Below are 221,627 nucleotides of genomic sequence, written 5' to 3'. Positions count from 1 at the left end.
GATGGTACTTACAAGCACCCTAAAGCATGGTTTAACCAGGAATTGTATGATCTTCATGTACTTGCAGGTTATATAATAAATAGCAATTTTAGGTGTAAGAATAACAGTGTCCTTTTATAAATGAGACAGAGTAAGAATCCTTAATTTGCCCAATCACTTTAAAGGAGGCTGTGACCATTCTCTGGGAACAAATCAGAAAACTTCATGTCTACAGGAATGATTTTAGCTTTGGTTTGATCAAAAACTCAACTGAGTTAAGTAGGAATATTCTGAGATCAGCACAAAGTGTGAGAATGGGAATCCACAGGTTTTGATTTGCACAGAGAGCAAATTTAAATTTTTATTCCCAGGGGAAATGCCATCTAGTTGTTCTCCATCTGAAATTGTTTCAAAGTTCAGCTAAACAAGTGGTTCTGCATTCTTGTATACCATTGAACTTGGAACCACTGTGAAGCAAAGTGAGATGCCCAAAGCTGCTTTCCTCTTACTGATCAAGGTAGTCTGGAAATGACATTCACAGAAAACTCGTTATCTATACACCCAGCACAACTTCCCCTAACTCTTTCCAGACATCATCCTCGTCTATAATTTATCCATTCTGATGTTCACGTTGATCCAAAATATAAAGTTCCTATGTCTGAAAAGTGAGATGTCCCCAACTCCTATGAAAGCCAAAGAAGTTCTACCCAATGGCTTTATTAAACATGTGTTGTTGTCACAGGAACGATTTCTTGGTCTTTGCTTGTATGAAACGTGGCATGAGAACCTGCCTGTGAAGACGGCTGACGCAGCCAAAGATAAACCTGAGTTCTTGGTGGGTGCCTCTTTTGAGGTGTGAGGGTGGTTTTTTGCTTATGGTTGGATTTTTTATTTGTTTGCATTTTTAAATAAAAAAGAACACTTCACATTGTCAGACAGAATAAGCCAGAACCAATGACAAACAAAATGGCTTTTCCTAAGAAAGAAGAAAAATAACATCTCTACATCAGAAAAACTCTTCATCTGCAGACACCTAGGCTCCTTGCCCACCTATGCCTCACGAACAGGGAGGGAGCAATGCAGAACTGCACAGGACCACATGAGCTCAAGAAAACCCATGGAAACACGTGATATGCTTCCTGAACGCCTCACCCCTTTCTCGACATCTTCTGTGGCAGGCTCAGAGGGAAGACTCCTTGTGAACAAACCTAAAATAATGTCACTTCATTTAAAAAAAAAAAAAAGAAAGGTTTACAGGTGACTCTTTGGCCCAGTGTCAAAGCAATTGATTGGGACCCCCACCTCCTCCATTGGCATGCCTGGTCCAAGCCCAACTTCCTGCCAAGTCATGCCCTGCGAGGCAGCAGGTGGCTGCTCACTTGGCTGGGTTCCCACCACCTCTGTGCAAACCTGGACGTGGTCCCAGCCTCTCGTTGAAGCAATTTACCAAGTAAACCAAAGAAGGAGTTTCCTTCTGCCTCTCTCTCTTCCCTCCCCAATAAATACTTTTTTAAAAATCACCAAAAAATGATGGCATAGTTTATACATATACTTTTCTACTAAGTACAAATGAGAAGTCCCAAATTGTCCAAGACAGTCGCCATTAGGCGCGTTGTCCCAGGGTAGCTATCAACGCCATAGCTCTCACCCTCCTCAGTATCTGTAGTCTGTATGATAAATGATACGGTTACTCTAAGTATAAATAATGGCTATTCTCAGGATCAATTTACACTGAAATGCATATAGCAGACATGTTAGAATTTTTCAAACTAGCCACTGAGCTAAGGAGACATAGCATAATATTATTTACTACCAATGTTCCTATTTAAATATACCCTATTTTTTTGTATTGGAAGACATACTAATCAGTATCAAGAATCTCAAAATAACGCTGATGCTGTTAGACTTGCTCTAAAATTCCCAGCTCACAAATGCCCAGCTCTCAATACCAACCTGAAAAAGAACCACATTTGGAACTTGACCTCAGGTGATTAACCCCTTCTGCTGTTGAGCAATTTTGTTGGATATGTCAGTGAACGAAACCATTGACAATTGGTCCTGCCTCAAAAGTTGTACTCTAGTTCCATTTACTGTTGCTGAAGAGATGCAATTTGAGACTTATTTTGTTCCATTTGCTAATCCCTGCAGCCCCAGAAGAAATATATATATTTTCTTTCACTTTTCTGAATGCCATGTGTGATGACTTTCTTAACCTTGTTGCTGGATTAGCCTTGTCCACAAGAGGCCACACGTGTCTTCCCTCACCTAGCACACAGTGCTATCAATTAACTCCCTCTGTACTAAGTTACTCCTATTCCATTCGGTCTCATTCAAATGAGGAGACCAGAAAGCAATGAAGTAACAGTACGAAATTGTCACAAAGTTAATGATGAATCCATTCCAACTTATCAAAAGCTATTTCCCAATTTTACTCATTCAGGTAGTGCTTTTAATGTACTACTTCACACCTTTCACCAACATATTTCTACATTAAATTCATAAAACCATTATGACTTTCCACTTAACATCTGGGAGGATATGTTCCAAAGAGAAGAAAGTATAATATAAAAATTGTCACTTGCTAGGCCCAGTGTGGTGGCCCACTGGCCAAAGTCCCTGCCTTGCACGTGCCAGTTCATGTCCCAGCTGCTCCACTTCCCGTCCAGCTCCCTGCTTGTGGCCTGGGAAAGCAGTCAAGGACAGCCCAAAGCCATGGGACCCTGCACCCGTGGGAGACACAGAAGAAGTTACTGGCTCCTGGCTTCATATTGGCTCAGCTCAGACTGTTGTAGCCACTTGGGGAGTGAATCAGTAGATGGCAGATCTTCCTTTGTCTCTCCTTCTCTCTGTAAATCTGACTTTCCAATAAAAAAATAAATAAATACTTTTCTAAAAAAGTGTCACCTGCTATGCTCATGTTATAAAAAGATACTCTTAGATTGATGACCAATGACAGAAAGCAAATTACTTTTTAATTAAACCACTCAGCCACTCAGGATGCTTCAAGATTGCTTTTGCAAGATTACCTGTTCCTAAAGATATTTTTAAGAACTGGCTGTGCACAAATATGTACACTTAGATTATACAGAATAAAGCTGAAGGTTTCTACTGAAATTTAAAATATTACTTAAGAGTCATAGAAGTCTAGTAATAAACTTAAATTCTACTCATATGTTTATTTGATGAAGACATGTTCTTTCTCCTAAAGTCAAAAACAGCAATGCTACTGAAAATATTGGCAAAAACACCAATAATAGCAATACCTACAATTTTTTAAGTTATTTCCATATATTAATTCAAATTACTTTTAAAATACTCTTGAAAAGAAAAGCAGAAGGGGCTATCAGTGTTCCAAATAGATAGGATTTGGAGATAGACACATAAGAGAGTTAAGTGACTTGCTCAAGTTTCCACCTAATTAAAAATCAGCAGGTGGAAACATCTTGAAGCCACCAGAGCTGGATATACAACACGACTTCTGAATGAATGAATGCTGAACATAAGCCCTGCTATGCACAACGTAAGTGAAGAGAGATGCTCCCTTCTGCAAGCCATGATCTAACGTAGGTCTCCTGGCAGGAAAAGTGCATGAAAAATAGTCCGTGATCATCTCATTTCCATATATGCTCTACTCTGCCAGGATTTTTAAAAATTGTGCTTCTTGTGCGTGCCCCGGGGTCTGGGGAGAATCCGCAGCTCCAGGAGGATACACTCAAAGCCATAAGCAGATGCACATAAATATACATATACATGGATTAGAGTCATGCGTCAAATCGAGACCTGCGCCCCCTCTGCACCGAAGAAGCAAACAAGGCAAAATACATGGGCCGGTAAAGCTCTCCTCAAGCCGGAGGCCTCGATGACACCAAGACAAACCATGGTGGCCACGTGCTGACCATACATAAGACACCTCTACCCTTCTGACTGAATTCTAGCTTTGTAATCATACTCTTCCTGGTTTTGCCCCTGTGTGTCACTCTATTCTCCAGAGTGCTGCCAGCAAATACCTCCCAGCTCCTGAACGAGCCTCTTCACAATTCTCTGCTTCCCCTGTGCTGGCGGGACTTTGGGGGAAGAGGCAAGGAGAGCGGGCACGTGATGTCTCAGGGTCAGCGAGAAGGTGGTGTTTGACAATTCCGCCACACTCTCAGGGAGCACCTCGCGCCATTTGCCTCCCCTCCCACTCTGTCCTAAGCCTTTATGAACACACTACAGAATGCGGCCTTTTCCAAAGCCATGGTCATTAAAGTAAATACCATTTCTCCCCAGAAATCTCCTTTTAGCTGCTGTGTTCCTCACGCTTGTTTAGCTCATGGCATTTCGTGCCAAATATTTTAGAGACGGAGTTCGGAAACCACCAAGCAGCTAGCCGGCGCGAGGTGCTGTGCGCATCCATCGGGGCAGCAGACAGACGCACGGTGCTGAGCTCTATTTGCTTTACATTCATTAGCGTTTCTTGCTGAGCCTGGCTTTTGCGCAGATACCCAACACGGAGCTGACTAATGACTCCCTGTTAACACCAACTCATGTCAGTGATTACGCATCTTGGGAAAGCACTTAATAAATACTATTAAAAGATTTTGCTTCACAGCGACGGTAATCATGCCAGATGTGATATTGTGTGAGTAGACAAAAGCAATCTTGAAAAGCTTTCAAGGTAGCATTTAAAAAGTAATCCTTTGTTAGGTTGCCTAGCAAGATGCCCCATAAGCACTTAGAACACAGAAGAGGTTTGAGTTCAGAGAAAGAATGCAGTACCAGATGGAGATGGTAATTACCCTCTCCCCAAACACAGACTGTATTTTCTCTGCCTTTTGCCTACCACGTTGACAATGCAATATCTGGCTTTTCTGCCGGAGCTCACCTCTGCATTTTTCCTGCTGTTACACACGCATAGATTAATGAATGAGTGATTTTTATTAACAGCGTAAGGCAAGAATATTTCAGTCATACTGTTACACCTACTGCCTGATATAGATCATAAAGGACAAGAATAAAATTTAATTTGCAATAACTCTCCCATGCCGGAGTTATAGTTGCCCAGGAGTTTTTTGTCAGAGTATCCTGGCTTTTCATTAAGTTGTCAGCCACTGCAGCTTGGGAGCCCTATGAGCTCTAGGAAAGGCATTCTCGTACTCTTCAAGTTGCTAGAAAGACTCTTTAGCATCTGTCAAAATATTGTTTCCTTCTAATCTGCCTAAAACTAATAGGGAGAGGATGCGGAGATGTTTCCTAATTAAGCAATAAGAAATGGTGGGGGTTGGGGGTGCTAACTGAACCACAGTTGCAAAACCTGAAAAAAGGGAACGAGGAAATGACCCCTCCAACCTTGCACTTTCGACTGGCCTCTCCCTGCGGCTTTCTGCCGCCACTGAGAAGCATCTGATTCAAAATAAGAAGATGCAACTGTGGAAAAGCCCAACTCCTAGGGAGTGTCAAGGATAGAATGCAGAAAAAAAAACAAAACCAAAAAGCTGACAACCCTCTGTGGCCCATATAAGAGATAAAGGATTCAGGCATGGGACAGTCCCAGGGGAGGTGGGCTCCTGCTTCTGTCCTGAGCCACGCCCTTGACCCAGCAAGTGCTTCGGGCATGAGAAGTACTAGGTGTATGGCCGCAGAAACACAGCAGCTGTGATGAGGAGCAGGAGCTGAGCCCACCTGAAGAAGGCCCTGTGCAATTGCAACAGGCTTGTTCAGCACACAGCTGACGTGCAAAACAGGTCCGAGGGCGGAAAGCCCTTCCTCCACGCCGGACTGCCTCCCTGTACAAGTGAGCACCTCAATCCCTAACCTGCACTCCAGTTCTCCTTTTCAAAGCAGAACTGAAGTCTCTATAAGCTCCTTACTAACAGATCATGCTAACAAAACAGACAAACTTCTCACTGAAATACCCCTATCCCTGCAGGCCACGGACCCACCGTTTCCCCTGCCATGCTGTTGAACCTCAGTGTAGAACAGCATTTTACATTGCTCAACATGACTTCTCACTTCTCACCTAACCCTATCAAACGATTGGTCAACAACAGGTATAATCACAATAAAAAACAAATTTTTTATCTGCTCTGTCATTGTTAATTTCATCCAAAGCAGATAAGAATATATGACCTCAACATACGCCACTTTGGAATAAGGATTATTTTGAGCCAAAGACAAGTGAGAAATAGCAGATACAAGAGCAAACCTCAGTTCTCCCCTTTTTGCCTCCACAGGACATAAATTTCCCCACTAAAGATCACACGCCTTTCCGTTTGCAGATGCGTTCCCTCTCCGGAAAGAGGGGAACTTTTTTCCTAAAACAGCCTCCTCTGTCATGCAACTGCCAGTCACCCTCCCACAGCCTGCCCACCTAAGAGTTCAGCCCCACCTTGATCGAGTTACTTCTCCAAGTTTTATCACCATTTTAGGATGCTATAAAAGCTCCAAATTCTATCCACTGCTTTTAGTGTAAATGTGCCATTCTGTTTATCCTGTTAACCTTGCAACAGTGTCATTTGTAGGACCCAGTCACAAAATTCAATAGAGCAGAAGAAAACTATTTTCCTTCCTCACACATTCTTCTTAAAATTACATGGAATAAGAGCGTTATGTTTACCTTTTCTTTTTCATTTCTGATGACTTGAAACACTGTATTAAATGTCATAGTTTTTAATAATACATACTGGTGTATCTACACATACATACAACTCTGTGTGTATATCAGCATGTATTATTAAATGTTAGATGTGCGGTGATTCAAGATGGCTGAATAGCAAAAAGACATGCCGATTTTGACCATGGGAACATAACGAAAGAAATGGAGAGGTACTGCATGCCCAGGTCACAGCGGGAGAGAAATCTCCGGCGGAAACTGTACAAAAGGGGAAAAAAAAAACAAAAACAAAAAGACATGTGGAGCAGGGGGGATGACACAGGCACACAGCCTCGAGTGGGACACTACCAAGGACTCCCGAGGCAGGGACTGGAGTGAGGAGAGAAGAATGTGGCAGTGTGTCAACCCATGGTGACACTGCCTGAGGAAGAACCCCGCAGACCCCATTGGCTTAGAGTCTGGCCGGGAGCGTTAGTAGGGTCAGGGTGCCTGCCTAACCCTGAAAGATGCAGCAGGCTGCTGCAGCCTGCACCACCGGGGTATTTTATCAGAGGGATAATCCGTGAGCCCTACTGACTTTGGGTCTCAGCTGGGGGGGAGGGCTCAAGCATGCCCACTCAGGCCTTTGAAGCACTCTCTGCCCTTCACTTTAACAAAGTGTCTGCATTTGACTTGCCAAGGCAGAGCACCAAGCAATGTCTATCGGATGGACAAACAGGATTACAGCAAGCTAACAAGCATTTACATTACAGTGGAAACTCTCTACAAGGTGAACAGGCAACTGACAGAATGAAACAAAGGCAAACTATCCAACTGATAAAGGATCCCTTTGCAGGATCCATAAAGAGCTGAAGAAACTTTGTAACATATTCAACCCAGTTAAGAACTCGGCAAAGGACATGAACAGGCAATTTTTGAAAGATGAAATACCAATAGCCAACAGACACATGGAAAAAAAATGCTCCTGCTCGCTAGCCATCAATTCAAATAAAAAAAAAAAAAAACACACTAAGACTTCATCACATTTCAGTTAGAACGGCTATTATCCAAAAATCAAAAAAATAACAAATACTGGCAAAAATGTGGCAGAAAGGTGTCCTAATTCACTGTTTGCAGAAATGCAAAGTACTATAGCCATTATGAAAGACACAGAGATTCCTCAGAAATCTGAAGACAAAGCTACAACACAGCCCGGCTACTCCAGCCACTCCTCTTCCAGGATGTACCCAAAGGAAACGAAATCATACGAAAGAGGTATATGAACCCAGCCCCTATGCTTATCGCACCACCGTTAACAATAATGGGATCCACCCAGATGTCCATAAACTGATGACTAGATAAACAAAGTGTGGTATATGCACCCTGTAGAATGCTACTCAACCATAAAAACGTACGAAATCCTGTCTTCTACAGCAAAGTGAATGCAACTGGAAACCATAAAGCTGAAGAAAGCCAGTGCGGGAAGACAAATATCATGTATTTCCGTAGTTAATATAGAATATTAAAAAAAGTATAGGAATGAAATGGACAGCTTGTGATTGGATTGTTCTTGGCCTTGGTTTATATTCCTGGGGAACTGTGGTCTTTCTACTATTTACTTGTTATTATGGTTAGTGTTGCTTTAAGCCTGTGATTATGTAGTGGATTGAAATGAAGGAAAAAACACAAAGGAAGGAAGGAGGGGAACTGAGTAAGAGAGAGACGGAGGAAAGTAAATGTTGTTATCTTCTTAGAACTGTACCTATAAAATCTGTTCTCCTTTTGCTAATAAGTCTTTAAAAATAAAATATCAGCATTAATATAAAATAAAACCATTATACATCGGGACCATCATTAGGGGACAGCAGGTTCAGCTGCTGTTTGCAACTGCAGCGTACCATATGAGAGCAATTCAACCCCAGCTGCTCCATTTCCCATCCAGCTCCCAGCAGACATGAGGAATATGGCCCAGGTACTTCGGTCCCTGCCAACTACGTAGGAGACCCAGATGGAGTTTTTGTTCCAGGCTTCTGCTTGATCCAGTCCTGGCTTTCACGCCACTTAGGAGAGAAACACACACTCTCACACTGTGTGTGTGTGTGCTGTACAACTCTGCTTTCGTGTAAACAAAATCTCTAAAAACAAAATAGCATGAAACTTCTGTTTTTGTGCTTTCTTCACTATGTAATTGCTCCTCATTATTCTTCGGTTCTATAACATCAAGATTTATTTGTAATCTCCACACCAACACAAAAGGTGCTTTTAACATCACTTTTCATGCACACAACCCAGCAGAAGTTCAAGGCGATGCTCTGCCTTCTTGTTCCCATGCCTGACCTAAACAAATGTCCTTTTCATGGCTTAAATAGTTTCTTTCCGATTTTCACATTTTTCTTGTTGTTGCTCTTGCTGTTTAAGAGCACCCTGAAGTCTAATGCTGCAGGTCGGTCCTAGTGTTCCTAAGGCGAAGGTATTTGTGATGTTGCTTACAGAGAAGCATGGTTTATATAAACTTCCATTATGCATGCTTTGGGGTTCTTGGCAGGGAATCCAATGTGAATACATCAGTGTATAAAGCATCTCTAAATAGAAACACAAATAAGATGTAAATATACGCTGATTCGTTGATGAAATAGCAAGGCCTGGGTTAAGTGGGTTAAGCTGGTGCTCGGGATGCCTGCAGCGCACGCTGCAGTGCCTGGAACTGAACCTCAGCTCCGCTTCTAATCCACAGCCCCACCTCCCCACCAGCGCACAGCCCAGGAGGCAGGTGGTGATGGCACCCCAGGGAGAGACGCAGATGGGGTCCCAGTGTCATGGCCCAGCCTTGGCCCCTGCCTCCTTTATCTTATGACCTGAGGCTTGCAGGAACCTAGCTCTGTATTTGCCCTGGGAACAATGATTCGGTATTTGCTAATTCAATACACACTGTGACTTTATAGATCATAGCTGCCATGAATAATGAGAATCAACTCTCTCATCAAAATTGTTTATATTATATTTTCCCCTACTCAGCAGACTGTAACCAAAACTGACAACGGTTGCAATGATCTGGAAGTTAAATCACATCTATGTGAAAGCAGCTGCCTTTGCTGATCTATTTTCACCATAGGTAACAGGCTTTTTTCAGCCTTTGAATCCCAACCAGAACTGGACTCCCCACGGCGGCGATCTTGCACTCCCTGCTTGTGACCCTGTCATGGCAACGGACAAGGCTGCCTGAGCACGGAGCAGCCTGGCCTGTAGGTTCTCAGAGCTGTGCACCTGCCGGCCACCTTGTGCTGCCCATCTACGCTAAGGAATAAGGCAGCACTGGGAGCTATTCTAGTCTTATCTTGGCCTGGGGAACATCACAGACTTCTTTGTAGATGCAAGAGAATTCCACTTCTACATCTGTCTCAGTGTTGCACACCAGAAGGGCAAGGTGACTTCCCAGGGCAGTGGGAAAATCAAAATGTGCAGTGCCTTGCTCCAAACACAAGCACAGCTATAGGCAGAATAACAGACTTTTTCTTTCTTTCATTCTTCCATGATCTTTCTCAACTTGTCAATTTGATTTTGTTTTTTGCAGGTTTTCTAAGCAAAAAGTGGCTTTGACCTGATACAGTCCCAGCATTGTTACCACTGGGCAGTGAATCAGCAAATCAAGACAATTCTCTCTCTTCATCTGGAACGTACTAGCAGATGAAGGATCTCACCCCTTCGCCCTCTCCTCCTCCCTCCCTATCTCCCGCCCAGTCTCCATCCTTCTCTTCCAGATAACTAGATCTGGTTTTTTTTCAAAATTGAAAATATTAGCATGAGTTTTATTACCCATCTTTATACACAGTGCACTGTCGGTTGCCAGTTATAAATGAAAGTGTTGGTGCATTTACTCACAAATAGCATCAGTGAAATGACAATCTGTGTTTCATAGTGCGTGCATGGGTTTTGCTTTTACCAGAACAGTAAAAATACTGCAGGAAATCAACTGCTGGTTTTCATCTCGCTTTCTGATCCTCACAGCTTCTATCAATAGCCCATTTTCAGCTTCTTCTAGGAACACCTGGAAGGAAAAGGCACTGCAGATTGCTGAATTTTCCCTTTTCTTCTCTGTCACCACATTCAGGGTACATATGTCATGTGAATCAGGGAGGCTCCTTGGTAAGGCTCCTTGGCCATAGATCTTAATCAGAGCACCTGCCCCTTCCTTGTGCATGCCAAGCAGTGGTCATTCAGGGGGGAGCATGGCCCCTCAGGTGTGTCCTCCTGGCTTAGGATCGGCTCTGCTCTGGCCATTGCAGCCATTTGGGAAGTGAACCAACAGATGGAAGATCTTTCTCTCTGTCTGTCTGTAAATCTGTCTTTACAATAAAAAATAAATACCTAAATCTTTAAAGTCTGAGACCTGCACCTGGGTGAGATGTCCCACTGATTAACTCAGCCCTGGAAGATACCCATCTCCAGGAAGAGATGATTTGCAGCAGACATCTCAAAATCCCTGAGATCTGAAGGAAGGAAAAGGGTCTTCGGTATTCCAGATGAGAAACTGCTCAAGGGCCCGGCGGCGTTGCCTAGCGGCTAAAGTCCTCGCCTTGAATGCCCCGGGATCCCATATGGGCGCTGGTTCTAATCCTGGCAGCTCCACTTCCCATCCAGCTCCCTGCTTGTGGCCTGGGAAAGCAGTTGAGGACGGCCCAATGCATTGGGACCCTGCACCTGTGTGGGAGACTCGGAAGAGGTTCCTGGTTCCCAGCTTCGGATCGGCGCACACTGGCCATTGAGGCTCACTTGCAGAGTGAATCATCGGACGGAAGATCTTCCTCTCTGTCTCTCCTCCTCTCTGTATATCTGACTTCGTAATAAAATAAATAAATCTTTAAAAAAAAAAAAAGAAACTGCTCAAAGCAGGAAGTCTGCAGCAAAGTCAAGGCGACTCCAGCACCGGAGGAGGAGCAGGGAAGGAAACAATGTGTTTCTAAAATCCCCGGGCTAGAAGCTCTGTGAATGTGGGAGGATGGAAGGTGCTCTGTGAGGTGACCTGAACTCCACGGTGAGAAAGAGCCCTGAAACTCCAGAGAATGAGGGAAACCATTGCTAGAGACAGTGTGCAGGCAGCAGCAGGAGCTGGGCAGCAGGGAGGACCGTTTGAGTAGAAGGCTTTGAAGCGTGGATGGAACGAAGACGGAGAAGGCAGTGGCCATGGTGGCTGTTCGTGATGGCTTTTGTCATCCCCAACCATGTGTGCAACTTCTATATGAAGTACACTGTGACACCCCATTGTCTACTGTGACATGGTCCGAAGGTCCCCACCTTCTGGCAAAGCCCACGTGTGCTGCTCCGCACCTCAGTTGCTTCTAACCAATAGAAAGCAGTAGCAGAAGAGCGGACCAGGAGATGTGACATATGAAATGAGGCACCCTAAGACAGTCAAGGCCACCTGTAGGACATTTCTGTCCCTTGGGGGCACCAAGGCAGCAGGAGACCCTGGTGGTAAGCACAGGTAGCAAGAAACAGGCCGGAAGGGAAGCTGTCGAGGACCAGCGGGGCTGGGCAGCACCTCCTCTGCCACTCCAGCTGCCCGTGAACCCCAGACTTGGCTGAGACTTTGACCATACCCTTATGAATTCCAGAGAAGGAGGCTCAGCCATTCTGTGCCTGGACTCCAGACCCACAGCAACTCAGAGGTAATGACTGTAAGCTGCTGTAAGCCTCTGTGCGTTCATCTGCTTTGCAGCGTCGATGCTAAACGCAGGCCCAGAACTTCAGAAAGCTGCGGTTGACCAGGTGGCCACCTGGCTTTCCTTGCATTTTTCTCTTCAGACCCAGCTTTCCTAATTCAAGAGGGCAGTAAGGCTCCACCGCAATAGCTAATCTTCCTATGTCAAACATGGTCTAGTACCTTCAGGGTTTTGAAAACTGTGTGTTACAGTTTGGAGCCAGGCTGTGTCAGATCATTTCAGGGAGAAGAATGCAGAGGCTAAGTTACTACTGAAATAGAAAACATCCAAGTTATATAGCAAATAAAGTGTCTGTTTTAACAGGAGCATAAATAAAATTCTCACAATTGCAAATGAATGGGAACATGAATAGGTTTGTTGAAAAATACATGAGATGCTAAACAGTACTCACTGGATGTTCCAAAGCAGCATCAAAGGTCACACGGAGCTACAGAGGGCTAAGGAGACCACTCATGATTGCATTCTTTTCTCCATGTTTAAAGTCAAGCTGAGGGCCCAGCTCAGTAGCCTAGCGGCTAAGGTCCTCACCTTGCACACACCGGGATCCTATGTGGGCACGGGTTCTGTTCCCAGCAGCCCCGCTTCCCATCCAGCTCCCTGGTTTTCACCTGAGAAAGCAGTTGAGAAAGGCCCAAAGCTGTAGGACCCTGCACCCCCCCAAGAGACCCGGAGAAGGCTCAAGGCTCCTGGCTTTGGATCGGTGCAGTTTTTGGCCATTGTGACCACTTGGGGCATGAATTAACGGATGGAAGATCTTCCTCTCTGCCTCTCCTCCTCTCTGTATATCCGACATTCCAATTTTAAAAAATGTAAATAAAGTCAAGGCTAATTTTTTTATTATTCCATTTTGAAACAGTGTTTATTTCTGCACTCTCAGAATTAAAAACAAGCAGGCAACGAATACAAAGCATTCCTACACTTGTGTTTTGTTGCTTCATAAAAAATTACCCAGGCGTGGAGGAAGACCCTGCCCAAGGTTGCCAGTGCCCCCTCCGTACCGACAGAGTGCTCGCCACAATCAACAGGTCACACAACAACACCTCCCTGGACAGGAAGGCACGTGCCCGCTTGGAGACACTAGTGCAGCTTACAAAGCTAAGCCATCGTTTTCGCATCGCTGCTAAGCAACTCAAGAGCTAGCCCCGGTCCAACTGTTAGTTCAACCATTAGGAACAGGCTCATCGAGGCCCCTCTGTATCCTGCCTCATTTTGCCCTTTTAATATCTTTCAGTGTCCTCTGTTTCACATTTTGCTTATGTTTGTCTGCCAGTGTTTCCACAGAGAAGGCAAAAATTGATTGAGCTTCCGACCCTCCCATGACCACATGATCACACACATGAACTCCAGAAGTGTGATGATGAGTTCAGGTTCTGAACACTTTCTGGGTGTCAGGCTCATGTGAATAGGTTCACACATGCTATCCAACTCAATCCGTGCATCCTTGCAACAAAACAAAAAGAGAAATCAACCTTGCGGTGAACAGAACATGCATAATTAGCCCAAAGCCAAGAACTAGCCAATGCGAGGAGCTCGCTGCGCCTTGCTTCAATGTTCTTCCCTTTGCAGCATGCAACTGCTTTCTCCCCTTGAGCCTGAGGAGGTCTTGAAGATCACTGACTCCCCAATTTCCCGATTTTACAGATGGACAAAAGGGAGCTATCAGAGGTCAGCCTGGCTCCCCACGGAGGCGCTGGGACTAGGGCACTCAGCTCCCACGTCCGAGGGCGTGTCTTTGGCTCCCTGCCTACTTTTTCTTTCCTGACCCCTTGCTGTTCAGTCCTCATCCTGCTGACCTCTAGGGCTGCTTGGCTGACCTCATCACCTTTCCTGTAAGGGACTGGCGATTGCTTCTCTCAAAGAGCTCTTCAACCAGATTATTCCAGCTCTGAGCTTCTCTCTCAAGTACACATTTCCACTTTCACTCCTATAGTCACTAACGAAAATAATCAAATTGGTTACTGTTTATTCATTTAATTAATCAATGTCTAGTAAGTGACTTCTGTGTTTCAAACACTATTCTGGACAATAGAAACAACAAATGTCTGTCTGCATGATGCCTCTAGTGTAAGAAACAACAGAAAAAAATGCAGAGGACAGGGCGCGGTGACCTAGCAGCTAAAGTCCTCCCCTGAACGCACTGGGATCCCATTTGGGCTCCGGTTCTAATCCCGGCAGCCCCACTTCCCTTCCAGCTCCCTGCCTGCGGCCTGGGAAAGCAGCCGAGGACGGCCCAAAGCCTTGGGACACTGCACCCGTGTGGGAGACCCGGAGCAAGTTCCTGGCTCCTAGCTTCGGATCAGCGCAGCACTGGCCGTTGGGTAGTGAATCATCGGACGGGAGATCCTCTTCTCTGTCTTTCCTCCTCTCTGTATATCTGACTTTCCAATGAAAATCAAATAATTTTTAAATGTAAAGGATACTAGGCATGTTAAGTCTTAAACACAAAAAGTAAATCAACAGAGATAAAGGACCATGCGGAAGCTCTGAAGTAGACTGGTTGAAGAAGTCCCATGGAGGACGTGGCGTTTGATTAAGCACATGAAAGAAGAGAGCAAATTATGCCTGTGTTGGGCAGGAAAGGATTCCAAAGAGGGGGCTAGCCAGTGTGAAGACCCAGGGACAGAGCAGGCCATGGAAAACTGGCTAGGAAGCTGTGAGGACAGCACTGAACCAGCAAGGCAGGGAGAGCAATAGGGAGCCACTTCAGACGAGGAGACAGACCACATGAGTCTTGTAAGTCACTGTTAGGTTTGGGCTTCCGCTGAGTAGGCTTGGCAGGGCCGAGAGTGGGAGTGAGAGATGTGGTGAACTGTATGCGCACAAACTGAAGGGCAGCAAGGACAAGCAGTGGGACCTGCATGCACCTGCCTTGCAGGTGATCACAGCTATGCGGGAAAAAAGGTGATGGGCTGAGAGCTGATCAGTACGCCACACACCATTGCCGTACAGGTAGAACTGACCTGGCTTGCTCCGGGTGTGGTCATGAAGGCTGAGAGAAAGAAGGCAGTGTCCAGGGCAACTCCCAGGACTGCAGCTCAGCCAGCAGAAGGAGAGAGTGGCTATTCACTGAAAAACTACATGGCGGAAAGGGACAGACCAGAGGGCAGCCTGCCCCGGAACCCCGCTTCAAACATTTCAGGTGCACACCTCTCACAAGACACCCAAGACAGAAAGGAGAAGGAGTTGATTGTACACAGCATCCTTAACACTTCAAATTTCCTCCAAATAATTTCTCAGCAGATTGAATTGTGGATATTTTACTTGTCTGTTAGTTAGTTGTCTGTCTCACCTCTTTTCTTGAACCCAGATTAGCATAAGAATAAAGTAATAAGGTTTTTCCTGTTTCATGTATCCCAAAATTCTGGAAAAGATCTGCCATACAATCAGTGCTCAAAAGATGAGTGTTCGACACTCAAGCATCGTCACACCCATCGGTCCTCTGCTCTACAGCTGCAGCCTTTGGCGTGGTACTTACAAATGCCTCTCCTATATTATGGGATACACGCATTAACTTAGATGTTCTGCTGCTGCCATAATTTCATTTCTTAAAAACAAATTTTAATCCATGTGCAATTTATTATAGTGAAAAGAATAGAGTTAGGAGGTCAGCTTTACAATTTTCCAAATGGCTACACATTTATCCAAGCTCTATTTATTATATAATCAGGTTTCCTAATACTGAAAACCTGGTGAGATTTAATTCTTACGCTGATATAAATATAAGCTGTTAATAAAAACCATTTCTTTTGCCTACTTTGCCATGACATCTATACCCACAGCAGAACCATCTATCTATGTAGCATATAAAGTAGTTCATTATAGATCACTAACTAAATCACCCACGAACACAGTGAATAACGCTTAGGTCTCTTACTTTCCATAACCAGTGACTACTCCTTTCTGATTAAAAAATTGAGAGAAAGAAAAGGGAGAGAAAGGAATAGAAAGTGTCATGGAATAGAATCACAGAATTGCCCTACAGAATAGGGACACACTTAGGTGGCTGAGGTCACCACTGCTTTTGTTGCACATGAGCAGCAAGCCAGCAAGGAGACATGCACTTGGCTGGGCAGTTAAGACTCTCATGTCCCTCATGGAGGTACCTGGGGTTCATCTCCTGCTCCGCTTCACTATTCCAGCTCCCTGCTAATGCAGGTCTTGAGAAAGAATGGGTGATGATGATTCAAGTAACTCTGTTCCCGCCAGCCACTGCAGGGGCCTGGATTGAGCACCCAGGTCTCCAACCTGCCTGACAGGCTCTAGGTGGTAACCAAGGGTAACTGGGTACATGGGAGCTCTGCACTCACCTGTATGAACAACTCTGTGCCATTTATCATCTCAAGAATATTTTTTGAAAGGATTTATTGATTTTTTTTTTTTTTATTTGAAAGGCAGATACTCAGAGAGAAAAGGAAAGACACAGAGAGAGAAGGTTTCCATGTCTGGCTCACTCACCAATGGTCGCAAAACCAGAGCTAATTTGATGGGAAGCCAGGAGTCAGTAGCTAATTCCAGGTCTCCCACACAGGTGCAGCATCCAAAGGCCCAGGGCCACCCTCCACTGTCTGCCCAGGCCACAGCAAAGAATTGGATCAGAAGTGGGGCAAGCGCCCATATGGGATGCCAGTTCTACAGGATGAAGGATGAGTCAGCTGTGCCATAGTGCCAGCCCCCAAAATTTTTAAACAAGCAAGAAGTTTTGGAATACCTCTACCTTTTCTCTTAAGAAACATTTCCCATTTAGTAGAAAATAGATGGGGAAAATGATGTAAATAATCCAACAGGAAACAAAGCAAATGCAGTCAATGAAATTTGGCTGTAAATTGAACAACCAGTATTTGTAAAGTTCAAAAGAATGACAGTCGTGGAAAAGGTTCAGAATCTTAACTTTGGACTGAGCTACGAGACCGGCTGCTCCCGTGGGTGCTGCATGTGCTTCCTGGTGTCCCACTGATTCATTTTTCTCTTCTTCAGAAAAAAAAAAAGAGTGCCTAAATATCACCTCTGGGCAGCCTCAGGGAGTTATGTCACCAAGTGTGGCCTCTTAGTGAGTAGATGGTGGCCTTTGTTTGGCTTCTCTCGAAAAGTAGACCATGTGAGGCTCCCAACCCCGAAAACAAAGCCAGAGCAAGCACTGTTGAGTTCTAGGGCTTGGGAAACAAAAGCTACCAAACCTAGAAGACATATCCCCTTCCGGTCACAGGAAAGGCGCCAGCGAGTATGAGAACAAGAGATATCCATAACTTGATTTCCTGGGGCAACTGGTGCCTGAGGAAATGAAGCTGAACCCACAGATGCCCACAGGAAGTCTGTCCCCCTCACAGGGTGGGCAGCTGTGTGCAAATCCTTCCAGAACAGAGCAGCCAGGGTGACGTGTTTGCTGGCGAGTGAACTATTCACGGGTAGTCGTGGACATCCAGGCCACCGGGTCATGTCAAGTGATAGCAAGGGTTAACGCACTCGTGATGCTTTGTTTCCGGGGGTGGAAGTCAGGCTGGGGATACAGCAGCCCTAGGCACTTTCGACAAGAGCAAAGCTAAGAAAGGTCTTCTTGAAGGCGTCAAGTGGGCATGTGGAATTAACTGGGAAGAAGGAGATATCCTATCTGAATCCCGATGTTCCCATCTCAGCCACGCCTGTTAGTTTTGGAAACAGGATTCAAATTAGGATTAGGAACATGATTTTCACTTACTCGGTTTTTGTTTTTTTCAATTTTACTAGTTTATTTCATTTGAGCGATTCTCCCATCAACGGATTCACTCCTTAAATGCCTGCAACAGCTGGGGCTGGGTCAGGCCAAAGCCAGAAGCCAAAAACTCAACTCAGGTCTCCAGGTTTGAGTGGAAGTCACTCAAGACTTCAGCCACCACCTGCTGTTTTCCTGCGTGCACATGACTAGAAGCTGGAATCGAGGACAAAACTGATTTGAAAGCAGGTGATGCAGATATGGGATATGAACATCCTAGGTGGCAAAGCCCTGCCCAGGATTCCCAGTTATTGCATTTTGATCTGGAAACAGTGATAACTGATAAAGCACCAGGCCACATCTGTCTTTGCTGCTTTCCATGTTGTCGGATGAGGGAAGATCCGGGCTGGCAATGAAGGTCTTGGTTAAGGCACGCATTTCCCACACCAGAATGCCTGGCTTTGAAACCCAACTCTGGCTCCAACTGCAGCTTCCTGCTAATGCAGATCAGAAGAGACTGTGGAACTAGTTCACGTAGCTGGCTTCTGGCCTCCTGTGCGAGGGACGGAAACTGAATCTCTAGCTTCCAGCTTGCACTCAGTGTGAGAGCCACTAACGATACTTGCTCAGTGAAGCCCAGAGAAGGGAACACCGTGAGTACATCTGTCTTCTCACTGTCTCTCAAATTCAAAAGCATTTTTTTTCTACTTTGGTCAGTCTACCATCTCCATAAAGCAAAAATGTATAGTCTAATTTGGTCAGGTTTGTAGTTTACATACACATTATCTTAATGTTTTATGACCTCATAGAAAAGAACAGTTTAAGATTGGAGTTGCAGATTAAAATTAGCCTGAGCCCAAGGCCATGTGCCTGCCTACAGCAGACTCCAGTCCCACCGACAGTCAACACCTGAACAGGTTGGAGGCAAAAGTCCAATGATATCTTAATATCCCCAAGAGAAGTTCTTTATACAAAAATCTAAATTCTGAACTAGTGGTAAACCGCACCATTCGACACATTTTCAAGATTTACGTTATACTTTCAATTCATTTCCTTCACAGTTAAACCCACTCAACCCTCTTCTCCTCTCCCCTCACCCCAAAACCAAACCAAAAGAGGCAAACCAAGGAAAAGGCATGCATTGATTAGCCAGTAGGAGCTGTAGGAAACCTGCTAGGTACTCACCATTGAAGGCTTTCATCCCTCAGTACGAATTGAGAACTAGGAATATTTTCTGTGGATTTTCTAGCAAAGAGAGAGAGACAGAGAAAAAATAAAGACTGCTAATGAAACAGAAGGATCATGTCAATTGCGTAAAGTTTACTTACATTTACCATTTCATGCATGATTAACATGCCAGGTCCCTCTCCACCAAGTGACAAACGCAATGGAGCCTTCAGGACCGACAGGGACAGCTGGCTCTCTGGAGGAGCCCTCTCTTTCTCCATGGCTCCCTTCCTTCATCCATTTCTTAGCTCACTCAGTAGCAAGAGACCCTGACACCACTTGAAACCCTCTGCGGCTCACTGACCCATCTGAACACCAAGAAATCACATAGTTCCTTCCATCATGAACAAAAGAGCAGTGCTCCTGAAACAGCCCTTCCTTGAGTCTCAGACATCCTTCCATGTTCTGTAGAGCTGACCTTGGAGCTTTGGAGCCAACATTTTCTATCTTAACCACTAAAATTTAACCTGGAGCATGGATTTCACTTACAGTTAATCCAAAAGTATTTGACAAAGAATAGGAGCGGTCTTCCAAAATTCACGGGTTAATGGAATTAAAAGATAAAAATACTTCCAACACCTACTCACAGTTCTGAAGTTATATCTCATTCCTACAACAATCTCTCGCACGTGTGTGTGTGCATGTCATTACCAGAAACACGCGGTGGGTTCTTTCCTCAGCTTAGTATAGAAATAAAAAGCCGGGAATCGGTTGCAGACAGAAAGTTTATTTGCGAAGGGACCAGGTGAGCAGGGAAGGGAGGGAAGGGAAGCACCTCCAGAGAGAAAGCCGGGAGGTGGGGTGCCTCTGGAAAGAGGAGGGAGAGAGAGACACCAAAGGCTTGAGGAAGGGTCTTGGGATTTTAAGCCTTCCCTGACCCCTCCTTGTTGGGCAGGGAACCTACAGGTAAGATGTTCCCCATCTGTGGTCTCTTTTTTTTTTTTTTTTTTAAGATTTTATTATTATTGGAAAGCCGGATATACAGAGAGGAGGAGAGACAGAGAGGAAGATCTTCCATCCGATGTTTCACTCCCCCAGTGAGCCTCAATGGCAGGTGCGCACCGATCCGAAGCCGGGAACCAGGAACCTCTTTTAGGTCTCCCATGCGGGTGCAGGGTCCCAATGCATTGGGCCGTCCTCAACTGCTTTCCCAGACCACAAGCAGGGAGCTGGATGGGAAGTGGAGCTGCCGGGATTAGAACCGGCGTCCATATGGGATCCCGGGGCGTTCAAGGCGAGGACTTTAGCCACTAGGCCACGCCGCCGGGCCCTGGGCTCTTAAACAGTTGGGAAATGGGTGGGCAATGCTGGTGCTGCCCACCTGAAGGTGTGGCCAAGACCTCAGCAGGCCTGGATGGTCCTGTGTGTGTGTGTGTGTGTGTGTGTAACAAGAGAAGCACTCATTCATAACCTTCGGGAAGCAAGGAAACCGAATCCCAGAGCAAACAACTACCAGCTTAAAAAAGCATGGTAAATAAGTGAACCACAGCTTCAGACTTTGTGAGAGGAAATTATCTGTTACAGGAATCCCTCCCAGTGCTGATCCATCCAATCCACTGGCAATCTTCAGAGAATAGTTTATGTAAAGTCTGAAAATAAAACAGATATGCAAGCTGGAGCTGGTACCTCTGTTCTGAGACTCTCCAAGCCTGCTGAAATCTGGGCCGCACCTTCAAGTGGGTGGCAGAATTGCCCATCGGTTTCCTAACTTGTCAGGAGACCACCAATGGGAACCTTTTACCTGTAGGTACCGCCCAACAGGGACGGGTCAGGGAAGGCTTAACACCCCACGATTCTTCCTCAAATGTTGGGTGTCCCTCCCTCGCTCCTTTCCAGAGGCACCCCCAACTCCGGCTGTGTCTGGGGAGGTCCCGCCCACCCCGCTCACCTGGTCACTTTGCAAATAAACTTCTCTGTTCACACCTGGTTCCTGACTTTTTATTTCTCTAAGCTGAGGGGAGAACCAGCTGAGCTCATCTGACAACACGTTCCCTCCCTTTCTTTTGAAATTCCCTGAAGATGTGCTTGTTGCTTCATACTCTGCAAAGTGTATGGAAAATCACAATTTAAACTGGCCTAAATTTAATTAGACGATGGAGAAACACATATCCGTTTGAGGCAGTCATGCTTTCCCCAAACCTCAAAGCTCTGGAGACTCGGGATGAAGAAGAGAAAATCGTCCCAAGTGTTGGAAATGGGGTGAGGAGGACGGGCGAGTTCCCGTTCAGTGCCGGCGCGCTGCAGCTAGGGCTCACCGGGGCACTGAGGCCAGTGTTGTGTGCAAACAGTAACCAGTCTGAACAGCAAGGAAATAAACACACATTCGCCCCCCCCCCCAAGTATGGGCCACCCCACTCCGAGAAACACCCACCCCATCCACGTGTGGCCTAAAGAGTTGCCACTTACTCAGAGAAAATATCGGTCAAGCCGGGTCCACAGAGAGCAGGAAGGAAATGGGACCCTTCCAAGGTGCAAAGAGCTGTTTCCGGGCGCCCACCCCTTTTTAAAGTGAAATGGGCAGTATCCCAGCAGATGCAGCATCGAGGTGGGGTCTGGGCATGTGCCGTGCCCCGGATGTGGATATGGCAGGTATAACCTCGGAAAGGTGGGCGTATCAAACCCACACTTAAAGAGACAGCGTGACTTTGCTGGCCTTTCACAATTCCAGTTCCTGGCAACTTTAACTGGATGATTAAAGAAAGCATAAGGTGTACTGAATGCTACAAACCTGCATACCTCAGAAATAGTTCTGATGACAAATTCTGTGTTTATGTTCCTGTGAAAATTAAAGTTGTAAAAAAGTAAAAGACAAAAAATCATTCTCCCAACTCTTTTTACTTCCAGGGCAGCGAAGGTCGGTTCGTAGTTTGTTGCTGGTGGGCGGTTGAAAAAGAGCCCCTGAGAGCCGTCCCCAGGCCCTCCAGCTGGGCCTGGGCAAGGGAAGGTGCCAGCCAAGGCCAGCAGGGAAACTTACGCTCAGACACTATTGGACAAGAAACTGGGATGGCGCGAGGCACTGGTACCTGTCTTCCAGAGATCCATAAAAAGTGGGGAGGCGGGCAGCGGACAGTGGACTGATACTTTCCAGGGGAAATTTCAGTACGCACAGGACCAGAATCACTCTGGATGCTAAACGAGCAGGAAATGACCTGCCAGCCCTGGAGGAGTCTCTGTTTCCCGTGGCTGTGCATGGCCAGGGGCACTTCGGCAAGCCTCAGTCAGTGAATCAGGCCCGTGCCAGAGGCTTTGCCTTCCAACAGCCCCAGCAAAGGCCACCAGCCTGCTCCAAGACAAAAGCCAGTCCACGGCCCCGCCTCCCCAGCCAGGAGAAATCACTCAAGAGCGAGACAGCCATCTGGCTGCAAGGTGAGTTCACGGTAATTTGATGTTCTGAGTAGCTGGTGTTTAAAAACAAGAAATTCACATCCTGCACGCTCCCCAGCAGCATGCACTTCAGAGGGATTTTTATCAGGCCTGCTTTTGTGCGGCTAAGCTGGAAAATGTGGGCTGTGACAGACAAAAAGAAAACGAACAAATTTGCATGTAAGAGCTCTTTGATTGTTGGAGAGGCCTGATAATGCTCTCAAGAGCCTGGAAGGCCGAGCTGCCCCTCTCCGCACACCGGTATCTGCTGGCTGGAGCTGACAGCAAGTCCTGGGACTCGGCCCAGATCAGTCAGGCAATATCTCAAGTGAAACGGTTAAAAATACAAAGAGGCCTGCATCTCGGTAAGAGGACGCCACCAAAAACAAAAAAAAAGGCACAGAGAGAGAAAAAATGACCTTGAGTCTGTACGTGTGACAAGCCTACTGTACCGTGCCTGAGAGCGTGGGGAGGAACCTTCAGCTCAGCTACAAGGCTCTGGTGGGAGGGAAGGCCGCAAGTCGTGCACTCGCCGCAGCTGGAAAGAACTGAGAGGAACAAACTGCACTGGTGGCCAATTACGTGAGTCGTGACTGAGGTCACAGTCCTGTTAAAGGCTGTTGGCTTGCCCATGAAGGGGACTTGAAAAGTTTAGAGAGAGCAGAATCAAAACATAAGTTTATTTCAGTGCAAATGCACACACACATACATATATAGTCCATGTATATGAGCGTAACTAATCACAAAAGCAGAAAACATCTAGGTTCTTCACCTCCACAAGAAAAGGGAAAATAAATAAATCCTTAAAGATTTATTATATATATTTACTTGTAGATTTATTATAAATAAAGATTTATTTATAGGTCTGGAAAGGCAGCTCCACAGAGAGAAGGCAAGATAGAAAAATCTCACATCTGCTAGTTCACTCTCCAAATGGCTGCAATGACTGGATCTGCGCTGATCCGAAGCCAGGAGCCAGGAGCCTCTTGCGGGTCTCCCATGTGGGTACAGGGTCCCAAGGCTTTGGGCCGTCCTTGACTGCTTTCCCAGGCCACAAGCAGGGAGCTGGATGGGAACTGGAGCAACCAGAATACGAACCAACATCCATGTGGGATCCTGGTGCTTGCAAGGCAAGGATTTAGCCACTGAGACATTGTCCTGAGCCTGAAATAAATCTTTTCTTAAAATACATAATTTTTTTAAAAAAGAAAAAGAAAAACTGATTAGTAACCAGATAAAGCTTTCTCTTCCAAAAAGCAAATGCAAATATTGGAAGTGAAAACTATTAAATAGAAGCATCAATAATAAATTTGCAGCTCTGGCAATTAAATCTTCAGAAAAATGTGCCCCTAATTCCACAGGTGCCGGCAGGGAGCAATTCAGTGGCTCTCCCCCAAGGGAAGACAGCATCTTCTGAAGCATTTGCAGTGTTTGAACCTATTCCCTGATAGCTTCATTTTTTTCCCCTTTACTTGTCAATGTCCATAAAAACAGCGACTATCTCCAGTGTGGAAAATCAATCCCCAGAAAAGCGTGAGTGAAAAAGGAAGAGCAGATAGGCAGAGCTGGACAATTGGAGCCCCACCTTTTCACGTCAGCAGTGCTTGCATATGTAAGTAGGTAAATGAGCCATCCTGGGGTTTCCTGTTTAAATGTTCTCTGGCTTCCTCCCTTTATGCCTGCACCAGCTACAGCTGAACCAAGACCAGAGCCAAGACCAGGAACTCAATGCGGGTCTCCCAGATGGCTGATAGGGACCTAACTACTTAGACCATCACTGCTCCCTCCCAGGGTCCATATTAGCAGGGCAACCTGAACTTGGGATCTTTTCATTCTTACCTGTGTGCTACAAAGGAAAGCTTTGCATAGAATAAACTTTTCTCATGTGAGTCCCTTTCTCAACCACTTAAGATAAAACCATTAGGAAAAATATGTACTTTTGTCAGCATCATGCCAACAGTCCAGTTTTGAGAAGCAAATTTTTCCACAATAAAGAACATTTTCTGTTTCAAAATATTTATGTATTTATTTACCTGAAAGGCAGAAGCACACAGAGGGAGATCTGCATGACCATTCCACCCACAAATGCCCCCAACAACAGCCAGGATTCAGCAAGGCCTAAGCAGAACCACAAATTCAATCAGGTTTCTAGCATGAGGGACTGTGACCAAAGTACTGTGACCATCATATTCTGCATCCGGAGGGAAATCAGTAGGAAGGCAGATTAAAAGCAGAACTGTCAGGAGTCCAACAGGCACTCTGGGAAAGGGACAGGATGCCCTAAGGGACAGCTAAGCTTGCTGTAACACAACACTCACTCTGAGGGCCATATCTGACTGCTCAGACCCACACCCCAAGTCAAGTATTAGTACCCAGTTTCAATCAACAAGATTAGTTTATTGCCAAAAACTTTCCTGAAAATTTTTTTTCTCAGTAGAAATTTTAATAGTAAGATTAAAAAAAAATGAAAAAGATTTTTCAGTTGCCAGCCATAAGTATTATCATATAACTGGTATGTAAGTAAATTACACACTGAGCATGTTTGAAATCTTCAGAAAGTTCCTACACATGTATATTATGGAAAACACATATATGTATTTCAAACATTTTACACCTAATTATTGTTCCACAAACCTTTGTCATACCTTCTTACTTGCAAATAAAAGAGTTTTTTGTCAGGAGCCCAAAATGTTCTTCCAAATATTTAATGACTTGCTGGTTTCAAATTTATTTGTTTTTTATTGGAAAGGCAGATTTATAAGAGAGCAGGAGACACAGCGAGATAAAAATCTTGCATCCTCTGGTTCACTCCCCAACTGACTGCAAGGCCAAAGCTAAACAGATCCAAAGCCAGGAGCCAGGAGCTTCTTCTGAGTCTCCCATGCAGGTGCAGGGCCCCAAGGCCTTGGGCTGTCCTCTGCTGCTTTCCTAGGCTGCTTTTCCCAACTGGATCAAGAGTGGAGCAGCTGGGACATGAATTGGCACCAATATGGAATGCTGGTGCGTGAATGGGATGGAAAAGTCAACTGAGCCATCAGGCCAGCCCTTGGTAAATGCTAAATCTTTCAAAATACTTCTAAGAAGGAAATTCTGAGAGCCTGCAAAGCACATGGTTTCCTTCTAAATATCCTTTGATTTGTTCTGATTCATAACTTCATGGCAAATATTTTTCCAGCCTTCTCCCCACTCTGGCCAGCCAATTAACCATCATAGAGAAAAATGGCTCTGACCTGACAACATTGTGTAATTTTCCAATAGGGCACAAGAGGGCAGGTTTTGCTTTATTGTGAGCTTAAAACCACTCCATTAGCAATCAAGGTGGTCATTACTCTAATTGTAACATCAACACCTTAAACATGTAAAGGAGTAATCAGGGTATGCAACTTTGGCTATAAGACCTCTACTGTTTTAATTTAAAAAAAAAAAAAACAATTTAAGTCCTTCTATTTAGCAATGTTTATGACACAGAGAACAATTACTCTGGAGGCACTGGTATTTTTAGATTCTGTGCATAAACCTCTCATGGGGTCAGAGAATGCTCAAAAAGAACTGATCAAATTCAGTCATATTACAGCCAAAAAAGTCTGACACAGGCTAGTTAATGGTTCTTCCCAAAAGGATGAAGTCTTAGTGCAAAAATATAAAGCATAAAAGTCTTGACTAGGAGCCTCATCTTTAGTTTGCTTATTTTAGAAAACTGTAATTTTTACTATTGGCCACAATTTGCATGTGTGTTGTCTGCATGATTCCATTAAGCTACCTTCCACAGCAAAAAGAAATTCATAAGGATTAATTGCAACTTTCCAATCAAAATAAGTAAATCCTTAAAAAAAAAAAAAAAAAGAACTTACCAAACCCCCCCCCCCAAAAAAGAAAAAGAAAAAATAGGAATGAACTTGCTGGGGCCAGCACATTACACCAAGAGCCTCACCTCCCACCTCCAAGCACAGGCACCTTACATGGCCACTGGTTAGTGCCCTACTGCTTCACTTCCCATCCAGCTCCCTGCTTGTGGCCCGGGAAAGCGTTGGAGGAGGGCCCAAGGCCTTGGGGCCCTGCACCTGCGTGGGAGACCTGGAAGAAGCTCCTGGCTCCTGGCTTCGGATTGGCTCAGCTCCAGCTGTCAGGGACACCTGAGATGTGAACCAGCGGATGGAACAGCTTTCTCTCTGTAGCTCCGTCTCTCTGCAAATCTGCCTTTCCAATGAAAATAAATGAATCTTAAAAATAAAAACTTATCTTCAGATGTGAAGTAGTTATTATGCATATTATATGTATGCTTATATGTACTTTGCATACTCATCAATATGTATTTGTGGAATGACCGAAAGATGAGAATGGATGTGCCCAAATAAAAAACAAAAATAACCTCTGTCAGAATACTTAAGATCTACATCGAAAAACTGTAAAACCTACTATACCCTCAATACGCTATGTTAACCTGTAATGGGGAGGGAGTGCAGGGAAATCTTTCAGGACCATAAAAAGAGTGAGAAAAAAGTACAATATAGCCTATCAAGATCAAATCTGGTAATTCATAGACAACAGACTCAAAGTGGCACTAAACAACAATAAAACTACTATACCAATGCATGAGGGGGGAATCGGGTGCGATCCTGACAACCTCTTAACAGGAGGTCATGTGCGTGGAGCAGGGGAGCACTCCAGAGTGGAGCAGGTGGTAAGGAGGAAGCTTGGATCCCAACCATGAAGACTCCCAGACCTTCACCACAAACTATTAATACGAGCAACAAGGACTATATCCCAACTGCCAAGGAGGCCACAGGGAATTGGATGCCCTTGGAGGCCGAGTACTCTGAGGTCACCCACCCCCAACCGGAGCTTCCGCAGGGGATGGAAGAAGTCCAAACACTACCGCGCAGAAACCAACATCATCGGAAAGACAACCAGAAGCCCTGAGCGGTCCGCAGAAACAGGAGAACAATAAATGTCCTTCGGGACCAGGGAGGAGAGCTTTCTCTGGTCCGAGCCTGGCTCCACCTCTGGACCCCCGCCCTCCCTCGCAATGACCATCGGGATCGCTTCGAAAACCCCTCATAGCAAACAAACAATCATACAAACTAAAAAAAACCTAAAATAAATGGACAAACAATAGAAAGTAGAGCTTGAAATCTGACAGGAAAGAGCTGGCGTGGATTGGCTCATGCCTCGCTGGGTGGGACACAAAGATTAGTTACTCCTCACCATGGTGTTGAGGATTTTCCTGCACACCGCCCCCCCCCCAAAAAAATGTTCTGCACCTTAAATGTCGACAAATATCTTGTTAGAGTTACAAGCCAGTCTAGATTATCCTAAAATCTGCCAAGATCAGCAAAATTATACTTCAACACAACAAATGGCTAAATACTAAAATGTAATAGACATGAGACAGCTGAATGGTACCTTATAGCCATTTTATGGTATATAGCAGCCGGTCCTGTATATAAACTAAAATTGAAATGTCAATGAGCTAATCATAGGTTGTGGTTAGGACTTGCTTTTTTTTTTTTTTTAACATACTGGTTACTCAAAACCATGTCAATTCCATAATATTGCAAATTGCTGTTGATGTTATATTGGGACTCTTAATTAACTGTGATGATAGTCTACCAGCTCTAACTTCAGACCAGAAATGGTCTCCCCAAGAAACTGTTCAACCCATCTGGACAATAAGTAGCTGGACTCTATGCTTGGTATATGTTTGCAAGGAAAGAATCTTAATTGAATTTGAACTGTAATACTGCATCAAGGTGGAGGAATCCACCAGAGGGGAGGGGAGGAGGAGGGGCGGGGGGAGTCCCAGAGCCTATGAAACTGTCACATAATGCAAAATAATTAATAATAAAAAAATAACCTGTTAGCAATGAATAATAACCTGCAAAAAACATGTATTTGTTTATTTTCCTCTTTAATGAGATTTAGATTTCTTGTTAGTGAAATTAAAATTATCCATTATAAGTATTATAATTAACATAGTTAAATCCTAAGCAAGATACAAATTAATGTGAAAGAATTTTAGAATTAGAAAGAGAATTTATTTTACAAAGGAGTCATTGAATTTCATTTTGCTTCTGAATGTTAACTTTAGAAAAGCATTTCTATTGGAATCATTACTCATACAAATACAATTTTAAACTGATAAGTTCACTTCCCTCCAAGTTGAATTTGCAGCCCCCCCATCATTAAGAAGTATGGCCCCGCACTGCACGCGACATTTGCTGAGTTTATTTGCATAATTTCAATGTAAGTAAATATCAGCTTTTTGTTCTGCAAAGTTTATGCTACCTTCAGATTTGTTAAAAGGTATTCATAATTGATTTATGGTAAAGCTAGAAAATTGCATTCCTCTCATAAGAACTTCAAAATTAGGAAACTATTTCTCTTAGAAAGACATTATAAAACATAATATGTATAAAGAGCTGTTCATGCCATAGATAAAAAGTAGCTAAGCATGAATGATTAGTACTTATTACTATTTACTCAACTCAAATAGGTCTCACTTTAACCAAACATTCTAAGAATATGAGTGAAAATTTATAATATTTCTGAAAGATAGGTTAGAAGTAGCTATTTGTTTGCAGGATTATTCATAATAGTTCATCTAAAAAACTTAATTTCTTCTGGTATTTTTAACACATTGATTTATATATTTTAGAGGTATATATACTATGCACAATTGTATCTTCATTTTAGTATACTTCTCTTTCAATTTAAAAGCAGAATGCAAAAACGTGTTCCCCATAACACTGTTCTCAGAACACAAATCTTCCAGAGAGGAGCCTGGTAACAACAGCTTGTTGTAGTTTCCATGAATTCTGTTAATGGCACCAATAAAGACCTATACATGTGACAACACTATAAAATAGTGCTACACCCCCTTCTTAATTGTCATCACTGAACGTACTGTCACATGAACTTGCAATTCGTGAGACTAATACCCAAATTCCATTCCAGCTGGTGTTGTCCATTTCTTGCTAGAGCAGCCCTGCTCCAGGACAGTTCACTAGTTCTTGGTGAATCGTGTTCCCTCTAGGTGCCCACATATACAAGCAAGTTCAGGGACCCTCTTAACACCCCTTTGTTTTACACACATCCTCCGGTAGAGGGGTATAAACAAGCTCATATACGAGTCACCAGGCAAACACACCCATACCAGATGTGCACAGATGAAATTTACCTGGAGATTTCACTAACCATTATCAGCTTTGCAAAAGGGAAGGTCATCCATCAAGATAAGAAAGTCTGAAACTGGAGTGAAGATCGACTCATTCTTCTCATGAACTGATGAGTATTTAGCAGAAAAAAAATGATTTGATTCTGAATTGTCATGTTCTGTACAGATTATTTCCAAATGTTGACCTAACGTTTGTAATTAGCTATCAGTACAGTGCAACATGAGCGAATCTAAAGCCAACTCTACAATTAGCCTGATGCTTTAGGTGTGAATTTTTCCTCTGAGGCCACCTAATAAAGGAATAGAATTAGGATCAAAGAGACCTCTGAGTAATGGGATTCTAATCAAGTTGACTCATGCAAGCTGACAGCTCACCAGACTTCTCCAGCCAGCCTCTCATGAAAAAAGCAATTCTATGGTTGTGAATGGATTTAGAACAGAAGCTTCATTAACCAGGAAGCCATGTATTTTTGTTCCCTTACCTGCTTATTTATCACTACAGGATGGATGTTAACTATTGAATCTTCTAATAGGCCTACAGTCCAGAATTGTACATGTTTGATAAATCATCAAAGTCTTGCTTACAAGAGAAAATTGATCATTCATTCACTCTCCATCCTGTGTGGAAAATGTGTTCTATTTTCACCTTTAAGGCTAGATAGAAAAACATACAGGGAAAAAAAAACAAACCAGCAGCCCAGGGAGGATGATCGGAAGGGTACCAGGAGGGCAGGAATTGGCTGCAGGGGCTAAGACGCCGCTTGAGATACCTACATTCCATGTTGGAGTGCCTGAGTTCAATTCCTGCCTCTGCTCCCAGTTTTACCCTCCTGCTAAGGCAAACCCTTGGAGACAGCAAGTGGTGGCTCAAGAACTGGGATCCCCGCCAGCCTTGTGGGAGACTCAGACAGTTCCTGGCTCTTGCTTTCAGCCCAGCACAGTTTTGGCCAAGGTCGATGTTTGGGAAGTGAAACAATATATGAAATCTATCTATTCCTCTTTTCTCTTCTCTCTCACTTCCTCCTCAAATTTAAACAGCAAAAAGATACCCATAACATGGATGTAGGTGGCATCTTGAAGATTCATCTGGTGCCTCCATCCCCCACATCATCACAACTGAAAACATTCGGGCCATGCAGGTTGCATTATGGTCTTGTCCAAGTCTCAGGTTACACTGACCTACAAATGTAGATGAATGCCTCTGATCGATTCGTGTTGTTGTTTGATGCTTTCAGAACAGGAGGCGGCTTAAATTGATATGGAGAATTCTTATCAAATACCTCAACATGTCAGCTCAAACCTACTTTGGTCATAGGTATTACTATCTCTTTAGAAACTACAGTTAAGCATTCTCTCTCTGGGGTCATAAGTACCACAAAGTTTTTCAACTACAGAAGAATACAGAGAAACAGATTATTGTCACAGTTCAGATGAGCTTAATTGCTGTCCTGGTGAGCCTCGCAGCTGGCTGGCCTCTTCTCTGGATCAGCCACGGACACCCTAGGCTTCTTCCGTGTATCTTTTGTTGCTTAGATGTGTCTCCACCAGCGGTGCGTAACCTCTCCGGATCCTTCTATACTGAAGGAAAAACAGCAGCGCAAACAGAGCGACCAAAGCCACCAGCATCCCCAAAACCACTGAGAAGGTTGTGGTCCACGCTGGAGTTTCTTCAACTGAAATTAAAGTAAGAGAGGCCACAATCAGGATTTTCATCAGCTGGATGCTTTCAGAGAAAGAAAAAAACAGAAAAACTTATTTGCTTTACACGTAAATTTTTTTTTTGTTGATAAAGCAAAACTACTCTTGCTCGAGAAAAATTTATCTTCTCTTTCCTCGCCAACTATTTATCATCTCCACAATTGTTTTTCTTGAGGAAGTTGGAAATGGCATCCCATTATTTAAGTATAGCTTATTGCATTTTTAAAATTCATTACAATAAATGCTTATGCAGAATAAACTCTCCGAGGAAGAATATAACTACTTTTGTGAGTTAGAAGCTCATTTGTAAAAGTGCATGGTGAAATGGTATCTGGGGAACTGCAAAATATTCAACCCTCAGGTGGAGAAAGTCTGCTATTGTCTCTACCTTTTTTATGGGGTGATAAATGTAGGAGAGTTTCAGATTGGCTCTTACAACCAGAAACACTCTGCAGTAGAAGCAGATGGTATTTGCACGCATTTAAATAGTTGTGAATAAATTCCGAATCTTCCACACAATAAATCCTAAATCTAATCCTCTACCCAAAGATATTGTAAAAGCCCTCTTCCACAAAGTTAGTGATTTCCATTTTAGTAAACACATACCTATTTGTTATTTCTTTTTTTAGCAAATCATCTTTACTTTGGCAAATTTTGCACTGTATCTTGCTATCATCTCAATGTAAGATTCTCTGCCCAGCCCCAACCCTCTCCTGGGATGGTTTAAAAATGTGAAGAAAACTAAGTCAGCACTGAGACGACCAGCCCAAACTTTCTGAGAGAGCCCCTATGTTCCACTAGTGTCTACCATTCGCCATCTTTGAAAGCCCAAACACTCTTCTTCATCTGGTCCCATCTCCACAACTTCTTGTTGTTTGTTTCAAATGCGATACAACACGCCAGGTGTATCTGCCTCTTGATGCCCTTACTTCATTTCTAGCAAGGATTTTCTGTTGTGTAAAAATTAACATCAAATAAAATGCAAATGGCAATTCTACTGTTAGTGTTTCTTTTGTCAATATCAGTTGGTGGGTAGTAATTCACAAAAGAAAGTTGAGGAGGAAAGGATTTACTCCCCTTCTACTTATAGTCAACTCTGCCAGGTAGATTTGTAAATTTGAATATCAACTAATACATGGACATTTACCTGAATGTTCTGATGAATTAGCCCATCCTGAGTGTATCTGGGTCTTTGCCTTTTCCTACTACTTGATTAATGGAGCTAAGTCATGATAAACATTCCAAATCTTTTATTGTTATCATGTTTAAAGAAGGGAAAGAAGTTTGAAAAAAATGCCCCCAGCTGCCTAAAAGAAAGGATATTTCAAATTTCTTAGAAAAATAAGAAATAGTAATGCAGAGCTGGAAGGAAAAACAAGGTGGATTCTAGAGTCTGAAAAACTCAGATCAGAAAAACTGGTGGTTATGCAACAAGGTGGAGGAATCCACCATGGTGGGAGGGGTTGGGGAGGGGTGGGGAGAATCCAAGTACCTATGAAACTGTGTCACATAATACAATGTAATTAATGAATTAAAAATAATAAATAAATTAATTAATTAAAAAAAATAAAAATAATGAGAACCAGGGCTGGGGTTAGGATTGCTTAGACAGATGGTGGCACCCACTGGCATGTGTGGACAGTGGAGTTAGTTGTGTTGAGCTAGGTTCCAATGCCCACTGACATGTATGAGAGCTGAATGGGACATGGGACAGACTGGACCAGTCTGCTGTAAGCACAGGAACCAGGGCTGGGGGCAGGCCTAGAGGGGTTCAATGGGAGTTACTCCTACTGGCTGCAGTTCCCGCTGGTGTATGTGAGAGCCAAGTGAGTGGTGGGCAGGGTTGGCCACAGAAGACAGACCACATAAGAGATGAGCTGGAGATAGAACTGACCCAGTAAATACAACTACCACTGTGTGTGGGCTGATGTGACTGGCAGAGCCAGCCAGATCCCATTCTGGCAAGCACACACAGGTCCGGGATCACCTCAGATGAAGTTTCTTTGAGGATCCACCCCAACTGAACTGCTGGACTTAGAACTCCAACCATGGGGAGAATCATGGGATCGGTGGTCTGAGCATGGAGTGCATGTGGCAGAACTGGGCTTTCTCAATGGCTTAGATGAGCAGTGGACAGTATGTCCAGATGCACATGGAGGATATGGAAGCCCATCAGGCCCTGCAGAGGACATCTGATACCATAGTAAAGGAAGGATGGCAGAAAATATCGATCAACTACCCCAGCCAAGTGTTGACAGCAAATACCTGGGTGAGTGGAGACTCTGGGGTGGACTATGTCAGCCAATGGACTTTGGAAGGATTTCCTCATCCCTGGACCAGTGAGACTAACAGCATTTCAGAACTATTAAAACCACTGGAGTAGAACCCTTGGAGCATGCCCCACACTGGAACCCTGGGATGACATAGGGCGGCTGCTCCTCATCCCTGGGAGGCTGGGCACAGCTTATTCCCTTCACTCTCCTTTTTCCTTGGATACAGGAATAAAGAGAAAATGTGGTAACAAGGGCCTCACCCACTTTCTCCTAATCCTGGACCATTCCCATCCTAATGAACTATGAAAACATGATCAAAAATAAAAGTTAAAAACCACACTTATGGCAAAAAAAATAAACACACTTAGCTATTATCTCAATAGTAGCAAAATTAAAATTAAAATTAGATTAATCTTACTGATAAAGAGTATAATCTTTAAGAAAAGTCTTCCCAGTGTGAGCTGGGATGGGGGTAACCAGACTAGGCAGGGCTACAGCACCTGTGGGCCTCATGTAGACCAGATCAGGGAAAAACCAGGCTGGGCTGATTTTTCCTACTGGTGCAATCTACAATTAGAGTGGGTGAGGGTTGTTGGGGCTTAGCCATCAGCTGGCAGAAGTTGGCACTGGGGGCTAGTTCTGCCAAGTTAAACCACAGAACCACCTGGAAAGTGCATAATCTGGGAGTGGGAATGGCCTGGGAGGGAAATAGTGGTGGGTTCCTCCCTCTTAGGTTACCACCCCCCACGGGAGAGCTCGAAAACTACGGCAGGGGCTGGGGGTGCTAAACAGAGAGACACCCAACAACATCCGTGAAGTTTGGATAGTTGAGCTGGTTAGATGGAACAAGGTTTTAATACCCAGTGACATGTATGAGAGCAGAAGGGGATGTGGGACAGACCGGACTGGCAAACCAGGATAGGGGGCGGGCCTGGTTGGGGTTATTGTGGGTCACTCCAGCTGGGCTGCAGCCCCCACTGGTTTATGTGAGGGCCAAGTATGTGCTGAGCAGAACCAGGCTGGACTGCGAACACCCATTGGTTCCAGTGGAAGACAGGGATGGAAACAGAACCAACCCAGCAACTGCAACCACCAGCTGATCGGGGCAATGGACTGTGCCGGGCCCTGTGCTTGCTAGTACATACAAGAATCTGGTCTGGGAACACCTCAGACAAAGTTTCTTTGGGGAATCCCCCCAATCAAGCTTTCGGACTCAGAACGCTAATCATCAAATGTCAGGACAGAACAAGTCAATCAACCACCTCGGCTATATGTTGGCAATGAAAATACTGGGCAAACGGAGACTATATGATGGACTGTCTCAATCAGTGGATTCTCCAACGACTGCAACGTGCCTGGAGTGGTGAGAGTGGCAGCAATTCAGATCTGTTGAAGTATCAAAACCACTCTACCAGCTCTACCTTCAGACCAGAGACGGTCTCCCCAAGAAGCCGTTGAACTTATCTGGACAATAAGATGCTGGACTTTATGCCTGGTAGATGCTTTCAATGAAAGAATCTCAACTGAATTTGAACTGTGGCAATGCAACAAGGAGGAGGAATCCACCATGGGGGGAGGGTTTGGGGAGGGGTGGGGGGAATCCCAGTGCCTATAAAACTGTGTCACATAATGCAATGTAATCAATAAAAAAAAAAGAAAGAAAAGTCCTCCCATGATTTGAATCAAGTGGGGAAAGTTAATCAAAGGACTATAATCGTAAAATGTTACTTAAAATGTTAATTTAAAAATAAACGCATAAAATTCCATGTAATCCAACCCATTGGCAGAACAATGTCACTCATTGGGCATGAGTGACCAATGTCGCACAGTTGGGCATGAGATAAGTCTGTTAGGAACAAACTGGTCCAGTTACAAAATAATGTAAGTGTATAAAACAAAAAAAATAAAAAGCTTTGTCATGGAAAATTATTATTCATCTGAAATTTTGGCATCAGCTTTTTAAAATACTGTATTATACTATTTCTAACCTCAATGACTGGAGTTTTTCTATTTTGGCCTCTGCTACAAGTTTGTGTTCAAAACAAATCCCTTTTTTCCTTACCTAATCCTAGCCCTACCTAAGTCTTGTCCACACATGACTTTATTGGTTAGATATTTCAAACAACAAACTTCGGACAGTTTCTTTGATTAATCCTTATTAACTCACTTAGATTCATCATGTTACATGTAGGAGTAGATAGTTCCTCTGTGAAACAAGGTCTCTTAATAGCCTATAGCTTTCTAAACCGAGAATCAGCCAACTACTCCCTTTCTGATGTTTAATTAGTAGTTTAATGGCTCATTTTGTTAAGTACATATATTCTAGAAAATGGCCAATAAACTTAACTAGGCCTGAGTGCTGCACTTACAGGTCTCTGTTAATGTTGAAAAGAAAGTAAGCTTCTTTAGAAGCCGAATGAATCACCCATTTAGAAGTTGTGTTAGGCGTACCTGGCAGATCTATGGCGTAGGTGTAGCCGAGCTGGTCTGTGGTTACAAAGAGCTCTTCATTTGTCACTGGAGGGAAGAAGGGCACCATGTTGTACAGGCGGTTGTGGCCAATGGGTGCCAGCTCCTGAGGCCAGGCTTCTACAGGAGGATTATATCTTCTCATCCACTCATCGAAGATGGCATCAGTGAAGGAGTGAAGGACCTGCAAGACGAGTTAACATGGTGTCTGACACTCATGGGTCTGTCCCCACCAGCTCCATTTGACTAGAGCAGGAGTGGGCGGAGCTCCTGGGATAGGAGGACCAACTCTGGAACACATCCAACCATAATAACAGGCACAGTAGCATTTTTTAGTCAAGTTTTTAAGAATGGATGGCCAAACCTCTCCCGCAAAGATTACAAACCTCTGTATCAATGAACAGAAGAAAGTTCATGTCAGAGAATTAGCATGGGTTTGGAAAGATATGAGGTCTTCAACATCTTTGTACTGATTATTAATTTCAGAAAAAACAAGGATGGTAAGATATATACTCTTGTCAATATGCAGGTGCTTTGGTTTAGCAGAAGAGAAGGGAGAGGTTGCACGTCCTGGTATTGCAATATAAATGGACAACAATGAAAAAGGAAGGAAAATCTCCAAAATGTGTTTTTGAATCTTTCTTCTCAGGAGTATCATTCTATCTACTGCTTTTATAACCTTCTCATTTGAATGCCTACAAAAGGAAGTCTAAAAATGTAATACACACCATGCTCATTTTTATTTTCTCAAGGAAGCTATTAAAGTCGTTCTCAAATACAGCAATTACTATGCTTTAAAATATTAATAGCAAAATTTGCAGATTATAGCCTTGGTTTAGCAGCAGGATATAAATGTGAGAGTTCAGCCAGCCCAAACGTCTCCAGTGTGAGTTCCTTAGGCAGCCCTGCCCTTGGAGTTCAGGGAGCTCAGGCACAGTGCCTGATTCTCTCTCTTGCTGCCTAGATTCCCAGAGCTGTCAAGTTAGGGCCTGTCACACTGAAGTAGGGAGGTGGTTATTTCAATAAGCTTGTGTCCAATGTCTGCTCCCCGCCACGTGCTGTGCCACATTTGTAACACTGATCAAATCACGCTGCATCTGGTTATTTATTTCCCCCCACACACCCACCCCCCAAAAAACAAGATCTCCAGCTTCTGAAAGTCAAAGAGAATGCCTTTTCATTTTTGAAGTCTCAGGCCTAGCTTGCAGCTTAGATTAAATCAATATTTACTGTCCGTTGGCTGAAGACAGCGTCATGCAAAGCTGTTTTGTTTGCATAAATATTGATCCCCCATTCCTGTGCATTATTTCAGTTCTTCTGAAAGGAAAGAAAGAAAAATCCTTTCCTAATAGAAAAGTAGGACAACCTTTGGCCTCTCTCTGCCTACCTGGTCCCATCCCCACCACCTCCCACCCCATCCTGTCACACAAATACAGTTCAACCTAAGGGACCCTGAGTAGTTGAAGCTGTTTGTTCGTTTGTAATGCCGTTCTTTCTGTTTTCTGGCACAGCATTCTTAGTGTCTGCCTGAGATATCACCACCACCCCTAGTCCAAATACTTTGCTTTTTGCACTTCTAAATGGCTTTCATTATTCTGTCCTACCAGAGTTAGTCTTGCTTATTTTAACAGACAAGATTTTCAAGTCTTACCCCTGGCTCCTTCACCCTTATTTTTACTTGACTTCCCCTACTCCAGGCAGCAGAGAGTTCGCTCTGCCTGTGTTGCCTCCTGAGGCTAGATCAGGATACAGAAAGGAATCAAGTGATTTACTGAAGGGATTTCTTTCCTGAATGGATTTTTAAAGTTCATGGCAGAGATAATCATTTTTAAAACCAAAGCATCAAATTATAAGGTCTGAGCTCTGTGAGAGATAAAAGATTTTTTGAATTCTGTAATCTTGGCTTTGGGTAGCAAAGGCTAAGGCCCAAAGGTAGAAAGGCCTAGAATCCATTGCCTCAGCAACAGCTTTAGAAGAACACATGACCATTGAAGTGACCAATGTCTTCTACATCACAGCTCAGGGAGAGATATCTTTGAGAGAGGCACCAGTCCTGGGAAAGTAGCTCCTGTAGATCCCTGAAACAGACACCTGAAAGGCCCTGGGCCGGGGCAACTCCAGAGCAGACTGGGGAAAAGACAGGAGCAGTCCCAGGAAAGGAAATCGTGTTCCAGGTGCCAAGTATAGCCAGAGGAGCCTGTGGGCATCAAAGTGAGGTCTTGCCCCAAGCATGACGTCCAGGGCCCACACAGTGCCCCTAATATGTTAAGCTGCTTCCCACAATGCTGACATGCCATAAAAAGTGCAAATTCGAATCCTAGCTGCTCTGTTTCTGCTCCAGCTTCCTACCAATGTGACCGGGAAAGCAGTGGAAGATGGCCTAAGTGTTTGGGTCCCTGCGACCTGTGAGGGAGACCTGGATCTAATTCCTGGTTTCTGTTGTCAGACTGGCCCTGCCCTACCTATTGCACCCACTTAGGGAATGAACCATCTGATGGACAATAGCTCTCCTTATCACATACTCTGCCCCATAACTCTGACTTATCATAAATAAATAATTTTTTAAAGGAGAAGGAGGGAGCTCAAGCAATAAAGATAGAAAGAATGTCTGGGGGATGAAAGCTCTTAGAGACTTAACCAATATCTATCCTAAGAAACTTCTTTTACATTTTGGGGGGAAACAATACGCCAAGCTATACATGAAATTTAGCTGAAACTCACTGGATGGAGTGTCTATGAATAAAAGCAGATATTCATCTGAAAAGTCTCCTGTTTTGCCTTCCCATTTCTCCTTGCTACTCCTCAGGACATGATGTGATGCCTGCAGCTTCTGTAGTCAGGTTATGCCGCTCATTGAGAATGGTAGAGCAAAACGACAAATGGAGACCACAGAGCTTCCATAGCAGCTCTCGGCTGCCTGCCGGTGCGGCTACTTTCCATTGAGGAAAAGTAAATCTCACTTGGTTGGCTTCTGTAATTTGATGTCTCTGTTCTAGGAAGCTGAGCAGATCTTAAGCGAGGCATAGAGGAAGCATGTAAAGGTACATGCAATGCATTTCCCCCAAAGGATCACATAATACGTCTCAACTCACATGCTTTTCGAAAATCTTGCTATAGCCTCATCAAGAGTTGGGTATGGCCCTCACCTTGAAACTCAGTGATATTTTTTTCTTGCAAGCAATAAAATGCAGAAGTGACTCTGTCTGATTTTTGAAGTTAGATCTTAAAGTACATGCCCATCTTGTGCCTGAGTCCTGAACCATCACAGAAAAGCAGTCCGACTGTCCCAAGTAGCCATGCTGTAAGGAATCCCAAACCTACCAACACAGACTCTGTGGAGAAGTTCTGAGATTTCAGGAAGACAGAGAGAACGACAGATGACTGGCCAGCCCACCACTTCTTCAACATCAGCACCATCTGTCTGAAACGTCACCGAACGATCCTGAACTACGGCTGCCCGGTCAAAGCCTTCCCAAATTCCTGACCCAGAAATCGCTTCAAGCCATCAAGGGCTGGAGTGATCTGTTATGCACCAACAGGAAAGAAGGGGGTCTGTGAATGATCTTACAGGCTCCTTTTTTCCCCGCAGCAGGTGTAGCCAAGGCAGCTTTTACTCCCCAGGCAGCGATCAGACATGCTCAAAGGGGACTAGTGGTGTGGCTTGAAACCGGGAGGACAAAGCCCACTGACCTGATGACGAGTGACGAGTGCAGACTGTAACTGTCAAGAGCAGACCCCAGGGTACATCTAACCTGGATCCTTTCAAGCAGGAACAGTGCATTAAAAGGCTATCTTCATGAAGATTACCTCATTAGTAGTACATGGGGACTTAGAAATCACATATTGTATACATACAGCCAATGTGCAGCTGCTTCTAGCACTTCACACCTCGTTTGATGAATACTTGTTAGTGTTTGCTCTGTGTCAAACACCACGCTCAGCACTGTACCCACAGTGGCGTCCTGATTCCTCAAACAAGCTGTGTGTTGTCTCTGTACTCGCTCTCAGTGCTGTGGGCTGGAGCTTACAGCACACCTCTGCCCTCACTTCAGGTGCTCGACTCACACTGACCACGGTTGACTTGCAGACTGCTGTCTTCATCTTCACATACATTTCCCCCTTTTAATGAGACATGATTTGTGGTGGTTTGGGTGTCTTCTCCAAAATTATTGACCTTCTATTGTCATCTTAACGGTATTTAAAAAGAAGAAAGAACCGTTAAAAAAATAATTAGTTCATGAGAACTCTGCCCTCATGAGCAAATCAATACCATGATTGCATGAGCAGGTGAGAGTAACTCCCTGATTAAAATAAAGGGGGGATCATTTCTTCTGATTGCCTCTCTATAACTAGCCAGCCACTTGCCCTTCTACCGCGTTACAACACACCAGAAAAGCCCTCTTCGGGTACCTTCTCAGCCTTTGGAACCATGAGCCACTTTTATTGTTGGTAAATTACCCATTTTATATGTCCTGCATAGCAGCAAAAACTGGACAAAGATGCCATCCTTTTAAAAACCTAACCTATTCCAAGATGGTCTTAACTAACTACTTCTGCAACTAATCTACTTCCAAAGTCATATGCTGAGGTACTACGTACTAGAACTTCTATGTTTGACTTTGCTGCGGTGGGGGTGGTTAGGGACCCAATTCAGTCCATTACATTATTATACTATTTCTACATAAATAATAAAAATGCAGATATGTCAACATCAGACAATTAATATTTGGAGGAGTCAGAATTTGAACCCAAGAAGTCTGTTTCTAAATTCAGGGCATTTAATCCCCGTATTCTGCTTCGGTAACCCCACCACTTTATAATGAGATTGTTAACATAATACTCAGGGCCAACTAAAATAAAGGAACTAATTGTAAAGAATATGCTCAGGTCTTACCAATGGGGAGAAGGTAAACAGTTCAACCTTTGACAAATCGTACACTTCTAGAAACCCACTAAGTTCAAGTCAGAGATGAAATTGTGATGGATGTAAGACTCTATAAGGAAGTCGCAGAGTCGGTGGTGCAAGAGGCCGGCAACCAGAGTCCACCCGCCCGATGCGGAGTGGAAATAATTAAGGGGAAACAAGAATCTAAAGTGGTTCAGACAGGAGAGTCAAAGAACATGGCAAAACAATGGGAGATTACAGTTCTCAGAAAGCCTTAAACAATTACACAATGAATACTCTAGTAGGAACTCTGAGCAGAGTTACCAATTTATAGGATGCATTTAGGAATGATTGATATACATCCTCTGTAATTAAGGAATGCTGAGAAGATGCAGAGAATACAGTAAACAATATGTTGCAAGCAATAATGCATTCACAGGCTATAGAGAGAAGAAGTGCAATTTATGGAGCTGATGGTTTTGTTAAAGTCGTGGACACTGTTCCTCAACAAGAGACCTAGAATAGCTCCTGAAAAACAAACTGTGTCTCTATTAGACACAAAGTGAAACCGAGCTTAGTCAATATCTGTGTAAAGGCTAAAGATCATTTGAGGTTAAGAAGTAAAAGTAAAAACCCACCGTTGTTGCCTTTCTCTGCTATGAAGGCACATAACTGCATTGTAGTACTAGAAAATGAATGATTCAGAAATGAGGTTCCAAATTTTACTACATGAATCTATTCTCCTTATTCCAATAAAATAATAAGAAGTGCAGGAAGGAAAAAGTAAACTAGATGTCAGCTTGGGAGGAATATTGAAGAAAACAAGAATTCATGTGCTTTCGAGGTGAAAAAAATTAACATACCCTTGCAGAAGAAAGCAATCAATCAGTGAATATTGTCCTTGCAGGCATCAAGAAAATAAAATACAAGAATGTTCGAGATCACTGGAGGGCAAACTTACTGTGAAAGAGCTCTAACTTAGGTAGCTGTAAATTCAGATTCCTATCACACTGGTAAAATGAAAATTTTCTGTGCCCAGAGAAAAGCAGTCACAAAATTCCAAGATGCTGTGAAGCTACACATTGACTGCCAAAGGCCAGGACATGGCCTTTCATCAGTTGAGTTTATTTAGGAATTCAGAAGACATCATTTGTAATCAGAGTGAATCATACTGTACATTACTGCGTAATCAGAGTAAATGATACTTGCCTGATCCTCTGAGGCTGAGAGCTAAGAATTCAGATGCGGTTGCTTAAAAGTGTCACAGACATGCACACAGTTGCATATGGGAACTCCGGAGTGGGAAAGGCTTGGATTAAAAAGTCAAGTCAGAATTTCTAAATGATAGAACTCTAAACAACTCAACTCCCAAAATACATGTTGAATTGTGGTTGTTATTTGGGGAATTTTATTTTTATTCTTGATTTTTCTATCAAGGATTTTAAACAGGATGCTTGATTTCCCTTCATAATCCATAGATAGGAGACATGAAATAGCTAAGCAACAGCCAAGCTTCTACCTAGCTGGTTAAGCTCTGCCGGGGGGAAGGAGTTACTCCACAGAGCAATAAGAAAGGTTATCCTGCAGACTAGAGGAGTGCATCCCTCCCCCTACTTCCTCTGCTAAATCTTAACTCCTATTGTGATGATGCTAAGAGGCAGCCTTTGGGAACTGATTATGCCATGAGAGTGGAGCCCTCACACATGCTGCCTTCCTCAAAGAGGTTCCAGAAAACACTTTCTCCCTTTCAGTCATGAGAGAACAAAGCTAAAAAAAAAAAAAAAAAAAAAAAAATCCAGCCTTCTGTGAACACGAAAGTCTTCACCACACACCTAATCTGCCAGTACTGTGGTCCTGGACTTCCTGGGCTCCAGAGTTGTCAGGAACAAATGCCTGATATCAAAGCCACAAGGCTAGGATACTTTTGTTATAGCAGCTTGAGCAAACTAACCCATCATCCATGATAGGAAGGGCCTTTGAGTGATAATGTCTTAATGCTCAGCAAGGGTGGCATGTGGTTCCTCTGTGGGTGCTATGATTGCCAAAGATTTTGAGAAAACAGAACCCTTACATATTATTGGTGAGACTGTCAATCAACACAGTCATTATGGAAACAAGTATGCAGGTTCGTTGCAAAAATCAAAAATAATAGTGCCATTTGACTCAGTAATTCCCCCGTTGGATAGAAATCCAATGAATTCATTATACCAAACGGATTATTTATTTGTGTTGCCCGGTTTGTTGAGACAGTCTTCACAAAGATCAACTATGAAATCAACTGAAGTGTCCATCAACATGGATAAAGAAACTGTAGTACACAAACACTATGCACTATGATTAGGTCATGAAACAGGTAATTTCTTGTCATTTGCAAAAACATGGATAATGCCAGAGGACTATTAAGTGAAATAAGTCATATAGACAATGACAAATATTGCGTGGTCTCATTCAACTACACTTTTCTAAAAAAAATTACTTGAGAGAAAGAAAATCAGAGAGAGACATGGAAAACAGAGCTTCCTTCTGCTAATTCACTTCCGGAATGCCTGCAAGAGCCAATAATCATTCACTGTGCCAAAACCAGCCCAGTAATTTGGTCCAGGTCTTGCATGTGAGCTGCACAAGTTCAGTTAGTGGGACCATCAGAGCAGGAAGCTGCAGTCACACACTGGGGACTCAGAGTCCAGTACTCCAGTGTGGGATGCAGGAGTCTTCACTGTTAGGCTACATGCCCACTCTCCAAACATACTTTTAACAGTGTCTAAAAATCAGGAAGAATTTCACAATCTACAACAGTTTCTTCCTTGGCAGTTAACTATTTAACTTTATGATCCATTGGTTTCCTATTTTTCTTTTCTGAATTTTATCTAAACTTAATATTGAAGACAGTCCTACCTAGCATTACTGTGACCTAATCGTATTTTCCTTGAAAAATGTGTGGTTTTGCTTCAATTACCTTACAAATACTAGACTTTCAGCAACTCATTCACTGAGTTTTCCCTGTATTTTAATATTCTACCTTCTTTTTATTCAGTATTTTGATCAAACACGATTTTGTATCTCTCTTGCTTGAAGAGATTTCATAAAAACATAATTCTAATAAATGTCATGTGCATTGCATTTGCATGAATTGCCTTGTGAAACTGGGATTCCGGAAGCTATAACTCTGTTAACTGAAATGTTTAAACCATGATCTCCATACACAGACACAGACACAAAAAATCACTTAAGGCTGAATTGACTTCAACATAAAACTCCTCATAAGTAGCCTAAAGTAATTGCGAGTTCTAAAACTACTGTGCAGTGGCTGTCTGCATTCTCATGTGTGTGTGAGCATATTATTGAAGAAAGGCAAGCTTTAAACATCAAAGCTATTCAGAGAAAAGAAGGCAAGGAAACTAAGTAGCTAGTTTGCTTCAACCACATGTAAATTGTGAAATTCCTCGTCCATAAATTTGTACGGGGGGCTTCCTTCTACAGCAGAGTTACTCCTACTGGAAAGGGGACACAGGTCTCTCACAGCAGGGCGGGGCTGGAGGTGGGGGACAGAGTAAAGCTTGACCACCACATAGCGCCCACTAGCTGTGATTTCTGTAAATCAGGTTTTACTGCAATGATACACTCACTGTAGCTGCTTTTATACTGCAAGCATGGAGTTGCAAAACAGATTGGCTGGCCTGGGAAGCCTAAAATATCTGCTATCTGGTCATTTACTGAGAAATGTTGCTAGCTCCCCAAGGGAAGGAGAGATGGTGTGGCAGTCCTGAAACCTTATGGCACTGCAAATCAAATAAACAGCACCAACACTATTTCCTTTAGTGGAAGAGAAATGTTGGGAATATGATTTCCAATTTGTCAGAAGCAGCTTCTGTCCTCCGAATATTGTGGAATACTGGGTGAGAAGTATTATGACATTTTTCCTTATGCATATGGATTGTGTGTGTATAATTTATGTCGCTGAAAAATATATATTACCATGAAAATATATCTAGAGACAAATTGGATGGTTAAATAGCAGAGAAAGCGGAGAGCAGAAATTCTTGGCCTAAGCTGAGAGGAGAGCCAGAAATGTGCCCTGAAATGTCTACTCAGAACCACTGAGTAGAGCAGTACCCTTGAAAACAGCAGAGACAGGAATGGGGACCTCACAAAAGACCCCACCAGGTCAGTGGCCCGAACCAACGGTCCACACTCCGGATTCCTTCTTCATTTACTGCTGTTGCATAAATATAAAGAAGAAGCATTTTCACAAAGAAGGATTATCTCAACTGCTTCTTCCTCAAGGCTCCTCCAAGCTCACTTCGGCAGTGCATTCATCTAGAGCCCCAGAAAGCTACTCAGAATTGGACAAGCTTGGAGTTACTGGAAGCCACACCCCTATTCTCCCTCTTCCTGGCTCCAATTTTCTTTTGTACCTGGGTTGGCTAAAACCAATGAATCACCCTTGAAATACCTGTGACTTGGCCCTTGTTAGTACTTGCCTTGGGGCACAACTGTGTGTTATTGAGAATAAGATAAGGGACCTTAATTAAGAATTGGAAATTCAAACCCAACATACAGTTGTCTAATTCTTCACCACCAGCTACCACAAAACACATCATCATTTTTATGATAACATTTCGTTGCCCTTGACAGTTATCTGAGTCAACTTAATGGGCACAAACGCCTTTTCCCACCACTCAGGACATGTGACCCACATCTTGCAGGGAGCATAAACAGATGCTCCACATTGTTCTGTGACATTTCCAAATCTGCACAAATGAGGACTGAATAAAACTACTTAAAAATGTAATCTGGTGTCCCTTCCATGCCATACAGACTTTCATGAGTGCAACAGAGTACAACTGATGGTTGGAGACTTCATGGTACTGCAGATCAATAGTCCACCCGAATTCATAAGTGAACAACTCAATTTAATATGCCTGGTATTTGGAGAGGGGCCTTACAAGGAGATTATAGGGTTTGGTGAGGTCATAGAACTCAAGTGACATGAGTAATGGCGTCAGAAGAAGAGACATTACAGAGCTAACTCCAGGGCCCGGCGGCGTGGCCTAGCAGCTAAAGTCCTCGCCCTGGTTCTGGCGCCCATGTCGGCGCCGGTTCTGGTCCTGATTGCTCCGCTTCCCATCCAGCTCCCTGCTTGTGGCCTGGGGAAGGTAGTGGAGGATGGTCCAAGGCCTTTGGACCCTGCACCCTCATGGGAGACCTGGAGGAACTCCCCAGCTCTTAGCTCCGGATCGGCAAAAGCACCAGCCATTGCACTCACTTGGGGAGTGAATCATCCGATGGAGGATCTTCCTCTTTGTCTCTCCTCCTCTCTGTATGTCTGACTTTGCAATAGAAATAAATAAATCTCAAAAAAAAAAAAAAAGAGAGAGAGAGAGAGAGAGAGCTAACTCGCGTCCCACCACCACATACAGATACAGTCAGGGGACCTGGGAAAGATCCTTCACCACCAGCCATGTCAAATGGGCCTCGATCACAGACTTGCCAGGCTCTGAACTTGTGAGGTGTACACCTGCACTGAGGGCCAATGTCTGTGGCATTATTTCATGGCAGCCTAAACTAAGATATATCACTGAGATTCACATTTAGGTGAGAAAAATTCTGAAAAATACACAGCTTTAAAAAATCGTAATATAATCTGAACTGCATAATATAAACTCAAAATGATGGCAAAATGAAAAAGAATAAGAGGTGAAATTCCCCCGTTTGTAGCTGCTCCCTTAACTATCTAAGACATAGAACTTGAAAGCAGGTGGCATAAAATTATGGTAAGGTGTAACTGTCTGTCAAGCCAGAACACTGGGTTGCAGCAGCTGGAAGCCAAGTGTGTACATCATCTGAACCCCAAGCCGACTGAGTGAGCTGTGCTGAAGAACGAAAAAGCAGCTTCTGGGCCCGGCGGCGTGGCCTAGCGGCTAAAGTCCTCGCCTTGAAAGCCCCGGGATCCCATATGGGCGCCGGTTCTAATCCCGGCAGCTCCACTTCCCATCCAGCTCCCTGCTTGTGGCCTGGGAAAGCAGTTGAGGACGGCCCAATGCATTGGGACACTGCACCCGCATGGGAGGCCTGGAAGAGGTTCCAGGTTCCCGGCATCGGATCGGCGCGCACCGGCCCGTTGCGGCTCACTTGGGGAGTGAATCATCGGACGGAAGATCTTCCTCTCTGTCTCTCCTCCTCTGTGTATATCTGGCTGTAATAAAATGAATAAATCTTTAAAAAAAAAGAAAAAGAAAAAGCAGCTTCTGACAGCCAGGAGCAGGCAGTGTTATCAGCTAGACCTCCATTTCCCACAGAACATCAATACCAGACACGGCCGCTGTGAGGCAGTAGTGGAGAGGAATGAAACCAAGGCAGTTCCTCAAGCATGCCCAAGCTCAGGCAAAATGCAAACTTTGTGAAAACACACAGTAACCCTCTCCTGGCTAATCCACAGGAGCGCTGCGGCTTTGACAAGTGCAGCTGCCACCATCCAGCCTGCCGCCTGTACCTAAGAAGTATTGGAATACACCATCACACAATCACCGTGCTCCCTCATGGCATCCTACCCAGAGCAAAACTCTTTCAATCCTGCCCCCAAACAACACAGTATGAACTCATAACCTGTCAGGTTTCTTTAAAAAAAAAAGTATTCTATTTATTTGAAAGACTCACAGCAGTACAGAGAAAGAGGGACACACACACAGAGACAGTCCATTCACTGATTCATTCCCCAAATGACCACGCGGCAGGGCTCAGCCAGGCTGAAGCCAGGAGCCACAAGCCAGGACATTCATCCAGGTCTCCCACATGGGTTCAGGGACCCACACATTTGGGCCATCCTCTGCTGCTTTCCCGGGCACATTAGTAGGGAGCTTCTCCACTTCAAGAAGCTGGAACTTGAACAGGTGCCATACAGCATGCTGCCACTGAAGGTAGTGGCCTAATGTGCTATGCCACAGCCCTGGCTCCCCTGCTAGGCTTCTATGATGCCCATAGAGCTCTTCATCTCCTCTCTCAGCTCACCACAAGCAGAAATAAACCCCGCCTGTTCAATCACAGTAGTCCCTCCACATTTGCAAGATGTATGTGCCAGGCTCTCAATGAATGCCCAACACCACAGACATTACTGAACCCTAGATATGTTGTTTTTTTCTCATACATACTTATGCTGAGGTTTACTGTACAAATTAGGCACAGTAAAGGATCAATAGGAGTAGTTCATTAAGTAGAACAATTGTAATACACACTGGAATAAATGCACTGTGAATGGGGTCTGCCTCTCTTTTGAAGTATCTTACTTCCTCATTGATCTATTGCAGCAGTGTTAGAGCACAGCTAGACATGGGTGAACAGAGACCAGGCTGCTGTCCAGATGTGCTTGTACAAGTCTGCTCCAGGACATTGGCTAAGCATAGTTGAAGAATAAGGCCCTAACCCCTTTTGCTTCTCTCAGGACAAGTCCTCAGGGGACATCTCTCAAAAATTAGCAAGATTTATAATAATAAAACTTAGAATCTCATTGTCAAGTTTGTCCTTCTGTTTTAATAGGAAAGCAAAATCAGATTCAAGAATATCAAAGGAGTTCAACACACTTTGAATTTTAAAGAACCACGCATCTCCCCTTGACTGACTTATAAGATGAAGTGAAGTAACACTAATGGGAGTTGCTGTGTTAACATCGTTGTTGAAGGCACTAAAGGGAGTTGCTGCATTAACATCATTAGCATTATGCAATTTATGATACAAATTTTGCAAAATATTAGTAATGTTATGCTAATTTACAAACTCAGGACTGAAAAGTCCTCTCTGTGCTCACCCAAAATCAGATCATCCCTAAAAAGTACAGATTTTTGAAGGGAGAGAGGAGGTTAAATGCATCCCCTATGGTGGTAGTTACAATAAATTTATCAGTTCATACGTCACATGGTTCACACCAAGAATAAAATGCCACTGAACCTTCATTTTATAGAAAAGCAAATGAACTTGAAATATTATCTAGAAAATGTTTTCACCTGTTCTGAGTCATTGAACCTACCACAAAAATAGGATCATTGGCAGCAGAATGTGGCAAAGCACTTGTCCCGTTCAGGAAAGAGTGAACCAAGTTATGCAGGCTCCTCACTTGAGAGTCCAGGGTGCCGTCTCCTTTATCAAAACCTTCCAGAGCATTCCTGGGGGAAACCAGCATGTCAGTGACAACAGACAAAAGCTGATTAAAAAATTCCATCATTTCCAACTGTGATAACAGTCTCCTGGTTGGATTGGTCAACACATGGGAAAATCTGTCATAGCTCGTGGACTATGTCAGCCCCAGTATTCAAGGTTGATGAGCCGGGCAGGTGTAATCAGTGCTGTACCTTCACCTGCTCAGTTGAACCATCTTCCTGTCTGCACTGGAAGACACTCTTTCACTTTCCAATCCGTCTCTCAGGCACTGAAAGCACACAGTCCATATTTTTTTAGATTCTTTTTTATTTCCAGGGCTTACTATCCTGCCCAGCACATAGTCTTTAACCAATATGAAATTAACATGTAATCTTTGATTCCTGTTTCTCAACTGCATTGAACTCTAGTTTGGCTGCAATATAGACAGTATTTTAAACATATTTAAGATTCCCTTCAACATTGTCCTTTACTCCCCATATCCCTATTCCAGAAATTCTAAAAATACCCGCACCTTAACTCAGTCATCTTCATACCTAAGTATACTTTGGAATCACTGAAGAAAAGCACAGATTTCATGTTTCTCACTCGGACTTCAGAATCAACACAGAGAGGATGCTCTATTTCATTCAATTCCCAGATGATGCCAATTATGGTGACCTGGGCACCACACTTTGAGAACTGCTCCCTAACTTGATTCTGCAGAGAACACAGTCTATTCTGATGGATTTTTTACCAAAACTGTTTACTCACATTCCACATCACACCGAGGGCTCTGTCCCATTCCAGCATAGATTCCGAGCCCTGTTCCCTTACTGCAGCCCTGATGTCCACATGCACCCTGCCCTACTTCTGATACAGTTAAGAGTTTTTAGGTTTAGAGAAGACCACCAATTCATTCTGTACCGCCTTCAAAGCTCCATCCATCTTTAACTTTTATTCTTTTAAAAAAGATTTCATTTATTTGAAAGGCAGAGTGAGAGAGAAGAAGAGACAGAGGATGAGGCACTCCACCCACGGGTTCACTCCCCAAATGGCTTCAATGGCCAGAGCTGGGTCAGGTTGAAGCCAAGATCTAGGAAGTTTTTCCATGTCTGCCATGTGGGTGCAGAGCACTTGAGCACTACTTTTCCAGGTACTTTCAGGACAGGGCTGGATCAAACATTGGGCAGGTGGAACTTAAACCAGTGCTAGCAGCTTAACCACAATGCTGGCCCCAACATAATTCCTCTCTTTTTTTTTTTTCCTTTTGTAGAAGAAAAGTAGCAGTTGGATTTTAAATTTCAAGTGTTAAAATATCACTGCTATATTCCATTTGGGAATGAATTTGACTAGGGTCTTCCTCTGAGAGGTCAGACCACAAGCTCCAACTCTATGGCCAATAAACCTCTAATGTCAACATTAAAGAAAGAAGAAATAAAAGAAAAATAAACAGCATAGGTGTTTCTAAAACACTGTGCTCTGGGTAGGTGCTGTTGGGATACCCACATCCCGTGGCAGAGTTCACTTGGAGTCTTGGCTACCTGGTGCTTCTTCTGATCCGGCTTCCTGACAACGCACTTGGAAAGCTGATCACAGTCCAAGTGTGTGGACTGCTGCTACCCACGTGGCAGACCTGAACGGAAGTTGTTCGCTCCTTGCTTTGACCTGGCTTAGTCCTGGCTCTTGCAGGAATTTAAGGAGTAAACTAGTAGATGGAAGATCTTTTTTCCTCTGTCTTTCATTTGAGTCTTCCTGTCATTCATCTTTTAATCAAAATCAAAATATTTAAAAAGCTAAAAATGTATAATTAACGAGATACATTCTAAAGACCGTTTCTATACAAGTACAGAAACTAGAAATACAAAAGGTGGTACTGAACAACTAAGTTAGAAGGCACAAAAACGAGTCACAGTAAGTTCATGATGACTGTCACAACGTCAATCCCTTCCTAAGGCCTCCATTGCTTAGCTTTGTAGATATTTTCTGTAGCCGGATTTTATTCAGTCTATCACAATCCCAGGCACAGAGCATCTGTGAGCCATGTAAGTGCCAGTTCCCCAGGCACAGAGTACCAACCTGAAGCTGAAGGTCGAGTTCAGGAAGAAAGGAGGATTGTCAAAGGTCTGCAGAGACAGGCAATCCTGAATGTTTTTTAAGGTGGGCAGCGTCTCATTGTTTCTTCCCACTTGATTTCTTCTCAGCAAGCCTTCATAGGTTCCATTGCACAAGGTGACCCGGCGGTTGTAGTCATCCAAACTAAGATTTTAAAAAGGATTTAAAATAAATACATCTTAATTCATGAGTAGTATCATAAATTTGAGACCAAGTAAACCATCAGGGTTATACTTAGAGTAAAATGGTATTGGAGCCATCTTACAAGGATCAAAAATCTGTGGCTAAAGAACTAGCCTTGTAAGTAATTGTGGATCAAGATGCTTCAAACAGGTGAATGGACAAAACACGGAGACAGGCATGAAGAGGAATAATCATCACTCTCTAGCGAAATGTGAGAGTGTTCACTTGCAAGGCGCGATGGTGACTCCTGTTTTGTACAAGCGGATACTGAGTCACTGAAGAGAGAATAGGATGGCTTGAACATGGCCGAGATGAAGTAGTTCGGGCAGAAGTGGCCCTGAAAACCCAGGAAAGCACTTTGGGGAAACTCAAGGCAAACAGAGGACATCAAAGTTAAATGACACAGAAAATACCAAAGAAAATTGTTGGAAACTGTTCCAGGGCAGCAGGTTAGTAAACATATGACTAAGAAGGTTCCACGCCCATAAAACATCATATCCCATAGACCTGGGGTGACCAGAATTTCAAACAGAGCCTGATTTCACTGGTGAAGATGGAATTCAACAGATGTCACTATGTGAGCTTAAAGGATGAAGAGCTGGCATTGTCGCGTGAAGCCAGAACCAGCACACACCTGAGGGTGAAAGAGGCCAGGACCTGAACAGTAGGTGAAAAAACACCTCTAAGATGGCTCTACCCGAAGTGTGTTCCGGTAAGACGGTCTGTGAAATCAGAGTTCCAGTTACATTTAGGTTCCTCTTGAAGAATAACATTTTTATCTATGAAAAGCATGCAGACATTCTAAATTTTCATAAAACCTTAAAACCCAGTCATTTCTGAAGTTATCTGGGGAAGAGGCATTTGGCCCCAAGGCTAAGCTGGTATTTCTACTGCCTTACCCCATATCAAAAGACATGGGTTCCAAAAAAAAGCAAAACAAACAAACAAGCAAACAAGCAAACAAGTCTGGGTTCATGTTGGGGTCTGTTCCTGAAGTCAGCTTGCTGCTTCCTGTAAGTGCATACCCTGGAAAGTCACAGTGATGGCTAACATAGGAGTTCCTGCCATTCACATGGAAAACTCAGCTTGCATTTCTGGCTCCAGGCTTCAACCTGATCCAGCCCAGGCCAGTGCAGGCAATGGGAGAATAAGCCAGCAGATGGGAGATTTGTATGTCTTTTGGTCTCTCTCTCTCTCTTCCTTTGTCTCTCTGTCCCTTGGCAGATCACTGAAAGCCAATGTCATACAACAAGCCCGCCACCCGGGATGCCAGCATCCCATTTGAGTGCTGGTTTGTGTCCCAGCTGCTTCACTTCCCATCCAGATTCTTGCTATCACCAGGGGAAAGCAGCGGCAGATGGCCCAAGCCGCCCACGTGACAGAGTCAGATGAAGCTCCTGGTTGCTGGCTTTGGCCTGCCTGTCTTGGCTACTTAGAGAATGAAGTAGCAAATTGATGACCACTCTTTCTGCCTCTCTCTTCCTCCTTTTATAACCCTGACTTCCACATAAATGAATAAATCTCTAAAAATAATAATATTTTTTTAAAAAAACCTTACTTTACCATAGACACTTCCTTTTTTCATACCACTCATTGACATTCCAAGAAAGGCAACAGGAAAAAATGGCTTTTCATGAAATTAGGCATAGTCATAGTGAAAGCAAGCAGGATGTTCCCATGCATGGAGTACTATGCCAAGGACTTAGGGAAACACAAGGGAGGCAGATGGTGGGCGTCAGCTGGTAGGGTGCAGGTGCCTCACCACACACAACTGCCCTGGGTTGGATGTAGGCAGGGAGTCACAGTAGAGCTGGGGCTAGGTGCTGTGGAGCAGTCTAATGACATGGGAGGGGAAGAAAGATCATTGGTGCAAAAAAAGTGGAGACGATGGAGAAAATCATTAGCAGAGGAAGAAAAGGAGCCTCCTGGGCAATGTTTTTCCAAAACAGGGCACACCTCTCTCCTTCTTGAGGTTTTACTTTCCACAGTGTGAATTCACAGTCAACACTGATCTGAAAATAAGACTGTAGTAAAAATGAGGAATGAAGTAATTGAGAGGACAGAGACTTCATTCACAAAACATTTCTACTGTATACTATTTTAATTCTACTTTACTATCAGTTATTATTATGAGCCTGTTACTGTACCTAATTTAGAGATATGAATAAGGATACTTGCAGAAGTTCATGAAAATGGAATGAAAAGGTAAGTTGTAAAACAACTAAGTTTATTTTATTTTGGTTCCAAAAAATTAAAATCTAAACGTATGATGAGTCTTCAAAACTTTACGGAAAAACCATGTACGGACTTAACATGCATCTTTTAATTCCATTTGCCATGAACATTTTGAACTATTCTATGTAAAGGAAAAAGAAACAGTACATATTTGAGGGCTAATCGCTCTCCGCAGTTTCAGGAACCCATTGAGGACCTTGGAATATACATTCACGGGAGGCGGAAGAGGAAGGTGTGTGCCAGGAAAGGGAAATGTGTGCCAGGAAGCTTGGAGGATGCATGTGCCCTTCACATGCTGCTCACCTGCTTGTGGGATCGTCAGGGTTTGAGAAAACAGCCTCGTGGCCTTCCTTCTTCAGCTCACCTGCCTTGGGTGGCTTGGCCACAGCACGCTGCCTTCATTCATGGTGTTCCTTCCATCCAAGACACAACTGTCACCCTGCACTACACTCTCCTCATCCTCCCTTCCATCTGGCTAACAGCTGTAGCTTCTTCAAGTCTCAGCTTCCACATCACCTCCTGTTGAGGACTTAGCTTCACTTGGGTCTAGCTATTATAGAGCATCTATGACAGTCCTTCTCACACTGGGTTATTGTTCATTTACATGAATTCTACGTGTGTAAATACAGACTCGTAGTCAGAAAGGAGGCTACATTTGATTAACTCTTGTATTTCCAGTAGAATTGCATCTCCTAGAGTAAGACTGCTGCTTAGCAAAAGTTGACTGAACACAGAAACCCTTCTGAACTCTAAAACAGCTCATCTCAAAATGCTTTTTATTAAAGAACATAGCATTTTTAAAACATCACTTCTCTTGGGAAATTGCTTTCAGAAACATGTAAACAGAATTGCACAAGCAGTTATAAAAAACATAAGAAACAGAAACATCAATTCTCAGATAGCAGAGATGGCTCCCACACCCACACTGCCGCACACGATAGGCCTTTACCTGTCACAGACAATCTCCCAGCTGGAGAACCGGGAGTTCTGACTAATCAGGCTTGGATCATCTTGTCTCGCTGCCCCAAGCAGCTGATCTGTGCACACATCACACTCATTCCTTCCGGTGGCAAAGTTCCAGTAGGGCAAAGCGAAGGAGTCATTGCCTGTGAGGCGCTAGAAGCAACGAATAGACGTTTAACTTCTGACACCAGATACAACACGAAAGAGTGAAGACTGGCACAGGTCATGAGCAAGATGGAAATTACCAGATGGAGGGATGACTAATCACAAAATAAAATCATTTTGGCACAAACGTTTAGATCCATGCGTACTCCTACATGTGTATAATCATAAACTGTGCTATGAGTGTCGATCCTCTGCATCCAGGGGCTCTGAATCTGTAGAGTCAATCAATTACAGACCCAAAATAAGTGTGAAAACCAAAGCATCTTTACCAAGCATGCATAGCCTTTTCTTCTTGCCATTATCCTCTATATAACACATTAAAACTACTATTGCATGCCATTTACATTATATCAAGCATTGTAAGTAGTCAGAAAAGATTCAACATCACATACGGTGAACATTGCACAGATTAATATGCCAGTACTGTGCCATTTTATGTAATTGAGAATCTTCAGATTTTGGTATTACATGGTAGGGGATGGTCCTAGAACCAATATCCCGCAGGTACCAAGGGATCATTTATGTGTATAAACTCACACACACAATGCAATTGCCATTCAGCTTTAAAAAGGGAGATCTTACCAACTGTGACAACATGAGTGAACCTAAAGGATATGATAAGTGAAATAAACCAGACACATGAGCTCGCTTTCTGTGGAATTCCAAATAATAAATTTTAAAAAGCATAGAAATACAGAGAGCAAATACAAGGACCAAGAAGCTAGAAGTAGGAAAAGGCAGGTCAAAGGTGCAAAACTGCAGCTTCATTGGATAAAGAGACTGGAGAGTCAACGAGTAACCTGAGTACTACAGCTAATAATACTGTCAACTGCAGAATTTGCAATAGATTAGATTTTGGATAGTCTCAACACAGAGGAGGGGATGGAGTGGAGAGAGAGATGGAGGGAGAGAAGAAAAGAGAGAGAGAAAGAAATAGAGAGGAGGGAGGGAATGAAAGAAGGAAAGAGGAAACCAAATGAAATGATGGATATGTAATTTGTTAACAGTGCTTATCAGTTCACTCTGTAGGTGTGTATTAAATACAGCAAAACTACATTGTTTTTAGAAATTAAAAATAGCAAATGCATGGTTTTGACCAACCTGGAGATCTCTTTCCAGCCACATCAAGTGGTACCGGTGCCAAGTAACAAAGGCAGGCCCTTGGTGGGAAAAGTCTATAGCCTTGTAAGGACGCCCTGGTCCTAAAACAATTGAGAAACATATTGAGGTAAATATGAGAAGAGAATATTTAAATGTCAAACCTTACTCAACATGTGTTTGCAGTGATACTAAGCCGATGATTTAATTTTTTTAAATATCATTATTGATGCTTTTGAAAGCAACAATAAAAACAATAACAAAAGAACATCAGAGATAACTTTACACATTTTGGATAAGCCCTCCTTCGTGTCTCAAACAGTTGGGATTTAAGTAATGATCCAAGAAATTCAAGTCACATGTAGGAGTCGTGGTTGCATATTTAATTTTTGAGCCCAGTACAATGAACTGGAGTATCTAACGGAACAGATCATTAGAACTAGATGAAATGCATTTTAAAGACATTTCCTAGCGTATTCACTATAAACACACACATTTGTAAGGATGGAGCAGTGGGGATGAAAAGTGTGGCAGCTTCAAGCACTCATAGTCCTAATGCAGCATTTAGATAACCAGAGAGAGCTTCCACAGACTGTGCCTCCCCCATCAATCAGTTACAACCACTGTCTGACAAGCATGGTCGCTGACACCAAGAGAGAGAAAAATACATTCAAACCAATTTGGCTGGCCACTGGAACTGCCAATTTTAGTGAAAAGCTTTGGGCAATTTAGCACCCTCCTTACTGCCTGCTCTATCCTTCTTCCCATTTCGTAACGTCTTTTGATGGTTATGTAGAAACTTTAGCTAACTTCAGTTCTTTCTCCAAGTGCCTATAATAACTTCAGAGAACTGAACAGACATGAATATAAATTTAATACCTGGATATGACCAGAAACGACGGTTTTCTCTTTCTCTTGAGAGACTCCCCTCTCATAAAGCAAACATCCCTCAAAGTGATGACAGCGGAGACTATAAAGGTTTATAACCAGAGAGCTTCCATATCTATCCATAAAGACAGACAGATGCTTACCTGCGAGGCAAGATGTCTGAAAAAACCCACACTGAGAAAAGAACTGTTCACACTGCTTTGGCCTCACGGGTTTGAAAAACAAAATCTTTCCATTTGGATGGAAGGTTCAAGTCCTCATATCAAAATGATGAGGAGATGCCTAGTGACAAAGACAAGGCTGGGTGATTTCAAATGAGAGTCTCACTATTCCAAATGGGTGAGACCCCCAAAGACAGACCCCAAAGGTCAGGACAGTTCCAGATGTAGCCATATATCCTGAAGTGCCATGAGAAGATTCAGGAGTGAATTCAAGCCATATTTTTTTCCGAAGCCATCTGCAACAGCCTGGTGTCAATGGCTCTCCCTCAGAAGGAAATGCTCAAGTCAAAGCTGAACCCAGGGGGTCTGGTACCATGGCTCATTGGCTAATCCTGCCCTTGCAAGCACCAGGATCCAATATAGGGGACAGTTTGCATCCAGCTCCCTGCCTGTGACCTGGGAAAACAGCAGAGAATGACCCAAAGCCATGTGGGAGACCCAAAAGCAGCTCCTGGCTCCTGGCTTTGGATGGGTTCTCCTCTGACCATTGTGGTTATTTGGGGAGTGAACCAGTGGATGCACAATGTTTCTCTCTGTCTCTTTTGGTGAATCTTCCTCTCTGATAAAATGAAATAAATCTTATAAAAAAAAAAGCTATTCATCTAATCTCTCCCCCATTTCAAGCCCTATCCACACCCCAACTTGTAAGAACTCAAAGAACAGGGAACCCTGATTTTTCCCTTTTTTTCTTTTTTCTTCTATTTTCTTCTTTTCTCTTCCTCACATTCCCTCTCTCTCTCTCTCTCTCTATATATATATATATATAATATATGTATATATATGTATATGCATCTCTTTTTTTAAGACATATTTGAAAGGCAGAGTGAAAAACAGAGGAGAGACTGAGAGGAAGATCTTCCATCCATGGGTTCGCTCTCAAAATGTCTGTAACAATGAGAGCTGGACCAGGTGAAGCAGGAGCTAAGAACTCCATCCATGTCTCTCTCATGCAGATAGCAGCAGTCTAATTGCCTTCCTGGGCTCATTAGCAGGAAGCTGGATCCAAAGCAGAATAGGTGGAACTCAAGCTGGCATTCTGACATGAGATGGTGGTGGTGTTGTAGGTGATTGCTTAACCCTCTGCATAGCAACACTGGCCCCTGGGCACCACTTTATTAAGCATCCAACACACAAGGTAAGGGTGGTTCAAAGGGTTAAACAGAAAGAATTAACTGTTCATGTGGCTCAGCTTATACTTTTCGTTAACAAAAGACCTGTGCGTTCCCAATAGAACATGGGTATACCATAAATGATCATATAAATGACTAAAGACATGTGAGTTTAATGAGAAAATCACTTCCAGCACACTCTCTCTAATTCTGTAAAAGAAGTGTCATGTGCTTTGACATATGTTCAGTTAATTCCTCTGATTTGAAGAAAAGGTCAGAAAGGGCTTCCCTGGACAGATTTACAAATGTTTTCTGCTGGAATCAAAAGGAGTTTGCCTCCCATGCGTGTGAGGATTAATAGCTTCGCAGAGAACAGGTCAGGCTATGAATTACGAGCATCAGCTAGAGGACAGACATTTAAAGTGTCCGCAGCTGACATATAGAAAAGAAGCAGTTCCCATCTAACTTCAGGCAGTGTTTGATAATTCTACAACTTTCATAAACCTGACACCGCCTTGAGTTGCTCTCTTGTCAATTACCTTCAGAGAAGCGACTTCCCATTCATCCCATGTCCCCTTGCCCAATCACAAACCTGTAACCATACCTTAAACCGAAAAACAGGGTTGGGAGGGTGGGGGATGGGGAGCCTCACCTAATAATGTGTCTCTAACAGAATAATAATGCAGCCACACAAAAAAGTCGTAAATGCTGCAGTTGGCGATCTGAGGCTGGGTGCCATTGGGCCCAAGGAGGCCCAGCCAGTGCTGAGTGGCAATCACGTAGTCGGGGTGCGGGCTCTTCTTGGCCAGGTCTAAGGCGTCCAGGAACTGCGCTCTCTCCCGATCAGACAGGGAATGGATGTTCCGCCGAACAACTGCCTGTTTCTTCTGATTACAATTGGGGCCGGTCCAGCCAAACCTGCAGTCTCCACAATGGTAGCCAGCAAAGTTTCCTGATTTAGAAAAAGGGAAAGATGGACGAGAAAGTGGGTTTATGGAGCTTGGCAAAAATTTCAGAATTGGAGCTCAGGATGGAGTGGAAGAGAGAAAAATGGTTCCAGGACGGAAAAGTAAGTCCATTTCCTTCCCTTGGTCTCTTCTTGCAATCCCAGTGGCCCGAACACTACTGAGGTCCTTAGAAATAGTACCAATAAAGAAACAGGCAATGATATGCATTACTTGATGGCAAAGACTGAATTATGTCTCCTTCACAATGCAGGTGTTCAAGTCAAACAGCACTTCGAAGTAGAATTCTCAATGAGACAAATAAGGCTACATTCAGCCCTTAGGGCAGGTCCTAATGCAACAGGAGCAGTGTCTTTGCAAGAAGAGGAAATTGGGACCCAGTCTCACACAAAATGAAACCTAGGAGAAACGAAAACAAAGAATGTGGCCATGCGCAAGCCGGAGACGGGGCCAAAGAAGAAACCAGCCCCCTTGACCGATACTTTCATCTCAGCTTCCAAGTCCAGAGCGACCATGAGTGCCCATGGTGTCAGCTGGTGATCTGGTGGTGGCCATCTCAGCTACCTCGTACAGGTGTTCTCCTGCCTCTGGCACAGCACAAAGGCGTGCCCTTGCCACGTGCTCTCCATGACCCAGCCTGGGGTGATCTTGCTGAGCCCTGCTCCCTGTGTGGCTCAAACACTGAAGACCTGGCATGGACAGTTAATTGATTTAGAGAGGGAAGAGAACATACACAAAGCTGAATACGGAACCAAAATTAAAACAGAAAAAAGTTCATTTCTAGGAGTTACGGTGAGATCTATCACTAAAAATGCTGGTTTATTTCACAAAGGAGACCGTGTTAAGACAAAATCAATGGAGGCTGGCAGCTTATAAAGGTGAATTAGTTGCCATGTCAGGGAGCACAGATCACTGAGGGTTTCCCGTCAGCTGCACACATACGCTAGCTCTCTCCACACACAGAGAATGAGAACTAGGAACGTCAAGCTCTGTGTGTCTCTCTTACTAGCATTCCGTGGAAGTGGTGTTAGCTTACCCCTGGTTTTCCTTTCCCTTCTTAGCCTTCTGGACAATTGCTTTGGGTCTAACCAGTCCCTCACTCTTTCAGCAGCAATATGTTAAAGAGCCCCAAGAAATGAAACCAGCATATGAGAGGTACTTGTACTCCCATGTTTAATGCAGTTTAATTCACAATAGCAAAAGTAAGGATGCAAGCCAGATGTGCATCAACTGAAGATTGAATAAAGAAAAGTTATACACTATGGAAACTACTCAGCCACAAAACAATGAAATCCTGTCTTTTGCAACTAAATGAATACAACTATAAACCATTATGCTTAGTGAAATAAGACAGTCCCAAAAAGGCAAATACCGTATGTTTTCTCTGACATGTAGCAGCTAATACAGAAAAATGTGTAGGAATAAACTGGTACTTCAAGATGTAATTGTCATTTTTAGCCCATATTTATATTTCAGTGGAAATATGGTCTGGTGGTCTTCTTAGATCTTACTTGTTAACTATAATAATCAGTTATGAATTAAGCCTGTAAATATTGAATGAATGGATCAAAATTCTGTACAAATATTGTTGGAGAGAGTGAGGAAGAGTATTAGAGAGAGGCAGGAGAGTGAGGGAAGTGTGAGTGCCTTCTTAAAACTATACCTGTGGGGACCCCCACACAGTAGCCTAGTGGCTAAAGTCTTTGCCTTGCTCACACCAGTATCCCATATGGGCACTGGTTCCTGTCCCGGTTGCTCCACTTCCCATCCAGCTCCCTGCTTGTGGCCTGGGGAGGCAGTCAGCCCAAGGCCTTGTGACCCTGCAGCCGTGTGGGAGACCCGGAAGAAGCTCCTGGCTCCTGGCTTTGGATCAGCTCAACTCTGGCCATTGTGGCTAGAGGATCTTTTTCTCTGTAGATCTGACTTTGCAATAAAATAAATAAAAAAATAAATCTTTAAAAATATATATAAACCTATGGAATGGATGAAACTGTTGCCTTTATGTTTGAAAAAAAAAGTTAAAAATAAAAACAGTGAAAGTGTAGGTGTTACTGGAACAACAGGTAGAAACCAAAGGGAATACAAATGCTTTCTCCCAGGAGACTACAGGCTGGTGGAAACACAGTAGCATGAGTGACCAAGTCACCTGCTCTTCTTGCTCTTCTTTTCCCCTCTCTTCCTTTTCCTCCCCCTCATGCCCCAAGAGCAATTGCTCTTTTTCCTGAAACATGTTTTCTTCTAGCCTCCCCAGACTGCTGTCTTTGTTCAGGTTACTTGGCCCGCCTGCAAGCTTCACACTGGGTCCTTTAAAAGCTTTCCGTTGATTCCACACATCAAATCCAGGTGCTTCTGCATGTCTCTAACCATCTCCCAGTCTCTTGTGGTTCTCTTCCACTTGCCTTGTTCACACTACTTGTAAATACTTCTATTCAGCATCCCTTAGTATCAGCAGGCCATTAACTCCAGGACTGTTAATTGGATATCACCAATCATAGGATGCTCAAGTGACATATTGAAAGAAGCATAGCTCTTCCAGGTAGTACACTATCTTTCTCTTGCAGATTTTAAATCATCTCTGATTACTTTCAGCATATACTATGTGCAAATAACTGATAAACTCTGTGTTTAGATGAGAATGACAAGAAAAAAATCCATACATGCTCAGAAAAAGTGCTTTTTTTTCTGAGTATGATCTATCCTTGATTGGCTGAATCCACAGATAGAGGGCCCACCTATGGGGAGCCCATAGATACACAGGGTTGATCATTTTTGTTTTACCCCAGTCAACTGGAAGTCAGTGAGTTCACAACATAGGCTCATGCTTGGACACATACCTAATTAACATTTGGAATGAAGAAAATATGAAAGTTGAACCTGTAGTAGGTAATGCCATAAACACAAACTTTCTCTCCCTGTCCTTTACATCAGCAGGAAAAACTACCCTGTAAATAACCTTGAAAAATTACAGGTACCAAAATAGAGGTGAGTAAAAGCTATGGAAACTAAGAGAAAGGAGATTATTACTACCTCTAAAGAAAAACAAAATCTCCGGAAACCCCTCAAAACAAATAAATAACCAACCAACCAAACAAACAAACAAAAAATCTAGAATAGATAGACAGAGAACAACAAGGAAAGCCTAGAATCAGACAGCAAACAGCGTGGACTCTTATACCTTACTAGGTGGGACACAAAGATCAGTTACTCCTCACTAGGGCATTGAAGATTTCTCTGCACACCGCTCCTAAAACTGTTCTGCACCTCAACTGTTGACAAATGTCTTGTTAGAGTTATAAGCCAGTCTAGACTTCCCGAAAAAAAAAAAAGCCAGGTTCAGCAAAATTATGTTTCAACACTATAAAAAGGTGAATACTACAATGAAAATAGACACGAGACAGCTGAATAGTAATCTATAGCCATTTTAAGGTGTATAGAACCCGGTTGTATATAAACTAAAATTGAAATGTCAATGAAGAAGTCACAGGATGTGGTTAAGAATTTGCATTTTTTTTAAACATATTGGTTACTCAATACTATGTCCACTAATTCCATAACGTTATAAATTGTTGCTGATGTTATGTTGGGGCTTTTAATTGATCGGGATGATACTCTACCGGCTCTACCTTCAGACCAGAGACGGTCTCCCCAAGAAGCCGTTGAACTTATCTGGACAATAAGATGCTGGACTCTATGTTTGGTATATGCCTGCAATGAAAGAATCTCAACTGAATTTGAACTGTGGCAATGCAGCAAGGTGGAGGAATCTGCCATGGGGGGAGGGCTTGAGGAGGGGTGGAGGGGAATCCCAGTACCTATGAAACTGTGTCACATAATGTAATGTAATTAATAAAAAAAAATTCTTAAGTAACAACAACAACAAAAAAGAAAAACAAAATCATTAAAACCAAGTGATTAGCATTTGTGTTCTGTAAATCAAAGACACAACTTCTTCTCTGGTCACCCAGTGGTTTTTTTTATAGCTATGGCAAATTTCATCAAGAATATAGTAAGTAGGTACAATGAAAAAAAAACAACTTTGCTTGAGTTCTACATTCTTTGCAACATGCGAAATACTCTAGCTTCACATAGTTCTGCACTTCAGTACGCCTTGAAAATATAAGTAAAAGTACTCAAAAATGAAAAACTCTTCTATTACCAAAACTGAAAGCTCTTTCTGAATATTTTGATTTAAACATTGACATTAATGTTGATTACAGGAGTCAAGTTATCAAATACACCATATTTATTGAATTAGTACTTATTGGGTGGTTACTGTAGGATCAGACTCTTCAAGATACTTCAGGTTTTACAAATCTTGAAATCCGTTTTCTCTCAGGCTGTCTTACTAAAAGTTCATACTATCTACTTTGAAAAATAACCTTTATTAAAACGTAATCAGCTATTACGGCAGCTTTTCCAGGAATAGAGTATTTCTGTAAGAAGCAATGGACAAATTACTGTGTCTGAAGAATACAACTATTCAAATGAAAATTCAAAGTTCAAGCTGCATAGCTGTAGTCAGATCAGATGCTTAGGGTTGAGTGTACAATGACTTCTCTTTAGCAAGACAGTCACTTCTGGCTTCAAAATGCTAAGAAATCTGGGTGACAATGATGTGTCAGGAAGGACCACCTGGGGCTGGTTGTTGAGGACCAAGGAAAGGGAGCTTGTGCAAGGGCACAGATCATGTACTTTCTTTTTCATTTTGCTGGCAAGTAAAAACTGCTCTCTAAGAAATAAAACCAACCATTTTTTTACAAATGCTAAAAAATAATACACCTAAATTTTGCAATAGCAAATTCAATTCCTACATTTGAAGATCTGAAACTTGTTTTGGATTGGAGGCTCTCATTGTTGAATTATTCATAACTTATCCTGTGAATTTTAAAACTATTCTACTTTCTTTATCAAGATTCTTTTTGGTTCATACAAACAAAATTCTCAGTACCTAACTGCTTCCCCCTCTCCTCACTTTATTTTTTAACAGATAATTTACTGAACACCTACCGCTTAAAGGCTAGTCAAAACTACCCTCGGGAAAGTGTCGAGCCTGTGGGTATGTTAGGGTGGCATGTGTGGGAAATCTCTGTGCTCTTAACTCCGTTTTGCTGTGATGCTAAAACTGCCCCCCCAAATGAACTCTTGTTTCTCAAAAAAGCACTGAACATGCCTTCACCTGTACTCCCTTAGCTTTTTGTACACATCTGGTGACTGCGGACTTCACCTCTCAGAGCCTGTTGGGTCAAGGTAAGACTTCACAAAGTTTTCACATAAAGAAAGCGCATTAATATAGAGCACTTACGACATTGTCTGGTATATTAAGGTCTATAATAAGTGTTATTATTAGTTTTATTAGATACCACGTATCAAATAGTATAGCAACAATTTGTTTTCATGTATGGTTTATCCCTATACTGTGCACACTTTCAGAATTGTGTTGGTTTTCCTTCCTCTCTGTACATAAATTGCCCAACATAATTGGTTCTATATAAATGCTGGCTAAGTGAGTAATGAAAGAAGCAATGAAAAATCGAATAAAAGGCAGTAGACAGCAGGGGATACAAACAAGAGAGGGTTTAAAGAAGTTCGTGGAAATGAAATTAAAAGATTTCATTTTACTGCAAAAAGATTGAAATTCTTGCATAACTTTTTCATCATATGCAAAGTGCATAAATTTTTAAAAACCCTACACATGCATAGATTTCAAATGTATTTGCCCCAAAATAATAAACCATCTTTTTGTTCCATTTTCCGTGAACTTTTTGAAGTAGCCTAACATCCCTTAGCTGGGAGGGAATGAAAGGCATGCACACATCCCACAAGCCTTCTTGTGGAAAAGGTGAAAGTGGAGAAATAAATCAAGTGCTGTCGGACAACAAAATTAAATGACTAACCTTGACTCGGAAGATCGGGAATGCCTCACCACGTGATCAACAAAGCAATGCATCAGAGTGGCCCACAAAAAGCAATGTATATACACTAACAAGGGAGCATTCACTTCATTTTGAGTCCATGTAATGACTTGGAAATATATTTAATTAAAAAATGATATTCCAGTAGGTGTCACAGGAAAATAGAATTCGGCTGTAGCCCCATTCCTTTCCGCTAAGAGCCTACAATTTGGATGTAGGGAATCTGTCGCCCTCCTGAAGACAACTGAAAAGTGTGAGAATGTGAAAACCAAGCACACAGAAGAGGTATTTCTTTCATCTATATTTTTATAGGACCTCACATAAATCTAAAATGAGTTAATGTTCCCGCTAATCTATCAATAGTGATTTAAGTCAAAAGAGGGTTTTTTAGAAAGGATGGGGTTATCTTCCTAAGAGATGGAGACAGAAAACTAAAAGACCCCCTCGTACTATCGACACTTGGAGAATGTCCTTGAGCAAGAATTAAATTGACATGCAGAAGCTCTTTATCTACTTAGGAGCAGGATAAAAATGGAAGGGAACAGAAACATCTTAACACCACAGGTTCCTACATGAACTGCATCAGCTCAACCTCAGAAAGGCATTAGGATAAATAAGCTTAAAGACCTCCGATTAGTGACTTTACAAGGAACTCTAAATAGCCTATTCCTTTTAATTAGAGATTCTATTATTTTAATAACAATACTTTACACTCACATAAGTCCTTTCATCTAGAGAGCTCAAAAGGATTTTACAAGTGTGGTTTCATCATTATCCCCATTTCAGAGATTGGAAAATGGAGACACTTAGTCACTTGTACAAACAAGACATTCTCAGCCAACTGTTCAAAAATTATTTGGCACACATGTTTTTCAAAAGCCCAAAGACATTGTTGCAACCGGTGGTTTCTCATAAAGGCCAACTGGTAGGTAAACCTTAAAGGTGAATGCTAATATTGAAGTGCCCAGATCTCCCCTGAACACTAAGTTCAGCAATTATCTCACGTTCCTTGATCCCACTGGAGAAGGGAATGTTCTATATAGAAAATGTGAGCATAGAACTTAAAGTTTTTATAAAAAGAAAAAAATTCCCTGAGCATGTATTTGGGTCTATTTATTAAGCTAACATCTTTTAACCAGCTCCATGATTGTGGATATGATGGTATGTTTGTTTTTCAAGAGAATTACTACAATTCAAGGTCATCAATACCTTCTTGCCAGAAGCTAGCTGACATTTTCTTAGGAAGTTTGAGATTTTGCATGGATTCTATTTAGAAAACAACGTTGAGGAACAGAACCAGAAGAGAGGGACTTTGGGAGGTTGACTGTCAGGTTTTTCTATCTAGACCACAAGAAAGCAACCATGAGAAGGCAAGCATCTCTCTCTCAGAGTGGAATAAACAGAAGGACTCCTGTCATATATTGGGACACTAAATTTGGTCTGGTACCTTGAGATTGCAATGGCTAGACCACCTAGTCCACGTAAGTGGATCCACCCAAACTCAGTACAGAAGTATGATGGAATATTATTTTGCCTTTAGAAGGAAAATTCTGGGTGGCACTGTAGCATATTGAGATAAGCCGTTACCTCCCTCACTGGTATCCCATATGCGTGTTGGTATGTGTCCTGGCTGTTCCACTTCCACACCAGCTCTTGCTAATGCACCTTACAAGGCAGCAGCAGATGATGCAAGTCCTTAGGCCGCTCCTCTTCAGCCATATGGAAGACACGGATGAAGCTCCTAGCTCCTGGCTTCAGCCTGACCCATGGCCATTTGGGGAATGAACAATTGGATGGAAGAGCCCTCTGTCTATAGTAAAGAAATCTTTAAAATAGATAAGCAAGCAGAAAAACAGAATTCTAACATTTGCAGCAACATGAATGAACCTAAACAACATTGTGCTGAGTGAAACAAGCCAGGCACAGAAAGGCTAATAATGCAGGTTCCTCTCAAATGAAACATAGAATAGCCAAATCTCTCTCTTTCTCTCCCCCTGCCCAATCTCTCTCAATCTTTCTCTCTCTCTCCTTCACATTTCACATACAAACACACACACACACACACACACACACACACACACACACACACAGAGTTGATATCTAAAGAGCTGCTGTTCACAGTCAGACCCAGCTGGTGCCAGGGAGGAGGTGAGCCACAGCCTCATAGCATGGCAGGGGGTGGGAGGTTATAGGGGTACAGATGGCCTTGACCATGATTGGAGAAAGAGATCATACACTGTGAGAGAACCCTGCTTTGGTGACCGGCCTGGGGATGAGAGGCTCTCATGGTCTGCACTTACAGGACAGGCCCCGAGTCTGGTTGCCTTCTCAGAACAGAAAATCTCTGTCTGCATTTCGAAAGTAGATCACTGTGACCTCAGATGACTGTCACTTCTAAGAATATCTATAAGCATGCCCTCAGCAAAGGTAAACAGCAATTACCCCTTTCTTCTTTGTCATTCCTATCCTTCACATCCCCGTCCTGTAAAATAATGATAACCTGTTAGTCAGGTGGAAAACTCAAAGGAGACAGAAATAAGGAGAGTTAATAATTAAATATGATTTCATAAAATCCTCTTCCCTAAAATTCCATAAAATGGAGATTCCCACTTTACAAAAAGCTGATGCACTTTAACACTAACTGACATGGAAATGATTGTTCTGGGGGTATTTTTTTGTTTGGACCCAAAAATGTACTATATCAGTATGATTTCCAGTCACATAGGTCATGTGAAGCCAGCTGCTCCTCATTAGTCTAAGAAACAATGACAATCCTACTCAAAACCATGTCAATTCCATAATATTGCAAATTGCTGTTGATGTTATATTGGGACTTTTAATTGACTGTGATGATATTCTACCAGCTCTAACTTCAGACCAGAAATGGTCTCCCCAAGAAACTGTTCAACCCATCTGGACAATAAGTAGCTGGACTCTATGCTTGGTATATGTTTGCAAGGAAAGAATCTTGATTGAATTTGAACTGTAATACTGCATCAAGGTGGAGGAATCCACCAGGGGGGAGGGGAGGGGGAGGGGTGAGGGGATTCCCAGAGCCTATGAAACTGTCACATAATGCAAAATAATTAATAAAAAAAAAAGAAATAATGACAATCCAAGAGACCATGTTTAAATAAGCAGGTGCCAAAACAGGTTAGAAAAAGATGGATGGCAACATCCTCAATTTGCTATTAAAAACTTCACTGCCATTCATAACCAGGGTAAAACAAGGATCCACCAAAAATAACTTTCTATCAAAGAATTAAAAATATTATTCCAAAATGATTTTAAATCCAGAACTTCTAAACAAACAAAAAAATCTGATATCCTTCCATCAACATAATAGCCCTTCAGACACTCTGTTAGTAATACTTCACAGGCTTCCATGGCATGATTCTCCTATGTTACAGAAACATAGTGGAAAAGAAATAAATACTTTAAAAGGCAAGTCTTATCCATTCAGCCACCAGAGAAGGGTGACCAAGGATTTTGCAGAGTTGACACTTATATTTTCTGTGTTTTGAATTCCCTGGCAGTTTTTGAGTGTTTATCACCACTGGATATGGCTGCTGGGAACTACAGGGAAACAACATCTGAGGAGGACCTAGTAAGATCCCAAAGACCAGAGGAAGAAGAAACGCACAGAGATTTCAAAGAAGCAGGACATAAAACAGACCAGGGCCTATTGAAACAGTCCCGATACCATTTCCTAAGTCCAAGCAAACCAGACAAGAGTGAAAATAACAACAAAAAAGAAAGAAAAAGAAAAAGAAAAAGGAAAAGAAAAAGAAAAAGAAAAAGAAAAAACACTGCTATCAGATAACAACCCTTTTCCCCAGCTCACTGAGAAAGTTCTGTCTTGCTGTCTGTCCAGCACCAACAAAGCTACAACCCAGTCACAGCTTTAACGAGAACGATGTACCCTGCTTGGGATGCGTACAAATCATTAGAAGCGCTATAGCCAGCATGAAGGAACACCTGCCTCTGATCCCACCTGGAAATGCCAAGCCTCACCCACTCCCTCCTCCGCAAGCGTAAGCCCATTTCAGCAGAGGGCACCGAACTCATCCTGAAAGGACTTGTTCTGACTTTCAAAGCTGACTCTGGAGCTCTTTTGACTCCTTTCCCAACAAACAAGCCAATGGTATGTTGGCATGCGTTCATATATAAAACCAGGCTTGGCCCAAGTAATATTTATTAAAGTTTTCGTAAGTGGGTGTACCTGAGGATGTGAACCAGGCAGCATTAGTTTCACTAATGCTTCTCAGCAAAACATAATTGGTTCTCCTTTCAAAGCTCCACTCAGTGGTCTCTTCTCCTTAGAAGGGGATCCTTTCTCAACCAGTACCCATCCCACAAAGCCCAGAGTAGGGCCAGCTCTGCCGATGGAGGCCTCACCTGTGCACTTGCAGGTTCGGTTGAAGAATTTTCTTGGCCACTGCTCACGGTCATCCTGGTTTCGTAGGATATAAGGACCACTCCAGGGCCTGGTGTCAGTTTGCACCTCTGTGCACTGCCCCCGGCCCTCCTGCGATCCACAGATGTTGGAGGGCTCAGCACCCAGGGGCGGGCAGCACACCTTGTTCACCAGGCTCTCCAGGGTCATGCAGACCCGGGGGAATTGAGCCCAGGCTCCAGGCAGGATTCCACAGGTCAGGCAAGTGAACAGAATCCACAACTGGACGAGACTCATGGCTGGGTGGTTGCAAGAACTCTCCCTTTGCAGTCTCTTCTTAACAGCTCGTCTATCTCCTAGTCTTCCACTCTTGAGTTCCTGAGAATCTACTGTCTTTTTACACTAAATGTATTTTTTCATTCTATCCCTCTCCTAAAAAAAAATCACCTACCTTCACATGTGCACATGTGTACAGGCACATGCAGACACTATTTTACGTGGCTCAAACAACTAACACAAATTTAATTTCATTAGGAGCACCTCTAACAGGCAAATTTAATGAGGGCAGTGCTTCTCACCATCTTCCCCGTTAAATCAAGCTTTGTCTAATTGAGTTAATTTGCAGAGTGCTCCAGTCATACTGCTTATTATGCTGGCATTTCTATGCCTCCCTCCTTCCCTCCTTATCCCTTGACTTTAATTGCCTTGAACTCAGTTCAAAAGCCAAATGCCGTGCTGCCTTTATTCTCTCTGGCTTGCCAAGCCACGAGGCCTTGTGGGGTTTGTGTAAGGGCTGGGAGAAGCTGTCATTAGAGGGATTAGTATTAGAAAAATCCTCATCGTTAGCACATGGTCCAAAGTGCACAATGAAGGGATCAAGTCTCTGGCTTTGTTTCAGGAGGGCAAAACCATCTTCTTTGTTGGGCTCATGTGCATCAGCCAAACTTGTGACCTCAGATTTCCCGCGGAGTCAATGGATGCAGTGAGTCTTCGTCAAAGGCCCTCACAGAGGAGCACACATTGGAAACGGCATGACACTCCTGACTGCGCGCTGACGCAAGAGAAGGACCACTCCAGGAGGTCACGCAACTGCAAACATAAAGAAACATTTATTTAGGGCTGATGTACAAGCAAGGGCTTTGTTCCACAGTCAGGAATCCATTTCTCAGTAACAACTTGCTCTTCTCCAATGCAGCACACTTCTAGAATTTACCCAAAGTAGCAGGCCACCAGAAAAATCATCGTTGTCATTATCTGATTGTGCAAAAGAGAGGGACAGTTTGGAGTGGGGACTTGTGATTGAAGATCTGGGTTTGTATTAAAGGAAGGCCTCGGAGCTCATGGGAGCAGCACAGGGAATGCACAGTTGAGCAGCAGTGAATGCCTACTGGAGCAGCCCTTCATCCCCTTGCTTTGGGAACAGGACTGCTCATGCCATAAAGTCTGCAAAGAGGGTAGATGCAGAACAGCCTCAGCCACTTTCTCAGAACACCTGATACCTACAAATAAAAGCGCTTGATGTCAATTTTCCCACCCCAAGGACTTCTGTGCCATCCCCTGACAGTAAGATGTTGTGACTAAATAAATAGGAGTTCTTTCCTCTGGCTGTGCACCTGTGCCAGCCTGGATTCCAGCCCCATGAGAGCAGCATCTCTGAGGCTGTGCTCTACACATCAGCATTCTCTATAAATTCTCTCAAGTTAAACCAAGTGTGTAGAGGCAGTGGGAGGGCACTGTGTTAAGAACAGTTTGGCTCCAGAGGAAAGGCTGCAGTTGTGTCAACTAAACAGCATTCTGTGCATTGGTTTCCTGGGGATTCCTTACAAATCACCACAAGCTGAATGGCTTGAAACAAGAGGACTTCACTGTATCACAGCATTTGAGGCCAGAAGTCCCAGGTCAAAGGGTTGCTAGGACTGGTGTTTGAATAGGGCTGCACTTGCTCTTGAGGCTCACAGCAAGAATACCTCTTGCAGCTTCCACTGGCTGCAGGTAAGCTTTGGTTTATCACTTGATTTGAGGCTGCAAATCTCCATTCTTTGCCATGGTCATATGGCCTTCTCCCCCTTTTCTCTGTGTCTCTCCTTTGTTCTGTCTCTTCTAAAGATACTTTTCATCGGATTTAAGCACCACTCAATACAGAATGATTTCCAGATCCTTGACTCAATGACATCTACAAAAATGATCCTTTCTCCAAAAAATATCACTCACATCCAACACTTTTGTGACATGGGCATATCTTTCAGAGAAGCAAAATTCAACCCATGGCATCATTAATGTGTTAGAATGGCAAACTCTCAGAGCTGTAAAGGTATTTTGGAACTTGATCATTCATTTCACGCATATTTATAGATGGCCACATATTTTGCAATTTCACTCTACATTTTGTGAAACCTTGAGACTCCACAGATGTTAGAATCAAAATTATTGGAACATGGAGATAAATGGAGTCAACTCTCACATCAGAATTGCCCTATGCTTAGGTCTGGGATTCTTTTCTTTCATTGTGACATTTGGTACATAACATGGTTTGTCTAGGACTTTAAATTCAGGCTGTCATGACTCCGCAGAACTCCAAGTCTGGCCCTGACCTCTGTGGCAAGCTACAGAGTCATGTCTAAGTTCCTTCTTGACCTCTCCCCTTGGCAGTCTAGACATCTCTCACTTAATATGCTCAAATCAGACATTTTGCCCTTTCCTGTTTAAATGTTGTTTGTCTTCCATGGATCTTTCCCACATTGGTGAGGAACAACACCATAGTCCTGTAAGTCACCACTGAGCCTCCTCTCTCCCACCTCCCCATGTATGCCTCCACAGCTTCCACAGCAAAACCCAAGGTTCTGTTAATACACTACTCCAAGTGTAATTCACAGATCCAGGAATGGTGTGCATTGAGATAAGAACAAAGGTTGAGAGTTAGCATTTAGAAACTTTCATCATGGTAATGTGATTTTGCCATACATTCAAACATATGACTGGTCATGTCCCTCAAAACGAAAGAGTCCACTTAGGGGATTGTGAGGATGGCAAGAAAATGGTCATGAGGCACAGCCACAAGACAGTCATGTACATTTGAATTGCATGTTTGTCTGTGACTGAAACCTCTTGTTTTGGAAGTTGCTTTATCATTAGTAGTTTGAAAACTAGTATGTAAGATGCTCTATGATCTGTCACTCTCCCTCCTCTCCTATTGTTCTTTGGGGGCTGACTCCTACAATTGCTCCATTACTTACATGTGTTCCATTCATTTCTACCTTGCCCATGGTCCTGCTTCCCTCTGCCTGGAGCATTCTGTTCAGAATCTTCCTTGTCATTTGGTTTTCAGATCCTAGAGACATCTTCCTGGCTTCTCACTTCGACATGTCTTCACTCAGTCAGCTATGTCATACCACATTTTGTTTATTTCATAACACAATCACTACAAAAATTGTCCTTCCTGTTAGTTTAGTGGCTAAGGTTTGTCTCCTCTACCAGAATATGAATTTCAAAACATCTAGAACCTCAACTTTCTGGTGTTTTTCCAACACTGGAATAGTGCTTAGCAAACACGAGATGCTTAACAATTAGCTGATTGGTAATTGGTAAAGTAAATAGTCCTTATTCTTTATGTTCATCAAGCAACACATTGCTATAAAGACCATCTTTACATGATTTAAGTTTTATTCTGCAGGAGGTGCCAGGTAAGACTTTGGTAAACTGTTGCAAATGTATAGAATCTACTGGTGAGGCCAGGGCTCCACCATAGCATTTCTCAATATTTCTGACAAATTATCACTGGTGTCTGACCAAATACCACAGGTGGGGAGTTCTCACAAACTTTTGGAGCAGTTACAAATGTTAGGAAATTCTTCCTTCTTCATGAGCAATTTGATATTAAACAAAAATTTCCTCCACCAAAGTTCCTCTCAAAAGCCCTTGATGACTCCTTCAGGCCTCATGGAATGGGTTCACTCAATTTTCCATAAGCTTCTCACATCCTCTTCTCTTTTACAAACCTCAACTCCTTCCCATTTTCCTTCCCATGACGTAGTTTCAACTGTCCTCCATCATCTTGATCTCTCTTCCTTGAACAATACAATTTGTTCTTTGATTCCTTGATTCATGCTTCCTACAGCTTAAGTCATCATTCTCCATGTGACCAAAGCACAGCTGACCTGAGCTTTACTTGGCTGTTGATTCATTCCATCCACTGTGTATTCATCAGAGAAGGCCAGGATAAGCTGTAGTCAAGGCTTCAGAGTTCACAGGCTCATGAGAGAGATGGCTTTTCCTCGCATACACCCTGTACCAGCTGTCATCTTGCTCTACCTTGTGCGCATCCCAGAGTTCAAGGTAAAATAGTGCCTTTTCATTCATTTCCTGACATTGCTCCCCAGTAGTGAAGAAGAGGCGGGTGATGGGCCTTCCCTTAGCTAAGGTTCACTCATGGTCATTAGCAGAAGCAAATCCAGGATGTGATGGTCTGGGGATGGCATAAGGGTATGCCCTGTAGGCTCAAGTGCTAGATGTTTGGCCACTGTTATAGCAGTGTTGGGAGGTGCTGGGACGTTTCAAAATCATGTCTCTCATTGCACATGGGTCAGTTTCTTTTGCATAACTCTACCTCGTTGTGCCACAGTCAGAGTGCCCTTGACAGGATGCCAGCACCATGTTCTTGGACATCAACAACTGTGAGCTAAATAAACCTCTTTTTTATAAATAAATTACCCAGTCTCAGGTGCTGTCATTTTATTGTACAGTACACTAAGTCACATAACTCTCAAAAGGGGAGACCTATGAGTATATTGCTTTTAAACAAAACATTTTTTATTCAAGGAAATATTTCTGTTTATTTTTATAAATAATAAAATGCAAGCGGACTCACTTGGAAATATTAAGTGTGGGTACCCAAAAATTTTTTAAATCATTTTCTCTTAATAGAACATGCTTTGTGGATGCTTAAAATATCTGACATATTTCTTGTTTTATTACATTTTATTTTGAATTTTTGAATTTTATGGTACAATCTCATACAGACTGGGTAAACAAAACATTTTAAATGCATTTTAAATCAACTAAATCCATGTAAAATCAATGTTAAGTCTCTCCTATTTTTGGACTTATTTATTTTTATTGGAAAGGCATATTTACAGAGGAAAGGAGAGACAAAGAGAAAGATACTCTGTCCACTGGTTCATTCCCCAAGTAGCCAACCTGGCCGGAGCTGAGCTGATTCAAAGCCAGCAGATAGAAGCCTTTTCCCGGTCTCACACAGAGGTGCAGAGTCCCAAGGCTTTGAGCCATCCTCTACTGCTTTCCCAGGCCACAAGCAGTAGAGCTGAATGGGAAGTAGAGCATCTGGAACACAAACCATATGGGATCTCAGCACCCATATGGGATCTCAGCAGTTGCAAGGCAAGGATTTAGCCACTGAGCCATCCCGCCAGACACCAATGTTAAGTCTCTTTTAGCATATGGCTTTCACAGACCTTCTCTAAAGTCAGTTTCCCCAGCCTCATGCCCTCTTACATTCCTATGAAATTGTCTTTGGAGGTCTGCATTGGTTTGCTGGGGCTATTATAGCAAAATCCATAGACTGGATGGATTAAACAACACAAATGTATTTTCTCATGATTTGAAGGCTATAGGTCAAGATCAAAGTGTGGGCAGAGTTGATTTTACACCTGTGGTCTCTCCGCTCAGCTTTCTCGTCTCGTCATCTTCCCATCTCTTCACATGATATTTCCTCTGTGTCTTTCTAGTATCTTGTACAACTAAATGTTCTTTTCTTTTTTTAAGCCCTTTTAAAGCTTTTTTTTAAAGATTTATTTATTTTTAGTGGAAAGTCAGATATATAGAGAGGAGGAGAGACAAAGAGAAAGTTCTTCCATCCAATGATTCACTCCCCAAGTGGCTGGAGCCGAGCAGATCTGAAGCCAGGAGCCAGGAACTTCCTCTTGGTCTCCCATGCGGGGGTGCAGGGTCCCAAGGCTTTGGGCTATCATTGACTGCTTTCCCAGGTCACAAGCAGGGAGCTGGATGGGAAATGGAGCAGCCGGGACACAACCCAGCAGCCATACTGGATCCCGATGCGTGCAAGACAAGAACTTTAGCCACTAGGCTACTGCTCCAGACCCTAAATGTTGTTTTCTAAGACACCAGACAGACTGGATTGGTGCCTATCCCAAAAGCCTCCTTTTAACTCAATGGCCCTTTCAAATGTCCCACCTTCTCATTTAGTCACATTCTGAGGTACCAGGGTTAGTGCCCCCAGGCATGAATTTGAGGAAAATACAGTTCAGCTCATTACAGGAAGAGTTTACTTCTGCCTATGTTAAAGTTGTTATCAGTGTGCCTGACAATGCAACTTCTCTCTTTGTTGTCTTCACCACACATTTGGCTGCCCTCATCATTATCTTTATAATCCAACTCATTGATGAAAATAAGTTCATTGCTAGATTCTGCATGCTACTCAAACACAGGTTCCTGATTATGGAAGGTCACAGGACAGACTTCCAGGTTCGGTCTTTGGATGCCCTGGAATTTTGTGGAGAACTGAAGATGGCTCTTCTGTGAAGATTCACAGACCATGTTAGCTCTTACAGATATCCAAGGCCATTTATTAGACTCAAGTACAGATAAGATCTTGCAAGTTCACTCCTGGTGCTTCTAAATATTGCTTTGGCCATAAAACACTACTCTGGTTGCCCAGCGAGGAGCCTGAACAGTTCAGTGTCCTTTATGATAAAGCAACAAAGCCCAGAGCTTGTTTATACTGGACTGGGCTTACAAGAAAAGTCTTAAATGTTTAAAGGAAAGGGTTAAATGAGCCTGCAATTCCATCAGCCTTGCACATACAGCATCTGGTACATAATAAACAACTTTTAAAACATTTGTTTATTCATCAGTGTTATCCTTCTCAAATTCATACTCATTCCTGACAAAAACAGGTCATCCTTTATTTAGGGTCCTATGCAATGAAAGAGGGTGAAGGGGAGTGAACATTGAATCTAACCCTAACACCAGTTCAGCTCAGTCCATTACCCACATCAGCCTAAACATACCGGTGGTTGCAGTCACCTGGTCAGTTCTGACCCCAGCCCCAGCTCATACACAAACCAATGGATGCTGTGGCCAGTCTAACCCTGCCCACCGCACACTCAGCTCTCATGCATTCCAGTAGGAACCACAGCCTAGTTGCAGCAACTCCCAATAATCCCCACAGGCCCGCCCCCAGCCCCTGGTTCCAGCACATCCCAGTATGTGCAGCAGACTGGTCAAGTCTGCGTCTCATTAGACTCTTACACACATCAGTAGGCACTGGAGCCTAGCTAAGCCCAATCGACCCTACGACCCAGCCAACATTCAAGCTGGCAGGTGCCACCAGCAGTCTAGCCAAGCCCACGCCTACCCTCATTCTCATGTTCACTGGTGGGGGCTGCAGCATATCAGAGGGGTGCAGCTCTGCCTCCTATGCCACCTTTCTGCTAATGTGGACCCTAGAAAGTAGCAGTGATGGCTCAAGTTAGAGTTCCTGCCCCATGTGGGAGACCTGGATTCAGTCCCTGGCTCCTAGCTGTTGCAAATCTTTGGGGAATGAACCAAGAAATGGGAAGTTGTCTCTTTCTTTTTCTCACTCCTTGTAAAAACAAAATGAGAAAGAGAGAGAACTAGAATATAGGAAATGAAATGGGCCATGGAATGATTCTACTGCTGCGTGACATTATTACTGCAAGGATATTTGAATAGGGTAGAATTCCTAGCTTGTGAGCGAAAAATGTTCAAATTGATGCAGAGACTTTGAATTTGGAAGGATAGGGCTGCCAACACATATACAGTGTGATCCCCCAGTGTCAACTAGATTTTGTGGCCCTTTGTACTTCCTATGAATTGTTTGACTCCAGAACGTCAAGAGTGAAAAAGGCATATTAATGAATTGGGTGCTTGCTATGTTCCAGGCAAGGGATGGTAAAGTTTCTAGTTACTTCTTCATTAGCTATTACTCAGTTTACAGAAGAGGACACAGAGACTGTGACACCTTAGTGATTTCTATGACACACATGTGTTTTCCTGACTCCAAAGTCATGGTCTTTTCACTACGCTGCAGACAAAGTTATCGTCATCTCTGGGAAAGTCGCTACAGTGCCACAAAATGAGAAACTGATGACCATTTATATTTCTTTAACGCCTACTCTATGCCAGAAACTTTGTTAAGCTTGCTTTATGCTACCTTATTTAAATCCCAAAGAGTTGCTGCTTGAAATTGAATTGCTTCCACTTTAGAAGAATTACTGGAATATTGGTACACTAACTAGAAGCTGCAAGCAGGTCAGAGTAATGTTAAGAAGCCTCATTCTGGGGAATCCTAGTGTGGTGCATATCAGACTAATCCTATGCCTGTGGTTCGCCATCCCACATGGTCATGGTTTCATGTCCCGCTTCATGGATTCTGCTCCACTTCCCATCCAGTTCCCTGTTTATGGCATGGAAAAGCAGCAGGAGATGGTTCAAGTCCTTGGGCCCCAGCACTGGTAAGGAAGACCCAAAAGAAGCACCTGGCTCATGGCTTGGATCAGACCAGCTCAGTTCTGTTGTGCCCTTTTGAGGGAGTGAACCAGCAGATGGAAGACCTTTCTCTGTCTCTCAGTAATTCTGCCCTTTCAAAGTAAAATAAATAAATAAATCTTTAAAAAAAAATCCTCATTCTGATAGACAAGAGTAAGAGTTGGTTTCCTTCTAGTTTTTCATTAACTAAGTTATCTTTGATTATCAGGCATTAGCCAACACTGAGACATGTAATGGGAAAATGTGATGTTATTTCTAAGCTATCTAACACAGCTCACAGTGAAGGCATTCTCTCAGGCATCAGACTCCAGAGAAGGTTCACTTCCTCATAGCAATCAGTTTGCCACAAATGTCTTGTCCCTGTGAATAATACAGTTTTTCTTTCTTTGCCTTAGCCAATTATGAGGCTTACAACCAAATCTGCAGCCCTCACATCCAGGAAGCAGCTGGCATAGTATCCAGCTTGGTGTTTTCCTTCTTATGGCCCCAGGTTCTGGGAATCTTATTTTGTCCTTTTGAAAATGTATGTGCTTCTCCAGCCTGCCTCGAATCCCTTGAGAAAACAGAGATTATCAGACATATTCACGTATCCCTAATTCTGTATAAATCCAGAAGTAATAACCATGGAGCCAAGCTGCTGTAAGTAACAGGAGGCTTCGAGAAAAATTCCTGAAGAATCCCTAGAAGATGTTTCAAGTGATCACAGAGCTAAGGACAAAAGCCAAGAAGATCTCAGGTAATAGGTACAACAGTAATTGAACATCGTCTTATTTACACAAGGGAAAGTTCTCATTAGAGACCAAGTAGCAGAATCCAAGAGGCTGAGATGTCTCATGGTATACTGTGACCATAAAACCAAGGACTTTTACAGAAAAGTTCTGAAACTCAGTAAGAAGCAGGTGTGTATTGTAGAGCTAAATAATACAAGAGTAGAACACGGTCCTATTAGGAAGCAATTCATACTACCCTCACCTTCTATAGTGCAGGTAGGACTGGATGTAAAGAGATGTTCTGCATATTTTTTATTTTGTATTCCAGTGCCTACCATAGCAGAAGACCTCAGTGCATGCTGATGGAAATGAGTCAAGAGTTCAGAGAACTTGTGAGTGGCTGATGTAGCACAGGCATACAGGACTTCCCTACATCCAAAGGAGGGGAAAATTGATTGAATCCAGGTGGGCCACTGACTAGGGTGATAAGTATTAAGATTAATACAGAAAAAAATCTGCACCTCTCTGCTGCTTGTTGGTTACTTGCCTGTCTTCTCTCCCACTCCTCTGAACAGGAAAACTTGCCCCCATTTTTAGCCTCCCGCTGCGCTCCTCTGTCTCAGGTTCTTGATCTATTCTTTGCTGCCACATCATGGAGAAAATAGGTTAATTTTGCCCTGTGTTCAAATCGTTTCTGAAATGCTGGGCGTCTATCCCGGTAAGGAATCAGCTGTCTGTATCTAACAGCTTTTCTCTTCTTGGTGGTGTGAAATGTTCTTCAGAAGAATTAAGGATTAGAAATAGGCTATGCAGTTCTCTTATCCAACTGACTGCATTTCCAGCCCTCTCCTGAATGCATTTTAAAATAGTATATCCTGAAGGCAGTGTTTCTACATCAAACATATTTGTTAATTTCATATTTCATATCACACATTTATATTCATCTCGGTTTGCTCTGCACACGTGTTCTCATTTTGCCAATTTTGATTTCTATCATGTATCCGGTACATGGTGTTCAATTTAGATGTTTCAAATGTGTTTCCCTATCACTCAGTAACTGACGTGGGTGGGAAACAGAGCTCCATCTCCTTCAAAACACAGACCTGAAGGAGGAAGAGAATGACTCACTCCCTTTGCTGTCCAAGTCAGCAGACACCACCTATATATTTGTAAGAGAATACGCTTGTTGCTAATAACAAATTTACCAGCATTTACAAATGAGTACCTAAGACTGTGTATTGCTGAAGTATATTGTCTAGGAAAAAGAGTAAGGTACATAAGTATAAATTCCCTATGCTCACTCTGACATGTAGTACCTCATGTGCCTGTCTATCTGTGTCTATGTGTATCAATTTAGAGATACGACAGAAGAAATGGGTTGACAGCTTGAGGCTATATGATTTAAGAGAACAAATGTAGAAGAGGCAAGCTCCAACACAAATGTCTTGTTAACATTTTTTAAAAAGGCAAAATCTAGGTAGGGGTGCAGACATTTTGGCATAGTCACAGATGAACCTAGCACTTGCCTTCCAATCCAGCTTTCTGTTAATGCTCCCATTATGACAGTTCCAGTGGTTGGGGCCCTGTCACCATGTGAGAGGGCCGGATGGAGTTCCAGGCTCCTGAGTTTGGCTTGGTGCAGCCCTGCAAGCTGGCATTTAGGAAATGAACTAGAAAACACAACATCAATCTCTCTCTCTGTCCCTTGGTCTCTCTCTTTGAAATGTAATGAAAAAATTAAAACTTTAAGAGTTTTTCATCACATTCAGCCTAAATTTTCTGGAAAACATTTTGTTGTGCCCTTAAAATGGATAGATACAACGTGGTGCAAATAACACCTCAATAAAGCTCTGGAAAAAAAAAACAAAAAACAAGAAAGCTAGTTGAGTGGCTGACTCTAGGAAAGGGGGCTGAAAGGATAAGAGACAAAAGAAAGAATCCCCTCCCCCACCAAGTTCCTCTATATCATTACTAAAGTATAGTTCTTCATACACAGTTATATGTCCATTATTGTGGGCATGGACAACGGTAGAGAGTCCAGCATCCTATTGTCATATAGTAAACAGTTTCATTGTAAGTTGATCTTTAGTCTGGAAGTAGAGATGCATACCGCATTGTATCCTCACATCTGGATATGTTAGTCTCCATTTCACAGTTACTGTACCTCCCCTTAAATGAAAAGCCACAATGCAAAATCAACAATAGGAAGAAAAATAGAAATTTACAATGCCATGAAGTTAAATATCATGTTACTAGATATCAAAGTCTTCATTACATAGCTACTATACATCCCTGAAATGAAAAACCACAAAACAAAATCAATAACAGGAAGAAAAAAGAAATTAACAACACCATGAAGTTAAATAACATGCTACTGAATGACTAATGTGTCACAGAAGAAATTAAAAAGAAAATCAAGAACCTTGTTTAAGAAAATGATGCTACTGTATGATCCATGAGTCATTGAATAATTTAATGAGAAGAAAGTGTTTTGAAGAGATGAAACTAACAACAACAAAACAATCAAAATCCATGAGATATAGTTGCCCCTGATTTTTGTTGGTAAACTGTGTCTCCTGTAGGCAACAGATGGGTTTTGCTTTTTAATCCAGTCTACTAATCTATGATGTTTGATTGGGCTTAAGCCATTTACATTCAGGGTTAATGTGAATGGGTGGTAATTTGGTCCTGTCATTTTTAGCAATGGATTGTTCATATTTAGTCTTCTGTCATTTTGCTGGGATGTTCTTCACATTTGTCTTTGGTTTTGTTTGGTGCTATTCCTCTTCTGTCTAGAGAACATCTTGAAGTATCCTTTGTAGGGCAGGTTTGGAAGAAGCAAATTATTCTAACTTTTCTTTATTGTGGAAGAATTTTATTTCATTTTTAAAGACAAAAGAAAGCTTTGCTGGATATATTATGCTAGGCCAACAACTTTTTGTTTTAGAATCTGGAATATGTCACACCATTCTCTTCTGATCTGAAGAGTTTCCTGTGAGAGGTCTCCTGTGAGTTTAATTGGCATTCCTTTATATGTCAATTGACTTTCTTTTTTCACGTACGCATTTAAGGATCTTTTCCTTACGTTCCGTTGAAGAGAGCTTGATTATCATGTGTCTTGGTGAAGATCGCTTTTGACCAACACTGTTGGGAGTTCTGTGCCCCTCCTGGATCTTGTTTCCCAATTCTTTCTCTACATTAGGGAAATTTTCCCTTATTATTTCATTAAATATATTTGTAAAACCAGTTTCTCTTTCTGCACTTTTTGGGATTCCCATCATGCTTATATTAGGTCTCTTAATAGTGTTTTTCAATTCTTGAATATTTTTTTTGGCCTGACCTAGCTCTACTTTCAGCTTTTGGTTTGTTTTCCCCTGGTGACAGAAAATATCTTCTAATTTTGAGATTCTTTCTTCTGCTTGTTTCATTCTATTTTGGAGACTCTCCACTGTATTTTTAATTGCTACAGTGTATTCTTCATTTCTAATGTATTAGCTTTCGTTTGATTCATTTCCAGTGTGACATATTCCTTAAATTCCTTTAATGCCTGCTTTTTTGTGCTTCTCGTTGATAAGAAGTTTTATAACAAGTGTTTTGAATTCTGTATCCCCCATTTTCTTGATGTCTCCCTCAGTTAACTCTGAAGTTGGCAAAGGGTTTTGCTCCTTTGCAGGGGAGTCGTCAATAATATTCATTTTGCCTTTGTCTCTTCTTTTGCTCTTGGTCATTGTACTTCTGCTTAGCAGAATCTTCTCCTTGGGGCAGGTTTCTAAGCTGTGTCACCCTCAGATCTACAACTCGATTTTACTTATTGAATTGGTAGACGGCTCTTTGTTTGCAGCCAATTGTGCCACTCTCTCCAGCAAGTTCTAGGTCTGGGTTCTTATGTTAGATTTCCGCCATGGTCTTTATAGCTCTTGCTCCTGGCTCACCACTCTCTACCTCCTGTGACACTGCTGAGGATGCACCGTTGTCTGTACAACTTTCGGTTGGAGCAGTTCCCATGACTAGGGAGACACCAGGAGTCCTATTTAGCTGCTGGTGGTAATCTTGCAGGAACTGTTGGCTGTTAGGGCTGAGGCCACGTGGACCTATTTTGACATATATGATGCCATAATTGGTATTATTTTCCTCACTTTATGTATTTTGAATGTTGAGCCATCCATTCAGTTACTTCAAAAAATTCATTGATTAAAAATTTGAAGTTAAAACACTGAATAAGAGGGAAAAAATCTTCAAAAACTTCTTGATCTGAATCTGATGGTTTTTTGCCAACCTCATTATTTTAGAATTAAGAAAAACATCATCTTCTTAATCAATAGTCTATATTATTTCTATTTCAATGAACATTGCAAAAGTGAGAAAAACTCCTCAAGAATATTGAAGAACCCTTCCCAAGAAATGCTTGGTCCTAGAAATTATCAATTCATACACATATTGCTACACCCAAATATAAATATGCATCTAGTACTAGAATCTAAGTGATTTTTAAAACATTTTTTCTTTTGGAATCTAAGAATTTTTAGCTCTTACACTTGGAAAACATTCTTCTGGTAATGATACTATCCATAAATGCAAGTAACTATTCTTTTTCTCGAGTCTGCTGAATTCATTAAATCATAGCACATCATGATTAAAGATGTGCTGTTCTGTTAGGTTTAGAACTTAGGAATCTGTCATTAGTCATAATACATACACAATGATATTTTAAAACATCATGGAAAACAGGATTAAATTTATTTTGAAGCAAAAAGTTTTGAAATTCAAGCATATAAGGATATGAAGACAAAGCTTAAACAAGCCAGAGACTATAGATAAAGCACAAATGAAACCATTCTTATTAATTTTAATAGCTAATAAAACTGAGTCCCATCATTTAAAATAAGAGGGAAAAAATCTTCAAAAAGTTCTTGATCTGAATCTGATGGTTTTTTGCCAACCTCATTATTTTAGAATTACTGTCAAAAGGCAACTAACCATGCTGTCTAGCTGACATTTCTTGAAAATGGCTCCTTCCTGTTTAATCTCATCTGAACTAATTCAGTTACATTTTTTAATTCAGTTACTTACAATGGATCCGGTATGCAAAATCACACACATACCCACCACCAACCCCCCACCAAAAAAAAGTTTCAAATTTCAGTTCATTTTATAAGTTATAAAAGAGAAACACATGTTCTTGCAATTCATGGCAGACAGGTGCCTAAATTTTGCTTTTAGGAAATTTTCATTTCTAAAATGTGTTCCAGTATAAAAAGGAAAATATATCAAAATACAATATAAAGCAAAGCAATGTCTTAGAGACCCTGGTTTACCTTCACTGTTCCACTTCCCTTGCAGCTCTCCACTAATACACCTGGGAAGAGAGTAGGGGACTTGAGCCTTAGCCACGCACTTGGGACACCCTGACTGAATGTCATGCTCCTGGCTTCAGTTCAGGTCAACCCTGGTGGACACAGCCATGTAACGTGAACCAACAAATGAAGGCTCACTCTTTCTCTCTCTCCCTCCCAACCTTCCCTACAACCTCATATACATGACACCATTCTGCCTTGCAATTTAATAAAGAAATCTTAAAAAAAAAAAAAGGTTACCTTCTAAAGTACTGAGATTTGGACATCAACATACAAATCTAAGAGGAACACAATGCAACCCATAGCAGATAAATGGTAAAACTGGACAGCAAACCTCATAAACTTACTCTCATTTTGCAACCAGGTGGAGAGTGAGTGTGGGTCGCCTTGCCAAGCAAGATAAACTGCAGAAAGTAGAGGAGACACCATCCTAAGTCTTCACTGATTTCTAGTGGCAAAAACCATCCTGCTTAATCACAGTGAAACTCCAAATGTGGCCTGGGGGAGTCTCTCTGTGAAGGTCAGTGCATTTCCATCAGAAACAGGAGCTCTTATCCGTGCCTGACACTTGGTGCTCCTCATGGCCTGTTTAAGCCACAGCACCTCATAAGTGATGAAAAATTCAAGATCATTTAGATCAAACACTGTCAGTTGGTTAAACCAAGCCCCACACAGAGCTCAGCCTCCAGAATTCCGTACTGTTTCCCTACTCAAGCAAATCAGGGATGACCAAACTTGAGATGTCTCTGTCCTGAGAGGCACACTTTTTCTGTTGCCTTTGCCTCAAGCATCACATGTGTAAAAGTCACATTTAATTCATCTTTCTGTCAGTTCAACCAGAGGATCAGACAGAAAGACATGATTCTTTAGTAACCCTTTCCTCAAAGCCCTTTCTGCCACCCTCTCCCCAGGCAAACACGTATCATCATTCTGTCATTTGAGACCAGTTTGCTTTTTCTGGAATCTTCCATCAGTGGAAACATGTAGTATGGACACTCTCCAGGTTCCTTTCAGCATCGGCAGGGCAGCTATTTCACACGGTTCTGTGGGGTTCTGAATCCGCAGAAGCTGCATCAAAGTCACCTCAAGATGACAATGGATAATGAGTCAGAACTTTGTATTAATACCAAATATTCCCTTACAAAATATGTAGGTTCTGAAAATAGTCACAAGTATTCTTTTTTTTTATATATAAGATTGATTTATTTATCCGAAAGACAGAATTGAAGAGAGAGATGACTCCAATCTTGTGATTCACTCCCCAAATGGCTGAGCTAGTACAAAGCCAGGAGCCAGGAGCTTCTTCCAGGTCTCCCAGTTGGGGACAGGGACACAAGAACTTGAACCATCTACCACTGCTCTCCCAGGTCATTAGCAGGGAGCTGGATCAGAAGCAGCTAGTACTCAAATCTGTACCCAGATGGGACGCCAGCACAGCGGGTGATAGGTTAACTCACCATGCCACAGAGCTGAGCCTTCAAATGGTGTTTTTTTTTTCAGTCATGCTACAAAAGACCCCACACTTTCTAGTACAGTTTTACAAGCCAACACAGTGAAGCTGACAAGCATAGCGGAGCCCTCCGATGCTGCCATTCTCTGTGGCTTCCATCTTTCTTTTTGTAGTCTAAAGATTTTTGTATTTATTTCAGAGAGAGCCTACTGTGTGCTGGTTCACTCTCTAAAACAGTCACACAGCCAAGGCTGGGCCAGGGCAGAGCCCTGTGGAGCCCAAAGAATGCAAGATTTAAAACAAAAAGTTAATAGTAATGTAGCAAGGAAACTCTAAGAGAGAGTATATGGGAATTCTTTCTACATTCTATCAATTTTTCTGGAATTTAAATCTATTCTAAAAACCTAAGTTTTGTTACATTTTCTAAAAAAAAATCTTACAGATGCCAATAGTTGCAAAATTGGGAGAATCCACCTGAAAGTTCAAATCACAAATTCATCCTGAAAGACTGCTCCAGAAACTGCATTAAATCCACTCCCTGGTCCCCAAGTTCTCATGCCGCTGCCTTTTACCACACCTGCCCTGCCTGCTCAGCTGGCCCTGGGCTCTCGTAGGGTTCCCACCCGCCTTCAGAGAGCGTTAGTGCCGTTACAGATGTGGGGAGCAGGTTGCTACCCTCCAGAGCCTCTGCGGCGCCATGCGCACTTTCCTCCTTCTCCATCCCGTTCCCCCGTGTCATACACACCCGCACACAGCACAGTGGGAACTGAACATGTGGATTCTTGCTCAATCCTTCACATCCTGGCCTGCCACTGGTCTTCCTAGCACTAACATGACATTTACTCTAACGGAAGGCGTGACTCATTTCACTACAGAAAGTTGTTCAAGTGATTCAGAAACCAGGGAAGAAAGCAATTCATCCATGACTACTTTGCTCAGAGACAACTATAGCCTCCACGCTGATGTTTATACTTTCAACTCTTTTTGATATGTATATAAAACTTTAAAGAAAACTGTGATCTTTCTGTATTATTACATAACACTCTGTATTATGTTTAGAATACATGTTCAATACATTATATTAGACTATAATAATGTAAGTAATGCTATCTTATGCTCTCATTTTCCTCATACAACTTTTGAAGAGTTACATAACTTTTTGCATAATAAACAATTTTAGCATCATCATAATTGATCTGATTTCTTTATGTGTGGCTTTCTACTGTTGCACACGGAAAGATTTTACACACATCAATTTCCGAATATAGAGGAACAAAGAAATAATTTCATCCAACGGTTAAAAAAATGTGTTCCATAGCAAAATTTGAAATGCCGACATTTAAAGAAGAAATAAGACTCTAACATGAGGGCCCGGCACGGTAGCCTAGCAGCTAAAGTCCTCATCTTGCATGTGCCAGGATCCCATATGGGCAACGGTTCTAATCCCGGTTGCCCCACTTTCCATCCAGCTCCCTGTGCGTGGCCTGGAAAAGCAGTCGAGGATGGCCCAAGGCCTTGGGACCCTGCACCTGCGTAGGAGACCCAGAGGAGGTTCCTGGTTCCTGGTTTCGGGTCAGCGCAGTTCCAGCTGTTGCAGCCACTTAAGGAGTGAATCAATTGATGGAAGATCTTCCTCTCTGTCTCTCCTCCTCTCTGTATATCTGACTGTCCAATAAAAAGAAAATAAATTTTAAAAATGAAAAGAAAGCCCTTAAAAATCTGACATGAAACCCTTACAATATCATGACATTGATGTTAATTCAATATATCTCTGCTAGAATGTTAGTCACCACCCACTCTTGAACTGTATTGTGCCTTCAACAATTATAGAGGTCAGAAACCTGGCAAGGGGGAAGGAGAGAAGATTTAAGTCTGCAAGTCCTTCTGAGTAATAAGCTTAATATGATCACTTGACATTTTAATTGTGAAGATTTCATTCCAAATTTGGTTACTGATAACTTACATGGGATCTCCGCAGAATTCATGCGAAGTTTACTGTGCAGGGCCTAGTGAGGCTTCTGGGTAAGGCTGTTGTACAAAAGTAAGTCTACATGGCAGGCTCTTCCATGCAAGGCACAAGACACCCGAAAGCCTCTCCTCACTACCAAGTGACTCCTCTGCCTCTCCCACACCCTGTTCATTCCGTCATCAGCATTCAGTTATCTTCAAGGTTATGCAACCCCATCTTCGGATCTTGTTCTGAAGCTGATAAAGTGCAATCCAGATGAGTCAGACCAGAGTCTAAGAGGGGTATCATAAACTGGCATGGTATCGACATTTCAGCACACTTAAGAGGCTTGACAAGCACATGCGCAGACCTTGTAGATGTGCTTCAAGCAGCAGCTGATGTAAGGGACACAGTTTCGATCTGCTCAGGCTTAGGAACATGAGAAGGTAAAAGAGAGAAAACCCCGGGCACCCTTCACAAGTTGACTGGAAGTGCAGGCGTTTAGCCTCGTGGTTAAGGTATCAGGGTTACCGTGCCCAGCTGCACTGCTGATTTCAGGGTCCTGGCCACGTGTACCTCAGGAGCCAGCAAATAACAGCTCAAGTAGTTGGGTCACTGACATCCATGTAGGTGACATGAATTAGGTACTCAGCTCCTAGCTTCAGCCAGGCATTTTCACTCATTTGCGGAACAAACTAGTAGATGAAAGTTCACATTCTCCCTCTCTCTCTCCCCTGTCTCCCTTTCTCCCCTGCCTTCTATCCCTCTCTTTCCCTCTCTCTATTCCTCTACCTCTCAAATATTGTGAGCCCAAACATTTGGTGAACACTATTCTGGGTGTTTCTTATTGAGGCCGTTTCGTGAATGAGATTAGCATGTAAGCCAGTACACCTTGAGATAGACAATTTGCCCTCCACAAGGTGGCTGCTCCTCAGCATGATCAGCTGAAGCCCCCAACAGAGCAGGGATTGGCCTTCCCTGAGCAGTCGGTCTCCAGGCCTGAAGCACGGAGATAGCTCTGCTCTGGAGCCCCAGTCTGTCAGGCCCACTCTGAAGACTTTGCACTGGTTAGGCTCCACAATCACATGAGCTAAATCCTTAAGATAAATCTTTCTGTCTCAGAGAGAGAGCAAGAGAGAGAGGGAGAGATACACACATGCATAAAGATGTGGATGCTTGTACAGCAATGAAAATTGTTATATATACCCTACTGGTCCTTTATCTGGAAAACTAGGAGACACCTCCTCTGCATTAGAGGATGGTTTTTTTTTTTCCCCCTCTGAAGAGCCAACCAGTAGCTGCTGTTGGCCGTGAAAGAGAATCATGTTCTCCTGAAAACATCTGAGGACAAAGCTGACTGCATGAATTCGATGGCCTAACCTCAACCATAGAAACTGTCATGAGAGTCTTCCCAGGTAAATGAGCAAAATGTACCTTCAGTGATCTAAACACCCTGCTAGTTTTACACACAAAGGAAAAAGTTCAAAGTCACTTGACTGCTGGATCTAAATTCAGGTCCAACACATAGAAAAGATGAAACTTACAACTCCAGACCTTCACATCTCCACAGGAGATGTCTGTGCCTCCATGCTCTAACCCCTTCACTCCCTCCTGCTTCACTCAGGGTGTACCACAGAATGCTTTGATTTGATTTTCATATATATATAACATGTTATATATAAATTATATATTATACAACATATTGTATATGTGAATTATATAATATATTATATGTATTTATATATATTTTATATATACATTATATATATAAACTTAGCCATAACCTCATACAGTTACTTTTTGCAAAAATAACTGTGTGTGGAAGTTATTTTTTTGCAAAAATAACTGTGATCTGTATTCTTAAGAAATGTCATTTATATCATAGGGTATTGTCAGTTATAGTCAGCATGCTACACATTAGAGCCACTGTTCGACACTTTGCTTCTAGGGGTTCCACTTTTTGAAATTCCACAACAATTGAGATCATGCACTACTTGCCTTTCTCTTTGTGGCTTATGTCACTGAGCATAAGGTTCTTGGGAGCATCCACACTGTCACTAACGGCAGGACCTCCCTCTCATTATAGACTAAGCGTGACTCCATTATGTCCTATGGCCATTAGTGGCATTTAGATTACTTCCGTGTCTTGACTATCACGAACAACCCTGCCATGATCATGGGCCTTCACTTCTGCAGTACATTTTGATATATTAAATAATATTCAGCTGCACCAAAAACAAGCTGAATAGTACAATCCCCTACTTAGAGATAACGCATTAACATCTTTTGATTCTTTTTTTTTTTTTTAATTTGTTTGAAAGGCAGAGAGAGAAGGAAAAACAGACGTGTTTCGTTTCCTGGTTTATCCTCCAAATGGGTCACAGTCATTGAGGTTAACCTAGCCAGGAGCCCAGAGCTAACCCAGGACTCGCATGTGGGTGGCAGTACTTCAAGTACCTGAGCTATCACTGGCTTCCTCTTAGGGTGTGCATTAGCAGGAAGACTGAGTGGAAAGCATGTCGGGAACTCAAACCCAAGTAGTTCAATAGGAGATGCAGGGCCAGTGTCTGCAGCACTATCTTCACTCTACACCAAATGCCCATCACCCCATTAATTTTCTTCATGTTTGTTATTTATTTTTCATCTACTTAAAAGGCAGAACAATAGAGCTAGCAGCAGAGGCAGATACACAGCGAGAAACAGAGAAAGAGAGGAGAAAAAAGACAGAGAAGAGAGAGATTTTCCATCACTATTTCACTTCAAAATGCCCACAACATCCAAAGCTGGCCCAGCCAAAGCCAGGAGCCCGAATTCCATCTGGGCCTCTCATGTGGGTGGCAGGAACCCAAGTATTTCTACTGCCTCATAGGATGCACAGGCAGGAAGCTGGAACAGAAATAGAGTACGCTGGACTTGAACCAGCACTCTGAGACAGGATGTGAGTGTTGCAGGCAGGTGCTTGCACCTGTTAACATCTGAGGGCAGTTTTGCATACCTTTCTATCACCACGTACTCATAGAGGCATTTTTAGTTTCTTTCTAAATAATGTTCCCACAAAAGGTTTTAAAGGAGTTTGGATGCATTCATCTCTGAATCTCTATTGTCACTGTTTATAAAATGAAAGCGGTGTTAACACCTGTCTGGTCAGAGTGTTGGGAAGATTCAACAAGTTAGTGGACAATATAAAGTAAATTTTCTCCCCTACTTTCCAGTGTTCCCTCTGGCTTTCCTTCCTTCTAGGTTTATTCCTCAAATAAATGTTTATGAAACACCTGCTGTTTGGCAGGCACTACCCCAGGCATGAGACTCACAATGATGGAGCCTGCCTCCATGGCACAGACACACACTGAGACGGAGAGCACACGGGGCTGCAGGATTCAAGGCAAGAGCAGCAGTCTGTGGTGGATGCAGGAAGTGGCAGTGCCCCGAGTATATGCAACAGGCAACAAGTCATTGCGCTGTGGCCACTACACTAAGTTCAGGGAGAAAGTCTGTGGCGATCATCCTGCAAATCTAAGCAGAAGCCATCAGGAGAGGTCTTCGCCATTGCCAGATTAAGAAGTACTGAAAACATCAGAGCTAGCTGTAGCATTTGTACCACTGTCTGTCATTGTGCCCTGCTGGGTCTTCCACACCCACCACAGTCTCAGCCGCTGCTGCTGAACCCTCCTGCAGGTGCCCTCACTATTCCACAGCCCCGCCCATGGCCCCTGAGCCCATGATTTCTGCATGTTGCTCTCATGTTATGCTCTCCTCTTGCCTCAGCCATTTTCAGTTACTCTCTGGCGAGAAAGGAGAGGGACCTATCTCCTCCAGCTGCTACTGTCATCATTCTCAGCCCGCACTCCAAAAGGTGTCTGCCCACCCAGGTGCCACTTGCCCTGCTCCCATTCACCACCTCACCTGTCGCTCCTGGGTTCACGCTTTGTCCTCAACACTTGGATGCCAACGGCTGAGGGCCTCAACACGAGTCAGCAGAGCACACATCTGGTGGTCCTGAGCTGGCCTGACTTTTTCAGTTGTGGACCTCTCTTTTCTGCAATTCACCTCCTTCCCTTTACTTCTGGGTTCCCTCCTCCTCCACTTCCTCCAGTAGCCCTTAACAGTCCTCAGCCATCTTTATAGCTCATCCCCATCTACCAGCACTTTTGTATGTAATCCTTCTTGGGGTGTGTGTGTGTGTGTGTGTGTGTGTGTGATCCCTCCTGTTCCCACTGCACTTCCTCTGAAACCTGTCACAATACGTGCAGCCCTCATCTACTCTTGCAGACAAATCCTTGACTTCCAACTACTGAGAACCAACTTCCCAAAAGGCTGATTACCCGGAGGTCCCAATTCATTAGCAATTCTCAAGCTTCCAGAAGTCAGACCATTGCAAGAAAAGCCCAGTTTAATTACTGGAGAGGCAGATTTATTAACTGCTTTCCAAGAAGACCATAGTGGGTTTGCAAAAAAAAAAAAAAAAGTGCTCAAGTTGTGAACCCTTGCTACCTATGAACATGACCTTGACTGGAAATACAGACTTTGTATTTGCTACTATGGTGAAAGACCTCAAGCAGACGTAATCCTAGATTAAACCTGATGACTATTGTCCTTACATGAGAAAGGATTGAGAAGAATAGAGGGAGAAGGGGAACATGCAGGACATGCTGAGCTTGGGGGTGTGCTGCTACACTCAAAGGATGCCTGTAGCTCTGTCTTCAGACCAGAGAGGGTATACCTAAGAAGCCGTTGAATTTGACTGGACAATAAGATGCTGGACTCTATGTTTGGTATATGCTTGCAATGGGGGAATCTCAACTGAACTTGAGCTGTGGTTATGCAACAAGGTGGAGGAATCCACCATGGTGGGAGGGTTTGGGGAGGGGTGGGAGAACCCAAGTATCTATGTAACTGTGTCACATAATACAATGTAATTAATGAAGTTAAATAAAAAAAAAAAAAAAACCTGGAAGGGAAACACCCTCCGAGCCTCACCCACACCTTCATCTCAGACTTTCACTCTCCACATCTGTGAAAGACCACCTCCTGACTTTTTTTTTTTAGTTCATTTTATGACACAGTTTCATAGGCTCTGGGATTCCCCCAACCCTTCCTCCTGCCCTTCTCCCATGGTGGATTCCTCCACCTTGTTGCAGTGTTACAGTTCAAATCAAGTCATGATTCTTTCATTGCAAGCATGTACCATGCATAGAGTCCAGTCTCCTATTGTCCAGATAGATTCAACAGATTCTTGGGGAGACCATCTCTGGTCTGAAAGCAGAGCTGGCAGAGTATTATCCCAATGAAAAGCCACAACATAGCATTAACAACGATTTACATCATTATGGGGTTAATTGACATGGTTTTGAGTGACCAATAGGTTAGACCACAACCTGTGACTACTTCACTGACTTTTCAATTTTAGTTTATACACATCCGGCTGCTATACACGTTAAAATGGTACTGTACCTAGAGGGTACTGTTTCAGCTGTCTCAGGTCTATTTTCATTTTTATATTTAACAGCTTGTGGTATTGAAGCATTAATTTAACTGAACTTGGTGAGTTTTAGGATAGTCCAAACAGGCTTATAACTCTAACAAGGCATTTGTTAACAATTGAGGTGCAGAACAGTTTTAGGTTGGGTGTGCAGAGAAATCCTTAATACCTTAGTGAGGAGTAACTAATCTTTGTGACCTGCCTAGTTAGGTATTTGTGAGTCCAAGCTGACCTTTTCTTGTATGCTGTAAGCTTTCTTTATTAGTCTCTATCGAATCTGATTTTTTTTTTTAACCTATGGCCATATCACCCTGAACGTACCCGATCTCATCTGATCTCGGAAGCTAAGTAGGGTCGGGCCTGGTTAGTGCTTGGATAGGTTACTTTTTTTTAAAAAAGATTTGTTTATTTATTCTGTCCACTGATTCACTCCCCAATTGGTCACAAGGCCAGAGTGTATGCAAGGCAAGGACTTTAGGCACTAGGTTACCACACCGGGCCCCTCTTGACTATTTTAAACCACCCAGTTCAATTGTAATTTGTTACAGCAGCACTGGGAAATCAGTACACATTCGTATGCATTACTCTCTTTTTAAAAACTATTTGTATCCTTATCAAGTGGTTTCCTAGCTTTCCTAACTCTTTAAGTCATTGATGAACTATATGTTTGCTTTTCACCTATAAAACTAACGGTGCTAGTTGTCCGTATCTAAGCAAAGCATTTTCTTTCCCTTGTGTTTATGTCATTGTTTGGTGAACTCATTTATCAACGTCAAGGCAAAAATAAACTTGGGTCCATCCTAATTCAAAGTCAAAGTGGTGAGATGTGGAATTAATAAAATACTGCTGTAACACGGTACAATCCTTGCTATTTTTATAGGATGTGGTGTTCGTGTTTGGCTAATGTAATTAATCTTTAGCTAAAGTCAAATTTACCACCTATTTTCATTGCTTTTAAGTGTCTGGAAAACAAAATTTTGTTTCTGCTTTTTCTCAGGGTGAGTTGAGCAGCTTGAGCACGCGAGGCGCCTCGCTGCCTGTCGTCCTAGCCAGAGCTTCTCAACGACTGCAGTGCAAACCGTGACAGTGACAGGGGCATTTGGTATGATTCAAGTTAGTATTTGTTGCCAGCATCCAGTGAGCAAGGTGTCAAAATTGTCCCCTGCAAAGTACCCATAAAAGCAGCAGCGTGAAAAATACTGCTAAGCATTTCCAATGTCACATCGCGACCTTCGGTTGTATCGCACTTGTCATTAGGCATGTGAAAAACATTAACAGAAAAAAATCAAAAACTGACTTGTATTTTCCTCTTCTATTTATGTCTGAGGCACTTTTTAACATGTTTATTCTCATCGAAGTGAAAGCAGTCACACACACACACACACACACACACACACACACACGAGAGAGAGAGATTTCCATCTACCAGTCCTCTCCCACAAGTGTTCAGAATAGCCAGGGCTGGGACAGGGCATAATTACGAGCTGAAACTTGACCCTTTGGTGTTTTCTGGGTCTTGGTTTCTTGGCCTGAAAAAGGAGGAAGTTGGACTGGCCAGAGTTCTTCAGCAGTGTCAACATCATGAACATTACTGTGCAGGGCAGAGGAGACTGAAGAAACAGGGTGACTGGAGGCCACATAGGACCCAACAAGGGACAGTCAAGGGAAAGCCAGTCAAACACAACTCTACATCATTGGCTCATTGTGAATTCCCACTTTGGGTAATTATATGATGGATACGGAAAGTATTAACAGGGAGCTGAGGGTGAGAGCTATCCAAGAAATCTGTCTGCCCTTTTTTTTTTTTTTTTTGTAACTTTTACAACTTCTCTGTAAATCTGCTCAAAATGAAAAGCTTAAAAACAAAAAGCATCTAGCATTCAAGGTTAGAATTTTGATGGTCTTTCCGTCTTACACTCAGCATTACTGGACCAAGACCTTTGATGTAGGCTACAAAAGAGTTTCTTCTTAGGAGATATGTATCAACCCATATCAAAGGATGCCCTGCTTTTGAACAACAGCCGGAGTCTGCAGTTCTGCCATATTGACTATTTTTATTTAAACTCCTGTAAGACATTTAATTAATCCCTTGTAACTTTATAGAGTCAAGAGTCTACAGGTTTTAGTCTGTATCCTTCACATCACTAATGCTGGAAGGAATTGCTCATCTGCATCATTAGCAAACAAGAAAATATACACATCAAGGGCCTTTCCATTCTCCTCCTCAGTCATGTTTTTTCATGCTTTCACATGACTTACATAGTCAAAATTCAGTAATCTGCCAATACGAGTAATCCACAAATTCTGTGAGAAAGTTTAAGTTTATTTTGCCACAACAATATTAAAATCTATGTGTAGTTCATTCAATATTCACTTTCCCTGGACATTCTAAACACATGCACACGCACACAGCATTCTGTACTTTATGATATCGGGAAAAAGTGATCACTGTTAATCATAATGGATTCTGTTGGTGACAAAAAATGTCCATTGTTGTTCTAATTATTTGTTGCATTAATCTGAATTTTATTTTTTCTATGTTCCAGGAACAGAGAATGTCACTTGAGGGATTATTTCTCTGTTCCTTCAGGTGCCCCTAGTTAGGCACAGATGAGTTTGCAAACATACTGTCACTGGTCATGCCTGGCTTTCGAGAAAAGGGCTGGATGGGCTACACTGAGCCCCAGGCAGGGTTTGTGTCAGAACAGCAACAAAGTTATCACAGCATGTCAACTATCAATTCCCTTAGATGCCTGATTTTAAACAACTTTGACTAATAAATGTCTTTATAGATAAAGCAAATATCAGAAATGCTATCATATATTCAGTTGTTTACATGGGAGACAAAGAAAGATAACACTCCCATCCCTCAGTTTATTTCCCAAATATCCACAAATGCCAAGAATGGCTAGAGTTAAAGTGGCATGAAACCAAGAGCCAGAAACTCAATCCAGCCTCCTGTGGGGGTTGCAGGAACCCAAGTATTTAAGCCGTCACCACTGCCTCCCAGGGCCTGCTTCATCAGGAAGTGGAATCAGAGCCACAGCCAGGGATAAATCCCATGTACTGTGATGTGAGAGGTGGGCATCTTAACTGGTATCTTAGCTATTAAACTAAATACCGCCCCAACTGTGTCTTTTAAACTAATCTTCTCTGTTAGCAATGGGGCACTGGGGCAGGGTGAGGAGAGATGGAGGAAAGGCAGGAAGGAAAGAAGCATCTCACATTCATGATGAATTTCAATCTTGTCATAAAAGGAGAGAAAGAGAAATCTTGGCTTGCTTTGTTTTAAATTGGAGAAGTTTCAAGGCTAGAGAGAAAGACCCAGGAGGACTATGAAAGACATTTCTGACTATGTGAAGAGCTGTTCAGGAACAGGGAAATTAGAATTGCATGTGTTCTGGCAGGAAACAATGGTGCCATTGAGTGGAAGTGGACAGACACAGCTCATTATCAAGAGGCACTTCTGATTAGTTACAAAGAGGCTGCTAAGAAGCTTGGAGAACTCCTGGTCCCATGTTGTCTGCAGTGAAACACAGAAATAAAGAAGAAAAATAAGGACAACAGCTAGGATTGGTGCTTGATTAGATAACCAGGAAAGTCCCTTGAAGTTCAGTGAGGAATTCTGGACTTCTGCATCACCATTAAGTCAGATCCATCTGAAAGGTGGCAGTCTGCAACTCCTTGCTCTCTGATGTGCTAGCTGTAGGCTGTTTCTAAGTTGGGACAGAAAAGTAAACAAGAACGGGGCTCCAAGGGACAAGAGGTTGGCTCAGCCCACTAGCAGATTGATATGAAAGCTTGCAGAAAGGCTTGTGTGAGATTTAAAATATGGAAGACTTTGACCACGGTCATGTGACTCACTCTACATAGAAAGAAAAGGAGAAAAGCTAACAGATGCGCTGCAACCTGATTTCTGAGTCAGGACAGAACAGAGCACCAACCAAGCACCACGCACGCACAACAAGAATGAGAAGGAAATCCGTGATGTCACAAGCCACTTCAAGCAGGGAGTGCTCCATCAGAGCTACTCAGAGCCTGCCCTGACTGTTCTAGGGCCTGGGCCAGTTCTTTACCGTCTCTAAATCTCTATGTCCTCCCCCACAGAATGGAGTAACAGCACTTATCTCATAGAGCACTGTGAGAATCAAGTCAAGTCCATGCATACAAAGTACTCAGCACAGTGCCCGGCTTACAAGTAAGTGCCTAGAGGTCTTGTCTACCATTGTCACTGCACCAGAGCATCACTGGGCCAGGAACTATGTGGCTGGTACCCAGCAGCTAGTCAATAACCATGTATGGAAAAAGTAAACGGAGTTGTTCTCAACAGGAATGTCATAATGCCTCCCTTCCACACAGGTTCTGAGCCAATGATCACTACTCACTTGTAATCTCTCTTGGAACAGCTTCTTCCTTGAAACTCTTTCTTTGCGTTCTAAGACACCACTCTTGACTGGTTCTCCTAGTTCTCTGCCATCTCCTTTATGATCAAAAGCATCTTTCAGGGTCACGTCAGAATACCGGGGCCCACAGCGCAGTTCTCCAGGTGGCCTTGAACCAATATCCTCCCCACTTTCTTGCTTATTCTTATCAAGAATTAACTGTAGGGGACAGTGCTGTGGCATAGTAGCCTTAGCCACCACCTGAAACACTGGCATCCCATATGGGCATCAGTTTGTGTCCCAGTTGCTTCACTTCTGATACAGTTTCCTGCTTATGGCCTGGCACAGCAAAACAGTAAAGAATGGTTCAACTCTCTGGGCCTCTGCATCCACGTGGAAGATCTGGGAGAACCTCCTGGCTCCTGGCTTTGGATTGGCTTATCTCTGGCTATTGTGGCCATTTAGGGAGCAAACCAGTAGATGGAAGCTCTCCCCCTCTCCTCCCCACTCTCTGTGTAACTCTATATGTCAAATAAAAATCAGTAACTCTTTAAAAATAACAGTAGAATGTGCTGGGAATGCAATATACTGAGATAAGAGGGAACTGTCTGTAACAGCCTGGCTGGGCCTTGTTCCAGTCCCCCCTAGGGAAGGAAACCTCTTGATTTAGAGAGGAACTGCCTAGGACAGCCTGAGCTTTGTTCCTCCATTCCGGGATGCAAAGATAGCCTTCAAAACTCTGTTCTGTAAGTCATGACACCCCTGAGGGATACAACCCGAATGGGCTTATCCTTCAGGGCTCCTCAGCTAGGGTGCCAACTAGCTTGCAAAACCAAGATTTTGCCCTGGGCAGCTTTCGTAAGCCTTGAGGGACTTGCTCACAGAGGACCTGTTTTCTTCTGTCTCTTTGCTTCTCTGTAAGCAGCAGGTCCGCTTTGTGCAACTTGCCGTGTGTGTGCTCAGTGTCACATGTGCCATGTGTGGTGGGCCTGGACAGGAGTCTACGGACTCTTGTTCTGATTGCTGGCAAAGTGATGATCTTCGCTCTTGTCCTTTCGCGGGCCTGGTTATCAGTGAACATGCATCCCCAGGGATCCAGATGTTACTTAATTGGGGTGCACCCTAGGTATCAGGATATTTAAAATTTCCCCCAAAGTGATGCTCATGTGTAGATACAAGCGAGACTTCTTGCACTGTCCACGACAGCAAGCCCTGCCATGTGTGGACACCCCGTGCTGGCACTGTGGCAAGTCCCAACAGAGATGTACCGCAAGTGTGAAACACTGAGTACATTTCAAAGACTAACATGAAAAAAAGCATTGCAGCAACTCACTGCTAATTTTTGCATTAGGCACATGTTGAAATGGATAGCAATAAAGTTACTTTCACATGTTTATTCATTCTAAAATGTTCTATGCAATTGTGGGAATATGTTACATTCCATCTGGGGTTCTTGTTGCATTCCTGCTGCACGGAGCTGCTCTGGACACACCCACTGGCGGATAGCACCCTTTCTCCTGCGTTCTTACCGACTGCTAATGGTCCATGGGGATGTTTAACCGATGCCTATTTATTTCTTTGAGGTCCTGGCTCATGTGTTCAACACAAACACTTCAGTGTCTCTTTGTACACTTGCTGCTGCCTGTTAATCAGCAACATCTGCTCATTCACCAAATAAAAGCACTGGAATTCCCTTCTTTGCTAAACATTTCACCCAAACCATATGGACCAACTCCTGGGTACGCTCCTTCCTAAAGGTCTCCCAGAACTCCCCATTGCACTTCCCTTCTACCATCATTGCCCTTAGCCGCTTTTATCCGTCTCCCTATCTTGCCCTCTAATCTATTTAGGGACTTAACAGCAGATGGTTCTTTTAAACTACAATGTCCCCACCCTCTGCTTAAAAATCTGTGAGCGCCCCTAGTGGCATTAAAAAGAAAATCCAAAATCTTAATAATGCCCGTCTTTCACCCATCCTGTTTCATAACTGAGAATCAAGTGCCACTTCAACTTGATTGAGCCGCGGATCTCCCCAGTGCACCGGGCTCTCTCAGGACTTGGGATATTTGTACATGCTACACCCCCTTCCTGAAGTGTTCTTTCTATTCCACGCCCCTGTGTAATGGTTGGTGTTCAGGACTCCCAGCTCCTTCTGTGACATCTTCCCCTGCCAGCCCACCCCTAAGCCTGGATGGATTTGCATGCTCACACTGCCATGGCCACCTGTGACTCCTCCCACAGCACATCTCAAGGACCAGCACTGGCCCTGCCTGGCTCCTTTGTCTTGCTCTCTCCTTAGCCCACAAGCCTCAAACAGGCAGTAGCCATTCCTCACTCGTCCGCATCCTCAGTGCCTCCCCCAGTGCCGAGTACATGAAAATATTCATCGCAGGAACAAAAACAATGTTAATAATAAGTAATAAATAATGTTAATAATAGCAATTATGCTTTCTTCCTTACAAGCATTGCCTCTTTTGTACCCAGGAATGTGAAAAGGAACTCCATCCCCACCCCACTGAAAAACACGAACAGTATTTTCTGCAACCTAAAAAGAATTAACCCAGCAGTTAAGGCCCCGCACCCCTGTATCAGAGATCCTGGTTTGAGTCCTCGCTACCTCACTACTCCACTTCCCATCCAGCTACCTCCCAATGTGTACCCTGCGGAGCACAGAAGCGTGGCTCAAGTACCTGGGTCTCTGCTGCCTTGTGGGAGAGCCAGGTTGACTTCGCAGTTCCTGGCTTTGGCTTGGCAAAGCCCGGGCTGATGCAGGCATTTGGGGAGAAAACCTCTCAGTGACTCTCTCTGTCTCTCTGTGTTTCAAATAAGATGAAAATGAATAAAAATAAAGTTGGAAATACTATCAGTTAACAATTTTAGTGCACGATTCTTCTAAATGAAACCCAAAGACATTGCGAATGACTTCTAATTTATTTTCTAAAAAGCCATTTGCATTTAAAAAACCAAAAATATATCATTAGCTATTCTAATTATTATGAACACCTGAGAAGCAAGAAGTGGGGAAAAAAGGATATAAACTGTTTAGTGAAATCAAAAGCTTAGGGATGACTATTCAGCCTACCAATTAAGAGGTAAGTTAAGATTCTTATACATCTGATCACAGGCAATGTCTTGGTTTGAGTCCCAGCTTTGGCTTCTGACTCTAGCTTCCTGCCAGTGCAGGCACTAGCAGGCAACGGTATAGGTCAAAGACTGGATTCTTTCCGCCATGTTCTGGAGTGAGTTCCTGACTTTGGCCCCAATCCAGCCTGGGCCATTGTATGCATTTGGAGAGTGAACCAGCAAATGTAAGATTTCTCTCTCTCTCTCTCTCTCTCTCTCTCTCTCTCTCTCTCTCTCTATATATATATATATATATATATATATATATATATATATATAATATATATATCTTTCTCTCTCTCAAGTGAAATATTTAGTTAATTGAAAACAGGGAAAGATAGCAAAGCCTTACACATAATATGATATGTATCTATCAAAACACTGACTATGCTTATAATTTTTCTGCCTAATTTTACATAATCAGTGTTAGTTTATCAACTCCCAAATCCATAGAATAATTAAAAGGCATGGCAATGAATATGGCATTTTCTTACATATATACCAATGTGTATGTATGTGAAAACCAGCCAGAGCTAGAAAAGAATCACATGAAACACTTAAGGCAACAAAGCCAAACTAAGCATCCCAGCACATTAGGACTTTAAAGAAGAGATTTTATAGGATTGCAGATCCTCTTCTCACATGCAGATTTCATTTCTATTGGGTATATTCCTAGGAGCAGGATAGCTGGGTCATATGGCATATTTATTTGCAATTCTCCAAGCACTTTCCATATTGATTTCCACAGTGGTTGTATTAGCCTACACTCCCACCAGCAGTGAAGGAGGGTGCCTTTCTCCCCACATCCACGCCAGCAGGTGTTGTTAGTTGAGTTCTAAATGTAGGCCATTCTCACTGGAGTTAGGTAGTACCTCAATGTGGTTTTCATTTGTATCTCTCTGATGGCTAGGGAGCCTGAGCATCTTTTCATATGTCTATTAGCCATTTGAATCGGTTCTTTTGAAAAATGTCTGTTCATTTTCTTTGCCCATTTTGTTACAGGGTTTTTTGTTTGTTTGTTTTGTTTGTTTGTTTGTTTTGCTGTCCCTGGGCTTCTGAAGCTCTTTGTAAATCCTGGATATTAGTCCCCTATCACTTGTGTAGTATGCAAAAATGTTTTCCCATTCTGTTGGTTGCTTCTTCATTTTGTTATTTGTTTCCTTTGGGTACAGAAGCTTTTTAGTTTGATGTAGTCCCATTTGTTCATTTTGGCTTTGATTGCCTTTGTTTTTGGCGTCTTTTCTAAGAAGTCTTTCCCTGTTCCTGTATCTTGGAGTGTGCTTCCTATGTTTTCCTTTAATAGTTTGATGATTTCTCGGTGTAGATTTAGGTCCTTGATCCATTTAGAGCTGATTTTCGTATAATGTGACAGGTGTGGGTCTTGCTTCTTAATTCTGCAAGCTGCTATCCAGTTGTCCCAACAGCATCCCCAACCATGGGAGCCTTCATGTGGGCAATAACACTTGAAGAGAGGACTATGGACTGCTGAGTTACAGGGGATAGAAAGGAGGGCTCTCTGGGAGGGAGGAATGGCGTGAATGAGTGACTGGAAAAATTCACAAGCAAGTTCAGAGAACACAGCCCTCTGTAAAATCCAATTCTTAGCCATGTTAAAAATCCACAGAGGGCTGGTTTCCTGATTCCTGCCTGTGCTATTGTGACTTGTGAGGCCTTGATAGAATGTGCCTTTCTGATGAGTACCAATCATTTCCAAGGCTACTGCACTGTCAGAGATGAAAAGAATGCATGTCTCCTGCTTTATCTCCTTTGAGGTACTAACAGGCTACTTCCCACTAGCATTGCATTCACCAGTTGGTTAGGGAGGTCGCTTACTCGTTCCTTCTGGGAATAGAAATTACTGTTTCCACTCAAAATGCATAGTAGAGTGCCAGAATTTATCATGTGTAGAGGTTCTTTGGTCTATAAAGTTGTGTTGGTATCTGTGGGATAATCCTGAACTTAGAGTAAATTTTAGCACATCAAGCAGTTTGTATAACAACCTCCAATCACTGGTTCAGAAATAATATACAAAATGATGGGCAGCACTTCTTAGGAACATTCTACACCTCTGAGGTTGCTAGAAGATGTCTTGTAATAGACAAAACCAGTGGGGAGTGGCCAAGGCCTCAGTCTATACCTACCACCCAAAGCTGGATGGACCTGACAGATTTCATCCAGCTCCCAGAGAGTCAAGCTGAAAGAAAATCCACTTGTCACCAAGTTATAACTACCTCTCTTCTTGATCTGGAGTTTAAGAGTTGATGATAGAAGACAGGGCAGCCAGTGTACTGGCACTGGGGTCACAGGTGGGGCTGATGGGTCCAGAGATTGCAAGTAAAAGTAGATACTGACACCCTTAGTACAGGCTTCAAGGGCTTTCTTAATCCAGGTGTTGTACAAAATGACTGAGAGTGGGTAATTTATGAAGAAAAATACATGACTCCTTCTGGTGGCTTGGAGGTTCAGGGTGATAGCAACAGCTGCTCAGGGCTTTCTTGCTGTATGATCACGTAGCACAGGACATCACATAGCAACACACCAAGCATGTCAGCTCAGGTCTCTTCTTTTTTTAAAAAAAAAAGATCTATGTATTTTATTTGAAAGGCAGAGACAGAGAAAGGAGGAGAGAGAGAGAGAGATCTTTTATTGGTTGGTTCACACCCCAAATGGCTGCAACAGCCAGAGCTGAGCCAGTCTGAAGTTAGCAACCAGTAGCTTCTTCCAGATCTCATCATAGGTGCAGGGGCCCAAGAATTTGGGCCATCTTCAGCTGCTTTCTCAGATCATTAGCAGGCAGCTGGATGGGAAGCGGAGCAACCAGGATTGAAACCAGCACCAATATGGGATACTGTGCTGCAGATAGAGGCTAAGCCTACAACACCACGGCACTGCTCTTCTTTCTCTTTTTAAAAGCCACCAGTGCCGCCGAGGAGACCCCACCTAATGAGCTCTTCTGATTCAATTAACCTCCCATTTATGTATATGAACTTGGGGATTACATTTCCAACATATGAACTTTTGGGTAACACATTCAAATCACAAGTGAGCAAAAATCTTATTTGCCCACTGTGCAAGGCACTTCCTCCACTTACACCCCGAATAATACTGGGAAAAAGAAGATATGGTATCATAGGGCCTAATGCAATGAATCAATTGGCTAATCATCCCCTTGCAAGCACCAGGATCCCATACTGGGGGCTGGTTCATGTCCCAGCTGCTCCACTTCCCAGTCAGCTCCCTGCTTATGACCTGAGAGAGCAACAGAAGATGACCCAAAGTCTTGAGACTTTGCCCCACGTAGAAGACCCTATGGATCAACTCAGCTCCAGCCACTGTGGCCATTTGTGGGGAGGGAACCAGCAGATGGAAGATCTTTCTCTCTGCCTCTCCTTCTCTCTGTAAATTTGCTTTTCCAAGAAAACTAAATAAATCTTACAAAAGAAGAAGAATCAAAACAACAGTTTGAGGACTGCCTGACTAAGCAAGAGAAGAGAACAAAATATGAATCTTGAGGCAAAGTTCCGAAGCTTAGACCAGCCTCTCAGAGCAGGAAATGTGAACGGAGTTCACTATGTTTGAATTCAAGCCCACTTTGGGAGCCATGTCCTATTGTATCCCTTCCTGTCTTCAGATCACTGAAGCTAGTTCCCTAGAAGTTGCTGTGGGAGACATCGTGGCTGGGCTGGGGTGTGTTCAAGTGCTGGCTGGGCATAGGAGTTACATGACCCAGGTGGCAGGACAATGCCGAGAGAGGCTCTGCTTCATTCAGAGGAAACAGGAGTTGACCAGGCAGAGCCAGGTGTACAGAGGCACAAGCTGGGCATGAAGGAAGGCCAGGAGATGTGCTCCCAGGACCACAACACCTGACGTGCAGTCCATGAGGTAGGAAGGCAGAAGACAAGAAGAGAGGCCTGGGATTATTACGGATGGCCCCATAGGACAGTCAAGGAAGTGTTGGAGTTATACAGAATGCAGTAAGAGCTTATAGAATTGGAGGCTAGCATGCAATATGCTGACCATTTAGGGCAAGTGGTCTGGGTTTGTTATGGAATAATGTGTACTCACACTGTACCAACATTCATATCTTGAAATCCTAAATGCCAGTATGATAGTATTGGGAGGTAAGGCATTTGCAGATAATTAGGTCATGAGGGAAGAGGCCTTAAGAGTGAGATCAGTATCCTTATAAAAGGAATTCCAAGAACTCTCTAAACCTCCTTCCACAGCATGAGGACACAACAAGAAGATAGCTGTCTACAATCCCAAAAGTGCTAGCATCACAGTGTCAGACTTCCAGGTTCTACAACTGTGAGAAGGAAAGGTCTGTTGTTTCCAAGGTGCCAAGTCCATGATAACCTGTTGCAGTAGCCTGAATGCATTGAGACAGCTTCAAAAAGCTGCAGATGCCGACCCAATCAGCCAGGAGGCTGTTTAGCACCAACTGAACAGATTCTCAAACCAAATTAGCAACACTAGGAAATGAAGAAGATGGAACAGATTCAAATCATAATAATGAGGTCCAAAGGAATAAACAGAACTTGCAAACCAGGTGGATATAGAAGGTTAGAGGCAGGGCAGTAGTAGGGTGGCCCAAGGCATAAGGTGTGCCGGTTGGGGAGCTGGTAATGGCGCTTCCCAAGCCCTGAATCTGAACCTGACATCAGTACTAGTCAAGAAACAAAAACTGTTCTTTGCATTTTAAGCAAAGTTTTTCAAAAGCAAGGAGAGGCTTATAAAATCTCCAGAAGGGTTAGGGATAGCTCAGACACTCTAGGGCTGCTGTTCAGAAAGGAAGCCATCTCAGATCTCAAGAACTTCCTGAGAGCTTAGGCCTCAACCTGAAGCACCAACTCCAGTCATCTCCAAGAAGCCGCAGGCAGCTGTCTAGACTGTCCTTAACCTGGCAGCAAGTGTAACTTGGGAGGTCAGTTAGAGAAAGGCAAGTTCAGCTGTGACAGGCTGTACTGGGGTGTGGTCTGTGGGGCATTTGATATATGAATCTAGACTACAAGAACGAGCTTTAACCCAGGATAGATTTAACAGTTATGAAGCTCAAAGATGAGGTTTCCTAGAGAGTCTATAAGGAGAAAAAAAGAAGCAACACTATGGCATCCACAGTAGGCCAAAATACAAGGCAATGACAAACAGTGATCCATGCTGCTTAATGCTATTCATCCATTTTCTAACTTTATTAATTTTTTCAACTCATAGAGATGATGGGGGAGGCAGATTTATTTGGTCCCAGCAAACCCCAATCTTGTGTTCTCTTGTATACTGCAGACCATAGCTAGATAACGGCCCCATTGGTTGAATTTTCTTAGCATAAAGGAGCGGTTTTAAGTAGTAGGACAACAGTTAAATGTGAGTATGTAGGTGGGAAAACGTATGAAACAATTAGGACTTTCAATATAAAACAGGCTGTTTTCTAAGTGAAATTTAAACCCTTACTACAGCTGCCACCAGGGAAAGTAATATTCATTGCTTTGTGAAAATACATGGTTCAGATTGAGTTAGGCTATTCTTTGTACTAAAAATTTCATGATTTACTCATTTTCAATGGGGGAAAACTTTTTGCAGGGGTGAGGTTGTAGGGAGGGAAACATTTTGCAAGAATAAATCTTTCATAGGCCTTTTAATGTTTACTGATCAAGTAATTTACAGGATTATTCAAGAAGAAACAAAATAAATCTATTTCCAAGTGAGTTCTAAGAAACAAAGTTTGTACTCACATACATCACCACAAATGATGTACCTTAAGGCATACCAATTAGCAGTTTCTAAGATTTCCCCCAAAATATGATCATTTGCCAAATCACAAGAGAAAAAGTGAAGTAGGGGATTAAGAAGAATGATGTATTTAGGGCCCCGTGGCTAAAGTTCTCACGTTGCACATGCTGGGATCCCACATGGGCACCAGTTCTAATCCCAGCAGCCCCTCTTTCCTCCAGCTCCCTGTGTGTGTCCTGGAAAAGCAGTTGAGGACTGCCAAAAGCATTGGGATCCTGCACCCATGTGGAAGACCCGGAAGAGGCTGCAGGCTCCTGGCTCCTGGGTTCGAATCAGCTCTGCTCCAGCCATTGCGGCCGCTTTGGGAGTGAACCATCGGAAGGAAGATCTTCCTCCCTGTCTCCCTTCCTCTCTATATATCTCACTTTCCAATAAAAATAAATTTAAAAAGCTAAAAAAGAGAGAGAGAGAGAAGACTGATGCATTTAGAAATCATTGCCAGCCAAATTCTCTTCCACCTTCTATACTGTTTTATTCTGCCACAACAGCATCTTCTCTTTTGTTCTGTCCTCTTCTAAGATTTAATCACTTTGCCTTACTGACTGCAATTTTTGCCATTTTCTAGTGTGACTTCAAGGTCCATGGGTAGTACATCCATCCAATATCCTGAGGTCTCATCTCCAGGGAATATCTCCCTTTCTCTGCCTTACATGTCACTCTCGGGGGCCCATTCTTGACTACCACTGAAGGTAGTCGAAGAGAGAAAGTCACTGTGAAGGCACAGGCAATGATCAGAGTAATGGAGCCACAGCCCAGGCAATGCTGAGATCACACGGCTGGAAGAGGCAAGGAAGGAGTTGTCCTCTAAGTTCTCCACGGGGAACTTGGCCCTGACACTACACTGGTGTGAGTAAAGGGAAGATGACTGCCGATTGACGACAGCCAGGGCTATGAAAGTGTAAGACGCCTGAGGCTTAAAGCCACTGAATTTGTGGCAATGTGTTACAGCAGCCACAGGAAACTCTTGCTGCAACAATTATTCAGTCTTGGAGAAAGACCCCATATCTCATCTACTCCCCCCCATGCCCTCCCCCTTTCCCTTTATTCTACACTTCCTTCCCTATCCATCCTAAATTCCAATGCTGACCATTAGCATATTGCAAATACTCATAATCCTCTTGTCCTTCCTTCATTCCCTCATTCCCTCATTCCCTCATTCCCTCATTTCCTCAGCTGACTTGTTCAACACACAGATCTGACCACCAGCCATCTCTGCACCAGCCCCTGAGCCACTGGGTGTTGCTGCAGAGATCGTGCGCATAGGCACACTGACCCACCAGCAATCACCAGCTATGAAACTTCACTGCCTTGAACCACATTCCAAGGCACACGTGTATACTCCCAACTCAGCTTAGAAGTCACACAGCCACATGATATCCAGTGTGTCTGAGGTAATATTAGGATCAATCTCTTCAAAGCTGTACCTCAGGGTTCCACAGCCCAGGAAATTCATAGCAACAACCAGAGATTCATCCTGAAATTTTTCTTGGATCCTGCTGACCAGTCCATCACCAAATCCTTTTGGTTTTGTGGTCAAAAGATTTCTCTAAACTGTTCACATTTCTCTGCTCACATTTTACTCCGCAATGTCACATTTTACTCCACATTGGTTGCCTGAACCTGGGGCAACAGGCTGTGCCCAAATCTCTGTCCTCAGGCTTGCTTATCTGATCATTTCTCATAATCAGATCTACCATTTAAAATGAAGGGTTAATAATTTCCCAGCTCTGAATAACACTGAGTACTTTTGGGAACTAGTATTATGACACAGCGGATTAAATCACCACATGCAGTGCAAACATCCCATATAAGTACCTGTTCAAGTCCTGGTCACTCCACTTCCAGTCTAGCTCTCTGCTAATGTGTTTAGGAAAGCAGCAGAAGGTGGCCCAAATATTTGGGCTTCCACTACTCACACCAGAGATTCAGTTGGAATTCCAGGATCTTGGTTTTCGCCTGGCCCAGCCCTGACTACTGTGACAATTTAGGGGGCAAACCAGAAGATGTAAGGCGTGTGTGTGTGTAACTCTCCTTTTCAAACAAATGAGAATAATTTAAAATATGACTATCTTAATAGATTACACTTCTTTATAAGATAAAGTCCCAACTCCTTAGATCCCAAGATTTGGCCTTTTCACCCATTTTCAGGATCATCTTGATTTGTATTTCTTCTTAATCCTTTTAAGTTTTCGGTCTTGCTGGCCTTATGTCCATTCTTACAACGCACCAAATTCTTCCCAGTATCAGGGTCTTTGTTCACACTGCTCCAGTTTGCTGGAATGTTCTTTCTCTTCCCTCAGGCTGTTTATTTCTGATTCATCAGTCCTAGCATAAATGTCATCTTCTAAAGGGGATCTCCCACAACATTTCAGTCTATGTCAAATCTGATAGTTATATATGCCTAAAGCCCCCTTGAATTTCGCCATCACAGCACATACCCAAGTTGGAATCACTTACTTGTGCAGTTACTCATTAGTCTCTCCCCACTAGCCTGTAGTCTCTGTGAGGTCTAGAGCATTGTGAATGAAATCCTAGCATTCAGATCAGTTCATGGCACCTAGCAGATGCTCATTTGATTTGGGATGTAAGCAAATAAACAGAAGCTTGGGTATTGTCAAAGATGACCATGGGCTAGTTTTAAGCTTAAGGATCTTGCACTTCGACACTTGTTCAAATCTTATTTCACCTACTCCCATGTCAGGAAGAAGTGACTTGCTATCAGGAAGCACGTTGAGATGAGTGTCTTGGCAATGGATATGAAAGGGTTGATTTATCTATAGCCACTATCATGTGGGCTTTGCAATGCACAATGATAGGAAGTGAGTGTAAGCTAAATTCCAACCTTTCTCAGCTTTCTCAACTACGGTCTGTGGAGAAGCCAGAACTGAAGATGTATCCTTTTACTAATGTCTACAAAGCTGTGGCAGAGACTACTGATGGCCTTCATTCACATCCCATGGTGATTTTGGAAATTCCCGAGGAAATGCAATAGCCAGAAAGTCAATCAGGTAGAAGAATGAAGGAAAATCTCATGTTTTAGACACACCCAGTAGTCTAGGAAAGAGCAACTGAACATAGCAAGCATGTGAGTTATCATTTGCTGCTGTCAACTATGAGGACAAACAGAAGGCTGATCTAAATGTGTTGAGTTTTTAGACGACAATTAAGGAAATCTAATAAAATCTTTAAGTGGTTCCTATGTGACAAGAGAATCCAGAAGGTTCAAACAGAGCCAAAGCTTACTACTTGACATTCCCCAAAATTAACACCTCAATAGTTTTCAGATATTGTACCATTCACTGGAAAATTTAAATTAAAATTAGAATGAATATGACGAACACTCAGTATGCAAAACAATTCCACCCACTATTTCAGCAAGAAGTTTCATTTAAGCTGCAGAAATAAAAAGAAAAGGCAACCCTTTGTTCTCCTCATTTCACAACCCTGCAAATGGCCTCTTGGCCAAAATAGCTCCTCTAATCTTTAAGTTTTAATTAGCTGCCCACAATTCATAAAATATCAGGAATTAAAATGCTGATACTTCATTCTCCTGAGAAATGGCACACAATTAACCTCTTTTTTCTGGTCAAAGGCAGAAATTGAGAAAGGGTAATGATAGAATTAATCTATTCTTGTGGCAAGGTCTGCCATAGGGCTGGAAAACAGCATCTGACCCTGTGTCAAAACGGAAAGCAACCTGCAGCATGTCAGGAAACTCCAGGTTAGTCGGGCATTTTGCATTCACAGCAACTTGTATCACAAATATTGGGACGTCTTCCAAAAAAAAAAAAAAAGTTAAATGGTCCCTGGAATTAATCAACCTTATTGTCCTTCTTTGCCCTCTGAGATCAGGCATAGACACAGGTATTCAAAGTGTCAGAAGGTCTGGCTTTCTAAAACATAGGTAGAGAAAGAAAAGGCTGGTGCATCCACAGCTGGTTCTGGCATGATCTGTAGATAAACAGATGCCTGGCAGGAAAGTCATATGGCATTACTGGTGCCAACTTTATGCCTTTTTGTTTAAAAAAAAGAAAAAAGATGATTCCTTAATAAAAATGTAGATTACGCTTTCTGTTTTTGCTAAAGTTAAATTACTTGGTAAAACCATATTCTTTTTGGGCACGGCGCCATGGCCTAGCGGCTAAAGTCCTCGCCTTGCATGCGCCAGGATCCCATATGGGCGCCGGTTCTAATCCCAGCAGCTCCACTTCCCATCTAGCTCCCTGCTATGGCTGGGAAAGCAGTCCAGGACGGCCCAAAAGCTTTGGGATCCTGCACCCGTGTGGGAGACCTGGAAGAGGTTCCTGGTTCCCAGCTTCGGATCCAGGACGGCCCAAAAGCTTTGGGACCCTGCACCCGTGTGGGAGACCCAGAAGAGGTTCCAGGTTCCCAGCATCGGATCGGCACAGCACCAGCCGTTGCGCTCACTTGGGACGGAAGATCTTCCTCTCTGTCTCTCCTCCTCTCTGTATATCTGACTTTGTAATAAAAATAAATAAATCTTACCAAAAAAAAACCCATATTCTTTTTAACTTGCTTGCAATCCAGTGGGACAGAATATAGCCCAGTTCCTTGGAAGTAAAGCTATTTTAACTTAGGCACCCTATGAAGACATGAGGCAGCCTAGATAATGGCTACAATAAAGGCAATACAGTTCAAGGATAATCAGTGGTCCATATGAGCATGCTTCATTCTCAACTGTGTAAACATCAAAAATAAACCTTTAATAAAATATATACATGCATACATACATATATGTACATATGTGTATGTTTCTATACATACATACATACATACATACATACACCAGGGCCCAGTGTAATGGCTCGGTGGCTAAATTCTTGCCTTGCACATGGGACATTTCTCTTTTATAATGTATGCATTTAATGTCAGACTTCTTTCTCAACATTATTTTTGCTGTGTCACACAGGTTTTGATACTGTGTTTCATTTTCATTTCAAGAATGTTTTTATCTCAAAATTGATTTCTTCAATCACCCACTGATTGTTCAGTAGCATGTTCTTTTAACGACTGTTCCTTTGTTCTTCTTATTGTTGGTATCTGGTCTTATTCCTTTATGATCTGAGAAAATATGTAGTGTTATTTCAATGTTTTTCAATGTGGCCTAATATGTGGTTTATCTCAGAAAGTGTTTGATGTGCTAATGAGAAGAAGGTATTTTCTCTACTGTTGGGTAAAATGTCCTACAAATATCGATTAAATACATTGGCTCAATAGTATCTTTCAACTACAACATATTTTCATTGATTTTATGCTTGTATGATTGAGTCAAGTCGCTTACTATTTTGTACCACAGTCTTTTTTTTTTTTAAAGATTTATTCATTTTATTACAGCCAGATATACACAGAGAAGGAAAGACAGAGAGGAAGATCCTCCGTCCGATGATTCACTCCCCAAGTGGCCGCAACAACCAGAGCTGAGCCGATCTGAAGCCAGGAGCCTCTTCCAGGTCTCCCATGCGGGTGCAGGGTCCCAAGGCTTGTGGCCGTCCTCAACTGCTTTCCCAGGCCACAAGCAGGGAGCTGGATGGGAAGTGGAGCCGCCGGAATTAGAACCGGCGCCCATATGGGATCCGGGGCTTTCAAGGTGAGGACTTTAGCCGCTAGGCCATGGCGCCGGGCCCTGTACCACAGTCTTCTTTCTCACTTTGTCTAATAGTATTTGCTGTATATATCTGGGTGAGTGCTCTTACGTTGAAGATATTTTTATATGAACACACACACACACACACACACCCCAATGTAACCAAAAAAGTGAAAAAGCTTTACAATGAAAATTATCAAACACTGATGAAATGAAATCATCAAGAACACAAAAAATGGAAAAATATACCATGCTCATGGATTGGAAAAACCAGTATCATTAAAATGCCTGTATCATCTAAAGCAATCTATAGATTCAATGCAATCCTATCACAATATCAATGGCTTTTTTACATAATTTATAAAAGCAACCCTAAATTCAAATGGAATAATAAAATATCCAGAAGAGCTAAAATGACCCTGTATAAGAAAAACCAAGCTGGAGCCATTACAATACCTGACTTCAAAGCCCACTAAAAGAGCTATACTAATTAAAATAACATGGCGTTGACATAAAAACTAATACCTAGATCGTTGGAGGAAAACAGCACAGAAACTAATCCACATGCATGCAGCCAACTGGCTTTTTACAAAAGTGTCGAGACTACACAGTGTAGTAACAATAATCTCTTCAATGAGAGGTGCTGTGATGTAAATTTAAAATATTATCTCTGGGCTCGGCAGCGTGGCCTAGTGGCTAAGCTCCTCGCCTTGATCCCATATAGCCGCTGGTTCTAATCCCGGCAGCTCCACTTCCTCTCTATCTCTCCTCCTCCCAGTATATCTGACTTTGTAATAAAAATAAAATAAATTAAAAAAAAATATTATCTCAAAAAATTTATTTAAAAAGATAGAAAAGCAAGGAGAGTAGGAAGAAGGCAGGAAGTGAAGGAGTAAGGAAATTTCACGATGTTGTTGGAATTACATTTAGAAATCACATTCAATCTGTTAAAAACTAATTTTAAAAAATACACATTTTGAAAAAGAAACTTTTAAAAATTAGTCTGCTGAAGATTTGTTAAATTTCAAGTCCTGTCTGTAGTTACCTAGGCAGGGCGAATACTTTCCACCCGTAAAGCACATTTCCTCTCAGAGCATTTCCCTGGAAATTACACTTTGCTTTTTAAAAAAAAAAAACATTTTTTTTTTTTTTTTATTTGAGAAGGAGAGAGAGAGAAATTGTCCATCCTCTACTAACTCCTCAAATGGTCAGAGCTGGGCCGCTCCAAAGCCAGGATCCAGAAGCTTTTTCTGGATTTCTCACATGGGTGCAGCGGCCCAAACATTTGGACCATATTCTGCTGCCTTCTCAGCCCGTTAGCAGGAAGCTGGAGCTGAGAGGAATAGACAGGGCTCAAAGTGGCACATACATGAGCTGCCAGCACCACAGGCACAGGCATAGTGCGTCACACTAGGGCTCCAGCCCCAAAAAGTTTAATCTGGAAACAATGATCAGTTTTCCTTCACCTTTCTACCTACCAGAAGATCGATTTTATTCCTTTACTTGTAGTTTGTAAAAACTTAATTTTGAGAAGGCGAGTATTTAGAACAGCAATTCAGACACCATTTGGGCCATCCATATCCCCATCAGAGTGCCCTATCTAGGATATATCCTATTTGGAACATATCCATATCCTAAGGAAGAGTGCCGGCTCCGTTTCTGATTTCACCTTCCTGCTAATGTGCACCCTACAAAACAGCAGATGATGGATCAAGCACTAGAGTCCTCGCTATGCTTATGAAAGAGTCAGACCGAGTCCCTGCCTTCTCACCTTGGCCTGAAGACATTTGGGGAGTGAACAGGGTGGGAGATTTCACATAGTTTCTCCCTCTGTTCTCTGCCTTTCAAATAAAGAAAATTTTTTAAAAGAATTTTTTTTAATTTAAGAATGAAATAAAAATGACTTTCTTCCTTAATCCCATTTTCATGATTTAATCAAATTTGAACAGGCCTCTCTAATACACTGATGAAAGAACTACATTTTATGATCCATTTTAATGAATCTCAGAATTGTGCCGGGTTCTATCAACACTGCTGTATAGCATTGTCTTCTTCATTTATTTGCATTAAACATGGAAAGGTTATTGACAAGTTTAATGAGAAGATGTATGGAAAGAAGTTATTAGAATGTCTGGTACATAGAAAGCATTCCGTTGGTGGTGACTATCATTATCATCATCATCACCATCATTATTATTATTATATAAGAAGAGAGATAAATAGTAAAAACATATCAGTACCCCTTACTTTATGGCAACTTGTTATACAAAAAAATTGGAATTTACAGAACCAGTATGTGACTTGTGTTTCTGCAGTAGAGAGCCTGGCTCTCCCTCAGCCTGTCCTGCTTCATTCTCAGGCCATCTGCTGGCCTCGGCTACCTGTCTGACTCCTGCAGCAACAGTCTCAACTACTCCTCTAAGGTGGCCAGCCTGATGAGCCAGCCGTGCTTGGACATGCTAATCCATTCCCATGCCACATGTAAAGGAGAAGTGCAAAGAAGTCACATATTGCTGCAATCAGTGGCAAATCTCAACAGGACTTGTAGTTCCAATGAAGGTCTCCACACTAGGTAAATCAGATATGACAAATAACAGCTTCACGATGTTATAATTCTGGTATAAAATGAATACACTAACCAGATCAATTGAGAAATAAATGTTTACTCAGTTACGTGTTTGTGTGCTGTCACCTTGAGAACTCCTAAGATGAGTCAGATGGCAAAGTTTTCTTTGTAAAAAGTTTTCCATGAAATCTGAGAGGATGTCTTTCCCCCCCTGTCCTGAATACACTGTCCAAAGCAAGAGTGGCCATTCACAGCCTTTCTGCTTACAAAGGGCTGGCCTGGGCACCAGCTCTCATAAATGTCTCATGGTGGTGTGCTCTTCCCATGGCAAGCATTGCTGTAATCAGGCAAGGGCTGACTCCTCACCTCTACCCCTTACCCTTCACGGCCTCCTTGGCGAGAAAGAGCTGTCAGAAGAAACCTGACTGATGTTCAGGCTTTCCCACTCCTGGGGAGTGACCATGCTGACATCTTTCAGAGCCCACTGCACTTCAGAGAAAGACTATGAGAATGGCCAGATGGCAATTTTAGACTTAAATCTGAAGGCAAAACACTCATTGAGACTGAATATTACAAATGGGCAGCGACTGGAGCACAGACGAGCAGCACTCTGACCTGCAGCCTGCAGCCGGCCCAGGGATCTGACCTCTCCTCTTCAGCACCAAGGCACTTGAGCAAAGTTACACATCATCTCTTGCAACAATCCAGGAAACCAAAAAGCAACCGCCGTATCAATGGTTCCAAATGGCTTCATTGATGTTCAACATCTACCATAATTTTTGTCTCCCTTTACAAATTTGGGCTAAAAGGAAAAAGCCAAACACAACCCCAATCAATCACACAGGCTGCCCTTCTCCTAGGGATGAGCTCCTGGCTTCCCCAGCCCCATGTGAAGCCACGCCTCCCCCCTCCATAAAGCTCTGCCACTCCTCTGCTGCCTCTGAGTCTGCTAAACCCAAGTGATGCTGGCTGACTCACTTGGCATGGCAATCTCCGAATAAACAGCCATTGACCTTCTCATTTGGTTGGTCTCTATTCCATGTGGGTGTGGGTGGGTGTGTCTAATGCTGATATTTCCTAACCACTCCTCCCTGCCAAAAGGTTTGAAAATTCCTCAAAGTTACACTTCCTGCAAAAGCCCAACCATTCCCCTTGACACACCCCTCCAGATTTTTCCTAACAGAGCTTCTTTCCTTGACCAGACTGCAGCTAGGCTGCCCTGAGCTCTTCTCTCAAGTAGGCTTACACCTGCCCTGTAAATGCCACCCTCCCTCAGCACACATGATTTAACCTACCCACCCCTTCCACATCAAAAGGCCTGAGAAAACACTAACCTAATTTCTAACAGCTCAAGGCTGCTTCTACAGGCTTAGCCTAGCCCGTGCTTGAGACAGTCCAAAGCTACAGGAAAAAAAAAAAAAAAATCCCATACAACATCTGAGCCAGATCACTAACCACATGACAAATGGCTTACAGTTGAAAATCCTTCCTCAGTCTCTGTGAGCTGCACTGGTACCTCCTATAACGGGGAAGCATCTTTCTTGAGGACCTGAGGACCATTCCTTCGAGATGCAGTCATCAGAAGAGACAGGGACCTCTGCCTTGGAGGCACTGCAGGAGAAGAGAATTCTAACCTCAGCAGTTGGCACAATCAGATTTGGCCTAATTACCACATACTGACCACTCCTTGGTAATTTTTCTCTTACTTGCTCTGTTCAATGCCCTACTGGCCCAGTCCCTGTGGAAAAAGCTTAGTCACCCACAGACAGATCGAAGTTGAGTTCAATCCATGCTGCACCCTCTTTCTTGTTGCATCATTATTACTTGTGCAATTATCTGTGGTTCTAATCTGTCCTTAACTCCTTAACTAGCGTCCTGCTTTCTTCGGCTTTCATTCTGGCCAGGTGTGTGTCTACAAGCCTTCTACCACTCACCCTGGCACCTGTACCTAGTCTTACTGAGCACTGGCAGGGTTGTCTGAAATGAACAGGCACTCTCACCACCAACATCCAAGTCCTCGTAGCCAGTTGCATCCCATCCAGCTAAATTTTACTGCATCCATGACATCTTCCTGTAGGCAACGACCCAATCAGGGTCGCCAAGCCCATCGGGCTTCTTACGATTAACTAGACACCAGCATTTAATTGCTTCTTAGAACTGCCCCATGTTTATGACATCTTACCAACATCTCGAAAACATCTTTATACAAAAACACACAGAAGGCCACAGACATTAGATGCTTGACATGCATTACATTTCGTTCTTGCAATCTAGGAAGGGCTGTTAGTTACAAAATAGGCAGGATGATCATCTATCACACACCATTGTATCGAGAATTAATAATGTCTGGATCTTAACTGGATGGTCAGTGATTGAGGTCCATTTAGTGGAGAAACGAATAATTGAGAACACAAAGCACTTCTTTCATGGGTTGTTTCTCTCCCTTAAAATAAATAAATAAACAAACTAACTAACTAACTAAGCAAAACCTAACACGGACATCCTACATTTGACTATCTCCAACCGACCAACAACTCACCACTCACGAAACTGGCTGGTCCAGTCTCCAGTGGTTCATTCTTCCCATCATGGCTCAGATCTACATCCCTCAACTGGCCGTTGACAATATCTAACCTGCGCTTCCCTTGTCTTTATACCACCTGGTTTGGCCTCGCTTGGGCTCCCACGGGTGCTCCGGTCGATGCATGTTCTCCTGTGCCCTCTCTCACACATACACACTCGTGTGAAAGCCAACGTAAGCAGGAGAGTCCTTTCCAAGCACCCGTGGAACCTGGTGAGCCCTGGCAGGACACGGGCAATAAGAAGCTAGCTGGTTCTCGCTTCCCGGGACCCGACTCTTGCTAAAAAAAAAACAGCGCAAGTGGACAGAGCACCTGAACCCTGAGCCCCTCCGAGCCCCCCACTTCGCCTCATCACCGGCCTGCCTCAGCTCCACTCTCAGGATTCTCCTATTCGAGTTTGCATCTCACGTCGCTGCTGCTGGCGGCCCGGGGAACACATTTTGAGAACCATACAACTGGACTCAAACATTATCTAGTTGTGTACAAGGTTATGGGGGTCACCAAGTCGACCAGAGGTGGTCCCTACCGTGAGGGCCACGCACGAGGTCACGAGCATTTTGGGGAACCGTGTAGCAGCCAATCGCCGCGCAGCAAGATACCGCCTTTTCTTCAATTTTGGAGCGCTCCCAAAGACGGAAGTGGCGTTAGGGGCGGGAGGGAATGTCTTCCTCACCCGGTCTCCCGCCGCAGCCTGAGGCGGCGCTGCCTGCGGCTCTCACTGCGCACGCGCGAGGGCGCCCCGTCGCAGCAGCGCATTCAGTGACTGTCCCCTTCCGCAGGTCTCTGACGGCGGCTGGGAAGTGGATTTCCAATTCCCACCAAACTCAGGATCCCCGCTTATACCTTGGGCTGGGTTGAATGAGCAGGGAGGAATGGGGATAGTATGTCACTGCAAATTTTGAATCTCTTTCTGACCAAAGGCAAAAGAAGACTGCCGAAACCCGGGATTGAACCAGGGACCTTTAGATCTTCAGTCTAACGCTCTCCCAACTGAGCTATTTCGGCTCATGGCTTTCCTTCTTCTGAGGTTTCTTTTACTGAACCCTGTCAGGTCCCGACGGCTGTTTGCGACAGGGCCTTTCTTGGTGTCGCACCGCGCGGGGAGTCACAGTTCCACCCACGATCCTTGCCCTAGTCGTCCCCTGGCCCTCCCGCGCGTCCCCGGCTGCTCCGCTCTCGGGCCCGGGGCAGCTGAACCTGGTCCCCGCCCGTCCCGCCCCTCCGTGCAGCCGCGCCCCGGGCCGCCCGGCCGCTCCCCTGCCCAGGTCCTGGCGTCGGCGCGGGCTGGCAGCCGTGGAAATGCCCGCCGCAGCTGCCAGCCCTGCATGGAACCTGCCTGGCACAGGGCCGGCGGGCTCGCGGAGGACCACGCCAACAAGCGATGTTCCTCGGTTCGCTAGCATCCTAATGGTTTCGGTTTCCATTTAATGAAATTCAGTTCAGGGACAGGTGGCCCTTTTAAAACTTTAGCTCATTAAAGCAGGTGGATGGATGGATGGATGAGTAGATGGATGAGTGGATATTAGGAAGACTATATGGGTCGATGGACGAATGGATGGATGCAAGAATGGAAGGACGGATGGGTAGATGGATGAACTAAAATGTAAAACAAAATTAGAAATGTTCATATATCTACTGATAATGCCAAGCCTCCTGGCTTCAAAGGAGAGTCTGTTTATATCTTTTAAGAGTCTCTCTGTTGTCCCAAACCCAAATAAAGGAAGACCTTATAGTTTGAAAAGAAGTCAATGACTTTAGGAGATGATGTGAAGAAAGTTTGCAGTTGGGCAGAGTTCTGAGAACAGCTGTGGGGATTTGCACAGGAGGAAGACGTGTGGGGCCGCGGGCCCTGGGACGGTCACACAGAAACCTGGGGGAAAGGACAGCGTCCTGTCTATGGTGAATGCGGTTGTCTTATACATTCTGCACAAAGCCCTGCAGGGAAGACTTCAGTGACTGAGTTAGCATCACACACAGCGGACCGACCTACATGACTTGAGCCCACAGCAGATAGGGCACATTGGGTTCCAAGTGCAGCCTTCCCGTGTTAGGATAACACACAGGGTGCCGATCCACAAGTCTTGAGGCCACCCTTGGAGAAAGCCCTCAAGGTCAGTGTGTCAGAGAGCAGATGGCAGGACGTGGACAGAATAACAGCAGGCGGCTGTTGGACCAGGAACACGGGCACAGCCACACTGCAGGGCGCGCTTGTTCCCTGCCTTTGTATTCCCTCTTCAGTGGCAGGTAAGGTTTGGTGGGAGTAAGAGTGACAATAGAAATGGGGAAAGAACAGGTTTGGGTAATGGATGAAATACACCATACTAGGGGTCATTAGTTGAACATGGCGGATTTTGGAATATAAACTTAGGGATCCATGTTACGGATGAGTGGAATGGCCACACACCTTGGGTTGCTCAAGCCAGCCCTTGTTTACAAGTGATGTCCCACTATCCACGGTGGTAGGATTCCTTTCCTGGTTACAATTTAGAAGTGCCCAGAGTGACTGGAAAAGATAAGATACCGTCATCCAATTTATCCACTTAGAGAAAAAGAGCCTTAGCATAGAGAACACGCTGGGCTCCACTATTAGCATAAAGATTTCGAGCATCCACACAATATTTGCCGTCGAGGTTTTACAGAAGAGAATGAAAATTTCTGAAGCTTCGTGCCGCGGTTCCCACACTGCACAGCCAATGCGCTTTCCGCAGTAAACTCACAGGGGCGCTAGAGTTCTTTGCATCTTTCAAGCAAACGCGTCCTATTTTAGTGATATTCAACATGGAGGAAACACCAAACTGCCCCTGCATCATAAGCGCAGTGGAAGACCGCTCTGTAATTCTTGTAGGGAACTGTCTCTTTGCAAAGCTGGGGTTTTATAGCAGTCATAATAAAAATGAAGCGCCTGTGAAAATCCACCAGTAAATAGGAAGTTAGGATTGCAGTGTCTTCTTCCAAGGCTTGAAAAACTGCACTGCCCGAGGTACATACATCCTATTGGTAATTGTGGTAGTTTGAGAATAAGGCAAATATAACTTTTCTTTTGATTTGTGTGAATAATTTTTTTTTTCAAATGGCTACCGAGTTGTTGGGTAGAAGTAGTTATTAAGTTGTTTGGGCCTGAGTATTTCATAAAAGGAACTGTTTGCCATTTGTTTCTGCCTGGGGGCATTGGGAAAAACTACTGAGACATTAATAACATTGTAAGCTGAGAAAGTTTGTGAATGAAAAGTATTAATGAGTTCAGAAGAAAAGTGTACTTTACTCAGCAATATTGCAGAGGCGTGAGCCATCAGAGCATTTATGGAGACCAGGGACCAACGGCCAACACGGAGTGAAATTCTGTGCAGACACGTCACAGGAAGAAGGGAGAGGTGATAAAGCAGTTGGCAAAGGCAGGATAAGATGCTGAAGACACCATGGGGATAAGGCAACTGCGTGGGTTGCAATCCTGTCTTCCAAATTAGCCCAAGGATGGTGGCCAACTCCAGTCTAATTACCTATGATAACTATGAAAACTAATTATGAAAACTAGCAGATCCAAAAATAATAAAACTAAAGAGACTGCTGCATATAGAGTATTTAATATACTTCCAAACCATGGTCAATTGTTATCCAGTCCTTAAATTTACTTGCAATACCCCATAGCTCCAAAATCAAATAACTTATTTTTTAATCTTGTACTCGCCTTAGATTTTAATCAGTATCTCCTAAAAGCATTTGAAAAAGTTATGGAACTGGAATTGTGGTGCAATAGTTGAAGCCAAAGCCCACGACACGGGCATCCCCTCTGAGCACTGTGTGGAGTCCTGGCTGCTTCTCTTAGGATCCAGCATCCTGTTGGCGTGCAGGGAAGCACCAGAGGGTGGCCCATGCACTCGGCCCCTCGTCAACCACGTGGGAGTTCTACACTCCTGACTTTGGCCTGGCCCAGCCCTGGCCACTGCAGACATCTGAAGAACATTGGATAGAAGATCTCTATCTCCCCCTCCCTCTCTTTGTAACTCTGTCTTTTCAATGCATAAAATAACCATCTTTTTAGAAATGAAAAATAAACAAATCTTTAAAACATAAGAGCCACATCAAAAGGAAACAGGAGTGTTTGAAGGGGCTCCTATTGACCTACATTGGAGCACTCTGAGTATGCAAATAAAGTGTTAAATAAAATAAAAACCCAGTGAACACAATAATTGGGTATGGACAGGAACACAATGAGGCCCAGTTCTCTAGTGTAGATCTTGTGTGTGTGTGCACCCATGTGTGTGCCTTCGCACTTTTAAGTTCTCTGTGTGTAGAAAGAATACATTCCCTTGGTGGATATAAACTCGTTTTTTCCAGAGCTAAATATAAAATTTCAACATAAGGGAGAAGTATAAAAAAATTGGTAGATTGCAAATATCACTAGTATGTTGAATTACCCAAAAGAAGTTAATTTATTTAAGGCTATTAAACCGCAAGTTGATGAAGCCCTTATTGTTTTATGTTTCTGTTGAATCACATACATCAATATAAGGCCTCTGGCTATACTCACCAGGCCAGAAACAATTAAGTAAATTATACTCAAGAACAACCTACCAGGCTTTTTATATGTGCTAATCCAATCCTCCCACATCCATCAAGCATCTAGCCATGTGGATTCTGCACAATAGCCTAAAGGCCAGAAAACTTGGATCCCAGAACATGAACTTCAGAAGTGTAGGTGCTCTTTGGACACTCCTTAGCTTAATTGCTTTCCTCTTTCTTTTAATGAACTGGGCCAATCTCCCAACTCTATCCCTGTCTCCCTTTCCCATTTTCCCACCCTTCCATGTTCACCAATTTAACACCTGATTATTCACCCAACGAACTCAGAGGACATGAACTTAACAAAGGAAGTCTCTTAAAAGCTTTGATAATACATATATTAGAAAAAGATTCAGAATCCGTAAGCAAATCCTTCTGGTTTTATTCAGATGCCAGTCTTACAAAAGTATGAAAATCAAATGAATAGATTTCATTTTTATTTATTTAATACATGATACACACTCACCTTTATTGAAAACTTGCAGTTAAATTCTGTTGCTTCGAGGATTTTGGATAAATTTGCCCTACCTTAGAGAGAACTCCCCTGAGATTCCCAACCCCATTTTTCTTTAACTTTACAAGGTCAACTTGATAATCCATCATGACCTATGCTGGGGATAAAAATGTGTTCTTTGTCTTTTATTCTTAAGTTTTAATTTCATTTTGAATCAGGCTTTCAGTTTTGACCTTCACAATTACTAGAAAAATCAGATTGCAGTAATTAGAATATTGCAGTAACATCATCTAAAACTATGGTCTGATTAGTCCATTAACTTAGGCAACCACAATTTCAATTCTTGAAAATGTTAAATGGAGTTCATTCTAGCTGTGTGATAAACTATCCGTTTTTATGAGAGTGAAATATCTGTAAAGGGAGAAGGAGTGCTTTTATTTGAGATGTTGTAAGAGCTTAAATGTCTGAAGAAAGAACTGTAAGTTAAAAGAAACATGCATTTTTTAAATATTAACTCAGAATTTTCATCTGATACCTACTATCCAAAAATTAAGATGAATTTTTTTGGTGTATTGATTGTTTTCTTGGCAAAGAAAAATTACTTCATATTTTAATGTAAATTATTTAATTAAAAAAAGGCTGGAGAGGACAGAGCTTCAGGGCCACTGATTAAAGTTTAGATTTTTCTAGAAATAGAAAGATGTTTCTCATGGACTCATTTGGTCTATTTTAACTATCGTTTCTCATCTCTGTCCTTTGTATTCAGCATTTTAACCTGGGAGTGTGTTTTCCTTTTTCTGTTATAGTTAAACTCTCACAACTTCCTTCTTCCAGAGAGCAATATTTTCATTCCAAGTCAGTAAATGAAGAGCAAAGCAAAGCCCAGAGTTTATCAGATGCTAGTTGGAGGACTTGCCCTTAATTTAGAGGTAAGATAAAAGAATTTGGAGTTTCTTCTCTCATTCTCTACCATTGTTTCTTTTGTCCCTGGAAAATTGACTTAAGATGACAAAAGCAGGTTTGCTGCTTTCTGGATGTACAGAAAGGTTACACTGGGAATAGAGAAAAACAGTATATTGGGTGTATCAGTTGGAATATGTAGTTTAACTATAAACACAGCTGTATTAGAAATATTGTGAAAAAGCTAAGAAAGGTTCAAGGAATAATCCCTCAAAGATTGATGTTTCTACAAAGAAGTGGCAAAGTAAGGATCAAACACATATCTTTCTAAACAATAAATGAACTACACACCATGCAGGAACTCAGCAGTAAACACCGAGACTAGGAAAAGGGGTTTTGTCGCGGCTAGCTGAGCCGGCATAGTAGGCACGGCGAATGTCCGAGCGAAAAGCACCGACACACGGAGCCCATGATGGTGTTACAAGTGCTGGGAGCCGTCTCTCCCGAGCCATCTCTCCCCAAACCTCTTTATTACCATATTATCTCCTCTTTCCCCCAAGCCCATCAACAGGACAATAGGACGCCAATGAGTCTGCAAAGGCTAGGTGCTACTGCCTTAGGCCCGATTCCTGAGTGCTCAGCTTAAGGAATGTAAATCAACTCCTCAGCCCACAACAGGGTTTACCTTTCTTTTTTTTTTCTTTGTTTTTTTTTTTCAAAGATTTATTCATTTTATTACAAAGTCAGATATACAAAGAGGAGGAGAGACAGAGAGGAAGATCTTCCATCCGATGATTCACTCCCCAAGTGAGCCGCAATGGGCCGATGCGCGCCGATCCGAAGCCGGGAACCTGGAACCTCTTCCGGGTCTCCCACATGGGTGCAGGGTCCCAATGCATTGGGCCGTGCTCGACTGCTTTCCCAGGTCACAAGCAGGGAGCTGGATGGGAAGTGGAGCTGCCGGGATTAGAACCAGTGCCCATATGGGATCCCGGGGCTTTCAAGGTGAGGACTTTAGCCGCTAGGCCACACCGCAGGGCCCTTTACCTTTCTTTAAGCTGGTGTGAGGTTGGGGGTTGGAGAGGGTGCTGTGAACCTTCTCTGGTCAGACAATGGAGAATGCAAAAAGCAGAGGTTCTGCCTGGGGTAGAGACAGAGGAGGAGAGGTGTGTGTGTGTGTGGAGAGTGGAAAGGTAGGCAAACTGAGAAACAGATCATGTTTGCACTTTTGTGTCTGGCTTGCTCAGAGCAGAATGTGTTCACATCATCCATGTCGTGGCATGTATCAGAATTCTCCACAGCAAGTGCCCAGTTGAGCACTTAAGACTCTAGTTAGGTCACTTGCATGCTCAGTCCCTGCAGAAAGAAACCACTGTGGCAGAGGCACCGGACCATCCAGCAGAGGAAGTTGTTAGTTGGTTAACTTTGGCTAGCCGTTAATCGGCCACCCAAAAACTGATGGACACCTGTATGGAATACACAGAGCCACACAGTCAAACCTGTTCTTGGGGCCATGAACAAACTAGCTACTGGCAGCATGCTGAGCTCCCACTGGAATAACCCTTCCTTGAGGAAATCAACAAGTGCCTTAGCAGTAAGTTGACCCACTTGGCCTTTCCATGTTCAAGGCGCCAGCAGGGATTCACCCAGCAGGCCTTTGTGCCCACACTGCCACAGGCAGCACCACGGCACCGTGCTTTCTTCCCTCTGGTATCTTTATAGGCCTCTGCTTCCACAGGATCCAACGGACACATCAGTCCATCCACTCCCCTTCAGTCAGGGCAATGGGTGTCGAGAGGTAACTGCATTTAAAAGGTGAATTAGGACATTTGAATGAAGAGTTACAAAGCCTTCAAATGAAAACCCACACTTTAATAAAGGGCAACTTCACTTGTTTCCCTTTATCAATCTAATACCCATCAGTTAATTTTTCAAATTACAAAAAAATACTCTAGTACAAAGAGAGATTGCAAATGCACAATTTATTTTTTTTTAGAAATTAATTTTTTTTGGAAACTGTTCTTTGCAAGGCAGGGTGACAAAGGGAAAGACAGAGAAGAGGAGAGAAAATGAAAGCTACAGTGAGAGTGATCTCTCGTTTGCTAGTTCACTCCCAAAGTGTCCTCAACAGTTTGGGCTGGGCCAGGCTGCAGCCAGGAGTTAGGGCCTCTCAAGTACTTGGGGCCATCAGCTGCTACCTTCCAGTCTCATTGGCAGGAAGCTGGATCAGAAGAGAGATGGGTCGCAATCCCATCTACCCTGATAAAGGATGCAGCCATCCCAAGAAGTGGCTTAACCCACTGAGCCACAACACCCACCCTTCAAATTTCCTATGGCAAAATAAAAATATATTACTAAGAAAGTCGCATTCTACATTAAATACATTATAACACTGACAATAAATAAAATCATTTTAAACAGCTAGTACATGCTAAGGTTCTGAAATACAGGTTATACATAGGTCAACACCTGATTCTGAAAATATAAAAATTGTACATCCTTCTTTTGAAAAGCATTTAACTTTTCTATTTTAAAAAATTATTAAAAGTTAAAAAAGTGCTAGATATGCTTCCATTTTTATATAGACATGTTTCATTTTTAAAGCAATTATAGCACAAATTCAGACTTGTTTTTAAAAATTAAAAAAGAGTAAATGGGGGTATGAGACACACTCTATATTGCCTTTAAATGAAAATTTGACTTTCTGGGCCCTGGGAATGGCTGGGAAGCCACTGAGTGCACAGCCAACAAGGCTGCTGCCTGCCCCGCGCCGTCACCTGCCTCTGTGTTCAGGAGAGATTACTCTTGGCCTGCTGCATGGGAGAGTCTGTCTCTTCTTCATTTGCAGAGGAAGAACACTCCAGAAAAAACATTTTGATATTGAAATCCTTGCCAACGCTGAAACTCTTCTGAACTGGAATGTCCTGCACTGGATTTGCACCCGGGAAGCCAGGCATCTAATTCCACATGGAAAGGACAATTCATTTTGGTCACTCCGTTTGCTATCATTTCTTGAGGTAGGATAATTTCCTTCTTTGTCTGGAAACTGCCCTGATTATATAAACGACGCCTGTACTGGAAAAGGTTCTAATGCCTTTTCTGCATTCTTCCAGTTATGAAAATTTTCTCTGTACCACTCAACTGATGAAGAAAAGCAAAACACAAAAGTTAAAAATTAAAAACTAAACATCAGTTAACTAACATTTACTGAGTTCCTGTTAAGTACAAAGAATCCTGTCCAACAGCTAGTCACTAGGTGAGGGCTATCCAATGAATGACACAGGCAATTGGATTTTGAATTTATAGTCAAGTTAATCAGAAGACATTTTCCCATCTGAAACATTTAGAATTCAAAATCAACCTTGCTTTTTTTTTTTTTTTTTTGAACTTAAAATTTGCTTCAATGCTTAGCTTGCCGGTATAACTACTTAAGACATTCTGATTTAAAGGATTAAAAGTGGGAGATAAGTCATTGTATTGCTTTTAGAGCTATTTTCTAGAAAAAGGTATAATACATGGTCATATGAGCAAGATATCACTGCACCGAAGGCATAGGGAGATGATGTGAATTTCTCTCCAATAATATATTCTTGTATGTTGCTAAACTACCAGTACACTTAAACTATCATGTTTTAGTAAACAGCTTCAGATGAATTTTCCTCTTAAATGTTGAGCACAAGTATTTTCTATTTCAAGCCCTGAAACACAGCTTTTTTTTCCCTCTGTATGGGTATACGTTTACTCATAAATAGTTCTAAATAAAATTTTAACATACACTTGCAGATTTTACACACACTTTAACAGATTTATTAGCATGCAGTGAATTTGCTGCCCACCACCTTGTCTCAACGCAAAATAACTCAAGATGTTCAGAGACAGTCTGCATTTCAGCAGATCTAAGACGCGCCTACCCTAATGTGGGTCATTATTTCACATGCCAAAAAGAAAGGTCCCGTGAGAATTCCAAAACGTAAGGGGTTATAATATACCTATCTCCCAGGGATGGGAAGAAAGTGAAAAGAAAGCCCTCAGAATCAATGAAATAGGAAAACTTGACCAGAAGGCAGTCTACAAAATTCAGGATGGTTAGGAAATATGGAATGTATTCAACACACGATTCATCACAATATTCGATGGAATGTGCACAGTGTTCTAAAAATAAACTGCTTTTCATTTAAATCTTTCTGAATCTCCCCCCAAACAACCAATTTATAACATACTTGTTTTCTTTATTCCTTCTTCCCAAGGCACTTTAGGTCTCCATCCTAAACCATGTATTTTTTCTGACTTCATCGGATATCTCATGTCATTGGTAGGTCTTAGAAAACAGAGCAGAAATGGCATTATGGATACATATCCAAACTTAAATACTAAGAGACATACTGTGTACCAATAGGTCTTTACCACAGTGCAATTTTTTTCATAACAATATCCTAATGACATGCTTGTCACAGAAAACTTGCAAAATAAAATAAGAATTGGGCTTGGCAGCGTGGCCTAGTGGCTAAGGTCCTCGCCTTGATCCCATATGGCCGCTGGTTCTAATCCCGGCAGCTCCACTTCCTCTCTATCTCTCCTCCTCTCAGTATATCTGACTTTGTAATAAAAATAAAATAAATCTTTAAAAAATAAATAAATAAATAAAATAAAATAAGAATCTGCAGCTTCTGACACCTACTCCTCCCTGTGGCTTATCCGGATCTTTCTTTGAGCCGTAAGCTAGGTGTGAGGATCAGTGACTGGCATCCGGAAGGCCCTTCATGAATGTCTGATAAATGAAGACATGAATACATACAACTTTATGAGAACTTTTCTGTGCCAGCACCTGGATCACGTACTTTTTATACATTATAATTAACCCTGAAAAACTTTTATAGGCAAGAAATTATTAACCCTATTTCACAATGGAGAAAATCTCAGGCTTAGAAAAGGTTAATAACTTTCTTTAAGTCACTTATAATAAGTAATAGTGCTACCTAACCCATACGGTGTTCATAATTAGGAAAGAAATGTATTACCAAAACATTTGAAAGAGATAAACGATTCCAGGTAAGTCTATATAATTTAGTTTTATAACTACTGATGGTTTCACAATCCTTCTCCAATGTTGTAACTTGTTACTCACCTATCATTAACATAATCAACCCAATTTTCCGTTTCAGAGTCTGAATTGGTCTCTTTGATCTGTCAAAATGGAAAAGGTTTTGAGTCAAACTATAAAATGAGACCAGAGAATAATAATGTCACTTAAAGCTGGTTAAAAAAAACCCACAAGAACAACAACTGCCTCAAAGTGTAGGAGACAGCTAAAGTGAGCATCATTTTTGTCACCTAAATTCCATCTGAGGCTAAGAAAGAATATACAATGCATAAAATGTAGGAAAACATGAATTTCTCAACTTTTCGTTACCTATTTGGGTCCCTCTTCTAGCAAACTCTTACACATATAACTTATGTTCCCTAAAGTAAGACTTCATAACCATACTTATTTTACATAGGGATAGCACTGTTTCTTGATGCTAGGACACACAATTATGTATCTTCTGAAACTGAAATAATTTCTCTCTGGTATGTTTTACAATTAGAATATTAACAATTAAGCAGAATAAGTGATACAACTTCAAGACACATATGGTACACTCAATTATGAACTTCATTTCTTACGCATTTACTTTTAAATTAAGTAAGCTATACTCTTGATATAGACTAAATTAGTCACAATTCTAAAAGGAACAGAAGAAATAACACACCAGTTGTATTAGTTCTTTGGCAAGCTGGACGACTGACATTTCAAAATTAGTTCCAATGTTGTAAATTTCTCCCGGTTTTCCCTTTTGGAGGACAGTGAGAAATGCTTCTACTACATCAGCAGCATAAAGAAAATTTCTTCTTTGAAGCCCTGATCCATGAATGCAGCTAAAAAGAGTAAACAAAGGAGAATCACGACATGTTAAAGGGAGACCTCTTCCACAGCAGCATAAAGCAATGACCCATACAACTCCAGAAAAGTCACTGCCCAAGGGTTCCAGAAATCTCTGACTGAAAACCCAAATTCTGCTATCTCCACAGGCTGAGGATGTTCAGTGAGAATTAGCAAACACATGTGACCTCTGAGAAATGTTTACTCATTGATTTTATCCATGAATCCATTACTGCAAGAGAAATACATCCTTTGATAAAGTCAAGTTACATAGACACAGATTCCCATGCTACAGCTCAAAGTTCTAGGATAGGTCATTTAAGAGCTGAATTGATCTTGGTAAGTAAATTACAATGATGAATTATACAGTATAATCTTTTTGAAAACCATGACACCACATGAAGAAGAGTTTCTTAAATTTGGTGAAACATGGAGGCCAATGGCCTTCAACTGTTAGGTTTCTCATTATCAGGAAAGGTTGTCACCCAGTTCCACCAAAGACACGCCAGAAAAGCATAAAGGCATCAAGAGAAATAACAACATACCATTTCCTGTTGTGCTGAAGTAGAGATATGAATTTTGGAATAACCTAAAAGAATATTTAAATACCATTTTAGACTTTGCAAGTGAACTCATTAATATGAATCCTAACGCCGCACAGGATCAAAAAATTAATATACAAATAGATAAATTTAAATTCTTCTACTAAGAGTCCATGAGGAACATACTCTTCAGTAAACAAAAGGAATCTAGGATAGTGTTGTTGCTCACACAGGCAGTTATCCTAAGATAAAACAGGATGCTTAGTGAAATAAGCCAGTCCCCAAAAGACAAACACCATGTATTCTCTGATCTGTGGTAACTAATACAGAATACAAAAAGAAAAATGTAGTCTACATAAACTAGATTGGCATGTCAAAATTTGATCATTGTTTACAGCTTTATTTTTCTACTTGGTATTTGTTGAATTTTTATAGCTAAGCCTGCAATTGTGAAGTGAACTCAAAGTATGTAACTGTAAAAATTAAGAAAGGGGCCTAGCGACATGGCCTAGCGGCTAAAGTCCTCGCCTTGAACGCCCCAGGATTCCATATGGGCGCCGGTTCTAATCCCGGCAGCTCCACTTCCCATCCAGCTCCCTGCTTGTGGTCTGGGAAAGCAGTCAAGGATGGCCCAAAACCTTGGGATCCTGCACCAGCGTGTGGGAGACCTGGAGGAAGTTCCTGGCTCCTGGCTCCGGACTGACACAGCACTGGCTGTTGTGGTCACTTGGGGAGTGAATCATCACATGGAACATCTTCCTCTCTATTTCTCCTCCTCTCTGTATATCTGACTTTGTAATAAAAATAAATAAATCTTTAAAAAAATTAAGAAAAAAAAGAAGAAGAAGAGTAGGAGGGTGGGCGGGCAACGTAGGCAGGAGGGAGGGTATGGTGGTAAGTACCATTATATTTCTAAATCTGTAATAAGTTTACCACCTTATGTTACTAATTTAAAATAAAAAACAGTCATGGAAACATGCAGGTGCCCTCATCCTCGTTTTCTCATCAGAGTTTATCTTTGTGTGGAGTTCAGACAGGCAGGAAGCCTATCTTATTATTGCTTTGCATATAAGCACATACTTATTAAATGCTGGTGCAAGCTATACAAAAATTTTCCTTGAATTTACAAAAGTTACTAAATCTATAATAACCGTGTTAAGGATACTCTGAAAACGAAGCAAAAAAGCTATTAATACCATCATCCATTCTATGGCCCTCTCCCTTGGGCAAACACAGTGATAGAACCAGCTGGCAAGTGAAAACCAGGCTCCAAATTTAGGCAGAAGAGGCAACAGTTACGGAAAATTGAACTTAATGATACAGAACCAACGTGCAGGCATTTTACACTTTTTAATTACATTTCCTTATTCACTACTTATTTGTTTCTGGAAGATATTTAAGCCTACAATAACAAAATGAGTTGGGGCACAGTAAAACAGCTGGTAGCAAGTCAGGCCAAGTCTAAGCCTCACGCATCTCTGTCTCACCAGCTTTTCGTTACTTTCTTCTTTTCACTTTCACTTGTGTCTTCCTGTCTTTGCTGACATGAATCAGTCTGACTGCAAACCCGGAGCTCTGGCTGCACTGGCAGAGGCAAGCATCTTCCACAGTGTGCTAAGGCCCAGGGAAACACATTACTTTTCATTGACAATGAAAAGTTTCACTAACTTAAGGACAATGATCATCAAAGAGCCTAAATAAAGTCACATCAGTTGGTGTGAGGCTGAGACTTCAACTCAAGTCCTCCAACTAAGTATTGGAATTTGGATATGGCCTTTGCAATGGTTTATCATTATGTATAAATATAACATGAATTATTTTTGAACAAAACTCAAGAGAAATTATTTTAAATGATGAGATGTTACTGTCACTAAGACCCCTACACATTCAGAAGTGAAATTTACCTTCTCTGGATACTGATGTGGTCCATAAACGTTACTGCTTCTTGTGATGACAACTGGAAACTTCAAGAGTATTCAACATTAAGGCAATGGAAAGATCTGGTAACACTGAGTATTTCAAAGATAAGCACATTTTCAAAGACAAACATCTCTGTCTAGATAATTCTATATTTCAAGCCTTAAGAGATTTTTTTCTTAATGTTAGGCTCCTCGAAACACTGGACAGGATGGGCTTGAGGGAAGAGTCTCATTGGACAAGGGGAGGATCACCGTCGGAGGATGCAGGCTCCAGAGTCTGCCAGTGGAGCACTCAGGACCTGCCCACTTGACTACACCAGACATCATCTCCAGGATTTTGCATCTGGTTAGATACAAAACTCCAGATGGGCCATCTCCACTGTCTTAATGCTTAAAAATGAAGAGTTTCCACAAAGGGGGACAGGGACAGTGTTACTGGGACACGAAAGGCAAAGAAATCATCAAGAAATCGATGGTGTGCCTTCCTGACCCATCCCTAGTAACTCACCAAGACAGTGAGGAGCCAAATGTAAGGGATATGGGTTTAAGGCTCCTACAGTGACCAGAGAGGAAAGTCTACACTCCCGCTGCACCCCTGCTACACTCCCACCGCACCCCTGCTGCCGAGAAGAACCAAGAGAGCTGCATCATGCAGAGGGAAGCACAGGCCAGCAGAGAGAGCCTGTCTTCTCTCTCTTCCCCTAATGCTCCATCGCAGGATGCCAACAGGGTTTCTCACTATAGTTGTAACACTTTACCTCTCACTGGCAAAGGAAATGCATATATTAAAGCTATGCCTTGGGTGGGTCTTTGTGCACACAATACACAAGATTCATTATTCACATTCTTTAACACATGACATTTCTCCCTCAGTTTGTGTCTTTTACTCTAAACATGAATGTTGACTCCGGGTTTAACACTTAGAGGAACGTGGCTCCAGAGTGACTGAGACCCCATCTTACCTTGTAGCGTTCCCAGTAGGACTGCAGAAAGCACTCGGCAGCCGCTTTGGATGATGCATACGGGTTTGTGGGTTGCTTGGGAGAGGACTCATCGAATTCCTGATTTTCAGAAAACAAATTTGAAAAACTATCATGTAAACTTTGTAAGTAGGAATATCAGAAAGCATATTACAAACTTGAAATGTCAATCCCCACATTTTAAAAGTCATTAAATGACCCCTCTGTGCCTGACATTTTTCAAAGCACTTGTGCTAACTTCTCCAATGCTCACAACAACCCTACAGGGTGGGCACAGAGGGCACCAAGTGCAAAGACCTTGAGTCTGAAAGGTCCCCAGAGGAATCCCAAGCAGGTTCTGTGAAGAGACAAAGGGCAGGTGCGACCAGAGGGCAGCAGGGAGGCCAGGGCCTGTCAAACAGCAGAGCCACAGGGGGAAGGGCCCCCAGCAGGGCCTGAGTGCAATAAGGCCGTGATACTGTCTACTTCTCAGCACTGGCTGGCAGTGCCTAGCAGGTGGGAAGGAAGCTGTTATCCAATAAAAGCTGCGAGGAGGGCAGTCGGAGGCTGCTGCTTCTGGAAAGCAGAGGTTGAGCAGAAACAGTCAGGGTCTGTTTCTCCCTGGTCTGGTGAACTCTGATTTTTTTTTTTTTTCAGAGTGTGTGTGACGCAGTAAAATGAAGAAAATATTTACAAATAAAATAAATAAAACAAAATGAGGTCACTGCATACTGTCAAAATTAGAGGCTGGAGAAGGGAACCATCTTTCTGGGGACAAAATCTAGTGTTCATGATTTGGATTTCTACAACAACGTCACACTCCCTCTTTGACAGGCCCATGTACTTTCCTCACCGGAAGAGAAAAGCGGTGCCACCTGACTGATCGGTGCATTGCTCTGTGGGAGTGAGGTCCATCTTCGTAAGAGGAAGAAGGCAGGAAGTCTGCTGCTTTCCTGCCAACCTGTCTGCTGAGGCTTAACTGCTGCTGAGACTGGGCTGTCATTTCCCACGGCGGGCAGCATCAGTGGATCGGGACAGAAAACAGACAAACGTTCTGGACAGCACCAGTGTGGGTAAGAAGGCAGATCTGCTTCCTGACCCGAGCTGCTCTTACCTTGTCAAGGCTCCCACCATACACCTCATCTGTGCTGACATAAATAAATTTTTCCACTCCGGCTTCATGAGCAGCACTGACCAGCACGTGAGTGCCATAGACATTAACATACGTGAACTCAAAAGCGCGCACAAACGAAAGATCTACAAAGCAAGAGGACAAAGAGAATGAGTCTGCCTGGGGAACAAAGGAAGGAAAGTGCTATGCATTTCCTTTATGGCAATAATTTTAGGAAAAAAATACACATAACCTTCGATCATATCTTTCAATCTAAATCACAAAGTGTATGTAAATTTCTAGAACCCTGAAAACTGTCAATGCCAAATTCATAGAAACTTAATTTTTTTTTTAAAGATTTATTTTATTTTTATTACAAAGTCAGATATACTGAGAGGAGGAGAGATAGAGAGGAAGTGGAGCTGCTGGGATTAGAACCAGCGGCCATATGGAATCAAGGCAAGGACCTTAGCCACTAGGCCACGCTGCCGAGCCCGAAACTTAATTTTTTATTCTAAAAAAATAATAATAAACAGGGCCTGGCACAATGGCTAATCTTCCAACTCCAAGCACCGGGTTCTCATATGGGCGCCAGTTCATGTCCTGACTGCTCCACTTCCCATCCAGCTCCCTACTTGTGGCTTGGGAAAGCAGCAAGGACAGCTCAAGTCCTTTGGACCCTGAAACCATGTGGGCGATCCAGAGGAGGCTCCTGGCTCCTGGCTTCAGATTAGCTCAGTTCCAGCTATTGCAGTCATTTGAGGAGTGAACCAGTGGATGGAAAATCTTTCTGTCTCACATTCATTTTGTCTGTCTGCCTCTCAAGTAAAACCTTTAAAAAAGAAGAAAATAAAAATGATATGCCTATATTTAAAATGTTATTAAATTTTTAAAAAGCAATTTGAAACTACTAAGTTCTGATATTAGAAAGCTAAGCTTTTCAGATCAAAAGTGCTGGGTAAATTATTAACAAATAAACTCACTTCAAAAGAACTCTACCTTTCTAGCCATGAAAGTGCAGGGAGTATAGAGGCATTTCTTTTTTTCATTTTGGAAGATGTATTTATTTTAATTGGAAAGGCAGATTTATAGAAAGAAGGAGAGACAGTAAGATCGTCCATCCACTGGTTCACTCTGCAATGGCTGCAACAACTAGAGCTGAGCTGATCCAAAGCCAGGGGCCAGGAGATTCTTCAAAGTTTCCCATGCAGGTACAGAAGCCCAAGGACTAAGGCTCTCACCCAATGCATTCCCAGGCCATTAGCACAGAGCTGGATCTGAAGTGGAGCAGCCAGAACACGAATTGGCTCCCATATGGATTAGCCTGCCATGCAACCACACTAGTCCCTGCAGGAGACTTTCTTAGCTCACAATTCAGAAGCAGATAAGGGAAGAGACTGAAAATGTTTACTATACAAAAATACTTGCAAAGTTAGCCAAATAAAAACAAATTATAAACAAAATCACACGACAAACTGGAAAATATCTTATCAGATTAATCTCCTTAATCTACAAATAGCTTCTAAAACATAACCCTTCCCCCAATAAAAAACTCTCTAGAGAGAGACATAAATAGTAGTCACTTAAACAAGGAAAACACAAGTTAAAAATTCCAAGATACCACCTGCTGCTTAGCACACTGGCAAAAATTTTAAAACTTGATAATATGGGAGTTGGCAATATGGTATAATAGGTTAAACTACCACCAGCATCCCATATGAGTACTGGTTCAGCTCCCTGCTAATGTGCCCCAAGTACCTGGGCAATGCGACCCAATAGGAGACACACAGTTCTTGGTTCCTATCTTTAGCCCGGCCCAGCAGGGACAACTGCAGTTACTGGGAGTGAACCAGAGAACGGAAGATCTCTGAATCTTTCAGCTCTGCCTTTCACATACATACACACACATACAGAAATCTGCAAAACAAAGAGCAAATAAAGATGTGTATTGTTTGAGAAGGCCAGTAAGACTGTTGTAACTGCTTTTTTTTTTTTTTAAGCTAGACCCTAAAATTAAAAAATATAAAATTTTCTTTAGGACTCTTTCTTTTCAAAGATTTATTTTTTACACATGGAAAGGCAAATTTACCAACAGGAGAGACAGAAAGATCTTCTATCCACTGGTTCACTCCCCAAGTGGTTGTAACGGCTGCAGCTGAGCTGATCCAAAGCCAGGAGCCAGGAGTTTCTTCCTGATCTCCCATGTTGGTTCAGAGTCCCAAGGCTTTTGCGGCCATCCTCTGCTGCTTTCCCAAGTCACAAGCAGGGAGTTGTACAGGAAGTGGAGCAGCTGGGACATGACCCAGTGCCCATATGCAATCCTGGCAGTCGCAAGGTGAGGATTTAGCAACTAGGCACTGGACCCAGAGTTATCTAGAGGACTCTTAAGCAAACAGACCAACATAGAAATATTTCCTATTTCTATCAACTGAAAAAGCTTGGAAGAAATGTTCAATCAGTAGCAGTGGACCATTAGTGTGGATTCTAAATACCATTTCCCACTCAAAAAGAACTAAGGAGAAAGGGTTGATTCAGAGCTTAGGAAGAAACACTAACGATAAGCCTAGAACATATTGTGTTCTTACTACACATAGTAAGATGGCAGAAATAAATCCAAACATAGCAACAAGCTAAAGCCAGAGGGGAATATTAAACACAACTACTATAATGTCAACAAGGACCCAGGAAGAAGCTAGAAGAGGCTGTTTAAGAAAATTGAAGAGGCTAGGAAACCAACTCACTGTAACAGAATTTAGGAGATAAATAATAAAAAGAATCAGAATTAAACCTGGCTCTTCTGTAGGCATAAATGATGTCACTAAAATATAGCTTTGCAAATCTCTAATATCCCAGAATATTAGCAATGTAAAATAGTAATGATGGCTAGTGGGAATGGGAACCAAAACAAGACAGAATTCCAGGTAAATATGAATAGATGTGGCAATGGATAAATGTGGCTAAAGTGCACGACCCAAGATCGGAGCAAATGTTTTGTTGGACTTTAAACTTTGCTAAATCATTACACATGTGCAGTCTGTAGGAAACCATGTAAAGAATGAAGACAGCTTATGTAAGTTCCAAATGAGCACAAGAAAGAGGATACGAGAAAGGCCTCAGCTGAGTCTTGGATAAAATAAGCAATAATTTAAAAATAAAAAAGGAACTAAATTACAAAGACAAGGAAGAATTTTTTTTTTTAAATCAAAAAGCAAGCAAGGGAACAGAACAGCATATGAGGAAATGATAGAAATACATAGAACATATCAACAAACTCAAATGTAAAGGTAGCCATCAAGGATGGTCTGGGATGGTTTAAAAAAAAACTCCAACTACATGTTGCTTACAGGGCATGTGGCTAAACTCTGAAGCTAGAGAAAATTTGTAATAAAAGGATTTTGAAAGACATATAATGAAAACACTAATCAAAAAGAAAGTGATAGTTATATTAATGCCAATCAAATTCAAGAGAGTACATGTTAGGCCCGGTGGGGTAGCCTAGTGGCTAAATCCCTGCCTTGCATGAACTGGGATCCCACATAGGCACTGGTTCGTTTCTCCGCTGCTCCACTTCCCATCTACCTCCCTGTTTGTGACCAGGGAAAGCAGTCAAGGACGGCCCAAAGCCTTGGGGCCCTGCACCCGTGGGAGACCAGAAAGCAGCTCCTGGTTCCTTGCTTCAGAACGGCTCAGCTCCAGCTGTTGCTGCAACCTGGGGAGTGAACCAGTTGAGAGAAGATCTTTCTGTCTCTCCTTCTCTCTGAAAGCCAAAAAAAATCTTAAAAAAAAAAAATACTACCTCTTAAGATAGTACACATCACCAAGGAAGAAACATATTACATGAATAAAATGTTTCATTCACCAGAAATAATCAAGAGTTTTACAGAAAATGCTTAACCAACTTAAGTACAAAGAACAGTGATTTCAAAATTTGCACAGTAACATTCTTTTCAAAGCCCATAATATTGCTCAGAAAGCAATTATCCAAAGATCCAAAAGCAAACTGCAGCACAAAGGACTAGAATTATACAGTATGTTATCGAGTCATCTAGGCTAGATATCAACGGCAAAAAGAAAATTCACACAGTTGGAAATATTTGTATGTTAGTGTAACCCATGAATTAAAGAAAAAAATCAGAGTCCTAAAAACAAGAGATAACAAAAACAACTTAAAATAACTTGTGGAATTCAAATAAAGCAGCACTCCAAAGTAAATTTAAAGCCTAGGGAATGGGCATTGCGGCACTGTGGGTAAAGCCTCAACTAGTATGAGCAAGCCACATGGGTGCAGGGCTATCCTGGCTGCCTGCTCTGCTTCCAATCCAGCTCCCGCTGCTGGCCTAGGAAAGCAGCAGCAGAAGGTCCAAGTGCTTGACCCTTGCCGCCCACATGGAGACCTGGATTTAGCCCCTGGCTTCAGCCAGGTCCACCCATGACAACAGCAGCCATTCCGGGAGTGAAGCAGTGGATAGAGGATCTCTTCTCTCTGTGTGCCTCCTTCTCTGTAACTCTGAGCTTCAAATAAACAAAACAATCTCTAAGATATAGGTGGGTTTTCTTTGTTGGTACCAAGAAGTAAAAAGTGACAGTAATGAAGAGAGCGGGATATTGATAAGGACAGAAAAAAACCGACAGAATAGAGTAGAGCCCCAGAAGAGAGGCAGACACACTGGACATATGCTTCATGACAAGGTGGCTTTGTGGAAAGGCCAGATCTTTTCACTCAGTGACGTGATATAGATGATATAGATGGAGGGAAGAATATGAGAATATGTCTGTGACCTGGAGGTAGGAGAAGCGATCTTAGGCTGTTTACCAAGAGCACCATCCTTATTTAAAAAAAAGAAAAAAAAGGCAATAGGGTCCAGCATTTAAAGGTACAGGCACAGTAGTTACAGCCACGCCTGCAATGACAGCATTCCATACGGGCGCTGGTTCCAGGCCTGGTAGCTCTACTTCCTATCCAGCTCCCTGCTAATGGCCTCAGAGAAGCAGAGGAAAGATGGTTCAAGGGGACCTGGCACCCACATGAGACACCCTTACGAAGTTCCTGGCTCCTGGCTTTGGACTGGCCCTTTCCTGGCCATTGTGGCCATCTGGAGAGCGGACGGTCTCCCTCTCCCTCTCTGTGGGGCTCTGATTTTCAAACAAGTAAGTGTTTTTTAAAAAGAAGAAAAATGGTTGATAAACTGAGCAGCACTGAGATGAAGACAATTCACCAATCACAAGTCACCATTCAGAAATGTGAAATGGCAAGTTTTAGATTACAGGAAGGTAATTGCAAAAGGTGCAAATCAACAAGAGACTCGCAATGATCTCTGAGGAAGAATCCAGCAACCCCATTAAAAAGACGAAAAAGGTCAAGAAACTTTTAGAGGATGTACCAATAACAAAGGAAGATAACCCAACACACAAATGCTCAGTAATAATAGGAAAAAGAAAAAGCTCAGGAGACTGGTAGCAGCAATCATCGGCAAGTCATTCATAAACAGCTCACTGGGGAACACAAATGCTCTATTACTGGCCAAGTTAAAGGATTTGCTCTTCCAGACAGGAAGTAACTGTTTGTCCACACAGTGTGTAACAAGCACAGAGATAAATGCAAAGAACAGAGAAAGAGAAACACATGTTAGGATACTTGATACATGCCAACAGAAGAAACAGGTAAACTTTCAATAAATAGTATAGGAATACTTGATATTCACATGGAAAAAATTAAATTGGCCCCCTATCTCACAGTATATATAGAAATAAACTTCAGATGGGTAAAAATCTAAAAGAAAAAGGTAAAACAGCATTGGAGAAAGTCTTCATAATTTCAAAGTAGGAAAGAATTTCAAAACAGAAAAGCACTGGAACACAAGGAAAAGACATGAACTCAACTACAGTACAATTAAGAACACCAGGTCACGAGCCGTGGTGCAGCACGTTAAATCACCACCTGGGATGTCCAACATTCATATGGGATCAGTAGTTCAAGTCTCCTCTGTTCTGTTTCTGACCCAGTTTCCTGCTACTCTGCCAAGGTGCTAGCAGATGAAGGCTCCCACGTGGGAGACCCAGGTGATTTCCTGGTTGTTTTGAGCATGGCCTAACCCTCGCAGTTATAACCATTTGGGAATGAGTCAGCAGGTGGAAGGTCTCGCTTTCCCTGTCTCTCCCCACCTTCCAAATAAATAAACATCTTTAAAGTAATATGAATGAATCAAAACACACTGCCAAAAAGCTGACAAGCCTGAGCAGAAAAAGATATTTGTGATACATATAATGAAACAGAGCTAGTATCTACTTGTCTTCATTTTTCTTATTGAAACTTCTCTTTTCAAGAGGATAAACAACCCAGTTCAAAAACAGGGAAATACTCCAACAGGCATTTTGCAAAAAGAGTTCAAGTTACTAAATTAAAGAGATCAATCTTGGGGGATACAGGCTGATCAGCTGCCCATGGCACCAGCATCCCATGAGTCCCCGTTTGAGTCCTGACTGCTCCACTTTCAATCCAGTTCACTCCTTATAGTCTCAAAAGGTAGCCACTGGCTCCCACCAGTTCTGGCTAGTATGACCATATGAGGAGTAAGCCAGTGGATGGAAGATCTCTCTGTCTTCCTTTCTGTAACTCTGACTTTTAAATTAAATCTTCAAAATAAATGAATAAAAAAAAATTAAAGTATTCAATCTTGTCAGTAATCAGGGACAATATAAATGACAAACATAACAGAGATCACTACATAGTGATTGGCAAAAATGGAAAAATTGGACAAAACTAAACTTTGGTGCAATCCAGAGCAATAGGAAGTCACACACTCCTGGACTAACATAATTACTTTGGGAAATAGCCTGACATTATCTCAATATCGAAACATACAGGTCTTGTAACCCTAATTATAGATCCAACAGTAGTGTACTGATTTGTGCAATGCCACAGGAATAACAATGTTCAGGGTAGCAGGGTTCAAAACTGTCGAAAACTGTAAAGAACTCAAAAGTCCAACAAAAGAAAATCACATCAAGGGACCTCCTCCCTCAGAGCCACATGAAGTGTCTATTTATCCGGCCCATTCCTGGACTTCGGATTTAGACGCACGAGCCACTGTGGGCAACAGAGGAAGCTACCAATCAGGACACAAAATAATGCTTACCTACATGTGTTTGTGCAGCAAAATGCAGTACTATGTCTATTTTCTCTTTGTCAAAAAGCCGTTTCACAAAGTGAGAATCACATATGTCACCCTATGGGAAAAGCAGCCACGAATGTGAGGAGTCACCGTGCGCCCTTACGATCCTTTTGCCACAGTCCTCTCCCTCCCCAGCACCCAGCTTAACAGAGCATCTTCAAAGTTTAATCACGTGACCAAGAACACATGGTGAAGGTGTGCTTCTCCAGCCTCCCATGGTATTAAGAGGCTGAATTCATATTATTTTTGCAAGTAAATATAAAACAGTGTTTTATTGAGAACCAACTACTTCTAAACACCAAGCTAATTTTTGCATATAATTCTTGCCAACTTATGAGCAGCATATTAGTTGGGAAAGTTTTTAACGCTTCAAAACACTTTTACTACAGAAATATATTTAAAGTAAATTTAATAACTGGAATGACATTTTGAAAATATATTTGTCACAACTAAGTAAAAATGCTGGTACTTTTAATGTTTATATGTGCATTTAATTACTTTACAAATATACATTCTCAACAATCCTTTTGTAAATTAACAATTTATGCAGAAAGAATCATGAAACGGTTGCTTAATGTGTTTTTGTTTTGTTTTTAAGTTTTGTGGTTAGAAGAGTTACAGGTGTGGGTGCTGTGGCATAGCTGGTTACACCGCCAGGCTTGGTGTTGGGTAAAGTCCCAGCTGGGTCACGTCTGCTCTAGTTCCCTGCTCATGTGCCTGAACGGGCAACGCAATTTGGCCCAAGGGATTCTCCTGCCACCCATGGAGACCAGGACAGAGTTCCTGGCTCCTGGCTTCAGCCTGGCCCAGCCCTGCTTGTCCCAGCCATTTTGGTAGTAAATCAACAGATTTCTCTTTTTGTCTCTCTGTGTATAAAATTATCTGTTCTTTCTAAAGGTCTTTAATAAGTGTGCCTTCCACGTTTATATTATACAAGTTTACAAAGTAAAGTTTATAAAGATCTTCTAAACGGACTGAAGAAGCACAGTATAGTTATTCCGTACCTGTATAAATTTGTAGTTCAGTTTGTGAGAAATGGTTTCAAGATTTTTCAAGCTTGCACAGTAATCCAGCTTAATAAAATATGAGAGCATGGAGGTGAGGCCACACAAAAATAATAACACTAACTTTTCCCACAAAAATACCATTTCAAACACAATAAATGTTAATAACTGTTTACAAGAACATGTTCCTTCTATTTACATATTTTAAGTTTCTGATATCTTAAGAGTAAAAAAACAAGAAACGTTGCTACTTTCTCAAAATACATATACACAAATTTTTGTAAACTTCTGCTTTAAAAAATTGTACCTGACATAGGTGACTAGAAAAATTTACAATTTCTTACAGAAAAGGAATTGGTGGCTGAAACAATTACAACATTAGAAAATTAAAGTATCCCAAGACCAAAAAAAATCAGTAATCACACTATACTAAATACTGAATTTATAAAGGATGAGATTTTCTTTCGATAAAAATGTAGCATTTAAACCCACTACTTTATGTACTACTATAATAAATGAAGCTTTCAGAAGATTTTACATAAGACAAAATGCATCATGAGCACATGGTTATACAGTTCCCCGTGTTGCTAAAGTCAGTAAGTAAAAAGTAAAATATAAACAGGATTTCAGTAGTTTGAAATAATTTAACTGAATTAAAACCCAATTTCAGCACATGAAACTCACTTTTATAAAACTCACCTTGTCCAGATTTATGATCATATAATTTGGATAATCTTCTACTAAGGAGAGGATGACATGTGACGCACTAGGAGGAAGAGAACATATAAATGTTAAGACAGGAATCTCCCTCAACTTTTTAATGTTTTGCTAAACTGCCAATTACCTGGAAATTATCCAAAGATAGCTTTAAATCTTGCCAAGATAACAGAAACAACACAACTATACCCTACACACACACACACACACACACACACACACTTTCTCTTCAACAGACTTATCAAGAGTATCTATTGGCAAAATCTTACACTTCCTTTACACCATATAGAAGAGGGAATTTACTGGTTCTGGGTAAAAGGAGAAAAACTCAGCCAGACGGTGTTCTTCATGTCTGCCTCTAGCGTGAGAAAAAGTACGACGGTGGTGCAATGGGCAAAAACACAACCATACTAAAACATGTGCCTTTTTAGGAGATGCAGCTAAAATTACGTAAAAATTAATTGAGTATAAGCACATTCAGTTGGTCTGTCCATAATTTCCACAACTGATTCCTCTTGGTAGGGGAACTGGGTGGTATAAACCAGACTCTTCCGTAGAGTGGGAGGGTCTCCAAGGTCAAAGTCTGCTGAAACCACCCTAAGACACGTGTCTGTAGTGAACCCTGGCTTGAGGTGACCCAGCAAGGAAGCAGAGTGTGTTCATTCATTAGATCTTTTAGAAACACACAGGTAAAACAAGGGGCTCGGGAGACCAAGGGCAAACAGTGTCGAGTTAGGAAAGTAGTCGTGCTTGGCAGCTCTTCCACATCCCCGCTCCGCCTCTTCCCGGCCACGTTTGGTCCGCTCATCAACTGGTCCATTAACCTAAGTGACTGTTGGGTTAGAAGGGCTGATTTGACCTGCTAACTGGCAATTAACCAGACCCTCCAATTCACGTTCCTTCTTTTTAGACAGGGGGTTTCCTGCGGGCAGGGAGTTTTCTGTTTATTAGTCACATGGTTCATAAAACAGCCCACGTATTCTCACACGTCTCCGCCTTTGGGGAGCTTACATTCCAGGCGAGGACGTAGGCAGTCCACAGGTAAACTCACATCTGCCAGGGAAATTCAGGTGGGGGCTCAGCGTGTTAGCTGGGTGGCAGCTGGTGTAGACGGTCAGGTAAGGCCTGTCTGGGGAGCTGGTAACGTGAATCAAGGCGTGAACTAAGGGGTGCAAACAGTCCCATCGGTAACTGCGGAAAGCGAGCACTGGCCCCTCAAACTGAGAGTTAAAGCTAAACAGGTGTGGGCAGCAGATGGAATCGGGACGTCTGGCTGGAAACATGGGACTGAGTGTGAGTCCTTCGCGTCGGAGAAGAAAGCGCCAATGCAGTCATCTACCCACCCACAGGATCTTAGGTTCCTTAGGCAACAGCGACTATGGAAGAAGGAGGCAGGAGGCCACGGCCAGGGTCCCGGTGAGGAGGGCTGGGGTGCAAGAGCCAAGTGCGAGTGGCCAGAGGGGCTTGCTGCCTGTGAGTGCGAGTACAGGCATCAGGAGCCTCGCACGGATCCCAGCTTCCTAAGGCGCGCCCTACACTAATCCGCGTGTGGTTTCTCTGGGTGTTGACGTATCACGCCCTGCGTCAGGAGCAGGGGGTCCCCTGGCCAGGAAGCCCACTGGAAGGTCGTGCCCCAGAGAGAGAGGGCAGGCGGGGAGGACCCGCGGCCAGGTAGCACTGGACGGCAGCACAGCCCTCAGGGGTCCGGAGGAAGGCCGTCTTCGCAGGCCGGGGGGTGGGGGGTGAGGGGAGAATGGCTCTGCTCGATTTAGGACCCCCTGTCCACCCCAGCCACCCTCGGCAAGATCTGGCGAGCAGAGGGAAGGGGTGGGCATTCCTCGGAGCCCCTGCTCAGCCCTTGGAGCTGTTACCTACATGAAACCAGCGCCCCCGGTCACCAGGACCCGCTTCGCAAAGCTGCCGGGCCGACCCAGGGGTTCCGCCCGGCCCGCCGCCGACATCTCCCGGCACTGTAAAGCGCAGGGTCCGGCGCCGCCGGGAAGCGCCACCGCGACCTTTTGCGACGGGCCTCCCTCCCCCTACACGTCACTCGGGAAGTCGGCGCTGGCTTCCGGAGAGCGGCGCGCCCCGCCCTCGGCTGGGAGGGAGCTCTGCTCATGCGCGAGTGCGCTCGGCTCCGGGAGCCAGGGAGGCCAGGAGGGCAGGAGGGGGTCGCTGGGGCAGGGCATCTGGAACGTGTTCCCGACAGGTGTCACCAGCAGCAGTTAGGCTTTGTTCCCTAGGACGCCAGAGTTAGGAATGAGCGCCTGATTGTACTGGAGCTGAGAACGGGAGGGCAATTTTCTTTCGGCAGACTGTGGAGATGCAGTCAGCTTTTGCAACGTGCAGTTGGTAGCATCAGACAGCTCTGGCTGCTGCCAGTCGTGATGATGTTGCCTTTGCAGCCTGTCCTGTTATTCTCCCCATTCACTTTGCCCTAATCTCCCACTCCTTGCTGCACCCACCTGTTGGCCAGGCACACTGAGTCTCTAGGGTGTGGACGCCCCTTCCCCAGGCATCCCCCTCGTTCTTCCCCTTCCTTCCTCTTAAGTTCTCGGCTTGAACGTCATCCTCTTAGAGGCTCCTTCCTTCATAATTACAGAGAAAATGGAAGCGTCTCCCCAACCCTGCCAGACACCCTAGGTTTCATTTTTAATAACACTCATGAAATCCTCATTGATGATATTGCTCCCCACAGTTCCGTGGGAGTCTTCGTTTCCTTCTGTTGTCACAAGCCCCAAAGACCAGGCCTGGCATAGTGTAAACCACTCAGTACTATTCAGCAGAAGAATTCAAATCTGCCCCCACACCCGTATGCTTTGGTGAAGCCTAAAACAAATGCTAATAACGGGTCTGCTCGAGGTGTCGCCTACTACAGCCCTCCTGGGTGGCTAAGTGGCCACGTACATGAAATCTCAAATATGCACACGTTGAGACCTGCAAATTCCAAGATGTGTAATAGAGATCATTCATTGCTAAATTGCAGGTAATAATAATAAATAGACCACCTAAGGATGTGTTATATCTTCTAACTTCTAAAACATCATAGACCTCTAAAAATAATGTACCAACATGGAGTGAGGACTGACATATATTGTATTGTAATGTACCCTTATTCCTTTTTTCCAGGCCACCTGGCCTTTTACATGTCCTCAAGTTAACCCATGGTTCCCAGCCAGGCCACAGGATGAGCACTGACCCACCCTAGGATTACAGAAAGCCTCTTCCTTTGCTTTTAGATTGAACCAAGGTTCTGGTAAGGTCTATTGCTCTTTGACATCTGAGCTCCTACACATCTGGCTTTGTTAGTGATGATGTTCTTCCAAAAGGTGTCTCTTCAAGACAATAAGACCACCATGGCACAACAGCTGAGCGTCTGCTTGCAATGCTCACCTTTCCTGTGAACGACGAAGCTAGTCCCAGCTGCTCTACTCCCTGGGCAGACCTCAGAACCTCTAGTGGGGCTCTCAAGTCCCCAACTATTGACACTTCTGTTTTACTCCTGCTCAACCAGAGGTACTGAACATTTGGTATCTGCTAGGAGACACTCCCTCAAGACTTCTTTTTCTACACTGTGAAGTCTGTTGTGAAAACTTGCCTGTGTTATAAAAGCTCATTGGATGAAATAATCTACATGTTTATTTATGAAATAATTTTGACCTCCTGGTTGCATCAAGATGAGCACAGTCTGTCCATCGGGCACTTACTGCGCAACGTAGGCTTCGCAGAAATTCACAGCGACAGTTGACTGTTGGTCGTGATAACTGGCCTGGTAGGGGAATCAACGGATCTCAGTGCCGGGGCATCTAGACAGATGCACAGATATGAGTCTTTTATGTTGCGAAAGAGGAGAGTAACTGGAAAAACGTGGACAGAGCCCATCCTGCCAGAAGGTTCTGCCAGTGATAAGGGCCTAGAGCCAGAAACTTGAGGTGTTCAGTGAATTCACAGCGGTAACGTTGGGGGGTTTGTACTCCAGGCAACAGAGCAGGCTTCAAGGGAAAGCGATTCCGACATAGTCCTGCGCCTCTCGGGCCAATCAGCACCGAGACTGGAAATGGGCGAGTTGTCATAGGCTCAGTAGGTGATGGAGTGAATAACCTTCCTGCCCTTGCCCCAGAGGAACGCACCACCCTTGTCCTTGAACTGATGAGGGGGTAGTTAAGAATGCACTGTCATTCAAGAAGACAAGGAAAAGGATGGTTCTGGGTGCCCAGGTGAGTGGAGCGTGAACTTTGGACTTGGTAAGCGTCTATCAGATACTGAAGCAGGTATGTCCAATATTCAGTGTACAAGCACTGAGGAAAAGCTGAGTAAGAACCCGGTTCTTGGTTGGAGGGAGTTTCCCTCAGAATCAGACACGGTCCCGTTAAGCTTGACGCGGTTAGTTCTGAAATCCACACAGCACGCAACGCCACGCAAAGGCCTGGCGCACCGGGCCAGCGCGTCTGCGCACGCGCCCCAACAGGACGCGCCGGGCCTCCTGGGCGCCCGATCCTTTCTCCGTAACCAGAAGCGACATCCTCCCGATTCTCCGGGAACCAGCCCAAACGCTGGGATGCGACGGGACGCGTGCATCCGCACATCCCGCCCACCACGGCCTCTGATTGGCGATGATCCTCAGCGCTTGGACGAGGCGCTCGTTTCATTGGATCTCCGCCTCTCAGGGCGGGGTCGGCCGCGCTGGCTCCGCCCCCTCTCCGCTGCCGACGTGGGGCGGGCGGCCGCGGGCGGTCAGGGGCCGCGGTGGGCGCGGGGATGGGGCCGCTGCGGCTGCTGGCAGTGGCCCTCACGTGCTGCTGCTGGCCGCGGGGCAGCCAGAGTAAGACCCTCCGGGGCAGCTTCAGCAGCGCCGCGGCCCGAGACGCTCAGGGCCAGAGCATCGGCCACTTCCAGTTCCACGGTAGGTCGGGGGGCGGGGAGAGGGAGGAAGGCGTGCGGGCCGCTCCTCCCCGCCTCCCGGGGGACGCCCGGCCCCGGCGGCGGCGCCACGCTGGGCTGGGCTGGGCTGGCCGGGCGACGGGTGCAGCCTCACCTCTGACCCGCTGCCCGCGCTGGCCAAGCCCACTCCCGCCGCCGGCCGGGCCCCGGGCTGCCCCTGTCGCGCTTAGGCTGTGTTCCTGCACCTGCACCCAGTTTCCTCAGTCCTTCCCGAGCAAACGACTGCCTCTCTCCAGACTCTCCATCGCTGGCCCAGCCACATGGCCTACACTCACTCACTGTAGGCAAGGTCCTCCCCATCCAAGCTGCGGGGCTTAGATTCCTGAGGGTTTCCCCCCCTCTCCGACCAGTTTGGTAGAGACAACAGCAGAGAAGTTCTAGAAAGCAAGTGACACACCAGTCTAGTCATCATGCCTCCCAGAACGCTTTGGTTACTTAGACACTCGCGGGGTTGGTTGATTCTGCACCATGAGGCCCAAGCATTCAGGCGACGCACATGCGTGTCCCAGGGCATGGGTTTTCCCTGGCCCTTAAGGAAATCAGAGCGCACCCTACCTGAGGGCCTCCTTCGAAAATCGATAATGACATCTTCAGTGAACAAATTAGGAGTTTGCTTTCGTTTCTGCCTCATTAATACGTCTTCTACACATCTAAAGGTTTTTCTTGGCACCAATACTCCAAATGACCCTTTTCCTTGAGGAAGTTAGGATCTCTGGTTTATCATCTTTTAACAGTGAAAGATGCAGCTATGACGATCAGAATACTGGCCTGAAAAGGCGTTTCAGGAGATGACAGAGAGGGAGTGACTGTGGTGTGGGGAGGAAGTCTAATGATTACAAATTGCAGAATTGATGGTATAAATAAAGGAAGGGAAGCCGTGGTTTTTTTTATCTGAAATTGTTAAAATAGGAAAATAATACAACTCAGTTTTCCAAAATCCCACGTGGAATGTGCCTTGGGTGAAAGAAGACAGTTTTATTCTTAATTCTTGGTACTGTTTTGATTTCCTCAGTCGGCTGTTAGCATCCTTGGAGTGTTGACAGGGACAGCAATCTGACTCATAAACAGCGTGATGGTTCTAGAATGTCAGGGTTGTGCAGGATTATTCCTCACCGTCAGCAGAGCAACTTGGAGGCCCCTGGCCAATTCTTGGTTACCTGGTAAACATGCCAAGATATTCCCAGAAGTTTATGCATGATGCCAATGTCGTGGCACAGCAGGTGAACCTACTGCTTGCAATGTTGACATCTTCTATGGGCATACTGGTTCAAGCCTCAGGCCCTTTGCCTCTGACCCAGTGTCCAGGCCATGGTGCTGGGAAGGCAGTGTCACATGACCTGAGTACTTGGGCTCCTACCCCACGGGGGGGGGGGGGGGGGGCGGACCAGGACGGACCTCCCCCCTCAGGCATGCCTGTTGTGGCCATTTGGCGGGTGGACCAGAGAATGGATGGCATACTCCCTCACTGCCCCCAACCACTCTGTCACCACTGTTCAAATAAATAAATATTCAAAAGCCTTTTTTTTTTTTTTTAAGATTTTATTGTTATTGGAAAGCCGGATATACAGAGAGGAGGAGAGACAGAGAGGAAGATCTTCCATCCTATGTTTCACTCCCCAAGTGAGCTACAACGGGCCGGTACGTGCCGATCCGAAGCCGGGAACCTGGAACCTCTTCAGGGTCTCCCACACGGGTGCAGGGTCCCAAAGCTTTGGGCTATCCTCGACTGCTTTTTCCCAGGCCACAAGCAGGGAGCTGGATGGGAAGTGGAGCTGCCGGGATTAGAACCGGCGCCCATATGGGATCCCGGGGCTTTCAAGGCGAGGACTTTAGCTGCTAGGCCACGCCGCCGGGCCCCAAAAGCCTTTTTTATGGAAACTACAAGTAAGTTTATTTTGGTGTCGATTTTTTTAAGCCATGAGAGAGGAGAAGCAGACTCGATTCAGACTTCACGAGAGACACCGGGGATGTGTTAACATGTGTATTCTTCCTCTTACGTATAAAATTGTACTCATCTTTATACATTATACATATAGATTTATATAGCTAATGACTACCGACTTGCAGTGAATTCCAGTTCAGGAAAGCAGTGCTGAAACTGTACTAACATGGTTAATTCTGGATATGATTTAAAATTTAAAATGTTAATACAATTTAAAATGTTAATGGATGTTAGAAATCACTTTGAAGGCTGTAGCTAATTGTAATTATTTTAGGCAGGCTTTGTTACACATTTTAAAATGTATTTAAAATCTTTAGTAATTTTAACAAAGAAAGCAGAAGACAGAAAAATAGAAACAGAATCACCTCTCCTGGAGACAAGCGCCCCTTGGCATTTCTGGTCTGGGCCTTACATGCCGCTGCCTGTCCGCAGGCCCTTTCTGCTTCACACTAAAGAACCACACTGTTCCAAAAGTCCTTCTGGAGAAGTCTCTAATGTCAAGTTTTGTTGCAAGTGTAAAGTGTTTATCCCCAAGACATTCACCTAAGCTTTTTTGCTATTACCTATACTTGCTTTTTACATGAAAACTATAATAATGTCAATATATAATAAAATAATCTTTGGTATATGTTTACAAATTATCTCTGACAATTGAGAAGGCTTGAGCAGGTATGAAATGAGACAGAAGTTCTATTACAGTGACCATCTAGCTGTTGCTGTGTAAAGAAATGTTATCCAGTACCAGCTAAATTGCAGGGAAACAGAGCAATATTGGCTAATCTCATTTGAATGTGATGGCCATTCCAGATGGATTTACTTAGTTGAATTTTAAGAGAAATTATGCATTAAATCTTTATTTGCAAGGCTAGGAGACAGTGACAGAGGGATACTGGTCTACTTCCTAAATCTCCATATTAGCCAGTGCCAGGCCAGGCTTAAGTTAGGAACCCAAAATTCAGCCTGAGTCTCCCATATGCATGAAAGGGCCTCCAATAATTAAGCCATCATCTTCCAGGAAACTCACTAGCAGGAAACCTGATCAGAAGTGGAGCAGCTGGGGCCTGCACAGTGGTATAGCAAGCGGATCCACCTGCAGCGCTGGCATCCCAGAGCACGCATTCGCGTCTCAGCTCCAGTTCTGATCCAGTTTTCTACTTATGGACTGGGAAAGCAGTGGAGGATGCCTCAGGTCAATGGGCCTCTGCACCCACATGGGATAGCCAGAAGAAACTCCTGGTTCCTAGCTTCGGAATGGCTCAGCTCCAGCCATTGCTGCCACCTGGGGAGTGAACCAGTGGATGAAAGACTTCTGCTCTCTAAAAATCTGCTTCTCAAATATAAATAAAATCTTAGAAAAAGTGAAAAGAAGTAGAGAAGCTGGGTGTCCTCCAGTTTGGGATGCGGGTATCCCTGGCAGAATCTTAACCACCATGCCAATGTCCACCCAAAAGCCTGTGCTGTTGAAATGCCCGTGTTGGTAAGTGGGGTGTTGAAGGGTCTTGGATCTCAGTTCCCTACATGACCAAGCTAGCTGATGATTTCTGTTTCACTGTCAAGGTGACCATGCTCTTCTGTGTGTCAGAATCAACAACATAGCAGTAGCGATGGGAAAAGAAGCTAAACTCCACCTATTCCAAGCCCCAGAGTGGCTGAAGCTGCAGGAAAACAGTCAGGATTACAGCTGCCATGAAAAACTAGCCAAAGCCCAGCTGACAGGTGAGTATAGCCCTTCTTTGACCATTAAAATAAATATTTTGTCTTTTTAATGTTGGAGTATAGCATAGTCCCTATGCATTCTGACTTGTTTCATGACAGCACGTATTACAAATTGTCTGTGGATTCTATGCTGAATTTTGAGGAAGCTGTTTCCTTATGTAAAAGGTAGACTAACTTTTCTCCCCTTTATTATCCAAAGTTTTAGAAACAGACTTCCAAATAATTTATGCAGGAATCCTTCCCTTCATTCCCACTGGTGTACTCTGCATTGTTCATGCCAGTGCCCAGCCACATTCTGGCCCCGTAGTGGCCTGCAGTGGCTGTGGCATGTGTTCCAGCAGTGAGCTGAACACTGAACGTATACGTCAGCTCTGTTGTCTAACGTCACTAAGTGATGCTGTTTCATATTGTGCTGTGGAGACAGAAGAGCAGTGAGTTGGCGACAAAATGCTGTGTCAACATCACATCATTTGCCTACTTTTATCCGTGAATCCTTGGTCGCATTGTAGAAACACAATCCCATGAATTAGGATTTTAAGTATTCAGAGTGAGTGGGCAGAGCATGGACCACTTTTACTCCTTGGAAATTAATTGGTTTATTGGACACCCTTAGCATTTTGGAGCATGCGTGACATGGTATGAGAAATCGTGTTTTTTCTGTTTCTCCCATTATTCAGGGACTCCTGTAGGTAATGGAAGACTCTACTTTAGCAAAACACTCCCATTTCTAGACATCCAGTCTTAATCTCAATAGCTACCTGCTTCCTTCATATGACAGCCAGAAGAGGAATGAAATTAGAGGGCACGAATGTGTGCCACCATCCCTGGTGGGAACCTTTCATCAGGATTTGTGAAGTGGCATCCACAGCGTGCTGAATGACATTAGAGACAGTTACCTGAAGTTACTTACTCCAGCTCTGAATTTCGGAACTCGGAGAAATTTGTCCAGCTGCCCATTTCCCAGTTACCCTTGCGTTTCCACACGGACTTGCTCACCATTTGTATAAACGTATAAAAGCTCATGCCCTTTGCTTCCCACGTCTAATGATATTCAAAAACAACTCACAGCCTTTTACATTGAAACCTAGTTCTCTTCCATTGTTCCCTGTTTCAGGAACTGGCATATCTATCACTCAGCTGACAAACAGGAAACCAAGGAACCTCTGCCACTCACAATCCTTAAGGCTAATTGAGGTCACAGCATTGAATCCCATCAGTGAGAATAAACGTGGAGTTGCAATTGTGATGAGCACAGTGAGGACTAAATAGATGATGCTGTTGAATGAGGATTTAGGGTACTCTCGCTCTTAGTCACTAATTATTTTAGGATGAATAACCAGAGTTGAATGCTTGAGGGGTTTATTGGTTGGTAGGTTGCTTGCTTTCCGTTTGGAACCTCAAAGATGTTTTCTTTCTAACATATGAACTTGCCAAGCAGGTTAGGGCTTTGAGCTGTAGGAATATTGTTTTGTCTTCTTGTAACACATGGTCAGTGCTTTACCAGGTACTGTGTGTACTTGGAAAAGCATCATTTTTGTTTCAGTCATATTCTGATATTCCCTGAACTTGTGTGTAGGGAGACAGTACAGTGCAGTCGGAAGAGCACTAGACTGAGAGTCAGCACTAGGGACTGGTCCCAGGATTGTGTTGTCCTTGAACTTGTCGTCTTTCCTGAGCAATGGGTGAGTTTGCCTGAGCATCCTGAGGTCCTGCTGTGTGCAACATAATTCCCTCGGGTCGACTGAGTGTAACTTAATCAAACCTCGGGCCATAATTGGCGTTAGGTTTTCCCCTGTCTTTTCTGTTCTCTTGAGTGCTGGGATATTCTTTGGAATTATGGGGCAGAAGAGATCAGGAAACAAGAGTTTTAGAGGAATAGAAACTGTTTATGTTTTGGGACTTGAAGCCAAATAATAAATACGAATGTTTGTATAAACACACAGAGAGTTTTCTGCATATTTTCATTGATTCTTTCCTAATCTCAAGAACAGCTATTGTCTCTTTTATACATCCTGGTCTTGTTTATATTATGCTGCTATCTAGGAGCTTAAGTGTTTTGAAATAAACATGGAATATTCCTGAATTCATGATGCTGTGCTCTGCACATATTTTGATGTCCTTGTAAGAAGTGTACTTCCTGACTGTTAACGAGCCTGTGAGCCTTCGACCTGTTTGGTAAACTCGTTAACCATGCCCTGTCCTGGGTGTAGCCTCCCTGCCGCTGGGCTCTCTACAAAGGCCAGGGGACGGCAGAAATCCCTGCTGTCAGGGGCTGCTTGACTCCCAAATTAATTGTTTTGAAAATTTATTCTTCAGTCTTGCTTTATTTCTGATATCATGAAACATCAAGGTTTTTAAAAAGCCTAAAAACTGTAGATTTTTTAAGTAAGCAAATAGAGCATTTAAAAGCACTGAAAATAATGTCTAGGCTTCTTTCTAAGAAATACCTAACAAGAAAAATTCACAGATTTGCTAAGATTATGGAAACTAAATATGTATAGGAAACATTTTGATATTGTCATTTTGCATTCTAGGACTTCTTTTGTAGACTTGGAATGTTAGAGAAATCATTTAAGAGGGAGAGCATTTTATTATTTTATGTAAATTGGTTAGCCATATTGTTTCCTTTTATAACGGGATTGGGCAATTAGCCATTCGACATCATTTGCTGTTTCAAGTTCTGCCCCTCTTTGAGGCTGGAGCACGCGCAGAGTGGCTGTGCTGGGCTATGCAGTCTTATCTCAAAAGCAGTGAACGCACAGTTAAGAGACTTGTTCAAAGAGACCACAAAACAAAGAACGAAGCCTACTGTCACCTCCTGGACCACACCTCTGTTTATCCCTGATGTAAATCCACAGAATTTAAGGTGCCACATGAGAAAATGAGTTGATAATAATATAATGGTGATGTTATATTATTTTATTTAACAGAAAATGGTGGCAACTGGACAACACAGCCAAGTCGTTGGGTGATGATGTCCAGATTTTGTCACTGAGCATTGCCCCCTTTTTAAACTTTTTTATTTACTATTATTATTGGAAAATGAGAAGAGGAGAGAAAGAGAGGAAGATCTTCCGTCCACTGATTCATTCCCCAAGCGGCCACAATGGCCAGAGCTATGTCATTCTGAAGCCAGGAGCCCAGAGCCTCTTCCTGGTCTCCCACGCGGGTACAGGGTCCCAAAGCTTTGGGCTGTCCTCGACTGCTTTCCCGGGCCACAAGCAGGGAGCTGGATGGGAAGTGGGGCCACTGGGATATGAACCAATGCCCACATAGTATCCTGGCATGTGCAAGAAGATAACTTTACCTGCTAGGCTACTGCACTGGGCCCCATAACTGCTCGTTTAAACAGATTTATTTCTGAACCAATTGGTGATCATATATTAAATTTTCAACTTAAGACCTTTAAATAGTTAACAGAAACTAGAATCTTTGCTACACTTTCTCAGAAACTGTATAGGAGACAGCACAGCTTCCTTCCAAGTCTGCTAGCTATCATGAAAGTAAAGCTGTTCCCACGTTGTCTGCGAATGCCCCGGCAGGCGCAGGATCTCTATGTATTGAGAACACTTAGTGGTTCAGCCACATTGTTTTAAAGAGGAATTCACATTTACTTAGCAAGCACTGCGTGGCTGATGCCTTGCAAGGCTGCTTGTGTAGCTTAGTCCATGCATTAGCTCTCTGCTGCATTACCTTCAGTTTAAAAATGAAGAAAATGAACCTTGCCCAAAACCATAGCAGGTAAGTCCTGAAGCTTAGATTCAGTTCAAACTCTGAAGCCAACATTCTGTGAATCTTTCTTCTGCTTACTCCACACTGCCTTGTGTATTAATCAAACCTAGCATAATAACTTGTATTCCTGTAATTTCTCAATTTTTACTACTGTTGGTACCTTCTACTTAAAAAAGACGGACCAGGGCCCAATGCAGTAGCCTAGTGGCTAGTCCTCACCTTGCATGCACCAGGATCCTATATGGGTGCCGGTTCTAATCCCAGTTGCCCCACTTCCCATCCAGCTCCCTGCTTGTAGCCTGGGAAAGCAGTTGTGGATGACCCAAAGCCCTAGAACCCTGCAACCATGTGGGAGACCTGGAAGAGACTCTGGGCTCCTGGCTTAGGGTCAGTGCAGTACCGGCCATTGCGGCTGCTTGGGGAGTGAATCAGCGGATGGAAGATCTTTCTGTCTCTCCTTCTCTCTGCATATCTGACTTTCCAACAATAATTTAAAAAAATGACCAATTAGAAAAAGATTTTGGAAGGTCATCTCAAAGTATTTGTCATCCATAGATTTTAGCTAAGATTTTCAAAGCCAAGTGATCTGTTGTAAATTTATTGCAATTTTCAAAAAATGTTATTGCAGGCCTGGCATAGTGTCTCAATGACTAAATCCTCACCTTGAAAGCACCAGGATCCAGTCTGAACACTGGTTCGTGTCCCAGCTGCTCCACTTCCCATCCAGCACCCTGCTTGTGGCCTGGGAAAGCAGTGGAGGATGGCCCAAAGCCTTGGGACCCTGCACCCATGTGGGAGACCTAGAAAAAGCTCCTGGCTCCCGGCTCTAGATTGGCTCAGCTCCAGCCATTATGGCTACTTGGGGATGGACCAGTGGATGAAAGATCTTTCCATCTTTCCTTTTCTTCCTAAATCTGATATGTCTGCCTTTCTAATAAAAATAAATAAATCTTTTAAAAAGTTACTCAGTTGTTGTACAGCATCGTGAATGTGGTTAATGACACAGACTGTGCGCTGAAAAGTGAGGAAGTCATAACTTTTGCGTACATTTTAAAAACTGTGAAAAAATCTGAGGTTGCTAATCTCATTGGAAACTCAAAATATTTAAAATTAAAGTTCAAAATTTTAGCAAAACAATTTACAGTGATTCTTTAAAGAATTATTTACTTTTTGAAAGATAGAGTTGGGATGGGAGGAGAGAGATAAAGATCCTCCATCCACTGATTTACTCACCAATGGTTACAGTAGTTGGGGGCTGGGACAGGCTGAAGCCAGCAGCCAGGAGCTTCTGGGTCTCCCAAAGAGTTGAAGTCCAGGACCATCAGCTGCTTTCCCAGGAGCATTAGCAGGGAGCTGGATCAGAAGTGGAGCAGCCGGGACTCAGTCCTCTGCCTATGTGAGACACCTGGGCTGCAGGTGGCAGCTTAATACACTAAGCTGCAATACCATCCCCTTACAGTGGTTCATAGTATTTTGATAGTAATTGCTTTGGTTGAGATGTAGCGTTTTTCTAAAGATTTATATGTTTATTTGAAAGATAGCATATGAGAGTGAAATAGAGTGAGAGTGCTTCCATTTGCTAGTTCACTCCTTAAATGCTTGCAACAGCAAGGGCTGGGCCAGGTCGGCACAGAAGCTAGGAACTCCATCCGGCTCTCCTCCTTGGGCCGTCGTCTGCCTGCCCACCAAGATGGTAGGCCGGAAGCTGGACCAGAAGTGGAGTAGCTGGGACTGTCATCTGCTCTCCAGTGTGGGATGCAGAATGCCCAGGCAACAGCTCAATTCACTGCGCCACGACGCGCACTTCTACAGTGGACATATTTTTCTAATTTTTAATTTTATTTACTTATATGAAGTGAGTAATTTTCTTATTTATTTATTTATTTATTTATTTTTTAAAGATTTATTTTATTTTTATTACAAAGTCAGATATACAGAGAGGAGGAGAGATAGAGAGGAAGTGGAGCTGCCGGGATTAGAACCGGGGCCCATATGGGATCCCGACACGTTCAAGGTGAGGACCTTAGCCACTAGGCCACACCGCCACGCCCTGTGAATAATTTTCATGCTATAGATTTGGGAGCATAGAGACACCTCCTACCCCTTCCTCTTTCCCTCTTTTATTCCTCTAATTTTTATGCTGGCATATTGTTTTCATTTACTTTGCAATCACAGGTTCGATACTGTTTTAGGTAAAGATATCAACACGTGTTGAATGTCAAAAAAAACAGAAACAAAACAGACTGTTACCCCTCAGGAGAGTAGATGAAGGCCTTGACCAGTGACCGGATCCGGGGTGCTAATGTCACTCAGAAGGATAGGATTTCTGAAGTAGTAAGCACCGATAAAGGAGACCACCCTCAGATTAGTTCTTACTCTCAGTGAATATATTGGAGAATTTTGCTTTGAAAGATGCCGTTTTCTTTCTCTTTAAAGTGACCATGAACCAGACAGAACATAATATGACAGTGTCCCAGAGTCCGTCTCCACAAACGTGGCACGTGCTTTACGCAGACAAATACACGTGCCGAGCTGCCGAGGAGGCTCCTCCGGAGGAAGACGTCCCATTTGAGATGGTCTTACTAAACCCAGATGCTGAAGGGAATCCGTTGGATCATTTTAGCGCTGAAGAGTCTGGTAAGAATGCTTAAATATGTCCTAAGCTCAGAAAAAGATTTGTGTACAAATATCTTCATGTTATCTTTTCAGAATTCTTAATTGAAAGTAACCAATGTATCTAACCAAAGGACAGAAATATTCACAAAAGTAGGTTCCTTATTCTGCATGGTAGAATTATATAGTCTGTCATTTCCTTTATGTATTTTTTTCACTTTTTTTAAAGGATTGATTTATTTTACTTGAAAAAACACAGGTACAGAGAGAAAGGTCTTCCATTCACTGGTTCACTCCCTAAATGGTTGCAATGGCCAGAGCTGGGCCAGTCTGAAGCTAGGAGCTAGGAGGTTCTTGCAGGTCTCCCACGTGGGTGTAGGGTCCCGAGGCCGTGCACCATCTGCTGCTGCTCTCCCAGGCCGTAAGTGGAGAGTTGGCTGGGAAGTGGAGCAATGGGACATGTACTGGCACCCGTATGGGAATGCCAGTATAGGTAGGCAGAGGATTAGCTCATCACACCACCACGCTGGCCCCATTCTAGTCATTTTTGTTTTTTCCGTTACTTTGCATTAGTTATTTTGTAAAGAAGAAAAGGTTCATAAATTGAACAACCAAGATTGGTAAATCATTGAATGATCATGTGGGACAGGCACCTGGCCTGCTTGTCCTAACTGGCCCTCGCTGGCTCGTGCAGGTACACGCAGGAACTGCCTGCATTGGAGCTCGCCGTTAGGAGTGCTCACAGTCTGAGATGTCTTCTGGAGGCAGGCTGACTTCCAGCAACTATTTCATCAAGATTTTAGATTACCTATCCTACTGAAGTGAGATTCCTAGACCCAACAGAAACAAATGGTTTCTTGTAGCACGAGGAACATGCTACAAAGCATAACAAATTTGCTAAGTTACCATGTTGGGGGAAGGATCTAGACCATGTATCAGGAAAAAAAATAGGTGGAAAGGGGTTTACCTTTTCATGAGTTCATTATTCACTTGAACAAGAAAAATTCCATTCTGGCTTTAGGTGGGGTGGACGGGGGCTACGCAGGAGGGTGCCACTTCAGTCTGAACCAGGTGTCTGCTTTGAAGTGTCAAGTTGGCACACAGAAAAGCAACTCAAAGAGCATGTGCTGTAGATAATAGGTCACAAATAATTTGGTTTATACAGGGATAAGCATTTGAAAAAAATCCTTTGACTTCAAAACATTTATACATACTGTTGTCCACAGTAGGAGATGCAGCCCAGGAGAGGAGTTCCCCAAGTTCCCCTACCAGACCTGCTCCCAACCCTAGGTCTCACGCGTGCCAGCGGGTGTCACAGCCCCACTTGGCATGCTTTGCCCTCGGTTCCTGCCTTTGCACGTGCTAGTCGGGGCTGCAGCATGTCCCTCCCAGCCTCCTCTTAGCCCTGGCTCCTATGAGTATCATGTGGGTTCTGTGGTCCAGCCTAGCCCAGTCTGCCTCCACCCCCAGCTCCTGTGGAAGCCAGTGGGTGCTGAGTCCCACAGAGGCAGGCCCACAAATCCCCTACAGAATTTGCCCCCCAATCATCCAGTTCCCTGGCATTCCAGTGGGTGCTGTGGCCCACCCCCTGCCACACACTCACAGGCAAATGCTGTGGCCTCACCCAGCCAGGCCTGCCCCCAAACTCCAGCTTTCATGTGCCCTGGCAGGCAGCAAGTAATACCACTTAACCCAGTCCAGATCTCTCATGTGGATGGGTACGCTAACCTAACCCACACATGCCATCCGGCTTCTCCCCTCAAAGCCACCCTGCCTCCTTTACCTACCTGTGAGTGCAGTGGCCTGGTCTGTGGAAGCCCCCAGAAGTCGTTTCTCCCCTTGGGGACTTGGGGAGGAGGTAAATGAAATCTCAGGGCCTGTGGAAATGTATCATAAAATGATAATAATAATAATAAAACAAGTGAAGGAAAAGGGTCAGAAGTAAGCATCCTCCAGTTCTGTTAATGTGGCTAGCTTGATGGGATCCTAAAGAACCCATCGTTGTGTTGGTTAAGAATGCTGAAAAGCTTTTTGAGAGATTCTGCCTACATCCGTGATTCTCAACTCATCACTGTGCAGGTATCCAGAGTTTACAAAGAAAAAACTAGCTGTCCACACCCGGAGGCCCAATGGGTTTGGGCTGGCGTGGAAGCCAGGTGTTGGCAGTCAGAGCTCTGACGTTCCTTCTGATGTGCAGGACACAACAGCAATCAAGTCCATGGTCCAGATGGGTTGGGGAACGTGGTGGTTTTAGAGGCCCAAGAGGTATTCTTCCTGCCCTGGAGCTTTGGGTATGGAATTCGTTTCCAGGGAATAATCTCCAATTAGTTCACTTTAGAAATTTTTGCTAGTTTGTCTAATTATCTGCTCTGAACAGGGAAAATTGGTTTGTTCCGCTTCTTACTGAGAACTGAGTGTGAGCATAGATTGAAGAGGTTTGAATTAGAGCAACGAGCTACAAATCGCAACAGTGTTACTTATTCTGGTTAAATTTTATAATTTGTTTTCTTTCAAACCAGTTATGTGTTTTATATCTACCAGACTTTGGCTAATCTATTTTAGAGTTGGTCTGAAACAAAAAAGAGAATAACAACAATGAAAAAAAAAAAACTAAGGCACATTTATGTTACTTGAGAGAGTGTTGAATAGAATTATGCTTTAAGGTAGGATGAAATGAAACTGCTTTCTAAAAGGTTGAAACTCCTTAGTAACTGTGTTTGTGGTTTTAGAGGCCAAAAGGAGTAACCAGAATTGTGTGAGCTCTGTTTCCTAAAGGCATTCAGACCACTTTACCCTGGAATCAGTACAGGCTTCGCCGCATCTGCCACCTCACTGTTTTTAAGATCCCCATAAATACATTCATTCTTCTCTGTTGTCTCTGCTTCCTACATGTCTCAAAAGATAACGAGGTGGATTTCCCACGTAGCTTAGATGACATGTTGCTGGTTAACAGGATTAATGCTTTTGGCTTAAAGTCACAGAAAGCCCAAATGGCAATTGCATAGACAATAAGACACTTATTTGCAGCCGGTGTTGTGGGGATCTTCCAGGGCAGTTTTCTCGGCGTCTCTCCAGCCTGCTGTCCTCTGGCTGTTAGCTTTGTCTCTAGGCTAGTTCCCTTCAGTTCACAACTAGCTGTCATAGTCATGGATATCAGATCTCAAAGACTCCAAAACTTGGTATCTTTTAAGAGTAAGAAAATGTGTTGCAGAAGCTCTCTGAGAAATTTGACTGGTCAGAACTGGGTGCTGTACACTTGTATGGTGTTGTAAGAGATGTAAGTTAAAGTGACGTAGAGAAGACAAGGGTGGACCAATTCTCCACAAGTCACTGGGAAGGACACTGAAGTTTGAATGATGGACAAGATCTGGTTATATCATGAAACACTGGGCCCCGAAATAAGAAGGATTGTGAACAGACAGATGTGTCCCTGGAGCTGCCCACGTGGCCCAGGCACTCCTCTCCCCCTCCTCCCTTCTCTCCATCGTTTCACTAGGGCTGAACTTGCTGACCCTGACCCATAAACCTTCTTCCTACTAATATTCCCTGTGAGCCTGCCTTGAAGTCTGCCTAGTTTTCCATCTTCAGCACCTGTTGCATGTGCATTAGTGTTTTCCTTTAGTGCCTATGACTTGTTTTTCACTGATTAAATCATGTTTAATCTTTACGATTTATACAGAAAACAATGGGCTGAAGTTATAGAACAATAAACCAATCATTACGCTTAGACCTGGGCTTTTGAAAAACTTGCATTCAATTTTAACAACTCATCTATAATTTGGAGTAAGACTTAGTGTCCACCTGTTTTAAAAGTAGACTTTAATCCCCAAATGAACAAAACATAGACTGCTTTCTTCTTAATGAAGGCTTGTGGCAGGCAAAAGTAAAATTGATAGCCAGAGAGAAAAACCCAGGAGCCTTTTTTTTTTTTTACCTTTTTAGTGGTCCTTGATTTAGAGAACACTAAATATAGAATCAGTATTTCACCTTCTAACGTTCTTGTGGGCAGGGTCAAGATAAGAATCTTCATGTAAAATTTGGTGAACACAAGGTAGGACAGATGTCCTCGTTCTGTTCCTTTCAGCATGCCTTCTCAATGTAATGATCTCCTGTGTTGGTCACAGTGTCTGCAGGGCTTTTGGAGTAGCCTCGAGTAAATCTGAAACACTCGTTGTTGGGATCTATGTTGTTTTCCAGAGTTTTTCCCTTCCTGTTATTCTGATTTTTTTTTTGTAGTAAATAGACCAAGGGTTTTCCTTCTGTGATAATAAATATTCTATAAGCTGCTATAAATAAGACATTAGCTAGAATGCCATGCTGAATCCTTTAAAAAATATTTATTTGTTTTATTGGGAGGCAGATCTTCCATTTGCTGAGTCACTCCTCAAGTAGCTACAACAGCTAGAGCTGAGCTAAACCGAAGTCTCTCTGGTTCTCCTGTGTGGGTGCAGGGTCCCAAGGCTTTGGGCCGTCCTTGACTGCTTTCCCAGGCTGCAAGCAGGGAGCTGGATGGGAAGTGGAGCAGCCGGGAAACTAACTGGTGCCCAAATGGGATGCCAGCACTTGAAAGTGGAGGATCAGCCTGTTGACCTATGTGCAGCCCATGGTGAATTCGTCAACATTAAGAAGGAATGAAAAAATTTTACTCGAAACACAAAATAACCAAGGGAATGGCACTGACCCACAGCTTTTGTGTCCGTGTTTTCTATCCTGTTCCAGTGCTGTAATGACCTCAGGGTTATGGTCCCACTATTTTTAAAGCTGGCATACTTTTCTATGTAAGCAGTTTAAACAGAAACTTTACTCCTTGTGTTGCTTGGTCTCTGCTTTCCTGGGATCTGAAATGCCTTCTCCCCGTGCAGGCCCCATTGCTCTGTGTAGAGCAAGAGAGACACCCAGTGGCAGCAGCGCTTCCTGCTGCTTTCCCTCGCCGTCACACCAAAGCTGGGATGGAGCAGCTACCTTCCCCACAGCTTATATCTTCCACATGGCTTTACCAAGGCTACTTTTCACATGTTGAAATAGTCCTGTCCCTGCTCGCCAACCAGAGCCATCTACAGGTGGGAGACTGTCTCGAGGTGCAATCAGGGAAATATGAACCATTAAACTCAAAGCTAGTTTGTCATAAAAGTTTTCTGAAACTTCTGGAAAATGAGGACCCAGGCAAAAGGTTCCAAGTAAAGCAGCAAATATGTTTAGCAAGCGCTGACCTGAGGACTATACTGAACAGTTACTAATGGGAACTGGGGGCCTCTAAAATGTCAGGCACCATTTTTCCCATCAGGTCTGCTCATCCTTGCTTTGTTCATATCTTTGCCACTCCCTTTGCTCAGTTGTAGTTGTGTTCAGGCAAGAACTTGGATTCCCAAGGCCTGCTCTGACTCCTGACCTGCTCCAGAGCCAGCTCCTGCAGCTTGCTTCTGTGGTCTTGCTCCTTCGTGTGGTGTGTGGGTTCAGTTCCGACTGTGGTTAGCATAACCCATACCCCTTGAGCAACAGCTGCTGCTGACCACCCAGCTGTCTGGTTAGGGGTGACAGTTTCAGCCAGCTGTGCTGTCATGTGCTGACTGTCACGTCACTTCCGCGGGCTTTCCTCTGTGATGGGGCAAGCACTGCACAAGGAACGCAAACATTTTGAAACTTTGACCCCATGGCAATTGAAGGTAAAGGGACACCCCAGAGCAGGAGTGGTCCCCAGGAGCCATCTCCGTCGTGCTGAGGTTTAGCAAGACGCAGGTGCTGGACTCCACCTGTGGTTCCTCAGTCAGTAGGTGCAATGGGGAGGACCAGGAATCTGCATTCACGGCCAGTTGGCAAGTGATGCCGTGGTCCCGGGTGCACTTGGAGTCACATTGCCGGAGAGTGTTGGCTTGGCTCCTTAGGGAATCCACTGTGGCTCTGCAATGTGTGTCTGACATCTTTGTTCTTATTTACTATTTTCAAAAAACTGATTTAACGTTGAGTCCTTGGGCTTCTCCTCCCCACCCTCCACCAGACACAATTAATTTTAACTGGTTTGGTGTAATCTGCCTGCTTTAGTTAAAATTTTAGTTCCAAAGGGAAATGTGTTTAAGGCTTAATATTCTTTGCTTTTCTTTTGCAAATGGGAATTCCGTGACTTTGAGGTGAAAAGCAGGGTCTAGGAGTGTGTTGACAGGAGGTTGGAACGCAGCCCTGCACCACCGCTGCTGTGCCGTGCCGTGCTGTGCTGTGCTGTGCTGTGCTGTGCCGTGCTGTGCCGTGCTGTGCCGTGCTGTGCCGTGCTGATGTGGAGCCCTCTCTGCTCTTGACAGGACTGCACGAGTTCTTCTTCCTGCTCGTCCTGGTGTACTTCGTGATCACTTGCATTTCTGCCCAGTCCTTGTGGCAGGCTCTCAAGAAAGGAGGCCCCATGCACACGGTCCTGAAGGTCCTGACGACGGCGCTGCTCCTACAGGCTGGCTCGGCCTTCGCTAACTACATTCATTTCTCCAGGTAACTCGAAGCCCCTCCAACTGTGTTCAGCGTTGCATCTAATTAATCCTAATTAGTCCACCAAAACTGTGCTTGCTTTGACTATGAACGGTGTTTTTCCCTGCATGTGTAATTTACACAAATACTCTCCTGTTCCATTTCTCAGTTACTCCAGAGACGGCCTGGGGGTGCCTTGGATGGGAAGCCTGGCCGAATGTGAGTATCCCTCTCAGCATTTTGCAAGCATCGCCTTACTCTATGCTTCTTGCTTGTTTCCTTTTTTTTAATTACCTTTTTGTTGTGAGTTTTCTGGGCAAGGCTGCTTAGAGTTTGGCTTAGATCAAAATAGGATTAGTTCTCATCTGTCCTGTTTCTTTTTGTTAATAGGTAATGTGTACAGCTTTTTTTTTTTGGAACATATTCATCTACATTTTCATATTCCATCGCCCAATAAAATGCAGCTCCGCTTATCCTGTCTTTCAGATAAAAATCTGGGCCCACGGAGCAGGTGGTTGGCGTAGCAGCCAAGGCACTTGGGTCTCCTGCTAGACTGCCTGGCTTGGAGTCCTGGCTCCACCGTCAGCTCTGGCGCCCCCTGGCATACAGCAGGTGATGGCTCACCCAGGAGGGGACCTGGGCTGTGTGTCTTGCTCTCAGCTTCAGCCTGGTCCTGTCGAGTGTCGCAGGCATTTACGGAGCTAAGTGGCTGATGGATGCACGTGCTCTCTCTCTGTCTCTCAAAAACCAAAGATTAGTAGTTGACGAAAGTGTCAGTGATGAAGTGGAGGGGCAGACTCACATGTAAAGTTTTTGGACTGAAAGCTGGAATTTTTCCCTGCTTTTTTTCCACTTCCTGCTACGCTAAAGCTGTCTCTCTGTTTCTGCCCCAAAGCTTTTGTGTGCACCTATAACTGAGCCAGCCTCCCATCTTTTCTTTTGATAAGAGCAACTCTTGTGAAGTAATGTTAAATTATGCATGATTGGAAAAAAAATCATTAAAGCATCCAATAATCATGACCTTTCCAAGAGAACTTCAGGGACGCAGCAAGTTGTATAAAACTATTTCAGACTTGCGCTGCAAGGCAGATTCTGAATGTGACACCATCTGGGCTTCATTGCTCTTCGCATTTGGATAGTTCTGTGTTCATGTCCTTGCTCCCTAGTGTCTTGGGGTCCTGTGGCGTCCGCTGTCCCGGGGCTGCTCGCCAGGGGGCGCACTGCCTGCAGCGCCACGCTCTTTTGATGTCCCTGGTGAAGAGGAAGCACACAGTTCACCCCCTTGGCATGGACAAAGGAGCTTTTCCTCTCTGACCTGGTTTCTAGAACCCCACCTCTCCCCCCCGCCCCCCCGCTCGATTCCTTGTGAATGTCTTCTAGAACACTAGAGCATCAGGGCTGAACAGAGCCCTGCAAGTGGCTTAATTTTAGATGAGGAAATTTAGGTCCAAAGAGGCAGGGCATACCAACCCATCAGATAGCCAAGCTATTACTCTCATCAAAGACTACAGTCTTTTTGTGAATATCTGCTGCATACAGAAATGTTGTTTTAGACCATTTGGCATTTTCATTGAACCATAAAAAACTTTCCAATAATGCAATAGATAAGTGTTACTGATTCTTCGTAGTTCCAAAATAAAAGGTTTTGTTAAATGATTATAATGCAAGACCCAGGCCTGGCGCGATAGCCCAGTGGCTAAAGTTCTTGCCTTGAACACACCAGCACCTCATATGGGCACCAGTTCTAATCCCAGCAGCCCTACTTCCCATGCAGTTCCCTGCTTGTTGCCTGGGAAAGCAGTCAAGGATGACGCAAAGCCTTGGGACCCTGCATCCACATGGGAGACCCAGAAGAGGCTCTGGACTCCTGGCTTCAGATCGGTGCAGCTCCAGCCGTTGCAGCTGCTTGGGGAGTGAATCAATGGAAGATATTCCTGTCTGTCTCTCCTCCACTCTTTATATCTAACTTTCCAATTTAAAAAAATATTCTTCAAAAAGGCAAGACCCATTTAGATTTTCAATCAAAATGTATCTGAGAGGGTATATCATTAGATTGTTTTATTTTACAACTTTTAAGTAAAAAATGCAGGTCATTTTCTGTTCTAAGAATATCCTTATATAAAGGAAGCACCAAAGCTCTGAGTGGCACTTTGAAGAAAATTTTGTTTTGTTAACTTGTGACTGCAATTTTATTTCAAAATCCACATCAAAATATATAAATGATTTTTTAAAAGTGATAGCATTTTAAATACGCCAGCCAATGTTATGGCACTTGAAGCGTTTAAGGTGTTCTGGTAGGGTTTGCCCGTGGACAGATGGCTGGGCTGCCCCTTGCCTTCAAGCAGCAGGCTACCCCTGCAGTGTGAGCGCTGGCCGCCTGGTGGCACATCACACTAATGCTTGCAGCTCCTCGCTTGTCTTGGGGACTCTGACGTCAGAGCCGTACATCATTGGCTGTTACAGGGGCTGTGCTGTCAGGTTGCTTCTGTGTAGTGATTGTGGAAATCCCTCCTCAGTAACAACCCAGGAAAGACAGCAAGAGTGTCCTTCAAATTATGGAAGTGATATTTAAAATCTGTTTATTTCATTAAGCAGTAAATTCTAGGAAAGAAGCAAAGATGTTTAAAGGTAGACCTAAAAAGATATGATAAGTGAGCATATATGTATATCGTAAAATGGAATTTCTAAGTACTTTAATTCACACAAGTTTTAGGTCAAAATTTTAATTCTTTAAAATTGTTCATGAAAATGTAAATATGTTGTCTTAAAAATGAAAGAAAGATGAGAGAAAGTGGGAGGGAAGGAGAGAGGAAAGGCGTATCATTACATTGTGAGAATTAGATCTGTGAACTATTTTGAGTGTTAAAAACTAATTAATATTTTAAAAATTAAGATGGGGTAAAAATAAACAAAATTGACACCTGAAAATTTCTCATTGAATTCTTCTGATTTTCCTTAAAGAAGCTCATCTTTTGGGGGACCAAAAAAAAAAAAAGGATGGTATTGTCATTGTGGCAGTGCAACAAGTGCCGGATCATCTGTAGGCCAACATTCTGATTGATTGTGATCTTGATTTGCCTGTAGTTTTTGACATCGCTTCCCAGATCCAGATGCTGTACCTGCTTCTGAGTCTCTGCATGGGCTGGACCATCGTGAGGATGAAGAAGGCCCAGAGCAGGCCGCTGCAGTGGGACTCCACCCCCGCGTCCACTGGCACTGCTGTGGTCATCGTCCTGACACAGGTGCGTGTTGGTAACCCGGGGTTCCTGCGTGGTAAGAGTCAGAAATGCACACTGCAGCATAACAGAGACCCCGAGGAACCTAGGTTATTTAGAAAGATGAATCTAAAGGGTAACAGAGCACACTGCTTGTTGAATCTTCTCTGTGCTAATATACGAGCACCATAGAATGTAATCGGAATTGATCTGAGTTTGAGCTCACTAGCCGTGTTTTGTTTCATTTGCGAGAGAGATCTTCCGTCTGCTGGTCCAATGGTCCACTCCCTAGGTGGTCACAACAGTTGGGACTGGGCCTGGACATGACTGAAGCCAGGAGTTGGGAACTCAGTCTGGGTCTCCCACTTGAGTGACAGGGACCCAAACACATCTCCTGCTTCCTCCAGGGTGTGCATAAATGGAAGCGTAGAATCCAAATAGGAGCCAGGACCTCAGTCCACACACCACAACCTGGGAAGCAGGTCACAAGTAATACCATGACCGCTGTACCGAGCACACACTGCCTGCCAGCTTTTCAACGTAGAGTTAGGTTTGAAGTACATGTTAGGTTTAAAGCATTTGCTTGCCTGTTTTCTTCTTTTTTAAAATATTTATTTATTTTTATTGGAAAGTCAGATATACAGAGAGGAGGAAAGACAGAGAGGAAGATCTTCCGTCTGATGATTAGCCCCCCAAGTAGCCGCAACAGCCAGAGCTGAGTCAATCTGAAGCCAGGAGCCCGGAGCTTCTTCAGGGTCTCCCACACAGGTGCAGGATCCCAAGGCTTTGGTCCATCTTTGACTGCTTTTCTAGGCCACAGGCAGGGAGCTAGATGGGAGGCAGGGCCACCAGGATTAGAACCAGCGTCCATATGGGATCCCGGCATGTGCAAGGTGAGGACTTTAGCCACTAGGCTACCCCCCCCAGGCCTTGCTTACCTATTTTCTAGCATGTGGTAGTGAACACTGAATGAATGAATTAGTGAATTTGAGATTCAGCCGTTGGGAATGATCTTCAGGATTGTCTAGACATACCAGAATTTGAGTCATTGTGTGAGATGAATTAAAAGACAAATTATGGAAGAAGAAAGAATGGGATCTGGCTTCCTTGTGAAACAAGAAAGAAAACTTCGACCACAAAAATTTATACAGCTTTTAACTAGCATTTGCTGTCATTGAAAATGCACCTGGACTCTGAAAGAAATCGTAATCTAAGTTTTAGTGCCTGAAGTCAAATGAAGAATTGGTTAATGAGGAGTGGGACAAGCACTTTGTTCATGTTCGCATACTCCTGATGTTTGTTTAGTTCTGCAGGTGCTCAATGAAGTCAGAGTATTTGCACTTACAGTATTGATTTGAGAAAGCAGTCCTATCACAGGTAATGATATTGAGAAAGAAGAAAGTGCCAGAAAAGGGCTGAAGAAAACCATTGAGATTAGAAGTGCTAACAAGGGCAAGATCTCACTTAATGGTTTTGATTGAGGATTCAAGGAGTGCAGTGTGACTATCACTTGAAATTCTCATTTCTTAATTCACAACTATTTTAAAAATTCAACTGCCATCCTCATTCATTAGAATTTTAATTCATTATCACAGATTAATACAAACTGAGATTGCGATACCACAGAACTTGTGCACTTTTAGAGGAATATATTAAACTATAGTTCAGAAAAGGTGTCTGAGAAAAACTAGCAAAGAGCACATGAATATGTAATGTATATTAGCATATGCGTAGGAAAACAGAAAAGTTCTAATGTGTAACAGTGTGACTCCTGGGCCTTGGGAGTTCTATATTCCTGCCTCTTTGTTGTAAAAATACAGGGTAAGGAGTCAGGTGGGCGGAAGTTGGTGGGAACAGGAATAGCATTTTCGATAGTGTGCAGCACATATGGAGCTCGGAAGAAAGCGTTGCCTGTGCAGGATGACGGAGTTCACCTGTCAGTGCTAGGAGGAGTGCAGTCTGGGTGGCAGGTGTGACCCTGCAGGGAGGACGAAGCTCTCAGGAAGCACCGGAAGTTGAAGAATTGGCGAACATTGACTTCTGATCTGAAGTCTTTGGATGTCACTGTAATGCCTCAGTTGTGAGCGTGGAATTGACAACAGAAGTCCAAAGGATACACCCATTTTTTTTTTTTACGTGTTTGATGGTAAACACGTCATGGTAATTTGGTAAGAATGAAAAGAACATGGACATTGATTTCTGCTATGTAGCATTAAACAGAACAGCTTACTGAGAACTTGATGAGCTTTTTATCCAGACAAAACAAAATAGAAAAGATAAACAAGGATGAGTAACAATGTCCTGAACCATTAAGGTGAATATTTATTTATTTTCTATTTAAAAAAAAAAAGATTTTATTGGGCCTGGTGCAATGGCTCAATTAGCTAATCCTCCACCTGTAAGCACTGGGATCCCATGTGGTTGTCAGTTTGTGTCCCGACTGCTCCTCTTCCCTTCCAGACCTGGGAAAGCAGTTGAAGATGGCCCAAAGCCTTGGGAACCTGCTCTTCTGTGGGGTATCTGGAAGAAGCTCCTGGCTCCTGGCTTTGGATCAGCTCAGCTCCGCCTGTCGTAGCCACTTGGGGAATGAACCAGCAGATGGAAGATACAGAGAGGTCTTCCATCTGCTGATTCACTTCCCAAATGACTGCAGTGGCCAGGGCCGGAACTAGCCTAAGCCAGAGCCAGGAGCCTGGAACTCCATCCCGGTCTGCCCAGGCACTCGGGTCACCTGCTGCTTTCCCAGGCACATAAACGTGGAGCCAGATGGGAAGTGCAGCAGCTAGGACTTGAACTTGGCCCACATGGGATGACGACATCTCAGGCATTGATCCAAAGTGCTGCATCACAGCACCAGCTCATTGAAAGGAATATTTCAAACACTAACTCCTTACCTAGGGAAGTTACCATGAGTGAGCTCTGAAGGCAGCAGTTGTGACCTGTTAACTGCTGGCTTACAAAGGGAAGCTGGGGTCTTTGCAAGTTGCCCTGAGATGGTAGGCCTGAATGAGGAGCAGTTTGGTTTCTAATCATGGTGTAGAAGTGAAAAGGATTTTGAAGAAGTATTAGTGGTTTTCTTAACCTTTTCAATTTATCTTTATCCTTGCAGGTGTCTTAGTTGAATCGTTATAGCAGCAGCATTTTTAAAAAAATCTTTACAGTGTGGGTCTCACTTGATAAAATTCCCTGTTCTCCAGCTTAGGGTATCAGAGCATGGAGAAGACTGCTCCTGCACTTGTTAATTGGTGTTCAGAGTCGGCTAAGTCTTAGAGCGTCTTAGGAATCTGTGTGTTGTGTTGAAGAGCACATTCGCAAAAGGCTGTATTTTAAAGGTACTCTCACAAGCAGACCTGGATCTTGTGCGCTGACTGTGGTGTTTTTGTTTTTTGCTTTTTTTGCAGAGTGTGTTACTACTTTGGGAGCAGTTTGAAGGTACCGGTCATCACAGCTCCCACTCGCACCACAACTTAGCCGGGATCCTTCTGCTCATTTTGAAAGTTTGCCTGGCCTTGTCGTTAGGCTGTGGCCTCTATCAGATCATCACGGTGGAGAGGAGCACACTGAAAAGGGAGTTCTACATTACATTTGCCAAAGTACGCCTTGTGGGGGCTGGCTGCTGAGAGCCGCTGCACGCTGCTCTCCCTGGGTAGTTAATAAGCAACCTAGCTAACCTTCCGTACACTTCTCCCGTGAGCCAGGCACTGCTCTGTCTCAGCCCTTTGTGTGTTCACATCTACTCCGCACGTGATGTGGGCCTTGTTGTTGGAGGCTTTGGCAGGTCAGTTTTGCCTAGGTCATCGTGTCTTCAGCAATTTGGAGTTTATGGGTTCCTCCCCCCACCCCGTGGCCTCAGAATTCTTAAGAAAAATTGCCCTGGAGAGGAGTGCGGGCTGCAGTGTCTGCAGTTGTATTGCTGTGACAGGTGGACCATTCAGCGGTGCCAATGTGTGTGTGTGTGTGTGTGTGTGTGCGCGCGTGCGCGCGTGCCACCCCCCCATCCTCACCTCCCACCCCTGACCCCGCTCCGTCCCAGGGGAGCAGGTTTGCCTCCCCCAGAGCCTGTCCTCATGCTGCCCCTTCGCCTGGGCAGCTGAGAGCAGGGCTCAGATGGCCCACCCTGGGCAGCAGGGGCCTGAGGGCCACATTCCTCCTGTGCCTTGCTGAGCCCTGCAAAGCTGCTGCTGCAGCCCTTGGAAGCAGTCCAGGGTCCAACCAGATGAGCAGGTGCCATTTTGCTTTTGAATTTTTGACAGGGACAGGAGTGCTTATCATTTGATAACTTTGTGCCTTTGAGCTGGTTTTCTTCTTGTTTTATGTTGAAAACAAGACCTAACTTTTTTTTTTAATTTGAGGCTTTAAAATAAGAAGGTGTTTTTAGATGTTTTATCTTTCTGAATAGGGTCAAGCATCCTAAAGTAGTTGAAGAGTAGCTTTGTCCATCTGCTCGGTTTTCTCCCCTGCTGGGAGCCTATAAAGGATGTTTAATGTATATTCCTGTGTAGATTTCCTTCTGTGTTCATACCAGTGGAAACATAGTTAGCCTGTTTTTCGATGTCCCCCAACACCCCCGCCTAAATCTTTCCTATAGCAAACATCTCAGTAGATACTGTCAGATTCTTTATTGAAACAAAATTCTGGAAAAGAAAGTATGCTACCATGCCATGGTTCGACAAGGGTGTATTTGGCAAGTATGGTGTGCTGGTGCCCCTGCTAGCCTGCTCAGCCCCACTCCGCTTGCTGCCCCTCCAGCAGGTAGCCCTTCTAGCCTGCTCAGCTCCACTCCCCTTGCTGCCCCTCCAGCAGGTAGCCCTGCTAGCCTGCTCAGCTCCACTCTGCTTGCTGCCCCTCCAGCAGGTAGCCCTGCTAGCCTGCTCAGCTCCACTCCGCTTGCTGCTCCTCCAGCAGGTAGCCCTGCTAGCCTATGATTTTGTGTTTTCTTGCAGCAGCTCTTTGTGTGTCTGTATGCAAATATACTTGTGCATTTCTTTCTTCTTACAGTCATAGTGTTTGCATCTTGCCCCTCTTAATTATCAATTTCTTACTTTCCTTAATCCGTATGCCTTGTAGTTTACCAAGATACGTGTACAAATAGAAGTTTGTAAATACTCAACCCTCATTTGATCAGAAAGAACATATTAATGTTTCAGCAACAAGAAATTTATTTTTCCATTTTTGGTAAGCTCTACTCTGATGATTAATTGAGATCATTTTACTAGTATGCTTAGTAATGTTTTCCTCTGCTGCATTCTAGAAATAAAGGCACAGCTATACTCACTTGGTTTCTTACTCATTTGTTTCAGGGCTGTATCTTGTGGTTTTTATGTCATCCAAGTTTTGCATGCATTTCTGTCATTTTTAATGACTACCAAAGAGATAAGGTAAGTAATATATATGTGATCTAAAAGTTTTTATGAAAATACAGTTTTTCTTGGCAAAATATTAAAGTAGGGGGCTTATCTGAAAGCTTAGAGTTTTTTTTTAAGATTTATTTATTTATTATTAGAAAGTCAGATTTACAGAGCAAAGGAAAGAGAAAGATTTTTCATCTGCTGGTTTACTCCCCAAGTTGCACAAAGGCCAGAGCGGAGCCAATCCAAAGCCAGGAGCCAGGAGCCTCCTCTGGGTCTCCCATGTGGGTGCAGGGTCCCAAGGCTCTGGGCTGTCCTCAGCTGCTTTCCCAGGCCACAAGCAGGGAACTGGAAGGGAAGTGGAGCAGCTGATATACGAACTGGCACCCATGTGGGATCCCAGCACATACAAGGTGAGGACATTAGGCACTAGGCTACTGTGCCAAGCCCAGCTTATCAGATTTTTGAAGCAAAGTCTTAAGCTGGGGACTATATAAAGTGGAAGTTTAAATGATTAAAAAAATTGTTTAAATTTTGTCTATAAACTAAATGATTGAAGTGATTTTGTTCTTATTTTAGCCTGTTTCAGAACACTGCTTTATCAAGCAAATTACAGAATTTATAACATGCTTTTGCTAAGAAAAAGTAATTAAAAATTATTTTTTGCCACATGATCAGCAGGTTTAGAAAGACCAGTTGAGGTGTTTTTGCAGAGCAAGTATGAGGCTCAAGTCTGCCACGCTGTGGGTCTGGACCTCCCCCTGCTCAGGGGACCAGCTCCATCCCTGGGAGGGGAGCTCTGCAGGAGCCTAGTGTGAGCAGTGCACACGGCGTGATGGGGCCCAAGCGCTTTACGAAGGGCAAGTGGCAGACTGTCCACACAAACAGAACCCACTCGAGGGCTTCTGGAAGAGCGTGCAGAGTACTCCTAGTTTTGGGCAGGGGTATGCTGTCCTCGTTCCCGAGACTGAACTAGCCAGGATCCTCATTTGTGTTATCACTGAGACTGTAATGCATGCTTGCATTTCTCTTGGGCGTCTACATAAACTGTTAGAGGAATGTGAGCCACGAGCAGTGGCAGTTTTAACCGTTTTAATCAGTTCTCCTACTTTGGTTTCTTTAATAATCTGAACCCTGGCAAATGGAAGGGTGGAGTCCTGGCTCTATGTAAAAATACATAGGCTCATGAGAAATTGACTATGATCCCTCTGTTTCTGTGTGCAGTTAAAGCATCCCCTGTCTTCTCTTTTCAGGTTATCACCATAGGTGTTATCCTTTGCCAGGCTGTTGCCATGGTAATTCTCTACAGACTCTTTCTCTCGCACAGTCTGTACTGGGAAGTTTCCTCACTCTCCTCAGTCACACTACCACTGACCATAGCATCTGGACACAAAAGCCGCCCTCACTTCTGATACTTGATTTCTGCAGAAAAGCAAAATGAATTGCTTCCGGCAGTGCAATAAGGACCCAGATACAGCGACTTTGTTTTTCATACATTTGGTGTGGAAACTTGCTCAGCAGAGGCAGAACATGTTATTTATGTGACTGCATTGAAGCAGTCCCCAAACTGAGAAACGGTAATAGCTGAGATGTTTTGTAATATCTGTAAACAATAAACTGGTAGGAAATACTGTTGCTTTAAGGTGATTGAAACAATTTCTGTGTGGAAATAAATAGGAGAAAGGATTATAGGACAGTATGGTAAGTTGCCACTTAGAATGCTTCTTCTTATATCTATAGGAAACTCAGGTGTGATAGTCTTGTAAAAGTAATCAGTTAAATGATTACTTGCATAAACATATCTAAGCTGACCCAGTTATGAGATCAGTGTGCGAGACTGATTTTAAAGACTGCTGCTTTTCTATGCTTTAAGGAAAATCCATTTCTTATTGGAGTTTAAAGGAACTGAAATTGAAATTACTTGAGGATATTAGTGATTAGACATTTGTTTTTTATGGGAGGGGTTTCAATTTTTTTATCTTTGTGGGCTCTAGTTCAAGATTTTGCTTGATCATCAAAGTGTTTTTGACAAATAGCGCATGAAAAATAAAACATATATTACATGGGTTGTTAAGAAAAGGGATTTTAAAATCCAAACACTTAGGTAAGGGTGCAAGTGGATTTTTGCGCTTAAAAAAGAAGGAAGGAAAAAGTGTTATGTGATATGGCACTAAAATTTTAATCCCAATATAATTCATTTCTCTTACATTGAATTCCCAGTCATAATTAAGCCGTATACAGAGATTAAATTAACAGAACCATTTCACATAAATGTTGGTTTCAGTCTTCAACTACCCATGAATTCCTGCCCAAGGATGCTTAATCAGGATTAAATTTCCTATGAATAATTGAAAAACAAAATACTCACTGGATTTGTTATAATCCGTGTTGGCACTGGGTTTTAAGTAGTTGCCATCTTGAATCCTTTGTAATAAAGCCATATTTGTGTGTGTGTGTGTGTGTCTGTGTGTGTGGTGAGAGGGAGAAAAAGAAAGAGAAGAAAAATGCCCATTACTGAGCCACTACTGAGTGTGCTTACTAGAAAGTGCTCTGTAAGTGACTGATGTAGAACTGCGGAATGGGTGGGTGTGCGTGTTGCATTGATGGTCGCAGACTGGCAGTCATCTGGTTGCTATTTGTAAGATTGTTCAAGCCTTTCCATTTTTTTACCTTTGGCTTATTTTGAAAATAGTTTTCATCTGCTTATTACATTTTTAAGTAGGAAACAGTACAGTGATCTAGTGATTGCACTTTTAAAGACTTGGTAGTACAGTTTTAGAGTCTCTATACCTTCATCTTTGCTTTTTGCTTCCACTCTGACTCATTGGAAATGAATAGCATCTTGCTTCAGATTAAAGGCAAAACATATGCGCTAGTGACTAGCAAAATGGCACCGTCTCGGAGCTCAGCCGGCTCAGTCATTGCTCTGCCACTGCTTCGCACACCGTGTGGTCAGCAAGGGCCTGGGCCATTGGAGGAAGGCTTCGCTCTGCATGTCTGCTCAGTGGTCACAGCCATTATCTTTAACATAGCTCACCAGTCACCCCTGCTCTTGTCTGTTATGTTCAACTGAGGTGCAGCTAATAAAGCTCCAAAATAAAAAAAAAGCTTTTGTATACTTTGTGAACTTTCAGCAATGAAAAGGAAATAGTTTTTGTATTATTTTCCATCAATAAGTCATAGTTATCAACATACATAGAATTTAATACCATGTATGCATTTATGAAAGGTAAAAGTTTTTTTTTACTTTAACTATATTTTAATTTATGGTTGAAATTGCTGATAATTTATTATGTTACTCAAATGCCATTATTAAGTGAAGGCAAACAGTTGTCATTAAATATAGCAAACTGTCCATGATCAGTAATCAAAGATAGAAGTTCTGTTTCCTAAGTCATGAGACAGTACCTGCTTATTCCCTTTCTAGATGTTTCCATCAAGATTCATCACTGCAGATTACAGACAAGTGTATACTGTGAACCCTAATTAAAGATTTTTTAAAATGTTCTGCTTTTATTTCTCTGTTCAGTAATATTTTAAAGATCTGTTGTCACAGTTTTTCTTAAGATAAAAGGTCTGTCTAGTACTCAGTTTTCTTTATAAGAGTTTTTTTCTGTCCTTAAGAAATATGAAAACATCGATCATTATGAATGCCTCCTAAGCAACAGGCCTTTCGTCTTTTATCACCGAGTCCTTCCACAGAACAAAAAGCTCCTGTTAACTGTGTATAACAAAGACTGAATGATTCCACGGAGGCAGTCTGCAGGCCAGGTAAGTCTGGCCCTGCCAAGGCAACTGTAGGCAGGACTAATCAATAAATCAACAGTAGGCTAATCCTTAAGTTGATAATTGTGTATGGTCTGGGACTGATGTTATAAATATGCAAATGGCTCTTGTGGCTAAAAAGCTTCCCCAGCCCCTGCAGGCGGACCAACTGTTGAGTATCTCACGGTTGAGTGAGTATAGATCAGGAGTGTCCCCGAGTGACATTTGAGTGGCTAACTGTATTCCTCCACTTTCTGTTACTACAACAGACTACCTGATGCTGGATATCTTATAAAGAAAAGAAGTCTCCCATGTTGAGCCTCTGCTCAGAATCTCCCTGGCTGGGGCCCTAGGGGAGAGGTGAGAAGAGGAACAACCATCCGAGCAGGAGCTGAGCTTGAGGGGTGTCCTCACGTTCTAGCCGCCGACACTCGCAGGAACCCCCACGCTCTGCCAGCCTAGTGTGTATATCTCTTTAGTTGGACCTTTCACTAGGTCCCACCAAATCACTTTGGCCCAAGCTTTTACTGACTGGGCCTCTGGAAGACATTCGAACCACAGCACTGTCCATGGTCAGTGTCGGCTGAGGATGTGCACCTCGAACCTGGAGTTGTGTTGAAATCCTCAAGACCACAGCGCACTTCAGCCTTTGAACCTGGCTTTCAGCTGAACGGTATTTTTAGCAGAGGGAGTTAGTTGATTCAGGCGGAAGACCTGGCTTTAGGGAGAATTTTCACAATCTAAAAGTAAACCAAGTCTAGTGAAAATGAAAGTTACATAAATCTAAGGTCCACTCTACGGTAATATGATTGGCACCCGTACATCAACATGAGTGAGGGCCCTTCAGTGCTTCCCCTTAGTGGACCTATCGTGCGCTGGAATTTCCTTGGAAATCAAGGCATTATTTGTGAAAGATAGGTTAAATATTTCTCTGGTGTCAAATAATTGAGGGGCCTTTGGGAGTGGGGTTAATAGCATAGATGAATTAATCCATTGGAGGACTGATCTGAAGAAATTACAGCTTTTTCATCCAGTGTGAGTTTGTAAATCGAGACTAAAATTGCTCCAATTTTCATATGAGATCTAAACATCCATAGAGAAGAAATGTAACCTGTTCCCTGGCAGGAGGTCTTGCCTACTCTTGCTGCCTCCACACTCAGGCAGCTGCCTGCACGGCATATGGGACACCGTGCACACAGCTGTAGGAATGCCACAGCCCGGGGGCAGTGGAGAGAAGCAGCTGTACCCATAGCTGTACCCATGCCAGCATTCTCCACACCGCTTGCAGCACAGCCCTCTGAACCAGGGGCATACGGGAATTCCTTGTGCTCAATGTTTGTTTTGTAAATGAAGGTATTTCAAAATCAAAAGTTTACAGATCGAAAGCACATCAAACTACTCCCCTAACAAAAGCCCATTTGCCTCCCGTTGCCTGTATAAAGCAAGCTTTACTCCTTGCCACGTCCGACAACATTTTTTTTTTTTTAAAGATTTTATTATTATTGGAAAGCTGGATATACAGAGAGGAGGAGAGACAGAGAGGAAGATCTTCCATCCGATGTTTCACTCCCCAAGTGAGCCGCAATGGGCCGGTGCGCGCCGATCCGATGCCGGGAACCAGGAACCTCTTCCGGGTCTCCCACACGGGTACAGGGTCCCAATGCATTGGGCCGTCCTCGACTGCTTTCCCAGGCCACGAGCAGGGAGCTGGATGGGAAGTGGAGCTGCCGGGATTAGAACCGGCGCCCATATGGGATCCCAGGACGTTCAAGGCGAGGACTTTAGCCACTAGGCCGCGCCGCCGGGCCCGTCCGACAACATTTATACCACTTGTACCATTCTTTCCACCATGCAACTGGCCTCATCACCCTTTCTTTACCTAAAAACCACCTAGCTTATATCCCCCTGCCTCAGAGCCTTGGCAGGACGCATTTGCTCTGCCTGGAAATTCTCCAGGTCTTGGCATGATTGCATGGCCAAGTCTTCATCCTTTGCATTCTCCATTCAGATGTCTGCCAGAGACCTCAGACCATCTGTGGCAGATTTCCGTGGTGCCAGTCCAGGAGAGCTGGAGACTACTTCCCCAGAATCTCTTTCCCTGCATGCTTCCAGGGCACAAGGAATGTTTGGTGGAAGATTTGTAAAGCAGAAAGAAAAGGAACAGCTAGATGCAGAATCCTTTTTAGTTTCAAGGCCCAAGCAAGTCATGAGGCACTATTGCAACTCCACTGTGTGGGTGTGTGTGTTGGTTTATCTGGAACTCGAGGACAATGGCCCGAACGGCAGGGACTCCAGCTCCTGCCACATCACCTCCCCCCACTCGCTCCAGCTTCTGGGCCAGGGATGTGTTGTACTGTGACTAGTGGCAGCTTCTGCAGCACAGTGCCCTCGTTTGGATGGGGGCATTGGAAACAGACCTGCATGGGCTTCTGCCCATCCTCTTAAATCCTGCGCAGTGGAGACTGGTGGGTTCTGGGCACCCTGGCAGATCCCTTGGACCCCCGATGTGGAAGGGTGAGTGGATAGGGACCGGGGAGGGAGTTAGACCCCACTGGTTCCTTTTCTGATCAGATGCTGAACAATATACCACCATCCTATCTAAAGCTACTTTCCATCCTAACTGTTCTGCTACTTATCCCAGTCTTCCTGTATTGTACTTACATGCACATTATACACAACACGTAAGGTTAAAAAAAAGATTGAACAGGGCCTGGCACAGTAGCCTAGCGGCTAAAGTCCTCACCTTGAAATGCGCTGGGATCCCATATGGGCACTGATTCTAATCTCAGCAGCCCTGCTTCCCGTCCAGCTCCCTGCTTGTGGCTGGGAAAGCAGTTGGGGACGGCCCAGAGCCTCGGGACCCTGCACCCATGTGGAAGACCAAGAAAAGCTCCTGGCTGCTGACTTCGAATCAGCTCAGCTCTGGCCATTGTGGTCACTTGGGGAGTGAATAATCAGATGGAAGATCTTCATCTCTCTCTCCTCTCTCTATATATATCTGACTTTCCAATAATAATAAAATCGGGCTCAGTGTGACAGCGTAGTGATTGAAGTCCTCGCCTTGCATGCACCAGGATCCCATATGGGCACCGGTTCTAATCCCGGCGGCCCTGCTTCTCATCCAACTCCCTGCTTGTGGCCTGGGTAAAGCAGTTGAGGGCAGCCCAAAGCCTTGGGACCCTGCACCTGTATGGGAAACCTGGAAGAGGCTCCTGGCTCCTGGCTTTGGACTAGCTCAGCTCCAGCCGTTGCGGCCACTTGGGGAGTGAACCATCAGACAGAAGATCTTCCTCTTTGTCTCTCCTCCTCTCTGTATATCTACCTTTCCAATAAAAATGATTACATCTTTTTAAAAAAAAGATTGAACATATTCTTCATTTCCTTTTTGTTCCATCCAACCTGTCAGTTTTCTTTCTAGAGTTTCCCCTAAGCATATGCCGATGAACATAACTATGAAACAAATCATAGCATACATGCAGCTTGCCTTGTCTATATGGCGATTTATTCTGTAGCCTTACCTACAGAATTGCTTCATTCTTTCTCATCTATTGCGTGAAATTCAGTTATATGAGTTTAGTTAAAAAGGCTTTTTTTTTTTTTTTTTTGACATTTCTGTTACTGGACACTTTGCTTTCTGGTCTTAGCGTTCATAAGACAAGGTTGGGGCTTGGCTAAATCCTCACCTTGCATCCCACATGGGTGCTGGTTCATGTCCCGGCTGCTCCGCTTCCTATGAAGCCCCCTGCCTGTGTCCTGAGAAAGCATAGAGGATGGCCCAGGGCCTTGGGACCTTGCACCTGCGAGAGAGACTCAGAGGAGATGCCTGGCTTCTGGCTTTGGACCAGCTCAGCTCTGGCCTGTGTGGCCACTTGGGGAGTGAACCAGTAGACAGAAGATCTTTCTCTGTGTTTCTTTCTCTCTGTAAATCTACCTTTCCAATAAGAATAAATAACTCTTTAAAAACACATTTTAAAAAGTACATTTAAGACAAGGCTGAAATTTAGGTTGTATAATCAAGCATTTGCTTTCATCACTCTTCCCAGGATGCTGAGCTTCTACCCAGGTTCCCAAGTCCAAATCCTTGGCATTTTCTAAGTGCTAGAAAGGTCATTGCTGTTGAGTGTAGGCACTGATGACTACATTACATTATCAAGATGACACAAGATGGAGGCTGACCACACCAGAAAGATCGATGAACCATTTGGTTAAACAGTTGGGACTTTTGAGTCCCAAAATGTCACATCAGTTCAACTTCTGAGAAGGAGAGGACGTCTGGAGAGGGTGCTAAGCCTTATAGACCTTGATTCAATCAGTCGTGTCTGCAAAGTGAACCCTCAGTGTAACTCCGGCCGAGGCTCAGTTCACACGTCCCTGGCTGGCGGTACTCTGTGTTGTCATCAATCGAAGCTTAAGAAGGGATGTGTCCCCGAGAACACAGAAACTCTGTGTTTGAGATGATCTCAGACTTCAGTTTATTATTCATGCTTCCTGTTGACTATTCTGATTTACAAACTTTTACTACAGTAAATTATAATTGGATGCATAGCATTTATTGAATTCTTGTGAATCTTTCTACCAAATTAACAAATCTGAAGGGACTGTGGAAAGCCCTAACTTACCGGCAGCTGGGCAGATGTGACGGTGGCCGTGCAGGTGTCTCGGGGGAGGGTAGGTGTCTGGGTGACTGTGAAATTTGGCTTTCCTTTAAATAACTGCAGTCTGTTGGTGTACCTTTGTGCATTCTGATAATAACTTACCCCATTAGGGTCTCAATTTATTCTTGTATTGTTATTAATTATATGTTTAAAAAACATTTCCTTTCCAGTTCCAAGATCTGTGCATTTGTATTTTAGTCATATTTTTATTCTGCTTGTTGCCTTTTTTTTCTTTTCAAGATTTATTTATTTACTTGAAAGGCTGAGTTAGAAGGAAAGTCAAAATGAGAGCCACGGACGAGAGAAATCTTCTGTTCACTGGTTCATTCTCCAAATGCCGTAATGGATGGGGCTGGGCCAGGCTGAAGCCAGGAGCCAGAAGCCTCTTCCAGGTCTCTCATGAGGATGCAAGGATCCAAGGATGTGGGCCTTCCTCCTCTGCTTCCTCAGGTACATTAGTAGGGAGCTGGACTGGAAGTGGAGCATGTCTGGGATGCTGCTGTATCAGCTGGTGGCTTCTTGTGATACACCATAGTACCTGCCCTGATCAGTGACTTAAAAAAAAGATTTATTTATATTTAGTGGAAAGGCAGATCAAATTCACAGCAAGGAGAGACAGGGAGAAAGATCTTCCACCTGCTGTTCCACTCCACAAATGGCCACAATGGCCGGAGCTGAGCTGATTCAAAGCCAGGAGCCAGGAGCTTTTCTTGGTCGTCCATGCCGGTGCAGGGTCCCAAGGCTTTGGACCATCCTTGACTGCTTTACCCAGGCCACAAGCAGGGAGCTGAATGGTATCCCAGCACTTCTAAGGTGAGGATTTAGCCATTGAGCCAACACACCAGGCCCTCAACTACTTTTTTTTTTTTTTTAAGATTTCTTTATTTTTAATGGAAAGTCAGATTTACAGACAGAAGGACAGACAGAGAGAAAGATCTTTCATCCACTGGTTCACTCCACAAATGGCCACGATGGCCACAATGGCCGGAGCTGAGCTGATCTGAAACCAGGAGCCAGGAACTTCTTCTGGTTCCCCCAAGTGGGTGCAGGGTTCCAAGGCTCCAGGCCACAAGCAGGGAGCTGGATGGGAAGTGGGGAGGCCGGGATACAAACTGGCACCCATATGGGATCCCAGTGCATGCAAGAGAAGGACTTTAACCACTAGGCTACTCTACCAGGCCCCTCAACTACTTTTTATGTAGATCTTACGCATTTCTTGATACTCCTTGCTTTTTTAGTGTTTCTTTTATTACATCTTATATGTAACATATATACCAAAAATAAAAGGAAAAAGATACACCCATGTGCCTCAGTCGGCTCAAGCTGCTATAAAAAATACCTCAGAACATTTTATGAACAGCAAGTATCTGCTGCGTGTAGTTCAGGAAGCTGTGAAGGTCAAGGCCAAGATGCCAGCTGACTCCATGTCTGGGGAAGGATGGTTCCACCATGATGCCCTCTCACTGCATCTTCACATGGCAGAAGGAGCAAGGTGACCCCTCAAGCTAAACCCCCATGACGTAATCGCCTTCTAAGGTGCTGCCTTCCAACAGCATCACATTTGGTATCAAGCTCCACCATGAGGGCCCAACACAGTAGCCTAGCAACTAAAGTCCTCACCTTGCACACGCCAGGATCCCATGTGGCTGCTGGTTCTGATCCTGGCAACCCCACTTCCCATCCAACTCCTTGCTTGTGGCCGGGAAGGCACTTGAGGATGGCCCAAAGCCTTGTGACCCTGTACCTGCTTGGGCGACCTGAAAGAGGCTCCCAACTCCTGGCTTCAGATCGGCACAGCTTCGGCCAGTGCGGCTGCTTGGGGAGTGAATCAGCTGACGGAAGATCTTCCTCTCTGTCTTTCCTCCTCTCTGGATATCTGACTTTCCAATAAAATTTAAAAAAAATCTTAAAAAAGAAGTTCTACCATGGGAGTTTCAGGGACATCAGCATTCAGATTACACTATGATGTAAATAATAATGACACAAAAACCTCAATGTCTGTATTCGTATAAAAGTAGACTTGAAGTAACCAAAACAGTACTGTTAGAAAAGTACTACAAGGGTCAGTCTATCAAGAAGGCATTAACTAAGTGCTGGCCCCTAGAATTTTTGTTTAAAAGCCTTCTGAAATAGGAATCTCTAAGCCCAGATTATTTCACTGACGCATTTTGGAAACTATGTAAAGAAGACATGACACCCATTCTAAGCCATTTACTTAAGAAAAGGAAAGGGCAATTCAGTAGAGAAATGAATGTCTTCTTAACAGAAGCATGGAAGCTATTGTTAGACATAGTTCTACAAAGCAAAGAAGTCTCATCCGAACTCTCACATCATAACCTTATACACAGATGAACTCGAAATGAGTCAGATCTAAATGCAACATAGAAGACTACGAAATTTTAAAATAGGATGAAATCTCTGTGACTTAAGGTGAGACAAAGAACTTTGAAACACAAGAAGCACAATCCACAAAAGAAAAATTAATAAACTTGACTTCCTCAAAGGTACAATCTTTTGCTCTACAGAAGAGACTGTTACAAGAATGGATAAGCCTTAGTGTGGGAATAAGTATTTGCAAGTCACAGATTCAAGAAATGACCGTGTAAAAAGTGTCGGGAGAGCTCTTAAAACTCCACAGCAAGAAGACATCCCAATTAAAAAGTGGGCCAAAGTCTTGAATAGGCACTTCACCAAAGAGAATGTACAGATAGCAAATTAGCACATGAAAAGGTGTTCGACATAATAAGCCTGTAGGGATATGCAAATGAAAACCATGGAGAATGTTGTGTCTAGGTCTTTCTACCTCTTGGCATGGCAGCTGAGAGCTGCTTGGGCTGCCTGCAGTCCGTAGCAGCGTGCCTGGGTCTGATTGCTTCTTATCCAGCTTCCAACTAGTGCCCACCCTGACACTCAGCAGGTGCTGGATGAAGTACTTGGATACCTGCCATCGACCTGGAAGACCCAACTGGAGCTCAGGATGCCTCGGCTCACCTCAGAGCAGCCCGGGTGGTGCAGGCATTTTGGGAGTGAACCACCAGATCAAAGATCTCCGTGTCTCTATCCTTCTGCTTTCCAAATAAGATGAAAACCATGTTTTTTTAAAAAAAAAAGTGTTTTAAATGAACATGCTAAAACTCGAAGAAGTTACAATACACTTTGTTGTCATGCAGTTCAGAGTGGTTCACTGTCAGCGTTGACAGAACAGTTTGTTATAACTTTACTAGGATTCAATGAAATCGGCTTACTGTGTCATAATTCATGGCATGCAATACTGTTTACAAAAAGGGTGTTGAATAGTTATCAGTTGCCTTTCAACACGCATCAAAGTGAGCAGGTGATTTTTTTTCTTGTATCCTGTACATATGGAGAGCAGTGCTGATATTGTTATCAAATGCATTGTTCAATGGAATTTTGAAAGTTTTTCCATTCCAAACAAGACACTCTTTTTTAATGGGATGCTCACAAGGCATAAATGTTAGCAGTTTGTGAATGGGAGTGTTGATTTCCCACATGCTGGAAAATGTCTGTGGAAGAGTAAGACACACATATGTGGTTTTTGTTTGTTTGTTTTCTGAAAAGTATGTTTTAAACTAGCGGGGTTATTTTGAATTTTTGCTTTGTACCTCATTCAGGTTTCCGATTTCCAACAATTTTCTCATCTATGCTCTGATTCAGGACAAATAGTGCAAGTTCAGCCAGAGGTAAGGTCCTCCGGGCGCGAGTGAGGACTGTCCAGATCTGAACAAAGCTCCAGCTTACAGCACTCGTGCAAGACTGTGCGTGACGCAGGTGCCGATTCAGCGTGCTGCTCCATGCCTGCAGGCCCAAAGGTTGTGTGTAAAATTTTCTGTGAACCTGAAGTTGTTCCCAGCTTATCTGTTCATGGAGATAATATTTAAATATCCATGAGATGAAACGTTTGTTCTAAATAATCACACCTATGTGGTTAGAACGGAAAGTAGGTGTTACTGGAGTATGTCCAAGATTCTAACGCACACAATTGCATTCCCTTTTACTCCCACACAAAATAAAACTTTTAAATGTCTTGCCTAGCCTGTGAACCTTATAGATCTTTTAGAAGATTATTTCTTAAGACTTACCCAGAACCCAATGTCTGTGAAACGTTTTTACTGTATTGTATACAGGGTGAGGGGGAGATTAGAGAGAATTTTGTTTCTTTAAACACGAAGTAGCTTTTTCTAGGATACGCACAGAATTGTTGTAACTTACGTTTCTCTCATCAAATGAGTAAATCATGACAATTGCTTCTGCTCTTGTGTGAAAGGCAGATTTACAAAGAGAGAGAGATGGGGAATCTTTCATCTGCTGTTTCACTCCAAAAACGGCTGTAACAGCCAGAACTGAGCCAATTCAAATCTGGGAGTCAGGAGCTGCTTCTGTGTCTTCCACATGGGTGCAGGGTCCCAAGGACTTGGGCCATCCTCAGCTGTCTTCCCAGGCCACAAGTGGGGAACTGGATTGGAAGTGGAGCAGCCAGGACACAAACTGGTGCCCATTTGGGATACTGTTGCCGCAGGCAAAAGATTAGCTTGCTACACCACTACATCATCCCCAACAAACTGTTTTCCTATATTAAAGATACCATACTTTCGGGAAATAAGTGATATCTATTTGTTGTTCAAATGCTTCGAAACAATCCCTTTAACCCCCTGTGAATTTTGTCTTTGATTTATCCTCAAAACATGTAGAGGAATTTACGGAGTTAGCCCTGGAAGGAAAGGCAACAGACTGACATAGTAAAGTCAAATTTCAGACACAGAGCAATTTGCGGTGTGTGACTACTCCCTAGATTCCAAGGTGATTGGTCACTTGGATTCGAGACACGAGTTTGCTTCTAGAGAGCAAGTCAGCGTCCAGGGGCCATGTCACAGGGCTGGCTGCTCTTCACTCTGTCCGGTGGAACTTACACTGCGATGCTTGGGAAAAAAAAGTCACTGCTTGTTGCAAAGCAGGTGTTTTCTGTTAGGGCTCTGACTGCTGTAAGTCAGCAAAATCATACTTCCTGCCCATTGCCTTCGTGATTTGCATGTTTGTACTCTCCATTACAGTATGGATTGGTGTTCCTGGATCTTAATGAGATGCCACTGTGGTCCCAACAGCTGTGACATGTCTACTTGCATTGTTTCAAAAGTATTGGAAAGCTAGGAAGGAAGAAAATTAATAATACAAAACACTGCAAAGGCTTGCTATGGACAGGAGGCCATATGCAGCGGGATAGTCTCTTGCCCTTGCCTCCTGACGGTGTGCACATAGGAAAAAACAAGCTTAGGGAGAACCCATTGTACACCCATCACAGGAGGTGTGCCTTGCGCTATGAAATCCAGTCTTAAACGGCTGATTGTGTTTGAAGTAATTTATTGCTGTCTTTAGAGAAAAAATATGGATACTATACAAGGGGTGTGGGGACTAAGGTATGAAATGGTGTGTTTTATGCACTGGAGTAATCAGAAAATAATGAGTATGCATTCTAATGAGGGTTAAGCCACCAGAGTAGATTGAAAAGACTTGCTTTTATTGCAAGTCAAACCTGTGCAAAGCTGGACTCGGGCTGTAATAAAGTGACTCACTGTCCCTTTGCGTCTGGTTTTATGAGCTCTTTATGTGTCAATGTGGCTTTCCCTTTTATGTATTTGGGTTTTAGTTTTAACAGATTTCCTTTGAGTTTGATTTGTTTTAATGAGGTGAAGCTGCGGGGCACGAATGTCAACACTGCATAATATCCCGGAGTGTGAGTGTAGGGGCGGGAGCAGGGGAGGAGCGTTCCGAAGTGAAGATCAGCTTGCTTTTCATTTACAGAGGACATGCCTTTCAGATGCACAAGTAGAGCGACTTGTTCCGGGGTGACTCTCAGGTGCTTCACTTCTGCCGGCTGTCTTCAGCTTTCTCCTTCTACACTACATGAGCTTTGCCCATGCTGGGCATGGTTTTCCAACTTCGTGATTTGCTTTTCTTTAAATCACTTATTTCGTGATTTAAAACTTTCTGAGTGTAGCACCCCCACACTCCCCCCCACCTGGTTTGCTGGCTGGGGTGGCAGCTGAGGCAGAGCTGATTAGGCTGCACCATCCATAGGTATGTGTGTTGGCTGGTGCAAGTAACAGATCGAGCCTGATCTTTCACTGGTTAGTGCACACAAGAGTCAAGTCTGAGGTCACCCCAGGTAAGGTTTCTTGGAGACTCCCTTTCTAGATAGCTGGACTCAAACCCTAGACAAAGGGAAAATCACAAGATGTATGTGGTCCAACCTTGGGCTTGCTCAGTTGCTGATGACTGTGTGATGGACAGATGTACATGGGGAACATGATGAACAGCTCATCTGGGCCGGCAGGTGACATCAACTGTCTTATCAGAGGATGGAAAGCAGAACAGGTTGGACAGTTCTGGTCAAGCTTTGCAGCATGCTCATGAGTCTGTGGATGCACCAAGGTGGCCTTGGTTAGCCAATAGATCTAGGAAAGATTTTTCTCAACCTTGGTGCAATGAAACCAACAACTTATCAGAACCATCAAAATCACTCAAGTAACAACCTTGGAGCACTCCTCCCCACATCAGGATCTCTAAGGCATCAGCAAATGACCATCCCCTACCCATGAGTGCTGGTAGTTGGGCAGTACGGGGCAGTCCCCTTGCCTTCTCCCCTTGTAGACACAGAGACGAAAAATTGAGACATCTGTCCCATCCACCTTCCTTCATATTTTGACCCTACCCATCCTAATTGAAGACTCACATGGGTATGCATCCTTCTCAACCATGTAAACAATATTAAAAATAAAAGAAAAAGTGATGCACAGATTATATTTTTGCACTAACCCTATCTTTTAATTCCATTTGGTAGCAGCTTTTTTCAAGTGCCTTCATCTATGTGTGTGTGTGTGTGTGCATACACAGATACTGAAATGAGATAAAATGTTTTGCCATTATATATTAGCTTCTGAGTAGCATAAGATAGGTGAAGAGATAGGTGTGAAATATTTGAGATATGGACAAACTAATTTTATTTACTGCATCAGCAAGGCACATTTATTTACCAATACCTTCTGGGTCTTCTGTGCAGGACAGAAACTATAACATATCATTTCTGATGCTTTAGCTTCCAGGAAGCAGCAGTCTCATTATTCTGCGCTTCCCAGGATGTGATCTCATGCAGTCAAATGCTGTTTATGTGATACCTGTCACTATAAGTTGGTGTCCACACTATTGTCATATTCGTTTTCTATACCATGTAGGTTGGCATTCCATGGTGGGGACCGTGTCTGTGTTACAGCTATACGATCATCCCCTGAGTTTAAGAACAGTTCCAGCCATTGTGGCTACTTGGAGAGTGGATCTGTAGATGAAAGATCTTTCTCTCTGTAGTTCTGCCTTTCCAATAAAAATAAATAAATTAAACAAACAAACAAACAAAAACAACTACCAGATGAGAGTAGGCACTGCCTGAAGCGTTTCAGGGCACCTTCACAACAAGAACAACAAGAAGGCGGTGGATGGCTTCATTAGTGGTCTGTTTGAACAACACTGTCTCACTTAGAGATAACAACCTTCTGAAGAGTTTGTTTAGGGCTGCTATTGACTATGTCATCACAGATGGGGAGGGTATGCAGGGGAATGCCGTACAAACAGCCCTCCGTGAACTTGCTCATCCTGCAGCCAAGTGCTTTGTGTCAGTGCCGAGCATGGGGCTGCATGCAAGTTGGCACTCAGGCCTCTCCAACCTAGGTCTGTTCCGGTTGATTTGTGTTGCTGGCTGGGTGCAGCAACTGGATTCCAACATACAGTGCAGTATGTGTGTGAGTTGCTATATTAGATGGGTATTTGTTTTGTAAACATCTAATTTAAGCATTTTAAAATCTGCCCTCCGAAAAACTTTCATTAAGCTGAAAGTTTATGTGGGGCATAAAATTAAAAGGTTTACAAATAAGCATGTTTTGCTGTGTTGTATGATGATTTCAATTTATGAGTTTAAAAAAAAATCTTTAAAGTGTATCAGCCCTTACATGTTCACAGGATCTGCAGGATCAGGGCTTTCATTTGCATTTTTATATTTTCTTTAGCTCAAAATAGATTTGATTTAAAGCTAAAATTTGGCACAAGATTAATCCATAATAAGATTTTATTGCTTCTGTTATTTAAAACAACAACAACAACAATGTTCAGTTCAGAGGTAGGCTTAGCTGACAAGTGCAGCAGCAGCCACTTTCAGATGTGTCTCCTTCAGCTTGCCTTGGTTTTCACTCACTGGAGTCCATATCCGTGCAATGCTGTCCTGCCGCTGCCATTTTAGCTCACTCTTTTGCACTGACCAAAAAACAAAATTTTAGTACCATTTCCTTTGCCACGTTGCAACAAGTAAGTCTTCCTATTCATTGCTAGATGTGAGGTCTGATGTATTACAAAACTAATAAGTCACTTTTGCCTAACAGTGACTCCAGCAGATATTAAAACTGAAGAAGTATAAAGTTCAGGTGGAAATGGGGAATTAAACCGTTGCCGCTTTCTCAGGTATGTATCCTATAAGGATCACATATTGCTCCGTTAAGCCCTTATCCTTACAGAAGCAAAGAATGCAGATCAATACAATTCCAGCAATGTGTAATCAACTTCCAACACTGTGCTTTTTCTTAGAGTCCATTTCAGCTGAAAGAGTTGAGATCGCCATGGGCATTGTTAGCTTCTTGTAATTGATCAGTTACATTTTTCCCTTGGTATTACTTTTGATTTTAAATTGGTCAATTTATTTTCTGAAGCGTTACAGCCACAACTTGCTATTATCTGTTCACAAGCTAAGAATTAAACAATTAGTTCAAGATTGGAAGGTAAATTTGGTCTTTGGATTTGTGATTTAAAGTAAGCCCATACTGTAGGACAGGTTGCTAAAACCTGTAGTGGATACATAGAATCTGAAAAAAAAAAAAAAAAAAGAAAAAGAAAAGAAAAAAACAACTTGTGTTATCTATGTATAAATCAAGTCAGTGGAAGATAGAAGTAATTTGGTTAAGAAAATAGGGGAAGTGAATATTTTTTATTAACTGTGTCAAATGTATCACACTAATATGAGATGTTAATTATAGGGGAAGCTGGGTGTGTAGTATATGGGAACTCTGCACTAGTTTACAGTATCTTTTGTTAACCTAAAACCATACTGAAATAAAAAGTCTCATTTAAAAAAATGGATAGGCAGGTGTTGTCTCATAATGGATGAAGCCACCACTTGAGTCACTGGCATCCCAAATAGGCTCTGGTTCAAGTCCCAGTTACTCCACTTGCAATCCAGGCTTTTTGCCTGGGAAAGGCAGTGGAAAATGATCCGAGTGCTTGGACCCCTGCCACCTGCATGGGAGCTGTGGACGAAGCTCCTGCTTGCTGTTGATCCATCTGATCTAGCTCTGTTCATCTGCAGCTCCTGCAGAATGAATCAGCTCTTTGTCTATCTCTTTCTCCCTCTCTCTGTCTTTGTAATTTTGACTTTCAGATGAATATTGAAAAACAAAACAAAAGTCAGTGGAACAGTGAGACCGGAAGAGAATGTGCAGGGAAAGTTATTGTGGTGCACAGGGCATGTGACCACGTAGGGCATCCACATCCCTTGGGTTTGCGTCTCATCTCATCTTCTCATCTAGCTTCCTGTTCAAGTACACTCTGAGACACAGCCGATGATGGCTCAAAGGCTTGGGTCTTTACCAGCATTATGGGAGACCTGGGCCCAATTCCTGGCTTCTGGCTTCTATGTGGTCCAGCCCTGGTTGTTTTTGATTTGGAGAATGGACTAGCAAATACAAGGTTTCTCTGTGTGTGTGTATATCTTTATTTCTCTCTTCTTCTACCTTTCAAGCAAATAGAAAGAAATATTTTTTCAAAAGATTGCTTGCATATTGCATTCTGTGAATTTATGGATGCTCCCTTGAGGTATGTATGTATACAGAAAGTTGATGCGCATGCACACATGTAGACACATGTATTCATACGTGGAGCATAGATTTCAAAATGCTTTGTGCCAAGCTATCTTCTTTTCTAAAAAATCTATGTATGTTTATTGGAAAGGTAGATTTATAGAGAAGAGATACAGAGAGAAAAATATTCCATCTGCTGGTTCACTTCCCAAGTGGCTGCAATGGCTGGAGCTGAACTGACCCAAAGCTAGGAGCCAGGAGCTTCCTCTGGGTGTCTCACATGGGTGTAGGGTCTCGAAGACTCAGGCCATCCTTCACTACCCTCCCAGAGCATAAGTGGGGAGCTGGATGGGAAGAGGAGCAGCTGGGACTCGAACTGGCACCCATATGGGATCCGGGCGCATGCAAAGCAACTTTTAGCCACTGGACCATCACACTGGGCTCCCAAGATATCCTCAATTCCATTTTTTTATGTGAACTTCCTTTAGTCCCCTGGAACATACAAATACGATAAAGGATGAGTATGTGGAGAGTTAGGCGTTACTATAATGCACCTCATTCCCAACTACAATAGTTTATCCTAGTAAACCACATGGACATTGACCTGTGGCAGTTCAAGAGTCACTCCAGGGACTAATGTGGAATAGTGGACAAAACCAATGCCTGTGATATCTGCATGCCACATTGACACTGGTTCGTGTCCCGACTGTTTCACATCCCACCCAGCACCTTGATGATACATCTGGGAAAAGCAGTGGAAGCTGTTCTAGTGCTTGGGCTCCTGTCATCCATGTGGGAGACCCTCAGAAAACTTCTAGTGCTTGGCCTTGGCCAGGCCCAGTGCTGGCCGTTAAAGTCAGCTGGGAGACAATCAGTGGATTCAAGATGGAGCTCTCCCTTCTGTCTCTTTTTCTAACTCTTTCATTAAATCTTTAAAAAACAAAAAATGAAGAATCACTACAGTCTTATCAAACAAGTTATTTAAGATTCCATGTCTTTTCTGAAATGAGAAGGACCCACTGGGGAAGACATCTTTTAATCCTAGAATAACATTTAATCCCAACTTCCCCCCAACTTGCTAGACAAGGTGGAGGATAATGGGGTTTCTCCTGGTGATGAGACATTGAATGTTTAAGCTTGTCTTTCTCTATGTTGGTGTCATCGTTAGCCTCATCAGGCTTTCTTAGAAGACACATTTGAATGCAAGGCTAGATAATCACTGAGGATCCAGTGTCACATTTTTCCTTTAGATAATGTAGGCAATGTGTGCCAATAAGCACATTATCTGTCTATTTGAGGACAGGAAAGACAGCAGGTACTTCAGACTCCAAACTGGAAAATATTAACATGCCTAATATAATGTATCGCCATCACTACTAGCAGAGAAAGTAAGTGTCTCATTAAAGTTTTGAACCAGTTAGATTTAAATATTGAAAATTATAATTTTCTTTAGGAAAATAATATCTTTAAGATCAATTCCTTTGAGCAGGTTTAATTAAAATAGCAAGAACAACTGAAATATTACTGGCAATTAAAATGTGTCCTTGATTAAAAGTAAGTTTTAAGAATCTACTGTTAGATGCCTTGAGAACCACAATTCCTCATGTAGAAGATACACAGATGTTAAACAGATGAACTCATATACAAATCTGTAGCTCTGGCCTTAAATTAGAAGTGTCATTATGATCTCTTCACATAGTCTGTCTTTAACAGGTGCGTATTCCTAGCTCTGTCTCCCGTGAGACCAAGCAACAACAATGAGCTAGGAACAGTGAGCACCTCTAGCACCCAGAATGGCAGCTCCACCTTTCATTTCTCATCATTGGCAGCTAGGACTGCTCAAAGAAATTGCTGATTCTAGGATTAAGGCAGAGAATATACAACATGTTGCTAAAGCATTGCGTCCACACGAAAGAAAGAAAACACTCAAGGGTGACTAGGGACTAGTAGAAGAGGAGTTAGTTTGAACAGGTTCCAGTAACCAAAGAAGGAGCAACTTGACCATCAGTGAAAAGAGCAATTGCAATGCACTGAGACGCATCAAGGGGGTGGCACTGTGGCATAGTAGGTTATGCTCCCACCTATGGGAGTCAATATCCCATATTACACCTGTTAATGTCTCAGCTGCTCCAATTCCGATACAGCTCCCTGCTTATGGCCTGGGAAAGCAGCAGAGAATGGCCCAGGTTCTTGGGACCCTGTACCTACATGGGAGACCTGAATGAAGTTCTTCACTCCTGTCTTCAGATCATCTCAACTCTGGCCATTGTTGCCATTGGCAGAGTGGACCATTGGATGGACACTCTCTTTATGTTTTTATCTCTCTCTGTGTCTCCTGCTTTTCCAATAAAAATAAATAAGTCTTAAAAAAAAAAAAAGAAAAGCATCGAATACTATTCCACACATTAGTCCAGAATAATGCCCCCAAACTGATTACCATTGAAGGAAATTAAATCATGATTTTGAAAACTGATGAAGCTAAATAAAAGATGATTTGTCTGTGTGCAGCTAGTCCAGATAATTAAGAAAGTAGGAGAGGGCAACAAACTCTCAGCGCTGAGCAACTCAAGCAGCAGGTGAATCTCAGCACTGAGCACCAATGCCTGCCAACGTCAAAAAGGACCAAGGATTGCTTGCCCCTTGATGAGAGAACACAACCACCCACAGAGGGGGCTTGTCCAACAGTTGAGGAATGCAACATGAATTTGATCCAGCATCTAGATCAATGAACACTTTGCCAGAAAAAAACAGACCACAAAGGAATAGGATTGACTTATTCCAGGACACAGTTAGTAAAATATAGGCTGTGAGAAATTCTACAGGAGAAAGGAAGCCAGTTAGGACAACAACAAATCACCCAAAAAAGGAAAGAGGTAGAAGAAGAACATGAAGACAACACGAGCCAACACCAGAGACTTAACAGATGCTTCAACCCTGGCAAAAAGAAGGGGTCCTTGTTTGAATTCTACTTTCTAAAATTACAAAATCAACCTTTGATATGAAAAAGACTTGTGGAGATTTGAATTCTAAACATTTTATAATATTAAGGATTTGTTTTAGTTTTAAAAAACGTACAATAATGCATTGTGGGCTCCTTAAGTGTCATTTTTAGAAATCCATATTGATATATTTATAGATGATATCATAAATATCTTTTGTCATTTATATCAGTATCATAATTAATGCCAATATGAAATGATAACAATACACCAGCATTTGTTTCAGGGGAGGGAGAGTGGATGGAAGTGTGTATGGGAGGGACTGATGATAGTAATGCTTGTTAGGGCTATTCTGTCTGTTATATATTTGAAATTCTCCACAATCACTTCTTAAAGTTTTAAACAGGGCTGGCACCATGATCATTTGTGCTGCTGACATGTCTGAGTGCTGGTTTGAGTTCTAGGTGCTGCACGTCTGATCGAGCTCCCAGTTAACGTGCACCCTTAAAGGCAGCCAGTGATGTACAAGTGTTCAGGCTCCTACCACTCGCACAGCTGTATCAGGATGGCATTCCAGCCCCCTTACTCAACCTTGCCCAGCCAGGTCATTGCACCCATTTGGGAAGTGAATCGGTAGATGGAGGATATCCTCCTCCCTCCCACCCATGTCATTCTACCTTTCAAATAAAGTATTAAAACATGAAATATACTAAGTGACCAACAAAATGTGAGATGGTTGCTTATTTCAGAAATAATAATCATAAGCAGATTTTTAGGAGGAACAAAGAAATTATAGTCTATGTATATTCGCATCCCATGTGAGTGCCAGTTTGAGTCCTGGTGGTTCCACTTCTGCTCCAGCTCCCTGCTAATGGCCTGGGAAAGCAGCAGAGAATGGCCCTGATCTTTGGGTCCCTGCACCATGCGAGAGATCCAGAAGTTTAGGGCTTCTTTCAGATCTCCCATGTGGGTGCAGGGTCCCAAGGCTTTGCACCATTCTCAGCTGCTTTTCCAGGCCACAAGCAGAGAGCAGGATTGGATGTGGAACAGCCACCAAGAACCAGTTCCCATATGAAATGCTGGTGCTTAAAGGTGGACGATTGGTCAGTTAAACCAACATGCTGGCCCCAGGTATGATCATTTTAACTTTCCTGGCACCTGTTCTTCATTCTGGTAAGAGTACTTTGAGTTCCCTCCAGGTCACCACCTCCCAGCAATTTCCCAGTTATGGCCGTTTCAGTGGGGTTAGCCCCACTCATTTCCCTAGAAGTATAGAGGGTCCAGTCCTGGTCTTTTTGGCACATATTTTCAGGGACACACAACTCAGGCCCTGCCTCAGTTCAACCCAATGACTCTCAAGATCAGAATTTTTACCTAAAATCTTGGGGGAAAAAATGAAGTGTTTGTTTGTTTGCTTGTTTGTTTACCCCCCACGGCCCCAGCAGGGAATTCTCCAGAGTTCCCCTACTAGGCCTATACCCAGCCCAGGGTTTTGTGTGTGATGGTGGGTGCTTCGATTCAGCCTGTCATGGCCCATTCAAAGTCTCAGCTCCTGCTGGAGAGTGTTACAGCCTAGCCCAGCCAGATGTGGCCACACCCTGTCCTGGCTCCCCTGAGTGCCTGGAGGTGCTGAGCTTGGCCCAGCCTGGCTTGTCCCTAGACCTAGCCCACACAAATGCTGATGGTGCTGCAGACTTACCTGACCTGGCCAATCCCAAGCCCCACTCCTATGTTCCCCAGCAGGAGCTGTGGCCTAGTAGGGCAGTTCCCCAAGTTCCTCTACTAAGGCCTGCTCCCAGGACCTCACACATGCCAGTGGGGGAAATAGCCCCGCTTGGCATGATATACCCTCTGTCCTGGTTTTTGTATGTTCCAGGGGGTGCTACAGCCCAGGCCTGAGTCGCCTTCTCCCAATCCCAGCTCCTATGGGTGTTACATGAGTCCTGTGGTCAAGCCTGGCTCAGCCATCACCACCCCAGCTTTTTTAGTAAACCAGTGGATGCTGTAGTCCCACAAAGACAAGCTCACAATTCCTCTACAGAATCTTCCCCCCAGTTCTCTTGCATTCCTGTGGGTGCTGCTTCCCATCCCCTCCCCCAACACTCATGGACAGGTGCTGCAGCCTAGCCCAGCCAGGCCTGACCCCAAGCCCCAGCTTTTGTGAGTGCCAGCGGGAAATCAGGTGATGCCTTTTAGCCCAGTGCATATCTCCCACGTGGGCAGGTATTCTAGCCTGACCCAGCATGCCTCTGGTTTCCCCGCTCTAAATCATGCCATTTCAGCTGCCTTATCAACCAGTGACTGCAGTGGTCTGGTCCGCGGAAGACCCCAGAATACCTGTGGAATGCCATCCCTGTCAAACATGCCCTCAGCCACTCCTACTCGAATGCCTTTTCCAGGGCAATCTGCAGCTCTCTCCCACACCCCCTTGCTCCGTCTAGGGGCTGCAATGACATGTCCTGGCCAGGAATTCCCCTCCTTCCTCGCTTGTCTTAAAAGACAAAAAAAGAAAAGAAAGAAAAGAATCAACTATGCTGGCACATTGGTATATTTAACACAAATTTGGCATTAACCAGGCCCAGAATGCCTGCCAGCTACTGGCTGCTCTTCTCCCAGCAGTGTAACACTTGCTTAGGTACAAGCACAACCTAAGCAGTTGCCTACAGCTGGGGAACTGCTAATAGTTTTAATATACATACTTAAAAGGAAACTCACAATTCTCAAACATTCTCATTAATGTCAGTAAACAAATTTGTTCAGCGTGTTTCAAATGTTAAGCTTTTATATTCTGTTACTCAGGATCCTTACAGAATATGAAACAGATAGTCCCTATCTTGGTGATTTCTGCTGTTACTCCATGGGGAAAAAATGACGGAATTGCAGAGAGAAGTCAGTGAAGATCCTAAAACTCTCAGCCTACCCAAGTGCATACATAGCTATGTAGCTTAGAGAGAGGATGAAAGGCATGTGTGCCTGTCCTGGACTGAGCGGATGCGTACACCAGGAGAAACGATCAGACGTCCTCATTTTGCACAGCCTGAAGCTTATACAATGTGGAATATCCCTCTCAAGAAAAAGAAAATTCCAATAGGTATACCATCTCACAAATAAGATCTATACACAAGCTCCCTGCAGCTCAGGATGCTGAGCTGCTGGGTGTGCACCTGCCTCTACAGGAGATGCACCTGAATGCATGAAAAGCCAAGCTATGGTGAGGGAAATGAAAGCTGGCAAATGGAGGAAGGGGACAACTGAGTTCCTAAATAATTGATGAAAACGGCCAGTCCTTTCAGGACCTAACAGCTAAGAAGATTAAACCTCATAATGATGTAGCTGGGAACTAAAGCAGATTTCGGAGAAGGAAAGTTGCATGGCTAGGTAAATATTTCTTGCCATTGGGTTTAAGATGAATTAACAGATAAATTTAAAATGGCAATGGGGTTTCTACAGATATTTCTAGCAAGAAATTATGATTTTGTACACTAGGGTGGAGATTACAGAAACTGAAAGGAAGGGAATGAAGCCAAGTTCAAGTGATTTTAAAGGGAATAGACTAGATATTTGGGAGAATATTGGACTTGAAAGTCTATAACCTTTTAAGGCCAGAGTACAAGAGGTCGGCAATGGGTTCATTTTTACACATTTCGTTTTTATCATTGTGGTGGGTTGGGGTTTGGGGTTTTGGTATTACTTGGCACTGTTGTGTGTAGATGCATATTTACTATCAGATCTTCTCCATATTCTAATATTATAACAAATCTTGACATTGCTGAGCTGTGAAAAGGGCAAAGCTGGAGAATGTCCTCTATGATAAGCGTTAGCTCCCTTTTCTACAGCCCTTAGGAGAGGAACACAAATGGAAACACAGCCCAGGGAAATGAAGCTAGCTTCCAGGTGAACAGGATCTCGCCCTGTCTCCACGTGCTCAGTTTGAAATACTGGGGTGGCTTCAGCTCAGTTATAATTATCTTGGGGTTAGATGTGGCTGTGGGAGGAAGCAGAGAGAATTTAGGATGGCTTATGCCACCTATGAACCTAGAGGGACATAGGATTTCTCACTCTTTCTGTGAAGAGTTAAGCAAAGGATTAAGCACTAGAATGGCACCCGTGACCAGGCCTTTTCTGAGCAGTTAACACCTGGAAAGCACGTGGGGCTTTCCAATCACTTGAAGACAATTCTGTCTTAAAGGCCACACCTTCCTGAAGAGAAGGCATCAACATTTAGAAGGGACTATTTATTTATTGTTGTTTATTTGAAAGGCACACACACACACACACACCCCTTCCACCTGCCAGCTCACTCCCAGAACCCCTTAACAGTTAAAAAACTATAACCCTGGAACTCCATCTAGGTCTCTTACTTGGGTGGCAAGGACCCAAGTACTTAAACTGTCACCTCCTGCCTTCCTGGGCCCATATTAGAAGGAAGCTGGGTCATACATGGGACAAGAATCTGAACTCAGGCACTCCAATAAGGGATGCCATGTTGTGAGCCGCAAGCAGCTAAACCTCCCCAGGCATAGCCACTTCTAATGATTCAGAAACTCCAAATTAGCATTGGAAATACTGAAAAAAAAAACGGGGTGTGTCACACCCCTCATCTACTCAATGGTTTCAGGGATGAGAGTGTCAACGGTAGAATTCTGAGTTTGTACATCAATTTCCAGAAAACTCCTGGAGATATGAGCTGATTCTACAGTACTCCGCCAGCCGATCACTTTAGGAGCACCAGCCACGAAGAGCAGGCGAGGAGGGCTTCTAATGGTCTGGCTTTGGTTTTACCTGAATGGTTTGCAAGGAGCCTGAAAACGAACAAAGCTGCCAATTGGGAAGAGGAGTACTCATAAGGCACAGTGAGAGAAATCAGACCACTAGGGGGGATTGTTAAGCCATTTTTCTGCAGAAAAGAATGACTCCTAACTTGAAAATGACTGCGGTTTCATTATTTTACATTGCCATTAGTCAACTTGCAGCAAGCGCAACACGGCAGACCTGGAGTTCAATCTTTGTATGCAAACTCCCGTCTTCACCCAAAGCGGTCCAATGCCTGTAAACATCCCTTTCTTGTTTTAATTGCGAAGGGATTAATGCGGGCTTTGAAGTCATGGCTGTTCCCACTACCTGCTTCCAGAAGCAGCTTTTCCCACAGCACCACGGCAGGTGCAGCCCAGAAGCCGGACCCTGCCCTTCTCATGGAGCGGGTGGTGTATGTATTTGCAGAGCCCTGTGTGTGTTCAGTCCTGAATTAGTCAACTTTGTGATCTAAACGCTCCTAAACCCGAAGTCTAACAAGTAAATAGCGAAGACTAAGTCTCTTGCCATGATTACACAGAGATGGGGATCAGAGGATGAGAGAGGCTGCGCGAAACGACGCCCTCCACGCCCCTTGTTTTCAGACAAAGAAGTAAAACTTTAGATTAAGAACAGAAAGGAGACAGGCGCTGAAACACGCACGTGGGCGTGGTTTAAACAACGCTGGTACCCCTAGAATCACTAGGGTGAGGGATCTCATTTTGCGGTATGTTAATGACCGATTTTCCAATCAGTGACTGGAAATCAGCTCCCCAAGTTGTCCCCACTCTCCGGCACCCCCTGTCCATGCACACCCACGTAGAAAGCAGAAGAAAGTCTGGGTGGGGTTTAGGTGGGGGCATATCCAAGAGGTTCCCAATTGTTTCAGTCATTAAACACTGATATTTAATTTGAGCTTCATAATCCCAGACACTATTATTTGGGACCAAGCAGAAAGGAAAAGGAAAAAAAGGAAAATTAAATAAGTATAATAAAAGAGTGAGGAGGGGCCAGCTGCTTTGAGAACAGAAGGGTAATGAAAGGAGTGTTGATAACTGGCCAACCCCGGAAGCACCCCCCCCGCCCCCGGCCAACCAGAATGTCACATTCTGTCCCCCTTTTTCTCCTCTTAAAGCATACTAAAAGGAAAATTCTTCACAGAATCTTAAAGAACTTTTTTGACACAACAGCTGCAAAATCTATTTTCTAAACAAAGATTTATACATATTTATATGAGCTTAATCCAGATTTTTTTTTAATAAATCATCCTCAGAACTGCAGAGGTAAACTATATGTAAATACCTCAAGTAATAGGCTTGTAGTGCAAATCACATCATTTTATCTTCAATTTTGCATTCGTTTTTCTGGCTTAAAGGTGCATCAGAGATATGCATTTTAGCATATTCAGAACACGGGGCGTGAAATTAAATGTTTGACAGAGTGAGAAAAATATACAGACTTTGGAGATGCCTTAAAAATAGTAATTTATGCAGATCTGGAGGAGTGAAATCATTTGCAATGGAGTGACCCTCTCTCCAGGAATTTTGTGCTCAGTGTTCTTTCCTAATCTGCCGCTGTATCTTCATTTTTCATTGAACTGGCCGGTTTTCTGCGAAGCCGTCTTGTAGATAAGGGGAGTGCTAAAGAAGAAGAAAGAGAGCGCTCGGTGGGTCCGTTTCCACTGCACTTTTACCCAAGGCAATGGGCAGAATTTAACGGATTCCTTCCAACATATGTTTTTGCCAGATAAGTAAACAGTGTGTGTCGGAAATGAAAAAGCATTTGCAATTTAATGACATTACAGCTCTTGGCTTAGGCTGGCGTGCTGCGAGGCGAAAAGCAGAAAAAGAGAGGAGAGTAGAAAGAGAAAAAGAACAAAGTTCATCTTCCCTTTTGTGCATTTTATCAAGGAAAATATTACTTCTTTCTCTCTTGTCTCTTTCTTTTTCGTCCTTTGGTTTTTGGGGTTTTTTTTTTTTTTTGTCTCACTCATTTACATTTTTTTTCTTTTCTGCCTTTCTGTCCTCTGTTCATTTTTGCCTTTTTCTTCCATGGCCAATGACTCATTTCTTTTTCCTCGCCATTGTGTCCCCTTATTCATCTAGTTTGGCCATTCAGTTTTACCTTAGAAGAAGCTGTTTATCCCACAATGTATCTTTTCTCTCTGTGTTGTACTCCTAGTGCTATAGCTCACAGTCAACCGCATTGTCAGAGGGATTAGAACGTTTCATTTCAAAGCACTACAAATCTGCTCTCTCGCCTTCGCTTTCTGCCCCTGCTTCCTCTGATACTTGTCACTTTCTTTTTCACATCCATCGTTGCCTTTAGGTTCACCCCCAGGCAGCATAGCACCTTGATGTCTAACTGCTGGTTTTCACTATGATTGCAGAGTGTATTGAAACTGTGCATTCTGGAAACTTGATTGGGAAAGGCAGAACTGACCTATGACCCTCTTAGTCGGGGTTGGACCAGAATGAGCAGTCAGTACAGTGTGGGTCCAAATGGGTGCTTCTGCTGCTGGGAAGGGAGCCACGCAGCCGATGCTCACGTCAGGTCACACCTGCCAGTGGTTCCCAAGTTTGCTGCCACTTTGCCTATTTGATAGTGTGTAAGGGTGACTAGTGAAATGCATGCATTTTGTGAGTGTGGACTTGTGTGTGTTTGCATGAGCGCATGAGCCTGACTGTGATCTGAGCGTAGAGTTGTGTGCAGTCACTCAAAGCCGTCTCTCTGTAAACACAGACATCTGGGAAGACACCACTATCTTCCAGCTTTGGATTAACCACAAATTCCAGAAGTAAACTCTGATTGGAACAAGCAATATTTTCTCTCCACTTGTGTCCATCACCATTTTATTTCCGGGGTCATCTCTGCCACTCCTACAAGCAGGAATATGCTTCCCCACCAGTTAAATAACCAACTGAGCTACCCCCTTTAGGAGAAAGGAATGTATCTGAGGTCTTTGTTTTTTTTTTTCCTTTTTGGCCCCGAGTTGTCAGTCTGTCAATCTAAGCAATGCCCAAAGAAACAACTTTCATCGTGATGATTAGGAATTAACATCTTTTCATCTTTTTGATAAGTTAACATATTTTCAATATTGTCAGGAGGAACATCTGAATATTAGTGCTCTAGATTTTTAACATAAATTCCATTCTGAGAACACACTTGCAAGCCACTGGTTAGATTCGAGGGCTAACCTGCAGGTTGAGTATAATTGAAAGGGCCTGCTATCAAATTGGAAGCCCTAACACAGACACGCTGTACAGACTTTAAAAAGATGCTTAAATAAAATGCTCTTGTCCAAAGACATGTGCATGTTTTTACCATAAAATTACATCTTCCACATCTTCCAGATCCGGTACTTGGTAAGTAAAAAGGAAAATCTATTTGGACATAAGGATGTAAAGTAGCTGGAGGTGGTAATTTAATCAACCGGGGATATATTTCAATGTTTTTTCTGGTCTTCTAGGCATTAGCACTTTAAATTCATTATGTCGGTTTGACAGATATATGCAGCCTTAAGGATCTAAAAATGAAATCCTAGAAGTATAGCCTGCTAGAGGACATATATTGAACTTAAGAGATTAAAATGGTATAACCATTGCAACAGAATGGAACATCTTGTGCTTCTCATTTTTTTCCCCACTAAGCATGAGTATTTTGCTGATGTAAAATACAGTCCTGTCTAATTAGAAAACCCAGCTCAAGAGCCAGAGCCTTCTAACTTTTATTACTGATGAAGTGGATATCAGAAAGAAAATGTTGCCTTCATATCGAGTCTGAAGATGAAGAAGTCTCTCATTTGGGATTTCCTGTATCAATAATTTATTAAGGAGAAGAGTGCAGGTAGCTACACACTGCCTGCCCTGAGAGGCAAGCGTCGTGTTCTTCCTAGTGAGGGCAAATAACAAAAGAGCCAAATTATACAGCAGGTCTTAACGTAGCTGGGACGTTAAAACTACTGTATCATTATGCCAATTTAGGAACGTTAATGATCTGTAATAATTCATCATCCTGAAAAATGGGAAAGAGTTGCCATAATTAACTGTATTAAGCCACAATTAGAAAGTCATCCATGCCGTTGTAAAGATAGGGGTGATGATAAGAGTGTTTGTTATATCACAAACCTCTCTGACCATGTACATTTTGTACGGAAGACTCGGTTACAAACAACCCCTCACTCTCAATTCAGATATGTCAAAAGAGCAGCCACCCACGGAGGTGGTGGCACCGGCTAGACGCCTTATCACCCGTTTCCATCACCGACTACGGTCTAACACCTTCTCACAGGGAGAATCGACTTTGAAAGAAGTACAACCTTTTAGCATATCTACTCTAATTCCTCCCAGGGAAGCAAAACCAGGCTGTCTGCTGAAATTCACACATGTCGGGCAGAATATCTACTCCCTTAAGATTAGGGTCATCTTTGAAAGTAATGTTTCAAACTGCACAAAATGAATGTTTTGATGCTGCAAAATGGAGATCCTGTAACGTGGATGCCTAAGCCATCACCAGATGTCTGATAAGTCCTTAATTCTCCTCCCAGCTGACTTGAAGTCTCCATTGTGGTTGGAAGTGTTTAGGTCAAAGATGATGTCAGCAGAAAGATAAAGGGGACCCCACAAGGGTTGAGGTGCAGCCAAAATGACAGCCCACTTGGTTTTCTAGTCCAAAGGACATCCTTTGTCTTTGTGAAAATCATAAAGAGACACGATCAACCCCAAATACCTTTATATCTATTATTACTATCCTTTTACTGTTGATTCCACCCTCCCCTAAATTAGCAATGGCTAATGTGCCAGTCTTGATGCACGGAATACCTAGATACATATCAATCGGAGTGTGTAATTTCACGAAGAGCAGAGTGATACAGCAAGGTGGTAGCTTGGGTCCATGATTTCTAGAAAACAAAGCTCATCTTGTTTTGAGTACGTTCTGGCTCTGGAACCTTATATTTGCAGAGATCTCCAAGGGACTCCTCTATATCTTGATATTGTGCTGTTGGGGTCACTAATCCAAAACCCACTGAAAATCTAACAGTATACCAGACCCAGTCTTCCTGAACACATGATTCAGAATTTCAATAGGGTCCAGCGTAATGGTTCGACTGGTTAATCCTTCACCTTCAAGCACCGGTACCCCATATGGGTACCAGTTCATGTTTTGCTGTTCCACTTCTAATCCAGCATCCTGCTTATGGCCCGAGAAATCAGAGGAGGATGAGTCAAAGCCCTGGGACCCTGTACCCATGTGGAAAACCCAGAAGAAGCTCCTTGCTTCTGACTAGATCGACTCAGCTCCAGCTGTTGCAGTCATTTCGGGGAGTGAACCAACACATATATCTGTCTCTGTCTCTCCTCTCTTTAGATCTGTCTTTCCAACAAAATAAATAAATTTAAAAAAAAAACCCTGCAGCTAGTTCTCTCAACAGGCTTTGTGCCCACACATGTGCCTTTCTATCAACATTGTGCTATATCCCTCTGTGATAGTACTCGTGTGCTACACACTTGGATTTCTGCAGTGTGCCTCCTTCCAGAAAAGTCTTGTTGGCAACAGCATGATAGGAGACAAATCATTTGACAGCATCATCTCCACTGATCTGAGCAGTGAATGCTGCAAGAGTAATGGCTGTAGCCCAAAAAGAAGCCCTCCAGAGGGCGTGCTGGGCAGGAAAATGGCAACCACTGTGTCTCAGGTGAGAGAGCTCCCAATGGACTTCTCTTCTAGTTGACTTTGCCAAAAGGACAAGACCATGATAAAGCCTCTTGGATATGCAAATAAGTGGTCAAAGACAACTCACCTTCATTCTCAATCTTCTAGAGCAATTACCATCAGAAAGCTGGTTCACCCTTCTTCAACAATGATTTGTGGTCAGAGAAAGGCAGAAAGACAACTTTCTAAACAAGTTTACAAAAAAATTCCAATGCTGGTCTCGCCAGCATGCTAGACAGGTCAGGTTCTTGGCAAGTTTTTTTCCATTTAGGGAGTGAACTAACAGATGGAAGACTTTCTCTCTCTCTCTCTCTCTCTCTCTCTCTCTCTCTCTCTCTCTCCAGCATAGCATTCTGCTTTTCAAATAAATACATATTTTAAAAAAAAAGAAAGCATGCACATGTTGTGAACCACTTAGTAGTTACCTTTGTTTCTGAAAGATGGAAGTAGCATCCAACATTGTGGTACGATGAATTAAGATACTCTTTGCAAGGCTGACAATCAGTATTGAAGTGCCAGCTGAATCCAAACTGCTCCACTTCCAATCTGACTCTCACTATTGCGCCTGCGAAAGCAGCAGAAGATAGCCCAAGTACTTATTTCCCTGACACACATCTGAGAGACCTAAGTGGAGTTTCTTCCTCCTGCCTTTAGCCTGGCCCAGACCTGGCTGTCACAAGCATTTGAAAAGTGAACCAGCAGGTGGAAGAACACTGCCTCTCCCCATATCTTTTTGATGAAAAAAAAAAAAATACACATTTAGGGCCCAGCATGGTAGCCTAGTGGCTAAAGTCCTCACCTTGCACGTGTTGGGATTCCATGCAAGCGCCAGTTTGTGTCCCAGTTGCCCTGCTTCTCATCCAGCTCCCTGCTTGTGGCCTGGGAAATCAGTAGAGGATGGCCCAAAGTCTTGAGACCCTGCACCTGTGTGGGAGACCTGGAAGAAGCTCCTGGCTCCGGGCTTCAGACTGGCTCCGCTCTGGCTGTTGCAGCCACTTGGGAAGTGAATCAGTGGATGGAAGATCTTCCTCTCTGTCTCTCCTCCTCTCTGTATATCTGCCCTGCCAATAAAAATAAAGAAATCTTTAAAAATACGCATTTACCTAACTTTTTAAAAGATTTATTTATTTATTCAAAAGTTGGAGTTTTGAAAGGAGAAAGGAAAAGAGATCTTCCATCCTCTGGTTCACTCCACAGAGGGCTACAGCATCCAGGGCTGAGCCATGGGCTTCATCTGGGCTTCCCACATGGGTACATGCATCTAAACACTTGGGCATCTTCTGCTACAAAGATTGCAGGCAGTGGCTTACTCGCTACACCATAATGCTGGACTGCATCAAGTCAATTAAAAAAGAGAGAGAGAAGAAAAGACAAAGTCAGTCTCCTGGTTTAGCTGCTAATCATTTTGCAGTTATCATGCGGAGCCTAGCTACTGTTCCCAGGCCTGTCCTCTCTGTTTAGAATGGCTCTTCCTCTTGGATGCTTCTCAACACATTCACCTTTTGATTAGTTCATGTAAGTCTGTTTGGTGACTTTTCCATACGGATCAATGGCTCCTTGAAAGACAGAAGCCTTAATTTCTAATTTCTTTGTAACACTGTCTGCAGTGACCCCATAGTTATTGACTGATTGGAGAGAGAACTATTCAGAGAAAATGCCATCACCAACACGTGCTTGCTGGTATGAATTGCTCTAACTTTTTCTAATTCATGTAATTGGAGCATTGATATTTCTGTAATCCTATAGTACCACTCTTGACTGGCACCTGGCACACACAGTGTGCAGATGAATGAATTGGGGTCTCAAGTTTTTCCTGGGAGTGTTAGAAAGAGCTGTGTCCTCTTCTTTCTCAGGTGTGCATGGGAACATCATACTAGGTCTTTCAATGTTCACTGGCAACTGATGTACAGGCTGAGGACAGGGCTCATTGTCCAACTCTCCTGTGAGAATAACAAGACTAAGAAAAGCAATTATCTATCCAAAGCCACTATGTCCACAAAAAAATTGGGGTGGGGTGATTTGGTCCCAGAAACCTGCAACGAGGGAAGATGTCCTGGGCTCAGGCAGAGCACCCTATGAAGGTCGAGGTTTAGAGGGCAATGATTAGCGGCAGTTGTTGTGGTGTAACTGATAAGGCAACTGCCTGCAATCATTTCCAGGATGCTCCACTTCCTATACAGTTTCTTGTTAATGTGCCTGGGAAAGCAGTAGAAGGTGGTTCAAGTGCTTGGGCTCTGGACACCTATGTGCGAGACCTCACAAAAGAACCCTTGCCTTTGTAACTGCCTGGACAGTGAACCAGCAGATGGTAAATCTCTGTCTCTCTCTAGCTCTGACTTCCACGTAAACACATAAATCTTTAAAAAGCAAAAAGAGCAGTGTTTACCAGGAAAAGCTGGGAAAGAGCCATGAACAGAATCTTTCCTGTCACAGCATAAAGAAGCAACCAATTCTGCCCATTCCTAATCAGGCAGCTCTGGAAGTTGTGGGTTTCAGACCCACAACTTCCAGAGCTGCCTGATGGTACAGTTTCATGGCAAGTGACCCAGGCGGTCATGCTCTGTTTCAGCAATTCTAGAAAGGAAACATAGCTCCCCAAAGGAACGGGGAACCTGCATTTTTTCTGGAGCTACTTTGTGTATGTTGTTGTTTGCTGAGGGTAGGGTTGAGGTTAGCAGTCAACATATGCTTGGAGAGAGGTACTGTCAATGAGTAAAGGAGGAATGACCTTTGCTACTCTTAGTTTATGATGATTCCAACTTTGTTCCTGGGATTTGAATTTTCTGTAGTATTCCATCATTCTTCCTAAATACAATGTAGGCAGTACCTCTAGACTTTGTCCTTGTGCTTATAACAGTAGACTTTTCGTGTGTAAATTATTTGGTACATCTAGTAAGTCTTTATATGGCTTTCTGTTTGAAAGTGCTAGAAAAGTCTCTGTGTACATAGTAGTACCTTTATAAACAATAAATGAAAGGCTTACAGAGGTACAGGTGCATGTAGTCAACAAAGGAGGGGATTTTGCAGTAGGTTTGAGCGCCTTTCGTTCTGATGGGATCTGGCAGAATAGAGCTAGCTTCATTTGTTTTCCTATTGCTTTCTAGATAGTCGCAGGATTAGAGTGAAAGATACAACGCATAAAGCTGTCATCTAAACGTAATGAAGAAACTATTTACACTTGTCTGTGCTTTGGGGGTGAAGGGTGCGATGGAGAGCTGTGTACTTAGATGACTTCTCACACCAAGTAGAACATTCTGAACGAGAAGCTGCTATGTTTGCTCCTTTGGACAATCTGAAAACGCTGAAGTGGACATGCTGCTCAGAGAGGCACAGGTGAGAACCCCTGAGCAAGCTGAGGTGGCCAGCCTGCTGAGAAGCAAGACTTGACTCAGTACCTATCTATGACACCTAACCCAACCAACACAGCTCCCTTCCATTCCCAGCCTCTGTAACACCAAGTGATGAAAGCAACTTCAAATGCATTTCTCCTCATTCTGGAGGCTGGGAATTCCCAAGTCAACGTATGGCATCGTGATGCCCGGTGAGCAGGTGGCTGTGAGGATGTGCTTCCTGGTCTGCTGCTGGCCATCGTCTTACAATGACCCCACCCTGAGTGGAGAGAGATGATCTCTGTTGGATCTCTTCATGTAAGGGCACTAATCGGGTTCATAAGCTGTCATCTCATGACCTAGCTACCGCCCCAAGCCCCTTGCCCCTCCAACAGCAACATCAAGCTTGGAATTCAGGCTTTACCGTGGGAATTCTTGAAGGGAACAAGCATTTGTTCAGTGCACGGAAGCATTTTTTCAGGGCTCCTGCACATCCCACAACACAGTACAATTGGGGATGACCTAGCCAAGTGGAGAGTAGAGATGAAATGTATACATCTGAGTGTTTTCACTGCCAAAACTTTATTTAAAATCATCTTTCAAGAAAATTAGAGTATCTTGGTGGAGTTTACAGTTCATATATTTGCTGGAAATGTTTCTCAGGGTTTTATTTAATTAAGAAGCAGCACATTAAATTGAAATTAGCCTCTGGCCATTGTGCTGCAAAAGCTGGCTTGAGGCAGAATCAAAAGCATGAGAAAATGCTACTGACCAGTCTTGCACAAATCTCAGGCTCCTGGCCTCCAAGCTCAACTCTCCCAGCTCTACACCCATCTTCCACTCCTCTCACATGCTGGGCTCCAGGGCACCTAGGGGCCTTCCTGGGTGTTCTGGGCTCAGGTGTCCACCTGGGGATGCCAGATAAAATCCTGATGTCCAGTTAAATTTTTGATTTCAGAAAGACAATACGTATTTTTTTTTTTTAGCAGAGGTGTGAGGACATTTCTCGAAGAGCATGGAAAGTAGAAAAGCAAAACATACATTTAATTTAGAGTAAAAAAATTAAAAACATACAGTGCTTTTTCATACACATTTTCTATTAAATGTTTAAAGATGACTTATAATTTGCAATATTGCAAACTTGTTATCTGCTTCTATCTCTTGCATCCCCTAATTGCCTCAGGTTCATTCTTTTAGTTTTTAATTTTAGTTAACTTATTTTTATTTATTTGAAAGGGAGAGAGATAGGGTTGGCGAGGGTAGGGGGAGCGGACAGAGAAAGAGAGGGAGAGGAATGGAGACAGAGATTCCATCCACTGACTCTCCGCAAACGCCAGCAATAGCCAGGGCTGGTCCAGGCTGAAACCAGGAATCTGGAACTCAATCTGAATTTCCAGTATGGTTGGCAAAGATCTAAGCTCCTGAACCAACACCATTCCGCCCAGAGTGCACATTAGCAGGGAGCTAAAATCCAAAGTGGAGCCAGGGCTTCCAAACAGGATGAAGGCGTCTTACCCACTGCACCGAAAGCCAGTTCCGCAGTTTCATCGGCTAGAAGATTGGAATGTCACTTCCTCAGACAGGTCTCTTGAAGATCCAACCTAATGTAGATTAGTATATTACTCTCCAGGCTATTGGGGGTTGAACAGAAGTCATCTTAATGTTCTGCCAAAGCTCCCATCCAAGAGCGTTTGGAATGCTGAGTCTGCACAGAAGGGCAGTACCCCCATGATGATCCTTCCGCCAGCACAAACCCATGCAAACTACGTTTCCTGCGAGCCTCAGGAAGAACTCAAGCTACCTTTTCAAAAGAACTTCTTAAAAGTAACCCCTCCCTCCACTCCCATGTCAGCCACACTCAAAAAAATTTTTTTCTAAGTGAACCAGCTTATTCTGCAGGGATACCAGCCTCTTGGGACCTCTCACCACTCTCCCAACCACCGTGAGATCACCGCCTAGAGAACACTGCACCCACTCAGCTCAAAGAAGCTATGGAGGAGGAGGATACCCCTTTCTTGCATATATAACAAAAGGGAGGAACGTGAGGAGTGACTCAAACATCGACCCAAAGACCCCTGCCATTTTGGACTTGGTACCATTTTAAATATCCACTTTTCCTAGGTCTCGCTTCCTGAAGATTTCATGCCCTTTAGATTGAAATTTTGTTGTCTGCCAATCTGCTGCAATCTCGTAAACCTGTCCCCACCAATCCACTGTAACCTCTGGACAACGCGCCTGACCGCCCCAGCCACCAGTCCCTCGTGGCCGGTTCCCTAATCCCTGCTCACTGCCGCATTTACCAATCCCCTGCGGCTCTGACAATCCCATCCACCAATCCCTCACTGCCTCTTGACACCTGCCGCTGCCACAAAAAGGCATATTCTGGCATTGGTGTGGCCCCCTGCATGTGCTGCCCGTCCCTGTCCTCCTTGGTCTTGCTCCCCCTTCCCTTGGAGAGCCCTCCTGCCACTGTGGCAGGAGACTGATTCTCCCCCTCCCTCTCTCAGCCTCCGCTCCTGTCCCGTGGCTTTTACCCTGCTGCAATAAAAAAAACCTCCCACGTGGCTCACTGCATCACGTGTTTCGGTTTATGGCGGCAAACTTATCCCGAAAAGAGCTTACATTAGCTGCTGAAAAGAGCTGCCACAGGCCACCATGTTGGGCTTTTCCTTCCTCACATCAAATCTGAGTTTTCATTTTTGCATTTCTTTGAGTCTATCTTTCCTAAGAAGGCAAGAATTGTGTCTCTTTTGTTTGCGGTTCTAATATACAGTGTCTAGCACTTTATAGACACACAACATATGTTTATTTATTGAAAGGATGAGGGAAGGAAGAAGGAAAGAAACAAACTGCGTATTGGTCTAGCAATATGAATGCTTTTTAAAATGTTTTATTAAATTTTATTCACTGGAACAGCAGAGAGAGAAAGGCAGGCAGACACCTCTTTGTTGGTTGGCATCCTAAATGGCTGCAGTAACCAAGGCAGGGCCAGGTTGAAGCCAAGGACCGAGCAGCAGGTGCCTCTCCAGGGGTGGCAGGAATCCAGCTGAACCACTAACCCTTTTATCCCCCAGGTTAAGCTGCAATCTGAAGCAAAGCTGGATTTGAACTCTGTTGTGGGAACAGGTGTCCCTAGTGGTAGTTCAACCCTTTTCCCAAAAGCTCACCCCGCTGTGTGGATATTTCCCAGCTGAGACTTCTGATCAAATCCTGCCTGATTTGTGGTGTTTGGTTTTTCCTACTGCAGGGATCCATTACTAAAAATCAAACTGAGGTTGTTGCTCTAAGAACAGGCAAGCTAGGATTGGATCAGCTCCAGAGAAAAGAAGAGAATGGTTGGCCAGCAGTTTAGGTGGGACATCAGCATGAGCTCAATGATTCAGTCTGACTTCTTTAAGCTTTGTGGCATTGTGACTAGAGTTATGAACTGGCTATTATTTAACTGTTGTAATTTGCTACATTTTCCCTTTTTTAAAATGCCAGAGCCAGCTGTCTCATAAATAATACTCTTCCACCTTAGTTCATTTCTATAGGATAAAGACCCTGTCATTAATTATATGCTATTTTACAGTGTTTAACTAAAAATTACAAGTTGATACAATGAATGATGGAAACACATATATCTAACATCTTTAAACACCTTTACTCTTTTTTATGTGGCTGTCAGTTTCTACTTCAATGTAACATTTTGGGGGAATTTAAAGCAGAAAAAAATATAAATACATGTCATATATTAATTGATAAGGCTAGTTACTTTTATTGAATAGAAAACAGCATTAACAGGACAGCAGGCACACCAACACACGTTATTAAAGTTAGATTTTGTTCGGGACATAATCTGTAGTTCATATGGAAGTCCTGAATCTGTACTTTTATCTGTTATTATTCTTACATATGACAAAAATGCAGCATTGTTCCCCAAATATTCATCCAAATTGTAAATCACAATAAAATGTGGTGGTGGTGTGGCTCTTATTTGCTAAAAAGCTGGTTCAAAATTCCAACAATGCTGAAATAATTGCATCTACTTTCTCAGCCAAAGCTGTCTAGTTTGCTTGTCTATTATTGTTTCCCCTTTATAGAAACAATTCTTGGGTCTTTTAGATGTCCATAAATGGTCTATAGACAGGGAAAAACAACACAGCCAAGAAAAAAAGCAAAGCAAAAAAAAACTTTTATAAAATAATTTCAAGATGACCATACTTTCGAGGTGTGCTGGAAAGTATAGCAATGGCTCCCCACTGCCTGGTACCCTGGCTGCTGGGTTGAGGGCGCTGGAATGTTGACCCCACCCAGCCTGGACAGTATCTGGGCTTGTGTCTTTGTCATGACAGTAAGCTGCTTTTGGCCCATGATTCCCTGTGCCTCGTCTCTGGAGTGGCGGCAGACAGATGGAAGGTTTCTTGGCAATTGCAGGAACCTGAAAACATGTCCTTGGAACTTTGATTTCTAAATCTTTTAAAAAATATTTTCTTATTTATTTTTATTGGAAAGTTATGTATACAGAGAGGAGGAGATACAGGGAGAAAGATCTACCGTCCGGTGATTCACTCCCCAAGCAGCCACATGGTTGGAGCTGAACTGATCCAAAGCCAGGAGCTTCTTCCAAGTCTCCCATGTAGGTGCAGGGTCCCAAAGCTTTGGGCTGTTTGTTCTCAACTGCTTTTGCAGGCCACAAGCAGGGAGCTGGATGGAAAGTAGGCTGCTGGGATTAGAACCAGCACCCATATGAGACCCCAGCACGTGCAAAGCGAGGATTTTAGTACCAGGCTACTGCACCAGGCTCGCCATGTAACTTTTAACAACGGTTCTTTCTTCTGGGTTAAAATGCAGAAGGATCAAATTAGGTAAAGTCTTTGCTAAGCTTAATGGTGTTCAACAGAAATCAATCACCAAGATGTCTGCTTAGGTAAGGAGCTCAAGAGACAGGGCTGTGTGTGACTGGGGGTGGAGAGAGACCTTCTCTGTGACCCACCTGCCTTAGACTAGGCACAAACTTTGGTTTGCAGACAATCCTTTAACGTCTTGGGGAAAAGGTTTTGTTTTTCTTTGCACATTAGCAAGCAAATGTAATGCAACTGGTGGTATCATTATTATTTTGTTTCTACTGAGACTAAATGGCTGCTGTTTTTAAAATTCATTTCATCAGTGATACATTCATAAGGTTCAAAGCGAACAATGTATGGCATATAAAGAAACGTCATAGTCCCGGCACTCCCCACCCCCCCCCGTCCCCAAAGTTGCATCCCTGCCTCTTCTATAATTTATTTCAGGATTTTGAAGAGTTTATTTAATATTTGAAAAATACTGTGTTGGCCTCTTTGAAAATATGTGTGAGTACAAAGAAATTAGAACTAAATTGTAAGTCATATAAACTATTGGTCAACTCTTTGAGCTTCCAGATTCTCACTTCCTTTGGCTAGATCTGATTTTTTGACTCTTAAGTTGGTAATTTTGTCAAAATATTTTACAGTTTTCAGTATGGTTGTATGAACGTCAAGTAATTCATTTGCAAGGTGAAGTGAACTGAAGTTGACTTTTTGTTTGGAAACTTTTGTCGTGGGCTTTCCTCACTAGGTGGTGCTCGTGTGCCTAGAGGCCAAGGATCCGCCTGCCTGGCCATCTGCAGGTATGCAATTCACCAGTTAGGACAGAGTTACTATGGAGACCTCTGACATCACATGGAAAGCAAGGCCTCCATATTTTCTTTTCCCAAAAGAATGATTGCTGTATGTGTTCCTGCTTTATATTATATAGGACCTTCCTAGTGGAGTGAAATGGTTGTGATTTCTCCTTCAGCCTGAGAAACGTGCAAGATTTATCCCCAAGCAAGATAAGTCATGGCAAATATTACTTCGACCTGGGGATAAAATCCTGGGAAAGTTAAATTTAAATTTTTTTTTTATTTCTTCCAGAGGCATAGTGACAGGGGTAGCATGAAAGTGAGAGAGATATTCCGTTGGTTCACTCACCCAAATGCTTGCAATAGCCAGGCTGGGCCAGGCCGAAGACAGGAGCTGAGAGCTCCATCTTGGTCTCCTATGTGAGTAGCAGAGAGCCAAGTACTTGGGCCATCGTCCATTGCTTTCCCCACGTGCGTTAACAGGGAGCTGCATGAGATGCAAAGCAATCAGGACTGTTTCTGACACTCCCACATGGGACATGAGCACCCAGGCAATGCTTTAACCTACTGCAACACAATTCCTGTCCCAGGAAGATTGTTTTGCCTTATAAAGAAGCTACTTAGAGCAGAGGAATAGTTTGGAAGCGGTCCTCACCCTTTCTTTGAGGACCTTGGTGACAATCCAATAACAAGATGTTTTTAAATATCTCTGCTAAGCATCAACATGGACTTTATAAGACAGAGAGGTCCAAATGCTTTATCCAGCCTGACCCATGCACCTGCCCTCCAGGAAGCATCTCATGACAACCAAGGCATTTCCAGCTCTGCCTTGGTTCCACCTGCAGTCCACCTAACTGAGCTCTCAAGAGCTCTGTATGCAAAACAAGAAACAGGAAATCAGCTGGTTCAGTTTTTGAGACATACTCGTCTTGAAAATTTAATTGGTTACATTGTATTTAATTCAGCAGTTATTGTCCATCTAGTATGTGCCTGGCTTGGCATGGATGCAAAGATGAATTAGAGCAAATATGTATTTTAAGCCTGCTGGGAAAAAGGAACTTCTATTCAGTTTCGTCATCTTAGTTCAGCCCCCCCCCCACCTTCACGGAAGTTCCTGAAGTTCCACCCCACGTGTCTCTGTGTACTGCTTCTTCATGTTCTTCATCCATAGCAAAATCTTCCTCAAAATTGCCACTTCTTGAATCACAACCTCGCTTATGTGTATAACTTGTAAACTTCCAAGTCCATGTTGGCGTCAGTCCATCTGATCAGAATGATTTCCAACTCTTTAAAATGCTCTGGACCTTGAGGCTGGCACAGTGACATAGCAAGCTAAACCTCCACCTGCAAGTATTGGCATCCCATATGGGGGTGGGGTTATTTCCTGGCCGTTCCACTTCTGATCCAACTCCCTGAGAGTGGCCTGGGAAGCAGCAGGGAATAACTCAAGACGCTAAAGCCTCTTCAAGGCAGGACACTCTTATTCTAATCAGAACTGGAACACAAAGGGATGTCGAGTTACCCGAGGCCTCTTCCGCAGCCTGCGGTTTTCTGCACTTCAGGGTGGGTCTAGCCTACATGCCAAGGGGGCTGAGCCACTCAGCTCTGAGCACGCAGGTGGAAGCAATAACTTGGGCAATAACACGCTTGGGGCTCCATTTCCTTCAGCCCCCTCTACTGTTCTTACTGTTTTCCAGAATCTTTATGTGTGTCAAATAGAACAGTCTTCCCCTTAAAATGATTTTGCCCCAGCATTTCATGTCCTTTAACCATATTTCTTTGGGATGGCTCAGTCTGAGAACTCATTCATGCCAAGGAAATCCCCTTTATAATCTGGCACTTGAGTTACCCGCATGGATTGCCCCAAGTGAAAGGATCATAATGGATACACGGCATTAGTTATTTCTTTTGGTCATTAAATCCCAAATTCCAAACATGCCATTTGGTACATAATTATTACTTACTGGAGCTGACAGGCCAGGAGAAATGATGATAGGCAGAAAACACAAGAGTTCTAAGAACTGAAAAAGGGCTGTGCCAGGCTGTGACAGAGGGCATCGGATACCCCAGGAGCCCTAAGCAGGCCGCATCCTTTCCGGGAAGATGTCTTACATAGGCAGGAGGGCCTGACTTGAGAATCAAAGACGGACACCAGTCCTGGTAGAGCTGGAGGAACTACTCCAGGAGGGTGAATGGTGTAACTGGGGGCTGCGACAACTGTGGGGAAATAGTGGGCAAAAAGCTGGATTCGTGGACTGTGGCCAGAGTGTGGAAGGAAGCTAAGGTGCCTGGGCTTTATCCTGGTGGTAATGAAGAGATAATGAAGATTTGTAATTAAGGTTTTGGCATGATTAGATGGCATTTTAGAGAGATTACTATGGCAATCCATGAATTGGAGGGGGAAGAAACAAGTAAGCGATTAGTTAGGATGCTGTTCTAATCACCCAGGCTTGAAGCAGCAGGGGTCCAGGGCAATGAGCATAGAAAGGAAGGGTGGGGTGAGTGAGAGAGTACAACGGACAGCCCTGAGAGCCTTGGTGACTTGTGGGCAAGCCAGGCAGCTGGCAGAAGTGAGTGTTAAGACCAACAGCAGTAAGGGAAATCAGATGCTACTTGTCGGGTGGGTGGTAAAGGGGAGGTTAGAGTATTGAAATTTCTGGACTTCCTAGTAACCCCAAAGAGTTGAAGTTCAAATGTATAGCAGGTAGATGGAAAGGAAAGACCTAGCCCTTGAAGGGCACTTGGGCTAGGGTCATGGACCCCATCTCTTTCATAATTCAATGTTACTTGTTTCAGGAAAAAGAACTGAAATTCAGTGCCAAGCTGTTACAGCAGTGTGTGTGTGTGTGTGTGTGTGTGTGTGTGTGTATTTTAGAATTTGTCCCTACAGATCAACAAAATGGAAGAATTCAGGTCATTCTTTGAATATTTTAAACTTCTAGAAAATGACTTACTAATACAGCACCTAAATATTTCAACTGAATATTTTTCAACCCGAATTTCCCCGATAACATTCCCAAATGTTTAAATTTCTTCCTTCGGGGAGGCTCAGCCCTAGTGTCTAATAGAGTTCAATTACAGAGTCATTTCCATGTAGAATATGGCAAAGATTTCACTATCTACATGAAGCTCTGTAACTCGGTGTGACTCCAGATGAATGGGACAAGAGCTCTCAGAATCCTCGTGGGCCCTTTGCCTAATTCTGCCATGCAAATTAGAGGGAACAGAGGTTTCCAGATCTCATTGATCAGTAAAGCACGTCCTTTCAGCAAATGGAATCAGCAAGAAGAGGTGTGTGCACGTCCCCTACTGCCTGCCAGATACTCGGTGGCACATGACCACTTGCAGTTCCACTTGGATACCAACTGGCATTTTGCCTGAAGGATAGAACTCTGTGGACCAAAGTGCATGCAGGAGAGCAATTAAATAGCCATGGACTTCACTGTGGCACGCGTAGACTCAGTCACCAAAAACCACCCCACATGAGTGATATCTTAGTGGACACTAAATTTTGCCACAAGATTCAAGAAAATAAAAGCCAGTCAATTGAGCTGTTCTCTAAAAATCAAGGGGCAAGCATTTTTTTTTAAACCTGAAAATTGTATGTTGGTAAACAGAACACGTCCACATGAAGAAGTAATCTTTTTACTTCCTATATGTGTCTGACTAGGGCTTGCCCCTCTGGGTGATCTGGAAAACAGCAGTTGGAAATCCAAGGTCATTTGAACACAGAGGTCTGGAGGGCAGGATCAGTGACTTACACAGGAGTTACAGCTACCATGTCTGACTGTCATTTGGCTGTAAGTATCTCAGACCTGCCCACCATCATCGATTCCATTGCCCAAGCTTCCACTTGTCTCATCCCGAGGCAGGCTCTACTGGCGGCTCCAGGAGACTTGGTCAGTACCTGGGACCATTTCAAACAATGGCGATGGGAGTTCCCCTCTTTCAGAAGAACAACTGAAGGCCAAGCTCAACTCTCCAAGAACCTGGAAGGGGAAACTTCAATCCCTTTGGGCATCAGCAGCAGGATCTGGTTATTTTCCACCCTCAAGTCCTCTTTATTGAAGAAACTTCTGAAGTTAGCTATTTTTTGAGTTTTTCTCAGTTCTTTGTGTTATACTGAAACAATGAACAAAGACTCCCCAACCCCCCACTAGCAAATCTGCTTCATTTGTGGTCAGAGTTTGTGAAGTAGGGAGAAGTTAAACCAAACCACCCATCCAGACTGGCTCAGTTGGGAGGAGTTCTTTCTTTCTCCCCAATCCTAAAACAATGGTTGGTGGGACTTGATGTGGTGCAATTGGGTGACTGGGTCTTCTTGACTCTGAGATCTTCAAGGTCAGTATACTTCCACAGCAGGCACTGTTCTCGGATCTGTGACGCACTGCCTCTGGACTCCCCAGGCACCACCTCAATTCTTGATTTCAGGAAGTGCTTAGCAGTAAGTAACTGCTGGTTGCTTCAAGACTCAAAACACATCTTACTTGCATTTTAACTGGAACAAACGTTTTCCTTTTTACTTACTTGAGAGGCACAGAGAGACAGAGAACGCCCATTTTCTGATTCACTTTCCAAATGCTCACATTGGTAGGGCTCACGTGAGCTCATTCTTTCGCCCAGTCATTGGACTCACTGCCTGCTGCATCTCAGAGTGCATTAGCAGGAAGCTGGCGTCAGGAGTAGGGGTCAGATACTGACCCCAGGAACGCCAGTAAAGGTGCCTTAACCATTATGTTAACCAGCATGCTAAACATCCATCTTTAATCCACATTTTCTGCTGTGTTTAAAGTTTAACTTTCTTCATATTTAAATAATAGGATTTTAATTCTGATATTAAAGTATCTAGGTCTGCATATGTTATAATTAGCTATTCCTTATTCTAAACAATATGCAAGAAGGTATTGAGTAAAAATGTTTTATCCAACTCACTATAACCAAAGTTGATAGTTTGGTCTGAGTTTGCCTTCCTCCAAAAAAAAAAAAAAAAAAAAAAAAAGACAAAGGTCAAAGAATAATCTTTTCTCAGTCGTTCTCAGTTGAAAGTAAATTCTGAACTTCTCTCTTATTAATATGTTGCCCTTTATTATGTGTCAGAAATAGAAACGGTGGAGGGCCAGACTGTGATCTTGATGTATGACTTCGCTGCTCTTTGTGCTAAGCACAGAATACCCGCGCTTCACGAGGATCACCATTGAAAGGGAAGAATGTATTTTGAAATCGCATGGTTCCCAATGAATACCCTTTGCTAAAGTGATTAGTAATTTCTGCAAGTGTTGAGCTTGAAAACACTCGATCCCAAGCATTATAACCTTTCATCCTTCTATCATCATTGCACACCACACAGAAAACACAAGGAAAATGTCTTCAATGCCTGGAGAGCGTCCCATTTTATCAGATTTCGGGGGAAAAAATAACCCTCATCAATTAACAGTTAATCTGGGAGTGGGGGGAGAGGAGAACAATAGGGATGAGGTGGGTTGAGACACTGTTGAATACTGATATTAACAAAGCTTGGTCCTCTAGTGGTTCCTTTACATATTAACTGTGTGATTGCCGCTGGGGCAAATGTAACTTCAGGAAGTAACTTGGGCACTGGGAAGAATAGACCCCAATGTTTCATCACGTGCAGCAAAAACAAATTACCTGGAACTCAGGAACCTTGAACCCACTTATGTAACCCACTTATGAACTGCTCAAAGAGAGAGAAAATCTCTTTCTTGGGAGCCATGGTGGCAAAGAAGTGCCAGCTGGCTCTTCACCCCACTTACATGTTCCTTGTGAGGGGACAGTGTTGCTGCCAGTTGGTGGTTCCTGGGTACATCCGACTTGTACCTGATTTCAGACTAGCGCCATGGACTCTACTTGGTCTTGTTTCTGATCAGAATGAAGACCTAAGGCTGACTTTAACATCACTCAGAGGCTCCAGGAAGAGTGTGGGAGCAGGTTTACTTAATGTCAGTTCCAGGCATGACCTGAAGATGTTTTTTAAAAGATGTATTTTCACTTGAAAGACACAATTATAGGGACCAGAAAAAGAGGTCTTCCATTCACTGGTTCACCCCTCAACTCGCTGGAAGCAGGGTACTTCTAGAAGAAATGTATCACTCCAAGTAGTGATGCAGGTTGAAAGCAAAATTAAACAATAGTTCAGCAAATGAGAACCTAATATTAAGACAAACAATGATAGGGATGGTGGAGAGCAGCATGCCAAACTTCTTGACATACAAGAAATAAACAGGTGAAAATCAAATGACACAACGAGGTACCACCTCACACCCACAAGGACAGCCAGAGTCATGTCACTAAGCATACCAACACATAAGGGAATATTATTTAGCCAGTGAAAGGATTATAGTCTGCAGTATAGATGAACCTTAAAAGCAATATGCTATATGAAATAAATTAGACCAACAGGTCACATTTCCTATGATCCCGTTTGTATAAAATGTACAGGTGGATCCATAGAAACAGATGGTGGTGGGCCTGGCACAGTGGCCTATTGGCTGAAGTCCTCACCTTGAAAGTGCCAGGATCCCATATGGGCTCCAGTTCTAATCCCGGCAACCCCACTACCCTTCCAGCTCCCTGCTTGTGGCCTGGGAAAGCAGCCAAGGATGGGACGCTGCACCCATGTGTGAGACCCAGAAGAAGCTCCAGGCTCCTGGCTTCGGTTCGGCATAGCTCTGGCCATTGTGGCTGCTTGGGGAATGAATCAACGGATGGAAGATCTTCCTCTCTGTCTCTCCTCCTCTCTGTATATATCTGACTTTACACTAAAAATTTAAATAAATCTTAGAAAGAAAAAAAAAACAGATGATGGATGAATGCTGCCAGGGGCCGGGAGGAGAGAGTTGAGACTGATGGCCAACAAGTATGGATTTTGTTTTGTAGTGACAGAAATGTGGAATTAGTAGTGATGGCTGAACAACCTTGCCAATTATATTAGAAATCATTTTTTGTAGCACACATTAGTGAACTCTACACACTTCTGAATGCTGAAAAAGCTCATTTCTTTTAAAAGAGGAACGGCAAGATCGTATATTTGGAAGCATTCCTTGGAATCATGCGACCCAGACTTTAAGTTTTATAGTTGAGAAACATCAAGGGTATTGTTCAAGAAATTATAAACATGTTTGAGGAGGATTTCTGTTGTACTTGGAATTCAAAGAGTTTTGAGGACAGCCAGCATGCAAAACAGTGTGATCCCCTAACTGGATGAGATAGACCATATTCACAGAGTCCCCTCTTAAGCAAATGAGTGTTTCTTGAGGACCTGCCGTGTGCCAGGTGCTTTTCTAGGTGTTGAGAATTCGTCAGGAATTAAATAGAGCTCCAAAAACCCTGCCTCCATGCAACTTAAACTCTGATACAAGTCTTTCCTAGATATACCTTTTCAAAAGCTGTGTTGTCCAACTTCTGCACGTTTAGAAATCAAAACCAGTTTTTCCTAAGGAATGGTTGAATGAACTGAGCATTTTTCCTCTTAGAAAGAGAAGATTGCAGGAGAAGGCGATAACCGCCTTCAAAGGCTGTTTGGGAGGGAAAATCGTTTCATTCTCCACTGCTCCCAAGCGCAGAGCTCGAATTAAAGGGTAAACATTACCGAGAGGTGGATTTGGGCTCTGTGCAAGGAAGAAAGAAGCAGACATTCTGCTGGATATTCACTGATCTTATACCATTCAGTTTTACCAATATCCCTGCAAGGTGCCATGATTAGCCCCATTGCCCAAGAAGGAGAAACAGAGGCTTAGCAGCGTGATGGAACTACCTCAAGTTCATGGAGCTGCTCACTGGGCCATGGTGCCTATCAGAGCTTGCCCTGTCTGGCTCTAGGCTCCTGCTGCTGTGCCATACTGCTTTCCCAGCATTAGTGCTTCCCAAAAATGTGCACTCTGGGTGAAGAGGAAGGTGGCACAATGTGTAAAATGTGGGCTGTCATGCCAAAACATATTTTTTAGAAGTACGTTATTTTAGGGCCTGTTATGATAGCCTGGTGGCTAACTCCTCACCTTGCATGCGCCAACATCCCATTTGGGTGCTGGTTTGTGTCCGGGTGCTTCACTTCCTATCCAGCTCCATTTCTGTGGCCTGGGAAAGCAGTAGAGGAAGGCCCAAAGCCTTGGGACCCTGCATCCCTGTGGGAAACTCAGAAGAAGCAGATGGCTCCTGGCTTCAGGTCAGCTTAGCTCCGGCCATTGCGGCAACTTTGGGAGTGAACCAGCAGATGGAAGATGTTTCTCTCTGTCTCGCCTCTCTCTTTGGATGTGTCTCTTCGATAAAACTAAATAAATCTTTTAAAAAGTACATAATTTTCTGGAAATATATTATTTGGCTGTCACAAGGACTGTCGCGTTGCAATATCCACTTTGGCTCTTCAGCAACTCAAGGAAGAGCATCAAAGAGATGAGCTGAAATTGATGATAATCCCTAGGTTATGTGGGCCAGGTGAGCTGAGATATATGCATGATCACTTTAACTGTGCCTTCTGCCAGGCGCTCTGATGGGCTGCCAGCCTGATGGTCTTCATGCAGCCTACAGATTTGTCTAACAATCATGGTACTCTAACATGTAAGGCCCAACCTGTAATCCCTATCCCCAAACCCACATTTCCTCTATGCAAGGAAAACTTTACTGCTTTTTAAAAAAGATTTGTTTTATTTTTATTACAAAGTCAGATATAGAGTGGAGGAGAAACAGAGAGGAAGATCTTCCATCCGATGTTTCACTCCCCAATG

General features: G+C 43.3%; 3 protein-coding genes and 1 non-coding gene across 7 annotated transcripts; 1 reads left to right on the top strand and 3 right to left on the bottom strand.

The window, feature by feature from the left end:
* Positions 1-31,057: 31,057 nt before the first annotated feature.
* DCT (dopachrome tautomerase) lies at positions 31,058-117,615 on the bottom strand. Of its 2 annotated transcripts, XM_058670561.1 has the most exons (9): positions 117,479-117,615; positions 69,425-70,511; positions 58,802-59,101; positions 55,935-56,035; positions 54,655-54,821; positions 51,252-51,431; positions 49,066-49,201; positions 36,143-36,344; positions 31,058-31,393 (listed from the first exon to the last, which is right to left on the bottom strand). In XM_058670561.1, exons 2-9 carry the CDS (start codon positions 69,717-69,719, stop codon positions 31,221-31,223), a joined length of 1,554 nt encoding a protein of 517 aa, XP_058526544.1. In that variant the 5' UTR covers positions 69,720-70,511; positions 117,479-117,615; the 3' UTR covers positions 31,058-31,220. The 2 variants fall into 2 exon arrangements, with proteins under 2 accessions (XP_058526544.1, XP_058526545.1); XM_058670562.1 differs by lacking the exon at positions 69,425-70,511.
* Positions 117,616-117,884: 269 nt separating this feature from the next.
* Positions 117,885-117,957, bottom strand: TRNAF-GAA (transfer RNA phenylalanine (anticodon GAA)). Its single transcript has one exon. It is a non-coding gene; the product is annotated as a tRNA-Phe (tRNA).
* A 7,746-nt stretch (positions 117,958-125,703) lies between these two features.
* TGDS (TDP-glucose 4,6-dehydratase) lies at positions 125,704-144,189 on the bottom strand. Of its 2 annotated transcripts, none has more exons than XM_058670563.1 (12): positions 144,086-144,189; positions 142,193-142,259; positions 141,494-141,562; positions 140,454-140,544; positions 133,321-133,463; positions 132,210-132,308; positions 131,233-131,292; positions 129,332-129,375; positions 128,617-128,782; positions 127,992-128,050; positions 127,087-127,184; positions 125,704-126,007 (listed from the first exon to the last, which is right to left on the bottom strand). In XM_058670563.1, the coding sequence occupies exons 1-12, from the start codon at positions 144,169-144,171 to the stop codon at positions 125,922-125,924; spliced, it is 1,068 nt and encodes a 355-aa protein (XP_058526546.1). In that variant the 5' UTR covers positions 144,172-144,189; the 3' UTR covers positions 125,704-125,921. The 2 variants fall into 2 exon arrangements, with proteins under 2 accessions (XP_058526546.1, XP_058526547.1); XM_058670564.1 differs by having other exon boundaries at positions 144,082-144,163.
* A 2,690-nt stretch (positions 144,190-146,879) lies between these two features.
* On the top strand, positions 146,880-173,680 carry GPR180 (G protein-coupled receptor 180). 2 transcript variants are annotated; one of them, XM_004577402.3, is made up of 9 exons: positions 146,880-147,113; positions 150,651-150,809; positions 156,978-157,178; positions 163,448-163,628; positions 163,774-163,823; positions 166,689-166,846; positions 170,221-170,412; positions 172,120-172,197; positions 173,421-173,680. In XM_004577402.3, exons 1-9 carry the CDS (start codon positions 146,969-146,971, stop codon positions 173,577-173,579), a joined length of 1,323 nt encoding a protein of 440 aa, XP_004577459.2. In that variant the 5' UTR covers positions 146,880-146,968; the 3' UTR covers positions 173,580-173,680. The 2 variants fall into 2 exon arrangements, with proteins under 2 accessions (XP_004577459.2, XP_058526650.1); XM_058670667.1 differs by having other exon boundaries at positions 146,976-147,113; positions 150,676-150,809.
* Positions 173,681-221,627: the final 47,947 nt, after the last annotated feature.

The sequence above is a fragment of the Ochotona princeps genome, chromosome 12, assembly GCF_030435755.1.
Source record: "Ochotona princeps isolate mOchPri1 chromosome 12, mOchPri1.hap1, whole genome shotgun sequence".
Taxonomy (NCBI): domain Eukaryota; kingdom Metazoa; phylum Chordata; class Mammalia; order Lagomorpha; family Ochotonidae; genus Ochotona; species Ochotona princeps.
Note: the sequence above shows the minus strand (reverse complement) of the source record. Positions and strands in the feature narration are given on the sequence as shown.

What these genes read in the sequence shown, in the direction of transcription:
- DCT (XM_058670561.1), bottom strand. Translation starts at nt 69,719, where the DNA reads ATGAGTCTCGTCCAGTTGTGGATTCTGTTCACTTGCCTGACCTGTGGA. An exon ending in AACTCGACCTTCAGCTTCAG is followed by an intron (nt 49,202 to 51,251) that starts GTTGGTACTCTG and finishes GGTTTCCCCCAG; the next exon opens with GAATGCTCTGGAAGGTTTTG. An exon ending in CTACGCCATAGATCTGCCAG is followed by an intron (nt 31,394 to 36,142) that starts GTACGCCTAACA and finishes CTTTAATTTCAG; the next exon opens with TTGAAGAAACTCCAGCGTGG.
- TGDS (XM_058670563.1), bottom strand. Translation starts at nt 144,171, where the DNA reads ATGTCGGCGGCGGGCCGGGCGGAACCCCTGGGTCGGCCCGGCAGCTTT. An exon ending in TGAACTACAAATTTATACAG is followed by an intron (nt 140,545 to 141,493) that starts GTACGGAATAAC and finishes CTTTTCCCATAG; the next exon opens with GGTGACATATGTGATTCTCA. An exon ending in AGAAGGAATAAAGAAAACAA is followed by an intron (nt 126,008 to 127,086) that starts GTATGTTATAAA and finishes TTTCTTCATCAG; the next exon opens with TTGAGTGGTACAGAGAAAAT.
- GPR180 (XM_004577402.3), top strand. Translation starts at nt 146,969, where the DNA reads ATGGGGCCGCTGCGGCTGCTGGCAGTGGCCCTCACGTGCTGCTGCTGG. An exon ending in TTTTAGCGCTGAAGAGTCTG is followed by an intron (nt 157,179 to 163,447) that starts GTAAGAATGCTT and finishes TGCTCTTGACAG; the next exon opens with GACTGCACGAGTTCTTCTTC. An exon ending in AACTACATTCATTTCTCCAG is followed by an intron (nt 163,629 to 163,773) that starts GTAACTCGAAGC and finishes TCCATTTCTCAG; the next exon opens with TTACTCCAGAGACGGCCTGG.